The sequence below is a fragment of the Notechis scutatus genome, chromosome 2 (assembly GCF_049901735.1).
Source record: "Notechis scutatus isolate UNSWTSFEM ecotype Mainland chromosome 2, rNotScu1.2, whole genome shotgun sequence".
Lineage (NCBI taxonomy): Eukaryota > Metazoa > Chordata > Lepidosauria > Squamata > Elapidae > Notechis > Notechis scutatus.
In genome coordinates this window covers 45,770,179-46,058,536 of record NC_142010.1, presented here as the reverse complement: position 1 = coordinate 46,058,536, position 288,358 = coordinate 45,770,179, and the positions used below count along the sequence as shown (strand labels likewise).

Sequence of the window (288,358 nt, the reverse complement as noted above, 5' to 3'; positions counted from 1 at the left end):
TATGTCCTTTATACCCTGTGCCTATAGATAGGCATTCTGGGAAGCCGTAGAGAAGCAGGGTGTCAGGGATGTCTCCCATTAACCTTGCACAGACCATGCCATTCTTCTTCTTCCTCTGGCCCTCCCCCTGGCCCGGCAGAAGCATCTGATCAAACTGTTTTTCCTTGGGTTGTTTTCTCATCTTGATTTATTTATTTATTTTTTTTTGGCACTGACTCACTTCCTTCCTCATTGCTTTTCATTCTTTGGTGTGTGTTAAAATAGCTCCAGCACAGATCTCCCATCCAAGAGTTTGGCAGATTATCTACTGTCCAACATTGTTTGCTTCTTTTGCAAGAAGTGATCAGCAGAGGAACTACCCAGACAGGGCTTGAAAGATGGGACCAGGATATCGAGAATGTTTTCCCCACCTGGACCTCCTGCAAGTCAAAGCCAAGAGCCCCCCTGAAGGTTCCTGTTGGTTTCCGCTGATTGTTGGCATTGTTTGAGCTTGTTGTGGGTGATGCTCCCAGTTTAGTTTTTTTTTAAGGCCAAAACATGTGGAAATCCTGGAAAATTCAGACCCAACATCCTTTTTCTAAAGAAAATGTATGTGTGTGAGCATATTTTATACAATTCGGATTGAAAACATGAGAGCGCTATTACAAATATGTATTTATTGACTAAAAATAAAAATAGAACATTCTTTTTTTTAATCTATGTATGTGCTTGTTAGGAATTAAAATCAACATAATGGCACATAATCAATCAATCAAGCCATGCTTTCTAAAAAGCAATATTATATCAGCTAAAAAGTAGAGAGCTAGAAGCACATAATAGACCCAGAAAAAACTTCTGAAGCTAACTTAAATACTAACAGAAGCATCTGGTTCAACGTATACCAATCTTCCCCAGGCTGGCATTCTCCAAATGCTTTAGCATAAGGCCATTGAGGATTGTAGGAATAGCAACACAACATAACTGGACAATACCCAAGTTAGGGAAGGTTGATTTGGCCCTATGGCCTATCCCTGAATAAAAAGGCCAACATTGGGGGCCCTTTTCTTCTGCGGCCTAGGGTTATTTAAGAATTGTGTCTGTTTTAAAAAAAAAACTGAAAAAAAAACCCAAAATCCATTGTTCTAAATGTTTAACTCTCCCAGAGAGAAAAGGGGATTGAAAAAAGTGACCCTAACCATTCCATAGTATACAAACTCCATCTCCCTTTAGGCATATCACAAAGACAATCCAGAATTTAAGAAAGATTACCCAGCTCTCCTTTATATCAAAATATGATCTCGATATCTTTAAGTATTATTGCATAAAGATATTTTCTGTACTCATTTCAACTGAAGTTTTGACTGAAGATATGGCATCCCCAGGTTTTGTGTGAGATGGAGGGTCAGAATGAACATGATGCAAGTAATGAGGCAAGCATAGTAACACAACCTCTATCATCTTGATCGCTTAAACCCCCTTATGGATATCCCAAAGGTGCCTATTCAAGAGGCAACTGGACTTTCTGGTTTTTCTTTCAAGACATTTCTCTTCTCATCCAAGAAGCTTCTTCAGCTATTGGATCAGAAGCAAAATGTCTTCAAAGAAAAAACAGAAAGTCCAGTTGCCTCTTGAGAAGGCACCTTTGGGACAACCATGACCTCGATGACTCCATAGACCCCTTGTGGATATGTATGGCTACCTTGGTGGATTACCTTTCCATCCATCCATCCATCCAATTTATATTTAAGACAGCAAATGAACGAAATGAAGAATAACATTAAGCCAAAAGCCAACTAGAACTACAACATTGTTCAATAAAAACATAAATCTTTAGAGATATCTAAACTAGACCTCCCAACCAGTGGTGGGATCCAAAAATTTTTACTACTGGTTCTGTGGGCGTGGCTTGGTGGGCGTGGCAGGAGAAGGATACTGTAAACTCTCCAGTCAGACATTGTATTCACCGGTTCTCTGAATTACTCAAAATTTCCACTACCAGTTCTCCAGAACTGGTCAGAACCTGCTGAATACCACCTCTGCTCCCAACTGATGCCTGGGAAAGGAACCAGGTTTTAACAGCCTAACAAAAGGCGAGGGAGTAGATGCAAACCACTCTTCCAGATCTGGTGGGTGGGCAGAAATCACTATGGAGAGGTAATCTTGTAGAATGTGTGGTGTTGTAGAGATTTAAAGGTGACAGCCAGGACCTTGAACTATGCCTATAGGAACCCAGGCAGCTCAGATAAGAATTGTGTCACACAGACAAATTGCGATGCACCCAAAACTGCACGTTCTGCTGAATTCTACATTAGCTGAAGCTTCTAAATGTTCTTCCAAGGTAGCTTCATGTACTGCACATTGTAATAGTCCAGTTAAGAAATGACCAAGGCATGAATGCCCATGAACAGTGCTTCCCAATCCAGGGATGGATGCAACTGTTGCACAAAATGTACTTCTGCAAAAGCTGTTCTGGCCTTAATCACCACCATCTCCTCAAGTAGAACTTCAAGAGAATGCCCAGATTGTAAACCAATTCTGAGTGCAGGAGTGTAATCGCATTCAGGATTAACAATGCATAGTCACTGGTTCTGGGTGTTTGTGTGTGTAAAACTCATAGCCACTCTGTCTTGACATGAATAAACTGAGTTGGTTCGTCTCCATCCAGCCTCCAAGCACTGGGAAAGCACCTCAGCAACATTTGGCCAGACTGAGCAAGATACACAACTGAATACTGACAATACTTAAACATGTGTCAATGAATCACTTCAGTGGTTTCATGTACATGTTAAATGGCAGCAGGAAGAACTTCAAGCCCTGGAACACTCAATAAAGCAGGAACCCAGGACTTGAGCTCTTCCTCCTACTAAAACCAAATGGAACCAGCCCTGGAAGAAAGAGTAGAGCCACTGAAGATCAGAGCCTCTCAGTGCTACCCAGGCAAGACCATACCATACCATAACTGATGGTATCAAAAATCACCAAGAGATCAAGGAGGGGTAAGATGGATTCAATGCTCCCATCCAGATCTATGACAATTCACCACAGCCAACTTTCCATGGACAACTCAGTGCAGGACAACTCGTCATAGCCAACTTGCTGCAGGACAACTCACTGTGGGACAAGAGTTACATTAATATCAGAGACATAGTGGAATAGAATCATTAAAGAAAGGATGCAAAAAAGGGGGGCAGAATGAAATGTGAATGACAAAAATTAAAATATTTTAAAATTTATTTTAAATAATTAGAGTTGTTAAATTGTCCCATAATGAGTTGGATGTGTTAAGCTGTCTTGCAGCGAGGCGGCCATGGTGACTTGGCCGCAGCAAGTTGGCTGTGGCAAAAGTTGTCCCATTCCATCCCATCCTGATCACCAGAGGCCATCCACAAGCATGATAAAAGCGACCTCGGTGCTATACCCAGACCTGAGAAACAACAGCAATAGGACTACCAGTAGATAATCTGCTTCCTCTGGGAATGAAGTTTGGAACTGCAAGCCTGCCATCTTCTCAACAAGAGACTGAACAAAGTTGTCCAATAAAACCAAGTCCATCGATGGCCTCTTAAGGAAAGGGTAAAAACCTGCCTCTTTCAAGGCAAATGGAGCCAGCTTTTCTCTGAAAGACATTTACTACCACTTAAAGCTACCTAGATGTCATCAGGTAGCCAAGACCAGTCAGAAGTGATATGATTCTAATACAGATGGCATAAGTAAACATTCCTGGAAAGCTCCTTTGGGTATCTAACTATAGATGCATTAAAGCATTGTAGATTTACAATATTTGCACAAGGTTTCCAAAATGCAACAATTTGAGACTTGTCATGTATTCCTTGAATGAGAACCCTGAACAGTTCCTTGGCAGTCCATAATATTCTCAGGAATCTTTTCCAAAGCCAAACTTATAAAAGCCTCAATTTTCACTCCATGAATACCATGGTTTGCATGATCCTAATCTTTGTAAGTTACAAAGGCGTCTTCAGATGGTGTATCTTTTCCTGTCAGATATTTCTTGATTGCTTGTCCTTTACTAGTGATGGTTGATCACTAAAAGGCAGAAGTTATCCATCACTTCAATATCTTCATTGTCAGTTCTAAAGCCGTACCTACAGTTTTGTCATTACTTTGGCCTTCTTTCTACTTGATCATAGTCATATTTCTTTCGTTGTGCTTCTTGACTTTCATTACTAGCCGACAGTTCATTTGCATTTTCAACTATCAGCCTGGTGCAGGTTATTGATGTTTCTTCTTCCAGATTTAAAACCACACTTACCTTCTTACAATCCAGCTTACCTATATATTTAGCATGCAGGTAAAATAAATAAATGGAGCGTCTACAACCTTGTCTCATTCCTTTGGTGAGCCAGTCTATTTTGTCCTGTTTTGTGGTTTCCTGTCCTCTATAGGCAATTCTGTAATACATTTTTTTTTTAAAAAGCCTTGAATCAGTACAATTCAATGCAAGAGAGGAAAAGCACTCCAGATATTTAGCAGTTTAAACAACTGAAGTTAGACACAATATGTTTCACATTACTTCACCCAGATGGGATGGAGGATACAGCTCCAAATAAGATCTTTGACCTCTTAAGGTAATAATGGAATGCAGTCAAAACAAGTGACATGTTATGCTCTATTATAGGAAAAGGAGAGACAGGAAAATGAAATCATACGTGCTGAGCCAAAGAGCTTTTACGCACCAATAGTGTTCCTCTATTTTACTTGACAATAAATTACATTTAGTTCATAGGGCATTTCTGGGTTGGTGTTTTGAATGTCTACTCAGAAATGAGTTCTACAAAAATTAAACAAGTCTTGTTTCCAGGTTCCAATGAACATGGTTGGCCTCATTTGATGGTTGTAAGATTATGTTTCCAAAATAAAAGGTGAATGGTTTATCTTCTTTACCTTGATTTACAATCTGTTAGAACATACCCTTTTCTCCTGGCTCCATTAAGACTGCCTATTGGCAATAATGTTCTTTATCAGGCAATTGTATCAAACCAGCCTCTCTAGATAATGGTGCTTATCTCAAAAATGCTTCTTGCTCTCCTGAATGCAGCTTTATGTCCTTCCTCCTGTCCTTCTGCCTTTTCCAGCTGGAATTAGATATCAGAGAAAAACTTACTCCAGTTAGTTTCTATCTGATGTAAGCCAATCTTTCCCTTGGCTTTGAGTCATTGTCTATTATATCAATATTTTTCCTTCCTCTAGATTTATAAGTATCCTAAATCAAAATGCACCATGGGTTTGTTTTTGTTTATACTTTAAATGCCAGGAAAAGTATAGTACGTCATAAATACAGCTTTATTTCATCTTTGGTTTTTTTTAAGCAGAAATAATACTGAATACTAACTATGTCTGATTAAATTAGCACAAGGCAAGGAGGAAATTAATGCTGGAAATTCATAATTACATTATCTTCTGCTTTCCTTGCCAGTGTGAAACGTGAATACAATAATGGAGTAAGATTTACAAAGATTTAAAGATCAAAACAGATTTGAGTTTCAAGAAAAAGTTAATTCATTTCATTCATGCACCAGAAAAACATGACAGTTGCACAGTTCAGTCCTATATATAAACTCAGTCCTAAGTAATAAGTGTCAACAAAGTTGAACAATGCTTACTTTTAGGAAAGTTTATTGTATCGCAGGTGAACACTTGAATACTATGTAAACAGGTAGGTCAGTCCTACAGTGTTCATTATATTTCTTACCTTTCCTCCTTTCCAAATTTTTTCCTACTGGTTCTATGACCACTTCACGCACACATGCAGGGCTCAAAGACCGACCTTTGTCAAAACCCTGGTGAGTGAGCTGGGCTGCTTTTTAGCTCAGTTGAGGCACGGCAATCCACTCTGCCATGTGAATCAGCTGAGTTAAAAAACAAGGGAATATAGGAGAGGTAACAGCAGGGGCAGGTAGGTGGGGCCAGTCAGAGGTAGTATTTACTGGTTCTCCGAACTAGTCAAAATTTCTGCTACTGGTACACCAGAACTGGTCCAAACTGGCTGAATACCACCTCTGATCCCTACCCAGAGGATAAAAAATATTATTTATTTCTTTAATATCATCATTCAGTCTTTCTGCCTATGGGTATATGGAACAACCCTTTCAAGTACACCATGGAGAGTAGGCTGATTCTTCTTGGAGAAGATGGTTCCAAAGTTGGCAAAGCATGGCTCTGCGGTTAATAGCCAGCAACTTCAGTTGGGTCCAAAAGAAGCCAGTGCAGCTCTCCAACAGTGGCTGGTATTCTCCAAAATTGTCTGGTGTTGCTCAGCAAATGACAGTCTTATTCTGCAAGGGCAGCCCTTCATAGATCATATTGCAGTTGTATAAGTGGGCAATGTCAAAATCATGAATGAGGAAGATCACAAATGGCAACCAGCTGGTCAAAAGATCTCCTAGCTATGGCTTCTTCCTACTATTCTTGCAGGAATCATGAACCAAGAAGAACCATCAGCTTGTATGCCAAACCTTTCAAGGGAAATGTACTTTATGAAGAGCAATAGATGGAAAAATCAATGGATTCAGAAGAACCATCGGGATTCAATTTCATTCTTTTTCATTCTCTTCATTCAGTTCCTCATAGCTTCCAAGCACCAGTTCAGAATATGGACTGGCTTTGCCTGCCTAGAAAAGAACCTGGATAGAAAGATATCAAAATAAATTATATGCTGGGTTTGAGTGTATCTCCATGCTATCAATATTTCCACCCCATAGTTCCTCAAACTTGAGTCACAATTGAACATTATGAGTCAATCAGCACTCCTTGACCAATAGGAGATTAAAAAACCATAATTCAAACCATCATCCAAACATTCCACAGCTGCAATCACTTCTGCTATTACAACAATCCCTTCCCTACACTCTCAGCAAAACATAAAATTAATTGCTAGTACTGTCCAATTTTTTCTCTGAATTTACTGTACTTGTTTGTTTGGTGATATGCAAATATACCAATGCAAGTCTGAGGGATTGCTATGAGGAGGGGCAGTGAACACAAAGATTTATTATTCAAACAATTAAACAAAAGCATTTAATTCACACCAAGTCTTTCCAGCTGCCTTGTCACCCTTTGTCCACTGCACTTAAAGGCTGTTATGAATTATGAAGGTGAAATTATAGCCTGTCAGCAATTCTGAGGGACCTGAACTCTATGAAGTGAGACCGAGAAATGGCTCAACTAAGCTGTGAAGCAGGGTGAGACAAGAGTTTTCACCAAGTGGGAAAACAGCTCGCCCATAAGGTCTCCATGCCAAAGAAAGTTTCAGTTTTGCTTTGGTGTCAGTAAATTATAGCAGAATTATGCTTTCTAAATTGGAAATATCATGAGATTAATCAGGTTGAACATTAATTCCAAAGTAGTTGAAAACAGTGACTTAAATGTATGCATACTTAATTTAATAAAGCTGATATCTGTTGTACTGTATTTACTTAAATCTGTTAGATTTCAGTGAATCTAAGCTAAAATTAACCAAAATTAACTCCTGGAATGCTCCCACCTATTTTTTAAGCCAACTTTAGAAATTGCAGAGGTCCCAAAACTTGGCAACTTTAAGACTTGTGGACTTCAATTCCCAGGATTCTCCAGCCAGCTGTATTGTATTAACAGAGTTGTATTAACAGAGGGATACAATCAAGATCAAGGGAGGTACTAATACCATTCTATAAAGCCTTAGTAAGACCACACCTAGAGTACTGCATCCAGTTTTGGTCACCACATTATAAAAAAGATGTTGAGATTCTAGAAAAAGTGCAGAGAAGAGCAACCAGGATGATTAGGAGACTGGAGGCTAAAACATACAATGAACAGTTGCAGGAACTGGGCTTGGCTATAGTGAAGAGAAGGACCAGGGGAGACATGATAACAGTCTTCCAATATTTGAGGGGCTGCCACAGAGAAGAAGGGGTCAAGCTATTTTCTAAAGCGCCTGTAAGCCAGACAAGGAATAATGGATGGAAACTGAATAAGGAGAGATTTAACCTGGAAATAAGGAGAAACTTTCTGACAGTGAAAACAATCAACCAATGGAACAGCTTGCCCTCAGAAGTTGTGGGAGCGCCATCACTTGAGACTTTCAAGAAGAGATTGGACTGTCATTTGTCAGAAATGGTGTAGAGTCTCCCGCTTGGGTGGGGGGTTGGACTAGATGACTTACAAGGTCCCTTCCAACTCTGATTATCTGTTATCTGTTAAGTCTTAAAGTTGCCAAGTTTGGAGACCCCTGTTCTAGTCTGTATTTCAGAGAGCTGGCAATGGGGTGCTCAGTCCCAGAAATGCCAGCATAACACCAGATTAGTCATTCCCCTGAGTCTGACCCTTCCTAATTGCTGCTTTGTTAATCAGTCTATCAGCCTTTTCCTTTTAAGGATTGTTGTTTCAACTTTTTTATCTTTTTTCCTTTATGGTCAATGGTCTGCAATGATCAACACAATAAGAAATAAACTGCTGTTTCATTCCTACATTCCTTTGTTCCTCCACAGAAACCTTATAGCAAGTAAGATCTGATAGTTCAGCTTCACAGAAAGAAACAACATCCCTTCACCGTAACTTTAAAATATTTAAAACAGGGGTCTTCAAACTTGACAGCTTTAAGACTTGTGGTCATGTTAGCTCCGGAATTCTGGGAGTTGGAAGTCCACAAGTCTTAAACTTGCCAAATTTAAAATAATAAAAGTACAGGCAGTCAACTATGGTAACTGGAACCAGAATTTTCAATTACTAAGTGATGTAGCTGTAAATTGTGACAACATATGAAAATGCTACTTAGGAATGGCAGTTCCAGCAGGGCTGGTTGCCGTTGTTAGAGTCACTAAACAAAGACCTCATATGATCATGACTTTCAATTTCCTGCTGTCCACCCCATAGACTCTGCTTGTAGGAAGCCAGCAGAGAAAGTCACAATTCATGATCACATGACCATGGAATGCTGTAAGTTTGTAATTGCAATTCAAGCAGGGACACTGTGATGGCCAAACACATGAGGTGCAATTGTAACGACCACTCATTCAGTGCCATTGTAAGTTTGAACGTTTGCTAAATGAGTGGTCATTAAATGAAAATCATTATAATGGTTCAACTTTCCTTGAATTGCAAGATGGATGGCAAATAAATTTGATAGATTAGGATAGATTAGGATAGATAGATATCCATGTTTCCCTGAAAATAAGACCAGGTCTTAAATTAATTTTTGCTCCAAAAAAGTGCATTAGGGCTTATTTTCCAGTTAGGTCCTATTTAGGGGGAAATATAAGTAGATTGCAGTACTGCACTCTAACCACTGCACCACAGAGGCTCCTATAATAGCCGATCAAGGGCAAGATCAAAAAAAAACAACCACTAGTATGCCTTACAAATATTTACACATTTGTGCAAGAATGAAGACATATGAAGTAGTTTGTTATAGCAATGATAGTCTGTTGGGATATGCATAAATTGTGGGTCAGTGTTGGATACAGAAGGATCAGAGACTCAGAAAAACTGTACTGATGTACACTGTGCATGCAAGAAGGATGAAAGCCAAACTAACAGGGAGACAGGCCAAGTTAAGAAAAGTGGAGCATTTGAATTTTCTTCTCCTGAAAAGGAAGAGAAAAGGAGATAAACTGATGGGGTCTCTGAGCAGCCGCAATGCTTTTTGCCCAGAAAACCAAATTGGTGTCATAGAATGTCCCCAGCATTTACTAAAGCGTTGAGAGGCTTGCAGAAGTTATGAATAATTATCGGAAAACTTCAAGTTGACACTAAAGTCCAAAAGAAGAGGAGCTGCCTGTGTAAGAAGGAAGAGGCTACCCAGAGTGAGATGGCATACACAGTTTTAACATTGAGTCTGAAAGAATAGCCATAAACTCATTCCAGTGAGTCATCATGCAACCGCACTCCATTGTGCAACCTTTTCTGTGGCTGTTATTTGGCAAACATGGCAATCATAAAGTGAACGTGATCATTGTTAAGCAAAAACTATGATCATTAAGCAAACGTGTTGTCCTCAGTGGCCATTTTTGCCGGGAACTAGAAATAAACAGTGATTTCCAGCCAAAATTTGTAAATTGCAATCCCATGATTGTGGGATGCTACAAATAGCTATAAATGTGAAGCTGTTGCTGAGAATCCAAAATGTGACCATGTGACCGCAGAGGAATCTGGCCACCGGAACTGCAAATATGGTTGTAAGTTCCTGGAGGGGGGAGGGCATCATACCTTTGAATTTTCACTAAGTAACCAGTCATTAAACAAGGACTACCTGTATAATTTTCTTTCTTTTTTTCCATTAAATTTTATTTAGTTTTCAAAATTTAAAAAACTTAAAATAAAACTTTATACATCATTATACCAACATCAGGACATCTTTTACATTTCCTTATCATCTTTCTATATACACATTTCTTTCATTACATAATTTCAACTTAATATATAAATTATAGATAGATATGAATATAGATAGAAGTATTTATATAGTTTCTTATTCTTTACCTAATTGTAATCCTAATTCATTTGTCATTTGATAGAATATTTTGGGTAATGTTTTCCATTTTTTTAAATCCATACTCTTATAGACTTTTTTTTAATTCACTATCACATTAAAGTCACCTACCAAACATATATTCTCATATTCCAGTTCTATTAATTTTTATATAGAATTTGTTATAGAATTTTTTCCTGTTTCTCATTTGGTACATATATGACAGTTAACAAATTTTTTTAAAATTTACATATACTTCTAACATTAAAATTCTATCCTCCTCATCTGCATAAACTTGTTTTGATTGTGTTTTCTAATATATGTTGCTATTCCCCCCTTTTTTTTGTTGAGCTAAAGATACATATAAATCTCCCAATTTTGTTGATTCTAACAATTTGCTCTGATATTTATGTATATGTGTTTCTTGAAGGTATACAGTGTCTATATTTTGTTTCTGTAATTTAGTTAATATTTTTCCTCTTAATTGGTGAGTTTAAGCTATTAACATTTATAGAAAATAATTTGATTTTTTTCATCCATTTTAGTTTGTTTATTATTTATTAATTTATTTATGGTATTGTAAATTACCATTAGTCAAATGTCAACATAAAGAAACTCACGAATTGTACATATAAATGACGCTTCAAAGACTATACAGGTAAACCTCGACTTACAACAGTTCATTTAGTGACTGTTTGTCATGCCCCTGGTGAAGTCTGACTCTGAGGAAGAGGAGGAACAGCCAACAGGGAGTGGGAGTGTGGCTCCAGAGGTGGTGGAGGAGGCTGGGGAAGGGCAGAGGCCGGCTGAGCAGTCAGTGGAGGATCCAGGCCCATCCGCTATCCACCCTAGGTCACGCAGGGAGGAGAGGATCAGGGAAAAGTGAGGTCTACTCAAGAGGAGATTACCATGATCCTCCTCGTGGCTTGCAGGTGGGAGCTATGTATATAAGTTTGCAACTGCGCAGTTAGAATTGCTGAAGTCAATTAGTGTTCACCTTGAAAGAGGCTTATCTTTGCTGGCGTTCTTCCCATGGACTTTTCTTGGTTATTTTCCTGGAGTTTATAATTAGTTATCTCGGCTTGCTTCAGAACTCTATCAATGCGGTTTGTTTTGGTTTTCTGTTTGCCTCATTATTTACTTTTGTGACTTTAAACTGTGCCTAATAAAACAGTGAAGTTAAGTTGAAGGCTTTACCAGATTTTAATATATGTTTTGGGTTATTTTGAGAGACTACAGGTCATCACACCGTTCAAAGTTACAATGCCATTGAAAAAAGTGACTTATGACTGTTTTTCACAGTTACGACTTTTGCAGCATTCCCATGATCATGCAATCAAAATTCAGATGGTGGGCAACTGGTTCATATTTATGATCTTTGCTGTGTCCCAAGGTCATGTTATCACTTTTTGCAACCTTCTGACAAACAAAGTTAATGGGGAAGCCAGATTCACTTAACAACCAGGTTACTAACTTATCAATTGCAGTGATTTACCTAACAACTGTGGCAAGAAATGTTGTAAAAGGGGGCAAAACTCACTTAACAAATTCTCACTTAACAACAGAAATGTTGGGCTCAATTGTGGCCATAAATCAAGGACTACCTGTATGCTGTTCTTGTGGTTTTGAAGTTCCACATACATCTGGCAAGGAAAATTGACTGAAGTTCAGGCTGGAGCATCAAAGTTAGTACATGGATAATACTCAGTTCTATGTCACATTCCATCTATTCATTCCAAGCAAGTTCTGGAAATGGAAAGCTGAAGGCAAATTTGGGGTGAAAAAGCTTTAGAAATGAGATTTAATCCAGAATGAGGTATTGCGGGTAAATTAATCATGCATTCTAGATGAGGATTTACAACTGGTGTAACAACTGAAAGAGAAGTTCACACCTGGGAATCTTCCTAGAAAAAGTGACATCTGCAGTGACCAAACAGTTGGTCAATCTGTTTGTCTTGCTTCAGTTATTTATGCATTGAGATCTAGATAATCTATTGTAATTATGTGCCTTTGAAGATAATCTAGAAGCTTTCACCAGCTGGTGACCAATATGGTCATTCGAGAGTTGGAGGTTAAAACAGATGGCCTCTACCAGCACATTTTCTAACCCAAATCGAAGTATACAGATGTCCCTTCATTGGCTGAGTTTAGAATACTAAATAGGATCAGCCATGATTAGCAATTGGATTGAAGACTAGCAGAAAACTCTGGGACTGTAGGCTACACTCGAGTTATCTACAGCTGTAGCCACAGATGATACAGATACCTTAGGAAAAGGCATTAGCAAAAAAAAAAAAAAATGTATTTGTATTATTGCCAAAAAATCCTGTAATGATGTGCCTGTATAATCAGTAAGAACTGAACACAACTCAGAGGAGACTTAACCTTATTCTTATCTTTAAGCCCTAAGCCAGAAGATAAGGACTTTTTAAAAGATGGTCGACACCATTTTTGCAGTTTTAGAGAATGATCTGAGTACCTGCCAAATAATCTGTTCCATGAGATTTCATATGATGATGTTGAACTTTCACAAGAGCTTGTCATTGCATTGGAAACTTTGTAATTCTTGACTGCCATTTAATATTGCATAACGCCATAGTATCCATGAGCACCATATTGCTGAATCCAACTGTAAATAGATTACGGTAGTGCCCAAATCGCTTAAAAGACCCCCGATTCTAGCATATTTTGTAATCAGAAACAGAAAGCCTTTTCTCTTTCATTCTTTGAGAGTTATCAGGCTGGTCATATGAAGAGAGATTGCTTTTTTTGTACTGGCCTCACATATATGGAATTTCTTGCCATCTGGGGTTCATCAAACCCCTCTCACTGCCAGCCAGCTTTTAAGAAAGCCCTCAGTTCCATTCCTTTACCAAGCCATCCCTTGAACAAGTCTGATTGCTCTGCTCTGAAACCATTTTTTAAAATCTTTTGGAAAGGTTTTCAACTTTTGTGTTACTTTTAAACTTTTAATACTGCTATTAATATTGCATTTCTTTAATTATATGTAATTTAGGAAACTCTTCCTCTTTAAAGTCAGCCTAGAAATATTTAAATAACTAATAGATCAGTTCTGCTAGAAGCTTCTCTTTTCTGGTTAAACTGCTTCCTGCATGTCACATGAACATCAATTTCACATTTGGAAATCCCATTTTTCTCTGTGGTTTTTTTTACCATTCATCCTAGTCTATTCTTGTAGATAAATCATACATTACCTTTTTGCACCCAGGATGTGTGTTTGTCATTTGGGAATCAAGACTCACATGCCTATTTTATTCTCAGGATGATCATTTCCGCAAATACTTTCTTCCATATCTCCCCTATGCCCACACCTTGAAAAACACATTCTTATCAGATAAATCATCCACTTTCTTGAAAAAATAAACAAAAGGTAACTTGTAATAACAACCTCCATCTTTAGAATCCATCATTAACCTTTTTCTGTCTCATTCCTTGCTTGGAGAACCAAGGCCATGTCAAAAAATAAATCTATCTCCTTGCTTTCGTCTCCATTTAAAACTGACCCTTGTTATTTAACCAATTGAATTTTTACTTTATTAATCAAACCATTCAACCTTCTAAGGATTGCCACCTTGATATCTTGATGATGAACTACAGATCAACCTACCATAATAAACATGAATACAACCAACTCCTTAGTATTAGCATTATGTGGCACTTTGAATTGGGAAGTACAAAAGTGCTTCAGATCCAAAGCATACATAGCACCTGCTTGCAACCCTTTAAAAAAAGGTGCCCTTTATATAATTATTTATTTGCTTTTGCTGCTATTAATTGCTATTAAAAGCTAATTGCCACTGATATTGCCTTATTGGTATATACGTATATATGTATAGGGACGTGGTGGCTCAGTGGCTAAGAAGCTGAGCTTGTCGATCAGAAAAGTTGGCAATTCGGCAGTTCGAATCCCTAGCACCACATAATGGAGTGAGCTCCCTTTACTTGTCCCAGCTGCTGCCAACCTAGCAGTTCGAAAGCATATAAAAATGCAAGTAGAAAAATAGGGACCATTTTGGTGGGAAGACAACAGCGTTCTGTGCACCTTCGCCGTTTAGTTATGCCAGACATATGACCACAGAGATCAGTGGCGGGATTTTTTTTACTACCTGTTCTGTGGTGTGGCTTGGTGGGTGTGGCAGGGGAAGGATAATGTAAAATCTCCAGTCAGAAATGGCATTTGCTGGTTCTCCAAACTACTCAAAATTTCCGCTACCAGTTCTCCAGAACAGGTCAGAACCTACTGAATATCACCTCTGACAGGAGATGTCTTCGGATAGCGCTGGCTCTTCGGCTTTGTAATGGAGATGAACATTGCCCCCTAGAGCCAGAAATGACTAGCATGTATGTGTACTTTTTATATATACTAGATTTTAATCTTGCTTTTATTACTTTGTAAATAACTCAAGGTGGTACGCATATATTACTCCTTCTGCTTCCTATTTTCCATACAATAACCACCCTGTGAGGTGAATTAGGCTGAGAAAGAGTAATTGACCCAAAGTCACTCAGCTGGTTTTCATGCCTCAGGCAGGACTAGAACTCACAATCATCTGATTTCTAGCCTGATGCTTTAACCACTCGACCAGAGGTGTCAAACTGGTGGCCAGCTCCATGAGGGGAAAAACATCACAAAACATCACGTGATGGCAACATGACACTGCAAGTTTGACACCCATGCACTAGACCTAACTGGCTGTCGTATATCACAAGGCTGGCGTGATCTGGGCTGGGAAATGGAACCAGATTGGTCCTGAATAGTCCTTGGATGGGATTCTTCCAGGGAATTTCAGTGTGGTAGACTAAACTGAGAAATTAAAAACAGAGAAAGAAAATGGGCAACATTTTTCATATTGTTGCCAAGAAAACTCACTGATGTCCCTGTGACATCACTAGGAGGCAAGCTGCATTCAAAAAGACTTGATCTAATGCCTTAGAGTAGCTACTCTGACTTTACTGTTAACCAAACTGAATTCTGTTACTTTTAACATCAAAACCATCTGTAACAGTTTACCTAAGCAAATGAAATTCGGTTGTTCCATAGTTCTTATTCTCATAGGAAATCCCATGGCTCTGAGTCATATCCTAATTCTAGAAGAACTGGATGTTATCAGCCCCAGACCCTGACACATTGCCAAGTAATCTGACTGATGGTTGAACTCTAAGAAGAACAGGGTCCCTGTCTCTTTAAGGCTAAAATCCTGCTTAAAAATGGGTCACACTGAAAGCAGGGGAATTCAGAAAGAGGTGGGGGGGGGGGGAAATGCATCAGAAGAAGCTACCAATATGGTTAGGGTTAAAAAAAATAAGCACAGTTTGAGATAGGATTATACATTTTTGAGTCTTTAAATCAAGAAAGAAAATCAGCCACTCTTCTTGACTCTGATTAGCAGGCCTGATTGCCTGAGAAAATGAGATGTCTGGTGTGGTCAGTAGTACCCCTTCAACCTTTTTTGGGGAAAAAAAACCCTGATTATTCTTGATTCTGCAGGCACCCTGGAACTCCTGTAATGAGACCCCTGCTTAAAGGAAAGATTCAGCATTTTTGTCAAAGTTTTGAAACATCACTGTTGGATCAAAGACCAGCAAAAGTTTGCAGAACCAAATAGCTGATGCTACCATAGCAATAACCCAAATCCTTCTCCTCTTCACTTTCCTCTTTAGTTATAACATTATTAATATAAGCTCTATAATGTAGGATAACAATATTGGTAGAAAAGATATTTACCCAGGCAACTATGCAAAGACTGAAAACAAAGAAATAATGATCTGTTATTTGCACCATCATCATTGACAAGATAACACTATCAGCTTTGGCGAAGTCACCACCAGTCAATTGCAAAAGGCATTTTTATTTGGAACCGCTTATATCCTGCAGCAATATCTTTCACATCATCAAACATCAACATCTGCCTATTCTAGATCCTTTGGGAAGGACTCAATAGGTGGATAAAAATGTCAAACCCAGGCTAAATATCTGGCTGGCTGTTCAACCAAGCATCATCATCACTGTCATCATAATGTCATCTAATCTTTCTGTCTATAGGGCAATTCACATAACACAGAATAAGCAACTTTGTACAATTTTAAACAGTTAAAATCTGATCAGAGAAACTGCTAAAACCAGCCACCAGCTAACAAAAAATGAATGGTAGTTTCTTCTTTACTCCTTCCATAGAAACAGAACAAAATGGAGCTGAATGGAGCTTCCAGAGTAGACTATTCTGTGGCCTGGAACCCATCCAAGAAAAAAAAATTCTCAATTGTATGCCTTACAATCTCAGGAAAGTGACTGTTTCTTAACTGGGCCTTTCTTATAAATTTGATATCCTCGTATTGGTTAGAACCTAAGATGGTTATAGACCCTAAGAAAATGACATACCTGGCTGACCTTTGGAAACTAAGCAGGGCCTGTTCTGTTCAGTATTAAGGTGGTGGACTGCTTGAGGATTCTAGGACTGTCAGCTAAACTGGAAAGTTGGAAAAACTTCCTAGAATCAAACAATAGCAAACTATGTGATACATGACACCCCTGCTTTAAGAGCTACACTAATTGTCAATATCATTGTAAGCACTACGCAACCTAAAACCATCTCTATCTATTGGACCGGATGGAATATGTGCCTACTTCTTTAAAAAGCTATCCACTGCCATAGCTGAACCTCTAAGCATAATCTTTGAAAAATCTGTCAGGACCAGCTCCTTGCCCAACCTATGGTCAATAGCCATATTCATCCCCATCTTCAAAAGGGAGACCCCCAGCCTTGTTGAAAATTGTAGACCAATCTCTTTATGCTGTGTCACCTGTAAAGTCATGGAATCAATTATTAACCAATCCTCCACTTAGTATGTCTACTGTTGACCCCACCTCATTCCTAAGAAGTCTGTAAAGGGCATGTGTAAGTGCACCAACGTGCCTACTGTCCAGGGGTGGGATGCTTACCAATTCAGCCCAGTTCTATAGAACTGGTAATTCTGAAGAGCAGCAGACACTGAACCGGTTTGCTGTGATGACCTTTTGGTCATCTGTTTGCCTCCCTCCCCATCCAGGCTCTTGGCTGTCCTTTGTTTCCTGCTTTTTCAACCTCAGCTGCTTTGCATGGCAAAATGCACTCTCACTGAACTGGTAGTAACACCAGTGGAATCCCACCCCTGCTACCATCCCTGGTTACTTATCTCCCATGGTATCAACTTGGCCAGTTTGATCTGAAATGGCACAGATCAAGCAGTGCCATCTATCCAGAAGCATAATCTCTGTATTGTGGCACCTGCTCACTGGAATGAAGTTCTTTCTGAGATCCTGGTAGCTTCCACCCTGATGGTATTCTGGAGGACATTAAAGACCTGGCTCTTCTAGGCTTAGGGTTAAGCTGATTGGGGTCACTTCCAGCATGCATATAAATTACTGTTGACTGGATTCATCATCTTATTCTTTTGGGGGGATAGGGGGAATTGTACACTGTTTGTGTTTATTCTGCAAGCTGCCCAGAGCCAATTGGAGCTGGGCACTGTCCAAGTCAAATAGTTTAAAAAATTTAAAAGAAAAGGTTGGCTCAGTGAAAATCATCACCTTAGGAAGTAACATTCCTGCCAAAATATAAGTCTTTTCTATGCCCATTAAATTTAGAGGATTGCTGCAATAACTATTGTCTCTTCCTTCCAAGCTTAATCTGGTTCCAGAAAAGATTCATGCCATCCCAGGTTTCAGAGGCACTTTGGCAAAGATTTAGATTCACTAGAGAAAAATCTTTCTTAAAAACACTCAGGCAAAGCCCTATCTCACCACAAGCTTCAAAGGTGGAAGAATTGTTCCACTTGAGATTCACGCTTATGGCAGCTGGTTCATTTCCTGACCCACCAATAATTAGCACTTAAAGCTTACTTGGCCTTGTCCAGCCTCACTCTGGAATACAACCACGTAAAAATTATTTGACATTTTAAAACCTGTCCACAGAGATTTTAATGGCTTTCTAATGCATGGTTTTAACCACTACCCAAATACAAATTTCCACATGAAATGTTTATTTATTCCTATATTTTAAGACATTTACCCTCTGTCAAACATGGCTCCCTTGAACCCTCTAGGTAGCTGACAGCATAACAGGCAAGAATAACTAACACTAAAAGGCATCTCATTTAAACTGCAGCATGGGTTGGCATTGACAAGGCCAGAAAGCAAAACAAAATCAAAGGAACAAATTCCAGGTAACTCGCTCATTGATCAACAAAGATTCAACGAATCCCTCACTTGTTGAGATGGGCAGCTGTAGAAATCAAATAAATAAATAAATTCTACACCCAGCTGTCACCTCTTAAATGACTTGTAAAAACAGAACTACTGTATATGCCGGCGTATAAGACGACCCGGCGTATAAGACGACCCCCAATATTTCCACTCAAAATATAGTTTGTTATATACTCGCCCCCTCTTCCGCACGCCTTCCACTTTTGCACTTTTTTTTTTTTTTGAGGCACTTTTGTCTACCATGGAAGCGAATCCCGTGAAGCTGAAAGGAGCAGCCAGCCTTCTCCCAGCTCCCAAGGAAGCGAGGCTCGCACAGCCCGGGCTCCGCTGAGGTATCCGGCTGGGGCTGTCAGGAGTTGTTACCGCTGGCGCGGCTCCGCGCGGCTCCAGTCCGCGTTGCCTCGGGAAGGGAAAGGCAAAAAGGAAGAGCAGCGGCGGCGCTTTGCAATGGCAGCAGCAGCTCCTGGTTTTGCCTTTCCCTTCCCGAGGCAACGCGGGACTGGAGCGCGGAGCCATGCCAGCGGTAACAACTCCTGACAGCCCCAGCCGGATACCTCAGCGGAGCTCAGGCGGTGCGAGCCTCGTTTCCTTGGGAGCTGGGAGAAGGCTGGCTGCTCCTTCGGCTTCACGGGATTCGTTTCCACGGTGCACAAAAGTGCCTCAGCTGCGGGCAGCCGCAGTGCTTCCCAATTACTATTTGCCAGCGTATAAGGCGACCCGGCATATAAGACGACCCCCAATTGGAGGCATCTTTTTCAGGGCAAAAAGTCGTCTTATACGCCGGCAAATACGGTAATAGAATAAAATATATGTAGCTCAGGGTTGAACTGTGGAATCCTTGGTGCTCTCTGAGATTGGTTCTTTGCTTGCAGACATTTTGTTACCTAACTAAGTAACATCATCAAGCACTGATGAGTTATGAAACATCTTCAAGAAAGCAGCCAAGCTCAGAAAGCACCAAGGGCCCCATGGAAATGGAGCTTTTTAAAATAATTTGTCAAGGCTGACTTGTAATGCACCTCTACTCACAACCTGACAACAGAAATGAAGGGAACGGGGAGGAGAATGCTTGTTGGAATGTATTGGGAGCTGGGAGGAAGATAAGAAGCATTTGCAGCCTGAGAAGATCCTGATACTTCAAAGCCATGCAATGGGAACCTTCTGAAGGCACAGACTGTTTTTCCAAAATAAAAAGAGTGTGTTGGATTGGTGGACAATGGACAATTGGTGGCCCAAATGGGGAAAAGGGGAAATTTACTATGCTGTTTTTCCCATGAAAACCTCAGAGCTAGCTTCACTTATTCTGTGCCTGTACGGTTCTATCAGTAAAGTTATACTATTTGGTAAAATAATGTCCCAGGAGTTTCTTTTGCTGCAATGGGACAGTTGACAGCATTTGGGGCTCTGCCTGGCAGGTCAGATTTCTTGGGAGGAAAATTCAATGTAAAGGTGCCATTGTGGAAGATTCCTTTCCCTCTTTCCTCTATTCATACATTCTGATCAGGCTGGCCATTAGAACTTTTCACGCATCTACATACAGGCTGAAGACTGCATCCCAAACCCTTCAAGCAGGACCTAAAATTTTATTAAAAGATAGTTTCCTTAAGCAAGGTTTGCTAATAAATCATAATTGATTAGCTTGACAGGTTTTCACAGGAGGTTTTCAGAATGTCCAGTTACCTCTTGAAAAAGCACCTTCGGGACTACTGGACAAAGTCTTCAAACAGATTATCAAGAATCATGTTTGTGAAGACCTGGATTAGCATCCTATATTCAATATGAGCAAGCACAAGTTTGTCATAAACAAGATTGTGCTGGGCTAGTCTAACCTTCAATAGAGTTACTAGCTTACTAGAAAAGTGGAATGATGTGGGCCACAAGAAGACTTTCAGCAGAGTGCCTTGTGATAGATAGATAGATAGATAGATAGATAGATAGATAGATAGATAGATAGATAGATAGATAGATAGGTTCACAGTTAACTATAGGGCTGCATCCAAAGTGTATTCATTAATCACTCTACTTCAGCTTAAAGAGGAGCATTGAATGAATGGGGGTTCTTAGAGGAAAGTATTGAGTGAAGTGCCTTGAATCTTGTGGTGTTCAATGTTTTCATCAATGTTTTTGTATGAGGGTGTTTAAGATATACTTACAAAGTTTGCAAGTGAGGCAAAACTGGGAAAGGTGGCCAATACTTGGGAAGGAAGAGAAATTTAAAAATTACTAGGCAGGCTTGATCACAAGGATGAAATAAATTGGACCAAATTAAATTGCAGTTTTGCAATTGGAAAATTAAAACATAAGGCGTAAATATAAGGTAGGGAAGATTTGTCTTGGCAGCAGTATAAGCAAAAGGGATCTGGTCTCCAAGTTAATACTTCAGGCTAGAAAACAGGAGTACTGAGCTGGCAACCAGTGGAACAGATTGGCAGATGAAGTAGAGAGGTCTCCTTCATTGGAAATCTTCAAAGATCATCTCTCAAAGAAGTGATAAAGACTCTTGAAGTGAGAAGGAGGCTGGTTGATGTCTTTTAAAGTACGCTCATTGTTCATGTCATGATTGGAGGCTCAAATAGGCGTTCACTTTAGAATCAACTGATAGAGGTCAACCTAATACAAATATTTTTAATTGAACTGACTGCAACTTTAATGACCCAGTATTAATTCAACCAAAGATGGATTACTAGGAAAATTAAAAATGATGCACCAGCCTCACCAACTTTTTGCAAGCTTGATTTGCAAGGAAATGTCATTGTTAGTCAAACTAAAACTACAGCAGCTCTTATTGCCTTATAATAATGCCGTGTACAGTACAAGTGAGAAGAAAGGACAGAGGTCCAATTTTAATGATAAAAAGCCCCCTCCCCTCATTCCCCGATGTTCTTCTCCGAAACTGAGTTCCAGTATCATTGGTGGGATAGTTCAGCACTCTTCCTCTGTTTTGCTATTAAATTCAGGCTCTCCCCTCCACATTCTATGAGGCAAGGATAAGTATAAGTCTAAAATACCTTTGTCTGTATATTTGCCTCCAAGCACATAAAAATTAATTCATTTTATATCTGAGCTTAACTTACCCATCTGTAGTTTATGATTTAGTGAAGTAGATTACATCTTTTCTATTATGGTATATCTACAGCATTTACAGCTGGCGTCGGGATTCAAGAGCAGAGATTATATGTGCTATTGTACATCCTTCTTTTGCATCCCATCCCATCCCATCATTGAACTGACAGCAATTGATGATACACCCTGGCAGAAAAATTACTCATCTAAGCAGAGGTGGTATTCAGCAGGTTGTGACCAGTTCTGGAGAACCAGTAGCGGAAATTTTGAGTAGTTTGGAGAACTGGCAAATACCACCTCTGACTGGAGATTTTACAGTAACCTTTCCCTGCCACGCCCACCAAGCCACGCCCACAGAACCGGTAGTAAAAAAAATTGAATCCCACCATTGCATCTAAGGCTAGACTCCCAAGGCATTCTTCTCAGCAGAGAGAAAACTTCAGTCTTAGAAGCCCCCACCTTTTCATTTTATCCAAGGAATATCTTCTGGGGGCTAAGGAACTGTAAAGCAATTTGTTCATTGCTATCACTCCTTAGCTCTTGTTTTCCCAGCATCTTTGGGGCTCACTTCTTTCGATCCTTCCTTTGCTTCTTTCAGTATTGTACAGTATTGTTCATAACAGTCCTATGAATTATATCTATATATGTGTCCACAAAAAGAACAAAGGTTCTTTAGGGAAGTGGCTACAGTCAGACTATTTCCACCTTTGCAAAACGGACTTGCTCTCCCCAAAGAATAAAGCAGAAATGGGATAGGAAAAGCAATTCATTTTATGTTCTCATGTCTGGGCTATGACCAGCTGCTCCCTTATCTGAAACTGGCGAGGAGAGAAGAGAAACAGGATGTGAAATTACACTGGGCTTCCTGTTTCCTGAGCTTATCCATCTTGTCAGAAACTGATTTCAATCTGACCAAAATATTCTATGCTTTCTAAACCAAACACAGTACAAAATAAACTTATCCTTCAAAATTAATAGAGTTAAGTTCAGTGGAATGTACTATGGATATAGGAAAAGATAGACACAATCCACTTACACTTAGGTAATACAATCCCACATACTCCAGTCCTTCTGTAAAATGGTGCCTTTGAAGATATTGGACTACAGTTCCCATCAACTGCAGGTATGCTGTGAAGTAGATGTTTCAGTTCTTGCCTTGAGTTTTTTCTGAATGTCTGTCTTCCCTATTTTTCTTCTAACACATGGAGACAGGCCGCTCAAATGGCCAGTTTTCTACTGGTGTTTAATCCTTGATTACTACCATACACAAACATTACCATGCTATTGTTTTATAAATGTCATTTCAAAATGGATTAATACCTGATTCGCACTTTATGAGACATTAAAGTTTTATGTATGCATTGCATACCTCCTAAGGGTAGAATATATGTTGGTTTGCATGATAATTTCTGGATTGGAGAATTTAGCTTACAAGGAAAATGTCCAGGATCAGGGACATCTACAAGGATGTCCCCATTTAAATCAGTGATGTCCACAAATTGTAATAAAAATGTCAAGATGGTGGTTGCAATGAGTGAAGACAGTGCACAGTTACCATATCTCCTAGATTGTGCGTGTGTGGGGAGTTCAGATAATTGCTCGTGCCCTGGTCATTTGATGTTGGACTACTGCTATGTGATCTACATGTGACTGACCTTGAAGACTACCCAGAAGCTTTAGCAGGTCCAGAAGCAGAATGGGCAATGATGGTTGTCCCTCAATATGCTCACATAACACCTTTGCTTCATGAGCTGCACTGGTAGCCAATTTGCTTTTGGGTGAGATTCAGGATGCTCATTGCTACCTATAAAATCCTACATGGCATATGGCTTGGTTACACAAGGGACCACCAGTCTTCCACAATCTCTGCCAATCCAATCTGTTGGGGTTGGCATACTCTGAGTTCCATCCATTAAACAATGCCAACTGCCTGGTCCCTGGTCCCTGGTGTGCCTTCTCTGTAGCAGCATCTGCCTCAAGAATGAGGTTCCCCCTGAGATTTGAATGGGTCCCACCATACTTGCATTTCAAAGGACCCTAAAAATGTGGCTCTTTGCCCAGGCCTTGATAAGGACACTTGAGGTCTCTTTTCTCCTTTTCACATATGGGTGTGTTTTCTTTGCCATCTTTCTTGTATTATAACTTGTTTTTAAATATTTTAGCAATTTGTAAACCCACCAGAGTCACATACATTTAATAAATCCTACGTATATAACAATAATCTATAGGAAATTGATGATTTTGTGTAGCTTGGTAGAATATTAAAGATTGGAAAAATAAATTTTGAGATGTGCAAATGCTGATTTAAAAAAGTAATGAACAGTCTATGAGGAGGAATAAATGAATGTCAGTTGAAATAATAAAAATTGTTGTACCTACAATAAGAGTATGTTTCTGCCTATTGTGTTATATGATAAGTTGAATGTATCCGGAGAAACCAACAATGAATCCAGTGGAAATGGGGTAATTAAGGTGTGTGGTGACATAAAATGAAATAGTGTCAAGAATAAATAGGTAAAAAATAAATATGGATTCCACAAGGAAGTGGGTGACCAATTTGAAACAAGTATATTGTGGTGGTTTGGTCATAAAGAGAGAATGAATAAGGATCCAATCTAATAAACGAAGAAGAGTACATTAAGAAGCTGAAAGAGGAATTAAATTATTTTCTAAAAGAAAATAATAATGAAGCAACCACGAAACAAAATATTTGGGATACAATGAAGGCAATTATAAGAGGAACAACAATCTCCTATAATGCCATGAGAAATAAAAGAATACATGCCCAACAAAATAAATTCCAACAACAAATTAAAGAATTAGAAATACAACTTCAAAAATCCCCTAAAAACCAGAGAACACAAAATCAGTTAATAACAATTAAACATAAATTGAACTTACTTGAACAAGATAAAATAGAAATTAACTTGAAAAGGTCCAAACAAAATTATTTTGAGCATGCAAATAAACCAGGAAGATGGCTATCCCATAAACTTAAAAAAGTGAAAGAAAAGAGATTGATACACCAACTAATGGATGAGAAAGATGTCTTACAACATGAGATAGAGAAGAAAAAAGATATCATTTACAACTATTTTCAAAGATTATATAAAAAAGGAGGAAGTTAATGAAGATAAAATAAGAACTTATTTAGAGGAGACGAATGACAAGGTAATTGGAGAGGAATGGATAGAGTTATTGAATAAAGATATTACATGGTCTGAATTGAAGTCAGCAATGGAGAATCAAAGTAATAACAAATCTCCAGGACCAGATGGGATTCCGGCAGAACTATATAAAGCAATATTGGAACTAGTAGGACCACTGATGCTGGAAGTGTTTAATGAGGTACTTCTGGCAGCCAAGATGCCGGACTCGTGGAGGGGGGCGCTGATTTCGCTAATCCCGAAGGAGGATGCAGATCATAGATACATCAACAACTATAGACCGATTTCACTTTTAAATGCCGATTATAAATTGTTTACTTCTATCATAGCTAATAGAGTAAAACAAGCTTTAAATCCACATATACACGAAGATCAAAATGGATTTCTTCCGTCCCGACAAATAAAGAACAATTTAAGAACCGTTATCGATGTCCTAGAATATTATGAAGCCCACCCGGAGAAACAATCCGCACTCATGTTTTTAGATGCTGAGAAAGCATTTGATTACTTAAATTGGCACTTTTTAATTCAAAAAATTTACAATATGAGTCTTGGCACCAAATTTGAAAACATTATAACAACTATTTACAACACACAACAGGCTAATATACTAATCAATGGCGAACAAACAGATCCAATAAATATAGAAAAAGGTGTCAGACAGGGCTGCCCTCTCTCACCTCTTCTTTTCATTTTTGCCCTAGAATCACTCTTAACACGGGTTAGACAAAATTCTGAAATTAGAGGAGTGAGGGTCAAATCAGAAGAATATAAACTACAAGCGTTTGCTGACGATATGGTTTTCTTTTTGGAGGAACCCATGGAAAAAGGTTATAATCTAATAAAAGAATTAGAACAATTTGGCACAGTGGCAGGATTAAAAATTAATAGAAAAAAGACGAAATTAATGACCAAAATTTAACAGAAAACCAGAAGGAAGAATTAGAAACAATGATGGGGATACAGGTAACAAAAAGGGTCAAATATTTAGGAATATGGTTAACACCACAAGGTAAATCACTTAAAGAGAACAATTATGATAAACTATTTCAACAAACAAAGAAAGATTTAGAATCCTGGAATAAGTTGCAGCTTTCCTTATTGGGCAGGATTGCCTCGATTAAAATGAATATATTACCAAAATTTCTTTATTTATTCCAGACAATCCCAATTAAGTTGCCCAAAATTTTTTTGAAGAATTAAATAAGATCACACTTAAATTTATTTGGCAGGGGAAAAACCCAGGATCAATGTAAAGGCCTTACAAGATGCGAAAAGTAGAGGGGTCTAGCCCTTCCAAATTGGGAATTATATTATTCGGCAGCTATCTTATTATGGATAAAAGACTGGGTGAACTTACTTAACAAAAGAATTTTAGCATTAGAAGGGCATGACCTCCAGAGAGGGTGGCATGCCTTCTTATGGGAAGTGGGGAAACCCAAGCAGTCTTACTTTCATAGACACCTCATTAGGGACTCATTATTAATTAATTGGAAAAAATATGCAAAAAACACTATCTAAAAATTCGATCTGGTTATCAACAATGGAGGCAATGGTACATCCCAATAATTTGGACATAACAAAAATGATTAAATATAAAGATTTATTAGATCCCAAGGAAAATTAAAAACTTCGACAAGAACTACAGGAACAGGGATTTAAAATTGATCAGTGGTTATATATACAAATCCATAGCAGATACAAACAAGATATAAAAGACTTTGGAATTTATAACAAACTGCAGTATTTAGATAAAAATTTACTAGGATCAAACAAAAAGAACATATCCAAATTCTATAAATACTTACTGGAAGTAGAATTAGAACAAGAGATAGTCAAAGGGAACATGATAGCCTGGAGCAGGAATGTCGGAAGAAGTATTACATTATCAGAATGGGAAAAGATTTGGAACAGAAATATTAAGATTACAAAATCGGCAGCATATAAAGAAAATACATACAAAATGTTTTATAGATGGCACTTGCCCCCTTCGAGGTTGGCGAAAATGAACCCAAACACGAGTCCAAAATGCTGGAAATGTAAAAGCATAGAAGGAACCTACTTTCATATGTGGTGGTCTTGCAAAGAAACCCAGAAATATTGGCAAAAAATCAGAAAATGGTTGGAGGAGATAACCAAAGAACAAATCGAATACAAACCAGAGTTCTTCCTACTAGGGATCTCTGATAAACATTTACCCAAAAAGATGAAATATGTAACAATTCATATCCTAACTGCAGCCAGATTAGCGTTTGCCCAGTGTTGGAAATCACCCTATGCACCTACAGAACAAATGGTCATCCAGAAAATATGTGATTGTGCAGAAATGGATAAATTAACTATAGCACTTAAAAACAAAGAGGCTTCAACATTTTACGATAATTGGAACTCTTGGTATAATTGGTTAGTCCAGAGATAAACTGCTTAATGGACAATGGGTAATTTAAGCATAGATATCGATAAGATGTGTGTATTCAAATTAAGGTAGGAGAATTGGATCTTGCAGACTGTCAAAAAGGATATTGTCTGTTTTTAAATGCATCTTTTTTTTCTTTTTTCTCTTTCTCTTCCTTTGTTTCTTTCTTTCTTTTACATCTCCTCTTCTCTTTTCTTTCCAGTTTGTAAGACCGAATGTTCTTTTTTTTGTTTTTTTCCCTTTTGTGTATGTAATGTCGATATGTTTTTAATTGTAAATTTAATAAAATTTATTTAAAAAAAAAAAAAAAAGAAATAATAAAAATTGTTGTACCTACAATAAGAGTATGTTTCTGCCTATTGTGTTATATGATAAGTTGAATGTATCCGGAGAAACCAACAATGAATCCAGTGGAAATGGGGTAATTAAGGTGTGTGGTGACATAAAATGAAATAGTGTCAAGAATAAATAGGTAAAAAATAAATATGGATTCCACAAGGAAGTGGGTGACCAATTTGAAACAAGTATATTGTGGTGGTTTGGTCATAAAGAGAGAATGAATAAGGATCCAATTGTGAACCAAATATACAAAGAAAGAGGGAGCCAGTTTGGTCTAAAGTTAAGGCACCCGGCAAGACAGAGACTGTGAGTTCAAGTCCCACTTTAGTTATGAAAGTCAACTGGGTGACTTTGGGCCAGTCATTTTCTCTCAGTTGAACCCATCTCATGGAGTTGATGTGAGAGAAATAGGAGGAGGAAAATGTGTTAAGAATGCTTGTTCTTTGAGTTATTTGTAAAAATAATAAAGGCAGGATACAAATAAATAAATATAAAGGAAGGGGGAAACCAAGAAAGACATGCTTTGAATAGCATTGCTGAGGTCCTCAAAAGAGAATAAAAGGACAAGAGTTAAGTAGTGCAGATGGCAAAAATGATTTGTGAGTTTTAAAAAGTATAATGAATTGGTAAAAGTATAATGAATACTTATCTTTACTTCCCTTTTCTTATTTTATGCCTTTAATTTTCTTTCTTTCTCCATTTTCAGAATATTGCTTATTCCAAAAAAGAATGTGCACATATGAAAAATAGACATGGAAGTTAAAAGTTCACAATTCTTGTTTGCAGTAGAGACTTGAGGGAGGCTAAATGGACAGAAGAAGGTGATTGGTGTTCAAGACTCAATAGACGAAGGATGCAGATGGCGGCTAACCCTTCCATTCTTTTGGGCCCATCCACCCACTTCCCTTTCAGTTGGGAAGCCTTTGACTTTCACATATTTTCAAGGCTTCCTCTTCAGCTTAAAGTGGGAAGTGGCTTTGTATATTTAGTATAGCTTAATTTTTGATCTTTTTTTTGGAAAAAAAAATACTTTGTGTTCTGGAGAACTCAGCAGTTTTTATATCCAAGAGGCAAGGAGTGGAGACGAATAAGTCTGGATGTCCAGATAGGAGTGAGAAACAAAAGCAAAAAGAAATGGGAAAAATGACTTTAATAGTGTTGCTTAAGAATTGTTCTGTTGCAGAAAGTTTAAACATTGGGATAAAGAGTAAAAACAGGAAATAATGGCAAAGTCTTCCTGTTTCAGAATAGAATACAGAATTACAGTTGGAAGGGACCTTGGAGGTCAACTCCCAGCTCATTATTGCATTTTTTTTCTTCTAATGCATTTTTTATTCAGAGTGCAGGCTAATAAAAGAAGATAACTTTGGTAACATATATGCAGAAAGAGGTAAATATCTTTAGAAAAATGAAGTGACACAGAGAGAAGAATGGAATATAAGGATAACTTTTGAACAAAACAATCTAACCAATTTGGCTGTTTGATAGAGTACATAAGCATTGCAATTGTCCAAGACTCATAAAAGAAAATTAATTCCAAGGTTCCATTAGAGCCAGTAGGTTAGACAAAGTGGTAGCAGCAGATCCATTGACCCTAATTTCTTGCAACTACAGTAAGTATTGGAGGAACTATCTGCCCATTCACTTGCTGCAGCCACATAATACACCAAACCACTATATATCAAGACCTAGCAGATCATCTGAACTCAGGTCTTGGATGAGGTAGAATGTAAAGTATTGTTTTTCTACCCAAAGTTTGTTCCTGGGCAAATTTTATGAATAATGACTGGGAGCAAGCTTTCAGTTGTAACTAAGGTGGTGATGTACCCCACTTTATAGAGCAAGGGTCTTCAAACTTGGCAAATTTAAGGCTTGTGGACTTCAACTTCCAGAATTCCTGAACTAACATGACTGGAGGAGGAATTCTGGGAGTTGAAGTCCACAAGTCTTAAAGCTGTCAAGTTTGAAGATCCACTATAGAGGATGATCAATTGATCTATCTATCTATCTATCTATCTATCTATCTATCTATCTATCTATCTATCTATCTATCATCTATCTATCTATCTATCTATCTATCTATCTATCTATCTATCTATCTATCTATCTATCTATCTATCTATCTGTTAAACTTATATGCCACTTATCTTGCCTAGAGGCAACTCCAGGCAGCTTACAAACAATTATTATTTAGCATACGATGGGAATGTGATGGAAGAGAAGACCCTGGAGCAAACAGGCAATGAGTGCAGCTCACAAAACAACAGTGTAACATGGGGCATCTTTGGTGTTTCAAGAACAGTCCATGTGACTGCATTCTGCACCAGTGGTAATAGACTCCTAATCCAGAAAAGAGTGCAACTGGCACACAATATGAAGTTGCACAAAGACTCTCCTAGCCGTGACTGCTACCTGATCTTTGAGTGGGAATTGCGAATCTAGGAGAACTAACAAGTTGCACACCAGGTCTGTCTGGGGCAGTGCAACCACATCTAGAATTAAGGGTAATTAAATCCTGGACCTTGAAACTCTAAGAAATCAAAGCCACTCAGTCTTACTAGGGTTCAGATGAATTGTTTACAGTGTTGTCATTCAAAATCTGATTTAAGATTGAGTCCTTATGAAAGGGACACAGTGGCTCAGTGGCTAAGACAGCAGAAAAGTCAGCAGTTCGGTGATTCGAATCCCTAGTACCATGTAACTGAGTGTGCTCCCCTTACTTGTCCCAGCTTCTGCCAACATAGCAGTTCAAAAGGATGTAAAAATGCAAGGAGAAAAATAGGGACTACTTTGGTGGGAAGGTAACAGCGTTCCGTGTGCCTTTGGCATTTAGTAATGCTGGCCACATGACCATGGAGACATCTTCGGACAGCGCTAGCTCTTCGGCTTTGTAATGGAGATGAGCAGCGCCCCCTAGAAGTGGAAATGAGTAGCACGTATGTGTGAGGGGAATCTTTACCTTTACCTTATGACAGAGATCATCAAGAGAATTGTGAACCCAACCTCTCTCTATATATCCTTCTGTCTCAAAAAGGATTCTCCGGAGGAAGGGTACCCAACATTTAGCAGGAGATCCCTCAGCATCTCTCTTTCTGCAGAGAAAAAGGCTCTTCTCCTGGGTCCCCTCAGATAAAACTCCTTTACAAATGAGACCCATTTTTTTGTTATTGTTTTTATGGTTTAACCTTTATATACTGCAGAGTCATGGGAGATGAGCAACTTTGCAAATTATTTATATAAACAGCAAGTAGTATGGAGAACTATTTAAATAATCATTATTATTTCCAAGTTTGCAGTTTGATATATACATATACATATATACATATATACATATATACATATATACATATATACATATATACATATATACATATATACATATATACATACACATATACATATATAATATACATATACATATACATATACATATACATATACATATACATATACATATACATATATATATATATATATATATATATATATATATATATATATATATATATATATATATATATATATAAAATGCATATTTTGAGAAATACATATGACAAATCCAAATATTTTTGGTTGATGCATTTTTGGAAAAATACTTTATTAGTTTTACCTTTAAAAGAACAACACAACTACAAATTATGTACAACAAAAAGAAAAATAGGCCTTGGCATAGACCAAGAGGAGAGAGAGGAAAGCCTAAGAGAGGGGAAAGGGAAGAGTAAGGGAGGGGAAGAATAGAGTAGGGAAAACAGTTAAAATAAAACCATATTTTGTGACTGTCTGTAAGATCCTTTCTTCTTCAAAAGTATCATCGGCGGTGCTTTTCTTTATCTCTGCTTCGGAGGCCCTCGGCCATCATTTTCCTAGAGATGATCTATCTTTGGTTTAGCCAATTATACAAAGGATTCCAATTGTTGTAATATGATGAGGATTCTTTATTTTTTAGTGCTTGGGTTAGTTTGTCCATTTCCGCATTGTAAAATTTTCTGAATAACCATATGTTCAGAGGGAATGGAAGATAATTTCCAGCACTGGGCAAATGCCAGTCTGGCTGCGGTTAAGATATGAATTACAATATACTTCGATTTTTGGGTATTTGTTTATCGAAAATTCCTAAAAGGAAGGACTCTGGTTTGTACTCTATTTGTTCCTTGGTTATTTCCTCTAGCCAGCGCCTAATTTTTGCCAGTACTTCTGGGTTTCCTTGCACGACCACCACAAATGGAAGAAGGTACCTTCTATGCTTTGACATTTCCAACAATTGGGGCTCGTGTTGGGGTGCATCTTCGCCAATCTCGAAGGGGGCAGGTGCCATCTATAAAACATTTTATATGCGTTTTCTTTATAAGCTGCTGATTTCGTGATCTTAATGTTCCTGTTCCAGATCCTTTCCCATTCTGCTAGCGTAATGCTCCGTCCCACGTTTCTGCTCCACGCAATCATATTTCCTTTGACAATTTCTTGTTCTAATTCGGTTTCTAATAAATGTTTGTAAAATTTAGATATATTTTTTTGCTCGGTCCTAATAGAATTTTGTCTAAAGTCTGTAATTTATTGTAGATTCCAAATTCCTTAATATCTTGTTTATATCTACTATGAATTTGAAGGTACACCCACTGATCAATTTTAAATCCTCGCTCTTGTAATTCTTGTCGGGTTTTCAATTTTCCTTGTGGGTCTAATAAATTTTCGTACTTAATCATTTTAGTTATATCCAAATTATTAGGGTGTACTATCGCTTCCATTGGAGATAGCCAAATCGGTATTTTTAGATAAAGTTTTTTACGTACTTTTTTTCCAATTGGTTAATAGAGAGTCCCTGATAAGATGCCTATGGAAATATGATTGCCTGGGTTTCCCAGTTTCCCACAGAAAGGCATGCCATCCTTTCTGCATATCGTGGCCTTCTAATATTAGTGTTCTTTTGTTAGTTAAATTCACCCATTCCTTTATCCATAGTAGGGTGGCTGCCTTGTAATATACTTCCCAGTTTGGCAGGCCTAACCCTCCTCTGCTTTTCAAATCTTGTAGGGCTTTTACATTAATCCTAGCTTTTTCCCCTGCCAAATAAATTTCAGTGTTATCTTGTTTAATTCCGTAAAAAAAAAATTATTTAATTTGATTGGAATTGTCTGGAATAGATATAGAAATTTTGGCAGAATATTCATCTTAATCAGAGCAATCCTGCCCAATAAGGAAAGTTGTAATGCATTTTTGCATTTTGATGCATTTTTAAGCCACTCTAACTGTAGCACCCTATCTTTGGAATACTTTCATCTGGATTGTGAAAATGTCAGAATTTGCAAAAATGGTGAAACTGACTTGTTTGAACAGAGAACAAACAACAGAAACTACTTTGTAAGATTAAAAGCCCTTTTTGTTGAAAAAAAAAAGAAAAATGAATTGATGATTTTTGGATTTAAAGACTAAGAATAATGAAGACTAAATGAAGGGGTGAATTAAATTCTTAAGAGGAAAGAGACAATAATAATGTAATTATCAGCTGAAAAGAAAGCTGAAAATCATTTAGATATTTCTTAATTTTGATTTTGTTTTTACTTTCTTGCACCATTCTGGGTTTATCCCCTCCTCCCCTTTGGTATCTTTGGTTTGTTATTATATAAAATGTTTAATAAATTTTTTTTTTAAAAATACCTTCATCTGGGAAATTTGATGACTAGTATTTGTTGTTGCTAAGTTAATGGATTTTGTTGACTTGCTTATTTGTAGGAATTAACATAACCAATATAGGAGAATATATGTAGTTCAGGGTTGAAATGAGGGGTCCTTGTGCTCTCTTAGCTTGGTTGAATTGACATAAGATGTTTTGAATATTGAAAAATGGAACAGCCATGTGAAAATGCCCTAAATAAGTATCTAAATAAACATGTAAAATTAAACATTGGGAACTTCCTGGCCCTGGTGGTTTTAGTGGGGTCTCACACCAACTGCCTAGGAGTTCTGAGGGCTGACATTAAACCAGAAGGCTCTTTCTAAACATAATATACTTTTCCTTTACTGTAAGTGGCTACAAGGGGAAAATTAAACAGCAGTTTAACATTCTAGTGGTTAGAAGCCAACAAAGAACAAAGAGAGTTTCTGAATGAGCAATGTTAAATGAATGACATACTTAGCCAGGAAAAATGCAAAATCATGGTGTTGGCATCTTTTCGACAAGACTGCAGGGCTAGAGAAGGGGGAAAAAAGTTCCCAGGAAACTTGAAGGGGGACAAGAAAAAGAGCCAATTCCCACCATACTCTTTTCTGGCAGCAGCAAGGAATTGGGTAACCTACCTTGCTTTGACTGAAAAGCTTTGATTTATTTTAAATCAAGAAACTTATATTTCTAAATTAAGTGTATTAATATTATGCCAAGCTATGGCTCCTCTACCCATGGTTTATTGAATAAATCATGGCTAGAGTTGCAAAACTCTCTAAGCTATAGAGCGTAGTTTACAAGCCATTAGTAGCTGGGTTCACACACATGCCACAGTAAGCCCCAAACCAGTCAGCCACACTTGGCTCTAGTCATATTTTCAAAATTTTTGATGTTTTTTTATGCTTTTAAATGTGGACCCCTCTGAGAAGACCTTGGCCTTGAAAGGCTAGATAACAACATTGAAGTACATGAAAATAAAATCTTTCCCCTCCTTAAAACCGCTAGGTATGCAGGTGAGTTGAATGCATGTACTTTATCTGAAAAAGCTACGTCTCTTCAGCCTAAATTGAACATAAGTGACGAATTAGGTGCTTTTCTGCCACTGGCTCTCATTTCTGGCGCTCAGAATTCTTGTACAGCAGAAAACCTTTTGAAATAACAAAGCCTTGATGCTGAGTGAGTTACTATAAAGATGACATTGAAAAGAAGACAGGAAATTCGGATTGACAGGTCTGCCTACATGTTAGTTCTCTGTGTTTCTTGTAAAGCTGCGATGAGGCAAGGATGAATATTTGCATTCAATCCCTGACCCAAACTTCCAAATTGCTAGAGACAGAAAGAAGTCAGGTCAATTACACTCATTTGTCTATCTGGCTTTTACTGAAATCATTCAGACAAGGAAAATTGCATTAGGTTGATTCTCTAAGGTATAATTTAGGCATGAGATGTTTACAATTAGGCTTCATTTACATTACTTCAGAGGGAGGAAAGATGGGCTTCTGTGGGATATTTCAATTGGTGGGTAATTTGCCAGTCTAAACACTTACATTGCTGCACTTAAGCAAATAATGGGACAGATTTTGCATATATAAATAATGTGAACAGCCCCCCAAGAATACTTGGGATTGGGGAAGTGGGGGGAAAATATGTTGTAGAAACTATGAGTATTTGTAATGAAGTGTTTGTAGACTGTAGGCTGAGTAGGCATGAAATAGGAATGTGCACATAAAAAGCTACTGTGATCCACAACCATACTTTTGGGATGAGATCTTTTAACTAACTAGACAACGCGTGCCCTGTTTGGTCATCCTTTCATAAGTCACTATTTCCTTAATTAAGCTGAGAAGTAAAGCAACCATGGGCGGGCAAAAAAGCAGTGGGAGAGGGAGCAACTTCTGACTTCCTCCTGGTTTCCCCATTGACTTTACTTGTAGGAAGCTGACGACTCATTCTTCCTCCTCCTTGGCTGACCCATGGAATTGTCTGCCGCTTTGCTAAGGGGAGGGGGAACAAAGAGATCCATGGACTCTGAGGAAAATTGCACTCCTCACTCCCCATCCCGGCATAACCCCAATCCCCCGCTTTAGGGAGAAAGAGAGTTCATTGATTGACTGCTGGTGGCTCCCAACCAGCACTGTCTCACCAGCAGGCATGTGAGTCATTCCCTCATCCTTCCTTCACTGTTAAGATATTTCAAATTTCAGGCTCTGTTCCTGATTGCCTGTTAGGCTTTGCTGCCAGCCAATTGGGGCAAGAAAGAAGAATAGGGCTCTCCCATCTTTCCTTGTTCCATACAACCTAGGGTTTCGGGGCATTGAAGTCAGAAGTGCCTTGGTGTTGAAGTGGCTACAGCTTCCCCAAATTTCATTCTCACAGGAGTTCCAGCATCCTGGAAGGTAACCACATGAATTATCTTGGTTCAATAGTGCAATAGACAATGAATGGGGGGTAGAGGTGCCCAGTTAATTAAAGTCAATAGAAAAAGAACATAGTTCAAATTAGTCTTTTTTAATCTGATAGCCTCCAGCCCCTAGACTGCTGTGTTTCACATTTTTCACCCAAAACATGTTGGTTCAAATGTGCTTTACAGCCAACTTCATTCCAGTGAGATTCCACAAATGGCTGTTTTCAAGGTGCCAAAAAATTTCAAAAGTTGCAGCCCCATCATGTCTGAATTTGGAGGAATGCTACTTTAAATGCCATCTTGGTCTAGTAGTTAAAACACAAGGCTAGAGACTGAGAGACTGCAAATTCTAATCCCGCTTTAGCCATGAAAACCACTGGGGCCAATTACTTTCTTGTAGCCCAACTCACCTCACAAGGTTCTTGTTGTGAGGAGAGGAGGAGGAGGAGATATGTCCAGGCCTTGAGTTGTTAATAAAAATAATAAAAGTAGGATATCAATATAAAAAGTTTTAAGTAAGGCTATCCGGGGGCACCAAGGAGGTAACAAGTGATAAGATCTTGATGGAATGAAGTTAGCATCATCAAATAAGCTTGTTCTTGGTGACAGAATGTGAGGAACATCAGGAGAGATAAAATCTTGAGGTTACACTGGGTCAGATTTGAGTCTTTAAAAACATTGACATTACAGCCAGCTTGTTGTTCCTTCCATCTGAAACAATTCTAATTTATGCCAGCTGGAAAGATCTGTGTAATGTTGATATCCATCCAGGGGGACCTGACCTCAGACTGCTGGCTAATTTTTCATCATTAGCAATTCAGTTGCGCTTGGGATGTTGTGTTAGGAATGGCTGTTCTAGTGAGGAAAGGATTTTCAGTGTATGGGAAAGGAACTCAACTTCTTGTTGGGTAGCCACAGTGTCAGCAACTAAATGTTATTACAGGACAATTTCTGAAACACATTTTTCTCCTTGTAGAATATCCAGCATGACAAAATATCCAGAAACAGAAGATGTAACTCAACACCTTCCCAAGTCATTTTAGGGCCACACCGAAAAGGCAACTGGAGTTTTTCCATAAATGCAATGGAAACTACAATTTCCTGACTGTTTTATGTTAAGGTGTAGGACAATTTATATAAAACGAGAAAGAGGTTTGTAGCACCTTGTAGTGAAGGTGATGAATGGAACTCTTGTTTTGTTTTGCTTTCAAATGGCTCCCGAACCATCAGGAAAATCCATGTGCTATTTCCTTTTTTTTATTCTGAGCTTTTTGTGTATACAAGCCTAGGTGTGGAGAAGGTAGAACAAAGACACAACAAACAAAATTCTTTGCTGAATGATTTTCTGCCCTAAGTGACCTGTTGGAGATGAACCTAAAGCATTTGTGTAAACCATTCAATCTGGACCTTGAGTTCTATGCATATCCTGGAACATTTGCTGAAGGGAATTTGCCCAGTGTATTGTCTTTCATGCTTTAATTACAACTTTGCATTATTTTTTTTAGGTTTATTTCCCAACAGTTATGATTGGTCATTTCTGGGCTTTCTGATGTTTTAAATTTTTAATTATTTTGTTTCTATTCATGCTACTGTGCTCATTTGCCTATTTCTCAGATTTTTTAAATAGCTGTTTTGAGAGCAATTTATTGTTTTTTTAATGGACATTATTAGTCTGGCTCCATTGTGGAGAGAAATGTCTAGCTAAAATGTTTTGATAGTTGGCAAATAAATAAATAAATAAGGCATGCGGTCAACTTTATCCTTGCTTCCTCTCAAAAATGCAGAACTTAGCGGAGTTTGTTGCTTAGTTCATAAATAGACAACCCAAATCAGACTTTCTATTTATCTATAAAATATAGATCATGAAAATAAGATTCAGAAAAAGCATTAATTTTTTTTATTACATAGACAACATTGTATTACAAAACTGGACAAGAAATCAACTTATTTACAAAAGCCACTGTAGGCAGGACAAGAAACAATGGATGGAAACTAATCATGGACAGAAGCAGCCTGGAATTAAGGAGAAACTTCCTAACAGTGAGGACAGTTAACCAGTAGGACAGCTTGCCTTCAGAAATTGGGGGAGCTTCATTACTGGAGGTTTTTAAGAAGAGACTGGACAGCCGACTTCCAGTTTGAGCTTCTTCGGCGATAGACCGAAACCTCATCTCTCCGAGGCTTCGATCCGTGCTCGCCGCTGGAGCGCCCCGAGCCGGCTGGTTTCAGGGCTAAGCCACCCTGTAGAGGTGATGAAGAGGGGGGAGACTGCCTGCAGGGTTGAGGAGAGCCGCATCTCTCCTCCCCAGCTGGCCATTACTCCCTTTCCTGAAGGCGGTTGTAGCGGTGGTCAGAAATGGCCACCACAAAGAAGAACTCAACCGGAAAAGAATGTGCAGGAGGAAGATAAGAAGAGAAAGTTTTGGTTGACTGGGTCAAACAGCAAAAGCAACAAATAAGGTACCCTGGAATTTAAACTTAACAACATTGTTCCCAAAGAATATTTTGAAGCTGTGAAGGAGAGACAAAAGGGAAAGGATTAGGTTTTTTTCTTCCCTTCCTTATGCTGACAGCTAAGAGACTTAAGCAAGAAACTGGAAAAAAAATCCACTTTGACATTATTAGGCATCTAAGCTGAAAATAAAAGTCAAAGGGATAAATAAATATTTCTGGACATTTAAAAGTTTTTAAAAGCTGGAAAGGAGAAAAAAAAAGAATACAAGGGCAGGATCTGGAAAAATGGAGGAGAGTGCCTGGAATTTAGGAATGGTACTGTAATTAAAAGGAACTTACAGTGAAATTTTAACAAGATTCCTCAAAGATACATTTTAATGGAAACTTGGTAACAAAATAATAGAACCCCAGGAAGAGAAAGTGGAAAAAAGAAGCAAGTAGAAATAGCCTTGGATTATTTAGATTACTTGGTGATTTTTGGTTTTTGCATCTAGATGGCTAAAATTAACTGGGTGGTTGTTTAAAAGTTTTTAAAATGGTATCACTCTTAGAAGAACTGAAAATGGAACTTAAAAAATGGAAAGAAGACGCACAAGAAGGGAGAAGTTCTTTTGGCTTTGTGTTTCAATTCTTAGATATGGAGATCTGGAACTATGAGATGCAACAAGAAACGCTTGCAAAACAAGAAGATTGGGACAAAGAAGAAGCCATCTTTAATGATCAAATAATTTTAAGTGGGGGGGAGAAAAGGGGGGAAAGAGAGTGAAAGGTTTAAGATTAGAAAAAACAACCAAAAAGAAGAACAATTTGGAAGATAAGTATAATATTAGAAAGCAACAGAAGAGGGGATTACAGATGAGAGAGTTAGAAGTAGAGAGACGAGGGGGTAAAAAGGGGAGGGAGAAGAAGAGGGGGAAGAAGGCAAGGAAAAGAAGTTGTAAAAGACAGAAACAAGAAATGGAGAAACAGGGGAAAGATAGAAAGATTGTAACCATAAGTTTGCTTAGAGATAATGGGTGAAAATTTAATTGTAAAAGGGATTCTGCAAAGGTACATAAGATAGCTTTGTTATATTACAAATAGAAATAACTTTAGAAAATATGATGATGGATAAAATATTTATTGTAATGCAGTGGGATGTTTGTTAATAAATAAATGAATTAAAATGATTGAGAGAATTAAAAGGGAACATTTTTAATTATTAGTAATGATTTATAAAAATATAAGTGAGAAATATGGGGGGAAAAAGAATTAATTATGGAAAGTTTATAAGTGTTCCCAGGGTAGTATGATATTCAATTGAAAAGAAATGTTAAAGATGTTAAGATTTTAATGCATATTAATGATAGAAATGAATTGGAATGGAATGTGTTTTATTTATATATATATATAATTTTTTCTTTTTAAGAATATAGTGTCTATTTTAAGAATGTACCAAGCAGAATTCAATTGGAAGTTATGTATTATATTGAATGCTATAATCTTAAAGCTATACATTGAAGCTTAAATAAGAGCTTGAATGGATAAAATTAAAGGATATAAAGGTGTCATACTCTAATTGGAAACTACAGGGAAAAATTTGCTTAATAAGAAAAGATAATGTGAAATTGTAACAGGACAGACAAAAGTATAAATATAATGATTTGAACTGAGATAATCAAAACAAAGTTGAGAAAATTAGAAGAGGGGAAAAACTATTTAGAAAATATAAAATGGTAATAAGATATGGAATAGAATATAAAAATGAGCATGAAATTGAGTTTTGTGTCTGTATGAAGAAGTGATAACCTGGGACCATGCTATTTTCAAAAAAGATGTTTTATTTGTATTTTGTTTTTGTGAAAACCCAAATAAAATTTTCAAAAAAAAAAGAAGAAGAGACTGGACAGCCATCTGTCTGAAATGGTATAGGGTCTCCTACTTGAGCAGGGGGTTGGACTAGAAGACCTTCAAGGCCCCTTCCAGCTCTATTCTGATGAAATGTCACAGGATGTCCTGTTGTTTCTCCGATTTGTAAATTAGGATCAAAAAGGACATTAAAACAGAGGGCTGGTACAAGGAGGATAAGCATAAATCTGCTGGTTAGTTTCTCTGCTCCTCCGTACTATACTTGTTGAAGAACATGCATGTTAAATACAAAATACATTACATTTCGTTTCTTAGAGAAGATACACACAGCTCAGGCAGCAGCAACACTGTTACTCATTTTGGTTTCCAGAAAAATGGCTAATTACAAATACAGCCATAGTGTGCCAGGAAAACATGCTCCCTGGCATCTGAAGCCATGCGTAACTCAATTCTTGCCATTTAAGGGTGAATTGGTTTTTATCCTTCATGTCTGTTACGTTTCAACTTACCTCAGATGGCCTACTTCAGTCTGGAGTCCTCAACACGGACAATTGGGTTAGAAACACACAGGGCTGTTTTCTGGAATGTTCCAGTCCTCAACCTCCAGGAACATCTGTCAAATGTTTTATTGTCATTCATCTTGAGGTTCTGAAATTAAATCTTTGGGACACCTCACCTCTGAGGTACCAAGAAATGATTGGGTTATTTCCTATTCAGCATATTATTACTTTTTTTCCTTTAGATTTGCTTGTCCCGATAATTGAAAAAGCCATGACAGTGATCTATAGCCTATTGACATTGTTTATCATTACAAATGACCCTTCAGTGCTGTTAAGGATTTGGTAGGCTCAGTGACAAGAGTTCACCACACTGTTTTCATACTGTTTAAATTTCTGTCGAATCCAAATGTATGAGAAGACGGTCACATTCAGAAGCAATGTCATTTGTTTTCTTCCTGTCACTTGCAGCAGCAGTGAATAATGGAGTCAAAGCTGCACTTGATCTTGGCACCAAGCTATTTCAAAAACCCGTGGAAGTTTATTGCTCTGTCTGCTGAAAGATCTTTCAGCCATTTCATAAAACCATGAAAATGATAAACTTGTCTTGGCAGAGATCTCTTGGGCTTTACATTATAATATAATATTCTGTCTCTTATTCATTTCCTCAGAGCCAAATGAAGTCAAGATAGTAAATGTGTGGTTTCTCCTGAAAACTACAATTGTGTATCTTGGTTCCCCACTTTTTTGACAATGTCTGGTACAGCTTGTGAGATAACAATAAAACAAATCAATCAATCAATAAATGAATCTTGGCATCAGAATCCAAGTTCTATCAAATTATGTCTTGTAAATGTGTTGGGAAGATAATTTTTACATTTTCATGGAGCACAATCGTTGACTTTTAGAACAGTAGTCCTAACACATTATGTCCTGTAATAGCCCTGGAACAGGTAGTCAAGGAGCCCATAAAATAAGATGCAACACTAGATTTAACATCCATAATTCTGCCCAAGGGTGAAAAGTTATTGATTTGACAAGGAACACTACTATTGAGTGAGCTGCCACCTATTGGTAATCTTTCCCAAATGAGAACAAAAAGGAACAAGCAAACAGTAAATAAAAGAGGCTCAAAAACAGCTTGGCAAAGTAAAAAAAAAAAACATCTTGGAACTGACATGGGTGTGCATGTTGCACCTACATCCAGAGTGTGACATATAATGCTGGGTGAACATAGAATTATATTGGTAGGGACCTGGTAAGTATTCTAATTCAATTGTCTGTCTAGTACAGGAATCCAAAAACCATCCCAAACAAATGGCTGTCCAATCTTTGGTTGAAAACTCAATGAAGGAGCATCTGATTCCAGGAAGCAGGTGGTTCTATTGCTTAATTGCTCCCATGATCAGAAACTGGCACTGGCACTAGCACTAGCACTTGGACTTATATACCGCTTCATGGTACTTTATAGCACTGTCTAAATGGTTTATAGAATCAGTGTATTGCCACCAACAATCTGAGTCCTCATCTTACTTACTTCGGAAGGATGGAAAGCAGAATCAACCTTGAACCCGATCCAAGTGCAGTCTGATCAATGTAGAATACAGCAAACTATCATTTTCCATTATTTTGACACTATACATTTGTTGATAAAGCTCAACAAGCTCTTTCAGCACCTCCACACACTGCTGACTAATGCTTAATCTATACCTATCAGGACCAAAAATTCTTCCTTTAGGTAATGTAGACTATGAGCTAGGAATCAAAAGTTTTTTCAATGACACAATTCCACGAGCCAACAATTTGCCACCAGAATCCCCTTCCAGGGCCATGAATCTCATTTGAAGGTATGTGTCAACTCTGAAGTGAACCTGGCTGAAGCCATCTTGCGCTGCCTCACAGTTGCCATGAAGCCTGAGAAAGAAGGGGAAGTAGATAGCCTAGTTTACAGTCAAAACAAAAAGTTTTCCTGTGGGAACCAAGGTCATTGGAACAGGTGGCTGGTGAAGGAAGAGAGGAGCCTGCCAGCTATATTAATTGGACAATATGACTGATGACACTGGGGAGGGGGAAAGTTTTATTCTTTTAATTAGGTGAAAACTGCAGGAACTTTCAGAGTTGGTTTTCACTGGCTGTGCCAATATGATACATCCAATAAACAGGTCCTTTGAGGAACCTACCTGTCTTGGAGTTCTAATTTCAATGGGTGCATTACTCGGAACGCTGACAGTATGATCAGAACACTGTGTGATGACCCGTAGTTTCTCAAAATAACCCAAAACCCAAAACATATATTAAAATCCGGTAAAGCCTTCAACTTAACTTCACTGTTTTATTAGGCACAGCTTAAAGTCACAAAAGTAAATAATGAGGCAAACAGAAAACCAAAACAAACCACATTGATGAGAGTTCTGAAGCAAGCCGAGATAACTAATTATAAACTCCAGGAAAATAACCGACAAAAGTCCATGGGAAGAACACCAACAAAGATAAGCCGCTTTCAAGGTGAACACTAATTGACTTCAGCAATTCTAACTGCGCAGTTGCGAACTTATATACATAGCTCCCACCTGCAAGCCACGAGGAGGATCATGGTAATCTCCTCCTGAGTAGACCTCGCTTTTCCCTGATCCTCTCCTACCTGCATGACCTAGCATGGATAGGGGATGGGCCTGGATCCTCCTCTGACTGCTCAGCCGGCCTCTGCCCTTCCCCAGCCTCCTCCACCACCTCTGGAGCCACACTCCCACTCCCTGTTGGCTGTTCCTCCTCTTCCTCAGAGTCAGACTCCACCAGGGGCATGACACACTGTGTTCTAAACCCTTATGTCTTTCTGCCAAGCAACTCAAAATCTTTCTATCCTTACTAGGGAATTTGTGGCACGTCTCTCATCCCAACAGAAAACAGAACAAAGAGATAGTGGTCAGTGGGTTTCATTATTTGGGTCAGCTTCTCCATCACAAGTTGGCTTCTGAGAGATAATATACTTGTCTTGATATCTTGTTTTGTCTTCAAACTGCTAACTGTTCCTGTGAACAAATCTGCCTTCACAATCACATGTCACAATCACACAAAAAAATGTCTTCCGCATTTTTACAGAAGTCTAAAAATCTCCTCCTCCTATCCACAGAATAGGGGATTAAACTGTTCTCCAGAAGTCTGTAAGACACTCTCTCTATGGGGACAACTTGAAATTGGTTGTGCAGTTCCAGAGCAAGGCTTGCCTCCTGGTTCTGTTTATTCTGAGTTACATGGTGCCAGCTCTCCTCCTCAGAGATATTTGCTTTATGTGTAGTACTCCTTCACCTGTTGTTTCTGGAGACATTCTTCTACCATATCCAGAAACTTATCTTCTCTCAATGTGCTCAGACATATCTGTCTGGGAATGTCATGAGCTCACTCAACCTCTGGGCCCATTTTCTCTTCCAGCATTGCAACCAGGAGTGGGATTCTACCGATTCTATCTGGTTCTATAGAACCCCTTGTTAACTTTCTAAGAAGTTCAGAGAACAAGTAGTTAGAAGCAATCTCCTTTTGGTTTTTTTCCACCCTTATTACATTCTTGGCAGACAGCCTAGACTTCCTTTCTCCGGAGCTTCTGAAGTTTGGCTTTCTTAAAGGGGAAGGGTTGTTTTAAGATTTTTACACTGCTGTTGGGAGGGAATACTTCCCTGGACAATCAGCACTTGGAAGAAATAATTGAATAATGAAGCAAAGCTTTTAGTGACAGAGAAACAAGATGAGTGACAGCAACGCTTCTTGGCTAGCTAGAAAGATTGACATTCAAATGTGAGTTTACATACTCTTTCTGAGTTTTGGTCTAAAATTGGTTTTTGGTGAAGGTTAATTCTGTGCTTGGTGATGTTTAATCCTGTGTTTATTGATGGGATATTTTTTCCCTATTCAGCTTCAACAAGCAACAGCTACTGTTGTGATTTAATTATTTGTATTGTGTTTGAATTTTTTCCTGCCTCATGGTTTCTTTTTCTATCTGGGGAAGGGGGTCTTCCTTCACTGCTTTAGTGGTATTTGGCACTGTCCTTTTGGGGTATACTTCCAAGAGGCAGGATGCAAGCTTGGCACTGATTTTTTTTACTGCCTTTCGGGGGGGGCATGTGACCTTTCCTTAAATCTGGATGATTTCCTTAGGATATCTTGTGAGGTGAGTGAGACCAGCTGGTGTCTTTAAGTGGTGCAAATAGATCTAAGGACTGCTTCTCCTGGGTGTGCTTTTTCTGGAGAGCTTAAATGACCTCTTTGCTAAAGGGTTTCACTTTATGAGCAAGAGTTGGCTGCTTGATAGTTATCACTGCATTTTAACTATTTTCATTCCTCAAGGTGCTCTGGCACCCTGCCTGATTTGTAACTCTGGCTTGCAGATATTTTTAATCTAATGATTGGTATTTAGGGCAGCTTTTTGCAAGCAAAGAAGCTTTTTGTATTTTTGTACAGGTAATCCTTGACTTACAACGGTTCATTTAGTGACCATTCAAAGTTACAATGGCACTGAAAAAAAATGACTTAAGACTATTTTTCACACTTATGACCGTTGCAGCATCCCCACTGTCATGAGAGGCCAGGCGAGGAGAAGATCCCCTTGACATGAGTGATGTTGAGTAGCCATGCCCAACCAGTCACATGACCACCAAGCCACACCCACCAACTAAGCCACGCCCACAGAACCGGTTGTTAAAAAAACTGAATCCCACCCCTGATTGCAACAAGTTTGAACTTGCTGCAGATGTAGTTGGAATCAAATATTCTCCTTTATTGGCAGTTTGAATCTCTTCTGGTTAGAACACAACCTGGTCAGCAGGTTGATGGTCAGCATCATCTTGATGGCCTTCTTTTCTGGGTCTATGCTCTACTTTAGATTGTACAAGTCTAAATAATTCCTCCCTTCCCTTGTCTAAACTCTCCTGGGCAACCCCACCACCAATAGAACCCCCAACTCAAGTCCTGCTGCAACCTCCATGCCTGCCCCAGTTCTGTGCCACATTCTGGTCCAAATGCTAAGAGTGTCCTAGCCTCAGAAGCTGGCCTTCCTCTATAGTGACCCTAATCTGCCCTGCCTTCTTCCTTCAGCTGCCACCAACCTGCTTCTTCTGCTTGGTCCCTTTGTTTTCTCTTCCTATGAGCTCTATTGGTTACTCAGGTTCCCCAAGATGGAATCTATTTGGCCTGAAGACTTGAATTTGATAAGATTAGCCGAAGTCTCTTTCCTCATCCCAGGAACATAACAATGACCAGGTGGAGCTCCACTTCCCTTTTTTTTTTTTTTAGAGAAAACAAATGCAAAATAGAAGTTAAAATTCCCTTTCTCATACCTCATCAATTCACCATTTTCTCCTCACATTGGATTTATATACTCTTGGGCTTTTCTTTTATTCCTAACATATGAAAAGAACCCACCTATATCATTTTTGGTATCCCTCACTAGCCCCAGCTCATTCTGAGTTTTGATTTTTCTGGAAACCACCTGCCATTACTTTCTTTTTATACATTACTTTCTTTTTTATTCCTTTTTCTCTTCAGTATTTTAGAGAATTCTACATGAATTCATGGTGGCCTCTTTAGAATTTCACTGTTTTTCCTTCCTGTGGGAGCTATTTGCAATTGTGTCTTCAGTACTGTGTTTTGTAGGATTTCTTCCTGGGTATTTGGGGTATCTTAGGATTTGAAGCCATTGACTCTTAGTTACCTCCCCATAAATTAATTAATAGGTTTTCAAATAACTGTAGTATATGCTATCTAATCAGTTAGTGGCTTGCATGTTACAATATGGCCTCTGTTCACTTGGATTTTGCAAGATTAAATATTATTCCAAACTGCAGGCCAATATAGAAATGGAACAGCCTTCCCATACACTACCTAATCATGGCTTTTTGAACTGACTGTTGCAATTCTCATTTTCTTCTTCTCCTCCTCCTTCTTCCTCTTCCTCCTCCTCCTCCTCCTCCTCCAGTCATATCTGATCAAATATGAAATTTTAATTAAACTAAAATTATTCTACAATATATAAAAGAATAAGGGTAATATCATTACCTCTTAAAATATCCCACCACTCAGCTAACACATTATTTAGCACAGTTAGAGAAAAGCTCTTGACCACCAAATACTGCTATTCCACCACAGCTTGATGGGTAGCCCCATTGATAGAGTTATTCAGATGCTGCCTTTACAGGGTAAGCTGTGCTAATGGTTTTTCAGATCTGAAAGAGAGATAAGGCATAAAACATATGTTTCCTTATAGGTATCTTCATCTGTAGGATTAGCTTCACAAATTCCATATATGTCCCTATCTTCATTTGTAGGATTAGCTTCACAAATTCCATATATGTCCCAGAACCCACATAACTACTTGTATTAATTATTTTAATCATCATAATTAAACATTTTCATCATTAAAATTAAATTAACTATAGCTTAATTTCCCAGACATTTTAAGTCTGTTTAGTTTACTTCCAATGTGGATACTATAACGTAATTCTAAATCTACCATCATTATTTTTAACACAGTTAAACTTATATATAACTTATACATAATCTAAAGAATAAATCATCCTCTTTTTTTTTTTTTGGAAAATCTGCAGCTTACACACCGGTCTACCAAAAATGGGCCAAAATTATTGTGACTTCATTAATATATATCAATGATATTTTGTTTTTTGTTTTTAAGAGAGAGGGAAAGGGAGAGAGAGAGAGAGAGAGAGATCTGTATAGTTTTTTCCTGTCTGAACTAAACAGGGACAACCCAGTTGTTATAAAACACTTTTTGGGGATTCTTAAGATCAGGCAACAACTATGTACATTTCACAGTTCAGGTGACAGAAATAAAAGACCTGACAAAATGTCAACAAGCACAATTTCGCTCCCCCACTCAATTGAAAAGCCAGCTTTATAGCTGTGTCTTCTTTAAAGTAAAAGCCTAACATGTGCATTGGTGGATGTCTGCAGTTAGTGCCAGACTATTAAGCTATTAAGCAGTTGTCAGATGGGTAGAAAAAAGGAAGCCTCTGTATCAGAATAGGACAGCAATTGCATCCCCCTGTCTGACAGTCCTTCTGCTTTAGGCATCCTGCCCTTTGCCTCCAGAAATATGGATGCAGAAAGTCAATTTCTCTATTTCTTTTCCCCTGTCAGCACACTTTGGTAAAGCAAATGCGTTTGCACATTTATTGAATTCCTAGAGAATATTTCATGCCTATGGATCTGAAGTACTTAGGGTTTGCTTCTACATTTTTACACAAGGCAAATACTGCACAAAACAAAGTTCTGGAGATCTCCAAAACCCTCTTGATGAAATTATGCTAAAATATACTGTTCTTGCCCTTGAAATACCTCCCCCATTTGAAAAACAGAAAGCACATTTAGCTTACAATTCTAAAATATTAAACCCACCTTTAAATGCAGAATTTATTGGAAAATCTTGCAAATTCCATAGCTGGGAATCTAATGAGCGGCTACAATTAAATATGTGATGTAATTTATGTAATAGACCATTAACATGACGCAAGACTATTATCATTGTGAGAGGGAAAAGTATGCAAAAATATTTAGAACGAAAGACTTAAAAATGTTTATGGAAATTCATGACTTACCACGAATATTATCTTTGAGAATGCCTTGATACTTTAAGATTTCCCAAATGTGGTAAAAACCACATTTATCCCAGTAGTAAGCCTGCCCTTCCTCCAGAATAGTATTTGCTGCTCTTGTTTAATAATAGGGGATTTCTCCAGAGCTGGTAATGATTCTATACCATCCTCAATTTAATTTTAAAACATCAGATAATTAATAATTTCAAGTGGCTGAGAAAGTCTCTTCTTTCTCCACTCCATCTATGGAAGTAACAAGGGGAGGTAGCTTCATTTACAACCAACTATATAAACCACAGTGTCTTTTGGCCTAGTATGTTATTGCACAAACATTTGCAAGCTGTACCTTGCTTTATGTGGGAACAAAAGATAGTATCACAATTCTCCATAGTTAGCCAAGGCTCGCTATCTTCTGTCATGAAATGAGCAAGAGCTTGTTTCTGCACATCTTTTCATGTGAAGAACCCTGTTCATTGCCAACAATGCCCTTCTGCTATTTATGTAGGTCAAATTAATCCATTTCTATGCAAGTGGTAATAAAAGAGCTATAATCATAGGACATGCAATTGGAGATGGTTTGCTAACCTTAGACTAATATCACCACTTCCTTCCTGTCATTCCCTAAAAGCTCAATTCAAATGTAAATAACCTCACTCAAATAAATAAGCCCATCAGGGAAGATGGTATTTTATAAAACAAGAAGTCAAACAGGAGAAATAGAAGTTTTTATTTATTTTATGTCATTTATATAGCTACCCACCCCATCGCAATGACTCTGAATCCAGTATGAGGATTAAACCCAACAAAAATAGGATCAGCCATTCAAATAGCAAATGTCAGCGCAGAAATCATTCCATTGACCAAAAATAACAACAAAAACCAATTAACCAACAGAGCTCACTCAACCTCTTGAGAGAACAGCCAGGTCTTCAAAGCCTTACAGAAGGCTAACAGGGTCAAGACCACTAAGATCTCAAGAGAGATGCTATTCCACAGGGCAGGCTCTTTAAGACAGAAGGCATGATTCCTGGGTCCAGCAATCATTGGTGGAAGGAATCCAGAGCATAATCTCCTTGTTAGTTCTGGTGGGTGAGCAGAAATAACGAGAAACAGACAATCCTACAAATAGCCTGGCCCTGTGCCATGTAGGGCTTTATAAATGATAACTGGCACCTTGCATTGCATTCAGAGGCCCACATGAAGCTCACAAAGCAGCAACGTTACAGGAGCGTAACATGGAATGCCAAGAATTGCCTGCAGCACTGCATTCTGGTCCAGCTAAATGCTTTTCAAAGGGAGCCCCCTGTACCGTACATCAAATATGATTTGGATGGCAAAGGAAAAAAATCCTCATAAAATGGAAACCGAAACCGATTAATCACTTTCAAGAGAAAGGTTGGTATAAGGTTGGTAGTCCTTGAACGACAACAAGGTTCAAAGTTACAACAGCAATAAAAACGTGACTTACAACTGGTTCTCCCACTTTCAACTGTTGCTGCAAGGATTCCAGTGTTTGGTAATTGACATGTATTTACAACGGTTACGATGTCTTGGGATTGCATGATCACCATTTACAATCTTCCCAGCCAGCTTCCGATAAACATAATCAATGGAGGAAGCCAGATGTGCTTAATGACTACTTAACAACAGTGATTCACTTAACAACCACGTCAAAAAAGGTCATAAAATCAGACATGACTCACCTAACAACTGTCTTTCTCAGCAACAGAAATTCTGATCCCAGTTGTGGTCGTAAGTCAAAGTGGTTAACATCTGGGTAGAAAATCTATGGTATTCCAGGCATTGCTGATCAAAAGCTCCCAATATCACTACTGGCTATGCTGGCCAGAGCAGACTGGGTAATTATAGTGCAACAGCATGTTGACCATCTATGGAGCTTTTCAGTCATCCAGATCATGGTTGTCCCAAAGGTGCTTTTTCAAGAGGCAACTGGACCTTCTGGTTTTTCTTTGAAGATGCTTCGCTTCTCATCCGAGAAGTGAAACATCTTCAAAGAAAAGCAAGAAAGTCCAGTTGCCTCTTGAAAAAGCACCTTTGGAACAGCATGCTGAATTTCCTCAACTCAAATCTATTGTCAACCACACCTTAAAGAGTTCCAATTTCTGCTCCCCTTGAAGCTCAGCAGATATTCCTGGAATGGTTCTCCTCTCATTGGGTTCTCCCATTATGCTATGCCCTAATGTGGTGTGTTTGGTTTTGTGCAGACTCTAAGTTATTTTGTAGGATTGTTGCAACTGGGCTGACTCATACCCCCAAGATCCCTTCTTCCACTGAAATAAAAGAAGCATGGGGTACAATTGTGAGTGACTCTCAGTTTTTCAGCATCAAGAGCACACGGCAGCCATGAATCTGTTTTCTTTGCTCCCTGATTAGAGACGTTCAAGTTGATTTGTCATATTTTATGAGGATTAAGTGCCCTTCAGTGCAGACAAAAACTAATTGCAGGGCTGTTTTAAATTCAGATAAGAAGCTTCCCAGTTCACATCTCCCAGAACAAAAGAAAGAAGACATTAACTGCTTTTAGCCAGAGTTACATGAACCACTGACCACAGAACTGCTGGGCTGTGGGTTGGTTGCTTAGCACCACGGCAGCCGAAAAGCTGACTGTCTTTCTGGGATACAATATCCTCAGAGACTCAGAGTAACCCTGAAGGCTATCTAAAATGGATTGTTTTTCATTCTTGGTGTTTTTTGGATTATTTTTCATTCTTGGCGTTTTAAAGGCAATTTCAGAATTCAGACACCAAGGAGACAAAAGTGAACGTGGCTTTGGAATGGTCAGTTGCCTCAGCCAGGTGGCAGAGAAATAAATGGTCAGGGTAGGCCTATAATGACCCCTAAGTGAAGGAGATGGGTTCAGTTACAAAGCAGGTTCTCCTAGAGAAGATGTAGAAATTATGCTTCCCTGCCCCTTAACCTGTACGGGGCAGCTGCAGTTTCCAAATCCGTGCCTACTAGATCTCTGCTGACATCCAGGTTTTTCTGAGATTTTCCCACAGAAGATTCTAGTTCAATTACCTTTGTGAGGGTTCCCCACCACAAAGATTTGCAATTTGATGCCGGCAGCCCACTGCATCTCAGTAATGTCCAGCTGTGCGTGTAGAAACTCTTACATAGGTGCTGCTTGTTCTGACCTGCAGCTTTCGTTTAGAGAAGAAGGCTGGGAGGAGACTAGATAAACATCAAGTAGCCCCAGGAAAGGTCATCTATCATCAGCAGAAACATCCCAATGCAGACCATTGAATCTGATAAGTAATGGCATGAAGTTGAACTAAAATATATACATTTAAAGAACTGACAGATTTTTTTAAAAAAATGATTTAATGTGTCTCCTTATTTAGGGTCGGCTCATTGACCTTTTCTCTGTTGAGAATCTACAAATAGTAGAATGTAAAGACTGCAGTATTTGACCTTTTTATATGAAATTAGAGATAATAGGGAAGGTTTCTCTCTTTTTGACTAACTCATCTTTCTGTATTACCTCTAATTTTCAGCTCATTTCCTCCTGTCCAAGCGTACCCCTTGCAGATAAAAATAAAAAAAAGCTTCCAGAAGAATCAAGGGAAGCTTTTTCTCTGCTAACAAAATTAATTCTCAGTTTGGCCACAATTCCACAAGGTGGTTCTAGAAAAGGTGTTTCTTTTTTCTCCATGTTTAATTGCCATGGAGTACTGGCTAATAAACAACAAAAGTATGTATAGTCAAGGCTATGGTTTTCCCAATTGCAATGTATGGCTGTGAAAGTTGGACCATAAGAAATGCTGAACACCAAAAAATTGAGGCCTTTGAACTATGGTGCTGGAGAAGACTCCTGTGAGACCCTTGGACTGCAAGGTGATCAAACTGGTTAGTCCCAGAGGAGATCGACCATGACTGATCTTTAGAAGGCCAGATCCTGAAGATGAAATACTTTGGCCACCTAATGAGAAGGAAGGACTCACTGGAGAAGAGCCTAATGCTGGGAATGATTGAGGGAAAAAGATGCAGGGGACGGCAGAAAATGAGGTGGCTGGATGGAGTCACTGAAGCAGTCAGTGTAAGCTTAAATGGACACCGAGGGATGGTAGAGGACAGGAAGGCCTGGAGGAACGTTGTCCATGGGGTCATAATGGGTCGGACACAACTTCGTGACTAACAACAACAACTGGCTAATAAAGAGAGTTACAGCACAAGGGGAAAGAAAGTTAACTCTTACCCTCCAGAAATCCTCTTTGAGAATAACCTGCCTACAATTAAATTAAAAAGAAAAAAAATTCCATTGACATTCACGGGCACTTAAGTCTCTGGGAAAATGAATCTGGACTTGTGGAAAATTGATTTAGGGCTGGGGCATTCAAGCAAACAACCACAGTTCCTTGCTCGTGGGAAGTACATGAAGGATGTGATTAACCTAGCCTTTGGTCTCTTGCACACTAAGTTGCCATTTTCCAAATTGTGTATTGTGAAAACAATAAGCGAAAGCCTCCTATGAACCCTGAAGACTCATCTGGCAATCTTCAAACTGGCAGCTTAGAGGCAAGGCTGACTGGCTGCAAGTTTCCTGCTTGGTATGCCTTCAACCCAGTGTCTCAATAACCTAATGTTCATCCTAGTTTTATGCAAGCATCACTCTGTGGGTTCCTAGAAAATCCTGGCAATTGTAATTAGATGTTAATTATTTCACAGGGATTCCCCTTCTTAATTATATTTCATAGTTTTCTACTAACGTGGAATGACTTCTCAAATAATTTAAGCCCACACTTAAGCATCAGATTGCCGCTACCAGATCTGGCCTGTAAAAATCCAGACAGCCACAAGATGAGAGCAAAGAAGAGAAAACAGCAACTGGTGGTTGCCCAGATTTTTGCAGCCAAGTTATGCAGCCTAATTAAATCAACATATATGGCTTGTGGCCAAAGGCCAGGAGTTTTGCAGTCCATTGGCATCTACCACAGGGCCCTTAGCCGATTTCAACTCTGGGGTGAAATTGAGGAATGGGGTGGCAGTATTTGCTTTCATATACAGGAGCTAATTTTGTATGTATGTATGTATGTATGTATGTATGTATGTATGTATGTATGTATGTATGTATGTGCATATGTGTGGTCAAAGAACCCCTGCAGAGTCCCTGCTTATATCAATTTCAAGGCCATTGAGCCAGTGTTGTCCTAAGGTATTTCCGTGGCCATGTGGCCAAAGTGGTACCTATTTATCTACTTGCATTTGTGTACTTTCAAAGAGTGGTGCGGTGGCCTAGAGGCAGGTATTTCTCTCTCTGGTCACACTGAGAATATATCTGCTAAACAATACTCTGACAACAGGAAAGGCATCCAGCCGTTAAAACACTCTGCTAGCTCCATTCAGTTGCCCAGACTCCACCTTGCAAGGGATTATGGGGTTGTTAAAAGAAGATTTGTATGCTTTCAAACTGCTAGGTTGGCAAGAGCAACAGAGAGGATGAGAGCTCACCCTGCCATGAGCTTTTAGCCGACAAGCCCAGCATCCTAACCACTGAGCCACCATATCATATATCATATTTAATGACTTAAAACAAATGCTTATGTGCCACAGATATGACATAGGTGATTTTATATACATGTACACATGCACACACATACGTATACATCACTTATGTTATATCTGTGGAACTTAAGCATTTGTTCTTAGTCATTTAAAGGTCAGAAGTGTATGTAAAATGTTGAATTGTGCACTACATTAAATTCTAAGAAAAAACTCCTATATTTGAATTTGAATTCCACCTTGCAATACCGCTTTAATACACTTCACCCATTTATATTATCCAGCAAATTTGAATAAATGCTTAAAGCTAGTGTTCCCAGTATGGCTCTAATCATTGACTTAATTGCAGAGGAGTGTCAGGAGAAAGATCAAGCTATTCAGATCTGTCAGAAAGAAAAGCAACATCAGATGACATTGGATGACATTCTACAAATGACATTACACTATGGAAACCTCTATTAGTGTGAATGCAAAACATATGTTGTCCAGACTTGAAAAGGTCAAGGATTTATCTCAAAGTAGTGTCAGTGGCATCTGCTAAGTTTAGGAATGAAAACATTTAACTTTTGCAAAGTAAAAATAACCAGTGCCCATATTTCTGACCAAAGCAAAGAGGGTAGATTCGAAAGATACTCATCATGTGCCTTTTATTAGATTGCCAGTTTGTCTTTAGAAAGAGCTGCTATAAGAAGTGAACCAATAAAAGATGTTTTGTTGGATCACACAAAAAATCCACCTCAGCCAGCTTTGTGTATTCCTGTTTTCTACCATAAATCAGCCCGATAGTTCTTGCATGATGCCCCAAAATATGGCATTTATTAGTTTAATGAACTGCAAACTTGGATAGATTTGGGCTAATTGGGTATAAGTTAGAGCAGCCCTATTAATAGGCAAAGCAAATGAAATACTTTGAGAAGCAGAGTTTGGGCCTCTTGAACTGTGAGCAAATTTTTATGTTAACTTGTTCCACTGTTGCATTTTTTATTAGGAGAGGCAGAGAGGTGTAAAGCTGAGTCATTTTCTGCCTCATACATCAAAAGAGTAGAGCTGGCTTTTTGAAAAGGGTCATTCAGGGCATCAAAACTGCAATTTATATAATTTAAGTCTGTTACAAAGGACGTTGGGTGGGTATCCAATATTTCCATGCACGCTGGTTTGTATACTGGCTGTGTTACTCCGAATTGTAGATGAGATGATTTACTCACAGTTCCGCTGCAATCTATCAGCTACTACAGAGGTAGCTTGTGTTTCGAGACATAGGTAGTCCTCAACTTACAAGCATTCATTTAGTGATCATTTGAAGTTACAACAGCACTGAAAAAAGTGACTTAGGACCAATTTTCACACTTACAACGTTTGCAGCATCAGGTGATCAAAATTAGGACACTTGGCAACTGGCATGTATTTATGACTGTTGCTGTGTCCCATCCAGAGGTGGTATTCAGCAGGTTCTGACCAGTTCTAGAGAACCAGTAATGGAAATTTTGAGTAGTTCGGAAAGCTGACAAATACCACTTCTGACTGGAGATGTTACAGTATCCTTCCCCTGCCATGCCCACTAAGCCACGCCCACAGAACCGGTAGTAAAAAAAGTTTGAATCCCACCACTGGTCCCAGAGTCATGTGAGCCCCCTTTTCAACCTTCTGACAAGCAAAGTCAATGGGTAAGCCAGATTCACTTAATAACCATGTTACTAACTTAACGACTGCAGTGATTCACTTAATAACTATGTTGCAGGAAAGGTCATAAAATGGGGCAAAGCTCACCCAACTACTGTCTTGCTTAGCAACAAAAATCTGGGGCTCAACTGTCGTAAATCAAGGACCACCTGTACTTATGGTACTCTGGAGCTTATTTCTCCTGTTCTTCTTCATAAAAAACCCCGGGATTTTTTTTCCCAGGCAACTAAACTTAAGTGTATGTTATAGATATCTAAATGTGGATCAATGGAGGGAATAGGAATGGGAATTTAATGGAAATATGAATATAATAGTAATTTTTAATGATGCAGTTGTAACAAAGAATCACAAACCATCTTTAGGATTTGAAAATTAAATGTGGTATATAAATAAGTAGTCATATAATATAAGCTTATTAAGAAAATGAAATAAACCTCAGTCTTTCATGATTAAAATGTTTAATATCTTGTAGATATTAAGCATCCTTTTAGAAATTCAAACCAAAAATTAAAATGTATCCTAAGTGATATTGTAAATTAAATAATTATGCCTAGTTCTTTCATATTAATTCCCATCGAATTGCTATACCAAGTAGAATATAAGGATAGAAAAGGAATATAGAAAAGGAAATCTGAACATGTGTGTGTGTGTATGTGTGATTGTATATGAATAAAAAAGATGATATCAACTGAAGCTATAAAAGCTGCATCATTTAGAAACAGAATAAAAGTGTTTCTGATTTGGGCGTTCCTTAATATGGCTACTTTCAGTCACAAGCAATTAGAAAAGTAGTTTATAAGAAACAATGAGCTAGGACAGGATTTAGAAATTGTTATGGACATTTTTTAGAAATGCAATCTTTGATAGGTAATTAGCTTTGACTTTTACTACTTTGTCTAATCAGTTTCTCAAGAGCAAATAAGGAATCTGCTTATTAAAACTGTTGTCCCCTCTCTTCTTTATTAATTGTTCTAAAAAAAAAAAAAAGCCTGAAGCAGTTTCAATTAAAAGACAACAAGGCTTGATCTCTAGATTTCCAATGACCATCTGGAAAAGATGAGGATGCACATCAGTTAAGTGATAAATGGTTGAAAATATTTAGAATCAGATTCCAGCCATGAGAAGCTCCCACCTCTGACAATATGAGGAGACATTGTCAACTTGTGAAAACATACCTCTGGGATTAAAACACAGTATAAGAAGATAGATTACTCTGATCTGTTATTTAAAGCAATATTTTGATTAGTCTTCTAGACTTATGCAAAAATGTGGCATCAACATTTATAACCTTCTAGTGCCTCATTAAAAAAAAAACCCTTCAAATGTTCACTGACCTTAATATACTTAGTTGACATTGCTTATATAGGCTGCCATCCAATGCTCATTTATCTTGAGAAAAAGTTTTCCAAGTAGAAACATATATAGGGTCACATTGCGTACATTTTGTCTTTGCAGCAAACGCAGACAACGCAGTTCCTTCCGTAATGAGTTCACAGGTAATTAGATCAGAATTTCTCAACCTTGGCAATTTTAAAATGTGCGGACTTCAATTCCCAGAATTCCCTTGCTGGTATGCTGGCTGGAGAATTCTGGGAATCGAAGTCCACACATCTTTAAAGTTGTCAAGGTTGAGAAACACTGAGTTAGACAGAAAGAGCTGGTGACTGGCTCAGATTCACCCACCTGAACACAAATACTCCCCCCCTTGTCTCAGTAACGTAACTTAAGTTCTCCAAGTTCCTGTTTTTTTATTTTCATTTTCTAAGTTTTACTGCCATTTTATGTAGGGTTTTTTTTTGTTTCTACCACATATTATACCTATAAGTACAATATTTTTTTAGTTCATCTTTGATGCATTTATATTTTCTTGATAAGCTAATTGGAACGTTGCCTGGAAATGCAAGATTTCAAGTAAATAGATACTAGAACTACAAGTTTTTGGACAGAATCATATGAAGTTTTTCATTATATGCGGGATGTAAAATTATAGCAGATGTTATAAGAAAATAAAATTAAATTACTGGAAGTGGTTTGTGATTTATTAATGAAATGTACACATTTTCCTCCCTGAAAAAGCGCCCATCTTTTCATTCCAATGTTCTTTCTGCTGTTACTTCTTTCTCATTGAGTGATTTCCTCCTGCATCATCTTCTCTGCTCAATTTGCTTTGCAAGCCTCTGACCCACCCATTTATTTTATCCTCAATTTGTCATCAGTTTTTGCAGTAGCTGGTCTTTCTGAGATACCTTCCCATTCACCCTTTCTGCATCTTTCAAATATATATAAAACTTCAAACTCATCCTGTCACTTTTCATTTTTCTTACATAACATTCTATTTCTCCTATATCAAGCAACTATTTCTTCTATATCAAGCAAGACAGAGATGAACTTTGATAGCAACTCAGCCAATATGATTTGTAGGTGTTCATTATGACATGTAAATAAAATGTAGATCATATTGTTCTAGCTAAGGAATCTACTCTGCGATTTCTCATGCTTTTAATTATTACTGCTTCCTCATCATTACGGAAGTGCCATAGAGAAAAAGTGGAGGGGAAACTAGGTCCATTGTCATTTGGTTATCAGAAATTTGTTATCAGTTTCTTTTCCTAATTCTGGGAAACATCGCAAAAATTGAATCAGAATAACTTTTTTTTAAAAAAAAATCAGTTAAATCCACAATTGGCAACATTTATTTAGAAAGCAGCAAATGGTTTCTGGAATAAACACCTAACAATTGGGAAATGTCAAGGCAGGCAGTTATTGTATTATTCTTCAAAAAGCAAAAGTAATGTGCAAGAAATGATAATGAACTAAATAAAAGTACTAGACGCTAATGGGTCTTGCTTAAATTTGACTTTCTTTTTCTGACAATTTTGTTATTAAATGTACTATATTAAAATGTAAACATTTAAATCCTAGGCATAATTATATAAAAAGCTATTTTAATTATCAAAAATGTCACACAGATCCAAGCAAAACATTTTAAGAATGGAAACCCCTATGGTTTCATTGATCAGAAGCCCATAGCCTAATAGATTTTCTATCTTCATTTTTTTCAGGGTTGGATCATATAAGAAGCTCATGGCAGATTAGCAATTTTCAGTCACTTTGGTATTAAAAGCAGAACATTTAACAATTGAAATTAGTGCAATACTTAATGCAATCTTTCCAAGTCTAGCATAAGAATCTTTTTTTTTTATCACAAGTAAAATGATTCTATCAGTAATGTACTCAGTTTCCAACATTACAGGCCCTGGAACAATATTTTTCCAATATCACAGAAATGTTACTTATGGTTAAATGTTTCCCTTAAAATATATTTGTGTGCTGTGAGCGATTCTTGGCACAACAACACAAAACAGAAAAAAAACCCCTCGCCCAAAAACCAAAACTCCCACAAATAAAGCAAGCACAGCCGCTTGCAGGGAACCAACGCTCGACACACGAGCCAACAGACCAGGGCAGCCGCAGGCCCCGCGGACCACCTCTTCACCACCTTGGACCGCCTGACCCACCTAGCCACGGCCCCCACGCCGTCTCAGCGGCGCGACCGAGGCGCACCCCGAGCCCCCGCCCACCCTCTTTTCTCTGGCCACAGCACCGCCAGCCGCCCAGGCGCCCAGGGCCACTCCCACCCCACCAGCACCGGTGCCGACGGACCCACCGCACTACCAAACCCCCCGCCCAGACCCCGGCACCGCCACACCTTGCTCCCCACCCCCACCAGCCCTAACCACCAAGCCCCCTTCCTCTCTTTCTTTATTTAACAACAAAACCTTCTAGAATAAACAACCTGGTAGGCTCTGTGTAGCATTATAAAAGTTCTTCTTTTAGAATACAAGGACCTTTGAAAGCAAAAACGTGATTCCAATCAGAAATCTCCTCAGGGCCCCAATAAATCACCATCTTGTTTAGTGGAAGACTTGCAGGCTGCAGCTTTGCGCCCTCAGGACCAGACTTATTGGACATGATTCCTCTGCCTTTGCAGTGAACTTCGGTGGGATTTGTTGATAACAAAGCCCAGGACAGAGCCTGAAAAGGCTTTGGGGAAGAAAAGCCTCGATGCTTACCATTAAGGATTTGTATTTTGCTGGAACTTTAGGTATTATTAGTGTTGACAGCTCATAAAAACAGTCTGATTTTGCTTTAAGGTACCACCCCTGTGAAAATTAAGGTCAATAATACCCTTGAATCTCTGATTTGTCTTTAGCCGAAGTGTTGCATATCAATCAGACTATTACTTAGCATTTTTATTTCTGATTGTCAGGCCTTCTGGGGGATATATTTTTTTAAAGAAAGAAAAATAGACAGAATATTTTCCCCCCAACCATTTTCACAGAATTGTGCAGAATACCTTGTCTGCAAGATGATGTTCAAAGAGACTGTTGTATTTTAGCATGGCTCTTGTAAAAGATGAAAGCACACTTACAAGGAATGGAGCAGAAATAAGTATGAAAGCAGAAGTATAATAATAGCGTAGGTGAATTTCGGGGGTGGGGGAGGATAAGAGAGACCAGCGAGGCTGTATTTTCTTCTCTCAGATCCAACCATATCTATGTCACATTCTATGCCACATGTTTATGAAAAAAGGAATTATGTCATGTATACGAAAAGGACTAAGGATGGGATTTAAAATAAATGATTGTGGGCATGAAATGGAGGGGGAGGCAGGGTTGGTAGCTCGTATAGACAGACACACTTTATTTTGGTCATTGACCAATACAAATACAATCAGCAAAATGAACAACACAAAGCTATTCCCTAACAACAAGAACTATTAGTAACCATTTGTGGGCGAAGCCTGCAAACAAGGTGGCAAAATACATTTATCTTGATTATTTAACAGAAAGTGTCGATAAAAGCTATCAGATTGCCATGGAAATTTAAATAAAAAGGGGTAATCAACTGGTGGCAAATGTCCCTGTAGAACTGGCAAATCAGAAGAACATGAGCTGTGGTTTCTATGGCACCCATAACACAGGGGCAGTATTGGGTTTCATCAGGGGTGGGATTCAACCAATGTTACTACTGGTTCGGTGACTATGCTGCGCCCGTGTGTAAAAGAAAAATCAGCTGTGTCACCCGGACAGCTGAAAAGTGCTGCGCGCAGGTGCGCAGCATTTGGAAAGCCTCTTTTTCCCTGCTTTTTCGACCTCAACTGTGCTGCACAAAGCAGATGAGGTTGAAAAAGCAGGAAATAAAGGACAGGTGAGAGCCCAGGCGGGTGGGTGGGCCAAAACAGCAGCAAACACAGAACAGGTTCTGTGTCTGCTGCTCTTCAGAGCTACTGGTTCTATAGAGCTGGGCAGAACCAATAGCATCCCACCCCTGGGTTTCATTGGGTTTTTCTATATTTCCCTTCCAGGACAGCACTGGGGAGACAGTTTCTATAATGCACAATCTAGTACTAACCCATGGCATTTTCTTAATATTTTTTCCCTTCTAAAGGTTTATGCAAACCAAACCAAAGTACAAGCAATTTTTGACATACAGCCTCCATTTAATGAGCATTCAAAGTTACAATGGCACCGAAAAAAGTGACTCATGACCAGGCCTCATACTTATGATCATCACGGCACCCCCCACTGTCACATAATCAAAATTTGGGCAGTTGGCAATCGACATGTATTTAAGAGAGGGGCAATATCCCACAGTCACTTGATCAGATTGGTGACCTTCCTAGCCTGCTTCCTATGGGCAAAGTCAATGGAGGGAGCCAAATTTGGTTAATGACAGCATGATTCAGTAGTGATTCACTTAACAACCACTTTAATTCTTAATAATTCTAGTCCCAATTGTGGTTGTAAGCCGAGGGCTGCCTGTAAAACATACTCTATTCTAAATGCAATATCACATCAACACTTTTGGCATGCCAGCAATATAATGATTGGCTGTGCTTTTATGTGTTGGGGTATAGATATTATTTCCCTTATCAGTGATGGTCACCTTTCTCAGATATACTACTTTTGAACTTGGCAGTCCAATGCAAAATCCCAAACCAGAAAAACAACCTCCATGATAGAGTCCCAAAGATACTTTTTCAAACTGGACTTTGTTTTTTCCTGAAGACTTTTCACTTCTCTTTCAAGAAGCTTCCTTAATTTTGACTGTCAGAATTGAGTCAGAACTGAAGAAGCTTCTTGGATGAGAAGCAAAACGTCTTCAAGGAAAAACAAAGTCCAGTTTTGAAAAAGCACCTATGGGACAACCATGACCTGGATGACTGAGAATCTCCATAAATACTTCATGATAGATAATTCAAATGTGTATTTGAAAGAAAATCCTTCTATATATATATGAGAGCTAGTCCATAAAAAATGTCCTAAGCTTTCCATCCTTATTATTTAGCAATGAAACAAAAAGAGTTGCTTGGTCTGTATCATTTAACATCATAGGAACTGATTAATCCTATTCCTTCTCAGCAAAATGGGCTTTTGCCCCCAAAGTAATTTTTTTCTTAGAACATTTCTCTCCAAAAGCCTTCTCATTTACCTGCACTCAGAAGGAAATAATTATTTTGGTAACTAGGTTTCAAATATAGTTGATAATAATACTGTATGTCATTCTGATGTTAACAATCCTTTGAGCCTGTATGAATTCAACAAAACAGGAACCACTGGAGCAGCACAGCACAATTTGAAGCCCTGTGATCGCAGGTGGTGCCCCAAAGTTTCAGGCATGTGGCATTTTCTACTGGACACTATGAATGTGACTACAGATACAGTATATTTGAGGGAGGTTTTTTTTTTTTTTTGCAGAGAGCATTCTGTATGACCCTCATTATATCACTGCGTGGTGGCTGAGTCAGGTCTCACATAAAGGAAGCAGAAAACCTAAAAACAGGTGCATGCTGTCTTCCATCTTGATTACTAGGAATACCAGCAGTGTAAAACATTTTACGATCCATTTACAGGTGGGCAAGATGCATTTTATTTGGTGTGTGACAGAGAACTGTGGGGCAGAACAATGCATTTCTAGCAGGCAGGCGAGCACTGATTGGCTGAGGGACCCCAGGATTCACCTACTGGCCAGGAAAAGCAAATTATAGCTGGCAATTGGCTCTTTTCCAGTGCTGTAGAATAACAAGAGAATAATATTGAACTCTTTCCCATATCTTCCTGGGAAAATATTCAGGATGCCCTGTTTAGTTTTAGTAACAAAATTAGAAGTCTTTGGCAATAAAAAAGCTGGTCTTCTCATTTTGTTATTGTTGTTAGTCACGAAGTCATGTCCGACCCATTGCAACCCCATGGACAACATTCCTCCAGGCCTTCCTATCCTCTACCATCCCCCGGAGTCCATTTAAGCTCACACCAACTGCTTCAGTGATATTATCCAGCCACCTCATTCTCTGCCGTCCCCTTCTTCTTTTGCCCTCATTGTTCCCAGCATTAAGCTCATCTCCAGTGAGTCCTTCCTTCTCATTAGGTGGCCAAAGTATTTGAGTTTCATCTTCAGGATCTGGCCTTCTAAAGAGCAGTCAGGGTTGATCTCCTCTAGGACTGATCACCTTGCAGTCTAAGGGACTTGCAGGAGTCTTCTCCAGCACCATAGTTCAAAGGCCTCAATTCTTTGGCCTTCCTTATGGTCCAACTTTCACAGCCATACATTGCAACGAGGAAAGCCATAGCCTTGACTTTACACACTTTTATTGGCATGGTGATGTCTTCTCATAGTGTCTCAAAATCCAAAAAGTGAAATGCCTTCCCCTGGTATATTTCATAATGAATACCCATAGAGTGTATGACATTCGTCTACTTTTCCCAAATCAAATGGCCTTTTTCAACCATTACTTTAGACTAGTATTAGAATGGCGGCTCTTGAAGAAATTCACAATAACATTTCAGTGGAGAACTTGAAACTTGAGTATTCACAAGGCAGTGTATCTGAAGAAACATTTTTTTTTTAGTGTATTTCAAATTTCTTTTCTTCTGTTGGAGATTCACCTGAGTATTGTCTACATCTGGCTTTGTTGGTTGATGATAAGCAAGAGGTTTCTGTGGTATAATTATTTTATTTTTCTGTGCCATTTGTAGTTTATCTTTTAATACACTATAGACCACCTTGTGTTTATTAATAGGCCAGAAATGCATTTGACATTAATAAACATTCGGTTTTGCATGTGACATTTCAAGTGGCTTTTGAATACTCTCTTTTTGTATGGAAATCTCTTAGGTGAATAAGAGAAATGGAAAAAGTAAAAACAGCAACAACCTGTTGCTTTCCTTGTTCCAAACATGCCTTTCAGAGTTGCTTGCCTGGGTTGGAACTGTTTGGTTCTTCTTGATTTAATGTGTCTCGTGCTGGTTTTCTTTTCTTCAGCATCTAATAGGACAAAGTGGAACCAAATTAGGCACTGCTGGGGAGAGCTGAAGCCGTTAGTGGTCAGGAGAATAAATGGCCTTCCCCCACAGAGATTTCTTTCTTTTCCTCCTCCAAGAGCTCTAATGCACCAATTCAACACACCTTATTCCTCAAAGTCATACAGCACTTGCAGGCAATTGCACTGTCCTACTAATTAAGAGTAGCAGGTTAGCAAAATGGCAGGAATGTAAGATATTACAGAAGATGTCACCCACAAAAGAAAACAACTGACCCAACTTGATGTGACATGGTTACAGAGTCTTGCATGGCAAGCTCTTTCAGTCAGGCTAATTGATGAGAAAAATAGCCTTATATACAGTATAGCCTTATAATTTAACCATGTACCTTGTCTTTCCCCCCTTCCATTTCCCCCCACAGCCACTAAAAAATTCTGCATGTTTTTAAAAAAATTTATGCATCTATTTGTATCTCACTTTTATAATTTTTACAAATAGCTCAAGGTGGTGAACATATCAAACATATCTTCTTCCTCCTCTTTTCCCCACAGGTGAGTTGGGCTGAGAGAGAGTCACCTAGCCAACTTTCATTGCTAAGGTGGGACTAGAACTCATAGTCTCCCATTCTCTAGCCTGTTGCTTTAACTACTAAACCAAACACCTGTTGCAACTTCTATTCAAGTGTATACTGCTAAGGTTTTATTCAGGAAGAAGAACCTGCCATATTTCCAGGCCTCCATAATAAAACGAGCATGTTTGTGTTGTGTTATATGTTGCATGGCGAAATTCTGAAGAGGATCCAACTTTACTTTCCTACCAAATTGAATAGATGGAAAAACAACAGAAGACCGGTGAATTCTATATATTGGGCTATTTTCTGATAGCTATTCTTCTTCAGTGGCAGATAATAAGGCACCCACATATTGAGAATAAACTAAACTCACTCTACTCTTGTGTCCTGCAATTGAAACCATATCCTCTTCTTCTGCAATACAATCATGTGACAATATGCCATGACTAGAATATTGCTAAAACAGTGTGTCCAGATGTTGACCTGGAAAGGCCAATGGATTTTAAACCCAAATTTCTTGAAATAGAAAAGTTATCTTGGAGAGTCAGGAAAGCTAGAAGTTACCCCAAATGGATCAGCTGTGGTTACAGGGCTGCATATTGCATCTCAACAAAGATCAAGTCTGCTTCCTGTCTTAGCTATGAATAGGACATATATTAGGCACACCCAGCAAAGTCCTTAGGAATTTCCATGGAAATATTTCAGTAGGAATTTCACTGCAGTATTTACCAACCTACAGGCCATAAATCAGCTGGACCTTTGCTTTGCAGATCTCAATAGCTGCTTGGATACACTTATTCCATTGGACATCAAAGGGGTGGTAGAATGATGATCCAGACAAGGCCTTAACCAATCAATGAATTTATGTAGATGAGAATATGTACAGATATTTAATCTACCAAATGTCTACTCATCAGGTTCTTTAGAGAAGGTAACCAAATATTTTGAAAAATTGGAAAACTTCTTTGGATAATACGTTTCTGGTCCAACTAATTAATGCAAAGCACATAGCAAACTTCTATATACAGTAATAGCACCTGAAAGATAATACATGTAAAGAAAATGTGATAAAGCTGTTCCACAGTAAATTGATGTTCAATTTTAAACCAAATGTTCAATGTATCAATGAAATTCTCACTGCTGCCAAATTTTGTGACAGTATCTTCAAGGCTTTGGGGGCTCCAAAAATAAGTCTGGGGGTTACATAGTGTGGCTACCTCTTTGGTTTAGTAAAATGCATGAAACCAATTGAAGATTTCTGAAGAGCTGGAAGTTCCAAAAGAATCAAGCAAAATTGAGTAAACTGTTAATAAACTATTGGTAAATCGTAATTTAAAGTCATTTCATAGGTATCAGTACAAATATAGTATACTATGATGTAATGTATCTTAGTCACATGTTATTATACCATCTCCAGTTTTTATAATGCTTTAGTGATGGAATGCATATGGATTTAGTCATACTTAGAACTAACCCTTTAAAGTCATTGCTAACTTGATAAATGCTTTTATTGGAACTGCTCTAACACTGCATGCACTTTGACAAAAAGAATGAGTAAAATACATGCCGTTAAAACTATTTATTAAAGCACAAGATTACCTACCCATTAATTTATGTGACATTACCATTTTAAATAATGGGATGTTTCTCAAACTTGCTTTCTTAAAGTATTATACAATATATATAAAGCAACCATTAAAACTTTGCAATTGTGGAGGTTAAATCTTAAAACCAGATACCGGTACTGTTTCTTTGTTTTGCTTTTGCTTTTGGTTTTTATGGCTTGTCCTTTTGTTGTTTTAATGGCAAACATGGTTCTCAACTGGTTAAAAACTCAACTTTCTCTTTTGCAGAGGACAGGCTACTGTTCAAAATACAAGACTGGTTTGTTAATTCTTTTGCAAAACTTGTTGATTTCAGGGACAGCAGCTAACTTGAAATGGAAATGAGGGTAAAAATGAGGGATCTACTGAAATCTGAAATCCCCTGGTCACAATATTATTTAATCACCAGGAGGTTTGCATCATTGTCTGATTACCCCTGAAGAGTTACAATAAAACAAACTTGGCAACTTTAAGACTTGTGGACTTCCATGCTGGCTGGGGAATTCTGGGAGTTGAAGTCCACAAGTCTCATAGTTGCCAAGTTTGGGAACCTCTGCAATAAAAGCTAAAAGTAGAATTGCAGTTCTAAAAATAGTTCACATTAGTTTACATTACCTTCACCTTGCTCTTAAAAATGTTATCTAAGACAGGGGTCGCCAACCTTTTGGACCTCAAGGACCACCAAACTCATAATCTTAAATCCTGGGGACCACTAATATGAATTTTGACTGATGATGGCTTGCTGATGTTGGTGGGGGAGAGAGGGAGGGAGGGAGGGAGGGAGGGAGGGAGGGAGAGAGAGAGAGAGAGAGAGAGAGAGAGAGAGAGAGAGAGAGATCTGATCTAACCTCTCTCTCCCCCCTCTCTCTCTCATACACACACACAAACACAGAGGCAGGGGTGGAATTCAAATTTCTTTAAAAAAAGTTATTGGGTGTGGCCTAATTTGTGGGTGTGGCTTGTTGGTCATGTGACTGGCTGGGCATGGCTTGTCTGTAAATATTATAAATATTTATGTAAATATTAAATTTTTATAATAGAAAAGAACAACTTTTACCCAAAATCAGGCAAAGCAAGCAGGCAGATTGAGTTGCTCACAGAATCATAAAATTTACTAGGAAGCAAACTCACAAAATTAACTCACAACGCACCATGTATGTAAATATTGAATTTTTTATTTAAAAAAAGAGCAACTTTTATCCAAAATCAGGCAAAGCAGGCAGGCAGATTGAGTTGTTCACAGAATCACAGATTCACTTAGAGATCTGTGTTTCTGCCATCGGCTATCTGAGTCTGTCATAAAATTTCCTTACAAGCAAACTCATAAAATTTCCTAGCAAGCAAACTTACAAAATTAACTCACAACACACCATGTATATAAATATTGATTTTTTATTTTTAAAAAAGAGCAACTTTTACCCAAAATCAGGCAAAGCAGGCAGGCAGATTGAGTTGATCACAGAATCATAGATTCATTCAGAGATCTGTGTTTCTGCCATCGGCTACCTGCACTGAATAATAGAATCTTCAGTCCTAAGGCAGGCAACTTTGCCAGGTAAGGAGTGAGTGGGCGGGGAGGGTTCCTGCAGGCCATGTGAGTGCGGCAGACTTGTGTTCTTGCGCAGCCTGGATTAATTGCTTTGGGGGTGCTGTGGTGGTGACTTTTCTCTGCAGACCACCAAAATTTTCTCGCGGACCACCAGTGGGCTGTGGCCCATCAGTTGGCAACCACTGATCTAAGAATTTCAGTACAATGGTTCAAGTTTCATATTTTCTGGCACATTTTTTTTCACATTTACCAAATCTAACATAATTTTAAATTCAATATAAATAATATTTAATATATTTATAAATGTAAAATAATTTTATAGAGTTATAAACTCTATAAAAATTATAAACTATAACTTTATAACTATAAAGTTATAAACACCATAACTTAAATATGTTTCTGTTTTGTCTTTTCCCATAAAAGATGGAAACATTATACTTGCCATTTTATTATGAATCCTTTCTCCTCCTCCAATAATTATTTAATAACTTGCATCTACAAGTTTATACTGCCGCAGAAAACTGGGTTACATTTGCCATAAATATTCTCTATGAAATTTCTATGATGATATTTTTTCTTGAGCAGTTCTATGGACCCTGGACTGGAATCATAATATTCTCTATTATGTATTAATAATCAACAAGTGTATAATGACATGTACAAGATTGCACACTGATTTAAGAAGACTTGCTACAGTGGAATAATTTGGAGAAGAGAAAGACAGGAAGAAAATAAAAAAAACTAGGAGTTGTATATTAATATATTGCTTGTAATACAGTATATCACTCTCACCCCCCATTCTGCTGTAATCTTCATTCTTTTGGAACTGTTTTATTCTACGTTGGTTTATGATGTGGAATGCTACATCCCATTTTGATATGCCGCCTGATTCATCAGATTATAATTACCACAATTATGGAGGCTGCTCCTCCAACTCCTCAAATGTCAATATAGCAAGAAATAATATTTAAAGGCATTAACCTCACTCTAGTTTTGGACAGTCAGTCTTGGTGAAATGTCAATTAAATGCACCTGGGAAAAAATCTGCCTCTCTAGATTTATTTTAAGGTCCTTCCATAGGTTAATCCAGTTCAGCATCACATACACTCCCCCTCTTATGCTTGTAATGCTAGAGCAGTTTATCTGCTCTTTTGTGTCTGATCTCAGATGCATCAGAGGAGGAAACTCCGGAACCCCGAAGTGGAAAGATAGGCTGTTTCCCACTGGCAAAACTGCTTTTTGGTGCCTCAATTGTCCCCTGTGATGGGGGCGTGCCCTGGCAGCAGAGGTGGTATTCAGCAGATTCTGACTAGTTCTGGAGAACCGGTAATGGAAATTTTGAATAGTTTGGAGGACTGGCAAATACCACCTTTGACTGGGCCTGCCCCCATCTAGTCTCTGCCTCCCGAGTCCCAGCTGATTGGCTGGGTCTTCTTATGTTGCCCTGCACAGGAGAACAGAGCTGGAAAACAGGTTAGTGGGGTGGGGAGGGAATAGGGATTTTGTAGTATCCTTCCCCTGACATGCCCACTAAGCCATGCTCACCAAGCCATACCACACCCACCAAGCCACGCCCACAGAATCTGTAGTAAAAAAAAAATTGAATCCCACCACTGGCTGGCAAAATATCACTTTTTCATTCTCACATTGGTCAACTTGGAGGGAGATTTAATCAGTGTATAGAGAATAATATTTCCATGAAAACTCTGGTACACACATTGATGTTTCATTATTATAAAACATCAATTTCCTTAATCTTTCTCTTCACAGGCTAAAGATACTAGAATTGTTGGTATATTTTGTATGTATCCTTTTCACTCTTTAATTTTGACCTGAGATTTCAAACTAGCTTTTTTCATAATTGAATGTGGTAGCATTTTTTCTAGTATCTAGGACTTGGAGTGTTATGTAATATTTTATACTGGTATTTGCTTCATTTTGTTTCTGTTTTGGAGTTTCTAAATCCTATTGTGCCAGCTGCAAACTAAAATGTCTGCATTCAATTTTCCAGCTCTATAATATGTAAGATTAATTTAATACATCAGAATCCATGAGACTGTACTGTATTATCAGAAATCAATAAGTGAGGTCATTTTAAAGGAATAGGTGGGTAACAAAATTATAAATATGATAGAGAATATATGGGAGAGAAATTTATTGTTGTTGTTGTTGTTGTTGTTGTCATGCATCCTTTTCTTGTCATCTCCTCTGGTGAAGAATTCCTGATAGACCTCTCTAAATATTCATTAAAGTACCAGTAGTTACAATAACTTAAATTGCTAAATCATCATGTGGTTTGGTTTGGTTTGTCTTGTCCTGCCATTAAGGTTTGTAAATAATGATTTATGTGTCAATAGTTTATGAGAACCCAGACAACTGTGATTTTGGGTAAACAAACTACAGCTAAGCAAACCATGGCTTAACACATTCTGTGAATCTGATCAGTGATTTGGTAAAACTACCAGATCTGGGCAGCAAAACCTTGGGTGACTGAAATTTTATAGCCCAGATCTGATAGTCCTAGTCTGAGTCTCTTATTAAATGATATAGTACATGTATCAGATTAAGTCATGGATATACAACTTTTTCTGGATGTACAACTTTTACTTTTGTATAGTATGCTTGGCTAGGACTACAGTGCAAATAAATGGGCAGTAGTTTAAAAGAAAAAAATAATTTATATTTAAATGTAATTAAAATGAAAACAATTCAGTGATAGTATTTGGAATGTCAGGAGCCCATATTTTTTATCTTTTTTTTATGAAATTGGGCTAATGAGTCTTCTCTAACTCAGCTGGGTATCATAAAGTTTAATTAACTTAAGCTTACAAATTACTCTGACACATTCAGATAAAAGGTGTTAAACATAAGGTGCTATTATCTTCAAAACACTAATGTTTATTTCCTGTCACAGTTGGACTTAAAAATTGAAAATACAAATTCAAGCAATTAGGAGATTCACATTTTTTTTTAAAAAAAAGAGTTAATAACTATATCTATCAGAACTATGACCAGCATGAACAATGAGAAAGAGAGACAAAGAAAGAATATTTGTATTTAATTTAGCACGCATTTTCTATAAACACAAGCTAGTCACTGCTGTTAGATATTAATTAGTGATCTAAAGAATGAAAAAAAGCTAAGAGGGTAAGCAAATTGGCAGGTGTTAGAATGAGATTAGACAACATCAGAAGATTTTATTTCCCCTAATATGGAGAAAACGTCCTGAATTCTTTCCAGTCTCTAATTTTAGTTTTGCCCTTGTGAAATTAATCATCAGAATCAGACAAAGGAATGGTCAGAAAATAAGATTTGGAGCTTTTCAACACCAAGATGTTTCTTCTCTTAGCGGGAGACTTTTTGTATCAACAAAGCTGCAAGTCTAGTTTCCCAAAAAGAAACTGTTGATGCTGATACCACAATATTTCATAGACAAACATTTTAGATCTTACTTAATACTTCCAATGGACAAACATCAAGATAGAGGATGGAACAAACTACGGATGTCAAGTTTCTAAAGAATACTTTCATTGGTGGTTTATGTCTACCCTAACAACATGAACATGATAATGATTAATAATAAGAGAAAAATAAAATGATTTTTCTTTTCTTTTCTAGTTCCAGGCCTTTAGGGGACAGTACAATCCCATTATTAATTTTTTTCTACACAGGCATTTGCCAAACTAAAAAATTACATTAAGTATATCATTTTTTTTAGAATTCGTATTTGTATGATTTAGTACTTAGTTATGATATTAAGGATAAAGAACTCCACCATTATGTGACCTAATAAAATATTTACAATTCCACAAGCTTTGCAAGACAAAAAATGTAAAAAAAAAAAAAAAAGGTTCTTTCTTTTCCTTCTGAATCAATTAACCCAAAAAACTTAATATGCTATTATTCACCTCCCATTTCCTAAAGGGCAACATTCTGGCTCCATGCCAGAGATGCTTCTCTAGATACTTAATCTTACATGGAAAATTAACCCCAGAAAATCATGGATTGAGCTATAAAAGGGGCATTCAACTAAATTGAGTGGTTTCAGATCAGACAAGTAGAACAGTTGTAGTAGTTATATATTTTTTCAAAATGAAAAACAACTCCAGGAGTCTACATTTTCAGAAAAAGTATTGGTAGAATTGCTTCTTTGAAGGGTCCTTCCAGAGGCTATTCCACCTGTATTACACAACATATTGATAACTTGTTCCTTAGCTGAAAAACACAAGTTTTTTTTAAAAGAAAAATATAACTAACTCCAAACATTTCCTAAAATATGTAACCTCCTGTTTTTTTCATTTTTTTTGTAAGTCATACAATAGTAATTCCACAAATTAAAAATTTACTCCTGTGTAGAACATACTCTTCCTTGCATGCTGCACATAGGATGGGTCAAGTCACAAACACTATACACATTTTTTATTCATGTGCACGTTTGTTCTTTTGTTTGTTGGCTTATTTATTTTACCATTTTTGTACCAATTTAAAGATTTGGGCAGGGTACAACAAGTAAAAATATGAAGTCAAAGTGGAACAAAGAAGCCAACCCTGCTGCCAAAATGAATGTCACAATGCAAAAAACTAAGATTAAAAGCCCAGTAGAATAAAGGGGTTTATTTTTTTACAAAACACTAAGAGGGTAGGGAGGTATGTTTCATTGAATATGGAATTTCAGGGCATAGGAGCCATAACAGAAAAGATATGTTGCCTGGTCCATGTCTATCCCCCACCTCCCCAACGTATGCCACCTGGGATGCTGCATAGGCTTGCCTGAGATGTTCTTACAGGATGAACAGATTCAACCTTGGGAAAGATGCAATCTGATACTATTCTGTAAAGGCTTTTGTAGGTAATCACCAGCATTTTGAATTGGATCCACAAACTTATTGGGAACCGATACCGGCTACTATGTTCTGAACTTCTGTATCTTCTCCAAAACTGCTGCAGATCCAGTGTTTTACAGTGTCTCATGTGAGTGGTGGTTGCAGATTGAATTCATGGAATAAAGTGGGGGGTGGAATTAAGGAGATATTATATTCTGAACGTGTTTGTCGTCATCTTCAATAGCTGGTGAGAGGCATAGGAGAGGGGAAAAGATAGTGAGAAGACTGAGGATGGAGAGGTCAGTAGGCAAACTCAAATAAGTCTTTTAGTTGGGTTAACCAGATGCAGATGGCAGGGAAATAATGCAAAACATTTATCTTTTACAATAGGTTAATGTGTCGTGAACATATCCTAAACTATTACGTTACTGGTCTGGTTTCAGCTTAGCATAAGTTGTGAATGCAGTCACAGAGACTTGTAAACTTGGTTTATGGCAGGAGCAGGCAACATTTTGGTGGCTGCAGGCCAACACTATTTCGTCTAAACTCTAACATGGATATAGTAGCAAAACAAATGTATGGTGCCCATCAAGCCAGGCTGAGATTTTTCCTTTTATAAAGAAGTTTAGCAATTTTGTTTGTAAACTATGCTCAGGCTATTTCAGGACTTACACCAGTTGTTATGCATTTCCAAGCACAGAATGACAGGAAACCCTGTTGCTTACATTCAGCAATTATGCTTTCAAATTTCAACAGCCTAGTCATTGAAAGCTCAGAGCTCACAACAATGGGATTCAGGTATTGTATGTGGAGCTACAACTGCACAGTTTATAACCTCAGATTTAGCAGTTAAGTTTAATGGTTAAGTTTAGTGTATGCAAATTGAGTCTGTGGTTTGACACAGTCCTTGCCCTTGCCGTTATGGATATTATATCTGATAATCTTAAATAATCTCTTCAGATAAATATGTGACATGATGTCTATTTGCTTGCATGAACAAGCTTTGATCTTAGGGAGGAAGGGCTAGGAAGGAAGCTGGCAGTCAAGAAAACCAATGTACACAAGTCTTAAAAAGTTAACTTGAATCAATGAGGACAAAGTGATGGGGAATGAGAACACTAACAACTTGAAATGTTGAGGTGTAAAAATACGGGTGACATTTTTCTGTATCACTGCCATCTTGTGGTTATCCATATTTTTCCAGCCAAGACATGGCAGCTCAGTGACAACCTTAAAAACAAATAAGAAAGAACAGGTTAGACATAGTGAGCGAACAACGGGTTTAAATCATCTTAATGATATTCTACCAAAAATCTAGGGGCAAGAATTCTGGTTCTTCCAGAACAGTAGGCACATTTGAGATTTTGAGAACATGTCACAGGCATGGAGGGCTTCCCATTCTTGAAGAGCTGCCATACATGGTGTGGACAATTACAAAACTTTAATTTATCAAAAGCCAAATGGATAACATTGTTCCCTGACTTATTTTCTAGATTTGATTTATTTTGATTTGTCAATCACTTACAAGATAATAGGTATAAGTATAAACATAGTTATGAATACATGAAATGGATACATATAAGAAAAATAAAAGAAACAATAGGACAGGGACGGTAGGCACGTTGGTGCGCTTTTGCACACCTATTCCTATGCAACTTGGATTGAGCCCCAGTTTATTTTTACCTCCTGGGTAAGTTGTATATTTGAAAACAAAGCACTGACTTGCCACTTTTAATTTCCAAGAATGCCTGTAGCTCTTATGTGGAAACACTATATTTCTTCTTAGAAGTATGACATTGAAGTTCGGTGCTTGGATTTGTAGCATATCTATATTTTTGTATTTGATTAAAAATAAAAAAGAGGTGGTTTTTTTTAAGAACAAATCTGTATCCAAGTACAGATACAGGATCTGGAGGTAGCAAGGAAGTATCTGCAGGTACACTGATTCCCATAGATAATATTGGAGATATTTGATCTATGAAACATTTATTTTTTACTTTAATAATTCTTATTTGAGAAACTTGATGGAAAGGAGCTTTCCCTATTTTATTCTCAAACTTACGAATAGTCCTGCTGCATTAGGCTAAGCCCATCCCAGTTCATAAATGAATTCAATAATCCTTATTTAAAGGTCTCCCAATGTTGTAGGCAGCAACACTTACTTATTTGTGAACAAGCAGTATTACGTTTCTAGGTCCCACGGTCATAATGCTGAATTAAAACAGCATTGTCCACCTCTCTTTTAATTGACAGAAAACAATGGAAATTCCAGCATGAAATTTCTTGCTCATATTGTCAACCCTGCTGATTCTGTCTCTATTCAGAATCTCTTCTGAAATGCTATTCAGTTGTCCTGATTACAGCATGATAGGCTAAGCAACTATTTGACTCCTCCAGATCTACTGCTCCCCCTCTCCAGCAGGTTACCTATCAATTGGAACACCATTAGCCAATCATGATACTGGAGCAGGAATAGTGAAGGTTTGACATTAGGACTCCATTGGGCATTTCTAGACTCTCATTTCTCTTTTCTACCCCCCATTTTATCATAATGCTACTGAAAAAGGAGGAGAGGAGGCAAAAAAAAAAGGGGGAATACTGAATTAAGTTGCTGGTATGTGTTTTACAAGGGAGGGGACACTTTTATTTAGGATTTTTCTATGTGGTCATCTATCATCAACTTATGGGTTCATCTTTCTTATCCTGAAGGGCCCCAGGTTGGTCCCAGCTTTTCAGTGTTACACAACTTCAGTCTGTTATCTTATTTCAGATGCTAGCAACAATATGTTCTATGGAGTGACTAGTAGAATGGTGAAAGAAGTGAATTAGCATCAGTCTGAAACACCAATAGATGCTTCCACGATTGCTTACTTGACTTTATCTCCAATATCAAAATGACAAAATCTAACAGATTTTATACACCCTGAGGCTATCACTGGATAGAATTCAGAATAAGGGAGAAAATACTAATTTAACACCAGTGTAGCTAAGGAAGCTCTAAGCCGCATTCATAGACTGGGAATGGAAAGATGGCAATATCATGATGAACAGTGGAAAAGTGCTATTGTCAAGGACTGATTGTGTTGTGGTTCAGTGCAAGTGGGGGGCATAGCCATAATAATTTTGAAATTCTATACAAGTCTTACCTACCTCTTTCATTTATCAACATTCCCCATACTTGGAGAAACTACTTTTGGCAACAGTTCTTTCCAAGATGAATGTGATCCATTTGTAGACTGTTGATAAATGGTTTAACTAACGGTAGCAGCTTTTTATTGTAGAACAGTATCTGGTTCTTACTAAACATGCTGAGTTTAGTAAGCACCATAAACACCAGCCAGTTTTCAGCTAGTGATATAAACATGCAGTTTCAAATGGTTTCTTAAACAGGCTAAATACACTTTCCAAATAATCACCAGCACATTGCTAGTGAGATGCAGGGATTATTGACAGATGAATATGAAGCAAACCTAGGTTGTACAACCCCATACCTGGAGTTGTTTCTCGCAAAGCAGAAATAGAGCAGTACAGATCAGCATAGTCTGAAATATTTTTCAGGCACCTTCATTGCTCTATGGTGTTGATGACTGAAGCCCAGCAAGACTGAATTAATTCACCTCTCATCTTACATGCTTGTCATAGTTGTCTGCTTAATTTATTCCTGACACCCCCCCCCCAAACCCCAGACAGTCTGACCTTCTCTTCTTTGTTATCCTTTCTTGTAAAATCCCTTTTTATGAGGAGGGGAGTACTTCAAGAGGATTGAGAGTTCACTTATTTTCATTGGGTGGGAGAGGGGAGACCAAGCAGCTGAATCAGAAAGTGGGTTGAAGATTATTTGTCTGCGAAATTAACCTTGTTTGGCTAACTCCGTTCTTAACAACTGATTGCAACGTTGCTTTATGGCTGGATGAGAAAAGTTTTTGATTTTCTTGTCTTTCCCCCCTCCCTCCCTCCTGCCCGCCCATGAATCCTACATTCTTGCTTCCCAACATCAAAAAAGGAAAACACAAGAGTTATTTGTTAGCAAAGGAGCTGCTATCAAGAGCCGCTTCTTTGTTTTGGGGACTGATGCAGTGATTGCCTTCCAGTTTGGGGGTGGGGACAGCGGCTTAAACTTAATCATACTCACATGACAAACCATAAATAAAGGAAAAACGAATACTGCAAAAAAAGAGAGAGAGGGAGAGAAGAACCTCTCAGAAGTCGGAGCGAGCAGCTTGTCCACAGTTACAGGGAGGGGGAAGGAGAGAGAGAGAGAAGCTGTCAGACTTAGGGGAGGGCGCAGCTTTTCTCAGACGTTTGAGTTTTAACCCCATTGGAGACGCCGGTCCGGTAAGGAGGCAAAAGGCTGTGGATAGCTTGCAACAAAAGGCTCGGGACTTTCCTGTTGGCGTCTCTCAGGGTTCGAGGCGCATTAAATCCTCCGCAGGAAACAGGTTTTCCTCTTTTGCGGCTGCCATATCCCCTCCCCAATTGCACAGCCAAGGAACCTCATGCTCTGTGCAGAGCGACAGCCCAGGAGGCAGGATGGTTCTGCGGGATCGGCGAGGCGCTAACCAGGTACTGTCACCGGATCGCGGCCGTGTTTTCCACCTCTTGGTGGTTTCCCTGGTGCTCCCGGTGCTCGGGCGTGGGCTGAAGGTGCAGCACAAGTTCGTCTCGCCCACCGCTACTAACAACTTCGCCCTGGATGGGTCGGGCGGCAGGATCTACCTGGCGGCGGTCAACCGGCTTTATCAACTCTCGGCTCCCAACCTGACTCTGGAGGTGGAAGAGCAGGTGGGCCCCAAGGAGGACAACCCCTTGTGCCACGCACCCCAACTGCCCCAGGCGTCCTGCGAGCACGCCAAGAAGCCGACCGACAACTACAATAAGCTGTTGCAGCCGGACCCGGAGCAAGGCATCCTGGTGGTCTGCGGCTCGGTCTACCAAGGCTTCTGCCAGCTGCGGAGCATGGACAACATCTCGGTGGTGGCCGTCCCGTTCCCACCTCGGACAGGTGGAGGAGAAGGGGGCGACCAGGTCACGGTCTTCCCCAGCATGCTGAACGTGGCGGCCAACCACGCCAACGCCTCCACCGTCGGCTTGGTGCTCAAGCAATCCGGACAAGACACGAGGCTCTTGGTGGCCGCCACTTACACCGGCTTAGGCAGCCCGTTTTTCCCGCGCAACGCCAGCCTGGAAGATCACCGTTTCGAGAACACGCCCGAGATCGCCATTCGGGCTCTCAACGCCCGCGGGGACCTAGCCCGGCTCTTCACTTTCGACATCAACCCGTCCGACGACAACATCTTCAAGATCAAGCAGGGCGCCAAGGATCGGCACAAGCTCAGCTTCGTCCGCGCCTTCCTCCACCGGGGTAGCCAAGGCGCGACGCCCTCTCGCCCGGAAGGGGGCGCCTCTGGAGGCCGGAGTTCTCAGGCAGGACCGAGGGCCCCCTATTCGTCCCGGGGATCCCAGGTTGCCAAAGCCGGCCGCACACCGGCCGCTTTCCCGCCTTTGCCTCAGGGCACCCCGCTTGGCCGTCCTTCGGCCTCCTATGCTTACTTGGCCCTCAACAGCGAGGCGAATGCGCGCGAAAAGGAGAGCCACTCGCACAGCCTCTTGGCTCGCATCTGCTTGGGGGACCCGGCCGAGGCCACCCCGCTCAATAGCAGCAGCGGCGGCGGCGGCGGTAACGGCGAGACCAAAAAGTTGACCGAGTCTTACATTCAAATGGCGCTGCAATGTAGCCACCCCGGAGCCGGCGGGGTCACGCCGGGAGTCTCCACCGGGGATCTCTTCAACAGGCTGGTCTCCGTCTTTCCCGCTCGCGCCGCCCTGCAGGTGGGTCCCGGCAGTCCACCCTCGCCCCAGCCGGAGGAGCTGCTCTTCGGGGTGTTTGAGAAAGCTGCCTCCCCGGGTGCCGGGCTTGGCGGTCGACAGGCTCCGCAGCCCTCGGCGCTCTGCGTCTTCCGCTTCGCGGAAATCGAGGACGCTATCAGGGTGGCCAGAAACTCGTGTTTCGTGGCGCCGGACGCCGACCTGGTCACTGTGCTGGACAGCGTCGTGCAAGGGACCGGGCCTGCCTGCGAGAAGAGGAAAATCCAGGTAAGGACAGGAAATCCTGCCAGCGATCTGGGGTTGTTTCTCACTAAAGGTAGTGTGGGACAAATGGACCAGCGTGGCTGCTAACTGACATTTATGTTAAGTTGGCTGGGTGTGTGCATCAAGCTAAATAGTGTAAATTGATTGGTTTTGCTTAAGTGAACAAGTTGTTCTGGTTTATAAATTGTGGTCTGTGGGTTTGTATGTTCCAACCCAGTGGTTTAGTCCGTAAATAAATAGATTAGACAAACCATGGCTTAATGAGAATCAAGGCACTTTCTGGAAAGTAGTACTAAGGATAAACCATTTGTGATGAATCTGAAAGTAGGGCTAAGAAATGTTTCCCAAATTTTGGTAAATCCTCCAGTAGTGATGAACTCTTGGAGACTGGAAGATTCTGAACAAATATAGAAGACACTAAGTTGAGTAACGATAGACTAAACCTCCAAGGCAAGTTTCTGGCCTAGTACTGCTGTTTTAGAATCAGAGAATCAGCTCTACCAAGTTTTAGGAAGCTACCCTTTGGATGAGTTATGGGAAAAATTTCCAAAGGAAAAATTGTGTGGCCTTTGATAAAAAAAACAATAACCTAAGAATAAACTGTTAAGTTTATTATTGCATGAACTTTTTGAATCATAGTCTACAAAAGTTTATTTACTAATAAATTTCTTTGACCTTGAGGTGCCACAAGATGCTTTGTTATTTCAGAAAGCTTCTGTGGTTAGCTCCTAAAGCTATATTCAAGACTTACCTGATCATAAGACCAGAACTGAAAAACATACAGAAGAGGGTAGCCAAAGCAATCAAAGTATTGAAACACCTTCCATCTGGAGCAAGCAGTTTAGAGAAAAGATTGGGACCGCAATAGAATTGTGCTTAGTGTGGAAAAATGTTTTCCCTTCTTTTCATTTTTGGTCATGGAAAGCAATACTGGACTAAAAAAGGAGGGTTGTTAAGTAGTAGGTATTTTTTAAGTGGTTGGGTAAGTTCTTGGCACAATACTGTCTGTGATGTTTTAAAGACATTATTATGGACAGTTTTCAGAGAATGAATATGAGAGATAACTCCATGTTCAAAGTAAGCTAGCCATAGTCACATAGTGAGATGGGTGGCATATAAATTAAATAAATAAGTAAATAAATAAATAAATATCGAGTTTCAAAGCTTGAAGGATGACTGGTGCTTTCAGAACCTGTTTGTAAATTACCAGAATGTATCTGATTATATGCTAGTATTCTGTGATGTAAATATTGGAAAGTTTTTGCTCAACTGATATTGATGACTGATGACAGGTGCCCCCAGTCAGTGGTGAGGGGATGCTGCAGTTGTATTTAGCAACATTTGGAGAGCCACGGGTTTCTTATCTTTGTCTTAAGGCCATGTTAAGTATTTACAAAATGCATATTAGATTGTGAAAATATTTACTACAAATATTTTGGAAGTTTTATTTAGCTCATGAAAGCCAGGGTCATGTATTGGTAAAAGTATTAGACTATGATTGGGAAGCTTATAGCTAGACCTGTTAGTATTAGTTCTCATTGTTTCTTATCAACTGCTGATATTTAAGGCTTGCTGCTGCCTGTAATTCAGACAAATATTCAGCTATTGAGTCTTTAACTATAAAGATTACAAAACTGTCTTCCGTGCACTTTGTCTAGTTTTGTTTTAAAGCCAACTGAGTTGGTGACCCCTTACCTTATTTAATGCTAGCAAATACTGTAATACAATTTTGCATTGTTTAATGTTGTATTTCCATTTATCAGTCCTAAATAGCTCTGCATTTAGTTGTAATGGCATTTAATACTAACATTATGAAAGAGAGAGAGAAAGTCTAATTATGCATTGAATAATTTTATATTCATCTGGCATCTTCCCCCAAATCACCTTTGCTCTCAGTTAAAAATCTCCAAATATTTCTTCCTTACAGGGACATGTTTTAGCTCCACAATATATTTTTACAGCCATAGATTTATAGAATGGCACCACAGATATGCAGAATTATAATTCTCTCTGTGGAGTTCATTTTCTTTCTTTTGCAGAAGTTACTTTGGATTGAAATTTTCATTGATATTTTATTCATTATTATCCATTATTCCATGATTGTTGCTGCCAGTCACTGCACACCAGGCCCCATTAATGTTAAGTTTACTGCACCAACACAATCACTTTGCACATTGAATTATATTTGCAATTTTAAGACTCCTTCAGCCAGGAGAGACTATTGTGGAACTCATTCAATCCTTTTTCATTTTACATCCTGAATGTATAATTGTCCTTATTGTGGTGCTTTTTGGGACAACCATGACCTGGATGACTGAGAATCTCCATAGATAACTATCTTATTGTATTTACCTAAATTATCATTTATATTTTTAAAATTTCCAAAATCTACCTTGTATATCTCTTCAAGGTGAACTTGTCCATTTAATTGTATTGTTCTTAGCAAGTTACCAATTGATGACTACACCTGTTCTCTTAATGTAGAGTTTTGTCAGCAGCTTTTGATGGTGGGGTTTATTAAAGGCTTTTTGAAAGTTGTGATTGACTGATTTGATTGTGAGCCATCAAACTGTGGTCAACTCTTAGTGACCACATCAATTATTTTCCATGATAATGTATCCCTAACCTGATTTTTCAGGGCTTCAAACAGCCAAATGGTAATAGTACTGGTTTAAACAAAGGTCATAAATAAATTAAAATCTATGCTAAGCTGATGAATTTAAAAACTACACCTATATATAAATGATTTGAGAGAAATGCCAAAAGAATCATCATACTTCTCCAAAAGGTTTAGGCTGCTGTATTTGTTTAATGATACAGACCAAAAAGTTGGAATGTTTTTCAGTAGCTGTCTGAGCAAAAACTGTGGCAGTTTAGGGAACGTATTATGGGAGGCAATTAGGAACCTAAATTTTGGGGTATCAGAGCCCTGTTCCCTTTTAGGGTTTTACATAAAACACCAAAAAGATCAGAAAAGATAGCAGATAAACATTCTCTAGGACATTCCTCCTCATCACAAAGACACAGCCAAAGGTTGGTAAGCTATCAAGCACAGCAGCACAATTCTCTGCTGCAGTCTTAGTTATGTCAATGCCCTTTTGACAAGGGAGGGATCTGTTTTGCTTGCTTTTCATCACAGCATACAGCTGAGTAATAATATTATCCATACACAAATCAAATTAGATGTCTGCAGTATGTATCCTGAATTTATTTACATGTCTTGCTGTAAAATGATGCGGTATGAGGAAAGGGTTTAATAAACAGTTTGAAACTGACACCCTTAATTCTGAGGCCATGAACACTTTTCATGGGCCTATCCTTCATCTGCTATAAAAGATAGAATTTCTGGAGAAGATCACAATCTAAGCTGTAAATTATCCATACTTATAGCAGCACTTGGTTTGGCAGAAAAGTTCGAGCATATAGTATCTGTTAGAATAATGCTGCTGGTATACTTGTTGACAAATTTTAAAAAGTGTACAAGGTTAATGACATAGGATTTGCCCGTTAGCTCCTATTTAGCAGAATTGGTCTTAGTAGAAAGCTACTAGATCTGGGTTGAGAACCACTAGTTGGTATGAAAGAGAGATAGAAAAGTCTAGTTGACAATAGAATAGAATAGAGTAGAGTAGAGTAGAGTAGAGTAGAGTAGAATAGAATAGAATAGAATAGAATAGAATAGAATAAAATAACAAAGTTGGAAGGCACCTTGAGGTCTTCTAGTCCAACCCCCTGCTCAGGCAGGAAACCCTATAGCATTTCGGGTTATCCAATCTCTTCTTAAAAACTTCCAGTGTTGAAGAATTCACAACTTCTGGAGGCAAGTTGTTCCACTGGTTAATTGTTCTCACTGTCAGGAAATTTCTCCTTAGTTCTAAGTTGCTTCTCTCCTTGATCAGTTTCCACCCACTGCTTCTTGACCTGCCCTCAGGTGGGTCTAATGGTCACCAAGATTTTTGCGGTCTAGATTTGGTAATCCTGTCCTTGGTTTATGATTCTGTAATACCATAATGTTTTCTATCATTTTACCTGGAGGTTAATTGACCTGTACAGGTAGTCCTTGATGTACCACAGTTCATTTGGTGACCATTTGAACTTACAGTGGCATTGAAAAAGTGACTTATGACAATTTTTCACACTTATGACCATTGCAGCATTCCCATGGTCAAAATTCAGACGCTTTGGCAACTGACTCATGTTTATGGGGGTTGCAGTCTCCCAGGATCACGTGATCACCTTTTGTGACCTTCTGACAAGCAAAGTCAATGGGGAAGCCAAATTCACTTAACAACTTACTAACCTAACAATAGCAGTGATTCATTTAACAACTGTGGCACAAAAGGTTGTAAAATGGGGCTAAATTCACTTAACAGCTGTCCCGTTTAGCAACAGAAATTGTTGGCTCCATTGTGGTTGTAAGTCAAAGGTTACCTGTAATATACTGCAGTAGCCTGTGATCCCTTTCTATGTGTATCATATACTGTAAATATGATGTGGACAGCTACAGCATTCTCCGGTACTTTCCTTATTAGCAGAGACTAAAACGTACATCTGCTTCATATTTGGGCACATGGTAAATATTTAGTAACTTTGCCTAATGCAATAAACAGAGTATTTTTTTAGAAAAATGGGACAAACATAGTAGCATGCATAACTTTTCCTTACCAATTGATATTCATACAACATTCAGTGACCCTGGATATAGTGTGAAATTCAGATAAACTTATTTTCAATTTATTATGGAGCAAAATATACAGCATTGGGGGTTATTTTTTGCACATACTTGCAAAAAAAAATTGTTCCTTGCCTTTTATTAGGACTCTCTTTTTCTCCATGTTCTTTGTCCCAAGGGAACTAGTTGTGACTCAGAGTTATGTCTCCCCCTTCCTCATTTTTGGTTAGTCCTTATTTCACTAAAGACGCTGAAGAAAGACAGCTCTGGGAACATGTGTTCCCTTACAGATATTTCCTTTCCACATCCTCAGCCTGCACATTCCTGCAATGGACAGCAGTGGATGTGTAAAATTCAGAAAGAAGGGACATAGGCTGCCTTGTTTTATTGCTTTCGGGGTGAAAGTTTACTAGTACTATAATTTGTTACCAAACTTACATAAATGGTAATGACAATTGCATGTATCTATTCCCATTTTAAAAAGCTAAAAGTCAAGTCATAATAAGGTTATTTTGTTTTCTTCTCTTCTGGGAAAGATGCAGAGCATTTTTCTTCCTTCTGGGAAAGATGCAGAGCACATATTTATCAGGGATCTTAAAACATCTGCTTGATTTCACAGCCAAGATAGACCAAGAACGCTTGGTGCCTGTTAAGAGTATCAAAAAGGTTTTCTGTGTTACCAAAATACATTTGGCATGGTGGCTTTGATGTTATGGCCTTGTTGCAATAATTCATAGATCAACTTTAATAGGATCCATGATTTTAAGCAGCCAGAATCAAAACATTTTGATAACAGAATGTTGCATCAGTTAGTTCCTTAAGACCGAACAGATTAAATATTGCTCTTCTTTGCAATCATATAACCTACTGTAACAATTTTTAAGTGGATATTTGGTTTTTAAAGTGGTTGAACTGTTTACTGCTAGAACCAAACATCCAATTGTTTGTAGAGTTTAACTTTTGAAATGAGCTGAAAGTGAAGACAAAGATTTAATGAAAGTTTACATTTTTGTTGTCTGATTTCTAATTATGAATCTATAGTTGTCACTTCTGTAATAGATATATTAATATATAAGCAGTGCTTTCATTTTAAATATATTTCATTAGGACATGCTCATGTAGAATTGAAGGCAAAGGTCAGAGCAAAGAGTTTTTGGAATCAAGAAGATCATATGTCTATAATCTGCTTGTGTGGCTCCCCCCCCACCCCACAAATGTCCTATATCAATATATGCATATATCGATCAATATGAAGTGAGGTATCTGGAAAAATTCTAGAGCAAATCATAAACTTAACCTGTAAACACTGGGAACTGGTATAGCTAGAAGACAGTGTTTAACTAGTGATAACAATAGCAGTTAGACTTATATACCACTTCACAATGCTTTATAGCCCTCTCTAAGTGGTTTTACAAAGTCAGCATATTGCCCCCAACAATTTGTGCCCTCATTTTACCCACCTCGGAAGGATGAAAGGCTGAGTCAACCTTGAGCCTGGTGAGATTTGAACTGCCAAATTGCAGGCAGCCCGTAGTCAGCAGAAGTAGCCTGCAGTACTGCACTCTAACCACTGCGACTGTATCACCAGGGCTCCTTTTCACACTTTTGGGATTAATTTAAAGTATCTCCGACAGTTAGCTATCCAACTTCTACTCAAATACATCAAGTGAAGAGGATCCTACTGCCTTTCTGAGTAATATTTAACAGTTCTTACTTTTGGGGGGTTGAGAACCCTTCCTTTCAGTTTGAATCTCCCTTTCTGTAACTTTAAAAAAATTATTCTTGTACTCTGGGGTGACAAAATAGGTTTAAATCTTCTTCTGAGTGACCTCCTTTTAGCTACTTGAAGAATGCTATCATATCCCCTTTGGGCTTTTCTTCTGAAAGCTAAATATATTCTACTTCTTCAACCTCTCTTCACAGAGCTTAGTTCTAATCCCCTGATCATCCTCAAAGTCCTGTTTGAAATATTCTCATTTTTCTGAATTCTTCTTAAAATATGGTATTAGAGCTGGACATAATACTTGGTACAGACTGCCCAATACAGTATAGGATAGAATAGTTACATCTGTTAATATGGCCTTAAATTTTGTCTTTTTTTCAACCATATTATAATGCTTGTTCATATTCAATTTGTATTCACCTGTCATTTCCACAAATTGTGTTTTCATGGCCAATCTATGCAGTCCAAAACTGAATCTTATGGGACCCTACTTGGCAGATAACTCTAGTTTGATGAAGAACCATTGATAACCTGACTTTGAATATGAGGCCAAACCATCCACTTACTGTTATTCCATCTAGCTCATATTTAATTAGATTGCTCAGAATATCATTGAGTACTTTATCAAATTATTGCTAAAATCAGGATACATTATTCTGTATTACTGAATGTACATACAATATTCTTAAGAGAAAATTATCTGATCAAAAACCTGAAATTAGGATATCTAAAGTTATAGATTTTGTGAAAGATTGTTTCTTGGAGTTTTCATTTTCTGTAGTATTTGTACCTTGCTTCTCTTTGAAGTCATGCACAATAGTTTATATTTTGCCTCTCTTTTATCCTTATATCAGCCAGAAAGATTAGGCTACATTAAAAGCAGTAAGACTGTTAATCAGTATATTGGTCAGAACAGTGCAAAAGTCAGATAAGGTTATGTGTGGTTTGTTCAAACAGAAATTTTTCCAGAAGCCACAGGTTGGTGCGTATGATGTAAAGTAGAGTCTGCAATTCCATTGAATTGGAGATGGTGGTAAAGATCTATAGAGAACAGCTTGTTTAAGTTAACTTACTGAGTTAATGGCAAATACTTGATTCAGACTTCTTGATCTGAAATTCAGTGAGTCATCATACTACACTTGCTTTGCTTATGTGATATTAGAACATGTAATGTTCCCCTTGATGTTTTTTTGAAAGAATCAAAAGCAGTTTGTTGGGGGATGTAATTTTTACCGGCCGAAGAGACTCTTAGTTTTTGAAGTCACTTTTTACTAGTCTCTCTCAAACTACTTTTCTCCATTTGTAAGAAAAACAATGCAGGTCTCTCTATCCTTTCCCTGGAGTCTGGAAGCACAGCTTTGAAGGATCATTTTTTTAGCTGAAGGAGGAAAAGGATAAAGTCAGTCTTCTGTGTTATTTCATTAATGAAACTAGCAGTTTTCTACAACTGATATTTTTAACAGTGGAAACGTTTGTAGTTTATATATAGAAAAAGCCCTATGAAAATACAAGCCCCCAAATTGCTATATTTATGTAAGTGTTGTAGGCTTTCTGTGATGTTATTAAATATATAGACCACGTCTTCTAGTAAAATTTGTAGCCTTAAAACTACTTTCTGAAGTGACTAATTTAAAAATAGATTGCATGGATATTAATGGGTTATATTTCCATGTGTGTTGGTAGGCAATAGAAGTTACTTCGATGTCTTTGAAAACAACACTCATAAAATCAAATGTAAAAACAGAATGATGTATCTCGGCTAGTTGTCATATCAGTTAATATTGTTTTACCAATATAACATCTCATATTGTATTTTGCGCCTACCAGAATTATATTAATAGATATTCTATAAGGTTAGCATAATAGGCTTCTGCTACAACAGGTAAAAAACTAAATGGGATATGGTACCTTTTGATTAGCAATTATTTTTATCATGTCTTTTACAAGGTTTCTATATCTAGAGTTTAAAAATTCCAGATTTCTGTGATAGAGTTTAACAAAACGTTCAAATATTTAGCTGTTCACTGCCTTCCAAGAAAATGGTTCACCACTGCAATGATATTTAAGCAGTAAAAACAGCATAACATACTGTACATCTCAAAGTTCCTTCAAATCTATTACATCTCCAGTGCGGAATGATGAGAGCCATTTTTAAAAAATCATTTCAGGTCTGATAGATCCTAAAGAGGTTTGGTTTTAGCTTTACTAAACATTTTAGGTCATACAAGCATATTGAACATTCTTTAAAGTCTGATTCCACTGGTTGAGCAATATAGCATACTGCACTCCAGTTATGTATTAGAACCAGTTTGGTTCCATGTGGTTAAGACAACAGTTAAAACTGGAAGATTGTACGTGCTGATTCCTGCCTTAGGCATAAAGCCAGTTGCGTGACCTTGGGCCAGTCATTCTCTCTCAGTCCTAGGAAGGAGGGAATGACAAATCACTTCGGAAAAACCTTGCCAAGAAAACTGCAAAGACTTGCCCAGGCAGCCACTAGAAGCCAATACTGATTCAAAGACACATATACACAAACAATTCTCTGTTACAGTTTTTTTTAATACTGAATATGTGCTGTTTTCAACTCCTACCGTGTTTCTCTAACAATACGCCACCCCCAATAAGAAGACCCAGCATGTTTTCTAGGCATAAAATGAAATTAAGCCCCTCCCCCCAAATTTAGGCCTAGTTTAAAACATGTGAAATTGGGGGGGGGAAGGCGGGGGGAACTTGCCATTAGGAGTGCCCTGCGGGCAGCTACGCCTCACCATCAGCCGCTCCTAACAGCCAATCATGGTGGAGCATGGAGGGCTCCCTTATCCCTCCCTTACCCGGGTCAGCAGGCGGGCAGCGTCGGCGTGGATATCTGGCAGCGTTTCAGCTGCTTCTCAGGTCTCCGTAGCTTCCATGGTTCCCACCGGTGCTGGTGCCTCTCTCGCCAGCGCCATCTCCAACAACAGCGTCTGAGTCACTCCCGCTTTCCCCCTGTCCCTGTAACAACAGGAAAAAAAAGATTTTGAGGTATCTGGGAGCGCTGTGCGCTGCATTTTGGTTTAATCCCGAGTGGCTGGGTGGGCATGAGAAGAGACGAGCGAGCATCTCTGCTGCTGCTATCCTTGGTGCTCCAGCCTCGGGCTCTGCAAGTTTGCAAAAGTCCCAGTGCGCAGCCCGTTCCTGCATTCCAAGCGCCCAGGTCTAGCTGCAGCTGACACCAGCGCCGTCTCCAATAACAGTGGCAGCAGCGGCGGGAACCGTGGAAGCATTTCAGCCGCTTCTCAAGTGGGGGAGCTGCCTCCGTAACTTCCACGGTTCCCGCCGCTGCTGCCGCTGTTATTGGAGACAGCGCTGGTGAGAGAGGGACAGCTGCAGCTCGGCCTGGGTGCTTGGAATGCAGGAACGGGCTGCGCATCGGGACTATTACAAAGTTTTAAAATGGTTTTAAAATGGTTCCCTTAACAGTTGATTAATTATGAGCCATAATTAATATTACCAACCATTTTAAAATAACTCTTACTCCAAAGAGTTGTTTTGTGATGAGAAGAAAAATCACATGTAAATATTTTGTTTCCCAGTAAAATTAAACTAATATCTGCTAAAAATTGTCAAAAAATTGCTTAAAAAAGAATGACTCCAAAGATTGCTTCAATTATTGCACAATTGGTCTCATCCTGCACATCAACAAGGTTCTGCTTAAAATTATACAATGTCTAGTACCAACTATCAAAAAGGAATTACTAGACATCCAAGCTGGCTTCCGAAAATATCATAGCATTCGTGACCATCTTGCAAATCTGCACTGGAGCATGGAAAAATCTGGTGAAAATTAAAAGACCATTTACATGTGCTTCATTGGCTACAAGTAAGTATTCAATTAGGTTGAGCATGAAAAGCTATGGGGAGCCCTACAAGACCTGGGGGTACAGCACATCTGGTCAAGTTGGTATAAGCACTGTACACAAATCAGGAAGCCACTGTGTGAACACCATATGGAGACACTGGTTGGTTTAAGACAGAGAAAAGAATGCATCATGGTTGCATTCTCTCCCCTTTCTTATTCAACCTGTATGCCAAAATGATCATGAGAAATCTAGAACTTGAAGAATTAAAAAATGGAGTAAAGATTGGTGGAAGTAACATCAACAATTTTCAAAATGTTGATGATATAAACCTCCTCTCAGAAACCAAAGAAGGCCTGAACATATGATCAAGAAAATCAAAGAAGAAAGTTAGAATTTTGGTCTCTTTTTGAACATCAGAAAGATCAAGCTCATAGCCACTGCAAAGAAGGGAAACATCAAAATAGAAACTGATCAAGAGATAGAATGTGTGGAAAAATTCACTTTCCTAGGATCGCAGATAGCTCAAAGCGGTGAATTCAGCACAGAAATTGGATTGCACTGTGTCATACGGTAATGATGAACATGAGCCGAATATGAAAAAGTAAGTACATCAGCCTGGCTACCAAATACAGGTTAGTTTACTATATTGTGTTCCCTGCCTATGGTTGTGAAAGTTGGACCTTAAAAAAAGCAAGACAGGAAGATGGATTTGCTTGAACTGGAAAAGGCTCATGCATATTCCTTGGACAGCAAAGGTGACTTACAATCTAGTACTGGAGCACATAACACCAGACATGTCACTAGAAGACAAGATCACAAAACTGCATTTGACTTATTTTGGCCATGTCACATGTGGGAATTCAAAGCAATTATGTTTGGAAGAGTTAGCAGTAACTAGGCCATCAAAGAACACAGTGGCTGGACACCATCAAAGCTGACACCAGTGGCTGGATACCATCAAAACTGACGCTAGAAAAACTCAAAGAAATAGTGCAAGATTAGAAGATGTGGAGAGATCTGGCCCATAGAATCACCAAGAGTCGGATACAGCCAAATGGATAACATTATAATCATCAAACCAATATCAGCCAACATTGGACAACAAGTTAAAACCACCAACATGAGAAATGCATAATTTTAACAGAAAACAATTGAGTATTTTGCTCCTTCAAAAAAAATTAACTATTAACGTATCAGTCTGTTTAAATTATTTAAGTAGAAGCAACATATGCATTCCTCTCAAAATATGTCTTGATGCAAAATTCATTGAGATATTTAACACCCACCAACTTATTAATTTGTCAGAATATTTACCATGCAGCTGTACTGTTTATACAAACTGAAATGAAGCTTATTGATAATCATTAAAAATACTCTTGAAATATATAATGACATATATTCAAATTCCGATAAACAAATTCCTTTAATTTTATGATTTTTGTCTTGGTAGACATGCTAGGACTTCCAATATTACATTAAAAATTACATGAGATAAAGAACATCCTTGATGAATTCTGTTTCATTTTAATTACTAATGAAATAACGCCATTAATAATTTCCTTACATGAGGAAAAGGATTAAGATACTAAATTATAATACATGAAATAAATTATATAAGAAATCTTAATTTGTGCAACCTTTGAACCAAAGACATGATTTAAACCATATCAAAAGCTTTTTCTATATCCATTGAAGCTAACATTATAGATTCATGTGTATCAGCATAAAAGGCTATTATATTAACCAGAAACCTTGAAACCTTTTCTTTTTTTCTTTTAAAATTATAACATCAAAATTTAACAGGGATATTGGGCACTAACTTATTAACTGAAGAGGATCTTTGCATCTTCAAAGTTACAATGATAAAAGTTTCAAAGTATGAAACTGGCAGGTCTTTGTTTTACAAATGTCTTATGAATTATTTAAAGAAGTATAACAACTATTTTCTCCTTAGTCTTTTTTACCATTGCATAATTAATTTATCTGGTTTAGAGACCTTTTCAAATTTTATCATATCAGTAATACAGATTCCTTGAGATATTACAGATGCAACCATTACTCCTGACTATACATCAGAAAGTTCTGGAGAAATCCATTTATTTATTTGCAGTGAAAGATCAATATTTTTAAAAATGTATACATAGTAATAAAATGATTTAAAACACATGGAAACAAACAAGTTATAGCCAATGTATGCATCCAAATAATATAATTCAATTGTCATTTTAGCACTGTAAAAGTAACTAGCCAATCCAGGCTTTGGGCATGATTAAGCCCATTGACTTCTAATTGCAATTACCATGGAGCAGAACCTTGTCACATTTTTGTCAAAATTTCCTCTTTTAAGAACTGCACAATCTTGGCCTTGGTTCAGACCCTAACATCTATCAAGAATGGATGAAGTCATTTTGGTCATGTTCTTGACACAGTGGGAAATCCTGAAAGATTTACATATATACATTTAAAAAAAAAAAAAAATCTCTGACACATGTGTAAAATATAATTTTTATAAAATTCACCAAGCTGAACATAAATTATTTTATAATTAGTGTGATTTGTCCCTAAGGAATTTATGAAAGATATTGTTTTATTTTGTTTCAAATAATTCTTCGGATATGCTGACCAGAGTTACTTTGTATGGAAGATGGGGGCATAAAAAAATTAATAAATAATAATAAAATAATAATAATTGTGCAGGAGGCAAGCGACCCAATTGTTGTATAGTGATCTTCTTTGTTTTCCTTGTCTTTTCTTATTGGAAACAAAAAGGTCTACTCAGTATAAGAATTAATTTTAAAGCTGTAATGCTGGGTTTTGATAGCTGTGCTGACTTTGAGCAAAGTACAAAATCAGTAATCCATGCAAATAATATCAGATCATAGTATAGATTCTAGGGAGTGGGGTATTTTTTGAGAAGAGATTTGAAATTTATAATTGGGGCTTTAAAAATGCTGCTTTTTCATGTTCTGATTAAACAATTCAATTTGTGAAATTCTTTGAAAATTTTGTGTTGAAGAACTTACAGTGCCAGGATAGAAAATGCTACTCCTTTTGTTTGCTCTAATTTAATGCAGTGCTTCTCAAACTGGAAGTCTCCTGATCCCTGGAAGTCCCCAAGACTCTTTCAGGGAAGTCTGCAAAGCCAAATAAATATATTTTAAAATTTCTCAGTTTTAATTTCTAATTCAGTATATATTGATAAATATAACCCACATAAATCAAGTTCTTTGGAATCCTCAATCATTTTTAAGAATGTGAAAGGGGTCATGAGATCAGAATGTTTCGGAACTGCTGATTTAATTTATTCATGTTTAACTTAGGGCTTCTAGTAGAACCCAATAAATTGAAAAGTTGTTTTTGTTTCGGACTTCTTTTAAAAAAAATAAAAAAAATTTTTTTTTGCAGCATGTGCTTTTTTTGCATGAAATATGCTGGTTTTGACTTTGATTACTACAAAATTATGCCAAGAAAAGAAATGTAATAGCACTTGTGGTATTAAAATTAAAAGTCTGCTTTCCAATTGAAGTACCATTTTTCATTTGTTTGCAGCTTTCTTTATCTTTACAGAATGTAACTGCTTGAAACTTTGTTTAAAATTAGTTCAATGGACGAATTGTTTCTGCATGAAGCTATTACTGCGACATTTAACATACTGAATATACACATTCTGACTCTGGCCACCATCCGGTCTTGACACTCACTGAACCTTAAATCAATGTATTCTATATATAAGTGTTATTAGGTTCAGTTGAGTTGTCAGATAAGAGTTTTGACAAAATCAAATAATTAAGTAATTAATTCTAGTATTCTTTAGATACTGAATTATGCACAAGGGAGTTATTTTAGCAAAGTAGAAGGAATGCATAGATAATTTACACATTGGTACTTTGCATTTAACAATAAAGGAATGATTAGACCCAACTAATAGTCCAATTTTAGGCATGTCAGTTCAAAGATAAATATCAATGACTCATGAAAGGGACTAATTTCAAATTAATAAAAATCAGAAGCCTGATTGACCTGCTAAAGTAACTCATAATATGGTTTTGTATATAGCAGGCATCAGCAACTTGTGGCCCACAGCCCTGGACAGCTAGTAATGTTAGTTGGTAAACTTTTAACATTATTGTGTGATTATAAACATTAACTATATTATATATTTTATATGCTCTTCCTCTGCAATCAATGCAGCCCAGGCAAGCCAAAAGATTGGACAATCATGGTATATAGGCAGTCCTCAACATATGACTGTAATGGAGTTGCCCATTATGGTTGTATGCCAGGATGGTTGAGAATTGGATCAATCACATGATTGACTTGATTTTATGATCTTTTTTGTTGTGGTGATTAAGTGAACATGGCTATCATAATATAAACTCTGCAGTCATTAAACCATCAGCAAAACCATCACAAAAAAGTCACATGACCATGGAATGCTACAAATGACTGTAAATGTCGCTATGTTATGAATAAATTTGAGTTGGGTGTTAAACCGAGAAATTGTTAACAAAGTAAAAGTTGAATCCACATGGGAATATGACAAGGAATTTACTATGAAAATATAATCAGTCCTTTCATTTGGATCAAGTTTTAAACGAATATGTTATTTTGAATAATTTGTTTATATTAATCCAGAAAATCAAAATTTAACTTCACGTCTGTTTTTAATCTTAATTCAAATTAAAAATTACTATAATAAATCCCAACATATTTACTGGGAAGTAACACCCATCAAAATATGTGGTATTTCCTTTTGAGTAACCATGATTAATGTTTTCTGTTTAAGAAATACAGATTTATAAAATAATGATTTAGAATATGCTACCTTCATTATTCCTAGGGTGCATTTCCTTGCCTCTCATTCCTTTCTTTACCTCCTCACAAGCCATAATTCTTATGTATTTAGAGGTTATGCCAAGGAGTCTAGATCAAGGTTCAGATCATAGACTCGATGGTTATATCTATTCTGGGCCCTGATTTGACACTTCAATTGGCTTCTTAGCCATCTGCAATTCCTCCTTTATTTTTTAAGAAGGAACCTTCTGTATTACAAAGGAAGGTCTCTCAAAAATTCTAGAGTACCTAATGTACCACATTTATTGTATCATAATATCATAGCCCTCATTTACTAGAATCTATACCTTTTATTTACTAGAATCTGTCAGGTACATTAAGTGCTATTTTACGCTGACAAGTGTGAATGCAAAGATGCTCAATATTATTCTAACTTAGAAATTGTTTATCCTTGCTCAACTGCTGCTAAAAAAGAAAAAGAGTCACTTGATTTTTAAAATAAACAGCATAAATTGCCCCTGATGAAGCAATACTGAACATCATATGAACATATTTCTCTCTTATTTGCTTCTTTATGAGGAACAAAAGCCACAGAAATCAGGCCTGAAAAAAGTGATAATGAAAATCCTGATCAGGAATCCTTGAATTATTTATTTTTAAAAACTGTGTTGGCCCTGAGATTAAAAAAAGAAAAGCAATAGCATTTATATACTGCTTCACTGTGCTTTACAGCCGTCTGTTAGCGTTTTACAGAGTCAGCCTATTGACACCAACAATATAGGTCCTCATATATATTGAAACAGAGGACCTTAATTTGAAATACTTAATAGACATCTTAATAATAAGATATTTTAATTTAAATACAGCAGTATGGTAAAATATTTCTGTATTGCTTTTGACTGATTTGAATGTTCTAAATTTTTGGAAAAGAATTATAAATGTAACATTTGTCCCTTATGAATTTTTTTTCAGGCTATAAAATTATGGTTCAAAACATACAATGAGTATAATGTTTTTGATTTTGTGAAGAGTTTTGAGGAATGCCAATTGATTTATTTAATAATGGCTAAATATAATTCCTCATTTTTGATCCCCTATTCAATTTTTGTTAGCCCTGCCAGCTTAAGACAGAAAACATGCACTCACTGTACTCATTACAAACTCCACAAAAGGAAAAAATAAGACATGTCTAGTTCATTTATATGTAGGATATGGTCCTATTCTCTAAACATTATCAATCTGGCAACTGTGCTCCACATCTCCCTCCCCAAATTAAAAATGACTCCTTACCTTGCCATTCATCTTGTCTACTTTTATGTTAAAGCTTAGGAAGTGAGATTTATTAGAAAATAATTCTACAAATATAAATTTATATAAATTGCCACTCTGTTACCACTGTAGGTTACACATTTATTTATTTACGGTATTTAAATTTATTATAGTCATCCAAGAGCTGTCTGACCATGGATAGCATACAAAACATCAGCTCTTAGTAGTATTTTGTCATGACAATTTTGACTTTTGCAATGACACTCTTGGCATCTTTCCACTCATTTCATTTCCCTCCACTCCTCACGAAACTGGAAAGCTGCTTGAGATTGACAACTGAAAAAGGTGCCTCACAAAAACATCATCATCTCATGTCCAAATATATTTGATCTTTATCATTTATCTTTCCACCATGAGTAGTCCATTTGTTCAAAATATTAAATTTGTTAGCAATACTAGTTGAATTACAAAAGAAAATAGCTATCATGTGGTAAAGGTAGCAGAAGGAACAATTCAACCAGTTATTGTCAGCCAACACCCATGTGTCTCATCAGGTTTTACTGCATTTTGGAATTATCCCTCCTTATCCAGAACCTTGTGAGACACATGGGTATTGGCTGACAATAACTGCTTGAATTGTTTCTTCTGCTGCCTTTACCACATGATAGCTATGATTGTCCAATGTCTTCTTGAAAACTTCCAGTGTTGGAACATCCACAACTTCTGGAGGCAAATTGTTCTGCTGATTAATTGTTCTAACTATCACAAAATTTCTCCTTAATTCTAGATCACTTCTCTCCTTGATTAGTTTCCATCCATTGCTTCTTGTCCTACCTTCAATTAGGGAACTTCATGTGATGGGTTTGAGGAGACCTCCCTTCTCTACTGTGAGGCCTACCCTATCTTCACCACAAAATTAGATCATTTTGCTATTCCGAAAAGCCCTTAAGACATGAATATGTTGTTAGGCCTGTGGCTCTCATGAAACCAGAGACTTACTCAGATGGCTCCATTGTTGAGGTGGATATTTTTATTCTCCCTTTCCTAGGGTCTATATGTTGGTTTTTATTAGCTTTTTAAAATCTGATTGTTGTATGCCAGACAGAGTTGCAGCTATGTAAGTTTGATTAATAAATAATACAAAAATAAGAGAAAATGACATTTTACTAAATAATGTAACATATGATTAAATATAAGTAAACCTGATCAAATGACTACAAAGATTTCATTTGTACATGGCTATTTTTTTGGAAGGGAACTATGCATACTGCTTCCAAAGTAGTTTATTAGAAGCAGTATTAAGACTATAAGAAACAAAGTTTGTTGTTAATCCAAAATTTTGTCCTCTGGGAAAGTTAGGCTCGAAGTCTATTACTAAAGCTAGAGCTGAGGATAAATGAGAAACACAGCTTGAATGGTTAAAAAAGGGGTTCTCTTGAGAAAAGAGCAGCTAAGAAAATATGACCAGAATAATAGGGTAGAGTCTGAATAAATCAGATTACTTATTCCAAACAATTTCAGTAGTGACATTTTAGCTGAGCTTTCTCAATTGGTGGAATGCCCTTGCAAAGAGGAGATTTGACTTAAGACTTCTGTCCCTGAAGAGCATAAAGCAGAAAAATCACATTTTCTGAGTAGAGTGATTTTAGAGAAACACAAAGGATTTTGTTTCTTAAACATATAATACTTTGACTGTAATAGCTTTTCAGGGGCTATTGTTCTTTAATCCATCACTCTCTTAGCTCAAGGTTTTCATTGTATAAGCTTGAAGAATTATATTAGTACAAGATGAGGAAAAATCAACTTGACCAGTTTCATGGCAATATAAAAGATGTACATTTTTCAGAAAGGGTAGATGTTTCCCAAATAGCTCTAATTGCTTGGATAATTTGTGTTGCAGTTACACAAAGATAATACTATGTGTGTGTGTTCCTAATGCTCTTTGAGAATAGCAAGGCCTGCCCTGATAACATTCATTGATTTAGCTGTGATGAAAATGCAGACAATTCTCAAATGGTGGAAAATATGTCTGAATTTTAAAATAGATGCTATATTAACAATAGCAGGACATATCAATCCTGTTCAGCAGTTTCCATAGAGTTATCAATCTGATATGCCTTTTAAATTCAATTCATAGAAATGGTTTAGTTTCTGAATGTCAATAGAGATTCTCAGTCATCCAGATCGTGGTTGTCCCAAAGGTGCTTTTTCAAAGGCAACTGGACATTCTGTTTTTTTCTTTGAAGATGTTTCACTTCTCACCCAAGAAGCTTCTTCAGCTCTGGCTGGATGGTGGGGAATGGAAGGATTTATACTCCTTGCAGACAGCTGGTCATTCACATTATTTTAGCAAGTCCTTGAGGCCTCCTGGAGGTTTATCTGTGTCATCAGAGTAGTAGTAGTGCAAATGGGTGTAGAGCCTTCTTGAAACTGTTGAAAGGACTGTGTTGTAGACTGAAGATTAGTTTCTGAATGTATGTTTGTAGAAAAGAAATAGAGAAGATTCCTGAAAAAACCCTAACAAGAGATTACTATCGTACTAACTAAAATGTTAATGGTGCAAATATTGTGGTATATTCTTTGAACCTGAAACTTATATAATACAATTATGTATATAATTACATATCATTATATACAGTCATTCTGTTGCTTTGGGGGAAAGTAAAAATTTAAAACCATGGGCATTCCATTTCGATGGAAACCATTTTTTAAAATATCTCTCACCATTATATTTTCATAAGGATAGAATTAAAAGTTTTGCAGGACTTTAGAGCTTGAACAAATTTTACAGGTATATACTTTGTAGTGGAGTTCATTAATTATGGAAATATTGAATTGAGAAAACTATCTAAACCTTTCCTATAAAACCCATATTAAATTATTTAGAATTAACTAATATGGTGTAACTTTCTCAAACTTACTTGAAATAAAGTGTAGTTGTATTTAACGATAGCTCTTTGATTGTAATTCTTTAATAATTTATGAGATTATTTAACTGATAAAATAATTCTGGACAACAAGTTATACAGTCATACTATACATCACAAAGTGTTTCAAATTCTTATTTGCTAGAGTAACATTGCTGTTAGAATAAACTAGATTACGTTTTCTATATTAATTTTTGCAGTGATAATGTTTGCAAGAAAAGTTATTCTTATAAAATTAATATATTCATTCAATGAATATATTCATCAGTTTCAATCTATTCAAATTTATAATTATTTTTACAGACATGTATAGTTTTACACCTACAAACAGAGACACACATACACACACACACACACACACACACACAGAGAGAGAGAGAGAGAGAGAGATGTAGAGTCTCATAATGCTTTAAGCTTCCAAAGCATTTAGATTTTTAAAATGTTCATTAAAATGTTAAATATATTATTATATTATTTTCTTCCAAATTTCAGACATTTTGAAAAATCGTTTACTTCCAAACATAATTCTACATTGTGAATAGAATAATAGAACTTTCCCCCCAATACATATATGTCAACATCATAATTTGTTGAGCAAAACTTCAAGAAGTAGAACAGAAACCTTTATTTTTTCAGTACAACTGTAGATTAATTTTAACTGATTAATTTTAATTGTAGTTAACAAAATAAAGCAGATCGATAAGTTATATTGTATATTTGAGGCTTTCTCTCTTTTTCTTCATCTTGTTGGAAAACATTTAGTTACTTTTTTATGTTTTGCTTATAAACATTTATGAAAAGTTTCAAAATTAAAAGAAAAAAAGTTTTCAGAAGGTTTTTTGTACAGGAACTTCTTGTCTTTTCCAAAGATATCTTGACTGATATATAATTGAATTAAAATAGGCCTTATAAATTTGAATCCAACATTATCATTACTAGTTAAGTAAGATTCATTTCCTGGGATTTTAATGGATAGGTAATTGCTTTCTTTTCTGCAGCTGAGATATTAAAGCTTAATAATGCTGATTTTGAAATATTTATTTTGATTTTTGAAATTGTCAGGTATACTTTAATTGTTAATATATTATTTCTAATGCACTTAGAAGTGTTAAAGACTTTATATTTTATCAGTCTTAAATTACTGTTTCCCAATTAAACTTCAGTTCTTTTTTTTATTTAGTAAGAATAACAGGGTGCTAAATTCCATTAGAGTTTTACTAGTTCTTTTAAAACATTTTGTTTAATCCAGCAATGTATATAGCATGAAATAATGCTTGGTAGCCTAATTGATATTAAGTAATGTATTCTGCTGTAAAAAAATGACAAAAACACATCTTCCTAAGATGTTGTTCACATTCCAATATTTTTTCATTTACACATGTTCAAAATAATTATTTTTGATATGAATTTGTAAAGGACATGCCATTGTTAATTCTGCATTTCTCCTGCTTTTATTCAATAAGTACGGTATCTGTTTTTACTCTAAAAATATACAATCTTTCAGCCTTTGCTAAAGCATTTGCTTGATAGCCATTGGAAACCAGGAATGATATTAATGTGAATGATGGAAATTGCATGAATAGTAGAATAATTGGCTAAGAAGAATAGAGCTGTCTGTAAATTCTGTAAATACATCATATATTTTTATTAAGGCTATTCATGTGTCCATGTAATAACAAAGAGTTGTGCCAATATTGAGGGTTAACTTCCTTTTATTTTATATTATAGAAGCCAAGAAAATGACCACAAAGGAAAGTGTTGTCTTTTGTGACCTAGATAAAAATGCAGTCTAGTCCTATGACAAAAGCAGGAGTCTCCTTTCTTGATCTAACCTCCTGAAATATATTTATGTATTTTATTTTACTCCTACCTTTATTATTTTTATAATTAACTCAAGGAGGCGATCATACATAATACTCTTTCCTCCTCCTAGTTTCCTCATGACAGCTATCTGGTGGGGTGGGGTGTAACTTTGTTTATGTATGAATCTGGATTATTTGATATGCTAATATCTAACAATACTAATTTTAATCCTTTTGGAATCCTCTCGGATTTTTAAGTCATAATTGCTCAAGGCTAGCATAAGAGACAGCATTGTTCATTCTTGTGAATTATCTGTGGTGGAATTTGGACAGGGTGTGTGAGATGTTTTATCTGCCATTTTCAGTAGCAGAAACCATAGTATCCTTCTGAATTGTCTACAAAGATTGAAGATTGGAGGTACTACTCTTCAATGATTCTGTTTCCTTACGTTTTGTAGTTATTGTGTAGTTCCACCCACTCATGGTCACTGGAGAGTTTCCTGGGACCTGGCACCCTCCCCACTTAGTTTAATATGTGTATAAGACTGCTGGGAGAGGCTATCTGTTGGTATAAATAATAATATATCATCAATAGCTGTTGATATCTAGCTACATATCATCTCCCCAGCAGGCCACACTCAGAACACATCTTGATTCAATGTCTTTAGGCTGTAGAAGACTGAGTCGGAAGAAATAGGCTTAGGCTTAAGATAGGATAGCTGTTCATTGAGAATCAAATTCCAGGAAAAGTCTAAAAGTTTTGGTTGCACTCCCCTTAAGGGACATTTAAAAAAAAATTTGGAGCAAATGGAAGCTGTGGACAGGAGGGCTTTTAACTAGCTCCAACTGGTATATGTACAACAATTCTGAAATGATATGTTCTGGATGCTGTCCCTTATATCCTTATTACTTCAAACTTGAACTATTGCAAGTTATTATACGTGGAGCTGCCCCAAATATTACTCAAAAAATTCAACTAGTGCAAAATATAGAAGCCTTCCTACTTACATTTAGCCAGGACAATCATATAATATCTCTGTTGCAGGAGCTGTACCAATTACCGATTTACTTCTCAGTGCAATTTAAGGTGCTGGTGATTACTTTTACTGACTACTCTGATTAGAATTTATCCACCTGATATGGACAAGTAGAGAAGCAAGCATGCTGTAGGTTCTAAGAAACATAGATGGTGTATAGCCCCAGAAACAGCCTTTCTCTGCTATCACTCTTGTCACTCTGGAATAGTTTGACTCTCAGGATGGTTCCCTCCCAATTAATATCCAGAAAGAGGGTTAAAATTCAGATCTTCTCAAAGCCTCCAAAAATAACGTTCTACTACACTGTGTTTGAATTAGCCAGCAATTATGGAAATTATTGATGTCAGACTTTCATAATTGTTTTGTTTTTATAACAATGTAAGCTGCCTCAAATCTATAGGTTGAAATAGCATACAGGGTTAAATATTTATTTATGAAAATGTCCTTTATTATTTTTACAATTAACTCAAGGTGGTGAACATAGCCAACATACCCTCCTCCTATTTTCCCCACAACAACAACTTTGTGAGATAGGTTGGGCTGAAAGAGAGTGACTGGCCTAGTCACCCAGCTGGCTTTCATGGCTAAGGTGGGACTAAAATTTACAAACTCACTTTCTAGCTTGGTGCCTAAATCACTAGGCCAAACTGGCTCTCCTATTTGGCTCATTATATGAAAATAAGCAAATGACCAACACATTTGAAATGTATGATTTCAAATCTAACAGCTAAATATGTAAATGAAATCTTATTACAGGTAAAAAAATTAAATAACATAAATATATAATAATATAAATAAATAATATTTATAATTGTATTCTGAAAAAAGAAAGCTCTGAATGTTGATTATAACTCAGTGTCATCAATATCGATTTTATATTTCCCTATATAATTAAAAAGAGTTTGAAAGAAATAAACTTTTTCTATTGTTATTGGATGAAAATCTAATACAATCATCAATAATTAAAAGCTTGCTTCCATTTTGTATGTATTGTTTTTATAATCAAGGTCTAAGGAAAAGAATTACTCTATCATGAAACTAGTAAATCTGATTCAAAATGCTAGATGTAAGATAGTATATTCTTTCAAGTGATATTATGGAAAGCTATATAAAAATAATCTCAATATTATTCATCGGAACAAATTTAATTTTGTATTTATTCTAAAGTGTATTATTTTTTGTTGAATCTGTAATGTTGCAATTTAACTTTATATCTTGCTTTCTCCTTTTGTCATAGATCACAAATAGTTTCTCTTTAGATAGCTACTGTTTCATTCTAAAGAAATTCTGCTGAGCTTGTTTAGAGAAATCTCTGCACTTTGACTTCAATTTATTGCAAATCGAGTGGAAATAGAGAGAAAAATAAACTGCATATAGAATGAAAGAAAACTCTTTGAAGTCTGCTCAGTTGAACAAATTATTTTAACTATTGCAATATATCTGAAGATTATGAGCTGAAACAGCTATTTATTTTTCGCAAGGAATGGAGGTTGATTTCACTAGCTTTTGTGTAGTGAATCCTCATTTATAACCACAGTAATGACCCATTATAGGTTGATAGAGGCAATCAGTTACAGGCTGTCCTCAACTTATGTCCAGTCACTTAAAGACAGTTCAAAGTTATATTAGAAATAGCCCCCTCAAAACTACTTACCACCCAATTTCAAAGTTTTAAGTGGTTGCATACCTATACCCCATGCTCACATAACCACATTTTGGGCACTTGGCACCTGGCTAGCAGCCATTTCCAGCATCCCACGGATACATGAATGTAATTTCCAACATTTTTTGTCAGTTTCCAATGCTTATTTCTGGTTTATAGCAAAAAAATACTCATTGGGTAAAATGGATTTACTTATCGATTGTGGCATTTGCTTAACAACCACCAAAAACTGTTTGGGTCTGGTCACAAGATGACCCAGTTAACAACTGCAACAACTTACAACCATAATTCCACATTCAATTATGGGTATAGATCAAGGACTACCTGTAATAAGTTTATACTTGCACATCTTGTTGTTAGATTTGAATTTTTGTATCTTAAATATGTTGGTCATTTGCTTATTTTCATTTAATGATACTGGGGGAATTCTGTGTTTTATTTAGGTAATGCTTATTTTCTGCTTTTGATACATAAACATTCATACATACATCCATCCATACATACATACATATATATGTTGTGGCCCCGATTCCCGAGCCTATGCTGTCAGAGGAAGAGGACCTGGAAGATGAGGAGGAGGAACTGGGAATGCCTTCCTCCCCAGGACCTTCCTCTCTGGTAATGCCTTCCTCCCCAGGACCTTCCTCCCTGATAATGCCTCAGGTTCCATCAGACAACCGAGAGGAACAGCCTGAGATTAATCGGAAGGAAGGCATATCGGAGCAGCCCCTGACAGGGAGTAAAGAGGAAGAGTGTTGGCTCGATCCTAAGCAGCGTCGTAGGGAGAAACGTGAGCAGCAACGTAGGAGGCGTGGGAGGGTCAGAGAGTGAGCTGAGTCATTGAGCCACACCCCACAGGGGATAAAAGTGGGTGTGTTTTCTCCTGAAACTTTGTACGGGACAAAGTTTAACCTTATTTCAGATTTTCTTCGTGAATGACTATTTTTGTGGACTGCCTTGTGATTTTCTATGAGTAAAACTTTATCAGTTCAGACTTGGAAGGCAGGACATGTGGGAATGCCAAGAATATTATCAGTTCCAAAGAATTAACTGTGAAGTTCGAGCCAGCTTGCCTGCCTGTGTTGGTGTGAGTTTGTACTCTTTCATATTTTGGGAAAGAGGAAAGGCAAGACAGAACATATATATATGCAGGTCTTGGCGTGTTCAGGTCTTTTCCCATGTAAGATTTAGAGCATCTTGACAACGTTTCGATGAGGTCTCACTCGCCATCTTCAGGCTGGTGCTTTTGGCTTCGTGCTTGTGCTTTCGGCTTCGTGCTTGTCTCCCTATATATACTGGTGGGGAGGTTGGCTGTGTTGTCATTTCTTGATTGGTTGATGGAGTTGATGTTTGCAGATTGGCTGGCTTTTTTGTAAGAACATGTGTGGCTGAGGTATTGGCTGTGTGTCCATCAGCCTCCTGTGTTTTAATGACCTGATCATATATATTTGATCATATATGTAAAGATACTTGACCTCAATATTTTATGAAAATATTAAATTGTTTAGGATCCTGAAAACTGAAGTTAACTCCAAGAGGATTAGTCCAAGAGTCCTTTTTCACCCTTAAAAAGATAGAAAAGATAACTTATGTATGTTCCTATCCAGAATGATAACTGTAGCAATATATAGTATGCCTATCATTAAGGAAAATACACTGCTCAAAAAAATAAAGGGAACACAAAAATAAGACATCCTAGATCTGAATGAATGAAATATTCTTATTAAATACTTTGTTCATTACATAGTTGAATGTGCTGACAACAAAATCACACAAAAATTATCAATGGAAATCAAATTTAGCAACCCATGGAGGTCTGGATTTGGAGTTACACTCAATATTAAAGTGTAAAAAAAGGCTGATCCAGCTGTGATGCAATGTCCTTAAAACAAGTCAAAATGAGGCTCAGTAGTGTGTGTGGCTTCCACGTGCCTGTATGACTTCCCTTCAATGCCTGGGCATGCTCCTGATGAGGTGGCGGATAGTCTCCTGAGGGATCTCCTTCCACACCTGGACCAAAGCATCCCCCAACTTCTGGACACTCTGTGGTGCAACGTGGCGTTGGTGGATGGAATGAGACATGATGTCCCAGATGTGCTCAATTGGATTCATGTCTGGGGAAAGGGCGGGCCAGTCCATAGCATCAATGCCTTTGTCTTGCAGGAACTGCTGACACACTCCAGCCACATGAGGTCTAGCATTGTCTTGCATTAAGAGGAACCCAGGGCCAACCGCACCAGCATATGGTCTCACAAGGGGTCTGAGGATCTCATCTCGGTACCTAATGGCAGTCAGGCTACCTCTGGCAAGCACATGGAGGGCTGTGCAGCCCCCTAAAGAAATGCCACCCCACACCATTATTGACCTACTGCCAAACCGGTCATGCTGGAGGATGTTGCAGGCAGAACGTTCTCCACAGCATCTCCAGATCCTGTCACATCTGTCACATGTGCTCAGTGTGAACCTGCTTTCATCTGTGAAGAGCATAGGGTGCCAGTGGTGACTTTGCCAATCTTGGTGTTCTTTGGCAAATGCCAAATTTCCTGCACGGTGTTGGGCTGTAAGCACAACCCCCACCTGTGGACGTCGGGCCCTCATACCACCCTCATGGAGTCTGTTTCTGACTGTTTGAGCAACCACATGCACATTTGTGGCCTGCTGGAGGTCATTTTGCAGGGCTCTGGCAGTGCTTTTCCTGTCCCTTCTCGCACAAAGGCGGAGGTAGCAGTCCTGATGCTGGGTTGTTGCCCTCCAACGGCCTCCTCCACATCTCCTGGCCTGTCTCCTGGTAGCACCTCCATGCTCTGGACACTATGCTGACAGACACAGCAAGCCTTCTTGCCACAGCTTGCATTGATGTGCCATCCTGGATGAGCTGCACTACCTGAGCCACTTGTGTGGGTTGTAGACTCCATCTCATGCTACCACTAGAGTAACAGCAATGCCAGCATTCAATAGTGACCAAACCACAAGCCAGAAAGCATAGGAACTGAGAAGTGGTCTGTGGTCACCACCTGCAGAACAGCTCCTTTATTGGGGATGTCTTGCTAACTGCCTATGCTTTCCACCTGTTTTCTATTCCATTTGCACAACAGCATGTGAAATTGATTGTCAATCAGTGTTGCTACCTAAGGGGACAGTTTGATTTCACAGAAGTGTGATTGACTTGGAGTTACATTGTGTTGTTTAAGTGTTCCCTTTATTTTTTTGAGCAGTGTAATACCTCACAGGAAATTTGTATTTTATTTGGATATCTTTAGTTGGATAGATTAAATTGCTATTGGGAAACTATCAGCCAGGCAAGGAGGAGGAGTCAAGTGGGGAGCTAGCCTTGAGTCCTTGTGCAGTTGAAAAAAGCCTAAGCCTGGCCCTCCTCCAAGTTCCATGAGACCTTATCTATTTATTCCTGAGAAAGGGCAATCAGTCTGGGGAGATTCTGATATTAAGGCAGAATACCATAAAGTAGTAGCTTGAACCCTTAATGTGTGGATCTGGTCGCCTGTGCCTGACAATTACTCCCGTTCTATTGTTGCTTAACAGACTAAAAACATTTTTACACTGATTGTGAGGAGACATCTGTATTTGCATATTCTATTTATTAGAATAAAGCAGTGTAATAATCATTATTGTTCTGCAATTCATCACTATTGCCAGACTCTATATGTTGATGGAAATTTTCCTGTTTATATGGCTTTAAGTCATAAACAGACATTGATCTGAAATGTTATTTTTGAGGTCAGACACTTCCACCTCTCTTGAATGTTTTTATAGTGTATCATAATCATGTAAAACATTAAAATATTATTTTTAGCCAATGTTAGAACATTTATGTAAAATACATGGCAGATGTTAAATATGTGAAGCCTGTTTTGTTTCGTAAGTTTAAATGTTCAGAAAAAGATAACCTGACACCAGCTGTGCTCTTTCTAAGGATGAAGTGTTATAGTAGGCCATAATTTAGTTCTCTGGTAGATATGTGAAAGAGGCTAGAAACTCTCTTTGCATTGTGGAACTAATGGAATTCTGAAGCAAACAAAGAAAAAATTAATTTAAATTTATCAATTGATTTTAAAAAAAATAAAAATAAAAATTAAATCTGTTTATCATTGCTGCGACTGATTGGCCCATGGCTGATAAGGGATTCCTAGGTTCTAGTCTAGCCTTTACACTCACTACAATGAGTTTCTATTAGCTCCCTATGTTCCATCCCAAACAAAATATTAATTCAGAGTTGGACGTTCTTTCCTGGCCCATCCCTATCCTAACAGTTGGGGTGGGGGAATCTGTTTCAAACTCACAACCCACAAAACAAAACAAAACTCCCTTTTCCCCAAGTATCATTTTAACTCTTCTTCCTTTCTGTATTTCTTCAGAAACAGATTTCCTGAAAGCTAATCTCTCTAGTTGAATTATTCTTCCCTACAGTAAAAGCTATAGTTAATTATCTGAAGTCTCTAGTTCAAGATTTAAGGGAGAGGGGGATGAATATAAAATAATTTAAATGGGATATATTTTTCTTTATCTCTAAGACCATTATTCTCTTGTTTTCTGTTATAACTTATTTTCTTAATACTATAATAACTGTGTAATCCTCAACCTATTATCTGTCTGCAAGTTATACATGTTGAATATATTTAAGGTAAAGAAAACTGTTTTGAATCAAGCTCGGCTGGTGACTGCATACCTAAATGTGTCTGTGTTGTTACCCTGGCAACAAAAGAAAACTATTTTCTGTTGGCTTGTTCTGGGCCTTTTTATTTTTCAAATTTTGATCTAGATTACAGTACTGGGATTTTATAGCAACCCCATCCAAGTTCTGATAAGGCGAAATCTGCTTAGCTTTTTTGAGATCAACCAAGATCAAATTGGTGGTATCACTTGATGTGATGTGCTTAGCTACAGTTGTATAAAATATGTGAAGGCAGCTTGTCTGTTTATGTTCCAGTCTTTATCAGGTCAAATCAGAGTATTTTTTTTTCCCCAAAATTTTTTTTTTAAGTATCACATTCTGAAAAATTCAGGTACTTGAGATATTTTGGCCCTGCTATCAGGGATATAACAGCAGCCTTGTATAGGGGGCATTATCTTCCAATTCTTTTCCTAATCATATCCCATTCAGGAACTTAAACTATAAGGCAGGTCGGTGAAGTAACTTCATTTAGGACAGGCATGTCAAACTCATGTCGTGACATCACGTGATGTATTGCGACTTTTCCCCTTTGCTAAAATGGGAATGAGCGTGGCCAGTGTGTAATGCGTCTGGCCCGCGGGCCGCGAGTTTGACACTCCTGACTTAAGACAACTTTAATTCAGTTGTGCTATTTCTCACTAGGAAACTCTTCCGTTGTCTTACCATCATCACAATTTAAGCTACAAACTTTTCACTTTGGTTTTTTTTTTCTATTTAGAAAAGCAGTGGATGGTAAAAATGGAGGAGGGGAAGGATTGGTAAAAGGGAGTCATTTTAATGTATTACCTTTTATACCTAACATTTAAGGTACCAAAAGCCTCTTTGCTTTACTTCTAGTCCCAGTATTCATAAAAATAAGGATTCAAGAGTTTTATATCATTCAGCAGGAATAGAATTCTGTGTATGCTGTCAGCAGGTGAAGGAGAATTGGACTTAAATTAACATATATTATAGCCTTCCCAGATCTGAGCTTCAACTCTTAGATGATCATGCTGGGTAAGAATCTCTTGTTAGGAAAGGCTGATAACATACCTTGGGAACAAGCTAATAAGCCTTGGTTTCAAGAAGATAATATCTAGGGAAGCTGAATTGCTATAATGATATACTGCACAAGGATTTATGAAATGAAAATTCACTGTATGTAACAGAAGTTACATATATTTTAATGTTGGAAGAAATATCCATCTGGTTCAGTTTCAAGCCAGGAGAAAGACACTGGAAACATGGAGGCTGATTGGAAATATGGTTTAACGATGAAGGAGAACCACATGGGTTCTGGGTAACTGAGCACATGGAGTTGACCTTCTCTTGGGCTTGAACTTCCTGTTCCTGTGCAAGAACATGTATTCTATTGGCTGTTGTCATACTCCCATGGGGCCATGTACAAATCCTAGGAGTTTGTCTGAACTAAGCTTGGTTGAGTTTGGCTGATGCAATGAAAGGACTTGTTGGGCAATTCCTATTGTGGCTGTGGGCTGATCCTACCTTTGCTCAGACTTTGCTGCAGGGAATTTTTGCCTATGAATAGAACTACCTAGATCTCAATAAGTTCTTTATCTCTTAAGTGCTGACATCTGCTGAGGACTATTAAGAAAGGAGGGGGCTGCTTTCCAACAGCATGTTTCTCTATTTCTCATCCAGGGAAATATAATCTGCCTTTGTTAATATTTCTCAATTTTTTTCATTCTTCTAGAAGAGGAATGGGTGCTAACTTTCTACATTAGAAAAAAAGAAGTCATGATTAAAAATCTTTAAAGTTTTTAAAAAGCCAAAAAACTTCAGTTTGAACTATTTACTAACTTATTAACTAAATATATTATCCATGCAACTGTCTTTCATTTCTCTACTTTCTAATTTGCCATTCTGCTCCTCCAATTTGAGTTTGGTCTTCTGTATTCTAAAGTATTCATAATTTTTATTTAAAAAAAATACATTTAGTATTTGAACATATTCTAATACAATTTCTATTCTAATACTATTCAACACCACAGACAATACTGCTACCCTTCAAAAAGACCTCAATTACATATCAGAATGGTCAAACAAATGGCAACTTCAAATCTCAACAAATAAATGCTCTGTCTTACATATTGGCAAAAAAATAATAATCAGAAAATAAAATACAAGCTGAATAGTCAAGACCTTGCTGATGATCCAAACTCTGTCAAGGACCTTGGAATTCTCATCTCTAATGATCTAAGTGCTAGAGCCCACTGTAACTACATAGCCAAAAAGGCATTAAGAGTTGTTAACCTAATCCTATGTAGCTTTTTCTCTGGTAATATCACACTACTAACTAGAGCATACAAAACATTTGCTAGACCAATACTCGAATACAGCTCATCAATCTGGAACTCACATTACGTCTCTGATATTAACACAGTTGAGAAAGTCCAGAAATATTTCACAAGAAGAGTTCTCCACTCCTCTACTCGTTGCAGAATACATTATGCCATCAGACTTGAAATTCTAGACCTAGAAAACCTAGAACTACTCCGCCTTCGGTCCAATCTAAGGATAGTATACAAAATCATACATTGCAATGTCCTACCTGTCAATGAATACTTCAGCTTCAACCATAACAACACTAGAGCAAACAATAGATACAAACTCAATGTTAATTGCACCAAACTTGATTGCAGGAAATATGACTTCAGCAACAGAGTGGTCAATGTCTGGAATACCCTACCTGACTCTGTGGTTTCTTCCCCAAACCCCCAAAACTTTAACCTTAGACTGTCTACTATTGACCTCACCCCTTTCCTAAGAGGTCTGTAGGGGCGTGCATAAGCACACCAATGTGCCTACCATCCCTGTCCTATTGTTTCTTTTATTTTTCTTATATGTATCCATTTCATGTATTCATAACTATGTTTATTCTTATACCTATTATCTTGTAAGTGATTGACAAATCAAATTTTATATATATATATATATATATATATATATATATATATATATATATATATGTGTGTGTGTGTGTGTGTGTGTGTGTGTGTGTGTGTGTGTGTATGTATGTATGTATGTATGTATGTATGTATGTATGGTATTCGGCTTGGTTCGGGTATTTTCCCACGTCATTGTAGTTGTTCTTTTAAAGTTGTAGCAACGTTTCAGCAGAATCTCATCTGCCATCATCAGGCTTCTGTATTGTGTCCGTCTGTGGGTCAGACTTTTACGGTGGTTTCAGATTTAAATTTGGGGCAGCCTATTGCTGTGCCAGAATGGTTTTTTCTTCATCCTGATTGGTTGGGAGTCTTGGTCTGTGTTTATTGGTCTCGGAGTTTGCTGTGTTCTGCTTGATTGGTGTCTCTAATATCTTCTGTCTGTTTTTTGGCTCTTTTTGTATCTTGATTGGCTGGCAGCATTGTGTTACTTTATTGGAGGCCTTTAGTGCAGCTTGACTTCGGGTAAATGGACGGCTATCATTAGTTAGGAAGCTGGGTTTCATCTGGGTGCCTGGTTGGGGTGTGTTTGAGCTGGAGGTATCAGGGGGGATCTGTTTGTGCCCAGGTGTTTGCCTGGCTTGTGGTGTGGAGATTTTTTTGTTTGTGAGTGCAGGCTTCCAAATGATTGACAGCCTGGTGGAATCATCTCTTCTATTCATGCTTTCTGGTCTTTTTTCAATCTCTATGGCTTCTCTGATGACTCTGTGGCTAGGGTTTTCCATAGTGCCCAGGGTTTTGGTGCCATTGAAGTTGATGCTATGACCTGTGGCTTCCATGTGTTGGACTAGTGAGGAAGTGTGTTCCAGCTTTTTGACTGCATTTTTGTGTTCATTCAGGCGGGTACTTATTCTTCTATTGGTCTGTCCAATGTATGTGGCTGGGCATGATGCACAGGGGACTTCGTATATATATATATTGGTGCAGTCTATTTCCAAAGGAGTAATGGATTTTTTTCTTATTTAAAGTTTGTCCTTTAGTGCAATTTGTAAGCTGTACTCTAGATTTGTTGCTCTGTTTGAGATGATTGGGTGATCTAGAGTAGTTCTGTTTAACTTAGCTGCCATGTTCTTGATTCTCTGGTTAGGATGTTTGCTGGTATGTTTGCTGGTATGAATCCTTTGCAAAGATAGTGGAGTGACCTAAGACTAAGATAACTAGATAAAATTAGGTAAGAAAAACTTCCTGAAAGCCATTCAGGATTTTTCTACCTTGTTTGAAATTCACTTTGAAGTGAATCTGTGGAATGTGAATTGGCCCAAGCAATAGATATTATTACTTCTAAGCACAGTTTTCCTTTCCCGATCATTGAATGAAACCAGTCCCATTTTTAATGGGGGAACTGAGAGCAATGACATAGAAAGAATGGTAGCTTGGACATACACCAGGGAAATCTTACATTGAACTGAATAAATCCTAAACTAAAACCTGTTAGCCCTGGAAGCCATCTTTTTCTTTGAATCTTCAGGGCTGACATTTAGTGCTTAGGTATTATTTTCCTTAATGATAGGCATAGTGCTGTGGGAAAATGGGAGGGGGGTTGCATTGAGTTGGTGAAGATATATAGCCATAACAACTTTCTTTCCTCTGGGAGTCAAGGTTGTTCAGCCTGCACCTGGAGAGGCGTGATTGGGGAACATCTCTAGTTGGGACAGTGGATTGATTGAACCATGTGATGGACATGTGGGTGCAGGGGAAGGGACTTTGACTTTCCTTTGGGTGGGGAAAATCCGAGGGCTTTCAGATTCAGGTTTCCCCAGATATGCCAATATGACATCTCTAATAAAATGGAACTTTGAGGAAATGCTGGCCTTGGAGTCTTACTTGGTTGGGGGTGTTACTTGGAACCCTGACAAAGCCCATTTGGAGCACTGTAATGAAGGCAACAAAGAAGGTTTCTGATTCCTTTGCACCTACATAAAATAGGCTGATATTGCTTTTGTGCACGTGTTGCATCCTCCAAGGAGTGTATTTGCACAATTAGGTTTCATGTACCAGCTACAACCATTCCTGAGTCAGTCAACCTGGCAACAGTTAAATCTCAAGGGTCTCTAATTCTTTAATAGTGGTCTGGAAATTTTACTTGATGCAAAATGCAGTAACCAATCTGCTAACAAAGGCATATTAATGCCTAAGTTGAAAAAGTTGCATTGGTTGCTGATTGTTTTTCAGGCCCAATTTAAGATGAAGGATTTCACTTCTAAAGCTCTAAACGGTTTAGAGCTTGACAATTTGAGGTATCTGCTTAGACACTAAATTAGAAGGCAAGACCTGCTTAAAGAAACTCTTTATTTTCTGAGGTCTGCTTCCCAAACTCATATATAAGAGGGACTTCTCTTTTATTTTTTGCTCCTGAGTTGTGGAATGTACTCTTTAAAAGCAGTCCTTAGCCCCCCCCCCTTTCATTTTAAGAAAGTGATTAAGCTCTTCCTCTTTTGTTGGGTTTTTCCAGTTTGATTAATTAGTATTTGAATTTCTTTTCTCACATTTAAAAGAATATTTAGTAACCTTGATTTTCCTCAGGGCAGAAAGATTACTGGTAAATATATATAATTCATTAATTACATTGTTTTATAGCTTTTCTGTTTGGAAAAATACTTAAAACCATTAAACTTACAGAAATAATGTAAAGATAATAAGTAGAATGGCTATATCAAATGAAAGAAAAGACAGTAGCAAAAGAAATAGTCATCTTGGATGCAATTCCAAAACATCAGCATTGACAAAATCACCATCAGTTTATTACAAAAGGCAGCTTTCTTTGGAACAGCTTACATTCTGCAACAATACCTTTACAAATAATCAAATAATAATATCTATCTATCCCTGGTCTTTGGAAAGGACTTGATAGGTGGATAAAAATTTCCAGCCAGTCCAAACATCTGTCTGACTTATGCTATGAGCCATAATGTTAATAATTACAGGTACTCCTTGAGTTAATGAAATGGAGTCTGCCAATTACATTTGTAACCCGAGGATTCATTAATTGGAGCTCATTAAATGAATGAGCACCATTCCTTTTTAACTATTGTGGTTGTAGGCACCTTCCTGCTCACCAGATCTTCCCCCCCAGATTTCAGCAATTGAGCCACTGTGAAGCTGGAGAGCTTGGTGCACTCGCCACCCTGTACCCCTTGCTTTGCTTTGCATCTGACAAGCAAGGGGCACAGGGTGGGCAGCACCCCAAGCTCTCCAGCTCTGCAGCAGCGCAATTGCTGAAATCCACATGGGAGATCTGGCAGGCAGGAAAGTGTCTTCAGGCCACAACGGTTGCCCTGAGGCAGATACTCCTTGTCTACTGGAAGCAATGGGAAAGTGTTCTTGGCATTGTATTTTCCACTTTCTGGCCTCAAAGTAACGGATGAGACCTTGGAAAGATACAAAGAGCTTTGTTGATTAGGATTTCATCTCCTTTTTGATTCAGCAAGGACAATTCTACTTTTGCAGAATAAAATTGCCTGATTGCCTTACTTAAATACGTTTTTGTATTTCAAAATTCACATATTAAATGTATTCTTAGTCTGAAAGTTTAATAATATAATGCTTGTTAGCATAGTGTTGTCTCCTTGGTTTGGCTTGTATTCCCTGCAAATCAATATGTAAACAAGAACCAGCATAGTAGTCACAATAGGAGACTTTATGCATTATCCTTTGGTATATTTTTAGTATTTTCCTTGTTTTTTTCCTATGAGAAAGTAATCATATGTACAGTTCATGACAATAAATAACTTTCCAAAAATCAACAACCCTGGAAGAGAGTACTTCATCTATAAATATATAGTACTTATAGTATGATCAGTCAAGTCAGGGTTCAGAAGGCCTAGAAATGATTTTTTTTATCATTCTGACTTGCTTGTGTTCAATAAACAGAAACCTCAATTTAGATGAAGGTAGAAGCTTTATCTTTGCTTATTTGTTTCTCTTGTATGAAAGATAAGGTGATTTTGGGGCTAAGGTGTTATATTCATGAGTACAATTGATTGCCTTCACTGCATACGAACCGGATTCCATTACAACGTACTATCAGTGGACCGGTTTGTTAAAATTTTATAGTTTAAAAAGTCACTGCAGATATCATTATGAAAGAGGCATGAAACTGTGATGCTGTGCCAAGTATCAACCAGTGGCCAGGTACCAGACAATGGGTTTTTTGAAGATCCAAGGACAATGAACACCCAAGTAGGAAAGGAAATTCTAAACTTTATTAATGTAGCCAGATGTAAACAAAAACATAAAAGCATAACGTAACATACCAAGCAAGATGTTCTTGCTTCAGCTGTTGGGAGCCCCAGTGACAACAACAGAGAGACCCCAATGGCCAAGTTGTGTTGTTTTTTTTTTTTCACAGCACTAAGTGTTCAAGCCTGTGACAAAGCTCAAAGCACAATTTCAGGGTTTTTATTAAAACTTGGCACCACGATTTCATGGCACTGCTTCCATGGTCAGGAGACTGCAAGACTAGACCTTGACTGAATAAGTACATAACTGGGATGGGAATGAAAGACTGAGAATTATCTAGATAAGCTGGTGCTTTGCAGCTGTGTGAAGATTTCCTCCACCTTGCCAGCAAAAGTAAAAAAACAAAAACAAACACCAAGCGGATTAAACTTAGCTCAGAATGAACCCTAAATTTATACTGTTTTCTAAATATGAAGGAGAAATCAAAATACATCACTAAACTCTCAAAATACAATAGCCTTTCACAGCGCCACTAAATATGATTACTTTATTGAAAGTATTTGCTATATCACGGAACATCTGCTAAATAAAACAGTGAAAGGAATAGTGCTATACAATAATAAAAGGAAATTTGTCTACTTAAATGAAGACATGTAAATATGGATTTAAAGATGAAAGCAGTTTTTAAAAAGTAATATAATTAATGCAGAAATGAGAAATATTTTTTTTTTTGCAGAGATCCTCATGACAACACATTATCTCTTCTTTGCTGCATTAAATTCTGTGCCGTATCTTGGATGTCCTGTTTAGTTCTTATGGCATTTACAATGAATAAAAGGGTGTGTGTGTGTGTGTGTGTGTGTATTCCCCTTTTACTTTAAGTAAACTGAAGAGCTATGGGAAGATTAGAGTGATCTCTAATTCAATATTGCTACTATTATTACAGTATTCCAAGTCCTGCTATGTTTCCTCATCATGGAGGAGGTATTCCTGAGGGGTCTAGTACAACTCCTGTCACCAACTTGCCATCGGCAACTCACTGCCACCAACTCACCCCTCCCCCTTGCCATGGGACACCTCACCCTGACCAATTCAAGGTGGGAACAACTCGCTGTACGCCTGGCCCTTCTAGTCTGGTTTCCAAAACCAGCCCAGCTTAAGGGAAGCAAAAGTTCCTGCCAGCCCTCACTCCTTCTCAAAGGCTTCCTCGCCTTTTCAAGGCCCTTCTCACAAAAGTCAGGCTAATTGGGAGTCATTGTTCAACACACACACACACACATACACACTATTCCTAGCTTGGGGGCTTTTAGTCTGCTAAGCTGCCAGTTGCTTCCAGCCTTGGGGAGAGAAGAACTTGTCCTTCAGCATACTGCATTAGATCCTGATGGCTCCCAGGCAGAAAGAGGGGCAAACACAGATGAGGTTTCCCCACAGTGAGTTGGTCAGGGCATGATGTTCCACGGTAAGGTGGTGGGACGAGTTGTCCCATTCAGATTCCTGGCAGGGAAGAATGAAAAATACTGGGAATGGTCACAAGAGCATATATAGGTAATCCTTGACTTACAACTGTAATTGAGCCTGGAATTACAGTTGTCAGTCATGCTGGATGTTAAGTGGGTCATAACCATGCCTGATTTTATTGTCTTCTTTTGTGGTGGTTTTTAAGCAAGTCACCAGGGTCATTAGCAAACAATACAGACATTACCCAAATCCATTGTCTGAAATAGACATTTTCTGCATATTTTAATATGATTATTGTCCTACTTTATGCTCTAATCATTGATGCAGAAAAAGAGAAATTTGATGAGTTCCGTGGTCAACCTCAAATGAACAAAACATGCAGGCAAAATGTACTGCTTGTGTCTAGAGACTAGAATAGCAAATAGTAAGGAGAAAAGTGTAGTTGGATCAATATGGTCTTGGACACAGAAATTAAGCAGGAAAACAACAATTGCTGTTAGTCCAATGATTCCTTTATTGCTAACACAATCTTCAACTAACCAAAATGATGCATATGGACATTACCAAATGCAGCACACAGAAATAAAATTGACTGTCTTATTAGTTCAAGACAATATAAGACAGCAAAGATGTAACAGCAAATTATAACAGCAAAGATGTAACTGACAATGGCTCAGCTCACAAATGGTTCACATGCAATTTCCAAGTCAAGCTAATATTGAAGAAAAGCCAACTGGTTTCCATCAGGATCACTTTGAAGTCTTGAACCTCATTTAGGAATGATGAAATGAAATCAAAGAAGTTGTTAAGGATGAATGAGGAAAGAGAATGTCAAATATAAAATAATAGAAGAAAGCAAATCAGATTTTAAAACAAAAAAATATAAATTGCCCAGAAGAGAAGCCAAAACCAAGAAAGGCAATGATCTCATAGAATTTTGAAGAACAGTTAGAAGAGACAAAAAAATGTTATTATGACATCAGTACATATTGAAAATTAAACCAGATACAGAAAAACAAGGGTAGACCTCTGAATTCAGAAGCAAGTTCCTATCTCAAATTGGTATATTGAATGATACCAATGGATAGATAGTAACTTTCATGGCAAATCAAATAAAGATGGGAGGAGCACATTGAAATATTGCATTGTAGAAATGTCAACATTCAAGATACCGCCAAATATATTCCCTATCTGCAGGAATTTATAGTCCTAGAATCTGAAACTAGATCAGCATTCTCCATCATTCCCAAAATTGGAAGGTTATAGAAATATCTACCACAAAATAAGGAGGTAACCCTAAGTAAGATCCTTCTTCATTGAGGAAAGTGCTGGTCAGTTGAAAGTGGAATCTTTGCAGTTCTCCCAAATGAGAACTTAATAGTGTTGTGGGCAGTGGTGGGCTGCTGCTGGTTTGGACTGGCTTGTCCATACCAGTAGTTACGACCACTGGTTGGGCCCACCCACCCAGGCGCTATTCTTATATCTTACCTTTTTGCTTGCGTGCCCCGCCTTCGCAGCCCAGCTGCTTTCCGCGCCTTGCCCGATCTACTCACCCTGGCTGCTGTGTGTACAAAATTCCCTTGTTTTTGCAGCTGTGCCCAAGCGCAGATGCACGTGCACATAGTGGACATGCACGTGCAAAGATACCACGCGCACATGCACTCACATTTTTGACAAACTGGTTGTTAAACCAGTGGCAGCCCACTTTATGATTCCCCCTCCTCTGTCGAAATGCAAACAGGCAACCTTATGGCTGCTTTCAAGGACACCTCTGATGCAGCTGCTCCTTCTTCCAGGCACCCCTTCTATTAGATATAATTCACATATCTGATACTTAATTGCTTGCCTTATATGCTTGCCCTGCATTGCATCACTTGTGATTTATTACCTAATTGATTCTGTACAAGATTTGTATGCTAATTTTCCCCAATGCAATCAATTGAACACGAGAGTTAAATAAAATAAAGTCTTTTGGGGGAAATTGGAACTGTGTGTCAGTGGATACTTTTATGAAGTAAAATTATACAGCAGGATAGAATAATACTGCTGCAGCATTAAAGAACATGGGCAGAGTTTAAATGTATCTAGTTAGCTTGTAAATGTTACCGGAGACTTTCATAATATATAGTTACTTAATGTTGCAGAGTAATTCAACATTAATATACCCAATTTAAAATGTGATTTACCTTTCAGAAAATGCACATATTAAAATGTATATTTTAGTTGTTTGTCTGCCTCCATAGGAACTAAAGCAGCTTTAAGTTTTATTTTCTACCCATTTCCTACTTATGTCTAGCATGGAATTTGTCCTTTCCACAATTGCTATCCACTGAGTCAACATCTTCATTGAGCTATCTAATAAGATCCCTTTTCCCTTAATCACTGACATTTCAGACCCCATCAGAATATGTGTGAAATTAGCATTATTTGCCACAGATGTTCATAGCTTTATTCTTATTTCAGCTGAGCTGAATTTGTCATTTGATCATTTTACTCAGTGCAAAGATATGTTTTTGAGATGCATGTCTTTATTATAGTTTTTTTGTTGATTTGAATAGGTTGGTATCATCTGTAAACTTTGTTACTGTGTAGTCTCTCAGGTCCTGGCATATATCTGGTTAGTCAATTTGTTTTAGTAATTTCACTACCCTCCCAGAGATAGTCGGTGCATGCATGTGTCCTACATCTTTTGCAGGAATTACATAATTATGCAAATAATTTAGTTTCTTTGCCGTATCCATATCTTCCTTGCACGTCCTTAAAATGTGTACATTAAATAAAACAAGTGAACATAAAAAAATATATGTAACTCTGTTTTAGATAATTATGTATCATAAAACAAAAGCCTACCTTACTCCTAATTGTCTTTTCAGTTAGACAATTCACTTTGCTATTTATATGTAGAATAACAGTAGTGCTCATGGAATTTATGTTCCACTTATGTTAGTTCACTTTGCTATTTACATGTAGAATAACAGTAGTGCTCATGGAATTTATGTTAAAGTTGTATTTTATTTTACACTAGCATTTCTATGCCATTAAATTCCAAACCAGAACTAGTTTGATCCTGAGATTAAGGCACTGGGCTAGAAACCAGGAGACTGTGAGTCCTGCATTAGGCTGGGTGACTTTGGGCAAAGCACTCCTCAGCCCAACTCACCTCACAGGGTTGTTGTTGTGTGGAAAATAGGAGAGGAAGAAGTATTAGGTATGATTGCTGCCTTGAGTTGTTTATAAAAATAATAAAGGTGGGATAAAAATAAATAGCATAGATGAGAATGGCATACATAAAAATGACACAAAACCAGAACATTAAAAATAACAGTACTCGAAAATATGCATCTTAGTGGCATTGATTAATATGGCTAGATACAACACCTAAAAATCTTGGATGCTCACTTCCAGAGCCCTGTTTTTACTTCTTTATAGAAATGCATTAGGGGGAAAAGTAGTCATTGTATATGAGGCCAAGCTGTTCCATAAAAATAGCAGCATCAGCGGGAAGGCCCTGTCATGGGATACTTGCAGAAGAATTCTTTTGGAGATGAGGCCTTCAGGGCTTCTCCCTCATATCTAACAAGATGAAAATAGCATTCCAAGCTCACAACGAAGATCCTCCTAGACTCGCAGCATCTGCTGGAACAATAGGTAGTGCTTATGGCTAGGAGAATCTTTGCTTAATTACATCTTATGTGCCAGTTTTGCAACCATTTTTGGATCAGGATATGTTATATATGGTCACTCGCACACCCTTGTCATCTGAAGTCTGGACTATGACAACTTGTTCTACTTAGGACTAAGCCATGAAGACTTAACTTTTCAGGAGGGTATTTGGGACTGCGATCATTATGTGGTATATTTAGTGGAGGTCTATTTCATTAGTCCTGATAGTCTTGATGCATTAATTGATGTAAACTATTTAGAATCTTCATGAATTGAGCAGAACACAAGGCACAATGAATAATATAAATAAATAAAATTATATCCACTAATATATCCTTTTCTTTTCAGTTGCAACCAGAACAACTGGACTGTGGTGCAGCACATCTCCAACATCCATTATCAATTTTGCATCCCATCAAGGCTAAACCAGTGTTTACTTCACCAGGCCTTACATCGGTGGCCGTCTCCAGTATCAATAATTACACAGTTGTATTTTTAGGAACAGCAAATGGAAGACTGCTTAAGGTAAAATGAACTGGACACCAAAAGGCTATGGGTGTTTTTGCAATTAACAATGGGGTATCTTTTTGATTGTGAACCTCCCGTTCCTAAATGCCATGTTGATGGGTTTAGCTCATGCTAAGCAATTGTAGTTTGTAAACCATACCATAGTATGAATGAGCCAAGCCAACTGTGATTTATTCAACAAATTATTATTTGATTTATGGTCAAAATGACTAATTTTCTTCATTAATCAGGTTTCTAATGAGGCATTTATTTTCCATACGAATCATTCTTTCTTATCTCCCATCTCTTTAAGGATTTTATGAACTCTGTTCAGTCATATTTGAATGTTTTTAATATTTATGTGGAAAAAACTGCAAGCCTTATATAGTATTGATACATTTTCTGAACAGCCTGTATATACTTACGAAACCACAATTTTGAGAAATCCGCTAAACAGCATATTTTACTCTAAATAAATTTACAAAGTAGAATTTCTTTTAACAACAAAATGAAATGAACCTTGTAGAAATTTTAGTTCCCATAATAGGTGTTGCTATGTCTGTCCAAACAAGAAAGTAGACTGCCTAAGACATCTTTTTGTACTTAGCAAATGAAATTCTATCTACAGGTAAAACTTGAAATATTAGAATATCGTGCAAAAGTTCATTTATTTCAGTAATGCAACTTAAAAGGTGAACCATATGAGATAGACTCATTACATGCAAAGCAAGATAGTTCAAGGCGTGATTTGTCATAATTGAGATGATTATGGCTTACAGCTCATGAATAGCCCAAATCCACAATCTCAGAAAATTAGAATATTGAGAAAAGGTTCAATTTTCTAGGCACAAAGTGTCCTACTCTAATCAGCTAATTAAGCCATAACACCTGCAAAGGGTTCCTGAGCCTTTAAATGGTCTCTCAGTCTGATTCAGAGGAATCACAATCATGGGAAAGACTGCTGACCTGACAGTTGTGCAGAAAACCATCATTGACACCCTCCATAAGGAGGGAAAGCCTCAAAAGGTAATTGCAAATGAAGTTGGATGTTATCAAAGTGCTGTATCAAAGCACATTAATAGAAAGTTATGTGGAAGGGAAAAGTTTGGAAGAAAAAGGTGCACAAGCAGCAGGGATGACCACAGCCTGGAGAGGATTGGCAGGAAAAGGCCATTCAAAATTGTTGGGGACTTTCACAAGGAGTGGACTGAGGCTGGAGTCAGTGCATCAAGAGCCACCACACACAGACGGATCCTGGACATGGGCTTCAAATGTCATATTCCTCTTGTCAAGCCGCTCCTGAACATCAAACAAGCATCTAACCTGGGCTAAAGAAAAAAAGAACTGGTCTGTTGCTCAGTGGCCCCAAGTTCTCTTTTCTGATGAGAGCAACTTTTGCATCTCATTTGGAAACCAAGGACCCAGAGTGTGGAGGAAGAATGGAGAGGCACACACTGCAAGATGCTTGAAGTCCAGTGTGAAGTTTCCACAGCCTGTGTTGATTTGGGGAGCCATGTCATCTGCTGGTGTTGGTCCACTGTGCTTCATTACATCCAGGGTCAACGCTGCCGTCTACCAGGAGATTTTGGAGCACTTCATGCTTCCTTCTGCAGACAAACTTTATGGGGATGCTGACTTCATTTTCCAGCAGAACTTGGCACCTGCCCACACTGCCAAAAGCACCAAAACCTGGTTCAATGACCATGGGATCACTGTGCTTGACTGGCCAGCAAACTTTCCTGACCGGAACCCCATAGAGAATCTATGGGGCATTGCAAGAGAAAGATGAGAGACATGAAACCGAACAATGCAGAAGAGCTGAAGGCCGCTATTGAAGCATCCTGGTCTTCCATAACACCTCAGCAGTGCCACAGGCTGATAGCTTCCATGCCACGCTGCATTGAGGCAGTAATTGCTGCAAAAGGGGCCCAAACCAAGTACTGAGTACATCTGCATGCTTATACTTTTCAGATGTCCGATATTGTTCTATGTACAATCCTTGTTTTATTGATTGCATGTAATATTCTAATTTTCTGAGATTGTGGATTTGGAGTTTTCATGAGCTGTAAGCCATAATCATCTCAATTATGACAAATCACAGCTTGAACTATCTTGCTTTCCATGTAATGAGTCTATCTCATATAATAGTTTCCCCTTTTAAGTTACATTACTGAAATAAATGAACTTTTGCACGATATTCTAATTTTTTGAGTTTCACCTGTACATTGCAAGGAGCCTCGATTCTATTTTTAACTCTAACAAAATCTTATTATCTATTTCTTAGCTTGACATTGTGTTCCAGGCAGTCAAGACTAGTGTTGAGCCTGCAGCTTGCATTTCATAATCATACCCACATGATAGTTAATGGAAGAGAACATATTTCCCACTGTAGTTTCGTTATACTACATTTCCTATCCTCTATCAGGGGTGTAAAACTGGTGGCCCGTGGGCCAGATGCATCATTCACAGGCCATACCCACCCCAGCTCCATGAATAGGAAAAACGTCACGAAACGTCATGTGACAGCAACGTGACCCCACCGTGCTCTAGATAATTAAGTTGATTGTATGCATCTATCTTTCCTTAATAGGAAATCTGATCCATCATACATCCCTAGAATATAATAAGTGTTACTGTAGATAGTAGTTCTCCAGTGTTCAAACAGAATAACAAAGTTGAAAGGGGCCTTGCAGGTCTTCTAATCTAACTCCCTGCTCAAGCAGGAAACCATTCTGCACAAATGACTGTCCAATCTCTTGTTAAAAACCTCCAGTGATGGAGCACCCACAACTTCTGAAGGCAAGCCATTCCACTAATTGTTCTCACTTCAGGCAATTTATCCTTAGTTTCCAGGGCAAAGTTACGCTGATACAGCTTATTTGATTACAATCCTGTTGATAAAATTAAAGAATTCATATCTGGAAAATGGAAGACTGGCCTGGCATATTAATCCAAGATTCTCTTAACTCAAAACAGAAAAATTAATCACTCATCAAAGTGATCATCACACAGGCCTTCATTCTTCAATAAAGAAGGAATTAGTTGTTCCGTTAAGTTGCATATGGATATACAATATCTTCTAATTCTTAACTTTTAATCAGCAATTGAGGCTAGAGTGTAATCAAGATGTTATTTAATATATTGTAGGAATAAATGCTTGTACTTAAGATGTTATTGCACAGCTTTTAGTTATTAACAATGCCTATTTATAAATTTTTCCTCTCTTGATTGGTACTTGTGAAAAAGACAGGCTCCCCCACACTTGCAGTGGTCAATGCCTCATTGGTTATAGTAATTGCTGAATTGAAGAGTGCGTAATATATCTGTTTTATCCATGTTGAAACAATACATTGGAGACCAAAATTTAAAGCACCATTATGGTCTCTACCCCAGCAACAGCCAGCAGCTGCAGCTGCCATAACTTCACTGTATGCTATTTGCTGAGGAAAGAGCTCTATGTTAGCCAATTGCTGCTTACACCTATGCCTGCTAAATAGATGCCACCCTCTAATGGAAAAACATAACTAGAAACTGGTTTATATCAATGTGAAGATAATAACACATAATGTAGAATATTAGATCAGAGTAGGAAGAGAAAAGAAGGGAATCTGATTTCTTTCTTGCTTTGAAAATGTTCCAAGCAGGTGGAAAAGATAGCTGAGGTTCTCTCTCTGATTTGATATTTGCCCAGAGGCCCAGTTTACACAACTGAAGTGCTAGGTAACTGGCCTCAAAGTCAGCTGCACAAGCAATGAATATGAACTACATTCCTCACCCAGCTTATATTCACACAGCAATAACAGCTCTGTTTCCATTATCATATCAAAAATGGCAGTCTTATCTGCTGAACCTCCATTAGAAAAAGATTCCCAGCTCTTTTATTCCTAGGATAATTTGTTGAGATAGCTATAATCTAATTGTACTCCACAGCTGCACAACCAGAAGCCTTTTTACCTTGCGGGCTCCTTCTTATTTGGCACGGAATACAGAATATTTGAGTGATAATTCAGGTTTCCCATCCAAGACAAGACAGTAAAAGGAGGCTAGGCGATGTTCAGCCAGTTCCTAAGCAGCAATTATAATTTCCTATCACATAGGCAATTAATATGGTCCAGTAAATGATGAAGTACACCAGACGAAGGCATATCACAAGGGCCATTATCAGCGGCACATTCAAGAGAGTCATTAACAGAACAAAAGTAAATGTAAAGGAGCAACACTTCCAGTGTTACATAAAATATATTGCAAATTAAAACCATAAGACAGACCATTTTTCCAAGCCATATTTCTGAAATATAGTTTTGTTAAATCTTGATTAGCTTAAATAATGCATGACTGACTAACTCCAGTCTAAAAACAACATTGGAAATTTTTTCGCCATTTTTAAAAAATGCTTTAATATACTGTATAGAAGATAAAAGAAAATTTAAAAAGGATTAAGAAAGGAAATAATAAAGAATATATTTGTGCATGTGTATTTAATTAAAATATTGAGGCTTGATCATATCAATATTGATCAGTCTTTCCATGATATCCAGAAAGACAAGCAGAGAAGGAACATATGTCATCAGGTCACGATTACGTTAGTGTCTTTCTCTATGCTTCATGCTTAATAAATCTATTAATATAGTTCTACATATATACATAAGTTTCAGATAGTTGTTATATAATTCCCAATTAGATTTACAGTTTAAAATTGTATTCTCTTCTTAAAACCAAATTAACAAACTGACATTAAATCAAAAAGAATAATAAATATTGAGTCAAAGCTGTATCATGTGGATAGTTGTTCGCTTGATCATTTTACAGCAGCATAATATGTAATTGTTATTAAACATTCTGAGGTGTCCAGTAAGCATGCACAGAATTAAGATGATCTTAAACTCATGAGAAAACAATATACTTCAAGATGCTTAACCATTGATTTGCTAACATGGGATATTTCAACTCTTTAATCCAGGGTTCTTGCAAGTAATTGCTCTACGATTTAGCAATGCTCTTTAATTTGCATATTAAAAATATTTTCAGTTTAGAATAACCCAGCACATATTTCAGTCCTGATAGCAATTCAAGAATTTTATATGCTTCTAATGGATGGTTTAGTTTACAATGGCCACCATTTTCTTACTTCATGTTCTTTTAAAGATGAAAGGAATTTTTCATGTAATACATTTCAAGATTTCATAGTTCTTGCAAAATGCTACTGTTTTCTTAACGTGTTTTGTAGGTTCATTTTCTTTCTTGTCTTTTTCCTCAAAATTTATGATATTGGAGGTTATATAAAATGCTCTCTTTTTTACAGATTAATCTGAACAGTTCCATGGACGTTATAAGCAGGGAGTCAGTTATGGTGGCTTACAGTGAACCTGTCCATCCTATTATGCAGTTTGATCCATCTGATTCCAGTTACCTGTATTTAATGACTTCTCATCAGGTAAGATTTTTTTTCCCAAATCCACCTTTCTATGAAGTTTGAATTTAATCAGTTACGGAGTTTCTCCAAACTCCTTCTGCATCAAACTTTTCACTGCTACACAGATGATATAGTGGGGCAGTATTTCTTATAACACATTATAAATACTTTCAAAATTGTTGGTTTTATTGGCTTGTCTTGAAATTTATATTTTTGCATATTTTTCTAATGTATTGTCATTGTTACCAAATTATTGCTCCATCATTCCTCATCACCGATTATATTTTGTAGAGATGGTAAGGGCTGTAGGATGCCACATTTTTCTTGCTTGGGTAGATCATGGAAATGCAGAGATAATTACTGGGCATATTTTGTAAGTTTGTCAGCATAGCTTTTGAAATCTTACTGGCATGGTGAGACAGGATTTTTCTCAAACAAACCATAATTAGAGGATTCATGTTTCATAGCAAATCTAAAAAGAAAGAAATAATTATTTAGGAGTCTGTGTGAATCAAACTATTGAATGTTTCTTATAAGTAGATTTAATCTGCTCTTGATGGTTTATTAGATGGAACAAGGTGGAAAATAAAACATTATTATCAATACAGTTAAGATTGATTATTCACTATGAGATAAAAACAATGTATTCAAAACACTGCAGAGACCAGATTTTAGAATATTTGTACTATGGTTGTTGCAAGTGGGAAAAGGCTGAAAGTTGGCTGATATGTTTCTCTTGTATAATTATACTTTCCTACTGTTTGTGTTCAATTACGGCGGTAATAGGTGCACTGTTGGGAGATTCATAGGGCAAGTTGGGGACAGATTCACCCAGAGAAAGTCTATGTCGTCATTAACAGTCAGTACAAATTGGATGGTACATTATATTGGACAACAAAAATTTTTGAAAAGTTTTTCTTTCCTGAAGGAAGCTTTTGGTAGACCCCTTCAAACTAAATACAAATATTAGAATGATTTATCCTGTAGGATCCTTGAGAAATAGGAATTAACTCTTAGTTATTATAATATATTTAATCACATGTTTCCAACATTGTGCATTAGTTCAACAGGACTAAAAGTGTTTTGCTGTTGATTTTCATTAGTATTCATCTTATTGCAATAGTCAGGCAGCATTGATGGATAGTTGCCCTGATACTGTTTTTCTGTTGTGGCAATATCCTGGTGAAAACTTGTGCCATGTTTGTCACTTATTGCACTATTTTGTGAATACTGAAAACAAATCTTCAATGACATGTTGCACTTTATGGTATTGTATGGTCTCAAAAGTTGATCAATCAGCTGAATGCAGTTTGATGCTCTGTCTTCTTCGTCTTTATTTTGTCTTTTACCACTTTGGGTGTCAAGGGAGATACAAAGTTCTGGTTCTTGCTCTTTTGACGGCCTCAAACATTATTAATTGATGCTGTTGTTGTAGTGTGTCTTTGATGTTGTCTCTCCATCTTGTTCTGGATCTTCCTCATGTTCTTTGACCTTCTGCTCTTTTTGTATATGCTTTGTATGGTATGAAATCCCAAGATATCCTCTCAAAGTGAGCAAACCACTTTATTTGCTGTTTTTGTATGTAGCTTTAAGGTTGGTTCTATGCCAATTCTTTCTCTTAAGATGTCATGTCTGATTTTATCTCTTCTGGTCACTCCAGCAGCTTTCCTCAAATATCTCATTTTCGTGATAATTAACTTTCATTTATGTTTTATTTTAAGTGTCGGTGTTTGGCACTGGTAACATAAAGTGGGCGAGAATATGCTTTGTATGAGATGCTTCTTTGTGCTGATCAGTACTGCTTTATATTGTAGGAGTGGAGCTAGCTGTCCCAATACTTGGTTTGCCTTACTGCATCATATATTAATCTCTTCATCCATTTTACCATCTTTGGTGAATGTTGTTCCTAGATATTTGAACTTTGATACTTGTTTAATGCTTGTTCCCCCTATTACTATGTTTAAGTTGGTTTCAGTTATGTTTACGTTTAAGTTGATGCTCTGTAGTTGCCAAGAAAATTCTCAATAATATCCTAGAATGCTTTCCAGGCAGTTTTCTTGCGTGCCACTAACAGATCTTCGGACCGCTTGTTATTGATGATATATCTGTTCTATGGACCAACAAAAATGCCTTCCTTAATCTTGGCATCTGCTATTCTTGGAAGCATCAGTCTCAAAGAACAAAAAACTCAATCTTCCTTGCTCAGCACTTTCACAAAATGTTTTCATCAGAGTTTTATATCAAGCAGAGGCAAAAATATATTTGTCAGGTCAACGGGTGGTTCACGTGGCAATTATTGTGCCATGTTTTTCTGTCCTAGAACCAACTTCTTTTGGAATGGTATTTCTTTTTAATGTAATGCGACTCTCTTGCACAGCTGTCCTATTTGCATATGTAACAACAATACTTGGTATATCCGAGCAACAGAGCCGCTACTTTTAGATCTGCACAAATATTCCAGTTGTACTTGGTGTACTGGATGTGCTTCTGCAACAATTCCATGTTTTTGTATGTTTCTTTCATATATGCAGCATAGGCAATAGGTACTGATGATGGCCATTAAACATTGCCATTGTTTAAAAACAGAAGATTTCTATTAAATGGTATGTGATAGGTTAAATTATAGGTTATTGTCATGATTAGCTACCTAAAATCTATAGCAGGGGTGTCAAACTCAAGGCCCGTGAGCTGCTTAGATCTGGCCCGGGGGCTGCCCTGAAAACAGCAGATGAGCAGCCCACGTTGCCTCTGCCAGCAAAAACCAAGCTCAGGAGGGCTGCAAGCTCCATTTTCACTGGCAAAGGGTTGCAGGATGCTGTCACAGTCAAAAACAGAGCTCAGAAGCCCATTTTCGCTGGCAGAGTGCTCAGGCCACCACAGGTGCCCCTGACATGAATGATGTCGAGCTGACCACACCCCCTGGCCATACACCCCCAAGGTCAAACACATCCCTGATGTCGCCCTCAATGAAATTGAGTTTGACATCTCTGATCATTAGAATACACCCAAAAGTGTCCAGGAAGCAAAATCTTTACTTTCCAGTGTTATCTACCAATTAATCAATTGTTATCTTTAATGTCTAGTTGAAAAGAAAATGTATTTGGTATTCCTTGTAAGCTTTAGTGTTCTAACTGACCTCTGTGCTATAATTCCCTAATTAATGAATATCTCCAGTATAAAACTCATATCTTGTTCATAAATCATTTATCCCATAATCATTTTTGATCAAAACAGTTTACTGGTAGTCCTTGCTTAACAACTGTAATTGGGACCAGAAAATCCATTGTTAAGTGATGCAGATGTTACATGAGACATCACATGACCCCAATGGATTTACAATGTCACTTCAAAGTTCAAAGCCTTCATTGTCATTGTACATCATGTATACAAGGAAATTGGTTCCGCCTCTACTGGTGCAGTCCATACAAGAATACAAGACAACATGAATAATATAAAGAATAATCCTTATTCAAGTAGTTGGGGGGGAAACTAGTCATACGTTTCCATACGTATGTCATATTCTGTGCAACATGTATATTACTCTGGTGTATGATCTTCCATCATGATAATTAATTACTAGCTTTTCAATTGACTTTGCTTATCAGAAGCTGGCTATAAAGTATGCAATTACATGATCAGTCTTGATCATGTGGCCATTGGGATCCCACAACAGTTCTAAGTGTTACACTATTTATAAAATTACCATGTTTCTCACAAGATAAGGCCGGGCCTTATTTTTTTTTGACCCCCCAAAAAACGGCTAGGCCATCTTTTGGGGGGTGACTTAATTTCCTCCCTCACCTAGAGGGGCCCATACGCACGTACCTCTCCACGAGGCTGTTTCTATCAGCCGATAGAAGCTCCCTGAAGGGAGAGTCTCCAGCCACTTCGCGGCGAGGCATGGCTGCCCGTGTCCCCTCACCATTAGGCAGTGTCTTTCGGGCGATGGAAGCTCCCCAAGGGCAGTCACCAGCCACTTCGATCGGCCAGTAGAAGCGGCCTTGGGGCGAGCACACACACATACTCCTCTCAGTGAGGCCACTTCTGTCGGCCGACGAAAGCTCCCTTGAAGGCAGAGACCCCAGCTGCTTCAGGGCGACGCGTGCCTATGCATCAGGTTCCCAACTGCAAACTCAATGCAACTGCAAAGTCAATTCAACTGCAAACCCAATGCAACTGCAAACTCAATGCAATGTACATATGCTGTTGTCAGAATAAATATCAGATGACCCCAAGATTCCTGCTGCATTTCTGTTTCCTGAGCCAGCTGCTCTTCTTCATCCCCTCAGATAGCCCTATTCCCCCCTACCTCGATTTCCCACTGCAACCATTTGGATCGCAGGAGGGTCGCTAAAGAAGCTTTTGTCTTCTCCTGTCCCACTCTTTTAAACTTCTCTGTGCAGCCTTGGAAATCCTCTCCTGGGGACTCCATCCTAGCTCCAACCCTGCTTAGTTTCCATCCTAGACAAGCCCCCTCCCAGGTGCGCTCTGGGAATCCAAGGACTGGTTCTGCCCCTCCATCTCTGACTTGAGCAGAGCAGGCACTGGGGGGGCAGGGAGGGGGCAGAGTGAAGGAGCTCCTGGGTTTTTTGCCTGAGCTGGGTGAAGATCATCCTGGTGGACCAAAAGGGTGGTCTTTCAGATTGCTTTAATGATTAACAGGACACTTCCCTGAACCCCCAACTCCCTCCAGTGGGGAGGACGGCATCTTGCTGGGCCCGGGAGAGATGATGGCTGCGTTGCAGGGAAGAAACACCCCCCCCAAAAAAAAGCCCCTTGGGGAAATGTAAATGAATGAATAAACTCAAAGGGTCTTGGGACAAACCCCCCCCCCAGGTAAATTGCACCAACAAAAGAGAGGTGGCGGAAGAGCAGGGACCTTCAGGTTCAGAAACTCAGTTAAGTACAAGCTGCTACCTCTTCCCTCCCTGCCCTCATTTCACGTTGCCTTTGATCACAAAGCAGATCTTAATGATAAACAACCCTTTTGTAACTTACCAACTGCATGCCAAATCCCAGCCACACACCCCCCCAGGGGAACCACAAAGCAACACCCCAATTTATTAAAAATCCACCATTTTAATAAAAATAAATAAACCAAGCCATTTATTCAAATACAGGAACAATTTATTCAAACACAGGAACAATTTATGCAAACATACGTAGGAACAATTTATTCAAAAACAGTTATGTCATCTTCTTCTGGGACATCGTCCTAACACTCCAAAGCCTGAATTCCAACTGGAATCTCTTGTGATTCCATTGCCTGTAAAAGAATTGGTCCCAATCGCTGATGTTTAGCAATAGAGGTCTCTTTAAAGGAGTATCTCTTGTCCATGTATCCTGCTTGTAGTGCATTGGCAACACAGGTGTCCCATGCCTTCTTCACCCAACTCACAACCTCTGCCAGGCTAGGCTTCACAAAGTTTCCTCGTTGGTTTCTCTCCATGCGATTCTCAATATAGTCATTGATTTGTACCTGCAGATTGTCCTTGAATGGTTTGTTTACTGCAATGTCTACGGTTTGGAGATGTGCTGTCATTCCTGCTAGGATCATTATTTGATCCACTCTTCTTTGTGCTAGGAAACGCTTCATGTCTTTGGCATGGTGAGTGCTGGCTGCATCCCATATCAGCATGCCTCTTTGGCCACCTCGCACAACAAGTGGCAGTATTAACTCAATCCACTTCCTTATAACACCCTGTGTGCACCAAGCCTTTTTGATTTCAAGCACGTAAGTCCCTGAAACACGTTCATTTTTTTCTTTTTTGCCCTTGGCAATGACAAGAGGTGCTACTTTTGTCCCATCCAGGTGAATGGCCAAGATGCACGTAATACGTGCACTTTCATATCCAGTTGATAGAATGTAAATTGATGAGGCACCCCTCTTATCAATTGTTGTTTGAGCCTCTTGGCCCATAAAAACTGCAGTCTCATCCATCGCAATCATATGAGAGACATTATATTTGGAGAAATCAATGGCGTCAACAAATGATTTAAAAGCAAGTGACCGTTTGACAATTTCAACATCTTCTAGCTCAGGGGTCCCCAACCGTGGAACTGGTCCTACCGGGCCTCTGGTTTGCTGGGCGCCGCCATCTTTTTGATGGAACAAGTGCTACCGGGCCGGTGAGCTTTTCGGGTGAAAGCTCCGCCATTTTCATGAAGTAGCTTCCGTGAGCTTTCCGGGTAGAAAGCCTCACCGGAAGCACTCATCAAAAAGATGTGGCGCCAGCGCTTCCGGTGAGCTTTTCCGGGTAGAAAGCCGGAAGCACTTTTTCATCAAAAAAAGATGGCGGCACCCAGCTAATGCCGGTACCAGGCCGCGCCATAAAAAAGGTTGGGGATACCGGGCCGCGGCATAAGAAAGGTTGGGGATCACTGTTCTAGCTTGAAGAGCGAGGCGGATCTCCTCAGAGACAATTCATATCGCTGAAGGAAGCCATCCAGTCAGCGATGAGAGGCTTTGACTTCTCCTTGGGTAATTTCAAACTGTGGTGCAATTGCAAGGGCAAATGCTTGAATATCAGCCCTGCGTACAACCAAAGCCTTTGCTCTCCTGTCAGCAATCCATTGAGAGATGGTGTCTTCAAGTTCAGGATATAATGGATGCCGACCTGATCCACACCTGCACTTCTTGGCATTTCCCTTCTGCATCTGTTGACTGTGGTTATCTCCATTTTCGGACCATACGGAGATGTAACATATTCTCTTTGCAGAAAGCGGTCAGATTCTTACCACGAGAATCCTCCACGATTGCTTTCTTGGATTCCACAGAGTAGCTCTTTCTTTTTAAACTCATCTTCTCTCTAGACCAAAATAAAAATCACTTTAGATCATTAACTCAATTAATCAATTAACCCAATTTAAGGCACCTGGGGGTGGTGGCTGGGATTTGGCATGCAGTTGATAAGTTACAAAAGGATTGTTTATTATTAAGATCTGCTTTGTGATCAAAGGCAACGTGAAATGAGGGCAGGGAGGGAAGAAGTAGCAGCTTGTGCTTAACCAAGTTTCTGAACCTGAAGGTCCCTGCTCTTCCGCCACCTCTCTTCTGTTGGTGCAATTTACCTTGGGGGTTTGTCCCAAGACCCTTTGAGTTTATTCATTCATTTATGTTTCCCCAAGGGGCTTTGGCGGGGGGTGTTTCTTCCCTGCAACGCAGCCATCATCTCTCCCGGGCCCAGCAAGACGCCGTTCTCCCCACTGGAGGGAGTTGGGGGTTCAGGGAAGTGTCCTGTTAATCATTAAAGCAATCCGAAAGACCACCCTTTGGGCCCATCAGGATGATCTTTACCCAGCTCAGGCAAAAAAAAACAGGAGCTCCTCCACTCTGCCCCCTCCCTGTCCCCCCAGTGCCTGCTCTGCTCAAGTCAGAGATGGAGGGGCAGAACCAGTCCTTGGATTCCCAGAGCGCACCTGGGAGGGGGCTTGTCTAGGATGGAAACTAAGCAGGGTTGGAGCTGGGATGGAGTCCCCAAGAGAGGATTTCCAAGGCTACAGAGAAAAGTTTAAAAGAGTGGGACAGGAGAAGACAAAAGCTTCTTTAGCGACCCTCCTGCGATCCAAATGGTTTCAGTGGGAAATCGAGGCGGGGGGAATAGGGCTATCTAAGGGGACGAAGAAGAGTGGCTGGCTCAGGAAGCAGAAATGCAGTGGGAATCTTGGGGTCATCTGATATTTATTTTGACAACAGCATATGTACATTGCATTGAGTTTGCAGTTGCATTGAGTTTGGGAACCTGATGCATAGGCACACCATGCCCCGGCTGGGGACTCCGCCTTCGGAGAGCTTTTGTCGGCCAATAGAAACGGCCTCGCGGTGAGGGGAGTGTGCGTGTGCGCTCGCCCTGTGGCCGCTTCTACCAGCCGATCGAAGTGGCTGGTGACTGCCCTTGGGGAGCTTCCATCGTCCAAAAGACACTGCCTAATGGCGAGGGGACACAGGTAGCCATGCCTTGCCCTGAAGCAGCTGATGACTCTGCCTTCAGGGAGCTTCTATCGGCTGATGTTCTATCGGTAGATCAGGATATTCTAGCCTAGGCTACCTGCAGGGCACTCCTAAAGGCAAGTTTTCTCCCCCCACCCCCGCCCTTCCCCCATTTCTCTTCACCTCGTGTAGTTCTAACGAATGATGTGAGAAATGCCGGGGAAACACGTGGATTAAATAGGCCTAAATTTTGGGGGTGGAGCTTAATTTCACCTCATGCCTAGAAATCATGCTGGGCCTTCCTATTGGTGGAGGCCGTATTGTTGGAGAAACATGGTATTTTTTCAGCATATAACTTTAAGCAGTTGCTAACAGGCAGTCATTAAGTGAGGACTACCTGTACTTAAAAACAAAATAAAGATTATCTTGAATTGAGTTCCTAGTAATTATATAGACATACTGTTTAGTTTTCTTGGGAGGAATATGAAATTGGTTTGCAGTTACCTTTTTCTGTTTTTTTTTTCCAACTAACCAATAGCCCTGAATTTGGTTTCTGATCCAAGTACTAATCAAATCCAATCTTGCTTAGTTTCCAAGCCTATAAAAACTTGAGCAGATGTTGCCATCTGCTGAGTTATAGTACAAGCCATACTAATCTATTATTAGCAATAATACTTAACATGGGAACTGTCAAGGGAAGAGGAATGAGTATTCTGCTTGCAATATAATCACAATATGTTCTATGTAAACTACATAAGGCAAGATTAAAATTTAAAATTACAAGATGTAATAATTTGATGGAAGCCATGCAACATTTGTGTCTGCACCCACACAGAATGCCTTTTGTTGTTAGGAATGAACATCTTTAAAATGAATGAATGAATGAATGAATGAATATATATATATATATATATATATATATATATATATATATATATATTATATATATATATATATATATATATATAGTAGTGGTGCTTTTAAAGTTGTAGCAACGTCAGCAGTTGAATCTTTAAAGCCAACATCATACGTGGCAAAATACCCGAACAAAGCTGAATGCCATACATACATACAAACTTAGAAAACATATATATATATATATATTCTTGAGGTTCTTGCGGGTATTTGTGTATGGATCAGCTTTGTTCGGGTATTTTCCACGTCATAGTAGTGGTGCTTTTAAGTTGTAGCAACGTTTCAGCAGAAGTCTCATCTGCCATCATCAGGCTTTTGTATAGTCATCGATGAAGTCTCATTCATTAGAAGCCTGAAGATGATGAATGAGACTTGATCTAAACGCTGCTAGATACTTCCAATCTTACGCTGGGAGAAACAACAATAACCAAACATACATACATACATACATACATACATAATACATACATACAAGATGAAGAAAAACCATATAAGGATGAAGAAAAACCATTCTGGCACAGCAATAGGCTGCCCCAAATTTAAATCTGAAACCACTGCAAAAGTCTAACTCACAGGCGAACACTATACAAAAGCCTGATGATGGCAGATGAGATTCTGCTGAAACGTTGCTACAACTTTAAAAGAACAAATTTAATAAATAAAGTATAAGGAAAACCAGCTGTTAAAACACATCAAGTCCTTTGTAAATATCAAACAAACATTTATTTGTGAGAGGAATTGTATTCCCTGGTGAAGAATTTCAACTGCCCAGAGATATTGCCAACCTGTGTCAGAATGATTTGTCAATCTGATTTTGTTTATTGGCAGAAATACCTTCTGAGTGCATTCATATAAATGTATGTGGAACTAAGGCCATCAGGGAGCAGTATACTTCTGAATGGGGTCAATGTAACTGCAAATACAAAAGGCTTAGCTTACATTTGAATATGGTTTAGACAAATAACAGAAGTGATTGATCCAAATGGCAGACTATGGAAGAGTTGTATTAAATTCTTCTGATATCTAACATTTATAAAATAAAGGCAACTTTAGAGGGTAAACAGTGTTTGAGGTCTGTAAAAATTCAGATTTACGCTTAGCAAGAAACATCCATGGATGTTTTCAAGCCAGTTTCCATCTTCCACTTTCACTTATATCTGCAATGGATTGTTGTAAAACTAAAAATGCTGTTCTCAGGTATTGATAGAAATATGCGCCAAATATATTACCCATAAGAGAATGCATTAGCTTTTCACAAACACCTAGAAGCAAATTGCAGGTACTGGTATTAATTGTTTTCTCTTCCTAAACATTTTATAGTATTTTGCATTTTTAGGCAAATTATTGTTGTTTATATACCTTTTGTTAATCAAATCATCTTTTTTTAACCACTTACTGTGATTCATGCAGGAGAACATAGTTCCACCAGAATAATGAAGCTATATCATTAAAATGTGTATGCATGCATGTCAGTGTTTCTAACCCCTCCCTCTGTGTGTGTGTGTGTTTGTGTGTTATGAAAAACAATTTCTAGGACAGTTTTTTTTTTTAAAAAAAAAACTATATTTAAAAAAACCAAACTGTCATGGAAAGAAAAAAAAGCAAAAGGCAGCAATTTTAAAGAACATATTAAAAGAAGTACAGAATTTCTTTATCAAGTCCTTTTGTTTGTTTATTTATTTTTTAAATAGGATGTTAGCATTCTTTAATAATATACATTTTTTTTCCTTTCTTCCTATCTGGGATATTCAGAAAATATGGGTCATAAAATAATTTATTTTTGTTAGCGTAATATAATTAAAATAACAAAAATAAAAATCATGTTAAATTGTCATGGCTCATGCCATGCTTCAGTCAATGAATTTGTATTACAATTCTTTACTAACCCATTCCTTCCTCCATATTTTTAGGCAGCATGAACTATATAGTGGCAAATCTCAGTTTCCTCTATAAATAAGCTAGATATGAATTTAAAAAGAGCATGTGTACATGATTTCAAAACTAGGCAAAAAAAAAAAAAAAACGGGGAGGGGAGGGGATGGACCGGTCCTAAACCTTTTAAGATTCCAGGAGCAAAAAACACACTTTCTATTACTATTTATCAAATAAAAATAAATAAATAAAACATTCAACCCATTATCCATGGATGGATGACTAGTTCAATTATCTCTGCTGAGGCTCATTTATATATATATGTCTACTGTATATTCAAAGAATATAATTTAAAACAAAAAATGACAGAGTTCTATTATAAGCTCTATAAAGCTATAAAGCTGCTCTTTTTGGAGGGGAACAACTCTATTTATAACAATTTAATGATCACTAAATCTGGCAGATGAGTCTCCTACTAGCCAACATTTTGATTTTCTAAATCTAAGGTTTGAGATAAACTAGAATCTCATCTGTATTGGATCAAAAAGGACAGGTAATGCTGGGTGCATCCATATTCTGATGATAGTTGTTTCTAATCTTTTGGTCAGCTTGGATAAGTATAAGGTGCTCTATTGCTGAAGTTAATTAAACAAAAGTCTGCTAATAATAGTTTGATTATTTAAAATAGTTACCTTGATTTTCTCTGTTACACAGATTGCTCGTGTGAAAGTAGCTGCTTGTGACCAATACACTAAATGTGCAGACTGCTTGGCTGCAGCTGATGCTTACTGTGGATGGTGTACCTTGGAGACCAGGTAGAATATATTTGTATTTTGCAACCCTCTGACAATAAGCCATTCTGAACAGATAATGATTACTTAATATTATTATAAACTTTCACCAGATTCATTGGCTTGTACAATAATAAATAGTCGATGCAGACTTCACCACTGTATGTGAATATAAATACAATCAAGACATTGTTAGATAAATAGCATTTGAACAATTTTCACCTTTTTATGAACATTCACACAAAAGCTCAATTATTTTGTGGGGGAAAATCAATAAGTATTGTGTATTATCCTGTGCATGAGAATAATTTTAAAAACTCATGCAATCCCTAATTATATCTTAATATAATTTTTCTGTCATATGTATTATGTCATTTCTTTTTTTATGTCAAATATGATATGATAAGTCAAAATATTTTTTTAAAAATTCTATATGACACTAAGGTGTTCTTAGCATAAGAAAAGTTATAGACAGCGTACATATTTTGGACTAGCCAAAAGTCCTCATAAAAAAACAAAACAGAACCACAACAGTCAATTTATGTGTTTGAAGAATATTTTAAAAGAGTTTAGGATAAACAGAAATAAGACATATGAAATTGAAGGAAAATATTGAATAATTACCTGACGTTTTATTAAGTCAGCAAAGTTCAAAAGCAGACCACCTTATTTCCATGGATTTAACAGCCATTTTTTCCTGTATCTTTGTTGGGAAACACCCAGCCAAATAGGGAGGAAGGCTCAAGGTCAGAGTTAGCCTGGAGTCACTGCACAACCACAAAAGTATGACCCCTCTAAGTTCCTTGGAGCTTTATTTCAGGGGTGTCAAACTCAATTTCATTGAGGGCCAAATCAGGGTTGTGTTTGACCTTGGTGGGGCTGGGGTTGGTATGGCCAGCTTGACATCACTAGTGTCAGGAGCGCCTGTGGTGGCCCAGGTGGGGCTGGGGGGATCCATTGTCTCCAGCGGTGGAAGGTGAGACCAAGGACAGCGCCAAATCCTTGCCTTCCAGAGGAGCCTTCCCGTCTGCTGGTGGCCAAGTGCTAAGGCAGGACCTTCCTTCCTTCCTTCCTTCCTTCCTTCCTTCCTTCCTTCCTTCCTTCCTTCCTTCCTTCCTTCCTTCCTTCCTTCCTTCCTTCCCTTCCCTTCCTTCCCTTCCCCTTCCCTTCCTTCCCTTCCCTTCCTTCCCTTCCCTTCCCTTCCCTTCCCTTCTTTTTCCTTCCCTCTTCATTCTCCTTTCTTCTTCCTTCCCCTCTTTCTTTCTTTTTCTTTGTTTTTCCTCTTTCCCTTTCTTTCCTGTCCCTTCTTGGATGCTCAAATGCAAAAGGGCAAACATTTCTCCCTTTGTTTTGTTTTGTTTTTAGTTTGTTTTGCTAGCCCTCTGCCAGTGAAAATGGAGCTGCCATGGGCTGGTCCTTCGCTGTTTCCAGAGCAGCCCTGCGGGCCAGATCTAAGCACTCCATGGGCCAGATATGGCCTGTGGGCCTTGAGTTTGACACTCCTGATCTATTTGTTCCAAAAGGAACGCTGCCAGTCTGGAGTGATTCTTGTATTATAGGCAGAAAAGAATATAGTAGTGAGCTTGAACTCTGCATGTGTGGGCCTGACAACCTTAGATGTAAAAAAAAATAAATCAAGATAAACAGAAGGCAAACAATGGGAAAATATATGAATCATTCCTAATCATATCTCCTGTGTTTTTGTTATGAGGTTAACATTTTAAGATAATGGTTATCATACTTAGTGAAATGACAAACATGAAAATAGTTTTTCAGAAAAATTAATAATTGGTTTTCTTCTAAAGGTCTGGTGTCATAAATGTTCTACTTGTTTTAGGTGTTCACTACAGCATGAATGCGCCCATTCAGAAGAATCCTATTTCTGGATCAGTGCCAATGAGGGAGTACAGCAATGCCCTTCAATGACTACAATGCCTTCAGAAATAAATATTGAGACCGAAAATGAGGTAGGAATTGCAATGTATGTGAATAGATTATCTTAAGCAAGGGGAACTGATTGTAAAGCATTAGGAACAATATTTAAATAATGTATCTACCCCTCCTCCATCTCATACTGTAACAGTAACTCTTGGCAGTGTGCAAAGTTTACAACAAGAGCTATAAACAATGAACCACGTCACCCAAGGTAAACAATAAATCCCAATCATAAAAAGTCACATCAGCAGCATAGTGAAACAGCCTTGTGAAAGGTTGTCAGGGTCAGAGCCATCTAGATCTCTGTAGAGGATATTGTTCTACCAGGCAAGTGTTGACACATAGATGGCATCTTGTAATTTTACCGACACAATCTCTGAATATTCGGCTGCACTTATTATTTTTACTCAACAGAGCAGCAGCTTTGTTCCAAAGAAAGTTTAATCTAAAAAATACAGTATTTTCAAAACCTGTTTGTCAATGTAATTTAATTTTTCATTAATCTATTAGAAATGATGGCATTTTGTTGTTCACTTTTAGGGTATGATAATCCAAATAAATGGGAACATTCCAAATATGAACGGAATGGAAATAGCTTGCAATTATGGAAATAATATCCGAACAACTGCTAGAATTCATCCTCAATCTCACAACCAAGTAATTTACTGCAGTTTTCTTCCCAGAGAGAGCTATCCAGCCTTTCCATTAAATCAAGGTATGTATGAAAAATGGTGCTTTAAATAATGATGATGTGATAATGACATTAAAGATGACTTTCTTAAGTAAATTAAATCTTCTTAATTTTAATTTGTATTTAGTATTCACATTTATTCAGGTAATGTTCCCATAGTTGAGACATGTTTCATTAGATCAGTGATGGATTTCTGAAAGCTTGCTTTGTTGAAATGTATTTGCTGGTTTCTATACATATTCTGCATTATGAAGTAGCCTGTTGGATTTTTAGGCCAATTCTGCCCTAAAAAATTCTGTGGGGAAAAATACTCTAGATATCTATACTAATTAAATGGCATAGGCAGACAAAATTCCATATAAATGCACAAGAAGTACTGTGAACTAGAACCAAAGACAAATTTAGAAAAAACTTTAATTCTTTCCTTTTAATAATTGAAACACACATATGCACAATTTTTTTATGCCTTTGCCTTTACATTTGTCTCATCCAAAATGATATAAATTGACCGTAAGAGAAAGTCAAATTAAAAATTGCTCCACTCTCCTCTCAGGCAGATACCCCAATAATTCACATAACCATGGAGGGAAAGGATCTATCACAACTGAACTTGTAAAATTATGTTTTTGTAGGCACAATCAACAAAAGTAGTTTTAGCCATTCTGTGGAGTTGATTACTGGTCTGGTCTACTTGGTGGGGCTGAGAAGTTGTCAGAAAATGAATGAGAGAATGGATATAGATAGTAATGCATTTATTCTTATTTTATTTATTTGTATCCCACCTTTAATATTATTACAAAGAATCCAAGGCAGCAAACATATCCAACATATCTTCCTCCTCCTATTTTCAGCACAACAGTAATCCTGTGAGGAAGGCTGAGAGGGAATGGCTGACCCAAAGTCACCCAGTTGGCTTTCATGGCTAAGGAGGGATTTGAACTCACACTCTCCTGCTTTAAGTGAATTCATTAAAAAAAAGTGCAGGCTTCTTTGAGTGAGGGGATGATGTCATCAGTCTTAAAAGAGCTAGCAGTGTCTTCTGAACAAGCTATTATTATGGCAAGTCCAAGTTTCTTTTCACAACATCTCTGATCAGAAATTACACAAGTCTTCCACAGCCCAGATGCTTTTCAGATGTGATAGCATCAACTGCAAAATGCCTCAAACATGGCGAATAACATAAGTGTCAGTTTATATAAGCCATGACATATATCTGCAGGATATTTGGGGGTAGTATCATCTCTTCAAACTAGACCAGATCAGGAAACAGACTCCATAAAATTTACTGGAACTCTTTTTAATTGATGCAGGATATAGTAACAGAATCTTGAAACTCTGACAGTATTTTGTTCCCTCCCTCTTATCCGTGTAGTCCTCAGCTAATTACTACAATTGAGCCCAAAATTTATGTTGCTAAGCAAGCCAGTTGTTAAGTGAGTTTTTCCCCATTTTAGGATCTTTTTTGTTACAGTTCTTGAGTGAATCATTACAGTTGTTAAGTTAGTAAAATGATTGTTAAGTGAATCTGGCTTTCCCATTGGCTTTGCTTGTCAGAGCATTGCAAAAAGTGATCACATGTCCCCAAGATACTGCAACTGTCATAAATATATGCAAGTTGCCAAGCATCTACATTTTGATCATGTGACCATGGGGATGCTGCAACAGTCATAAGTATGAAAAACAGTCATAAGTCTCTTTTTTCAATGTCTTTGTAACTTCGAGCAGTCACTAAGCCAATGATTGTAAGGTGAGGACTACCTGTACCAAAGAGAGTTAAGACATAGCTAGCTGAAATTTCTTTCTAATGGTCTCTTCTTTAAATCATGTTTCACTAACTGTCCCCATAGACCTTTTCCAATGCCACTTTCCTGATTCAATATAGAGTGTCTCAATTTGATGTGAAACAGATATTTTCTAGATGGAACATGTTGAGTCATGTTTTTTTTAAAAAAGAGTATTGAACACTTGTCATATGGCTATCTCATTCATTAATGTTACTGGCATATACAGGTTTTCAGCCTGAAAGTTAAATTACCAGTTTCAAATCACGGTTTCATTATTTGTTTCACTTTGTTTAGTGAAAGCTAATTTGTCATGGTCATGCAATACTGAATAAATCTATTTATAAAGTTTGGATCCGTTTATCTTGGTTACAGTTCAGGAGTCTTGCCAAAACAAATACTTTATATGCAAATTCTGACTCTTCAAACTACTGAATTTATGTTAAATAATGGTGCATGAAAAATTGCTTCAAAGTAAAGGATGAACGATTATGTCAACTCCATTTGGTTCATTTTCAAAATTCTTCAAATCTCAATTTTATCCCATCCAATTTTATACAAAAAAGAGGTGTTTATAATGCATTTTAGGTACAAGCTCCATTCCAAAATTTAAAAATGTAAATATATGTTTCTGTATATTCTGATTCACATATCGGTTTGTCAATATTTAAAACAAACATATAAAAAATTACTAACAAAAATCAATCCTCACAGAGATTATTTACATACATAATACATAATCATTCACAAAATACACATTGCCAGCTTTTCCTGTTTCATATATTAATTTGTATTTATAATGTAACAAAATAATCTTGGGAGTATTTGGAGTAGTTGAACTCTTGAGAAACTTCATCCCTTGAGTAAACAACAGTTTTGAATTTTTTTTTCTTTTTTCAGACATTCATGTTGTTTTGAAAGTAAACTATGAAAAGAGTTCCCTTGTGACTTGCTTTTTTTGGATTTGTTTGTTTCAGATCATGTAATTATTCAAACTGCAGTACAGGTCAATGGAAAAAACATTGTGTGGGCCAATTTCACCATCTATGATTGCAAGAGAACTGGAAATATTTATTCAAAGACAGCGTAAGTGATCTCATGGCCTGAAAATTATACAGAAAGGCAGGTTGCTTAGCTTTGGTTTGCATCAGAATTCACTGGTCAGGAATTCTTTTATCTTTGTTGGTGGTTTCAATTTAAGCAGGAGGAAATATTGTAAAATAGATAATGCAAAATACTACATATTCAGCATTTTAACTTTTTTAGATAGAGGCTTTTGAACCATGAGTTGCTCCTTGGGAATTGCAATATTGTTAGTTATAGCAGTTACTATATTTACTATATTTTATACTATATTACAATATTGTTTGTTATAGCAAAATACTCATAAATCTGCTACATCCAAAATTTCAGGAAACATTTTAGCTTGTCTTGATCAAGTGTCATGGATTGGAGTTTTTTATGCAGTTAGTATTGTGGATCATCCCCTCATTTCTGTGGCCTATTACAACTGAAACCTATGGTTCATGGCAAATTGTTATTGGATATTGGCAGTTCATTGACACAGAACACAAATAATTGCATTTGTCTTCTGTCATAAATATTCATATGTCTGCAGCATCTGTGCCAGCAAGGCATGTAACACTGTATTTGTAGTCTCTGAAGTGTCTGAAGGAGTGTATATGCTTGTGTAGCTCAAGTTTTTTCCTGTAATTTTAACAAATGTTAAAGCAATTACAAGTATGCTTGCTACTAAAGAGGAGAAGCAATTCTTCTGACACATCTCTGTTGATGCCTCTTTGAATATAACATTTCCTGATAAAAATCTCTCCCCAAATTTTGGAACCGGGTACAAAATTAATACAGAGATTTAAGAGATTCAGTTTGGTCTAACGTTAAGGCACCAGTCCAGAAAATAGGAGACTGTGAGTTCTAAACCTGCCTCAGCCATGAAAGCCAGCTGGGTGAATTTGGGCCAGTCACTTTCTGTCAGCCCAACCCACCTCACAAGGTTGTTATTGTGGAGAAAATAGGAGGAAAGTATATTGGATATGTTTTCTGCCTTGAGTTATATGAAAAAAATTATAAAGGCAGGATACAAATAAACAATCAAAAAATATGAGACGTCTAAAAATATCTTGAAGTCTTTATGAGACAGGATATAAATATTGATGAAAAATAAATGTGAAATGAAAAATATGAGTAGCTGTCTCAGAAATAAAAACTAGGAATCATGCAAAAATAATCAAGTTCATCTTTCTAATTTTAAAAAACATGATTTTGAATGCGACAATTTCTGTTTGTTGGAACAGGTTTTTTTAAAGTTATAAAGTTTGTGATGTTTTCAAAATGTTGTATTTGATAAATAGATAAAATTATTACTAAAATCTTTTCTTTTTCTTTTTCTTTTCTTTTTTTTTTTTTTTGAGGGAAAAGGTGGCAGAGGCAGAAGCACATTTATTTTTTAAGTGGTCAAAGTACCAAACAGTTGGGAAACCTTGTTGTAGATTTACTAAGCTAGAATCACTTAGTTATCTACAAGGTATTTTGGTTGCTGGGCAGGATTGGCAGGAAAGATGGTATAACCTGCCAAGAATTGCAGAGACTGGATTTTAGAGCATTTCAGGCCATCTGGATGTGTTGATGGTTTGGGGCAATTTTTTCTTTCCCATTTTCCCATGATAATATTCTTGGCTGAAAGCTTTAGAGTTAACCCCCAGAAAGCTGATATAAGGAACAAACAACTACATTTTTGAAATAGTTCAATTTATATGTGGATATAGTTGAGTATCATGTTGGCTTAATTTTAATTCCATTAGTTACTAATAGTGTGGCAGAAGCTATCTTTCACATGATTTTTATTGCTACCTTTTAAAGCAATTCATTTTGGGTTGTTAGGAGTTATAGATAGTGGCAAATACAATCTAAGGTGGATTGAAAGAATCTCTTCAGTATAATTTTAAAAATTCTGAGTCAAGAACAAGCAGATTTTTTCACAAAATGGTTTGCCAATCCCAAAGAATTATGCCAATTATATTAACACATTGTGCTAAACCAAGTTTAACTATAATTTATTGAATTAACAAAAAAAAATTCTCATCCCTAAGCCAAACTGGCTGTTTATAGTAGAAAGGAGAAAGGGGATGTATTTATTCTACAAGAATAGTAGCAAAAATACTAAGCAAAAATGTGGAAAAAATGGAAAGCAAACAACAGAGCATAAACAGCGTTGCATAATTAATAGATTAGATCTATTCTAAAAGTATAATTTACTTGCATGTACTAATATTGAAACTACTGAAATAATATTCTTCAGAATTAAAAAGTAGATGAGAATGACTGGAAACATGCTATTTTTACATGTGATTTTGTTTACTGCATTTAAGTTACTCATAAATATCTGAAAACTGCAATTCACAGTTCAGGAATCCTTCTCTACAATAATTTGGTATTGAAAATATACTATTTTGGATTACATAATTTATGATTTCTCCTCCTGCTTAAAATAAAACCTCCACCACAACCAACAACAACAATACAGATGTGATTACAATAGAAAGGCATATTGTTAGCTCAGGGTTGAACAGTAGGGTCCTTGATGGCATCATGAACACCAATGAGCAGTCCAAAGACATGATGAAAACTCTTTAATTGCCTAACACAAAGATAGATTTCACCATAATTTCGGCTGGGAGATATGAGTGTCCAAAAATACTAGAGAATTCCTGGAAGCTTAGAACTCAGACAAATCAGCCATCAACAGGCACATTGAGATAGACAACATCTACATACCATTCAAAAGAGATAATCAAAAAGCTAAAAAAACTACAACATCTCCTTGATGAGCAATCAAGATAAGTAAAGCTTAGTATCAAGCAGTAAACAACACCCTAATCAAGCAACCACTAAGAACACTCCCACCAACACTGATAGGGCAAGCCACCTGAACATAAGCAGAGAGCAAGCCCCACTATGTTCTAGCACTGTGGTGGCACAGTGATTAGATGCAGTATTGCAGGCTAACTCTGCCCATAGCCAGGAGTTCGATCCTGACCGGTTTAAGGTTGACTCAGCTTTTCATCATTCCAAAGTCTGTAAAATGAGAACCCAGATTGTTGGGGGCAATATGCTGACATTTGTAAGTCAGATAGTGCTGTAGCTGTAAAGCACTATGGAGCTATATATAAGGCAAAATGCTATTGCTATTTCTGTACCTAGTAATAAAATGTTTTCAAGAAAATAACCAAGCTCAGAGAGCACCAAGGATCTCATAGATATAATAAAATTTGTTTGCTTATCAGACATGATCGTGAAGGATACGGTGGCTGCTCCACCATACATACACATAGACAATTTAAAATATTTTAGATTTTCAATAGTTTTACTATAAGCCATAACAGAATTTGCAGATTCATAAAGAAAACAAAGCTTCAAAGAAGAGACCGCTATACTTAGTAAATGTAGTTTCTTTTATATGTTTCAGATGTATCAGTTGCCTCTCAGCTAAATGGAAATGTTATTGGTGTCCTAGAAGAAGCTCCTGTGTATCCAATGTGACTGAATGTGAGAATTCAGTACAGATTACTGTAAGGCACATTACAGTATAGTTTATTTTTTTAAATTCTTGTTTTGTTTTTCTTGTGTTGAGGGGAAATAATTGCTGCCAACAAAGGCTTTTTAAGAAATATTATAGAAACACTTATGTTCAGAAAATGTTGCGTATCATGGAGGGGGTGAGGGGAAGTGTTGGAGGAGTGGATCTGGATGTCTTTCATAGCATGCTTTCAAATCACTGAGATTTCCAGTGCTCTACATATTATTCTATTTATAGATTGCCCAGTTCCATTACAACTGTGTGCAGAATAAAATATACAAACTTTGAAATAAAGCAATCTACACAAAAAGAATAGCTGGAGAAAAACAACTAATGTTTCACAAATCAAATAACTCACAAAAGGGCCATCTGCTACTATAGCCAGGTTTTAGTTTAATTTAGTTACTTCATTGTCATTGCACCTCATACAATGAAATTAAATGCCATCTTCAGTGTATATCATACATAAGAAAACTATAAAAATAAAACAAAAAAACACATCCTTCACATTCTATACAATTGAATTGAAAACCCCTGATTCTGCATTAGTATTACACTATACAGTAGAATACAATATAGTTATTGCTCTGGGATAGATGTTTTCAGCCTGTCCTTGTTTTTATTATTCTGTGCCATCTGCCAGATGGTAATAGTTCAAAAAAGGGTGCCCAGGATGAGATGGATCTTTAAGAATGTTTTGAAGTTTCTTAAGGCAGCAGGAGCTATAAAGCTCTTTCAAGGAGGGGAGAGGGCAACCAATGATCCTCTGGGCAATGATGTTAACCTTCTGGAGTGCTTTCCTATTTGCCACTGTGCAATTAGCAAACCATACACAGGTGCAGTAAGTTAAAATACTCTCTACAGTGCAACGGTAGAAGGTCACCAGCAATTTTTCATTCAGTTGTTGTTTCCTAAAAAGTCTCAGGTAGTATAATCTCTGCTAGGCCCTTTTGACCAGTGCTGCAATGTGAGCACCCCAGGTCAGATCCTCTTTTATGATAACACCCAAAAACTTAAAACTGGCCACTTGCTCCACTTGGTCTACATTGATAGCCAAGGGTTGGGTGTCTGATCTATTCCTCCTGTAGTCCACTATAAGTCCACTTGGTCTTGTTGGTGTTAAGGACCAAATTATTGTCTCCACACCATGAAAGCAACCGGTCCACCTCATCTTGATAGACTCATCCCTCCCGGAGATGAGTCCCACCACTGTTGTATCATCTGCAAATTTAACAATAGTATTATTGATGTAAGTGGGAATGCAATCATGTACATAAAGAGGATAGAGTAAGGGATCCAACATGCAGTCCTGTAGTGTACCAGTGTTAAGAATAAGGGCTGAGGAGGTATGATTACCTAATCTGACCCTCTAAGAGCGGCCAGACAGAAAATCCATAATCCAAAGGCAGATTGAATAAGAAAGCCTAAAGTCCGTAAGTTTAGACACTAGTCTATGTTGAAGAATTGTGTTAAAGACATGTCAGGGTGTGGCCTATACAATCTCTTGGGGAGGGGGAGAGGTGAGACTGTGAACAACTTGTGAATCCCACACATCTCTGCCTAGATCTCTGCTGGACCCAAATACAGAAAAAAAGAGAAGAATCAATCACTTAGAATATTTCTTATAGCAGCAAGCTAAAGGGCCAACTCTCCAGAGCGGGGAAAGAGTACAGCTATCTATGGACTGATAAGAGCAGAGAAATAATTATATTTTGATAACTTTATCACTACAATGTGATTCCTAGTGTGGGCTTTTATTCATACTCGATTGGGTTCACTCTATCTTTTTTTAAAAAAAATTATTGAACTTCTTCACATTTAAAAACAACTCATATACAATCTTAGCAGTGTTGTGACATCAACTTTTCCATTTGAATCAATATACATATTTACATTATTTTTTATTCCTATGGTCTAATCAATTGTACCATTTTTCCCAGACTGATTCCGTATCTTCTTTATCTTGCAATTCTAATGTGAATTTGATCATTTCTGAACAATCCATTATTTTCTTTATTATCATACTATCCGTGGGGATGCTATCTAGTTTCCAACTCTGTGCATAAGTTATTCTTGCTGCTGTTAGTACATGTATTATGATGTATTTAATTTCTTTCTTAAATACTCCTCTAATTATTTCTAAAAGAAACATTTCAGGCTTAAGTTCTATTTGGAGACAGGTAATTTCTTGCAACCACTTCCTTATTTTATTCCAATATTTTTTTGCTTTAGGGCAGGACCATCACATGTGAAAGAAGATACCTTGTTTGTTTTTGCATTTCCAATATTCTGGGTTCATGTTTGAGTATATTTTAACCTATCTTGCTGGTGCTAGATGCCAACAATAAAATATTTTATAAAGGTTTTATTGTAGGCAGCAGCCATTGTTAATTTATAGTTTTTGGTCCACAATTTTCCCCATTCCTCTAATTGTATGGTATAACCGAAATTTCTTGCCCAGGCTATCATTGTTCCTTTGACTACTTCCTCTTCCCTATCAAATTTAAATAAGTAATTATACATTTTAGTTATACATTTTTCTTCTGGTCCTAATAAAATTAAATATCGTCTTTCTCCTGCATTCATTTCTGTTCCCGGGGCCAAACATTTCCACTACATTTTCTTCCTTATTGTTTACAACTTTGGCATTCAGTCTTCAACCACAAACACCATATCTTGCTTACATGTTCTTATTTTCTTTTGGCATCCTCAGTAATAAATAATGTGATCTTCTGATTGAAAGTGTCTAATTTCAGTTCATTTCAATTCACTAATGCCTAAATGGTCATTTCATTTCATTCTGTTCATTTCATCTTTAACTGTTGAGCTTTCTCCTGTTCATATTTTTTTACATTCTTTGTTCTCATTGTAATTCTGTCGTCACAACTTGGGGTCAAAATATCCTACCAACCTCTATCTATGGCTGTTAACACCAACTTGATAGCACATAATAAATCAATGGCAACATCAGCAATTAGACTTCCCAAAGGCTTTAATCTAACTATGTCATAAACACCACTACTACTCTGATTAAGAAAAAATACTGTAGGCTTTTTATTGTAAAAAAGAAGCATTAAAAGCTACTTTTAGGGTGCTTTTAGGAAATGCACATCTCATCAAAGTAGAAATTATACCAAATTATATCAAAGATATATGTACTAAGTAATTTATCTATTTTAAATTTTTATGTCAGTTAAAAGAAAAGGTGAAATCCCAGATTCACCTGAAAACTAAATATAATTTATACAATTGTAGTAGATTCAATTAGGTAGGCATTCATCCCTTGTTTCTGGGTATTCTGCAGTATTGGAGAATCATACAATAAATACAAAGCTTGTTTTGATCAGTTGCTTTTCTATGACACAAGCCTCTCCCTGCTTATTGCATTGTAACCATCATGTTGTTTCTCCTCATTTCATTGTCCCGAGTGCATTTTTAAAAACTGGTCCAGTTGCAATAATTAGAGCCTTTTTGGAAAGCAGCTTCACAGTCTCAGATCATAAGCACTGTTTAAATACAGTAACTTAGAAATAGATTTCTAAAGGATTGAACACCAAATGTACAAGGGCTTTTTCCAATTCAGGTACACTCAGGCAGTTGTACCCGCTGTGGAGCTGAATATACCAGGTTCATCCATCTAGAACGTAGTTACTAGAGTGATTAAACATAAGTATGCATGGTTTGCAGCATTCTGTTGATTTTCTTGGACTGGAAACAAAAGACTGAAGCGTAGAAAGGGAGCAGCTGAGTTAGGATTTAGTAGGTTAACCCTTAATATACATTGGAAGTGAACACTGGGCCTGTTAGTTATGATCTTCAATAACCATTTCTGCTTAACAGACATTTTTAACAATAAAATGTTCTTCATTTGCTATGCACCATTTAAATGTAAATTAGAGCATGGTAATTCTTTTTCACTTTAGCAAGTGTTTCACAAAATGAGTACCATTTTAAAATTAAAAGGCAGAGTCTATTTTTCATTGCTTGGTGTGGTAAAAGGACTGAAGATGTTATCTAGTTGGGTAATGAAACTTCTATAAGAAAACAACCAAGCACCCCAAAGAGTTTTTAATTTACTTTTGGCCAGACCTCAGTATTACAATTTTTGAAACTGAAATAGGACCTAATGAAAATTCAGTACGGCACTATTTTATAGTAACCTGCCCTTTTAATAGATTTAAAATGTCAAACCTTGGCCCGTAAGCATATATTTAAGTAGCAATAAGATTGATTCAAATAGTTACAGGTTTTTTGACATGTGGGGGAGGATTAGTTTACCAGAGAGAACAATTAGCACTATTCTTTAGCTTGTATGGTAGAAAAAAATAATTCTGGTCTTCAGTTCCATTATTCTTTCTCGTCCCCTTGTCATGAGCATAGTAAAACTGCTTTCATCCTACTGAAGAGAAAGCCCTTACTTGCAACTAAAGCGTTATGTGCATATTGGACATGTTGAATTTAGATTGCAGCAAATGGCTTTGCTAGTCTAAGTGAATATTTTTAAAGCATTATAATAACTGGAAGTACAAGTGTTTTTAGGTTAAGTAGCTAGTGTCCTATATTATTTGTTCTGACAGCTGTAGAATCCTATCATTTTCAATAATATTTAATTTTGCTACTTCTTGATGTAGGAGAACAACCATTAATTTGAGGAAAGACTAATAGCATTTTAAATGAATTGGGAACTAAGCAATTCAGAAAAGTTTTAAAAAGCAGGGCTTCATTTTTTTTATTTTTTCAATGATATTTTGGGTAATGGTTTTTTGTGGTTTGATGTCTTATCTATTTTTCAGCTAAAGCACTTGACATTTCCTCTTGTAAGCAAAGATCTATAGTGTCACTGGGAAATGGAAGAATGATGATAATGGAATTAGCCAGACTGAACATTTACAAAAAAGGGAATTTTTTGAACATTCAATTTTTTTTCCTGTGTCACCCCCAAATGAAAGACACACTAAATTTTCACAAGGCAGGAGATGGAATTGTAGATAGCTAAATGGTTCTGTAGTGTTTCTTTTTCTAGCAACTGAAGTGGTTGCTTTTACATCAAGTATGCAGACCTTCTCTTTCCTTCTGGATTTGCTTTTGTTCAAATGGAGGAGGCTTATGGGTCAGAATGCTACCATGTCTCTCAGTTAATTTACTTCTTTACTTGCAGTTCTCTGAAAGTACTAAAATAAGGGTTTTTTTTCTCATGAAGGAAGTATTTTAAGATTATTGAGAAGACAAGAAGAATCAAACAAGAGGCATTTTCTTCTTGCAAATGTTTGTTTGTAGCATTTAAGATGGAGAACATTGCTTGCCCCTTTAAGTTTTCTCAATTAATGTAATCCATACATATTGGATTGTAGTTGTTTTAATAGGATACTTTAGAGAAAAATATAGCAAAGTCAGGTTGTTTCTCCCTCCCTCTTTTTTTTTTTAGATAGCTCAACCCACTTTATCATAAATCCTATGTCTGATCGATTTACTTACACTTATTTAAATTATACTGCATGGTGGCACAGTGGTTAGAGTGCATTACTGCAGGCTACTTCTGCTGACTGCTGGCTGACTGCAAATTGGCAGTTCAAATATCACCAGGCTCAAGGTTGACTCAGCCTTCCATTCTTCAAGATTGCTAAAATGAGGACCCAAATTGTTGGGGGCAATATGCTGACTCTGTAAACGGCTTAGAGAGGGCTATAAAACACTGTAAAGCAATATATAAGTCTAAGTGCTATTGCTATTGCTATTTGGGGAAGAATGGTGAGAAGGATTTTTATATTGTGGAATTACCTTTCATTTTCTGCCTGAAAGTTTGAATATTTGAATGATATTACACAGAAATAAGAGAAATAAGTGAGTGTCCCCTTATTGGAGAGATGGGCTGCATATATATTTAATAAATTTTAAAAAATTGAAAATGCTATTTATAACACTCCACTGACTTAGGAATGATATACTTCTTAGGGAGCAGAGGAAGAAATGAGATTTGGAATAAAGATTATTCAAATCTGTATCATGTCTGCCCCCCCAAAAAAAAAAAAAAGTGGAAAATTTATTAGAACATAGAGACTCATATCTGAGCAAGGAGTGGCTTTTTTTCAGGTTTAGCTGGTTCGTTAGCCATGCTGTTCCTAGATAGGCTTAATTTGGCTATGTGAACTTTATACTTGGAATATCTGCATTAGATTATTGCAGTGTACTTCATGGTGGGTTACGACAGAATGTTGTGTTGTGTTATGTCATTTAAAAGGGCTATTAGAGCATATAATACCTGTTCTGAAAGTACCTATAAAGGCATACAAAGCCCATATTAAGTTTTAGTAGTGGGATATCTGTCAGAGAATGTGCTTTTACTCTCTGTCACCTAGAGCAGGGGTCGCCAACCTTTTGGACCTCAGGGACCACCAAACTCATAATTTTAGATCCCAGGGACCACTAACTGGTTCTGTGGGCATGGCCTAATATGTGGGTGTGGCTTGGTGGTTATGTGACTGGCTGGGCATGGCTTGTATGTAAATATTATAAATATTTATATAAATATTGATTTTTTTATAAAAAAGAGCAACTTTTACCCAAAATCAGGCAAAGCAGGCAGGCAGATTGAGTTGCTCACAGAATCACAGATTCATTCAGAGATCTATCTATCTGCCATTGGCTAGCTGAGTCTGTCACATAAAATTTGCTTGCAAGCAAACTCATAAAATTTGCTAGCAAGCAAACTCACAAAATTAACTCACAACACACCATGTATGTAAATATTGATTTTTTTTATAAAAAAGCAACTTTTATCCAAAATGAGGCAAAGCAGGCAGATTGAGTTGCTCAAGAATCACAGATTCATTCAGAGATCTATCTATCTGCCATTGGCTAGCTCAGTCTCTCAAATTTGCTTGCTGTGAGTCTGCACTGAATTTGCTTGCAAGAAAACCTTCAGTCCTAAGGGAGGTTTGGCTGTGCTTAGCTAGAAAGCAAGAAATTCAACCATTTCCTGCTTCCTAGCTAATCTAAATCTCCTGGCATAACAGAACAGACGATGGTCGAAAAAAGGAAAATAGCAACTTAGCAGACAAATTTGCCGGGTAAGGAGTGAGTGGGCGGGGAAGGTTCCCGCGGGCCATGTGGGCTGAGCAGCCTTGTGTTTCTGTGCAGTCTGGATTAATTGCTTTGTGGGGGTGCTCTGGGGGTGAGATTTCTCTGCGGCCCACCAAAATTTTCTCATGGCCCACCAGTGGGCTGCGGCACACCGGTTGGCGACTGCTGACCTACAGGGTGTCACAATAATTTGCTATTCAACCACATAAGAGAAGATATTCTTGATAAAAGCACCACCTCTCCTTTGAGGTTTTGTCATTGGTTTAAGATAAATTGATTTGCTCCAGATTTTAAAGAAATTGATGGTCTTGTGCCTTTTCTCCCATTTTTTTACAATCTCCTACAATCTCCTGTATTATCTGCTTACTCATTTTCACATCAAATTTTTTAGAGGGGTTTTACTGAATTATTTATTGTTAAATCTGAAATGTGTTGGCCCATTATAACATGTTTTTGGAATGCTTCTAAGTTTATCATTGTTTTCTGACTGAAATTATATAGAAAATAAGTAATTATCTAATGGTTTTGAATTTAGTAGTGAATTGAGGGGGTGCTGCCAGTGCTCTGTATTCACGTATGTCTGGGTACATACACACATACCTCCAAAACTCAGTATGTCCCAATATGTCCGCAATTTCAGTATTTTTAATTTGTATTTAATTTTTTGATCCCTGAAATATCATTTGGTATCCCATATTGTATTTATTTATTGAATGATTTTATTTGCCACCCATCTTGTATGGTGCTCACGTGTGCCAAGTAGTCCACCACCGGGTGGATTCACCAAGATTTTTGATGGCAATGTAATTGTCTGCATAAGAGAAATGATGTAATGCAAGGGTGTCAAACTCAATTTAATTGAGGGCCACATCAGGGTTGTGTGACCTTGGGGAGCCAGAGTTAGCATGGCCAGGGTGGACATGGCCAGCTCGATGTCACTTATGTCAGGGGCACCTGTGGTGACCCCGGCACTTTGCAAGAGAAAACAGGCTCCTACAACCCTTTGCCAGTGAAAATGGAACTCGAAAGGACCCACCCTCTCGAGTCCATTTTTGTTGGCAGAGGCACTGCAGGCCAGTCTTTCACTGTTTTTATAGTGGTCCCGCAGGACAGATCTAAGCATCCCATGGATGGATTTGGCCCCTGGGCCTTGAGTTTGACACTCCTGATGTAATGACTAGAATAAGAATTTAGCTACCAAATAAAACAAAACCACAGTAACAAGTTAAGAGTACAATAATCTTTTAGTTATCTTTTTGTAATATGAAAATTATAAAGAACATCAGTGCAGAATATGTAACTCTTTTTATCATTGAAGACCAACCAAAAGGGGGAAAAATACTTCCCAAAACAGGAAATTCCATAATTTTGGGGTCTTCTCTAAAGGTTTCTATATAAAATAGCACCTAAGCCTACATTCTTCCTAATGGATATTTGAATATAGATGATATAGATTGATTCTGTTTTAGGGCTTTGCTATATGCATAATAACATATACCTCAAAATAGTAGGAAACCTTGCAATACGTTTGAAAAATTGTGGTCAGAGGCCATCCTAAACCAGATTTTAGAAAACAAAACCAGTCATTTGAATCGAACATAGCAGCAAACGAGTAGCTAGTGCATTGGATGCAGACACTGGTATCTTGTCGCCTTAGCATATCACACCTTCCAATATCTAATCTGAGTTGTTCTTCTCCAAATGTCTGAAGCATTCCTGAAGAAGACGACTAGTATAGAGTTTCCTGCAGCAACCTACTCTAGGTATAAGCAATCATACTGTATTCTGATAATGTTATAGTTGGCATATCAGTCTTGTTCTGTGGAGTGTGATGATGGACCTCCAAAAACACCTCCACCTGAGCTGCATTCCAATTCAAGGAGGATTTCAGTATGAACCTGGAAAAACCTGTGAAGACTCTTGCAGGAACTTTCTGATTCTATACAAAATATACTGTATCTTTGTTAGCATCATTCAATTATTTTCTTCTGATGAAACAGTAGGTATAGTAGCTACTTCATATTGACAGCTGAGGAGAGCATATGGTTTTCCATTTAATTTGTGAACAAATTAATTTCACTGTGAAAAATCCCAGATTGATAACAGAGTTGCCTGAAATCAGAAAGCTTGAGTGTTCATCTATGGATATATAATGAAGAAAAAAAATAACACAAGCTTCACACTTAGGGAGAATGTTGGTGAAGTTTCTTTTGCTTTCACACTAATATGTGCTGAGACTGTACAAGCAAAGGTGTCATTTTTTACCAAACATTCATTTGGCATCTGTCCATTAAATTCACAATTTACACTATTTCCCGGTGTACTTTTAAAGTTGAAAATTTGGGTAACTTTAATATAATGCAGGCAATGATTTAGTATACTTTCTAGGAATAACATCATAGAACGGAACTTATTTTAATAATGGAACTTATTTTATACTAAAATTAAACTTTCTATTATGTAAAGAATTATCAATGTGGGAGTGCTCTAAGCTAATAAGAATAACTTTATGGTATTGTGACAACACCCATTTTTGTAGCTTGGTTCTGCTATCTCAATGTTAATAAGGTTGAATTTTTTCCACTCTGACCTTCAATTCTTTCACTTGTTTCCTGAAATACAGAACAGTACTGATTGTCCTCAGATTGTGCCTGTTTCTCTTGCACCAGTATCCACAGGGACTTTTCAGGACATTACAATCACTTTGAAAAATGCTGCTTTTATAAAGGTAATAAAATAGACTTTGTAAAAAGAAAGAGAAGGTAGAACCTATGTTTTCACCTGAAGTCAGATATTGAGTTTATTAAGTTAATATATGACATGTGTTTTCCCTTAGCCATATTGACATAGTCATTCTAAGGACCTTAATGGAAGAAGGACAAGTGACTGAGGGTCTAAGTAGGAAAGAAAGAATATGCTCCATAAAAAGCATTTACTTGTAATTCCTTATATGTAATTCAGTGATAGTCATACATGCATTCATAATATTGCAAAAGGTTCATTTGTGGGGAAAGTGTACTTCTAAGCTTGAAGAATCTTTTTTTTCTGATATACTACTCAGTGAATTTTGCAGGCATACAATTCTCACAAGAAAAGTTTGCCATATTGATTTTTGGATAGCCTCATGACAGAAAAAAAAGAGAAATGCAGTTGTTAAAAGCAGAAAGTAGTAAAATCAATCCTAGAAATTGAACCAAGGATCCAAAAATTTAAGGTTATCATCCTATCTTTCAATTAATGAACGAGAAGATTTCCCCTTTTTGCCTATCTAAATATTGTCTCATGCTACATTGGGGCAATTTTTTGGTTGAGATCACATCAAAGTGAAGTTTCTAATAATCTGACCGTATATTCTCCTTTTCCTCATTATTTCTTCAAATACTCATGTATTGCTCCTGTTCTTTGCAATGATTGCTAAGTAGAAATAAAACATACAGTGTTATTAATGCACTTTTGAAAAGATCATTTGGTTATCAGTATGTAAGAAAAGAGGTGTGATATACTGTATATGTTGGATTCAGTACAAACAGAAGGAATTTACAAATATCTAACTACTGGATTTAAAGCTGAACATTTAAGACATGGTAGTGAAACTTTCAATAATTGAAATATATGTTATGTCTTGCCTTCCTAGGAAATTATTTACAGATATACAGTAAATTGGATTGCTGCTTTGTGTGTCTATTTTTGTCTAATTTTACTGGCATCACCTTTTAACTCCATAGGCAGGAATATTTTGTAATTATGAGAATATTTTCTTATTTATTCAAAGATGTATTTCATTTATTTGGGTGGCCCATCTCTGAGCTATGGGAAATTTAATATATTTTAATTTAAAATATGTAAAATATTTAGTTATTTCAACAAGTTTGTTGGAATTAAGGTGCATAATCATTACTAGTGTTACTGATATAATATATTCAATAATTGAGTTCAGAACTTGGCTCATTGATTTACCAATGTATAAGAAAATAAATACCTAAAAACCATCCCTGTTAAAAAGTATGTAAAATATTACTCTACAGTTTTCTCCTTACTTTTTTACTGTTTAGGAAATGCCTTTGGAGTGTCACTTTGAAACTGAAAGTGATAGGATAATTGAGGCTCAGTGGCTAAATGCATCTGCTGTTCAGTGTACTAATGTGTTGGTGAGTTCATGACTGATTATTTTAATATTTTTAGAGTTTTCTGCTTATAAATACTGCAGTAGCATGTCACAGACCATGTACATACCATTTTATCAAGTCACACTTTCCACCTAAAATTTCAGTCTAGCCTAGCTCCATGAACTGTATATGTTCAGTTCCAAAGTTGTTCTTTCTATTAGGAACTTCAATTTATCTTGATATATGTAAAGACCTTATTTACATGTTACTTCAGTTTATACACCATACATTTCCAAAGAGGTTTACAACATGCTGATTCAAATTAACAGAAAGAACAACTTGTAATAAAAATTAGAGCAAATCTGACACACCATCATTTGACTGGTGGCATTGTATTTCTTCACCCCTAAATGTTTTTATCACGGTCCAGAACCACAATAGAAAGAGTTCATGGGTAGTTTTTTCCAACTCAACTGTGGGATCTCTTCATTCCTTTGGTGGTAGAACCTACATCTAGCTTTCTGTCTATGGTATCACCAGACACAGCTTCATCTCAGAGAAAGTGAGCTCAGAGGTGTCCAGGCCCAGTGCAATATAGGCTTTCCAAAGCGATGTCCACATCCTAGGTTGCACTCAGAAATTAATTGGCAATTAGAGCAATTCCCACAATAGTGGTGTTATATAAGTGAATTTTAGTATGCTAACTGGGCTGCTGCTGAAGGTTTTGAATGATCTTCATAGGCACTCTGCATGTAGAGTATGTCGTAGTAGTCTACGAAACAAGAGAAAATGGTGAGGTAGCACCCTCTAGACACAGGGTCCTCTAGATACATCTCAATTGCATCTCCTGTCCAGTTCATAACTGGATATCACTTATAAATGTATTATATTCTCCCAGTGACTCTACATAGATATTAAACAGTAAAAGAAAAAGGACAAAGCTGAATGACAGCAAGAAGTAGAGTGCCTGAGAGTTTGATCTCTTCTCCACCCATCAAGTAGAACTGACCATTCAAAGAGAACAGTAGGGAGTAACTTGCTACACAAATTTTTTGTTTCTCTAGCCCCTCCATAAGTGTCCCCTGCAGAAGAAGGGAAATTCTTTTGCCACAGCAGCATTTTATAACTTTCCATGTGGCTTCCACATTAACTTTCTGGGGAAGCTGGCAGAGAAGGTTGCAAATGATGATCATGTGATTATGGGACAGTTGACAACCAGTTGTAAGTGCAAATAGGTTACCAGGTACCTGAAATGCAATAATGTGGCCATGGGGATAGTGCAGAGGTCATAACTTCAAAGACAGCTTATAATTTTTCCTGAGTCTCTCATGACTTCAAATAGTTGTTAAGCAAATGGATGTAAGTCGAGGATTATCTGTATGGTATTTGTTTAGCCCATTCTCCTGGTTTCTTATGTTGAATATGTATATCTTGTAATACAGAAATTCTTTCACAGTAAAAACTTAATTTACATGTTTTGATCTGCTGGTTCAGTAAATGAGACAACTCTCTCTTCCTTTTTTATGCAGCTTCATACCTTTGAGAAAAGACACTTATTTCTGATAAACCTTCAGTTGAAAGGAAAACCTGAAAAATTTATTGACAGTCCACAGATGATGACAGGTTTGACATAAAATTTGTTTGCCTTTCATCACCTTCTAATTTGAGTATTTCATCTATAAAGGCTTACATGTTTTTCACTAATTGGTCTTTTCATTTTATAGCCACCTGAAGTAGGTTAGAGTTTGAAAAGCCAAATATGCAGTATTTCAATATACAGAATTCATATCTGTATGCAGATTATCTTGGTTCTTGTTGACAAGTCTTACGTGGGTTTCATACAGTTGCTGGCAAACTATGCATATTGATAAAAATAACACTTGCCATTGTATTTAGAATGTATTTTCTCAGTCAGCTTCAGGATATCTTCATATTGTTAAGTTTATGTCAATAAGACATATGGGACAAATGTATTTTGGAATGGAATTGAATTTATTATAGTACAAGATATGTGGTATCCAATAGTTTAATGCTGATTTACATTTTACTTTGGGGCTGTTTTTATTTTTTATTTCAAATTGATTGAAACTGATACCACCTTGGTAATGTATGATGGTACCGTTTATCTAGCTGAGCTTTGTAATATCCACAACAAATGTTCTCTCAGAATATTTGCAGAACTTGGATAACAATTGTAATTTTGGATTATAGATCTTTAAATAGCTATTAACCATAATATGCAAATAAAAATGTATATTCAGGTTTTAATAACAAAATTCTGAAGATATTGGAAATGTCTATAAACAGTCTACAATTCACCTATTTGTTATTGAGTGGTGTTGATGAAACTTTGCTTTGTTTCAAAATTATTTTTCTAGTCTATAGATTCATTGAAGTCCAATACTGTACCATGTTTCACTGTTGATTAATGAGAGTCTCTTATTTTAAGGACAAATTACTTTTGAATGATACATACAGATTTTTTAAAAATGTATCCTTTAATGTGTTTACACCAATGTTGAAAGTTAATGGTTTTTATTGGATTAAGATGGTTTGTAAATCACCTAAATATATTCAGAGCTATTTTTTTAATACAATTTATTTATTTAGAAAATGTATATGACTGCCCACTTAAATATAACTCTGGGTAACTAACAACCAATTTAAAAAGTAAATAGAATCCATAGCCAAACAAAGTTACCCAATATGGAGAAAAAACAAGACATTTCTTTAATATAAAGAATTGTGAAGATCACACAACAATTTGAGGGCAGAACAAACAAAAAGAACCAAACTTGACAGTCTTGGAACATAAGAAATAACCTTGACCACCTTCAATGAACTGTTTACTATTATATCTTAAGAACTTTTTCCCTCAAGAGTCACTGCTAGCTGTGGTACCATTACTTTGTATGAGTAGTTAGGATTTTTGCCACCAATGTGAATCTCTTTACATTTGCTAACATTGAATTGTATCTACCATTTGGATCTACTGTACTTTCCTAATGTACAGAAATACATTTGGAGAATGAGGAAACAGCCAGGTGTTCAATGCCTGTAAAAAGCTAGCAGCCTTGGGCCTATTCAAAACACCAAGGAATGCTCTTCCACAGAGTAGATGCTGCTACTGAGATGATTCCAGCAAAATTACATTTTTTGAAGGAAGAGATCTGGAGCTTACCCTATTTATTAGATCAAACACAACAAAAAATAAATAATAGGAGAAAGGCTGTTCAGCAGGTAGCCTGACCCTATGCCATAGATGTCCTTATAGGTGATGAACAGGACCTTGAATTTTCACCCAGAAGACTTACTGAAAAATCTTTGATGAGGAACTTTATTAAAGGCGTTTTCAAAATCTATGTAATTGATGTTACTGACTATCCCTTATCCACATGTTTATTAAAAGCTTTAATAAACTCTAGTAAATTAGTTAGACAGGACAATGCTTATTGAAACCATGTTGGGTATCCTTGAGCATGGGTTGTGTCTCCAGATGTTTGGTAGTATAATTTTTAATAACTGTTTCCACTGTCCTCCCCAGGACAGATGTTAAACTGACAGGCCTAGAATTTCCTGGATTTCCCCAGGAGCCATTCTTAAAAATTAGAGTTACATTGGCCAACTTCCCATTCTCAACTACAGAGGCCAAGAGTGGAAACAGGTTATATATTTCAGTTAGGAGGTCCACAATCCCAGCTTTAAGGTCCTTAATAACCCTTGGGTAGGTACCATCTGGGCCTGGTGACTTGTTGATATTCAGTTTTGTAATAAGGACTAACACCTGTTCTCGTGTCACCATTATACGGCTCAGTTTTCCCGATTCCCTTTCCCTTCCTTTTGAGGGTAAGTTAGTGAAATGTTCACACCACACTGAGCATTTTAAATAATGTTTGCTATTGAAAAAAATACATTTTTTCCTAACTTGAAACTGTAGTGCAGAGTTGATTCTCATGCAGTGGTCTAGAATTTTAAAAACAGCACAGTGTGACAAAGGGGATGCTTAAGTACTAAATTATGTTGTAGAAGGGAGAAGTGCCAAGAATTACTGGGAAAGCTTTAGGATTATAGCAGAAAACTCTTGTGCAAACTCTTATTATTCTGTTGGATTTTAAATGTTATGTTGTTGGAAAGGGGGAAGGATCATGCATGTCTCAATTTTAGCATATGTTATCTGTTTTTTTTTCCAGTGGAGATTTATAATTGTGCAATTGGAAGTGCTGATTGTTCTCAGTGTCTTGGGAGAGAAGATCTTGGTCATCAGTGCATTTGGAGCGAGATCACTTCTAACTGCAAACTAAATACTGAAGCCTCCCAGATCCCAGACATGTGTCCTCCTCCTGAAATTAGGAAGGTAAAATTTGGATTCACTGCAGTATTCACTGTATTTCAACACTGAGACTTTGAAATAAAAGGCAGTGAATGGAGAGTCTGTCTATGGGCAGAACTGAGAAGTCTAGTGTCCTAAATTGAGGATGAAGCAGGAATCTGAATTTTGATCTTTGTAACAGATATATTAAGCTAGCTGTAAATTTATTTATTTATTTATTTATTTATTTGATTTGCCAATTGTTTGGTGCGCTTATGCACGCCCCCTACAGACCTCTTAGGAAAGGGGTGAGGTCAATAGTAGACAGTCTAAGGTTAAAGTTTTTTTATAAGAAAATAAAATCATGGAATACAGTTTTCAAATGATATATCTCCTGAAGCCTAGAAGATGGGAATGTAAGCATTTTTATAACCCGACTAAAAAGCATGTTCCTGTGGAAGTTTATGGGAATTGTACTTATTAATTTTAAGGGAGTCTATATGTCATTCCCTTCACTTTAAATGATCCAGATTCATTAAAGTTGTATAGCATTATACCAGTTCAAATCTTCCAAACACTAGTTTTCATCCAGCAAAAGATCAAGCAAACATAAATTTCCTTTTTTTTTTTTTAAATGAGTGGAAGAATTAAAACTTTAAAAAAAATAAAGAGCCAGGTTACTTGAGGAGGGGGGGGGAAGTGTTCACACAAGATTGATTGTCAACATGTAAATATCTTTTGTCCAGGAGATAATGGACCATAATGTTGAAAGAGGCCACTGAGTCTAACCTTCTGCTTAATGCCAGAATTCAAATTAAAGAATTTTATTCAGGTGTGTGCCTGTACTCCACTTCCAAGAAAGAAGAGTCTTTTGCTTTCTGGGCACTGTTCTTACTTTTAGGACTTTTTTTTTTAAATACCCAGTCAGAATCTACCTTCCTTGATCTTAGGTCTATTATTGTAGTCCTACACTCTGGAATGGGAAAGGACAGAACCTTGATACCTTTTCAAGTACTTGAAGAATTCCGTCATATCCAACCCAGTCATCTTAAGTCTAAAAACAGTTGGCTCTTTCAGTTTCTCTGATTTCCTGATCATTCTTGTTGCACTTCTCTGCAATATGCTGTTCCAATGACCATTGAATCATTTTAAAATTATGGTACTTTATGCCGGGGATCCTCAATCCATGGCCCACTTGGAACTGGGCCATTGAGAGGTGAGTGTCTACGCATCCACCTCCACTTGTACAAGCAGTGGGTGCTTGCACTCACGTGCAAAGCTCCATTTTTGAAAGCGGCAGGCATGCTTGTGCACAGTAGGTGCAAATATGCCTACCGCTGTCATGGAACCATCCCTTCTCCCCACTCCCCCGATGGGCAGCCAAGCCGGAATGGTTGGGGACCGCTGCTCTATCAAAACTAGTTGCTCTATTCAAGATGGAGAATGGCCAAATGGAACAATGATCCCAAAGATGATTTGGAAATAATGCTGAGATTAGCTGAAAACTAACTAACTTCATTTATTTATTTGTTTATATTACATATAGATACTACCCATCTAACTCTCATTTGGTTTCTTCACAGCCATATCATGCTGTTGCCTCTTGTTTTGTTTCCAGTTTATTACTAAGATATTTTCCCCCGAACTATTTTTATCAGCCAGGTAATCATCATTCAACATTCTTTCAACATCTTTAGTACCTTGTTTATCAGCACTTTTGAGTTAATTTAGTCTTGCTTTGTGAGAGACAGTAGCTATTTCTTTTAACTCCATCGTGCTCTTATCAGGAGATTCGGGCAACTAATGTATTGCTTCCATTGAAGTTTTTAATTGGTTTTAATCATGAAAAAGAGCATTTAAAATAAGCAATTCCAAATTAGTGACTTTCTCTGTCTCTGGTATCTTTAATGATTCAGGAGTAAAAATAGCTTTGTAATTTTTTTCTGTAGTATCTTCTTCAGTTTTTCTATCAGCCTATTCTTCTCCATCTATTGAAAACAGTAGAGGTGATTATCTTCTCTTGAGTCTCATCTGGAACCCATAATTCACCAATAACTGCTTTCACTTAAAAATGAAGCTCTCTGCTACCCAATTTGGTTATATAGACCAAAATAAGAAGCTAGCCTCCAAGACTACTTTGGAACCTGAAGTCATGATTCAGAAAATAAATCAAACTTACTTTATGATGCATTACCTTCAATGGCACATTTTTTTCGTGGGTAAAGCTACATGCCCATGCTCATCTGAGCAATTCCTTATTTTACACTTGAAGTCCAAGAGAAGGCAAAAAAGAGATAAAAACAACAACACACGCTTGTGCGGCAAGATGCACCATGAAGTATGCACAGGAACATGAACAGCATGCATAACCATCTTACCCAATCTCTTCTGTTAATATTATTTGCATAGTTATTGACTTGTAGTGTTCTACTTTCCTTTCATTGTATTTATCATGAACTGGAAGGATGGGTTAAAAATGCTACTTGAGTGTCCAGATTATTGTGCTTTCTCTGAAAGTTTTCAAAAATCTCAGGTAATACAGGTATTCCTCGACTTACGACCACAATTGAGCCCAAAATTTCTATTGCTAATGTGACACATTTGTTAAGTGAGTTTTGCCCCATTTTAAGACCTCTCTTGCCATAGTTGTTAAGTGAATAATTGCAGTTAGTAACATGGATAATAATTGCAGTTAAGTTAGTAACATGGTTGTAAAGTGAACCTGGCTTCCCCATTGATTTTGCTTGTTAGAAGGACCTTGGAACACTGCGACCGTCATAAGGATAAACCAGTGGCTAAACAACTGAACATTGATCATGAGACCATGGGGATGCTGCAATAGTTGTAAGCATGAAAAATGGCCATGTCACTTTTTTGATGCTGTTGTAAACTTCAAACAGTCACTAAATGAACTGTTGTAAGTCGAGGACTACCTGTATGGTAATAGATGCTTCTCTGTAGTGTCATTTATATGTACTGGAAGGAAGGGATTCCTTCCTAAACTTGCATTCGCTGCAAATACATGCCTGGTTGTCTTCAAGAAAAACAGGCTGCAGCCTTTGCAGATCATGTTGCAGCATTCTAATCCTTCATCTACACTGTTGCTTCTTAGCGCAGCAAAACTTGAAAAGATTTCATTTAATTTCCATGTTTTCACATTGCCAAGTAAATTTTTTAACTTTAAAGGAAAATCTGATTATACTTTTCCATGCTGGAGTTCTAATCACTTGTCCCTGTCAGTTCGTTCTTTGGGCTAATTCCCTGGAATCTGGCTGCCTTATATTCCTCTTAATACTGTTTCTGATTATTCCTCCAGAAGCACTCACTCATCGTTCTATTTTTTTTTTTTTAACATTGGAAAGAGAAACGTGTGGCTCCAACTATTTGGTGCTTTGCAGAATTTGTCAGTATAGATTAGCCATGATGACTGCAACAAATTATAGCTTCCATTCATCAAAATGGTTACTGTACAACTTTATGAGTGTTTGTATGCGAATATATGTTCTAGAGGTTGTTTCTGTTCTTGGCTTTTCTTCTTTTACATTTTTTATAGTTTTTCTTCGTTTTTTGTATTTAGTTATTTAAAAAAAAATCAGCCACTCTGTCACCTACAATGAGTCATTAGGAAGTCACAGAACACACACCTTGCAGTCAGCAATTATTCAGGACATGAGCTTTCCAACCCTCATAGTTCAACATGCAATCCTTCAGATCAAATCGATAACAGATAACAGATAATCAGAGTTGGAAGGGACCTTATAGGTCATCTAGTCCAACCCCCCACCCAAGCAGGGGACCCTATACCATTTCTGAGAAATGGCAGTCCAATCTCTTCTTGAAGGCCTCAAGTGATGGCACTCCCACAACTTCCGAGGGCAAGCTGTTCCATTGGTTGATTGTTCTGTCAGAAAGTTTCTCCTTATTTCCAGGTTGAATCTCTCCTTGTTCAGTTTCCATCCATTATTCCTTGTCTGGTCTACAGGCGCTTTAGAAAATAGCTTGACCCCCTGCTCCCTGTGGCAGCCCCTCAAATAGCCTCTTTCTTTTCCTCTTGTTGAATTCACGTGTCACATTCCTTGTTACCTATGGTGTGATGAATGTATGGCATCATCAATATCCTCATCTGTATCAGTAGCTCAGCTTTTTGACGAATGTAGAACTGGTAACATATCTGAATGCTCTTGTCTCTAATCAAAATCTGCAAATGCAATACAGGTAGTCCCCGACTTATGGTCACAATTGAGCTCAAAAGGTCAGTTGCTAAGTGAGACATTTGTTAAGTGAGTTTTGCCCCATTTTATGACTTTTCCTGCCACATTTGCTAAGTGACTCGCTGCAACTGTTAAATCAGTCACACGGTTGTTAAGTGAGCCTGGCTTCCCCATTGACTTTGCTTATCAGAAAGCCACAAAAGGTGATTATGTGAGCCCAGGACATTGCAACTGTCATAAGTACAAGTCTGTTGCCAAGCATCTGAATTTTGATCATGTGACCATGAGAATGCTGCAGCAGTCGTAAATGTGAAATACGGTCAGAAATCCCTTTTTCCAGTGCTATTGTAATTTCGAATGGTCACTAAGTAAACTGTTGTAAGTAGAGGACTATCTGTATATAGTTTATTTAGCAATCTCCATATAGGAAACTAGCTGTACATTAGATTAAAGAATTCTAACAGACAAAGTAGTTAACTCAGCAAAGGTTAATCAACCCAGGGAGCTGAGAGTTGGTAAGTACCTCATCTGTTCAAAATCAAGTAGCTAATTTATTACTAATATGTAAAATATGTTTCCATTTCTTTGGTCTAACAATGCAGAGGAAATGCTAATGAGGCCCACTCAATTCCACTGTACAATGTAGGAAATTGAGCCCCTTGCTCTCTGCCAAAAGCAACTAGTGAAAACAAATCATCAGCATTAGCGTTATTAGACTAGGATGCTATTTCCTTAGCAGATGCTGTATATTCCATTTCAAAAATAAACAAGGGTTGTTTTTTTTAGTGTCTCTAGAGTTGTCCTGAGAGGAAGAAGACAAGGAAACTGTAACCCTATTGGAGGAGTGAAGTCAGGGACATTATCAAGTTTAAGCAGCTTGGCGGAAGAAACCCCCTCCGCTGATGACCTTCTGCCCTGGCTGACGTCATATTATGTTGGCAGCAGCTACAGGGAAAGGCAAGCTGCAGGCTTTGTAACTGAACTTCCAGGAAGGAAGGCTGCTGTTCCTTTATAGTTGATTTTATAGATTTGTCACAAAAGGTTATTTGTCACAAAAGGACAAATAACCTACAATTTTCTAATTGTAGGTTATTAAGGTAACTCAGACATCCTGTCAAATCAGTGACTTAGGCTCATGAAAAAAAAAAAAAAAAAAAAGTGGTGACAAATGAAATCTCCTCTGAGATTTGGTATTGTTGTAAAATAACAGTTGCAGCTTCTAACCATCACACTTACAAAATGGACAATTCCATTGCAGATAACATAGATGTTAGGGAATGACGGTACTAAATCAATTGTGAATAATCTTCTCACAAATTATTTTATTGATCATGGTAGAATTTTAGAAGCTCAGTTCCACAGGTTTTGTTTCCATCCAGAAATGTTACAGTTTATCATTGGTTAATCTTGTTGGTTTTTACATTCCTTTCACACTATTATGAAATGATGTTTTAGCGGGATGAAGTAAAGTAAAGGAGTCTCTGGGGATTTTACTCTGCTAGTTATATGCCAATTTTAGGGAGCAGCGCTCGTCTGTTTCATTAAGCCATTGAGCCAGCACTGTTCAAAGATGTTTCTGCAGTCATGTGGCCAGCATAACATCAGTTCAAAACATACAGAAAAATATGGAACATTGTAACCTTCCCACCAAAGTAGTACCTATTTATCTACTCTCATTTACATGCTTTTAAACTGCTAGCTTGGCAGTAGCCGAGGCAGCTGACAGGAGCTTACTCCGTCATATGATGGTGGGACCTGAACTGACAGAGTATAGATCTTCTCTGACATCTATTAAGCCACTGAGCCACTGTCCAAACATGTTTCTGTTGTCACGTAGCCAGCATAACATTGTACTGCAGTGCAAAGCGTGTAGCAAAACACAGAACACTGTTACCTTCCCACCAAAGTGGTATCTATTTATCTACTCGCATTTATATGCTTTCAAACTGCTAGCTTGGCAGTAGCTGAGGCAGCTGATAGGAGCTTACTCCATCATGTGATGGTAGGACTTGAACCAGCATAGTATAGAGCTTCTCTGACATTTAAGCCACTGAGCCACCCACCTCTAGAAGGATGAGAGGTAGTATAAAAGTAAGCCATAAAAGTTTAAATCATATATGAATGTTAACGACATGGCTTATTTGTTAGAGCGAATTAAAAATCCCCCCCTTTGTTTTCAGCTGTTTTCATTCAGTTTTCTTTGAACTTGCAGATTGAGCCTCTGGATGGACCCTTGGAAGGAGGAACTCAGGTCACAATTCGAGGGAGAAATCTTGGTCGTAGATTCAGTGATGTTGTTAATGCTGTCAAGATAGGAAATGTGAAATGCTCACCACTTCAGGACAGATATATAGTCTCCGAGGAGTGAGTAATTCAAGCTAAATTATTTTGAAAACCAGCACATGGGAATGGTTTATTTTGTCCTTTTTAGTTGATTGATCCTTTCTTGCTTCATGGTTCAGATATGTGATGGCTTTGGTATATGATTGCCTAGAGCCATGATGGCAAACCTATGGCATGCATGCCACAGATGTCATGCAGAGCCATTTGTGCTGGCATGCGAGCCGCAGGCAAACTTATCTCACTGCGCATGTGCATGCCTCATAGTGATTTTCGGCCTGTTTGAGGCCTTTTTCGGCCTCAAACAGGCCAAAAATAGCGTCGTTTTTTCACTTCCTGTATTTCCGAAAATACCAGAAGTGATGAAAAGGGCCCATTTTTCAGCCTGCAAAGGCTGCAGAAGTTTTCCTCAAGTCTCTGGGAAGCTGAAAAAGGCCTCAAACGGGCAAAAATCAGCTGGGAGGCACAGTGCAAATAAGAGGGCAGCGGAGAGATTGCATGCGCAGGGGGCAGGGGAGTGCACACAATGCCTTATGAGTGCTGGCATGCAAGTGTGCAAGCACAAGTACACGCATAATTTTTGGCACAGGAGCCCAAAAAGGTTAGCTACCACTAGCCTAGAGGATTGCATGAATCTGTTAATATGTAAATTGATAACAGGATATTCAGCCCTTAACTTCTGTTACTGTTACTACTAACAGCTACTATTTGCTTACTGACTCAGTGAATGAAACCACCTGGTGCAAACAAACAGACCCACACTCAAAGAATTCAGCTGTTTTATTGCCGAAATGTTCTCATACTGATGGTTTGTACCTGAGTGAGACTAGATAAGGTTCAACTTCATGCAAGAGGGGTTGGATTTCACTTCTTACACCCACATAGAAATTCTAGACTAAGTCCCCATTTGACTCCTCTGGCTATCTCCCCTGACTAACAGACTCCTCCCCTAGTCTGTCTCCTACAGAAACTATCTGGGCCACACCATTTCCAGAAGAAATTTCTGTCTCTCTTTTTCCCTTTCCTTCCCCCCCCCCCACTCTCTCTCTCTCTCTCTCTCACACACACACACATATAAATCTTTTCATTTGTAATGAAGTTCTTTCAAAATGATAGGTAACAAAACTAAAAAAAAACTTGAAGCATTCACATCCTAGAATACAAGCTCTTTCTTTATTCTATATATTGTTGTTCTGATTGAAAAAAATAGATACATTTCATGTTTTTTTTAAAATGCACAGATAATGTAAGTAAGGAAATTACTTTTTATATAAAGTAATACCTCACTGACAACCATAAGTTGTTCTTTAATTAGCTGTCTTTATGTAACAAAGGACTGTAATCCACAAAGTCCAGAGCTTCTTCATCTCTTATAAGACAGGGAAGAACTTAGGGTGACAAGTGTAATAAAACTTCCACAGCTGATCCCCATGCTATTATAGTTTAGAAACAATTTCTGCAGTTCTATCAATTTTTCCCCTACCTTCACATCCGCATACTTTTTGCAGTTGTCTTCTTTATTGAAACTAGACAGACTTCACAGACCAGCTAAGGTGACTTGTCTACATCCTGCTTTGAAATGAAATCATCCATATAGGAAAAATTCTCTTTTATTCTGTAAATGGAATACCCACTCAAGAACCAAGGTTAAAGAGTTTAGCAAATAAGCAATCTAGAATTACGGACTCTTTATTGTTCTGTTACTAAAAGCACTATAACTACATTTAACTTTGAAAGATACACAGATTATACATTATGGAGAGTTGATGGATATAAGTAGGGATAAGTATGCTTGAATTAATAAAATAGCCATGCCAAAATGCATCATAATTAAAATAAATTTATGTGATTTAAGGCCTAAACATGCTTATTACAGCTTAGTATTGTCCCTGATATATTTTCTACTTCTGGGTATTTATGAATTAAAGCATCATTACACTTATAACTTCCTATAATGGCCCTTCAATTTTCTGGCCAAGTACAGTATTATATTTTAAAAGTTTCTCCATCATAGCCACTGTTGCAGCTTTTACTTCAGTATAAAATCTTTTAATAGCAATAATATTTACCAGAAGTGACATTCTTTGTGCAGGAAAAGGGGACATTTCAAACATTTATATGCAGGACACTGTTTATCTTCCAGAAATTATTCCTATCTCTCTGTTTTGTAACTTGTATGACAGAATAAAATTGAATAAGGGCATCAGTGGTGGATGGGGATGGGGTGAATGTCCCAATGGCTACAGTTCAGTTTTAAATCACCTCTCCCCGCCCATAACGCCCCTGGCTAAGTATGCATGCATTCACCACAACAATATTATTATTTTACAATAGCAACCACTTAGTAGAAAACAAAAATCCTTGTTGTATTGGTAATAGTAATATTGAGGTTATTGACGTTATCCAAGAAACACAGTGTAGTTCCTGGAAAAATTATTCATGTATATGAAAAATGCATAAATAGCACATTGGTCAAAGGATAATGAAAAAGTTATGGTTCAATTAATTAAAGCAGTGCAGTGGTTTTTGATGCAGACATTCTTTACATTTCAAATCCTATTCCAAGCAGAAGCTAGCATCACGTTTAAATCATGAAATTGCTTTTTAAAAGTATTTTTTTAAATTTATAAAACAGAGAAAAACTGAGAAAAACCTAAAAGATCAAAAAAGCAAAAACAAAACAAAACACAAAAACAAGCAACTAAAATAAACAACAAGATTATATTATATATCAACTGAAAACCTTTCAGGACATGTTTGAAAGATATCACCAAACTTTGACCAAACAGAATAATATTGATCAATCATTCCATTACATCAATAGTTCATGAATTGAAAGCAAGTACATATCAGCCAAATCAAGATATTAAATATGGAGTCACTTGGTCTTTCCAGACAATCTGGAAAAATCAGATGAATTCAGATTTGTTTGTATATAATTCAAAGAAGATTCCTGTGATCATGTTCACATCTATGTGATCTATGCATATTAAGAAATATAGAGTTAGTAAACCATCACAGGGCAATAATGGGACCACCAGGACACACATTACTATTTAAAAAAATATTGTGTTTTTGGTCAACTGCACATTTCCAGAATGAACTATAATGGTCAGATTTTCACGAGTCTGTAATCGTAAGAATTGGTAACAGAATTTCAGAAATATCAGTACGTATGAGTGACAAACAGCTGAAATGGGCACATAGATTCTGACTTTAATCTGATTTGGACAGAATTGTTCATTCCTAAATATCTCATTTTACATAGATTGCTATGTATAATTTCAGGTTGTTGCATTGCTTCTGAATTGTCAAGGATAATAAAGAATTTGTAGCGGAATAATATTATGTGACTTATTGTTTTTTCAGTAAAAATTGCTCATGAGGCCCACATGGGAGAAAGAGGCATTCTTGGAAATAAAAATAATACAGTATGCCAGCTTTTTAAAAATGTAAATGCTCTTTAAAAAATAAAACAAAAGCAATACTCAAAGAGCCATAAGTTAATATTTTGTCTGTCCTTGACATATTTTGTAGCCTGGTCACATTTCTTATTTTTCAGTCAAAATCTCTTTTTTACACAGAATTGTTTGCTGGACTGGAGAAGCAACAGAAGAATTTTCTGATGTGGTGACAGTTAATGTGAGCAAAGAAGGGAAATCCAAGGAGCGATTTTCTTATATAGTACGTAATTTCTGCTGAGTTTTTAATCATGAATTATCATAAGGAAAAATGTGATTTCCAGTGATATGCACAAACAAATGTGAAATATATCATTAATTAATAAAGACATATTAACATTCAAATATGCCTTATCCACTGAGTCCTTGAGAATTAAAGAGGCTATCTGTGTCACCAAGATGCCAGATCTACCTACTTTTACAGTGATATCTTAAGCATGCACATTATATTAAAATGATTCTTAAAATAAACAGCCTATGTAAAGTATGTCTTTTAGATAGATCTGTAAGTTTTGTTGTTGTTTTTTCCATCAGGCCAGAAAGTAGCTTTTGGAAAAGCAATTTAAATCGGGTGGAAGTAGTTGACAAGTTAGGATAATTTGAACAGAACAGAACAGAACAGAACAGAACAGAATAGAATAGAATAGAATAGTATAGAATAGAATAGAATAGAATTCTTTATTGGCCAAGTGTGGTTGGACACATAAGGAATTTATCTTGGTGCGTATGCTCTCTGTGTACATAAAAAGAAAAGATACATTCATCAAGAGTCAAGGTACAACATTTAATAATAGCCATAGGGTACAATAAGCAATCAAATCTTACTAGGAAACAGTCAATAAAGATTCAGTGCCACTGAAATGATATTAGCATAGATATCATATGAAGGAAAAACTCACAATTAGATCCCATCTTTTTGTAAACATACTGTCACTAATGGTTACCTTAACGAAGGTAACTCCCATCCAGTTCACTGCGTCTGATTCAGGTGGGACAAAAATGAAGAGACAGGCTATTAAGGACAACTCTTTCCAAATGTTTTACATTAATCTTGTAAGTAATGTAACAATGATATCATTTAATAGTTTTTATACCATGCAGTACTAAATCAGTGTGATTGATTTCCAAGTAATTAACTTAGAATTATTTTTCCCTATGATATTTTTAACATCTTTGGTTTGTTGTTGGAGAATGATAATAGGACTTGTCACAAGCAATTTTTTTAAATATTTGCAGTATTTACATTTCTGAACTGAGATGTCACTACAAACTAGGAAACCAGTATATCTTCTTGACATTCCTCTTTTTTGTCTTTTTAGCTTCCAGTAGTGAAATCTATGTCTCCATCTGTTGGACCAAAAGCTGGAGGTACCAAAGTAACTATCACAGGAAATAATCTCAGTATAGGATCCAAGCTTCGAGTTTTGCTTAATACTACAAAAGAATGCAGGGACATCAGGTAAATACTGCTCAGAATGAAACATGATGCAGCTGTAAAGATTAGAAATTATACTTTTCATAACAGAAAATTAATTGAATAAGAAAGTTTTTTTAGAAATACGTTTTCCAAAGTATAAATTGGCGGTTGAGCTGATAAGTATGGGGCTTCTATATAAATTTATCATTACTTATATTATTTTTCCAATGTTTAAAGGATATACTTTTGATGGATAGCGTAGACTTGGTATTAGTGTTATATAATTTTGTTATATAACTGTTTTGTAATGATAAACAAGTTCTGCTTAGATCAAATAATTTATAGAGAATGTCTATCTGACAGTAATTTCAATTTATTTCTGAATATTGTATAATTACAATAATTTCCAAATCTGCAAATGCTAAAACTTTCAAAAACAGGATTATTTGGGATACCGCATTTTGATACAGAATCAAAAACAGAAATGGGAAAGCAATGTTTCTTGGGGTTTTCTTAACTTGGATTTCTTTTTTTATATGAATTTATTTATTTATTTATTAAATTTATATGTCACCCATCTCACAGTCAAGCAACTCCATGAAGCAGCCTTCAATGAATGCCAAGTATCCGACAACCCAATCCTGAGTTGGATATATTATTCAGTATTCTTCCTTTTTTTGTCACAGTTTCATAAGCCTTTGTTATTTATAATCTTTCAAGTGAATGCCATGCATCGTAGGTTCTCACTATAGAATTGGGCATGTCCATGACTTAAATTCAGAAATGTTTATTTTTTCTTTATAGTCGCACTGATACCACCATCATTTGTACCATGCCAAGTGTGGAAACTATTACCCATGTGGTTGTCTGTGTCCAATTTGAAGACAAGTCTTGCATTGGTTCTAATAAATTTCAGTATGAGAAAAATCCAAGTATAACAGATATCAACCCCAAAAAGAGTCTAGTCAGGTAAGATATCTTTCTCTGTGAGATGTTGCAGAAGTAGTCTTGGTTAAGTCTAGTGCATTCATAGAAGTTGTGTATCTTATTCTGAAGATTATAGTTTATAGGGAAGAGGCAACTTCCATGCCTATTTTGTCCAAGGGCAAATAATTTTATTTGGTATAGAGACAAGGACGTGGCATGCTAGTCAGAAAGCAACCACTGTTAGTGCACTCTTGGGATGATAGCACAAGAAGTCTTCAGGCTTTCTGACGATTCGTTCTAAGTACATCAAAGCAGAGACTGACCCCATTTCATCTTCTCTTTTGCTTCCTGGTAAAAGGATTGTCCCCACATACCCATTCTTCACTGAAATTTAGGTAATGCAATAAAACTTTGTATAATAACGATTGTTGGAATCCAGTCATTGATGCAGCTGAATGGGGCACAAGGCCAGATTCATGATGTGGTGAGGCAAATGAAGATGAGCTACAATCCTGGTATAGTGGCTCATTGAGGAGCCAAGTAAGGCCTGGTACAGTTCAATGAGAACAGGGCCTGGTTTCTCAGAAATATCTTGCTCATATGACGGTCTTCAGTAATTTTTTTCTCTACCCAGCTGGCTGGGAAATAGTTCAAAACACTCTCCGTGCATGAAATTCAGATCTAGAACCTAACCTATACCTAAAATATCATAGACAATATTGGTTCAACTTCTGAAAAAAGTTACGTTATGTTTTATTAACCCATTTTTATGGAAGGAATTCTTTTTACCCCCATGCCCCTTTGCTCAATATGCTGTATTCATGCAACATAGCTGGAAAGATTTGCTGTGAAAAGTATAGTTGATGAGCCAAGCACTTGTTCACTCTTAACCCAGTTTCAACTAGGAGCACGAACTCCAAGTAATAAGAAAAATGTTAATTTTATATGCTTCAAATCATATAAAAACTTTGGGCAAATCCATATAAAATAGTATTATTTTATTGGTCTTCATGTCTTATATAGGTTGCATATTTTTATTAAGAAACTGGTATATTTGCTTTTAAAATACATTGCCTTTGATGTCATTTCTTCAAGGCCTCAAGGCTCCTGTTCCTTTCTGAATGTCTATACTTAATACTTATTTAAGTATAATAACGTAATGTGAATAAAGAAACGAGCAAGTGTACCTCAAGACCATGTCACTCAGAGTGTGTGTATAAGGCCAAGGCTCCTGATCTTTAGTAGTTCTTTAAAGGGAATTTTGACTTTTAATTACAGAGACCAAATTTTAACATGCGTGAAAAATCTTTGAAAGTGAGCAGTGATGACACTTCCAGTTCTCACTGCTTGATGTAAAATTATCTTAATTGTTTTATTCTGAGGATCAAGAGAAGTAGCACAAAAATGTATGTCGGCAGCTACAAAATGTAGCAGCTTATGCTTGGCAAAAATGTACATTTAAGATTGAAATAAATATAATGCTAAATGATATTGTACCAACAGCACTGGTACTGAAGTCAAATCAAAAACTCAATCAAAGACAGAAATGAAATGCTTAGGAATGATCACCATATTACACTTTCCATTTGTTTCACTGTTTTTCCCTGCTAGGGTGCTATAGTTTTGTTTCCCAATTATTGAACAAAGTAGAATTTTTCTTCAAATAAGCCATATTCCCCAAATGTTTATGCAGATATGGTATGAGCTACAAAAGGTTTCTGAAAATAGATAAAAGTACACCATATTAGGGCCTAGAGAAGCTTAAATGATTTGTGAAGTCCTATATGGGATATTCTGGTTTGAGTATTTTTGAGGCTAGATAGATGTATTGTTATATTTATAACTCGATTGCAGAAAGTATGACTTCAACAACAGATTGGTCAATGCTGGAATGCACTATTTGACTCTGTTACATCCTCTAACCCTCACTCCTTTAACCTTAAACTATCCACTATTAACCTCACCCCATTCTTAAGAGGTCAATAAGGGGTATGCATAAGTGCACAATCGTGGCTACCGTCCTGTCCTATTGTCCCCATTTATTTGTACCTATTTCCTGTATTCTTACTCATGTTTATACTTATTCCTATTATTTTGTAAGCGGTTGACAAATTAGATAAATAAATAAATAAAATATTTTGATTTCCTAATGAACCAATATACTGGTAGTTAAAGCAAACAGGACATGAAGTGTGTGAAATAATAAAAAGTTGGATGCAAAAGAAAGCCTGGATAAAAGTTTTTGGTAACCAGTGCAGATAGGCCATCTGCAATTTGGCAGATCGAATATCACCAGGCTCAAGGTTGACTCAGCCTTCCATCCTTCTGAGGTGGGTAAAATGAGGACCCAGATTGTTGGGGGCAATATACTGACTTTGTAAACCGCTTAGAGAGGGCTGTAAAGCACTATGAAGCAATATATAAGTCTAAGTGTTCTTGCAATTTTCCTTTTCTGCTCTCAAAGCTAGTGGCATGTTCTAGGTTCATTTCATTATTTCCTTTAATAGATTCTGCAGAGGAGGTTCCACATTTAGCTGTCTAAAGGCAGCTTTTAAGGGGAAAAGTATTCAAACTTATTTACTCGTAAGCAGCTGCTGCTGGAGGTTTTGGTTTGGCAGCAAGACAAAAAAAAAATTTATTCAAACTGTGTTTCCATTAAAGTTCAGTGGTGAAATGTTTCTTGGTTAATTGATAATCTTTCTGCTCCAGTGGCCTATTGAATATTCCTGGATGTTATACAGCAGGGGTGTCAAATTCAATTTCATTGAGGGCTGCATCAGGGTTGTGTTTGACCTAGGAAGGCTGGGGTGGGCATGGCCAGGATGGGCATGGCCAACTTGAGGGCTGGGGGTGGCTGTAGCGGCCCAAGTGCTCCGCCAGTGAAAACAGGCTCCCGAGCTCCGTTTTCAGCTGTGACAGCCTCCTGCAACCTTCTGCCAGAGAAAACGGAGCTCAGAAGAGCCACACGCGGCCCTCCCGAGCTCCATTTTTGCTGGCAGAGATACCACAGGCTGGTCCCTCGCTGTTTCCAGGGTGGCCACGTGGGCCAGATCTAAGCACCCCGTGGGCCAGATCCAGCCCCCGGGCCTTGAGTTTGACCTCCCTGATATACAGTATCACTGATTGTCTTGGCCTCTGTCTGCTGTTAGCAAATGTCTAGAAGCAAATCATGTTCCTCTTATGATTCGGCTGGGGAGGAGCAGAGAAAACTAATATGTGTTTGAGAACTGGTTGGGTAAAGACAAGAGTAGTCATTGTAAAGATTTACCCAGGAGTTTTTCAGGACCTTCAGAGAATGAGGAACATGACAATAAGACTATAAGGAAATCATAAGTATCTGATACAAACATGAAGAAATGATGAAGTATGTGCTACAACATTATGACCCAACCCCTGGCCTTTTGTGTTTGCATCCAAATACAAATATGTAAGCCATGTGGTTTGAATCCTGACACACATTCTTTTCATTTTATTTTTATGTACATGTGGAAAGCATGTCTTGGTTACATGTAAATCTTACATACAGTCTATATATACTTGCAAAGTATATGGACAAAACAATCCATGGGTCCTATATAAAGTTTCTGCACCAAGTCAATAAAATGTTACATAGTAATATCAATCAAAAACCTTATTCTGCTTAAACTGCAGAAGGTTGTCAAGACTTCCTTAAAGGGGTGGGGAAAACTATTTTTGTCAAGTAAATGATGTGACAAAGATTAAGGACAAATGTAGATTTCTGTGTCCTTGAATCTAAGTCTTGTTTTTCATATTATAGGTACTGGGGAAGGTACATATTTCATATTTCATAAAAATAATATTTATTCTATAAAGAATTGTTATTAGGACTGTGCAAATTTATTTCATATAATTTACTTATTAGGCTTATATCTCCCCCTTCAATTTTTCATCTAATCGCTTATCTTTCTGTTTCCCTTTATTCTGAATTAATAGCGGCGGCAGAACCATCACTGTGGAAGGAAATGGATTTTTGATGGCTCAGACTGTGTCAATGGTTGTTCGTGTTGTTGGAAAAGAACAAATGGTAAGTCTTCACCAGTGAAAAAGTAAGGAGCAAAATGAGTAGAAATGAAATGCAGGACAAAACATCAACTTTGTCTAAGCACCTGAAAACATTTACTCAGTAAGTACAGAATCCTCAGTTTTACTTTTTGTTTTTATAGACAATTGTATTGTCATGTTATTAAGCTGTTTATGATTCCACATGTATCTTTTATCATGACATTTCAGTAAGTCTTCAGAAAGCAATCAAATGTGCCAGGGTACATTTGAGCTGGTACCTTCCTTTGCCATCAGTGTCACAGTTTCGTTGTTATGAGATTCAAAATATGTATGTGACTTGATCTTAAAGGCTAATGAGGTACATTTTTGGAGACACTGATTTCACACCCATTACCATTATTTTTCTATTTATAATTTGTTTGGATTGTAACGTTTTAAGTTCCTGAGAACTTAATTCCATTGGGAATTGGGGAGGGGAGATCTTGCTTAAAATTACTAATGCATACTCCTTTTTTTCTGGGGATAATTTAGTGCTCATGTTCAGAGATCTGATTTTTTGCTGTCAGCTGTATGAAATAAATATGAAATCAAATGCCATAAATATTTCCTCTACTCTAGTTATCCTCATGTATAGTAAGTTAGGCTAAAAGAGAATGAGCTACTTGGTAGGCAGTGAATGCTGATTCTTCATTAGAGAAAACTCTAAAGAAAACCAGTTTTAGCATTGGATGCTTTCTTTTCAGTTAGATCCTATGGACTAGAATTTGTGGTTTGAGTTGTTTGGCTTATGCCACTATAATATTTATGATTCTGATCAGTGTTTCTTCCCTTTTTTTATTTCTATATATTATGAACAAAGAAATGCAAGTAAAGTTTTGCAGAATTGAATTCTCTCTCAGATTTTCCATTCAATATTTTTTCAGTGTTCAGGAAGTTAGCCTTTGCTTCTGTTTACCTAGCATCTCTTACCTTCTGTCACCCGTAAACCCCACAGGTGCTTTTTCAAAAGGCAACTGGACTTTGTTTTTCCTTGAAGATGCTTCGCTTCTCATCCAAGAAGCTTCTTCAGTTTTGACTGAACAGTGAATCCATTCAGACAGAATCCCCACAGACACTGCCATCAGTAAAGTTGAATGGCACTGTAGTTTTGCGGTCTATATCGACCGTTGATGGAAGTATCTATTTTTGTTTTGGCAAATGTAAATATTTAAAATTGTTGCCAACTTTGTAGAATCTCTTTTGTCTATGTTTAATTTGCTTGCTTTCTTCTGTTTTTAGAACTGTAAAGTTCACTCGGACACCGTGATTACCTGCCCTTCTCCAGCTGCCTCCAATCTAACTGGAAGCAAGCCAGCATTAGTGGACTTTTTCATCAATGGATTCCTGTATACCGATGAGAGCCTTTTCCCCTTTGAATACACCGAGGAAGCTGTACATGTTAGCAAATTCCACATGGAATACTATACAGATCCCCAGTTCTTCACAGCCAATAAAGAGAAATTGATTAAACATCATCCCGGAGAGCCTTTCACCCTTGTTATACATGTAAGAATTTGGAATATATGGATACTGAGAGAGAGGAGGATGCTTAATGTGGAAATATTTAAGCCTCCAAGGGGAAAGAATCTTGAGAAGGCAACGTAGTGTGACATAGGCAGATTGCCACCTTTAATCATTATGTGTTGGAGAAGGAAAACTTGGCTCAACTAAACAGTAAAAATGTAGCCATGAGCATTCAAATAAAAGTTTGTTCTTTTTCTAACAACTTAAGAATATGAGTAAATAAAAACAATAACAAGGAACAAATATATGACCAAATAGTAATTGAAAAAGCATTCTTATTAAAAAAAAACCCACCAACCTGCTTATTCTAATAGCTTCTCTTAAATAAAGAAGAAAATTTTGATAAAGTAATAGGTTTGATCAAGAAACAATGCTACTTGAAGGCCATTATGGTTACTGAAAATCTAAGCTTCAAAAGCACTAGACAGTGTATTCATCAGCAGGCAATGTAAGCACTACCTTCCCTCATTCTGTTTTTCCCCAGATTATTCTTCATCTGTTTCCCATTAGGTTTCAATATTAACTATCAGGTAAAGATCAAAAGCACAATTTGCATTCAAGGCTTTTTAGCTCAAGTTTTCTATTCTAGGAATTTGAAAGGGATTGGTAAACAACTCCTGTTTTTATATGCATTAATATCTTAGCTAAAATAGAAAAATAAAGAGGATGGGAAGAGAGTTTTGTATTTGTGCCTTGAAAAAAATGAAAGGTGCTATCTGAGAGCTTTGAAGTCAATAAAGTTCAGAAATGTTGAGGGCTGAATTTAGTTCCTGGTAGAATCATGTTGCTCTTCTTTATTTCTCTTATTAGAAAGAGCCTGACAACCTTGGTCTGGAAAGCAATGAATATGAAGTTAAAATTGGCCTAATTTCCTGTGAGATCCAAATTGTTTCTGACAAAATCATTCACTGTTCAGTCAATGAATCTTTGAGCACTTCAGAAAGAAAACTCCCTGTTACGGTAAGTGATATGAGCCTGAAAGCATGTGCCAACATGTATATAATTTCCTTTGTAGCCCATCTAGTCTCTTATGCCCCTTGGAATTATGCTTCTATTACAAAGTCCAAGTATTTTAAAAATAATATTTTGCCTTTGGCATCTATGTTGAAAGAAAATAATATCAAAATATTAATGAAAATATTCAGAGGTTATAAATTGTTATATATTGTTGAATATTGTCTTCTGAGCTTCAAAAGTCTATAAAGATTTGCCGTTCTTGCTTCAGACACAGATGGCACTTAATCAGGGAAGAGAAGGGATTCTCTGTGAATGTGGAGATTCATTGTACTTCATGCTTTAAAGCTGGCCCTCTAATGAACAATATTCATCACAGTCTCTTTTTTCAGTCATCCCACCTGAGGCTGGAAATAATGTTTTGGATTTATTTCCCGTAGAAGTCAGAGGATAGGTGAAAATCCAATTGCTCATACTGTGCAAAACCCTGTGCTTTTATTTCCTAGGCTTTCTAGGATAACATTTGTCCATTTAACAGGCTGCAATTTGCTTATTGTATTGGTCTTAACTTTTCTGATGCTTTTATTCTTTATTATTTTAATGTATTTTTATTATTATGTTGCTGTGCCTATTGATAAATGGAAATGGCTGTTAGAGAGATTATGTACTCTGCTTCAGTGGATTATTCAGACAGAGTTTCAACAGCCATCTATCAGGGTTGCTTTCATTTGGGTTCCTGAAGAGAACATGGAGCAAACAATACTCATAACCTTTAGCCCATATTTGTACATCTTATTAGAAAGGGACATATACATTAATTTAATTTAAATTGATTTAAATATATCTTAAAATGTTGGTGTACTTTTGAAAAGTTGTTGTAAGTACCCATAAATAAGCCCATTTGTGAATAAGCCAAACCCAATTTTGGGGATGTATTTTGGCACCTAAAATTCTTGATTTGTTCCAGAGTTTCTATGGTAATAAGTAAATAATGAGAAGAAACACAGGTGGGCTGCAGTTGGGAATATTTATGTAGATTTGATTTCTATACAATATCCTCCTTGTCCATAAATGACAATAGTTCCCACATATGGAAGAAACCAAAGGAGACATACTCAGGGATGTCACTGGGGTGAAGATTAAATCTGCTCCCTATCCATTCTGTTCTTATTACCCAGAATGGAGAGCCATGCAATATAGACTTAAACTCCCTAAGTTTCCCTTTGTCTCTTTAAAATATAATGCTTAAGTGTTACCAAACGTTTACAAGGGGTGAGAAGAGAGAGAGAAGGAAGTAATTCAACCAGAAAAAGAAGACAGGAAAAAAAGATGTATCTTTGCATGCCATTTGTAACAAAAAGCTTCCAATGAAAGACCAGAAAGATTTTATCAAAATGACTGGTTCTATCCAAAATAAATAATGGGATGGAATAATTAAAAATCATAGAATGTGGTTTGTTCCAATGGCAATAATTTAATGATGAATTGTTAATCCTGTCTACCATTAATAATTGCATAATCTATGTGGTAACCCTCAGTAGTATCACATTTTGTTCCTTCTCTGAACATACATGCACACACCTACGAATAACAGAGTAACAGAGTTGGAAGGGAACTTGGAAGTCTTCTAATCCATACGCACTGAGTACACTAGAAAAAAACAGTTGCTCTTAATAAGAAATACTTTCAAGAATTGTCAGGACTGGCTATGCGATTAATTTTGGCATTAGGAACTTGGTCAGACTTTTAACTTAATAACAGATGCTCCACCCCAATTTTTATGGCAACACTTCCTTATCAGGAGGAGAGGTTTACCCCTTCTATTTCCATTGGTAGAGTCGCTTCTACCAATATGGTTACAAGGCTTTGAAAAAGGAATGAATGGGCGACGGAAAGTTTGAATTGTATCCTAGTAAAAATGATGGAGCCTGTATTGCCCCCTGTATTCCTCACAGAAAGTCAGGATTCTAGGCACTGCTCTCTCGTGCTGTAAAATTCTTCTTCTTGTGCACAAGCTTTCTTCAATATATGATTGACTTTGTGATTTTACAAGTATTTCTGGGCTATGTCACTTAATTGTTTTGTATAGCTTACTTTTCATACTGTTCATACATTGGCTTCTTAGGGGTGACAGATGGAGATTTACCTCCAAGGCCTAATAGTATACGCATAGCTTTTTCTGTTTGCTCACCCCAAATTCCAGTTGTCCCCTTTTTCAGTAAATGTATTCATATTAAATTGGCAGAAAAAATGTTTTCATTGAAAGAGAGAAAAAGAGAGGGAGGAGTAAGGACAAAATTATCCCATGAAGTGCAACATTTTATAAACATAAGATGAAAACTAAGCCAATGCATTTGAGAAAAGTTTTTCATTTTTGGGGTCTATATATTGAATTCCATTGTCAAAGCAAAACCAGCAAATATTAGCACTATGAATTTCCTGATATTTTGCTAATAAATTAAGAAAATCAGATATTAATCATAACAAGGGAGATAAGATTTGTGACTGCATGAGAAGCATATGTGTAATTCCATGTTCAACTGAAAAGTAGTCTATGCCTTTTGTTAGTAGCTTATCCAACTCCAGACTAGTCATATCACATCAGTTGTGTATGGGTGAAATATGAGTGATTTTTCAAACATTTGGCATCTGTATTATAAGGCTTATTTAACAAGAAGGATGACAAGTTTTAGAAAATGTGTTCTTCACCTTAAACTGGTTAGTTGGTAGGTAGCTAGCTAGCTAGGTAGGAAGAGAAAGAGATGCAGTTACAGTACAGTACAGGTGGTCCTTGACTTACAATGAAAATTTGAACCCAAAATTTCTGTTGGTAAGTGAAGTATTTGTTAAGTGAGTTTTGCCCCATTTACGACTTTGCTTGCCATAGTTGTTAAATGAATCATGCAGTTGATAGGTTAGTAACCTGGTTTTTAAGTGAATCTTATTGAGAGTTTTGCAGCGATAATTCAGCGCCAGAAAAATAAACACAGATGGCTGATGCTTCATTTAACATCTTTATAAACATAAGTAGATTTTACAAACCAGTTGTAGATTCCTCCAACATGGAGCAAACTCAAATAGAAACATGTTGCAAGTTCAGAGCAGAGTTCCAGTCTTTAGCAAGCAAGTAAGTTAGTTTCATCTTCAATAGACAGACTCAGAGCTCAACATAGCTTCAGAGTTGCAGAATTTAACATAGTTGCAGTGTTGCAGAGTTTAATATAGAACCAGCCTAGGCTACTTTTAGTTTCAGTTTCCAGCCTAGGCTACTTCTAGTTTCAGTTTCCAAAACAGTTCTCATTAGCCATTAGACTTAGTTGCTATGCCTGTTCAATGGCTGACCTTGTTACCATGTTCTATTCCAGTTCATGAATATACTCTGACAAATCTGCTTCCCCAATGATTTTGCTTGTCAGTAGGTTGCAAAAAGTGACCCTGGGACACAGCAAAGGTCATAAACATGAACCAGTTGCCAAGCACCTGAATTTTGATTACATGATTCTCCATTTATGTTGGATATTAAGCCTACTTTTAAGTTACACCTAGTACTTGCAACTATTGATGAGAATAAGCAGTCATTTAAGTTTCAGTCCAAATCAGACCTATCCATTGCTTGGAAGTGTTAACCCATTCCTCTGCAATATATTATCTACTCAAAATCTTCCCCTTCTCCCAGCTATTATTTACCTCTGATTTGTTTTTTGTTGTTGTCAGTAATATCCTTGGAAACAAATCACAGTTGTAAAGGATTTATGATAGAATAGTGGGCCAGAAGGAAAGGGTTATTTATCCCTTCTGTGTATATTGCCATTGTGAACCCGATTGGATATCTGTGCAATCACTTTAAAAAGCAAACATGATATAGAGAGAGAACCACGGTGGCACAGTGGTTAGAATGCAGTATTGCAGTCTACTTCTGCTGACTGCCGGCTGACTGCAATTTGACAGTTCTAATCTCACCCGCACAAGGTTGACTCAGCCTTCCATTCTCCCAAGGTTAGTAAAATGAGGACCCAAATTGTTAGGGGCAATATGCTGACTCTGTAAAACCACTTAGCGAGGGCTGCAAAGCATTGTGAAGTGGTATAGAACTTTAAGAGCTATTGCTATCAGGTTTTTTAAAATTTTGAACGGATATAAAATCGGTATATTCTAGTGCTGTATCACTGTGCCAATGGTTTAGATCTTTTATCTGTACAACACCTCTCTGCTGTTCACTTAAACAACCCTCTTATTTATTTTTTTACCCTTCTACGTGAGTCTGAAAAAGTGTGCAACTGCTCTAAAGAGTCATCTTTTTGAAATTAACAAAATTCAAGTAGAGTCCTGGAAAGAGGGACTGCTTTGAAGAATAGCAATAAGACACTGTGCTTAGGGGCATGCAATGCAAGGTCCAAATAATTTTAGAGTTCACAGCTATAATATTGCTTATAAATGCTCTCCGTTTACTATTTCAGTTTTTTCCCCCTCTTGCTTCTACTTCTTTTTTATTCTCCCCATTCATCTTACAATCAAAACTCTACCAGTGGAAGGTTGTTGTTTTTTCAAATAAAACATGTGAAAACTGCCAAGACTCTGATTTTGTTGGCTGCCGTATTCCCTATATTGTAATAGGCTGGAATGTTCTGCCAGTTTTTAAAAGCTATGAATAAAGCTACATGTTTTCCTTATCTAATTAAAGGAGGATATGGAAAGTTCATTTTATTTAATCACTATAATACATATTGATTTTTGTCTTCAAAATCTGAAGCCTAAAACCATGTTTGCCGAGCATTTAAGATATGTGAATAAATCAGTTTCTTCACCTGAATCTTCCTCTGGACATGAGTTAGACTTCTTGATACACTGAAGTGGCCAACAACGAATTACTGTACTTCTCACTCTATGAGTGGGAAACCAGATAAGAGTATAGCTGGCCATTATAAGCGCAAAGGACAGATGGAAACAAAGAGAGTATCAAGTAGTCCGTTAAGTAGTATGGGCTGAAAAAAATTAAACATTGGCATTTTTAGAATTTTGGCTTTATAACCAGGGGTGGGCTTCAAAAATTTTAGCAACGGGTTCTCTGCCCGGTTGCTGGGTGGGCGTGGGCATGGCCTAGTCGGCCTCCTGCACCAGGGTTTTTGCCCTCTCTGGGCTCCGGAGGCTTTCCTCAAGCCTCCGGGAGGGCGAAAATGGCCAAAGAAGCATCTATTCTCTGTCTCTGCCCCTGCTTTCTGGAACAGCATCTCCCCAAAGATATGAAGGGCACCAATTCTCATGGGGTTCTAAAAAGCCCTTAAACATTTATTTGATCCAAAGCCAGAGGTTAATAGGGATATGTGTGTTTTATAATACTTGTTGTAGTACAGGATGTCTTGTTTTGCTTACATTTTTTTATTGTTGTAACTTTGTATTAGATTTTGTAAGCCACCCAAGGTCTATTACAGGGGGGTGTTAACAACAGACAAAATAAATAATAAATTAAAAACCATTCGTAGTAATAATCGTCATTATTTTAACTTGGAAATGCAATGGATAAACTTCAAAGCAAAATAAAATTTGCTGAAAGTAAATAAATTATTTTATAGATATACTCATATTTGGGGTGCAGACAGTTCCTGAAAAGGTATCTATACTTTAAAAAAAAACATAACAGAAAAAAAATAAAACCTAAAAGAAGTTGACATACTTTTTATAAGGATTATTTGCTGAGCAGAAATATTAACTTTAATCTTTTACTTGATACCCTAGTAGTATTATCATGTAACCTCTGTGCAGCTGTTTTCATTTTTTTGCCAATCTGTGTGAGTGTCGTTATCCCCAAGCTCATTATTCTTTGTACACATACACAGGCCTGAGATAACAGTTGTCAGATCTGGAAATGCTAATCAAAATAAGTCTTGCTATTAAATTACATTATTGCGATTATTGCAAAATTTTAGAAACCATATACTTTGCTAAGTTCAGGCATTCGTGTCAAGCATCTTTCCCTTGTAATGTGATTTCTTTATTTTCATTAAATAAGTGGGCGATCGTTTCTCTCTGTTCTTTCTTAGATCCAAGTTGGGAAATTCAATCAAACAATTGCTATGTTGCATCTTGGAGGAAGTGAAACAGCTATCACAGTTTCAATAGTCATCTGTAGCATCTTACTCCTGTTCTCTATTGTAGGTAAGAAACCATACTGACTCCAAGTGTGTTAAGCATGCATTTTCAACACCCTGAAATTGTTAATATCTATAAAATAATGTACTTGCCTTAATAGGAGATTGGGTGGGCAACATTTATGTGATAACCATTTTTTCAGTAATTATTTTGGGATTTAAGGATTTTTTAAAAGATGTTGACCTTAGTCAGAAGGCAAAGCAGCAAGGCAAGAATATGATGACATTGACATTGTACATGTGAGCAGAACTCAACTTTGTAGATTTATATGGAAGTCTCTTGTTTTTCCCCTTTTTCTAGACTAATAAGTCCAGACTCTTAACTGTCCATAACTGTCATTTCATCATTTAAACTAGCAAGAAATTAAACTATTAAGGTTTGACAATTATTTGGCTCTAGAACATGCAGAAAATAATCATGTAGAATATGTAAGCATGTAGAATATCAGCTGTCTACTCCTGTACAAATGTAAACTAAATATTGATATTTCAATATAACCTATTTCTATATTTATTGCCGAAGTGGAACATAAAAAGTGAGTTATATAACTCCATACATTTCGGTCCTAGCAAACCATCCTTAGTTCTACCATGTCCATGTATCATTTCATACAGGCCTTTGGGGTTTTTTAAAGCTTCTTGGTATTTTGAGTGTATTGTCTAATCCATCTAACCACTTTCTCAGTCTCCCACTTTATTTTTGTTATCCATTCACTCTTCTTTCATATACTTTATTTCCCAATACAGTCTTCATTCTCTTTCTATCACCAGAATATCTTAACATTGATTGCTCACTGTTTATTCTTTCCATATTCATTCAATACCCATTCATTCTTCACTCTTCTCATTTCACCACACCTGTTGCATAAGTATCTTATTCTGGTTAAAATTCAACTTTTTATGTTCCTTGTGACATATCCAATTCTAATTTCCATATAACAAAGTGAATAGAGCCACAATCTGATACACAACCATTTTTACTTCTTCCAGTAAATATTCATTTCTCAAAGATACTGCATATTACCTATCACTTTTCTGCTGTAATTTGTATATCTTAATATTTCTCCAACCATTTTCCTATCTTTAGGAAACATTATGCCTAGGTACACAAATTCATTTATTTTGATATATGCATTATTTATATCATCTATCACATGCATTATTTATATCATCTAACATCTATGCATCCAACAACCAAGCTTTAACTCTATAATTGCAGAAAAAGCCATTATCAATCAAGTTGCTTTGCTTTGTCATATGCTTTCTCTAGGTCAACAAACATACAATAAACTGTCATTCATACATTTCTGCTAAAGAGCAAAAATCTAGTTTGCACACTTCCCAAATTTTGGTTATCTGCATGTCTTAATCAGGATTCTATTATATGCCTCCTTAGGCACACTTAATAATCAATTGTCCTGTAACTTTTGAATTTATACCCGCAGCATTATTTTTTAAAAACATTTTCACAGCATATGAGTTCATTTTCATCCATTTTTCTTGGACTTTAATATTTAATTAATTCCACTCATTAATGTATTATTATCATTCAGATAAAATGTCTAAAATGTTCCTTGGCTCACTAACGTTTAATCCTCACTTTTAATTCCTAATACCATCCATTCTGCCGGAGGCTTCCTGTTTAGCCTTTTCACTCATTTACAAAACAATTTTTATCCACGTCAGAATCATTGCATTTTCTTTTTCTCTATAACCTTATGGTTTCCTTATGCTTTTTAACATTCTTTGGCATTATACTTTTCTCAGCCTGGCCATTATATAAAGTTTTTCTACCATGCTCATTTTTGCAGCATTGTTCCTGTATATATATATATATGTATATATATATATATGTGGGCCTTCAGCTTTGTTGGGTATTTTCCCACGTCATTATAGTTGACGTGGGAAAATACCCGAACAAAGCTGAAGGCCATACATGTAAGTACCCGAAACTTAAGAAAACATATATATATATATATATATATATATATATATATATATATATATATATATATATATATATATATATATATTTATTCTTCTCTACAACTATTTTATGTTATAGTTTGACCAGGCATCATTTTCCAAACTTTCTATTAGTGCAGCTCCAGACTTTTCTGTAGCATTCTGTAACAGAGAACTTTTTACATTGTCTTTCCTTGGGTCCACTTTTTATTCATTCTTTTAGGAGATTAATCTATTTTATAATCCTTTTTTCAAACAGGATATGTATTTTCCTTCCATTATTTCCTTCTTGTATTTAACTTTCTTTTTCCTCAATATTTCTCTTCCTATGATCCACCTTAGCACTTCCAAAATTCCCTTTTCTTCAATCAGAACATCTCATTATCTTCTTAGCACTCTCTAAGTTTCTCAGAGTTTTATCATAAACAAACAAAATCAATCATGCTTTCAGATATATACCCATTAATTTTTTTGCCATTTATAAATTATGGAAAAACAGATCTTTTATGCTCTGAATCATTTAAGCACATTCAAAGCATAACTAATTTAATGTTAATATTTATTACTTTAGTATTTTTTATTGTTTTTAATGATTGTAAACTGTCTAGAGTCACCTTCAGAATGAGATTGATAGCATATAAATTAAATGGATGGGGTAGAGATAGATAGATAGATAGATAGATAGATAGATAGATAGATAGATAGATAGATGATCTCTGTTTTCCCTAAATTATATTTGGTTCTTCCAACACTGACATTCAGTGGAGCATAGCATACACCTATCATCAACTGAGAGATTCCTACTTTCATGTGCAAGCACAACCTAAATCACATCATTTTATACTTTCTAACATAAATTTTACCCCTTTTATTCATATTTGAAATTACCTTTGTGTAATATACTTCATGCAGTCTATTCATTTAAGTCCACTTCATGAGATCATATCTCCTTTATTCAGATCTGCTATATTTTCCCCCCTTCTTTTACTTTAAAAGTGGCATCTGCTTTTCTTCCATATCATTTGTAAATTTATACTTTTTATCATTTTTAAAAATTTATTTATTTTGTGACTCTCAGTCAGTTTTGATTACTGCTGACTGTACAGACAAGTCCCTGCAGCTTTCTTGGCAATGGAAGTGGTTTGCCCTTGCCTCTTTCTGAGGCTGAGAGAATATGACTAGCACTCAAAGTTACCCAGATTTTTTAGGGAAACCAGCAGAGAACATTGCAAATGGCAGTCATGGGATCCTGGGGCAGTTGGCAATCGGTCATCATAAGTACAGACAGGTTGCCAAGCATCCAGATCACAATCACTTAACCACAAGTGGGCTGGGACAGTCAGAACTCCCAGGACCGATTGTAACCACTCTTTGTTTAGCACTGTTATAACTTTGAACGACCAAATGGTCATAGGTTGAAAATTGCCCGTATACTGTTTCCGACATCCAGCTGATTTGGAAGTATATGCTATATAGGTTGCAAGAGAAAGTTTTTATTTCTCAGTACAAAGCTACTATCAGATATACTACATTACACAAATTTAAATCTATTAAACAGATCAGATTGGTTTTCAATAATTCTTTACATATATAAAACCCACACATACACTTAATGCGATAGCTATTGTACAATTATGATTTCTAGTTGTTTTAATTTAATTATATATAATTAATATTATCTTCATTTATTCAATGTATAGCTTGCTTTTCTGCCCCACAAGCCAAAGCTATTCATAAAACTTATAGAAATTTGTTAAGCAAATATAAATACAAATTATTTTTATTGTATTTTTACTAAATAATAATCCGCTAATTAAAATTATGTTTAACTTTCTCATTTCATTGTTTTTAGTCATTCATTCTGGGCATAAATTTGTCTTGCATATTGCTATGTGCTGTTAAATTCTGCCAAATTTTGCTGCAGGCTACATATTAATGAGCCTGATTATAATGTTAATATCTTTCTGTGCCAAAATAGTTAATATTGTGCCAGAATTAATTACAAAGACAGGTTCTGATTAGATGTTCACAGTCATTAGATCAATTTATATGTAGCATAAAGAGTATAAGCAGTAGATTCATGTAATCTGCTTGTTTTCCCTCTGTTCTGATTTCAAGGAAGTGACAGAAAACATTAGCTTCCACTGTCATACACTGATTTTTTTAAATGTTTGAATGAGAAATGGTCTTTACTAGGAAATTTCAAGTGCACCAGCAAGATTGAAACATATCTCAGAAGAAAGCAGTGTTTCTATAATGATGCATGTAAAGAACATGTGTGTAAACATGTAATAACCAGGAGTCAAACTTGACTCAAGGAAGCATATATTTATCTTATACTTTCTTTAATATACTTTATATTTTCTTATCCTTAATTGTTGTTTGCAGCTAGTGATTGTTTCAGTATACCAGACCTAACTATATGCCTTGGTTCTGAAAGACCAGTCATAATTAGTTGAAAATGGTAGCAGCAGCTTCCACTCTCATTCTAAGGAAAAAGTAGCATTTAAATTTATGCTGGTAGTGCTAAGCTACAGAGCATGTATGGTTTCAAATGGCATTGAAATACAACTGTTGGGATCCTTCACAAAGGTCCTTCGTAGACCAGTTGCAGAAAGTAGATAGGTTGCCTATTTTTGTGCTAAGGTATAGTTTGGCATTATGTTTTTATCACAGTACACCATTTTGCCTTGGACTATGGAGATATTTAATAAAATAAATGCTAACACTATTTAAAAATACAGCAATTTAGATTGCACTCAATAAGATACCTCCTAACTGATGCAAGATTTTCTATTGTTTCTAGATCGATTTCAAATGCATAGTACAATTTTTTTAAAAGTCCTTCAAGCTTGGGGGAAAGTTATTGGGAAAAACACCTATTTTCATCTATAGCTCTTTAGATTTTGAACTGCTTCCCAGAACTTCTCTTAGTTCCTTATTATCTGATTTATTAGTGAATAACAGAGAGAGAACTTTTCAGTCCTAGTGACTAGTCTGGAGTGTTCTTGCAAGAGATACTCACTTGGGATTCAATGAGAGGTCATCTGGTGTTCAGCAAACATATTCTCTTCTTCCAAGTCTTTTTAGGGTTTTAATTGTTGGGATTTTTGTTCCAAAAACTTTCTTTCATTTATTTTATTAAAGTTGTAGCTTTTGATTTTATTCTAATATTTTCTTTTATGGCATTTGGAGATCTAAATAATAACAAAATAATAATTAATAAATCACACAATTAATATTTGTAGATACATGGATTCTCCATATACTTCATAGTTCAGTTGTTTATTATATAAATTAAATGGATTAAATTAAATGGGTGATATACCTAACATTGTTGCCATTCAGTCCTTTCTGAAACTTTTTGATCCATTAGACATAGTTTCTCCAGGATGGCATATCAGCAATTGCTTATTAAAAGCTATTGCTTGTGTCATCAGTGATAGTATCTAGCCACCTGCTCTTCTGACACCCCTGTTTTCAATTGTCTTTAATTTCTCCAATTAAAGAGGATAATTTATTATTTATTATTCCTCCTATCATACTAAAGTATATGTCCAGAATGTTTAAAGTCTAGTTTCATTACTGGTACTTCCAGGGAACAGTTTAGCTTTATTTCAGCTAATATTTAATACATTTCATACATGTTGACATCTAAATACAGGTATATTCCTCTGGTGTTCGATATTTTCTAAAATATCACAACTGGTGTCTTCTGTAGGAAGAACAATTGAACTTCCTAATCCTCTGGAAACATCTTTTGATACACAACTAAATCTCAAACCCAGCCCTGATAGTTGTTTATCTTTTCAATTGATTGGAAAGCTATTATAGCAGCAGCTATTATAACTTATGGAATAGTAGATTATATTATGTGTACTTTTTAAAACAAATAATCATAAAGCTAGTGCTAGTTTAATATAAAACATTTGGTTGTTATTTTGGCTTTGGGATAATTTTTTTCCCATTTTGAATTCCAGCACTATTTGTGTTTTGCACCAAAAGCCGAAGGGCAGAACGTTACTGGCAAAAAACTCTGCTGCAGATGGAAGAGATGGAGTCCCAGATTCGGGAAGAAATCCGTAAAGGTAAGTGTCTGTACTTGGGCAGAACGGAGGGATCCATTGGCAGCAAAGAACTTTGTCTTCTGGAAAGTTTGAAAGACAATTTACGTATATGATAATTTAGGCATGTATTATGACCTTTAAAGCCCTTAATGGTATAGCTCAACCTGCTAGGACAAGCCCATTCTACTCGGGCCAGCAGGGAAGGCCTACTTTGGATCCCGTCAGTCAAAGAACTCCAACTATCATTAACCAGAAGAACTGCCTTCTCTGCTGCAGCACCCGCCCTTTGAAACATCTTACCTCTAACTAAGATCTACCCTCACCTTCTTATCCTGCTGAAAGAGCCTGAAGACCTATGTCTGCTGATTGACTGGAGATTAAATGGGGGAGTTCCACACTGGAGGTGGCTGGTGGATTGATGACAAACTACACCTCTCCTCCCCCCTTGCTCTCTGCCCTCCACCCATCTTTTTGGTTATCATTTTGATGTATTCTCATTGTGTTCTGAAAAGCTGACAATCCAGGCTTTGAGACCCAAGTGCTGTGCAATGGGGTGAGCTCCCATTACTTGCCCCACCTCCTGCCCAATTAACAATTCAGAAGCATGCAAATGTAAGTAGATAAAGAGGTACCACTTAAGTGGGAAGGTAACAGTGTTGCGTGTACCTTGGCATATAGTCATGATGGTCACATAACCATGGAAATGTCTTCAGACAATGCTGGTTCCCTCGGCTAACGCTGCCCCCTAAAGTTGGACACAACTGGAAAAGTGAAACCTTTACTTTTAGAGTATCCCCATAGCGTAGCTTGGCTAGTCTAGTAAAGAGAAGGACCAGGGGACACATAATAGTGGTCTTCCAATATTTGAGGGGCTGCCACGGAGAGGAAGGGGTCAAGCTATTTTCTAAAGCGCCTGTAGGCCAGACAAGGAATAATGGATGGAAACTGAACAAGGAGAGATTTAACCTGGAAACAAGGAGAAACTTTCTGACAGTGAGAACAATCAACCAATGGAACAGCTTGCCCTCAGAAGTTGTCGGAGCGCCATCAGTTGAGACTTTCAAGAAGAGATTGGACTGCCATTTGTCAGAAATGGTGTAGGGTCTCCTGCTTGGGCATCAGGGGGTTGGACTAGATGACCTACAAGGTCCCTTCCAACTCTGATTATCTGTTATCTGTTAACAAATTTAACAAATAAATAAATCATTTGAACTGCAGAAAGTTAGCTGACATAAAAAAAAAACCAGACACCTATGACATTGAGTCTTGTGACTGAAATCAGATCTTTAGAGAACTGCAAAATGCAATTTTCCTTGGAAAGTGTGAAACTATTATTCTGAGAGAAGAGAAACTGAAATTGTGCATCCTCAAATTTTCTGTTCAGCTGGCTATATGAACTTGAATGTGGCTATTTTGAATGGATAAGGCACAGCCTAAATTGAAAACAAAATTTATCTTTATCTTTAGTGGGTGTTTTTCAGAACAATGATACTAAAGCCAATGCTGGCTATCTTGTGTATGACTTAAACTTTAGTTACTGATTGTGCGAAATTTATGTTCTGTAGAATCCACTGTTAAAAAGAGTTAAACTAGCATTGCATATTGTTGGCTGCAAAAAACTATAAAAAAAAGTCAGCCCATTAATCTGCCTAGTATAAAGGGATTTTGTTTGGGAAATAGTTAACATGAAAAATTTGCTACAGATTACGTAGAATAATATACTGTGGTATATTCAGAACAAGTTTTACATTGAACGAAAGTGGCTTATTCTCCTCATTATGATTTCCTTCAATCAGGTTTTGCTGAACTTCAGACAGATATGACAGATCTTACCAAGGAGTTAAATCGCAGCCAAGGAATCCCATTTCTTGAATATAAATACTTTGTGACTCGCACTTTCTTTCCCAAAGTAAGACAAAGTAGCATACTACTATTATTTATGCATAGGTCTTATATGCCACTTTATTTAGCTCACTCTGAGTAGTGTGCAACTTGCAAATCCTTATTTTCAGATTATAAACAGGTTTTAAAATTCTAACCATACATTATAAATTGTCATTTTTGGTGATTTTAAGCTCTATGTATTTATGCATATATGTTTCAGTTTTTGTCAAGCTGTCTGTTATCAGAGGTGTGAATGCTATAAATATGTATCATTCTGATACATAGCACATAAAATAGTATATTAATTTTTCACAGAGCAGACTTTTTACCACTTTTAGCTTTAGAAAATTACTAAAATGCATGGCAAGTATCTGATGAACACTTCTTTAAAAATGGAAATCTGTGAAAAACTGTAGGCTTATATCTTTTGATGGGCCTTCTCTATTCCCCCTTTAAAGTTGTTTCCCCCACATTTTTGCCAACATTAATTTTAGAAGCAGAATAAATGAAAGCAAATAAAATATAAGGAACCACATTATATCAAAAAATATTCTGAATGAAAAACTCAAAAGTTTTTTTTTACTCAAACTTTAGGCAATTCTACAAATGTAGAAGAATAAATCAGTTCTATTCTTTTACTCTTTTTTTAAGGTACAATAGTGCAGCTATCCCATAGCCACTGCTTGTGGATTAATCCTGAATAATTCTCTTTTTGCTGGGGAAGCCTGAATGTTGGATGGTTGAGTTCATGATCTCAATATTGTGAGAGCTTTGTTTTTCCAAAACATGGCTTGTCAAAAGTTGTTCTATTTGTTCATTCAGAAATCTGCAGTCAGGAGTTTAAAGGTTCTATAAGACATATAAATTTATTTATTTATTTATAAAAAATTTATAAATTTATATATAAAGAGTTGTGCAATATTGCAGGCTAACTCTGCATACAGCAAGGAGTTCAATTCTGACTGGCTCAAGGTTGATTCAGCCATCCTTCAGAGGTCGTTAAATGAGGACCCAGATTGTTGGGGGCATTAGGCTGACTCTGTAAATTCCTCAGAGTGTGCTATAAAGCAGTATGAAGCAGCATATAAGTCTAAGTGCTATTCCTATTTGCTATTTTTTTTTCCTGATGAGTGGTCTCATGTCATGACATCTCTTTATAGCTGTCAAACATTATTGCTCTGTTAACGTGCAATTTAGCAAAGACATGAAGAATTAAACTATGCCTCTTTTTTGCTAAATTCAAAATTCTTGCTTCCTCTGTTTATTTTTTCCAGTGTTCTTCTCTCTATGAGGAGCGATACATACTGCCTTCCCAGCATCTCAATTCCCAGATGGGGTCTCAAATCCAAGAAACTCACCCATTATTGTTGGGGGAATGGAAAGTATGTGATTTTTTGGTAAATCCAGCTTAATTATTATACCCACCATAGTACTGATCAGCTCATCATTTTATTATGGGTGCTTAAGAATACGATATATTTGGGATTGTGGAAAAGAAAAAACAGAGTAGTTAGTAAAAAAATTTCTCAAGTAAATAGAAGAAACTGGTGAGATCTCTTTATGACTTACACAGAATTGAAACATATTAAATGTTTGTGAAAATACATGGTATAGTGTAACTATAACTACTGTATATTCAGTCTGACTTATTCTTGAAGAGATTAGTTAATATCACTGATTTATTTGCATTCTTTACATCTGTAGTACTTGTCCATAATGTCTAAAGTAATTCATTTCAGCCAAAGAATTCAGTCTGATATAAGCCCATATGGTTACTATTTTCATTACTCTAAAAATAGTGCTTAGTGATTCAAGTTTAATTTTAAAAAGTATGTGAGTGCAATGCAAGGAATTCCATTGCTGCTTTCTTTTCTTTAAGGTAAAGTCAGAGAATAGTCTACTTTTTGTATAAATCATAATGAAATCTCTATTAGATTTATCATTAAAAGGGTTCTGACTAAATTGGAGGAGCTTTGGCATAATAGAGCTCAAACATCTAGTTTAAAAATCAGATAATATATGTATCTGATTAATTAGGCTCATAATAGGAAATTCAATATTAATTTCCTTTGTTTGCATACTAGGGTGGTATGTCTTACTATTGGTTTCAGTGTGGTTATTGGCAGGTTTATTTTGTACATTACGTGATGAAAGAAAAATATGAAGCACTCAGTTCTCATCCAGACTGCTGATTTTTCCTTAGATTCCTGAAAACTGTAGACCAAATATGGAAGAAGGAATTGCATTGTTCTCCACCTTACTTAACAACAAGCACTTTCTCATTGTGTTTGTCCATGCTCTTGAGCAGCAAAAGGATTTTGCTGTACGAGACAGGTATGACTCTTTGAAATCTTAAGCTAACATGTGATAGCACAAACTTAATTCAAGCTGGCTGCAGCTGTTATTCTGAAAAATTAGATGAGTCAACCCTGATTATTTTTCTCATTGAAAATGCTTTCTGAAAAATAGAATGTTTTTTCTATATTTTTCTGTACTGTTGCTCTGTTTTTTAAACCTATTACTTGTGCTTGCAGAAAACTATTTATTTAATTATTTAATAAACTAGAACATAGTGCTAATTATGAACATTACATAACAAAAATCTTTATAACTATACAGGTAATCCTCAATGTATAACCAGTTGTTTAGTGATTGCCCTGAGTTACAACAGCCTCAGAAAGGGTCCTTTACAGCCTGTAAAACCTTCTAGCCAACATAAAATGACACACACACACATTGCATGACTGCATTTCAGGTGCTTGGCAAAAGATTTATATTTCAATTAGTTGCAGTGTCCCACAATCACGTGGCCACAATTTTCAGCCTTTTTTTTGGCTGATTTATGGCAAAAAAGGCCTGTTTGGCAGAATGGAATCAGACTTACAACTGTGTGATTCACTTAATGACCACAGTAAAAACATTTGTAAAATTGGGTTGTAATTTTTGAAGTCTATCTTAAAGTATTAAAAAGCTCAAGCACTTCACAGATCAAATGTTTCATTTAAAGCAGCCATCTTGTTCTATAGTAATTGACCTTCAAAATCTTGTTTTGAGTTTGAAATATAAACAAGACAGATTTTTTTTTTTCCTACAGAGGAGCATCTTTCTAATTAACTTCAAATCTTTCCTTAAATCTAATCACAAAGCCTTAGCATTTAAAAACTTTCCAAAGGCAATTCTAAAATCACCTTTTTGCTGTAGATTGCAAAAAAAACACCAAAGAAAAAAAGAAAGGATTTACAAAGCTGGAAACATGTAGTTTTCTTTCTTTTTAAATGGATTGAAGAGAACCTCAACCAGTAACTGGCAGATTTGTGGTTCCAAAGGATTTCAATCTTAAGGAAACAAAAAGTAATTAAAAAGATTAAGTTTGGTTAAACCCTGAGGCCATAAAAGGCTGACTTAGAGCTTGATGGAACCCATAACTCCCAGGTGATCACAAGAGGCTGCAAAAATATCTATTTCTGCCAGTTACTTACAAAAATCAGCAGTCCAGAGTATTTGTGGGCAATATTTAGTTCTCCTGTTATTCCAGAGAGAACTTTGGCAGTCTATATGTCACATCAACCTTTTGATCTTTTTACCCTAAAAGCCCTGCAATCTGTGAAATGGGGGGAAATGTGTTAGTTTGCCTTACCTCACTAACTTTTAAACACACACTTGGGGAGCAGCCTTAATGGCAACAAGTTGAGCATATATGGCTTGCCAATTTTTACTAGAAGAATCATTCAATACCCATCGCATCACAGGTGCTCAGATTTTGAACCACATGGAAAATTGATAATACAGAAAATTTCTTGTAGATGCTCAAATTTAGAAATGGCTGAATGACGGATGGTGAGGTGATACTACCTTATACTAAAAAAATAGAAAAAAAAATGAAAGGAGCAAAGTAGAAGGACCAATCCCTTGAACCATTTCCATTTTTATTATTAATGTAGATCTGAACAAGTAGCCTGGACTCTCAAGGGCTGAATCTGCAAAGAAATATATATTTCGTTAGAAATCAAATGCTCCTGCTGTTCTTGTCTTGCTTTAAAAACATTGCCATGCTGTAGCTCAACTTGCAGGTGTTAACCTTCTCTATTATTATCCCCTTTTTTCATGTAACGATTGGCATCCATTTCTGTCAAAGGGTGGCATAATACAATGTGATTATGCACAGCTGTGATACATATGGCTTGAAACATCAACACTTTTGAGGAGCTTTGTGAAAGCAATTTGGAAGGTTACCATGGTTTTAATTTCCGTTCATGTTGATTGATGAATCACATGTGGTATTATCAGTCTCAGTTATTATTCATTAACTCTTTCTTCAGGTGCAATCTGGCCTCCTTGCTCACTGTTGCATTGCATGGGAAACTGGAGTACTACACCAGCATCATGAAGGACCTCTTGGTGGATCTCATTGATGCTTCCGCTTCTAAAAATCCCAAGCTTATGCTGAGAAGGACAGAATCTGTGGTTGAGAAGATGCTGACCAACTGGATGTCCATCTGCATGTACAGCTTCCTCAGAGTAAGAAACTGGGAAGTGAAAACTTCCCTAATTGTGGCAGGCATCCTTATGGCTGTGTATAAAAAAGACTGGACATTTAGGACCTGCAATATATAGTTTTCCATTTTATGCACTTTAATACTGGTTGTCTGATAGATCATTATCGAATATTCAATGTTGTCAAGACAGAAATATGACTTTCTTTTAAAAAAAAAAACCATAGAAATTTTAACCCTGAAGTGGTTAATTTAAATTTAGGACAGGTAGCATTCCATCATCTTATTATGATACATCAATCCACAAGAAGAGATACCATAGTGTACTAAATTAGTCTGATATGTCAACTTGTACCTTGACTTTATTGGAGGATTTACCAATAACATTTGGAAGTTTTGCCTAATTTTAGTTATTCTCCATTCAGTTGTTTTTGTAATCATGCAGTTTTACACTACTCCACAAGAAAAAAATAAGTTAGATATGTCATTATTATTCAATCTTCCCAGCAATATCTTTGGACATATAAGACTTAGGGGTTGTGAGTTGCCTGGACCACCCAGAAAACTGAGGAACTATTAAATTGTTAAAAATCCAAAGAAAAACAAACACATAAGCAGCTGTGGCAATTTAAAAATACTGTACAATGTATTTGAGCATTTCAGTAAAGATTTCAGCAAGCAGTAACTCTTTCAATACTGCAGTGGAATTCTTACGTTGCAATACAGGGAACATCACTTTTATCATTATAATGTAGTTAAAACAATAATTTGCATACCAAGAAAAGGTCTTGTGTATGGCAACTTAATTCTAATATTTAGCAGATCTTTAAGCTGCAAAGATTAGTTTTTCTATACAAAAATTGTGTAGAAAAATTTAATTAGTGATGCTGTGGAATTTCCATATTCAGTTTATATTGTTCAGATTTTGTTTCAGAATCACTCCAATTTTTGTAATAATAATTTAATTGAGATTATTCACTTTGGCCACATTTCTTTTCAAGACGCTTTGTCTGTTTTTGGAAAACTACTCACTGGTATTTCCATAGCCAGGCTAACCTAATAAATCTAAGTGTAAGCTGCAGCCATTTATGCAAAACTTAGTAATGAGCTCAACTTACAAATATTGTCTATATAATCTCAGCAGATACCAGCTTTCAAGAAATTCTCAAGTTTTAGTGTTCTTTGAAGGATTAAGCTTAGATTTTTTTTCAGAGGTAACTTAAGTTTTAAAACATGCTTACCCTAAATGTTCCCTGTCTTCATACACTGAGGATTCCTCAACTATTTCTCAAATTTCTATAAAATTATTTTGAGAATCCTTCATTTGGTGAATACTCTACATGTGCATTTACAAGTTTTCCCCACTAAATTACGCCAGACATATTTTGATTTCCTGGAGGGAAATTCATTAATAAGAGCCAGCCTTTTTTAAAAAAAAGAAATATAATATGTATACTTGAACACAATTATCCTTTCATGTTTACATTTCTCTGAATTTTATTATGCAGTCATAACCAAGTCAAAAATACATAACAGTGTGAGAATATTAAGAACTATTTACACTGGTTTAAGGATGAGTGAAAGTTGTTGCCAGAAATGGGAAAGAATTTTTATTTGCATAAATGTATACATTTTTCAGCTTTTTCTATCACTTTTTATCACTTTCTGCTTATTTCCAAAGAGAATAGTATGTGTGTTTGTGCCTGCGTGTCTGTGTGTGCAGAAACAAAATAGAACGTATTGTACCTAAAAAAAAGATCGTTAAAAGTAAAGCATTCATCTATGCCAGTGCTTAATTCCCTTGAATAAGTGTTCCTGGGACTGTAGTCTTAATGTACACAATGTACGCAATGTTGACGCGTTCTTTTTTTGTTTGTTTGTTTAAACATTTACATTATCTTTAACAAAGATCATTATCTTTAAATGCTCTAATTACAAAACAGTAACATTGTAAAATACATTCTAGAATGTATTTTCTAGAATTCTAGACTTCTATCTAGAATTCCCTCATTAAAGAAAACATTTATAGTATTTGATTATAGACATTGAGGGCCTAAAATTTAAATAAAGTTATTCCTGTATTAATTTATTTGGTAAATGTATAGACCCTCCCCCACCTTAATTCACAATGAAAGCAACAAAAAAACAAAAAAACAAAAACAACCAGAGTAAAAATAAATAAAAATAATACAAAGTAGCAGCCAGAGAGGACTTACAATCACTAAAGTCCTGACATGGGCTTCCCACCTTATCAGGGCCCCGGGCTCAATGTTTTTAGTGCTTTGCAAAAGTATGCCTGATACTAGCCATTCGATAAACTAGGAATGGGGAAAAGTTAAGAAACAAGTTGGATTTTTAAAAAAAAACTGGTGCTAAAATCTACTGATCTTGCATAAAGTCACTGTAAGAAAGCAGAAACCTCTCTTGAGAAAAAAGAACTCAGTTGGAATCTGATACCACCAAAGCTGACTGTCTAATATCTCCTGAAGGGGGATATAAAGCAATAATATATAATTTTCTGGAAGAAATCAAGTTTTATCCTATGGGATTTGAGTAGGATATCTTATAAAAGAAATTAATATCTGCAGCTTTCAGGGCTCTCTTTCTTTCAATTCCTTAATTCCAGTACAAGTGAAGAAAGAATTGTACATTGACCAGCATTTTTAATACCATAGATCCTATTTTATGATCATATGAGGGCAGGAGACTTGTTTGAAGGAACTATTTGAAGCACATAGGAACAATAAAAGATAAAAAGGTTGTAGTAGGAAACAGAAATACAGTTTAAAATATTAACCATTAATCTAAAACATGAACTATTTTGTGCATCCCCCTACTTCTTTTAAATCTGTGATTATCCTAGCTATAAGAACGGAAAAAAGACAGCTGTTATATACAGACATTGATTCTTCATGTAAGGTGTGATAATAGAGTAATTTTGGTATTTTGCAGAGCAATATGATTGGCTGAATCTAAAATAGCCTGCCAGTAAACTAGGACAGTTTGAAAGAGTGTTGATTTTGATAAGGACGAAGACAGTGCTATCTTTCTGCCTGGTGTTTTTTTCTGCTAAAACTCAGTGTACATATCTACCTCAATTAGCAACCATTTGCAGTTACCACAGTTGTGAAAAAATAATTTGATGGCACACCCCTTAGTATATAGGTTGAATAATTGAAGGGAGAGTATATGTCACACTTGACCAGAGTTCTGATCTAACTTCATCTTGTAGTACTAGAGGTTTTTGTAAGTATGGAATATTTCCTAAAATATCTTGGATGTTGACATCTGTACTGTATAGAATTTCATATACTCTTCCATCTTTTGTGAATCAGATACTATCTGTCCACTGACATCACGTAGCACACTAAATTGAGATTGGAAAATCCATCAGAGTTCAGAAATCTTTTGGAAGACTTTCTTGATAGTTCTGTATCTGTTTTCATTCTCACTATCTTTATAGATGTCATAATGCTGCTTCTTGTTTCTTCTAACAGCCTCTGGAATTCTTTATTTCATTCCTTCATGAGATTGTTGTCTTTCTTGGCTTTGGTTTATCTTCCTGGCAATTTCCACCATGTGCTCAGTTATCCAGTTACTTTTTTCTGGTTTTTTTTTTTTAAATAAAAATGACAGTCTCTTTTCACATTTATCCTTAACAACTTATTTGTTTTCATTTCACATTCCTTTGGTTCACTATCAGTGAGGCACCAAACTGATTACTGATGTTTTCCTTGAAAATGGTGGGTATATGTTCAAAATCATATCATAGAAACATGGTTGGCTTTGTTCTTCCACTTTTGTTTAACTTGGAAACTGCACATGTGCAATTTGTGCTCTATTTGATAGTAAGACTCAGGCAACATTTTTATTTATTTTATTTATTTATTTGATTTGCCAATTGTTTACAAGATAATAAGTATAAATGTATACATAGTTGTGAATACATGAAATGGGTACATATAAGAAAAATAAAAGAAGAATAAGAGAAACAATAGGACAGGGACGGTAGGCACGTTGGTGCGCTTATGCACGCCCCCTACAATCTTTGCTATCATCTTTGCTATCATCACTGAGCTCTGTCTCTGCATTAATAGTATACTCTATTTGATTTCTCTGTGCTTCATCTGATGTTGTTAATGTATATAAACATTGTTTTAGTTGTTTAAGTTTGGGTTAGCAATGAAGAAATCACTGGATTGGCAAAAATCATTCTCCTTCATTTTGGTTTCCTTGGCCTTACAGCCCAACAACTGTATATTTTCCTCCTTAATGTTTCTAATGTTGGCATGCCAATCATGAACCTCTAGCAAGTAATCTTGCTAGCACGTTCTGCCTATTTCAAATTAAATGTGACTATAAAACCCATCACTTCCTCCTCTTCTTCATCAGTGGTTAAAACATAAACTTGTCATCTTAAAGAGATGTCCATGAAGAATGATTTATATTATTTGGTCACTGACTATATTGAGGCCAAGTACTGTTCTTGCTAAATGAAAGCATTGCCATTCCCTTTTTTCCCCATGTCCTGAGTATGATCTTCTGACAGAATGTGTACAATTCCAGTCTACTTCAATCTGCAGTTATGTAAAATATCAGTGCGTAACTAATTCATTTCTTCTTTCACTGTGTTGTGTTTTTCCATGTTCATACTTCTTAAGTTCCATGTTTTCACTGTAGTCTTACAAGTTTGAATTTTCTTTTCCTGCATGGCAACGTCAGTTTTAATCTGGTCATGTCAGAAATATTAGTACTCCAAAGGATCCTCAGGTCTTCTTTAAAAAGTCACTTCCTTAGTGAATGTGGTCTAACCTGAGAGGCCTATCGTGCAGCACATTATCAATGATGTTATGTTGTATGTTCATGTGCCTTTCTTAGTACAATACAGGTGTGGTTTACCATTGCCTTCTCCTATGAACAATGAAAAAGAATTCTTTATTGGCCAAGTGTGATTGGACACACAAGAAATTTGTCTTGGTGCATGTGCTCTCAGTGTACATAAAAGAAAAGATACATTTGTCAAGAATCATCAGGTACAACACTTAATAATAATCATGGGGTACAATAAGCAATCAAATCATACTAGGAAACAGTCAAAAATTTGTTAGGATACAAACAACAAAGTTACGGTCATACAGTCATAAGTGGCAAGAGATGGGTGAAAGGAAGGGAGGATTAATATAATAGTAATGCATAAAATAAAATCATATTTATAGAAAAAATATTGCCTTTATCGATATCATAAAAGCAACAATCCATTTCCAGCATATTTCTATATCCCTGCTACCAAAATATAAATGCTTGCTTCCTTTAACCAGGCAACTGACACAACCTTCACTCCTTGGGTGACCCTACTGGGAGTGTTTGCTTTTTCTGATCTAGCAAGTAAAAGTAGGAATGCTAGTGGGAAAGGAAATTCAGCAATGAATTGCTGTCCTTCACTTGTCTCTATTAAACCTGTAGGGATGGCACTGCTAAAGAGATTTATTTCTGAGGCAGAATCGAGATTGGCTATTTGAATGGAACAAATTATGCCACCATATTTTGGCTACCTTACAAACTTGAGGACAACATAGTAAGGTGTCGGTCTTGATAAGCCTCTGTTTTAATTGAAGGCAATCTGTAGATTTGGAACCTACTTATGAGAACTGAAATAAGTGTCTTTTTAATCCTCCTAGATGAGATACCAGGGATTATCCTATGCACAGAAAGAATAATTTTAAGATGGTGTTTGAAGCATCACAAATCTGTTTCCTTTTCAGACTTGGGAATAAGTTGTAAATCATCGGCTATTTGCTATGTAGGAAACATTATAAAGTAGTCACATTTCTTATTGCTTTGGAACTAGTAAGTGAAGTCAAGCGCAACTGAAAACAAAATTGTAAACCTCGAACAAAAAATACTGCCTTGCATTTAGTTTAGGAGAGGCTATATCCAAAATTTGTTTCTCCTAAACTGGAGATAAAATGTTGGAGGTGGTGACCACAAACTATTAGGACCATCAGAATATTTTAGATAAATACATTTATAAATATTTTTCCAATTTTCTTATTAAAGTTGACTTTTACCAAAGGTACTTTTTCGAGTGGCAACTGGACTTTCTGGTTTTTCTTTGAAGACATTTCGCTTCTCATCCAAGAGCTCTTCTTAAGCTCTGACTTTGACCACTTTCTCACAATATCTTTAACTACCCAATTCCAACATTCTATGATTCTCAACAGCCAGCATTTATAGATATGGCTCTCATTTATCTCTGTAATTCCTTCCTTTTTCGTGTTCACTCTAATCTAATTGCAGCAGCAGATTTTTCTTCAAAAATCATTATCTTTTTTGTAGTAGTAGTAGTAGTAATAGAAGAAGAAGAAGAAGAAGAAGAAGAAGAAGAAGAAGAAGAAGAAGAAGAAGAAGAAGAAGAAGAAGAAGAGGAGGAGGAGGAGGAGGAGGAGGAGGAGGAGGAGGAGGAGAAGGAGGGGGAGGAGAAGAAGGAGAAGGAGGAGAAGGAGGAGGAGGAGGAGGAGGAGGAGGAGGAGGAATCATGCAGGGATTCATTTTGGTACCAATGTTGAGTAGTATCTTCTTAAAAATAGTCTGCTGTTAGGAAAAAATGACTTTTCAAACTTTATAGTGAGTCTAAAGTTGGTTTGCTTTTTTAAACACTGCTTTTATTTTAGCAGGACCTTTTATCCAATATCTGAAAGAAGGGTTTTACATTATAGTAAAGGCAAAGGTTCCCCTCCCACATATGTGCTAGTTGTTCCTGGCTCTAGGGGGCGGTGCTCATCTCTGTTACAAAGCCAAAGAGCTAGTGCTGTCCAAAGACGTCTCTGTGGTCATGTGGCTGGCATGACTAAATGCCAAAGGCGCACAAAACACTGTTACCTTCCCCATCAAGTGGTCCCTATTTTTCTACTTGCATTTTTACATGCTTTCGAACTGCTAGATTGGCAGGAGATGGGACAAGTAATGGGAGCTCACTCCGTTATGTGGTGCTAGGGATTTGAACTACTGCACTACCGACCTTTCTGATTGACAAGGTCAGCGTCTTAGCCACTGAGCCACCACGTCCCTTTCAACCAGTATCTTGCTGTAAAACTCTAAAACCTGGTCTGTCTTCAAGTACTTCACCCATTTTCAGTGTTTACTTCTTAATGTATGACATAGCAAACTAGAAAAGTTCCTTTCTTGATTAAGTTAGACAATTCAGCGTATTGATTGATGGTATGTGCCTAAGAGATTCATCAGTTATTTGCTTTCCATCATCTGTTTCCAAAACTCTTTCATGAAGAGGGCAGTGTTAATGAATAAAAAATCAAAATAGACTTTCCAAAAATCAATTTTGTTTTATGGAACTATAACTCCACAGTGTTTTCATTAGTACAATGTTTAGTGACTCATTTATATGTGGTGACCATAATGAGATTTTTATTCAATCTGTTGATGATACCATAACTTCTAATTATACCCACACTTTTAATTTCCAAAAACTCATTCAGCAGATTTCTAGAATCACAGAAAATAAATCATAACTTTCTGTAATTGTTGAAGGCTTGTTCCTCTTTCCAGTAGAGAAATGGAATTCTTTAAAAAATATAAGCATCATCTTAATTTGTTCACACACACACACACTCACACACACACATAAATATACATATATATTATACATTATATATATAAAATATGCTAGTCAGATATTGTCAAAATGTACCTAATTTGTTTCTGTGAAATGTATCTACTAATACAAGTTGTTTTTGTACATATATTAATTCTCTTGTAGCATTAGGCCATGAGACATATATTATGTTAGATCTGTTTTTAGTTTTTCAATTATCTCCATTAATCTCAACATGTATTTGAAACAGCTGCTGCAAAAGGTCCTTAACAATTGTGTGGTGAAAAAAAATCCTGCTGCTTACATTTTTCCTCATAAGTTAGCATTATATGATGTACACATTTGTTTTACATTAATGCCCTCCCAAACAATCCATCCATTTGTGTTCCAGAACAGAATATTGAAGCACGAGCTTTCTAATAATGCAAACTTCCAAAATAGTCAATCATAGTTATCCATTGTGTAAGCAAAAGGCAACCGCAATGATAAACCTATATTTCAAAAAAGTATCTTTATGTAAGATTCTGCCTGCCTTCTTTGTTGCCCCAATCAAGCTGTCCAACATTTAATAAGAAAATCTGTTTTGTTCTTAGTGCAGAGTAAATTAGATTAGGCTAGCCTCAGTCCTTCGTTGTCTACTGATTTGGTATATCTGCAAGATTTGATTCATCAGATTCAATCAAAGCTATGGGTAGCATGAATGTGTATATGTGTGAACAGCGTGAATACATAGCTAGATCGATCTCTTCCATAGAATTCCCATCTTGATGTTTCTCATATTCTAGGAAGCTCATGATCAGTGGGAATGTGGATTCTTGTGCCAAATAAAGAAGTTGAGACAGTAATTTGCTGTAACAAGTAATTTACTGTAACTTAGACTTATATTCCACTTCACGGTGCTTTAAAGCCCCATCTAAGTGGTTTACAGAGTCAGGATATTGCCTCCGATAATCTGGCTCCTCATTTTACCAACCTTGGAAGGATAGAAGATTGACTCAACCTTGAGCCAGTCAGGATTGAACTCCAGACTGTGGGCAGAGTTAGCCTGCAATACTGCATTCTAACCACTGCACCACCATGGCTCTTACCTACTAATACCTAGTAATATAAATACTGTCACATCGAATTTGGACATTTAAGGATAAATTTATAATACCACTTCAGAATCTTTTTCTTCCTTTTCTTGTTATTGTTTGAGTCAGGTTTTGGCTGAAGACCATAAGGAATGAAAATAGTTAGGTAGGTAGATAGGTAGGTAGGTAGGTAGGTAGGTAGGTACGTAGATAGATAGATAGATAGATAGATAGATAGATAGATAGATAGATAGATAGATAGATAGATAGATAGATAGATAGATAGATATTATTTTAAAACAAATTATTTGACAAATTATTTGAAAGCATGCAATAGTAATTCAATGCTTCAGTTTTGACATATTAAATTGGGGTAAATTCAGGAAGGTTATAATTGTTAAATAACAGTTTGCAATAGATTAGATAACTTGAATTTGAATGTATGTATAAGCACAATCTATACTAATTGTGGTTAAGTATAATTCAATGTCTTACAGCTGTATTTCAACACCTCGAAATTCCTTTAGCATTGAAAACACGAAACATAACAGAAACAAAAAAGCAAATATACTAACAAGAATCTTTAAATTATGATATGCGGTTATTTTTAACAAAGCTGGTTCTGAACAGAACCTACTTTTCATTTGCCATAATGTTTATAAAATGATGAAGTTGTAAGGAAGTTATTCTATATTTAAGTAAGAAAGAAATTGTGATATTTCTCCAAGAGGCCTTGATTTACCATAGTCAGCGTACAAGTAATCCTTGCATAAAGGCTGCCTTGCTTTGTAACTGCTTGAAGTTTTTAGAAGAAACCATAATAGATTTTGTTTGTTTGCATCCTAGGCATTTTATAGCTCATTTTAACATGGTTCCATAATCTTGAGTTTAGATGGTATACAAACTTTTCTAACATTATGATGATGATATACATATACAAAACCATGAAAACCTTGCTTTCTAGAATTAACACAATACATTGTGTTTGTACAACATGCTGTGCTTGAACCAGCTTCTTTATAGTATAGCATAAAGTTGTCTTGGTATAAGAATAGCATATTAATTTGCCTTATATTCCATTTTATGTTTTTCAAGTGGCCATTTAGGTTGAGGCATATAGACAAGCAGCTTGAAAACATCATATAAGGAACATTTGAAAGAAAAAATGCCAATTTGCTATTTTTATTCATGCAAGTTATTTTTATGTTCAGGATTGCTTTGAAGGAACCATATTACAATCACCAGTCAAAATGTCTAATTAAAAAAACAACAACAAATACAATGGATTTTTTTCCTTTTAAGAAACCTATTAATCATTTTCTCACACAATAAAAAGCCAAGTAATTTCCAAACCTATTTCCCACAATAATTTTGTAAAACATTCCAAGCAATGCTATTTCATCAGCAATTGTTTCCTATGTATTTCCTTTTCCATTTTTAAATGTGTTTCTTATCCCAAATAACAAAAAAAGAAAGAAAAAAAATCACGTAATGGCTACATTTTGTAATTCTTTCTTCAGCAGTAATCCTTGCCTTCAAACTTGTTGGAAAAAAACTGCAGCAGTGGCTGAAAAGCCCTAGCTTTCTTTGCAGCAATATCTTTCAAAACAAAGTAGAAAAAACGAATGCACTCTGTTTAATCAGATGCAGTATATTTGATGCCATGGCAATAAATACCAGTTCTGTCAGTGTGGCCTTCTCATAAAGCACATTCACTAGCTTTGGAAGCAGCTGTATGATTGACACGTATTTTGTCTCTCAGACTTTAATAGATTTTGTGTGGAGGTTTAGCCTTGTTTGTTGGAGGACAGGGTGTTGATATATTGGAGAAGAAACTTAAATCTGAATCTACTGTTGATCCAGAATGCATAACTGACCTTGATTTTTCAGAGGCTGGGTCTAAATTTAGTGTATAACTACTCACTAGGCCACTGTAGCTTCATAGCAAAATCAGCTTTCTCAGGAAGCATTCTTGAAGCTTTATTCTCTCCAACTTTGTAAGTGAAGCTAAAGAAATAGTACTAAATACACTAACCTAGGAGGGTGTTCCTGGATTGCTTGGAGAGTTCCTACTGCTACCCCTCAGAATAGATTATCCAACTATTCCGTCTTTTCCTTCTGAAAGAAATAGATTTGTAGATAAATGGAGGTTGTTAGGGATATACACCCTAGCAGAATGTGCACGGCAGTCAGGCAGGCAGGCAAATATGTGAGATAAACGTTGTTGTAGTTTACACTCAGTAAAACATATACAATGCTAGTTAAATAGTTTATTACAGTAAGATTTATAGCATAGTCAAACAGTCCATATATCATACACTAGTTCAGTCCGTCCGGGGATTAATCAGTTGCAAAGTTCAGTGTCAAAAAAGTGGTCAGTAAACTTACAAATATCAGTCCTGTAATATATATATATATATCAGTCCTGTAAAATAATTTGCAGTTAGAGATATGAAGAAGTCAAACCTACTTTCTTCCTTCAGCAACAGCAGGGAAAACACGCAGTTATCACACCATCGATCCATCATGGTCAGCAAGCTATCCAGTAAGCCAAGCAATCAATCAAGTTCTCTTGCTCCCTCTTATGGCGATTTTACAACCACCGCACCCAAAATTACATGCTTTGCAGTTAAAGTGACACACACTTAAAATCACTATCATAGTCTATATATATTATTTTACCCAAACTACGTTAGGTAACCATGTTATTCCTAACAGAGGTAAGTGTTGGGTGGGGGAACCCTCCCCATGAAATGGGAATGATTTAATGTCATAATCTGACATATAATACCACTTTATTAACATTTTATTAGAAGAAATTATGCTGATGAAAAATTAGATTTTGGCACTACAAAACAGATGGAATACATGCATGAGCAACCATATTTATATTGTCCAAGACCAACTGAGTGAAAGCTAGTAATTACCTTGTTCCAGTAGTGATGTGTAATATTAGTACCCATCAAGCAAAGGAATTTGAACGAACAGATGTTGATCATGTAGAGTTCTAAAACATTTTTATAATAGTTGTACTAGAGGAGTTAGATATTCATTAGGGAGAGATGAAGTTGTATCACAAAATTAAATACACCATTTAATGAATGAAACAAATATTAAGGACATAAAGAGGGCTTTCTGATGTTGATATGAATTTAATCAGAAAAATTCCCATTGGATGATTTTAAAAATCTAATACAGACAATGTTAATAAAGTTACTGCTATCCAATTTGAATGTTGCCATATAAAGTAAGTACTGAATTAAAAGTTTGTGGAAATTTCATTTTAAAAGTTGGTTGGTTGGTTAGTTAGTTAGTTAGTCAATATAGCCATCCCTCTCAAAACAGTAACTCTGAGCAGCAAACAATCAAAAACAGTTAAAACAATTAAAACATGATACATAAAAGAAATGAAATACCAATAGCAGCCAAGAGATATTATACTCCGTTGGTGTCAACATAACTGGGAAATAGGACCCTTCACATACTCAGGGCCCTGGATCCTGGTACATTGCCATGTCTTCAAGGGCTTTCAAAAGGCCAACAGGGTAAGGTTCATTCTAATCTCTAGAGGGAGAATGTTTGATAGAGCAGGGGTTATAAGACACATCACCTGGTCCCCATCAGCCAACAAGTCTTGCTAGTGGAATCCAGAGCCTATCAATCCTGGTGGGCCAGATTGGATGGGTAAAACAACTGGGTCCCTCACATAACCCGGTCCCAAGCCATGAAGGACTTTAAAGTTGACAATCAGTTAACATGCATCTGAAAGCACACTGGCAAACAATGATGACTCCAAACCAGTGATGTTAATGTGTCATGTAGCCAACACCATTTAGAACCTGTGCAGTTACATCCTGTCCCTGCTGAACTTCTGTATGCTTCTCAAGGGCAGCCCTATGTAAATTATGTTGCACTAGTCCAAATGGGAGGTTACAAGGGCATGAGAGACAATGAACAAAGCTTCCTGGTCCAGATATGAGTGCAATTGGTGCACCCAAGAGGTGCAAAATGCCCTCATGACTAATACCTGCTCCAGTAGGAGCTGTGAATCCAAAAAGACCCCCACATTGCACACCAAGTTCATCTGAGGCAGTGCCACCTTATCCAGGAAGCATCCAAAGCCACAGACTTGCTTGGGCTGAGTCTAAACCTAACGTGCCCATCCAGGCTCCTCAGCCTCCAGGCATTGAGATAAGATGTTCATGGCATCATTCAGGCAGGAGATACAAAGCTGGGGATCATCAGCATATTGATGAAAGCTCACCCTAAAGCATTGGATCACCATAGATATCTATCTTCTCAGTAGAGGCCCATATAAATATTGTAGTTGCACAGGATATTGAACAAAGCTAAATTGTATAGTTGTTCCTGAACTATAATTTTTCAGCCTGAAGGCATTCATGTTGGTTCTTAAACCTTTCCATAAGTGAATAATTTTATTTGCTTTTGTAGGGTGATAAGTAGCTCTTTGGGTCTACTTTGTAATACACTAGTATTACAGTTAGAGGTGTGAATTACCCTTTGTATACATGGACAATGTTATTTTAAAAAGTCCATTGTTAGTTTATGCTCAGAAAATTATAGCTTGTTATTTCATCTAATAGGAAACAGTTGGGGAGCCTTTTTTCCTGCTGTTGTGTGCTATTAAACAACAGATCAATAAAGGATCTATTGATGCCATCACTGGAAAAGCAAGATACACACTTAATGAAGAATGGTTATTGAGAGAAAACATTGAAGCAAAGCCAAGGGTAAGAATCTCCTTTTTTCTTTTGTTTTTAATAAAAATGTATTAGTTACTTTTACAGTTTCCTATGAGGCTTTTGTAACCAGGACACTTTAAGGTTTGAAAGCAAGTTTGCTGCAACAGGGATACCTCTTTTTGAGCATGCATCTCTGTTCTGAAATTCAAAAATGCATCCTGTTCCTAAGCAACCACCACTAAGGTTACTTATTCCCTTGATAGACAAAGTGGTTGAAACTGTGACCAGAGACAAAAGGGACAGCAGGGATCAAATCATGATTTTTCTAAGTGTTCGTTCAGTTAGCAAGCTCCCCTGAGATTAGAAAACTTCTTCCCAAACTAAATTAGTTTTTTCACTTACAAGTCTGGGTTTGTTTTTGTTTTGTTTCTCAAAAAGGTATGTCATTGGCCTTTTTAGTAACAGCAGCCCCAATGACATATCAATTTCCTTGAATTGGAGGACAATATTATATACAGAAGGATTTGGGAGAGGAGTGTTTTCCAATTTAAGTTTATGTGTGTCAATTGTTCCACTCAGTCATCTAGCAAAGAAAGACTCCTAACCCATTGTTTTACCACAAGTATACTTTACTAAAGCATAAGTGGTTACCATAGCAAAACTGGAACTGGCATTTTCGCATACAAAATGGTAAAACAATGGGATTTCCCTTTTCCCCGGCCATCTCCCTGTTATCAATTAATGTCCAATTGGATGCTTGTATATTGTTTGGTTATGGACCCTCAGTTCACGGGTTTTCCAGCTCTGCATTCCGATGTGTGACTTTGGGCTGGTTGGTGTTTCTCAGCCCCTTCCACCCCATTTCTTCCTACATTCCAATCCTCTTCCCCCCTCCACCCCGTTGCTAATGTCAGCTGTCAGCTTGTGATGCTTGGCTAGCAGAATGGCAGCCATGACAGTGTATTAGAAAAGATAGATCTTGAAAATTGATCATGTCTAGTGAGATAACTAGCCAAACTCCAAAATCCTTGAGGTTGACAAGTTGGAATGTACCCAAACTACAGTTTTCTTAGGAATTGTGTAAATTAGATACCTCTTGTCCAAATATTGCTACTTATTCTGTATTACAGATGATAGCAATTGTGCAAACATATATGAAATATGCAATTCTTTAAAATATCAGTGTTGCTAAGACCTGAAAGACAGAGTATATATCGAATCATCAATTCATAGCTGATGAAAACAGTTGTTTGTTATTCAAGGTTTTTAATACAAACATAACAGAAATTGTACAGAAAAATTATGCTATTTTGTAATTCTACTAAAAATTTATGCTGATTATAAGCCATGCTAGGTGGAGGAATGTGTTAAATTCAGCGTGTTAGCAGTCAAATCTCTGAAAAATGAAAATTAAACTCTGCATTCAACTGCAATTGTGGAAATCTGGAAGGGTTGTTCCAGAATCAGTGGGCTCACTCAGAAGCTACGATGGTTTAAATGAGAACAGTTTTGGGGGAACTGAACCCTTTGCCTTATTGCCATATCCCTGTTCCTAACCAAACAATAATTTACAGTGCAGAATTGAAGGGCAGATTTGTCTTTCATGAATAACCCCATAGGAATAAATTGGGGGAATGTAATTGAGTCTTTGTTTACTGGTGACTGAAATAAAAAAATGAATGCACAATTAATTCTATTCAGAGATATTGTTAATAGCACATAAACAGTTCACAATTGATTCGTTTTTGAAAATGCATAAATAAAAATATGTTTCCATGATATAAGCAGAACTGTCTACAACTTGCAATACTTATGACAGTATCTTGAGTAGTTGAGGTCAGGGAACAGTGGTACAAACCTAACCTGCTGTCATAACAATAATTATAATTCATTAAACTTTTATACTTCTCATCTCTTAATAGCTCTGGTTTATAAGACTTCAGATATGTAGGACTGAATGTATGCAATACAAAAGACATCATACAAGTAGTTTCTGACTTCCAAGAGTTCATTTAGTGACCATTCGAAATTACAATAGTGACTTATGACTGTTTTTCACACTTATGGCTGAGTGTTGCAGCATGCACATGGTCATGTGATCAAAATTCAGTTGCTTGGCAACTGATTAATATTTATGAAGGTTGCAGTATCCCAGGGTCATGTAATCCCCTTTTGTTACCTTCTGACAAGCAAACTCAATTGGGAAGCCAGATTCACTTAACAACTGTGTTACTAACATAACAACTACATTAATTCACGTAATAACTATTGCAAGAAAAGTTGTAAAATAGGGCAACATTCACTTAACAGCAGAAATTTGGGGCTCTGTTGTGGTCAAGGACTAGTTGTATTTTGCTGTCTAAAAGAGGAAGGCAGTTTGATTTGATGGCTGAGGTGTTGGATTAGAAACCAGGAAACCATGCTTCCTGTTATCCCTCGGTCATGAAAACCAGCTTGGGGGGGTGGTGTCTTGTAGAGAATCATTCTCTTTCAGCTGAACCCTTGTCACAGGTTGTTGTAGTATGCAAAATAGGAAGTTGGAGCATTAGAAATGTACCCCACTCAGAGGTGGTATTCAGCAGGTTCTGACTAGTTCTGGAGAACTGGTAGTGGAAATTTTGAGTAGTTTGGAGAACCGGCAAATACCACCTCTGATTGGCTCTGCCCCCATCTATTTTCTGCCTCCCGAGTCCCAGCTGATTGGTTGGGTCTTATTTTGTTGCCCTGCACAGGAGAACGGAGCTGGAAAGCAGGTTAGTAGGGTGGGGAGGGAATGGGATTTTGCAGTATCCTTCCCCTGCCACTCCCACCCAGTGACGCCCACAGAACTGGTAGTAAAAACCACTGACCCCAGCTTGATTTCATCCAAAGGCAGAATAACAATAAAATAAAATGCTCTGGGGAATCATATTCGTAAGATATCATCAACTATACATTCTATTTCACATTTTTTATGAACATACTGTACATGATCATATGTAGTCACACTACTTCTAGCTGAATATTGTTTTAATGGAATAAAACCCTGAATAAAATATTCAGGAATAGAATCTTGACATGTTCAGTTATCAAGAGTAATCTTCAACTAATGTCTATTCCCAAATGGAAAAAAAAAATAGTTTTCTCTCTTGATGTCTTTTGCTCCAACTAACGAAGACATTATAACTACTTAATTCAAAAGGAGCACAAAAATGTAAGAGAGAACACTATGGTTTACAAATGCAAATTCTCATAAATACCTTCTTATTACTACAAATGCTGCATGGGTCTGATTATTCCAAAGAGCAAAATAAACTAAAGCTTTCTTAAACTGTGTCATGTCCAATTTCATTTAAAGATGCTCTTCTGTATTTTTTTAAATCCAACTATATTTAATAAGCTAAGATACAAGGCAGGGGGATTTTAGCAAAGCTTTCTCCCTAATGTCTTTTTTTTTTAATGTGTGGGGGTGTTTTTTGTCTTGTAGAGAAGTATTTCATCATATCAACCCTCATTTGCAGTCTGAGGTAGTTAAGTTAAGACACATGACTAGGTTTTATCTGCTCACATTTATGAGAACTATGTCAATGCAGCAGTGGTAGCAACAAAGAGACACTGGAGCTCAGGTTGCTAAATGTAATTTCTACTTAGCCCAGAGAAGAACCAAGGTCATTTATTATGTAGTATTTCTATGTTACATCTCTCCCCCTCTCTGCCTCCCTCCCTTCCTCACAGAGAGAGAGAATTCATCATCATTCTTAGACAAAGTTATCAGTTGCCATTCATTATACCCATATTCACTGGTACTAAAAATGAATTTATGGAAGAAAATGGCAAGTGCATGGTATGGTTCCTGTATTTCAGACCTTAAGTTCATAGACAGACAGTTCAAAGGGAACTTACAATGTTCTCATACTACCTCGAATAAAACAGTCAATATGAATTTACTGAACTATAAATCAGTGCTTTAGTTTTAAAATTCATCTCCCCTCACTCTTTCTTTTAATATATGGTAGCTAGATTTGCCAAGAATTCTTGGAGTCTATGGTCCATAGGCTTTTTATGTCTTATAACTTGTGCATATCACCTACAACCTTAGCAATTGTCTTCCTCCACAGAATCTTAATGTGTCTTTCCAAGGCTGTGGAATGGACTCTCTGAGCGTTCGAGTAATGGATACAGATACTCTCAGTCAAGTTAAAGAAAAGATACTTGAAGCCTTTTGCAAAAATATTCCATACTCCCAATGGCCAAGAGTGGAAGATGTTGACCTAGGTAAGTAAGTTTTTTTTTTGTTCAGAAACACCAGTTTTTTTATCTGTTGGGTATGAATGCTCATCATATACAAGATAATGCTCAGACATGGAATATCTTCCATTAGTGTATTTCTTTGATCCGCTGCTTGGGAATTAAGCACTGCTTTAAGAGATTTGGTATTTGTTTTGTTTGTTTTCAAAAATTCACTTTGCCATTAAAAGTGCTTATGTTACATACAAGCAAAATAATCCACAAACCTAGAATGCCCCCAGGAATGAAAAATGACAGAGATGGGTTGAATTAAGTTGAAGTGTGTGTGTGTGTGTGTGCTCTTGAATATGTAAAAGATTTAATAGAGATGTCACTAAGGAGATACACTTGGCAGGACCCAGAAGAAGGGCCTTCTCTGTGGTGGCTCCCTCTCTCTGGAACGTCAATTCCCCCCAGAGATTAGAATGGCCCCCACTCTAACACTATTTTGGAAGGCCCTGAAGTTGTGGTTCTGCCTGGGGAACCCAGAGCGGGATGGAGTCCATTAAATGGCTAGTATGAACGTATGTTTTCGCTGTGTGTGTGTGTGTGTGTGTGTGTGTGTTGTGATTTTTTTTTATTTTTCCTTTTATTATTTTTATTTCTTTTATATGGTATTTTTATATCGTTGTAAGCTGCCTTGAGTCACCATGTGCGAGTAGGCAGCAATATAAATTTGCTAAATAAATAAATAAATATTGAATGACCAAGCCATCAAATAAAACAATGAGGGCTAACTTTCAGCAATGACCCCAGTTGTGCCTCTTGGTCATGTTCAGCAAAACAGCAACTGGAACATAAAGTACTGTTGCTAGTAATTGCCAAAAACTAAAAAAGAGATCTTGTCAGAAGCAAAGGTAGCAAGCTTTATTTCCAAATGTAAATGCTGGGGGGTGTAGAGAAAATGGTGATATTCACAGGGAGCTCAGCAGTTTCCCTCCTCTGAAATTAAAAAAAACAGTTCTGAGGAAAAATGCTAGCTTTACAATTAATTAATAGATTTTTTATCTTTATTTATGTTCTCTTTAGTAAGTTGTTCATCTGAAATTAACTGAATTTCTATATAAAAGCATTCAGGGTTAGACAGCAAAAGCAATTTGCTGTACATTTTTTAAAATCCAGGTAGTTGGAAATCAGAGTGCTAGAAAATCTTCCTGCAGACATCTTTTCTTTGCATATTCTCTAAGTATGATAGTATTTTTATTGGTATAGATGGGACAAAGAGGGTCATAACATCCAAGTAGAATACAGGGATTACAAATTATCTTACTTGCAATGCTCTTAAAAGATTTCCTACCATGGTTACTCACATGTGAGTTTAATGGAATAAAAATGCTCTTTAAATCCCCAGAGCTCGCTACAGGAGTACTCGTTTCCCAAATCACAAAATGTGGCATCAAAATAAGAAAAGTGATTTATATTCTTGCTAACTAACACTTTCTGTATTCCAGGCAACTTTCTTACTTATTCCATTTTCTTTTTTTAGAATGGTTTGCTACAAGCACTGACAGTTACATCCTCCGGGACCTTGATGACACTTCCGTGATGGAAGATGGCAGGAAAAAACTGAACACCTTAGGACATTATAAGGTAAGAAGTGTCATTGCTCCAAGAAGTTCTGTCAGCTGGTGCTCCATTCAAAATCCAAGAAAGAAATACTTAGACTCCTTTAATCAGAGAAAAGATATCTTTTACTGGAAATCAAGTGGTAGCAACAAAAGAATTCTGAATCTGAGAAAATGGGCGCGTAAATCACATATACAAAGTAATGGCAATGTTCCCACCCCCAATAGTTCAATTGGCTCATCCAGTTAAAAGTTGTGTATATCATCATGTGGGCATCTCCAAGTGGTGATGAGGCTTCTGTCCGTTGACCTTGACATAGTTTGATAAAGGGTTGCAGCTCGCACAGCATAGGATAGAAACCTAAGCAAGAATGTACACCCCAGCTTATACAATGCTGGTTTGTAACACCTCCAGCTCACTTCCCATAACCATTCCCACTCCCCCCTGTTACTTATGACAGCCGAAAGATGCAAAGCAAAGGGAGAAAAATTCGGCCCTCCTAGAAAAGAGACGTTAGTCTTAAAAAAGATAAAAATAGAAGGTAATAGAAAATATACATGTAACAGCAACATACTAATATTTAGGGTTTATCAGGATATTTAATACGAAATGCCTTGATAAGTGTAGGAGCTCTAACATCCTTCTCATTCACCCACTCAGCCTGGTAAGGAGGAAAATGTTTCCAAGCAACCAAATACTGGAGTCGACCCCTTTGTTTTCGAGAATCCAAAATTTCTTTAACTTCAAAATGTTGTTCACCTTCAATTAGCAATGGTACAGGGGGATCAACCCGAGTTGGTCTCAAGTCGGAGGTATGTTCAGGTTTTAACAAACTAACATGGAAAACAGGGTGGATCCGTCGAAGAGTTTTTGGTAATTTCAGTTGGACTGCCACAGGGTTCATAATTCGTTCAATTGAGAAAGGTCCAACATACTTAGGTCCAAGCTTTTTGACTATTGTGTAGTCTGCAAATATCTGGTGGATAAAAAGACCTTGTCACCCACTTGATATGGTTTTTGTGGAGTTCTCTTTTTATCTGCAAATTTTTTATGAGCTTGATGAGCATCATCTAATGCTTTACGGGTAACCGGCCAGGTAAGCTGAAGCTGTGTTATCCATTCATCTAATGACTGAATGTTAGGTTTCTCCCGTGGAAGCTCGGGTATGGGTACAAAGTCTTGTCCCGAAGCTACTTTAAACGGAGTAAACCCAGTACAACTATATACCGAATTATTATATTCCACCTCAGTGAATGGCAATAGGTCAGCCCAATTATCTTGCTGATAATTTATACAACATCGAAGATATTGTTCCAATACCGAGTTAGTCCTCTCACAAGCCCCATTGGTTTGTGGGTGGTGGGCGGAGCTTAAGCCCTGGGTGGAGCCCAATAACTTCAGGAATTCCTTCCAAAAGTTTGGGGTAAACTGGACACCCCTGTCTGAGATTATGCGTTCAGGAACTCCATGTAACCTGTAGATATGTAAAATAAACAGTTTAGCCAACGTTTTTCGCAGATGGGATTTTCGGACAAGGTATGAAATGTACCTGTTTGGAAAACAAATCGGTTGCTACCCAAATAACTGTATTCCCCCACTTTCAGGTAATTTCACTATAAAATCCATAGAGATTTCCTTCCATGGAGCCGTTGGTCTAGCCACATTTTGTAGTAAGCCTGCTGGTTTACCAGGAGGCCGTTTGGCTGAGGCACAAATAGGACAACTAGCTACATAAGTCTCAATGTCCTTTTTCAAGGTAGGCCACCAAAATTGCCTTTTAACCAAGTGTAAGGTTTTCACAAATCCAAAATGACCAGCGGCTTTAGAGTCATGAGCTGGCTGTAATATTTGGTTTCTCAGCTTCGCTGGCACATATAATTTGGCCCTCACCCATGCCAATCCATCTCTAACCGTATAGTTATTTGAGTGAGCAAGGAACCAATCATCAAGTTTTAGAGCATCTCTTAACTGTGCAGTCAAATCATTTGATAAATCAACCTCCTTCTTTTTCTGGGCTCTGGTAACCACTGGAGCTGCCAACTGTTTGGTTGGGACAATCGGCCGTACCACTTCTTGGCGAGCACTATTATATTGAGGTAATCTAGATAAAGCATCCGCCATGAAGTTCTTCCCCCCTGGAATGTACTTCAATGAAAAATTAAAGCGCTTAAAGTACTGCACCCAGCGAACTTGCTTGGGAGACAGCTTCCAAGGCGTTTTCAAAGCCTCCAAATTTTTATGATCCATCCACACCTCAAATGGGTGTTTCACCCCTTCTAAGAAATGCCTCCAGGTTAACAGAGCCCAACGAACTGCAGAAGCTTCTTTTTCCCAGATGGCCCATCTTCTTTTAGTTTTCGTTAGTTTACGGGAAGTATATGCACATGGTTGCAGAGTCCCCATCCCGTTTGCTTGTAGTAACACCGCCCCGACTGCTATGTCACTCGCATTGGCTTGGATTACAAAAGGAGCGTCCATGTCCAGGTGCTTGAGTACTGGTTCAGCAGCAAACAGTCGTTTCAGCTTCTCAAAAGCGGCTTGACATTCCATGGACCACTCCAGGGGTTTACTAGGCTTCGGTTTCACCTCGCATTTGGTTTTTAGGAGATTTGTGATCGGCATTGCAATCTTCGCAAAAGCAGGGATAAATTGACAGTAAAAATTAGCGAATCCCAAGAAACTTTGAAGTTGTTTCCTGGTCCGGGGAGGGGCCCATTCCAAAATGGCATGAACCTTCCCCGGATCCATTTCTATGCCATCATGTGAGATGCGATAACCTAAATAGTCAATTTTTTCCTGGTGGAATTCACACTTGGACAACTTTGCATACAGCTCAGCAGCTCGAAGTTTTTCCAGAACTGACCACACTAGTTTCACATGTTCATCACGAGTCTCCATGTAGATAAGAATATCAACAAGATAAACCAACATCCCTTTGTATAGATGTTCATGCAACACCTGATAGATCATTTGCATGAATACTGCAGGGGGGCCCTGTAGGCCAAATGGAAGAACGTTGAATTGGAAACAACCCATTGGGCAGTTAAAAGCAGTTTTCCATTCATCTCCTTCCTTAATTCAAACCTGGTAGTATGCTTCTCTCAAGTCAAGTTTTGTAAAAAAATTCCCTTTGGCCAAGTGGGCCAACATATCCTTCATCAAGGGGAGGGAGTACACGTTCTCCACTGAAATAGCATTCAGGTTTCTGTAGTCAACACATAAACGAAGGAAGCCATCTTTCTTTTCACGGAACAATACTGGGGCTGCTACCTGGGGTCTAGCGGGTTGGATGAAACTACGTTCCAAATTCTTATCAATAAATGACCGCAGATCTTCTAGCTCCTGCGGTGTCATCGAGTACAGTTTCGGTTTTGGGAGTTTCACCCCGGGTAGAATTTCAATGCTGCAATCTGTTGAAGGATGGAGGGGAAGCTCATCCAAGGCCTTTTCACTGAATACCTTCTTTAAGTCACAATATTCCTCCGGAATTTTCTCCTCCCCCTTCAGGTTCTCAGTGCCAATGGAGGCCAGTTCAGTGGGATTCTTGAGTTTCGATTTAGATTGCCCCTCCCCTTCTGGGCGCTGGTCAGTACGTATGCGCAATGACCCTCTCCTCCAATCAACGTGGGGGTTCCATTTCTGGAGCCAGGGCAACCCCAGTATTAGGGGCCGCTCCATCCCAGGAGCCACAATAAAACACAAAGTCTCTCTATGCTTCCCCATCGTCACTTCTATTGGTTCCATTATGAAATGTGCAGGGCCGCCCCCAGCTACCGATCCATCCAATTGGCAAAAGGCTATGGGCGTTTTTAAAGTCTTCAGCCTTAAGCCCATTTACTCCACTACCTCCAAGCTGATTGCACACCTTGTGCACCCAGAGTCTAACAAGGCCAGCATTTCCCCTTTGGCTCCCGACGTGGGTACCCTTAATCTCACTGGAATGGTCATAGGGCCCTTGTTTGGACTTACCAGTGAGTCATCTTCCAATTCGGATTCACTCTCTTCAGAAGAGGTTGGAGTTCCCAGCTCCTCTCCTTTCGGAGGGGTGATCTCTACAACCTCCTCTGCTTTAAGCACCGTTTCGCAAGGCTTTGCTGGGGTTTTTTCAGGTTTTCTTCCTCCTCCTCACGCCCCCTTTGGTTCTAGCTTGGCATGGCAATCTGCAGCCCGGTGACCTTCCTTCCCACATCGGAAGCAAGCAGTGGTCTTGGGTTTTGCCGCCATTCCTCCCTTTTGAGGTTTTAAGGCTTCTCGTGGGCTGGTGGGGGAGGATTTGCTCCAACCCCCCCAGTGTCTGTTTCAAGTCAGATCAATTTCCACCTCTGCCGCCAGCACGTACCACAGCTGCAGTTCACTGGGGTCTCTTCTGGCAATACAGCTTTGATATACATCTTCATTCAACCCATCTTTAAAAGCTTCTATCAGGACTCCCTGGGACCAGCCTCGAATATGACACACCAGCTCTCTAAATTCCTGGGTGTAGTTGGCCACTGATCTCTGCCCCTGATTTATGGTCTTCATCCTAATTCTGGCCTTACGTTCAGCAAGTGGGTCTTCAAACCTGGCCCGCAGCGCAGTCATGAACAGGTCATAATTCATCAGCTGAGGGGCATTGTCATTATGCAAAGTCACCATCCACTTTGCAGCTGTTCCCTCCCGAGCCCTGGTAACACATCTAACTTTGGCTGCTTCTGAGGAAAAATCCCCTCCATATTCCTCCATATGGCTCCAGACTTGTGCCAGGAAGAATCCTAACTCCTTGGGATCCCCCCCATATTTTACTTCCAATGGGGGCACCTTTGGAGTTCTACGTCTTCTGGCAATTATTCCTCCCACTGGGGGCCCCTGGGCTGCTGCTGCCTGTTACGCTAGCCCAGGTTGATTTATGGGGGTGGCTGCTCTGATTCTTCTGCCTGGGGCTGCCTCCCCCTCCTCTCCCTCATACCTTTGATCAGTTTGAGGTTCTCCGATAGCTTCATTTAGAAGATGCATGGCTTGAGTTAGTAAAAAATTCTTTCTTTCCTTCTCTTGCCATGGCTCCTCTCTTCCATGCCGACGGGTAGTGGTCACTCCTGGAGGAGGCTTTTCCTCAGGATCCTTCCAACCGACTCCCAGGGACCATTTGGGTTTTACAGCTGGTTTTTCCCCAAGATTTAGTTCTGCTAACAAGTCGGCTTCCCCTGCTTCCTCTAGCAGCAGAGAATCTTGTCCTCCAGTTGCTCCCAGGTCTTCTTGGTCACTGGCTGGATTTGACATTGTGTTCAGATCCCCTCGGAAGAAAATTTATTATTTCTCCGGGTGGGCTGATAATGTGGAGATTCAGAATAATGTCAGCTGGTGCTCCATTCAAAATCCAAGAAAGAAATACTTAGACTCTTTTAATCAGAGAAAAGATATCTTTTACTGGAAATCAAGTGGTAGCAACAAAAGAATTCTGAATCTGAGAAAATAGGCGCATAAATCACATATACAAAGTAATGGCAACGTTCCCACCCCCAATAGTTCAATTGGCTCATCCAATTAAAAGTTGTGTATATCATCATGTGGGCATCTCCAGGTGGTGCTGAGGCTTCTGTCCGTTGACCTTGACATAGTTTGATAAAGGGTTGCAGCTGCGCATAGCATAGGATAGAAACCGAAGCAAGAATGTACACCCCCCCCCAGCTTATACAATGCTGGTTTGTAACACCTCCAGCTCACTTCCCATAACCATTCCCCCCTCCTCCCCCCGTTACTTATGACAGCCGAAAGATGCAAAGCAAAGGAAGAAAAATCTTGAAGGCTGACAAGTTCTCTCCCTTTAAGCCTGACTTTCCTCAGAGGCCCCACGATCTGCTTCCTAAGCAGGATTAACAGAAGCAAAGCAGGAAGGTTGCCATAACTCCACAAGACCTTCTGGGGAATAGACATCTGCCCTGGCGAGAAATTCGTTAATATTGCAACACATCAAGACTAATTAAACACTTTTCATGCAAAACAAGATATTGCCGTGGAAGAAAAAGCTTCTTTTTCCCAGTGGCTGCCATCCATCCGTCCTAATTAAAATCATACCATTCCTCTTCTTAACAGAAGTGTCAGAGTTCGCATTGATCTCTTAGGGGAGCATGGGTTGCCCACAAAAAAGCTTCCTTTTTTTTTTAATTCCTTTGTGAAAAATAATTTCAATTTCATTTGAAGTGACAGTCATATAATTTAGGCCTTTCTTCAAAGCATTTTCACACGTGTATACTAATTTCATACAAATAGCCATGTGACTGAGCGTGTACTACTTCTGTGTTTTTTTTCCCCACTTCCGTTCTGTTGTACCCAATTCTCAGAGACTACCTGGACAATTCCCTGCAGTTTTGGGGGAAAGTTTTTCAGAAGTGCTTTGCTATTGCCTGCTTCCCAGAACTGAGAGAATGTGACTGGCTCAAGGTCATCCAGTTGGCTTTATTTTCTAGCCTTATGCCTTAATCACTATACCAAATTGGCTCTCACTACTTTTATGGTACCACAGCCAATTTCTTGATACAATAGAAAAATGTGGGATAGACAGTACCACCACCAGATGGATTTGCAGTTGGCTGACCAACTGCAGTCAGTAAGAAGTCCTCAGTGGAGCTACATCTATGTGGAAGGAAGCATGCATGCAGTGAGGTAACTCAGGGTTCTGTCTTGGGCCTGGTGTTCTTTATCATCTTCATAAATGATTTACATCAGGGGATAGAAGAGGAACTCATCAAATCTGAAGATGACACCAACCTGGAAGGAATTGGCAACACTGTGGAAGAAAGACTCAAAATTCAGAAAGATCTTGATTAGATTTGAGCATTGGACCCTATTCAACAAGATGCAGTTGAGTGGTGGCAAAAGTAAGGCCTTGTACATAGGCAGGAAAAACCAAAGGACTGGTGAATCATCCCTTAAGTATGAGTCAGCAGTCTGCTGCAGCTGCCCAAAAAGCCAATACAGTCCTTACACTGCATCAACAGAGGAATATCATCAACATTGCAGGAAATGACAGTACTGTTCTATATTCCACTAATCGGGCCACATTTAGAATACTGCATCTAGTTCTGATCACCTCAGTATAAAAGAGAGACTGAGCCCAAGGAGTGCAGAGAAGAGCGACAAAATGATAAGGGATCTGGAGGCTAAATCATACAATTACAGATTAAAGATTAACAGAGATGGAAGGGACCTTGTAGGTCATCTAGTTCAACCTCCCACCTAATGAACTAGGTATGTTTACCCTAATGAAGAGAAAACTCAGGGGACACATGAAAGCAGTCTTCCAAAACTTAAAAGGGCTGTCACAGGGAAGAGGGTGTTTATTTATTGTCTGTAGTTCCTGACAAGAAGCAATAGGTGGAAGCACTGTCAGAGGGAGATTTCAACCTGGAAATAAGGACGATTTCCTGACAATGAGAATGATTAATCAGTGGAACAGCTTACCTCCCGGAGTTGTGGGCACTCCATCGCTGGAGGTTTTCAAGAAAAGTTTGGGCAACCAGTTATCTGGGATTGTATAAGATCTCTGGCCTTGAGCAGGGGTTGGACTAGAAGACCTCCAAGGTCCCTTCTAGCCCTTTGATTATATGATTCTTCGTCTGTACATGATCTAAATTAAACCCTTCCTACTTTTAAACTTTATGTTTATCCAATCTTACAGGTGGCTATGTATGTAAACTAGTCTGTAGTCTAATATGTATTTCAAAAAAATCCTCCCTTTATGGAATGCTCAAGGAAAATGACATAACAAAGAATTCATACATAATTTGCAGAGAGCACCTGCTATCAGAATATTACATTTCTGTCATCTCCCGTTCACAGATCTTTTCTGTAAAATCCACAGTGTTTCTATTATTTTGATGTAATGTTTTTCACAGGCATTTTGCCACGTAAGAAAAACAGAGAAACAATTTTACAATATAAGCCTCTGTCTGCCTGTTTATTTATGACGGCGTGTTCAGGTTTGCATCGTTAAGGGTTACATTTAATTCACATTGTTGTCTCTGCAGATATGTAAAATGGGAATTCTTTAATACTTATATGCATATTAAAGATGTGATGCGGTGTAATGTAGTTAAAAATTAGCCAAGCCTTTAATAACTGCAGAATCAATAAAATGAATTTGCAGCCATCTTATCTTAAATATCTGATTTTAAAGATCTGATAACGGCCAGAGGAGACAAAGGAGAGAGTCTGTAAGCATCTGTCAGCAGCAAGTTGCAGAAAAATGCATGCACCCTAAGATGGAGTTTCTAACTCTTTGCTAAATTTATTGGGTAAATGTCTCTCAGTCATTTTGCAGAAATATCCCAATTTGCTCATTCCTAATAAGACTCCGCTTCTCCCTCTGCCCCCCCAGATCCCTGATGGTGCCTCCCTCGCCATGAGTTTAACAGATAAAAAAGACAACACTTTAAGTAGAGGTAAGTTGACACTCATTTTCTTTCATAAATATCCTTGGATTTTTCAGGGAAGATTTTAAAATATTATCATTATTAAACATTCTATTTCATTAACTAAAAATTAATTACTGTGACAGACATATGTGGGTTAGCCCAATTTGGTTTTTTGAAAAAAAAAAAAAAAGATGGCATGGGAGAAAAAGAGTATGAACCTTTTCTCTTTCCCCAGTTTCTCAGTCTTCTACTTAATTTGCACTCTCAAACAAAAGACGTACAGTTGAGTATCACGGATAGTCTAACTCAATAAAGTAGTGTTGCCTTCATTTTTAAAAAAAATAGTATTGCGACTTTTGAAAATACCAAGGCTTTTGCTCAAATTTGCTGAACAAAGCATTCTGGAGGCAGAAATAAATGTGAGCTAACTTTATAATTGGAAGCAGAATTAGATGGGTGGGAGGTTAAGTAATAGTGGATCCAGAGGGTATAAGGAGTCGCAGCCCAAAAGAAAGAGAGATTCAACCTCTCTTCTCCAGCCATAATATCCCAATTAAAGAATTTTCCCATGTTCTGTTAGGAGGTGGAAAGTTTAACCTCAGATTCCATTACACTTTGGATCCAGTAAAAAATTGGGCTCCAAAATCACTGATGATTCTTCTATGCTCATCATAATACACATTTTTCCTCCCTTTTTTAAAAAAAAACTTTCTATTTATGACTAGGATTACATGTAATTTATTACTGACTAATCCATGAAAAGGAAAACAAACTGGAAATTAAAAAAATCTCCATAAATCATCTTAGCTTTACTTTATTTTATTGATTATAGCTATATAATCAATATGACTATATTTAAGAGGCAAAGTGGGAGGGCAGTTTTCATCTGGTGGTTTCAGACATAGCTTGGACATGAGACTTGGCCCATAGGGATCAGTTGAGCCTGCTCTTACTTATCTTCCTCCCTGTAGTTTAGCAGTGTTCTTGTCCAAGCTCCTTGACATTGTTGCTGAGTTGGCAATGGCATTCCCCAGGCTTATGGTTCTGTGGGACTTCAGCCAGCCTTCTCTGGGACTGGAGTCAGAAGTGGCTCAGATGTTCATAGCAACCATGTATACGGTCCCAACTTATTCAGGGTCTAACTCAGTGGTGGGATTCAAAGATTGTTACCACTGGTTCGGTGGGCTTGGCTTGATGGGTGCGCTTTGCACTTGTGCACACACTTTGCATGCACGTGCGTGCCAAAGGCGCACTTTGCTCAGGCGCAGAGGCATTTCAGTTCACCTCCTGCAAGCCTGCACTCTCCCTGTTACTTCAGCAGCTGCCGCGCAGTACTCTGCTGTGCCGTTCAAAGCAGCTGCACTTCAAAAGCAGGGAATAAAGGCAGGGGTGGGATTCAAATTTTTTAACAACTGGTTCTGTGGGCGTGGCTTAGGTGATGGGCGTGGCTTGGTGGTCATGTGACTAGGTGGATGTGGTTTGGTGGTCATGTTATTGGCTGGGCGTGGCCAACTCAACATCACTCACATTGAGGCACGCATCTCCTCGCCTGGCCTCTCGTGACTGTGGGGATGCTGCAACAGTCGTAAGTGTGAAAAACGGTCATAAGTCACTTTTTTCAGTGCCATTGTAACTTTGAATGGTCACTCCACACAAGCAAAGTACCAGCAAAGGAGGGGGAAAAAACTCCAGAGAAGTTCCAGAGACAGAAAGTCTAGTCCTGCCAAGAATGTAATAAGGGTTAACGGAGAGGAAGTTTCTGTAAGCAACACCAGAATGTTTCCTTCCTGCCTTCCTTACAGGATTAGTCCAGTAATTTCTTTTAACAACTGGTTCTCCGAACTGCTTAGAATAGGTGCGAACTGGTAGAATCCCACCCCTGAATAAAGGTGAGTATGGGAGCCCGGGTGGGCCCAACAGCAGAGCGGCAGAGATAACCGGTTCAGTCTCCGCTGCTGATCAGCGCTACTGGCTTGGCAGAACCGGGCCGAACTGGTAGAATACCACCACTGGTCTAACTCACAAAGAAGGTCTCACATTAAGTTTTTATCTTCTGACAGGTCATACAGGGTTCATACCATGTGGGATATTAATAGCAACCCCTTATGATGTCCTTCTGGTCATAGAATTTTCTGAGGCTACACCACTGCAGGGAAGTAGCACTTATTCAGTTGGTCCACTCCAGGCAACCGATAGACCCAGAGCCATTTCAGAGGGAACTTGAAGTTTTTCCTGAAGCTCTGATGCGTGGTTTGGCTGAGGCCTGGGTTGCAACTTGGAATAGGCTCATAGAAGGGGCCTTGGACTGGAGCTGATACATACTTTGAGGAATCTCCTGAGCTCAGAGAAGAACTGATAACTACTTTAGCTTAAGGATACCTTTGCACATTTGCAGTTTGTGTGCCAACTGTGCCCATTCCTAGATTGGGTGGCCTTGTTCATAATCACTCATACATTTGTCACTTCCCAGTTAGATTATTGCAATGTGCTATACATGGGGCTGAGTTTGAAGACCATCCAGAATTTACAACTGATCCAGAATGTGGCAGCGCAAACATAGTTTCATGTGCCCTTTGATTTATTAGCATTGCACCTCTGCTATGTGAGCTACATTAGCTTCTAGTTTCTTTCCAGGTGCAATTAAAATTGCTGGTTGTTACCTCTTTTTTTGTAAAAGTTTTTTATTTTTTAAAGACAAATACTAACAAACACATCAATAAAACATCAACATGAAACCATCTTCCAAAATACAGCGTGTCTTTTGTGCAGTGTCACAATATCAACAGTCTTCCCCCAAGCGAATCTAAGTTTTAACAAATCTGGGAACATTCAATTTATTTCATTATGTTCAATTATATAATATCATTACATCATATTATCTTACATATTATACTATTCCTTTTATTAGGGTTATTCCTGGTTATTACCTTTAAAGCCCTGCATAGAATGGGTCTATTTGTGGAGTCACTTTTTCCTAAAGGTATCACTATCTTCCACTGAGCTCTCTGGTTGTTTATGTACTGGGAAGTGTTTTATGGCTATTGCAGTGGTTTGCTCTGCAAGCTTGGTTCAATTTAGATTCTGAACTTTTCATTACCAGACTAGATAACATCATCAGCATTTCTTTTCCTATTCTCCTTAGCTTATAAATGTGTTTTATGGTGCTAGGACTTCCTTCCTTCCTTCCTTCCTTCCTTCCTCCCTCCCTCCCTCCCTCCCTCCCTCCCTCCCTCCCTTCCTTCCTTCCTTCGTACTAGTCCTATTGCACATTAGTTATCCATACTTTCTCCTATTCAACCACATTAAATTTGGTGTATTACAAGCCAAGACTTTATCTGTTTGTATTTGGAAATCTCACAATATTTTAATCTGGTCATTTTTTATTAGTTTTTCAGCTATACTTTCCCACCAATTTTTCATTACTGGAACATGATCATTTTTACAGATGTTCCAGTGAACCATTTTGGTCATTGTATTATTTCATTGTTTATCAGATTATGTGACCTTCTTTCACAAGCTGAGCATATGATCTATTGCTTCCTCTGCTTTGTACAATCTGCATTTTGCATCATTTGATGATTTTTTCAGTTCTGGCCTTGATTGTGTTAGTTTGAATAGCTTGCTCTTGAGCAGCCGAAATCAAGCCTTCAGATTCCTTTTTTCAATGTAAGCCATTGTTAGCTTTTATCTTATGCATTTCCCCTCGATGTTCTGTAGAAATTTATCATGCAATTAGTATTATGGTTGTTGAGATTTGAAATTTTTATCCACCTATTCAGTCCTTCGAGGATCGAGGACGAGGAGGAGGAGGAGGAGGAGGAAAGAGGAAGAGGAGGTAGTTTAATCATGAAGTGTTTTAAAGTCCTTCATAGCTTGAGATCATATTACCTGAGAAACTATCTTCTTTCAGCTGTTTCTATCCATCCAATCTGATCTGGCAGGATGGACATGCTCCAAGTCTTCTCAGCCAAAGAATGTCAACGGGTGGGAAGCAGGAGAGGTGCCTTCTCTGCCATAACTTCTGCCTCTGGAACATTCTCCCTCCAGAGATTAGGATGGCTCCAGCCCTGATGATCTTTTAGCAGACCTTGAAAATCTGGCTATGTGCCCAGGCTTGTGGTCTCAAGGGTTTGAAGGCCTCTATTTCCTGGTTATATTGACACCAATGAATTATAATATCTTTGGCTGCTATATGTATTTATTTTTTATTGTATTCTAACTGTTTTAATTGTTTTTATGATTGTTTGCTATCCAATCACTGGTTTGTGATGGGCAGCTATATAAATTGAATAGATAAATAAATAAACTGATAAAGAATAATTGACTCTAGATCACTTAGTAAGCTAATAGTATACACTAATTTTGGGCCTGAGTCTCCTTTATCCTATTGGACATTGCCAAATTAAATCTCTTATTCAGTTTTAGGATGAATTTATTAATGTCACTGCATACTGGTATTTTTATTCTCTGTTTGTTGTACAAAATATGTGCATGGTGTACCAGTAATCAACATTTTTCTTACCTTTATTTCTCTCTGAATCTCCCAAGGGAGCATTCTTTTTTTTTTTTTTTTTGTTTTTGTAAATTTTATTTGAGTTTTCACAAAAAGAAAAGAAACACAATTAAAACATCTTTTTTGAAAGCAGCATAATCCCGGGTTACATTTCTTCCTGCAGACAGGTTCATGCTCATTTTTATATTCTATTCCATATCTTATTACAATTTTACATTTTCTACATAGCTTCTCCCCTCTTCTAATTTCCTCAATTTTATTGTATTTATTTCATCTCGATTCAAATCATTATATTTATATTTTTTGTCTGTCCTGTTTCAATTGTCTATTATCTTTTCTCATTAAACAAAATTTCTCCTGTAGTTACTGATTGGAGTATGACGCCTTTATATCTTTTCCCTAAAGTTATAACACTCAATATAATACATAGCTTCCATTTGGATTCTGTTTGGTACATTCTTAAACTACACACAGTATTCTTTAAAAAAAAAGAAAAAATTATAAATGTATATAATTAAAACAACATTCCATTCCAATTCAATTCTATCATTAATATTAATATTCATTAAAGTCTTAAGATTTTTCACGTTACTTTTCAATTAAATATCATACTTCTATGGGAACAATTATAAACTTTCCATAATCAATTCCCCCCCTCTTCACTTATATTTTATAAAACATTGACTAATTAAAGTATTCCCATTCCTTCCTAATTCAATTTTCTCATTTATTTTATTTCATTTACTTTATTCACAAACATTTCACTAAGTTACACTAACCATTCTATCCCTCATTCTAATCATCCAATTTTCTAAAGTTGTTTCTATTTCAAATATAACAACACAATCTCATGTACCTTTACAGAATCCCCTTTTCAGTTAAATTTTTACCCATTATCTCTAAATAGGTCCTGTTTCTTTATATCTTGCTCCGGACCTTTGTAACTTTTTTTCCTTTCCTTCTTCCTTCTCTTCTTCTCCCTCCCCTTTTTACCCCTTTGTCTCTTTACCTCAACTTCCCTCTTCTGTATTCCCCTTTTCTGTTGCTTTCCAGTATTATACTTATTTTTCGAATTATTTTTCTTTTCTTTGGTTGTTTTTTTAAGTCTTAAATTCTTCATCCTCTTTCCCCCCTTTCCTTTTTCTTCCCCACATAGGGTTACTTGTTCATTAAAGATGGCTTCTTCTTTGTCCCAGTCTTCTTGTTTTGCAGTCTTGTTGTTTCTCATATTTCCAAATCTCCATTTCTAAGAATTGAAAAACGAAGCCAAAGGAACCCTTCCCTTCTTGTGCATCTTCTTGTACTTTTTAAGTTCCATTTTTAATTCATCCAAAAGTAATGCCATTGTAGAAATTTTTAAACAACCACCCGATTGATTTTAGTCATTCAAATATAATAGCCAAAAATCCAAAAGTAATCCAAATACACAAACTGTTTCTTTTTGCTCTTTTTTTCCCCACTTTCTCTTCCTGGGGTTACTATTTAGTTGCAAAGTTTCAGTTAAAATGTATCTTTTAGAAGTCTTATTGAAATTTTACTTTAGATTCTTTTAAAGTCCAGGAAGTCTCCTCCCTCTTCCAGATCCTGCCCTTATTCTTTTTCTCTCCCTTCCTGCTTATAGAAGAAAAAGTTTTTAATGTCCAGAAATCTTTATTGTCCCTTTGGCATTTAGTTATGTTTTCAGCTTAATTGCCTATTGATGCCAAAGCAGATTTTTCCAATTTCTTATTCTTAATTGTCAATATAAGGAAGGAGAGAGAAGAAAAAAAAGCCAAACCTTTCCCTTTTCACTTTCTTTCACTGCTTCCGACTCTTCTTTGGGAGCGATGTTATTTCTTGTAGAATTTAAATTCCAGGATACCTTAGTTATTGCTTTTTCAACTTAGCCTGGTCAGCCAAAACTTTCACTTCTTATCTTCCTCCTGCACGTTCTTTTCCGGTTGAGTACTTCTTTGAGGTGGCCATTTCTGACCACCGCTCCTACCGCCTTCGGGAAAGGGAGTTTGACCAGCTAAGGAGGAGAGATGCGGCTCTCCTCGACCCTGCTGGCAGTCTCCCCCTTCTTCACCACCTCTACGGGGTGGCTTAGCCGCGAAACCAGCCGGCTCAGGGCATTCTAGCAGCGAGCCCAGGCAGAAACCGTGTACGATCATGGATTCCTGTCTGTCGCCAAAGCCCTTCAAACCGGAAGTCCACCCAAGGGGGAGCATTCTTAAGCAATAACATGTGTTTTGCTCTGTGAATAGAGCTTAGAAAAACTTTTATCTGAAAGGGGAACATAAATCCCAGTCCTGTTTCCAACTGCAATCTATTCCAACATGAAAAGCTTTATTTATTTATCTGTTATCAATGTTTATATCTTTCTCCAGCCCTAACATCTTTGGGCAAATAATAAGAGAAAACATGCAAAACGGGGGGAGAGAGAGAGAGAGGGAGAGGAAGAGGGAGAGAGAGAGAGAGAGAGAGAGAGAGAGAGAGAGAGAGAGAAACATGTAACAAAATGCTAAAAATGAAAAACCCAAAGCATATTTGAATAAAAGATTCTTCTAGTACTTCAACATGTCTATAATTTACTATTTATTTCTGAAATATAATTACTAGTATAGCCTGTATAGAATTTATGGACCCATGTAGCACCAGAATTTCCTTTAGTATTCACACAGCCTTTTTGTCCCTTCTAGTGGAAAATGTCTATGGTTATCTAGTCATGATTGTCTAGTGAAGAATGGCTTCTAGTGGAGACCTTCAAAAGAAAACTGCAAGCCTCCAGCTTTATTGTCATGCTCCTCTTCTCTTCCTTGTGCATCTAAGAGCAGGATTGGTGTCATCCCTACAAGGCCAAGAAACATATGCTCTATGTGCCTAAAACTACTTTTATTAAGATTAGCTTACAGTAATAGACTCTTGCTGGCTTGAATATGCTCTTCCTCTTATTCTCTTTTTTATCTTCATGTGAATTTTGTGTGTGTGTGTGTGTCTTTTTTACTCCTCTCCCCTCATCTAAGCTTGCTCATTGCCTTGATAATGGATCTTTCCTTTCCTTACTCTCCACAGTTGGGCAACCTGAGGTCCCATGGTCAGATACAGGATGCTGAAGCTCTTTTACTATGGCTTCACTGGAAGTTTTAAAGAAGAGATTGGACAATCTTTTGTCTGAAATGAGATAGGGTTTCCTGCCTGAGCAGGACTAGAAGACCTCCAAGGTCCCTTCCAACTCTGTTATTCTAGGCTAGGCTAGGCTATTCTGTGCTATTCTATTCTGAGTTCTTTCTCTGCTGCCAAAAGTCAATGGCTTACTTTCTCATCATTTTGATAAAAACACACAAAAATAGAAGGGTAACCTCTAAGATAGGTTTAAGATAATCAAGTAAAGAAAATAGTCATTCCTCCTTCCTACAAACAACAGGAAAAAAGAAAATCCTGGGCCTACTCATGCCACAACACAGGGACACTTTGCACTACTACTGCTCCTCTAGTGGCCTTCGAAATAAAAAAAAATAGCAATGGAACACCCAAAAAATATACAGCTGTTACAGAAAAGATATCTGAGTCCTGAGAAAGTACCATAAGGAAAAAACTCCAAACAACCCCACTTTGATTGGGTTAGATATACTGTGAAGCGGAGAGAGGCTTTGACTGGATTTTCAAAATTCTGCTACAAGACTTTAGTTCCATTAAAGTATATCCCAAGACACCTTGTGGTTCCTGGTTTCTGACTTTGTCTACCTCAAAGGGAAAACCTTTGCCCTCAGCATTCTTAGAAAGGAAAAGAAAAGGATGGGAAAATTGAAATATGTTTTAACCCTTCAAGCAATGCAGGAAAGAAGGGAAGGGAATGGAATGGGAGGGAGGGAAGGGAAAAAGAAAGGAGAAAGGAAAGGAAAGGAAAGGAAAATTTGGAAGTTTGGACTGGATATAGCAGATGGTCTGAGAATATTATCAGTGATTATAATCAAGCAAACCAAGTGTTTACAGCTCTTTGTGTTTGCACCTGTATTGCCAGAGAGGCTGTTTTTGGGAGGGGGGCATTTTGTCTGCCTTTTAAAGGTTGTTGTTTTAAGATTGAGGATAATAGCTCTGTTCCTCTTGGCTTTAATATTATATTTTAATTTTGTTGTTTTTCAGTTTGGATTCTGGTATTTTGTTTTGTGTACTGCCTAGGGGAGCTCTGTTAGAAAAGAAAGCTGGTAGAGAAATGGATTATAAATAAATACTGTCAGGTATTTTTTCTCAGAGGAAATGGCAACAATGGTAAAGGGCGAATTTTTCTGTTTGAACTCCAAGGAAGAGACATAGATACCTATTATTCATGGAAATGAAACCATATGGGCTTTACCCTATGAAAGGTTTGGCAGTTCCAAATTTTATAGTGGGGGTGCCTTTTATTTTCTTGGAGGTTTCCAGTATCCATTTGGCTAGTACAGATCCTTCCTAAGAAATCTCATGGCATAATAAATCCCCCAGACTCTGAGAAATAATAACCCTCTTAAGGCATTATCACTGCAGGCTTGCAAGTTATTGTTACTTCAGGTGGGTTTATAATCCAATTTAAATTTTACATTACAAGATAAAGCTCAAAGGCAATCTTCATTCCTAAAGATGTTCTTTTTCTGTTCAAAATGAAACTAAGAGAAATTTCTGTAGCTTGGAAGTAATTGACCTATCATGACATTGCTTTGTGGTGAGTGACTGCATTTTGCAAAGCTGGCGTGTCTGTGGCAGTTGGGAAAAAAATAAGCTACAGTAATTTATGTTGGTGAATCCTACCATTCATCTAAACGCCTTCAGTGACATCCACAAAACTGAGTAGGATTGATGGCTAGACAAAAGAAAGACAGAACAGAGACACTTAGCGCCCTGTTCACTGCAGTGCATGACTTTCTTTGAATAGCAGCTAGCAATCTAAGGGACATAAAAAATACGTATATGGATGTCCAAAGAGCAGCAAACAGTATTTTGGCAGAGCTATAAGGAGGCCCAGGCCTGGAGCCATCCATAAGTACAATATAACTTTGGTCATCAGACTGGATGTTATGAGGTCATTTTCTTTCCTTTTTTATAAACAGCATGCTTCTTGACCCTTGTTCTTCAATGGCTGTCTTTTCTATTGTGACACATCAGCTATCAATCTCAGTCAAGTTCAGATCCTGGGCAGAATGGCTTTTAGCTGGATAAGTGGTTTACCAGTAAGCAGGTCAAGTTTTCAGCAGTCTCCATAGTACCATGGAACTGGAGCTGACCAAACTGGTATTGGAACACCCCAAAACTATTGATGGCAAATTTCAAAAGTCATCAGTGAAGAGACACATAGCAACTATGCAATCCTATTTTATTTTTCCCTAGAAAATAAAACATGTGAACAAAAAGAATGTGTGTGTGTGTGAGCACATATGCTTGTCTGTCTGTCTATCTCTCTGTCTGTCAGCTGGACATGAAAGTATTCTTCTTCTTTTTTTGAAAATTTTATTTGGGTTTTCACAAAAACAAAATACAAATAAAACATCTTTTTTGAAAATAGCATGGTCCCAGGTTATCACTTCTTCATACAGACACAAAACTCAATTTCATGCTCATTTTTATATTCTATTCCATATCTTATTACCATTTTATATTTTCTAAATAGTTTTTCCCTCTTCTAATTTTCTCAACTTTGTTTTGATTATCTCAGTTCAAATCATTATATTTATACTTTTGTCTGTCCTGTTACAATTTCACATTATCTTTTCTTATTAAGCAAATTTTTCCCTGTAGTATCCATTCAAGCTCTTATTTAAGCTTCAATGTATAGCTTTAAGATTATAGCATTCAATATAATACATAACTTCCAATCGAATTCTGCTTGGTACATTCTTAAAATAGACACTATATTCTTAAAAAGAAAAAATTATATATATATATATATATATATATATATATATATATATATATATATATGTGTGTGTGTGTGTGTGTGTGTGTGTGTGTGTGTGTAAATAAAACACATTCCATTCCAATTCAATTCTATCATTAATATGCATTAAAACCTTAACATCTTTAACATTTCTTTTCAATTAAATATCATACTACCTGGGAACACTTATAAACTTTCCATAGTTAATTATTATTATTTTCCATATTTCTCACTTATATTTTTATAAATCATTAGTAATAATTAAAAATGTTCCCTTTTAATTCTCTCAATCATTTTAATTCATTTATTAACAAACATCCCACTGCATTACAATAAATATTTTATCCATCATCATATTTTCTAGAGTTATTTCTATTTGTAATATAAGAAAGCTATCTTATGTACCTTTGCAGAATCCCTTTTACAATTAAATTTTCACCCATCATCTCTAAACAAACTTATGGTTACAATCCTTATATCTTTTCCCTGTTTCTCCATTTCTTGTTTCTGTCTTTTACAACTTCTTTTCCTTGCCTTCTTCCCCCTCTTCTTCTCCCTCCCCTTTTTACCCCCTCGTCTCTCTACTTCTAACTCTCTCATCTGTAATCCCCTCTTCTGTTGCTTTCTAATATTATACTTATCTTTCAAATTGTTCTTCTTTTTGGTTGTTTTTTCTAATCTTAAACCTTTCACTCTCTTTCCCCCCTTTTCTCCCCCCACCATTTAAAATTATTTGATCATTAAAGATGGCTTCTTCTTTGTCCCAATCTTCTTGTTTTGCAAGTGTTTCTTGTTGCTTCTCATAATTCCAGATCTCCATTTCTAAGAATTGAAACACGAAGCCAAAATAACTTCTCCCTTCTTGTGCGTCTCCTTTCCATTTTTAAAGTTCCGTTTTCAGTTCTTCTAAGAGTGATACCATTTTAAAAACTTTTAAACCACCACCCAGTTAATTTTAGTCATCTAGATGCAAAAACCAAAAATCACCAAGTAATCCAAATAATCCAAGGCTGTTTCTACTTGCTTCTTTTTTCCACTTTCTCTTCCTGGGGTTCTATTATTTTGTTACCAAGTTTCCATTAAAATGTATCTTTGAGGAATCTTGTTAAAATTTCACTGTAAGTTCCTTTTAATTACAGTTCCATTCCTAATTCCAGGCAGTCTCCTCCATTTTTCCAGATCCTGCCCCTCTATTCTTTTTTTTTCTCCTTTCCAGCTTTTAAAAACTTTTAAATGTCCAGAAAACTTTATTATCCCTTTGACTTTTATTTTCAGCATAGATGCCTATTAATGTCAAAGTGGATCTTTTTTTCAGTTTCTTGCTTAAGTCTCTTAGCTGTCAGTATAAGGAAGGGAAGAAAAAAAACCTAATCCTTTCCCTTCTCTCTCTCCTTCGCAGCTTCAAAATCTTCTTTGGGAACAATGTTGTTAAGTTTAAATTCCAGGGTACCTTATTTGTTGCTTTTGCTGTTTGACCCGGTCAACCAAAACTTTCTCTTCTTATCTTCCTCCTGCACATTCTTTTCCGGTCGAGTTCTTCTTTGTGGTGGCCATTTCTGACCACCGCTACAACCGCCTTCAGGAAAGGGAGTAATGGCCAGCTGGGGAGGAGAGATGCGGCTCTCCTCAACCCTTCAGGCAGTCTCCCCCCTCTTCACCACTTCTACGGGGTGGCTTAGCCCCGAAACCAGCCGGCTTGGGGCACTCCATCAGCGAGCACGGATCGAAGCCTCGGAGAGACGAGATTTTGGTCTGTCGCCGAAAAAGCTCAAACCGGAAGTCCTCAGGACATGAAAGTATTCTTATGGTGTAGGCCATAATTTTTACCCAACATTTTTTCCTTCAAATGGGCAAAACAATTTCCCTCTTCAATCTTTACTATATCACTTTAAAGCTTGTCTGATCCTAGAGATTTACAGTGTTGGAAAGAATCAACTGAAGAGAATAGTAGAGAGGCTCAGGGTAAAACCTCATTTTTGGATTTCCTCCTCCAACAGAGATTTCCTCTCTACCTCATGAAAAAGGCCTCTTTGGCTCCAGAACTCATTGTGTCTTTCATTGTTTGTATCTGGCATAAGGTAATGAAATGAGCAGCAAATTTCTGTTTATTTTACTTGCTAATATAAGCAATTCACTCACAGCTTGCAGTGACCACACACAGTATAAATGTGTTTCAAGTATTCTGGATAACTTTTGCTGTAAATGAGTAGATATAAATATCCTGTTGCTGAAGTATGTGTGGAAGTATACTCTTACATTATTATTATTTTTTCTGTACTGGGTGCATTTCTTACTGTGTTTCTATGGCCGAAGCCTAATATAAATAATATTAGATTCAATAAACATTTAATATTTATATATTACATTTAATAGTTATATTAAATGTGTGTACTCATAAACTTGATAACAAAAACTTGACTTGATTTAGTTCTCCTCTGATCAGACTTCTACTCCAGATATGTACCTAAATGCAGGTGGAAAGAATTGATTAGACTTCCTTTAGTTATCAGATGTAATCTGATTCTTTCTAAAAAAAAAATCTATTTAAGTGATTTTCAAGGAACTGATAAATATTCAGTGATAACAGGCAGCCATAGCCAAACATGACCAGACATAGCTTAGAAATTGAAACGCAAAACCGGAATCCAATATACATTCTCATCTCAGACCCATGCATCTAGTTCTCAAACTATTAAAAAAAAAAAACTTTTAAAAGCCAGGTAAAAATTCTTTGAAGCTTTAAATAGAGATTCCAAAGCTGACAACTTAGTTAATCTTTCATGGAATAATGGCACTCAGGTTCATTTTTGAACACAATAAGCTGACATGCTGATCAGTGGTGGGATTCCAAATTTTTTACTACCAGTTCTATGGGCATGGCTTGGTGGGTGTGCCAGGGGAAGGATACTGCAAAATCCCCATTCCCTCCCCACTCCTGGGGGAAGGTTACTGCAAAATCCCATTCCCTCCCTACCCCACTAACCTGCTTTCCAGCTCCATTCTCCTGTGCAGAGGAACAAAATATGACCCAGCCAATCAGCTGGGACTTGGGAGGCAGAGAATAAATGGGGGCGGGGCCAGTCAGAGATGGTATTTGCCGGTTCTCCAAACTATTCAAAATTTCCGCTACTGGTTCTCCAGAATTGGTCAAAGCCTCCTGAATACCTCCTCTGATCATCTTCAGTAGTAGATATCCTTTACTCTTGAAGGGAAAAAAAAAAACCCATGCAAAATAGTACACTAAGCAAATTCTTCCTTTGCTTTTCTCCTTTTTTTTTTTCCAGTAAAAGATTTGGATACTGAAAAATACTTTCATTTGGTGAGTACTCTGTTCCAAGAACAGTCCAGGAGATTACTCTGCTATTCTAGGTGGGCCAGACAGATTTTCCTTAGAATCTTAGCTATTCAGAAAAAGGACCCCACACATCAGGAAAATGCATGAGTGACATGGTATAGGTAAATGAAGTCATATCCAAATCACAACAACTTTATGCAAAGCTGAGGAAAGAATTGCAAAAAATAATTCTATGGTTGGGAGGCAGGCCTACTCCCCAGTGTAGCTATAACCAAGTCTGTTCCTAGTGAAACAAGCCCCCACACACACACATTTCCCCTGGTTTACAGTTTAGTAATATATAATGTAAGGACAGTAATGCTGCACATGGTTTATTGTAAAGGCAAATATAAGAATGCTTTCCATATGCACAATGTATGCAGAATGATAAATTTGTCATCCAGTCAGTTTATTGGCTTAGGATCAGACTCTTTGGGGAGGGGACAGTTTAGACCTTTGGGGTTCTTGCGTTGTTTGTGTAACAGGATAATAATTGAACACACAAATTTGGCAGAAAAAAGAAACACATTCGGGTTTTTTTTTAACTTAGTCTCAGTCATAATTTTGCATGTATTTCTAACCTATTTTATCTTCCTGATGATTGCCAGTTATCAGACGGGAAAGAATTGTTGTATCTAGTGATGTTTTAAACAGCCAAATTCATTGTAAACTGAATCTATTGCAAAATTCTTCATTCACTGAAAGAGAGGGGAAAGGAAAGGAGGAGGAAACAACTAATACAGCTGGCAATAGCATAAATTATATTTAATATTGTTCCATTGTTCATAATCTCATTGCTCTGGTTTATAGCTTAAAGAAATAGTCTTTCTTCTTTTTTTAAAAAAATTAATGCTTTGTAGTCAGCTGTTATATTTAAAAAAACCTTTGTAAGTGTACATCATCTGTTGGTGAATTGATTTGTTCTTTATTGTTATTGTTATTTGGCCATTGTTCAGGTCCTTCCCACAGATGAACTAAATGAAAATAAAAAATCGTATCGACAAAGTCATAGAAAAAAAGTTCTTCCTGAAATCTACCTAACCAGATTGCTTTCCACAAAGGTAGGACATTAGGGGTGCATTGAGTGAAAAGATATATATCCTTGGTATGAAATTATTGATCCCAGATGTCTGCTTTGGCATATTACAAATGTTCCAACCGACTAACAAAATCATGTTCAACTAAAATTAACTCTGAATTACCCAATGTTTTACATTACTTGAGAAAATAGCTATCCTTATGATTAAAAATGAAATTTTGTAGTGAAATTTTGTATATTTTTTCTGTAAATAAAGTTTTATTACATTTAATGGAACTTGTTTTTAGACAAGTATGCATGAAATTAAATTGCATTTAATAAAGAGTAAATACTCATAGTAAATTGCATTTAGTAAGGAACATGGTAGTTCACATGGTTAGGACTTTGGATTATCGAGCAGCAAGCCCATGTTCAAGACCCAAGTGCTGTCGTGGGACAGAGTAAGTTCCTGTCCTTTGCTCCAGCTCCTGCTAGAGACATGAAATGAGCCCCCAATTGGGCACTGCCCAGGCGACAATGATGTCACCAGCCAATCCTTTCAACCCGGAAGCACTTCAGTGCTTCTGACATGAGTGCAATGGGAGTAAAGAGTATATTTCATTGAACTCAGTGGAAGTTCATTAATATATTTTATTACTATAATGTTGGATTAAATCAACTCAGATTACTATGTTTATAAAAATCCAGGTTTTATAAAGTAAATAAAAAAGACTGTTTAGGATATTTCATTATTTTCTAATTTTGTGATACTAGGTTATATTCTATTATTGTTTACATATTGCATTAGATTTTAACCCTGCTGTTTTCATCTTGAGAATTTTTTATGATGTGTTACTAAATTTTGGGCATAGTGAATCTGTATATCATGACTGCTTTGAGGGTTATACAGAGTTTCACATTTATTACTGTGAACTGTAATAAAATTGAAAATCATAATAGGCAGAACTGAATTCAAAATAAACAAATTTATTTTTCCCTACCTATTGTGTTTTTGTTAATGTTTATGATTTCTTTAACTTACAGCTTTTTGTATTAAGCAGGTAAAGTGATTGAGTGAAGGATTAAGCTTTTGATCCTAGACTACATATCATATGTAGATTAACAAATATGTGCTGACTAAAACCTTTATTCTACACCATATTTATTCAGCTAAGTTAGACCTCTGGTCTATTTATGTGTCATATTTCTATAATAATCAATACCCAAAGCAGTTAACAGTAAACATTAATTTTTCCAACACATAGCATAAGGTAAAGATCAATTTGTGAGAAAAACAGAAATAAATCTTTAAAATTCAATATAAATAGCATAGCCTAAATAATTGCAGAACTGCAGCTCAATGCTTTTCAAATTCACACCAGACAAATTCCAAGTTATTGAAATACTGCATCCAGTTTTGGTCACCACGATGTAAAAAAAGTGCAGAGTAAAACAACCCTACAAAGAAAATCAAAACTAACAGTTCGTTTATATTTTTAAAAAGCAAAAGTTTTTACAAATGCATATATGATTTGATTGCCTATTTGTACCCTATGACTATATTAAGTGTTGTACCTTATGATTCTTGATGAATGTACAGTATCTTTTCTTTTTATGTATACTGAGAGCATATGCACCAGTTAGACACCTTGTGTATCTAAACACACTTGGCCAATAAACAATTCATTTCATTCATTCCATTCCATAAGTTCAGTTTCTTATTTTGTCATTAAAATAACTGGAATGGGAAGTATGTTAGCATTTCTTCCTCTTCTGTGTTTTATACTATAGAAAAACTTAGTTATCTTCTGCAATAATGGTGAAGAGTTCAATCTACTTTGAGTTTCAGTGCTAATGCTTTTAATGGACTTGGACACAGATGTTGGCTAGAAGCCAGTCTGTAATTCCAGTGCTTTGTGATTCATAATTGGAGGCGAGATCACAGAATTGCCAGGGGTTTATAGTTTTTCCCACTGTTTACCACACAGAACAATCACAGATGTGCTCTTAGATTCCAGAACCAGAGAAGGAGAATCTCAGTGCCAAAAAGGATTAAATTCTAACTAAAACTAATTACTTCAGTACACACAAAATTAACCCAACTCTCACGAAAGATTCCTCCCTCTTCACTCAGTCATGTTATTTCAGATTTCTTCAACTTAGTCTGAAAAATAGTTAAAGCTTATTATTATTTTATTCATCATTGTTAGTCCTTTCTTAGTCCAAGGTTTTTTTTTCTATTCTTCAGGGCACACTGCAAAAATTCCTGGATGATTTATTCAGAGCCATTCTGAGTATCCGAGATGACAAGCCACCTTTGGCAATTAAATATTTCTTTGATTTCTTGGAAGAGCAAGCAGAGAAACGGGGAATCTCTGACCCAGACACATTGCACATTTGGAAAACCAACAGGTTTGGAAAAGAAGTTCCATCATTTCTGTCTTATACAGGTCTACTTCTATACAGGCCTTTAGTTCCCATGTAGTTTCTCAGGGAGAAGCATATGAATGAGAGGAAATGGAAATGAAGCTGAATGAGAGGAAATTGTAAAGGAAGCAGGAAATAATTGCAGAACTGCAGCTCAATGCTTTTCAAATTCACACCAGACAAATTCCAAGTTATTGAAATAGTGCATCCAGTTTTGGTCGCCACGATGTAAAAAAAGTGCAGAGAAAGACAGGAAAGATGATTAGGAGACTGGAAGCTCAAATATATAAAAAACGTTTGCTGGAATTGGGTATCTCTAGTTTAATTAAAAGAAGGACTAGGGGTGACATTATAGCACTCTTCCAATATCTCAGGGGCTGCCAGAAAGAAGAGAGAGTCAAGCTATTCTCCAGAGCACCTGAGGGCAGGACAAGAAGCAATGGGTGGAAATTAATCAAGGAGAAAAACAACCTAGAACTAAGGAGAAATTTCCTGACAGAACAATTAATCAGTGGAACAACTTGCCTCCAGAAGCTGTGGATGCTCCAACACTGGAAGTTTTTAAAAAGATGTTGGATAACTATTTGTCTGAAGTGGTGTAAGGTTTCCTGCCTGAGCGGGGGTTGGACTAGAAGACCTCCAAGGTCCCTTCCAATTCTGTTATTCTGTTCTGTTCTGTTAAAAGTTCAGAAATGGATAAATATTATGAAATGTCCATATAAATTTATGTATTTTTAGTACTTAAAAAATAACAATAGACTTTTTATTAAATGTGAGAAAAGATCCCTTTGGCATATAGATTACCTGATTGAATTGGCAGGAATCTATAACATTTTTAGTTTTCTACTACATACAGTATCTTCTCAAAGCAAGAAGATCTTAACCTTAAAGCTCAGCAGGGGCAAATCCATTCATGTTATTCTACCAATGGACAGCACACTTCTGCAATTTAAAGGGACAGGTCTGTACAGGTAGTCCTTGACTTACAACCACAATTGAGCCCAAAGTTTCTGTTGCTAAATTAGCATTTGTTAAGTGAGTTTTGCCCCATTTTACGACATTTCTTGGCACAGTTGTTAAGTGAATCACTGCAGTTGTTAAGTTAGTAACGTTGTTGAGTGAATCTAGCTTCCCTACTGACTTTGCTCGTCAGAAGTTCAGAAAAGGTGATCATACTTGACCCTGGGACACTGCAACTATCATAAACTTGAGTCATTTACCAAGTGTCTGAATTTGATTACATGACCATCCCATAACAGTCGTAAGTGTAAAAAATGGACATAGGTCACTTTGTTCGGTGCCATTGTAACTGAACATTCACTAAATGAACTGTTGTAAGTCAAGAACTTCCTGTACGGAATCTTTCTTATGGTGTGGAAGCCATATGGCTTATTGAGCTCTAAGGAGATATTTTTGCACGATAGAATCAACTGTAGAAGTTATAGATTAATCCCTGTATTTAGCAAAAATAGAAAAGTTAGAATCCAAAATGGAAGAAGGATGTTTAGACAATAAATATGGTCGAAAATCATTCCCATTCAGCCAATTTCATCAACTCAAAGTCTTACAAAATCAAAATCTAAATACTAACACTTAACGTATTATTTAATTTGTTTCACCCTGTAATGGAAAGATGTAAGACTGAACATGATAACTATCACTGTGAATTTTGTTCTATAGTCTACCTCTGAGATTTTGGGTCAACATTCTGAAGAACCCCCAATTTGTCTTTGATATCGACAAAACTGACCACATAGATGCCTGTCTTTCTGTAATAGCTCAGGCCTTCATTGATGCCTGTTCCATCTCTGACCTGCAGTTGGGCAAGGTACGTAATGGCCAGTAAGGATGATGCTTTCATCTGCTCTTCCACTCAACAATATTTTAGGTTGTCTTGTGAGTAGCATCTGTATGGTAAAGCATGTTAGGGGGGAAGGGAGAAAAGTTAATGTCCACGTCAGGAAAATGAGAACCAAAATTGAAAATTTAACTGATATATATACATTTGATTCTGTTTCATCACTATTTAATGTGATTGTTCCGGATGTGCCATTTATGTCATAAACAATAATGATCAAATATTAGAAAAGTCAGGCAAATTATTGACCATTTGAAGGTTTGATTCTACTGTTTACAATACTTTACCCCCTGGGCTAAGAGAAAGCCGTCCCCATCTAATGTTACTTTCTATTCAGTACCACCAACTTTTTTGTAAGGAAATAATAATAATAATAATAATAATAATAATAATAATAATAATAATAATAATAATAGTAATAATAGTAATAATAGTAATTAATAATAGTAATAATGATGATGATGTCAAGATCTTGTGACAAAGTTTTGGAATGCAATACCCTGGATATCACGATTGTGGAGAAGAAAAAAGTGTGGGTCATCGACATTACCATACCTGGTGACAGCAAAATTGACGAGAAACAACTTGAAAAAATCACTAGATATCAGGACTTGGAGAGACTCTGGCATAAACCAGTGCAGGTGGTTCCAGTGGTACTCGGCACACTGGACGCTGTGCCTAAAGACCTAGGCAAGCACTTAAAAACAATTGGCTCTGACAAAATCACCATTGGTCAGCTGCAGAAGGCCACCTTACTGAGATCTGCTTGCATAATCCGCCGATACATCACGCGGTCCTAAACGCTTGGGAAGTGTTCAACTAGTGATTTGTGATACGAAACCCAACATAATTATCTCATTTGCTGTGTGCACTGTTGTTATAACAACAATTATGTATAACAACAACAAAAACAACAACAACGATGATGATGATGATGGGAGATGGGACTTGCAATTTGGGGCTGCCTGTACAAAGTAGATTACTTTCTTTCTGCCTCGTGTCAATCTACAATGAGTTTCTGTATATAAGTTTTCTGACCCTTGAGAGAGTTGCTAATGCTTTGTAAGACATCTAATTTAGATGTTTGATCAGATGCTTTTGAATGCAGAATTGTCAGGCTCAAGTGCATGAGCTGGTATTACTAAAATCATAGCAGCAAGGAGTATACAACCTACTCCCTGGGAGCTGGACAATTTGGTACTTAGAATTATCTCTCCTTGCTACAACTATAACCTTCTTTTTGCTGGGTGAGCATTCGTTTTGTTGTTGTTGTTTTTATCAATGAACTTAATGTGAGATTGGTTTGCTGAAAGACCAATCCTATTTCCTTATTAAGTATCTAACCCATTTGAATTTTTGTACTTGGCTATCACAACCTTCTTACATATTGGCTTTCAAGGTAATCTGACACCAGGAAACCTAAACTAATTTATGGATCCCAAGGAAACCTAATGCTGATTTATAGCCCTTTGAGTGCTACAGAGATTTAATTGTAACAAAAACCAGTTTTGTATTGTTATTGAAGTGAATCTGGAGAATTTAATATACTTCCTTGAGGCATTTTGTTGAGTGCTATAATTTAGTCCTTTAATTAGTCATCAATATAAATATAAATAAAGTTGAGCGTATATTATGTGTGATGTTATAGCATGAGATACCCAGTCAAACATGTTTTAAAAAATAGTATTCTGCTAAGAAATTCAGCACTGTCCTGAAATAATGCTAGATTATCTTTAAGTATTCCTTTGGGAATATTGGTCTGTAGATTATTTTAATTAATTATATTTATTACATGCTATAACATGCATTGAAACATATATTGGGAAGCTCATGCAAAGGTAACTGCTCATTTCAATTACAGCAATGTTTTGAATTTACCAGTGCATACATTTATATTTTATCAGAAAAGATTTTTCTTCCTTTTTTTCAAAGAAAAAAATAATAATTAATCATTGAAAAAATAATGGGCTCCCTCTGGATTTTTGCCTCTAGGATTCACCTACTAATAAATTATTATATGCTAAGGAGATTCCTGAATATAGAAAAATTGTACAGAGGTATTACAAACAGATCCATGATATGCCACCTCTTAGCGAACAGGAAATGAATGCCCATCTAGCAGAGGAATCCAGGGTAAGAAATCTCTTTTATAATGTATCAGTTTCAGATTTGTTTCCTATGATAATTTCTCCAAATCTTTTCACGAGTACTTTTAATCCCGTACAAATTATGAGAATACAAGGAGTCATCGATTTACAACAGTTCATTTAGTGACTGTTTTTCACACTTACAACCGTTGTAGTATCCCCATGGCCACGTGATCAAAATCCAGATACTTTGTAACCAACTCATATTTATGACGGCTGCAGTGTCCCAGGGTCACGTGATCACTTTTTGGGACCTTCTGACAAGCAAACTCAGATTTCCTTTACAAACCTGTTACTAACATAACAACTGAAGTGATTCATTTAACAACTGCGGCAAGAAAAGTTGTAAAATGGGGCAAAACTTCACTTAACAAATGTTAAGGGCTCCCTGTATTGATTTCATGTCTAATTAAAAGCAGTTTTTATATTCTAGTCAAACAGTGTTCAAGAGTGCTGTATTAAGTATTATCAGGAATCCAACTAAAATTGGCTTGACTATAAATCACTAATGAGATATTCCTTGGCCACAATGCATTTTCATTTTTTTTCCTGCATTACTCATAAGTTATGTATGTCACATATTAATTAGCTGACTTTAAAAACAATCAGAGTTCAAATACGCTGATGCAGCATAGACCATCGTCCAATGCGAGTACAATTTGAACTCAATTGATTCCTATCAAAAAGAGTGGATATGATTTAGTGAAAATTGAAGTAACGTTCTTTGTTTGTTTTATTCTTCATGAAGAAATATCGGAATGAGTTTAACACCAATGTTGCCATGACAGAGATTTATAAATATGCCAAGAGATATCGCACTCAGGTGAGTCACTTCCTTGGTCTGATAGAAAGAAGTTGTTTTATTTGTCAGCTTTGTAGCTTGTAGCAACAATAGTTGAATGTGTAACTCTGTTTGCATAGTGAAATATTTCGACGTGTGTCTTTGCAGTGATACTCGCCTACAGTACCAAAATCTGAACTTGCACTGAATTAATATTATCAATGTATAATATCATGAGGAATATTAATCCAGATCACAAGGGAGCAACATGCAGTTCCTCATCTGTTTGCTCTTTTCAAACTTTTTTCAGCTTTCAGAATCAATTTGCCATTGCAATTCAATAACAAGCCACTCTATCCGTAACAAACCATTTGAAAACATCTTGATGTAATCAAGACTCTCAGCCATTCCACTCATAAACCAACTGTAAAAATGGCAGTTTCCACAAGGATTGACTATCCAGAGTCACATGGATTATTTCAGTGATCCCTCCTTTTTCTGAAGAGATTATGCATCCGGTTTTGGTCACCACACTATACAAAAGATGTTGAGACTTTAGAAAGAGTGCAGAGAAGAGCAACCAGGATGATTAGGGGACTGCAGGCTAAAACATACTATGAACGTTTGAAGGAACCAGGTATGGCTAGCCTAATGAACAGAAGGTATAGGGGAGACATTGTAGCAGTGTTCCAATATTTGAGGGGCTGCCACAGAGAGGAAGGGCTCAGCTATTTTCCAAAGCACCTGAAGGCCAGAGAAGGAATAATGGATGGAAACTGGTCAAGGAGAGATTGAGCCTGGAAATAAGGAGAAATTTTCTAACAGTGAGATCAATCAACCAATGGAACAGCTTGCCTTCTGAATTTGTGGTAGCTTCATCATTGGAAGCTTTCAAGAAGAGACTGGACTGCCACCTGTCAGAAATAGTGTATGGTCCGGGGGTTGGACTAGATGACCTACAAGGTCCCTTTTAACTCTGTTATTCTGTAATGCCAGGTCTCATCCAGAATCCAGCAGCCATTCCTCTTGGAAAAGCTGTGTTGCTAGCCAGCAGAAGCTGGCAAGATGTCATCTCACCATGGTGCTTATAGGAAATGTCCAATTCCATTTTATTTCTTCATGCATTTAATTTCTCAGATATTTACTTACTGACTTTTCCCCTTTGGCCTAGTTTATTTTTTTAATTGCCCCTATTAGTTCCAAATATGTACTTTTTATTTTAATTTGGCCTTTGGCAAACCAATGACACTGTTACCCGAGCCTAAATTGTTCTCTTCCATGATCCATTTGCATAATCAGTAGATTTGAAAATTGCTAATAACTCAAATTATTTAATGCTTCTAATAATTAGATCTATTGAGATAATAAATATTAGCTCTAGAGAAAAAGAAGCCACAAAATGCAGATCTTGCATGGGTTTTTGGTTCTAAGAATGATTGTGTCATTTTAGTAAAAATTTTAAAAAATCACATCTTAGTTTCTTTTCATATAAACACACCCAATGTTCCCTTCCTCTCCCTCCACACAACTGCTACATCTCAGACTTTTTACAGAAAATCTTTTTAAAATGCCATGAAAATAATATGCACAAACTGAAAAACACAGAATGGATTTGGTGTTATTTTTATTACCTGAAAACACCTGTTAATGGATAAATCTGAAAAATATTAGACGTAATTTTAGAGCACTGTTATCTAAGCCCAGGTGTTCTTAGCATTCTGTGTAAAAACACATTTTTGTACCAGGATCAATTGGGCAGCTTGTAGTTTCTGAGTTGTTTCAGTCTATCACTTTGCCATAAGAATGAAAAATTCTCATTCTGCTACACTAATAGTACTTTCCTTTACAGCCCTCCTCAGGTGTTAAGTTCAATAGGACTTACTCCCATGCAAGAACAGTACAAACTATAGCTTAAGAAGTCAAACATACCTCATTAGGCAGCTCTTCTTTCTTTGGCTCAATGCAATGTATCCAAGCTTTATTAAGTTACAGTTTCTATTAGAAATAAATTGGGAAATCACACATTGCAGTTTAACAACAACATTAGGTTTCCAATCAGTATCAATCAGGAATGGGATTCAAAAATCCCAGCAACTAGTTCACTGCCCAGTTGCTGGGTGGGCGTATCCATGGTACTTCCGGTTTGGCCATTTTTTGCCTTCCCAAAGGTCCAGAGGCTTCCCTCAGGCCTCTGGGAGGATGAAAACAGCCTCCCCTGGGCTCTGGAGGCCCTCCGGAAGCCGGAAACAGGCCCATTTCCAGACTTCTGGAAGGCCTGTTTTTCCCCCTCCCAGAGTCTCCACGCGAACTTTGCACTTACTTGCATCGAAAATGGGCCACGTGAAGACTACTGGGGTGGGTGGGGCCCTGCTGGTTGGTTCAAATACCAGTTCGGCAAACCAGATGCAAATTTAACATCCGGTTCACCCGAACCAGTCCGAACCATAGAATCCCACCCCTGGTATCAACCCATATTTCATAATCTGATGTCACAGTAAACCCAAAGAGTATCATCAGACAAGCACAATGAAAATCTTTGTTTTCTACCATAAATAAAATCAAACATGTAATTGACCACCCAGCTTCAGAAAGTCCAGTGTGCTTCTCCCTTTTTTCTATTCACAAAGAGGACACAACATAGCCATGTCAACAGACTTGTCCCTTTCCTTTTCCCACACTATCTATATTTTTACATACAAAGTAGGCCTTGATGCTCTCTGAACTTGGTTATTTTCTTGAAGATGGTTCATTATGCAAACTAGGTAACATCATCAGAGAATTGATGACATTACCTAGTTTGTAATGTCTACAAGAAAACAACCAAGCTTGGAGAGCACCAAGGACCCCTCATTTCAACCCTGAACAACAAATATTCTCCTTTAAACACCTATGGTTCCTCTACACCAGGGGTCGCCAACCTTTTGGACCTCAGGGACCACCAAACTCATAATTTTAAATACCGGGGACCACTAATATGAATTTTGACTGACAGTGGCTTGCTGACGATGGGAGAGAGAGAGAGAGAAAGAGAGGGGGGGGTCTAATCTAATCTCTCTCTTTCCCCCTCTCTCTCTCTCTCTCTCTCACACACACACACACACACACACACACAGACACACAAACACACAGGCAGGAGTAGGATTCAAATTTCTTAACAACCAGTTCTGTGGGCATGGCCTAATTTGTGGGTGTGGCTTGGTGGTCATGTGACTGGCTGGGCATGGCTTGTATGTAAATATAAATATTTATGTAAATATTGAGATTTTTATAAAAAAGAGCACCTTTTACCCAAAATTAGTCAAAGCAGGCAGGCAGATTGAGTTGCTCACAGAATCACAGATTCATTCAGAGATCTGTGAGATCGGCTACCTGAGCCTGTCTTATAAAATTTGCTTGCAAGCAAACCCATAAAATTTGCTAGCAAGAAAACTCACAAAATTAACTCACAACACACCATGTATGTAAATATTGATTTTTTTATTTAAAAAAGAGCAACTTTTACCCAAAATCAGGCAAAGCAAGCAGGCAGATTGAGTTGCTCGGAGAATCACAGATTCATTTTATTTATTTATTTATTTATTTATTTGATTTGCCAATTGTTTACAAGATAATAAGTATAAATGTATACATAGTTGTGAATACATGAAATGGTTACATATAAGAAAAATAAAAGAATAAGAGAAACAATAGGACAGGGACGGTAGGCACGTTGGTGCGCTTATGCACTTAGAGAGATCTGTATTTCTGCCATTGGCAACTGAATAATAGAACCTTCAGTCCTAAGGGAGGTTCGGCTCTGCTTAAAAGGCTCTTAAAAGCAGAGCCGAAGATCTAAAGATTAGCTAGAAAGCAAGAAATCCAATGATTTCCTGCTTTCTAGCTAATCTAAATCTCCCGGCACAACAGAACACTGATGGTCGGAAAAAGGAAAAATAGCAACTTAGCAGGCAAGTTTGCCAGGTAAGGAGTGAGGGGGTGGGGTGGGTTCCCACGGGCCATGTGGGCGGCGCAGCTTTGTGTTCCTGTGCAGCATGGATTAATTGCTTTTGTGGGATGCTCTGGGGATGACATTTCTCTGTGGACCACCAAAATTTTCTCGTGAACCACCTTTGGGCTGCGACCCACCAGTTGGCAACCACTGCTCTACACCTCCACCTCTCTTACTCCCCAGCTACAGGAACAGTTTAACTACAATCTGCAGTTAGGCTTTCTGCATCCTACCTCAAACCACAATGCTTCCCATTGCTGATCAGTTAAAAAAAGCAGTACCAAAATAGCCTCTGGCTCCATCATTGCTGTTGTTCATTTGGTAACCTCCATATTGATTGATCAAGTAGTAACATATCCCATCTCCCCCCACTTCACCCCTGCCTTCCCCACATGTCCTTATTACATTTTAATGTTTGGTTTAAAATTTATTTATATTTTAATGTATATGTTTAGATACCTTTTTATGACTGTAAGCCGCCCAGAGTTACCGTATGGTAAGCTGGGTGGCTAATAAATTTTACAAATAAATAAATATATATTGTAGATAGAGGAAGGTGAACAGATTTCCACAGCACTTTCACGCTTTCAGCATAAGATATTTCTCCTCAAAAGAAAACCAAAGATCTATTTACTATATGGATTTATTTAGCAAATGTATAAAGTCCCGCATCTCAGAGGACATAACTCTGGGTCGAATATAACCTTAGTGACAATCAAAAATAGTATAACCATCAAATCCAACCTATCGAATCCAGTACCTGTCAATAGTGGTGTTCCCCAAGGCAGTGTTCTAGGACCAACTCTCTTCATACTCTACATAAACGACCTCTGTGATCATATTAAGAGCAATTGCGTTCTCTTCGCTGATGATGTAAAGCTGTTCAATACCACAGACAATACTGCTACCCTACAAAAAGATCTTGACTATGTATCCGAATGGTCAAACAAATGGCAACTTCAAATCTCAACAAATAAATGCTCTGTCTTACATATTGGCAAAAAAAATCAGAAAATAAAATACAAGCTGAATAGTCAAGATCTTGTTGATGACCCAAGCTCTGTAAAGGACCTTGGAATACTCACCTCTAATGATCTAAGTGCTAGAGCACACTGCAACTACATAGCCAAAAAGGCATTAAGAGTTGTTAACCTAATCCTACGTAGCTTTTTCTCTGGCAATATCACACTACTAACCAGAGCATACAAAACATTTGCTAGACCAATACTCGAATACAGTTCATCAGTCTGGAACCCACACTACGTATCTGATATTAGCACAATTGAGAAAGTCCAGAAATATTTCACAAGAAGAGTTCTCCACTCCTCTACTCGCTGTAGAATACCTTATGCCACCAGACTTGAAATTCTAGAACTAGAAAACCTTGAATTACGCGTCTTCGGTCTGACTTAAGCATGGTATACAAAATCATACATTGCAATGTCCTACCTGTCAATGAATACTTCAGCTTCAACCATAACAACACAAGAGCACACAATAGATACAAACTCAAAGTAAACCGCACCAAACTTGATTGCAGGAAATACGACTTCAGCAATAGAGTGGTCAATGTCTGGAATACTCTACCCTACTCTGTAGTTTCTTCCCCAAACCCCAAAAACTTTAACCTTAGACTGTCTACTATTGACCTCACCCCTTTCCTAAGAGGTCTGTAGGGGCGTGCATAAGCGCACCAACGTGCCTACCGTCCCTGTCCTATTGTTTCTCTTATTCTTTTATTTTTCTTATATGTAACCATTTCATGTATTCACAACTATGTATACATTTATACTTATTATCTTGTAAACAATTGGCAAATCAAATAAAATAAAATAAAAATAAATCATTAAAACTCTGAAGTGCAAATAAATAAAAGTAAAAACATAGAAAGGCCTAGATTACAGAAGAATACCAAGCTCACATAATATAGCCACCTCCCAAGGAAGCCACTGGAAAAAACAGCCTGCACCCCGCCATGCACTGTGGATTTTTCACCACCTCAGATAGGAAACTAGAACATTTCTTACTTCAGCTGCATTGCCACAAAAGTGACACTAAAAGGCTTAGCTGCCCAAGGAAGAAGAGGGTGTAGGGGTTGATCCAGTGGTAATGTCAGAGCCTTTTGCGGTAGTGCCCTTGCTTCCAAGTAAGGATGTATAAAAATAACCTCTATTCTATGCTAATGCTAAAAGATAGCCATGCCTTTTTCAAGGAATGAAAATGTGAAGCCAAGCCACATGGCTTTCCCACTGAAGGCTTGTTCCCTGATGGCTATGCTCTCTGTCATTCCTCAACCAAGTTTTCTGAGTGCTTTTTCTGCCCTAGAATATAAATTTAAAAAAGTTTATAATTCTTCACCAGCTAAAGCAGTTATTCTTTATAATTAAAGGGACAAGCAGCTACGCTATCAATAATGATTTTCTATCATAATTCTTCTTCTCCTGACGTTGCTGTTTTATTGTAATGGGCTGTGAGAATAACCTTGAGAAACAAAAGAGCCACAGATAAGACAAGACAAGAGATTTGGTTTCTATCTGGAATATCTCAAAGGGCTGGCACTTATCTTGCCATACAGTGTTGCACTTGTTTCTGAGTAAAAATAGTTAACATTTGAGCTATAAGACCCATGTAAGTCTGTGAGAGTACCTGATTTCTAGTCAAGACTATCCAAACTAGTAAATTTCACAATCTTGATTTTTCTGCCCTGGACTCTATAAGTGACATAAAGCCTCAGTGCCCTCCAACAGGTTTTGTTCCTTTGCTCCCTCCTTGCCATATTTTTATTTTGCTGGTTTACAATGTTAAAGAAAGGGGGGAATATAGTGGCATCCCCTAATTAGATAGATAGCTATCTTGTCAAGAACAGAAGGATGAAATTATTCACACCAGAAGAGAAAGAAATTTCATGAAGTGGTTCATTCTGGGTTAGTTGAAAATACGGTGGACAAATTAAAATGGCTGTATGTAGAAATTGAAAATGCAAAGTACAGATTAAAATAAAATGTAAGAAAAAGTAAATCACAATAAAGAAAGCAAAAGCAATTGAGAGAAGGGTTGTAATATGTAAACCTGAAATGCAAGTCAAATTGCAAAATAAGGACCATCTTTACCAAGGACAATTCCTCTTTTTTTTTTTTTTTTAACCTCTTATCTGCAATGGTGAAGACATTGCAAGATTCAAAACCTTAAATAGTTTTTCTTCAATAAAAAAGGAGGAATAAGCAATGGAATAACATAGGAGGGTTTCAAGGAAATGATTATCTAGAATCTTCTAAAAGCATTAAGTTTATTTCTCAAAAGCTGAGTGTTAATAAGATGCAACATCAATTCCTATAGACCACTGCTTCCCAAATTTCTAATGGCTATTTTTGCTGGAGAATCCTGACAATTAAAAACCATATATGTGGAAGTTGCCACAGTTGAAAAATGCAAGTAAAAATCATTATAGTAATAAGGAAATGTAGTAATCAGCAATGTAGAAGAATGCTACTAAAAGGTGGGTGGAAATCAGCTTAAACAGGTAGATGAATTAAGAACTTGAATGACATACTGTACATTGAGTAGACCTAAAGCAAGCTGTAGTCTTACGCACTTTCCTGGAGAAAAAAGTCATGAATAGAGACATGCATAAGACTGCACTGTCTGAATAAATATATAAAACATCTCACGCTTGTTTAATTCCTTGTTTCCTCAGATAGTGAATGCGTTGGACTCCAACTCTACCACAAGACGCACTCAGCTGCAGCACAAATTTGAGCAAGTGATTGCACTTATGGAAGACAATATTTACGAGTGCTGCAGTGAAGCATAGGTATCAGCCTGAACTTTCTTCCTGTGTTTAGAAGTGACCTTCTCTGCGGTGCACTGTCTTTTAAGAAACACCCTTTCTAAGTCATTGTTTGTCAATAAGTACCCCACTGTATGTATATGATGATTAAGAAACCAACCTGATAGCAGATCTGCCCCATCTTACACTATCTTGGAGACATGTCCACTAAACAGTTTGAAATTTACTATAGGATCTGCACTGCATGGCTCCCATAACTTATTTGCCCTCCTGCTCATCTTCAAAATGGCCATCTTTTACTTCATTCATTTTCCCGGAGAAAATCTTTGCGCACCAAAGGATATGGAGATAATTCTAAGATTGTTGAGGGAAAAACAACAACAACTCAGGGAATAATGAATGAAGGTTTCAAAAGGCTGTCAGATCCACAAAGGAATTCTCTCTAAACAGTGCCCCTCTTTCTTCTGTGTACTTTAAATATCAGGGAATCCATTTACTGTACACAGTTTGCTGCATTATATGTATTTTGTGCCTTTTATTTTTGTACTATATGTGTAACATAGCCACGCCATCCTCAAACATTGGAAAGAGGTGGAGATTTCATAGGCTCCACAATGCAGTTCCTTCCCAAATAGACACGGCATGTGAAAGCACTTTATCTCATCGCAAAAATGGCTGTTACCTTGCTGAAGGGATCATTGTTGTGTAGCAAACAAGAGTCAGAAAACAACCAATCAGTGCAGCTCTTCCCACTTCTCCAAGCTTCCCAGATACTCCTGTAGGTTGATTTGCACTTGGCAAATTCTCTGACTGCCCTCGGACTGCTTGAGGAATAATTTTCCATAGAAGGAAAAGTATACATATGCTGCAGGATGGAAGGAATGTGCTTTCTTCCCTTATTCTGCCCCTGTTAGTTCAAAGGGTATTTATAGGGCTGAACTCTCAGCTCAGCTTAAACCCAAAGTTCATAACAGTTGGTTTAATTGTAAGGCCGCTGTTTATTTTTCACTAGAACAAAATGGTGTTTATTTCTGTTCCAATTTCTATCTGAAGGGAACTTTTTTGTGCAGTGTCCTGCATTTGCCAGCATCATTGCAAAATGTCACGTGTTGCTAACTTTGATGCCTGAAATGTTCCCTTTATCTTTACATTGTCCTCTCTGTTGTGAAGGAGAGAATATCAGTAGCTCTCAAAATTCCCCTTTGGTACCTTAGGTAGCTGCCTTCAGGCAATAGATGTTTTGTATAAGAAGATGAAAACTCACAAACACTGACACCGACACACGCCCTTGACAATGCCAAGCTCATGAACTGCCAAATAATGCTCAAAGCATACCACACTACCTCACCAAAAACAAGGGAGGAGTTGCCACAGTTTTGAGGCTGAGTGGATTGTGGGGTGAATTTCAGTTTTTTAATAAAAAAAACTTCAGATATAACTTTCCAAAATGCCTACTGTTAGTATATTATTTGAGGAGCTGATGTGTCATGATGGATTTTATATATTGCTATATTGAGATACAGATTTTATCCAGGGCAAAAATAAAGAGGAATATAGAAGACCTGAAAACAGAGCTTCAAAAAGTTACACTCACTGAAGAAATGTACATGTATTTGCCAAGAGACTGGTTGTGGAGGAGAAATTTAAGAATGTAGCTGGGCTACATTTAACTTGACAGAAGTTGTTTGTTTCCTTCAAAATTATTATTATGTTTAATCATGAGGAGCTGCCCAGTTATATACATACTTAAGGAAAACTCAGGAATGGGAGTGGGGATTAACTATTCTGGATTAACATGTCTGCAGAGGAGGGAAATGGATTGAAATTGAAGCAGGTTTAACAAATGTGCTAGTTTGTCTCTGCAGGAAGCTGTAATTTTGGCATCAACAGCCTAATTCCTACATAGAATTGAATGAGCAGAAAGCTTTTCGCTAATATGACTGATCTTCCTTTCCCCCTGGAAGGTCCTATCCTGGGTATGACTAGAGGTAGTTGTGAGTGTTCCAAGCTGTGTGTTTGGTGCACAAGTGTGATGGCCTATGCTTTGTTATTTAATTCTTTGTTCAACTAATTGCTTCAGTCATTGAAAAGAAATAAGTTGTCTGCAAGGTGAAAACTGAGGGGAGCCCAACTTTATTGTAATATATATATATATATTATAACTTTGTCAAGTTATGTGTGAGTGTTTTTCCCCTTTACCTGGTGTTTAATGGAAGTGGCAAAATCCTTCAGGTGCTGGGGGATATCTTTGTAATAAAACAAGTTGATCAAATTTGTGTGGTAGTGTGTCTATTCAGGTGAATTCTCATCCTTTTTAAAGGTAAAGGTTCCCCTCGCACATACTTTTAGACAATTAAAATAAGTAGTTCAAAGTCTGTCAAGTTGTAAAAGCCAGTGAAATAGTCCATCTGGGCAAAGTTTAGGCTTGTGGGATCTATTACTCTGAGATCCATAAAGATGAATTAGGCCAAAAAACATAAAACTAAAAAAGGACATTGTTTATGGGAATTCATATTTGTAGGAATCCTGACTTTATTCATTCTTTAGTATTGTTCCCCGTATTCTATATTCTTCTATTAGGATGATCTACTGAAAAATAGAGGAGCTTCATCTGTCCAACAAATGGAATATCTAGCATACATTAGGACAGCTTTTAAAAAAAATAGTTTGCCTTTCAGATCATATATATAACAAGAGAAAACCTAGAAGCTGCACTTAAAATTTGGAGAAACGGTAACACCCAATGGCCACAACTACATCATGCAGTTTGGTTAATAGCATGATTTTCATAGTTCTTTCTGGTTTCTTTGGCAGGTGGTGTAGAACTTTGTTGTTTTCTTAACTGTGATGGCCTTATTTTATCATGATTTGGTGGTATTTTTTTTCACTACAAAATATATGAAACTGTGTCACTGCTTTTTGGCACTATACTGTGAAAGAGGGCTCTAGAGACCAAATAGGCTGTATATCCCTGCCTTGAATAGTCTAATTAACAAAAAGGCTCACTTGGCATTTCAGAGAGGTTGGGAACAAACACCTGGAAAACTTGAATTCATGATTTTTAAAAATCCTGGGGCTCTTGCAAGATACACTGATGCATTCATTTATGACAAAATTGAAAAATAATTCCGTCCCTAGGGTGAGTTAAACTTCAGATAAATAGCATCCAGCAAGCTGCCTGTCATATGCACAGTATCTGCAGGGGAGGTTTTTCTCTGATATCCCATAAACCTGTGAGCAGATGCCCACACAATGACCTTTCAGCTCTACAGAAATAAATATCCCAGACAATTTTAGAGGGTCAATGGCTTCTTCATGAAAGGAATGAAATACAATTCATGTTTTCTCAATATGGAGTATACTGACAGTAGAGAGGTCAATAACCAAGATACCTTAGAAGATATTCCCTACTTAACAAAAACCTCTACTACTAGAAGATGAAATTAGATCCACACTCTGGTCATTGGTAAGTTGAAAGGCTACAGGAACTGATGGAATACTCACTGAAATATGGCAAGCAAGACAAGAATCAGTCAAGATTCTAACTTGAGGTAGGACAGCAAATCTGGAGAATGATATTGTGGCCTACCAGTTGGAAGAAATGAATGTACAATGCAATTCCAAGAAAGAAACTGAACAGAGTGTGCGAAGGATTGTACAATATCTTTAGTTTAACATGCAGTTACACAATGACAATATATCCTGTGACTTTTTCACACTGTATCCTCAACATGATAGGTTCTCCATGCAATAAATATTAACAGCTAGATGAAAAAATGAGCTGATTAATTACTTGACAATGGAGTTCCCATTTCCAGTCTTGTATAAATGCCTGTTTCAATCAATCCTTCAGAACATCAACATTCCCTATCAGAAAATTGATTCTGATTGATCCTGGCTGTACTGCTGAGATTATTGTCATACACTGAGGTGCTTAAAATTATCCCACATTTGTCAATTTAAATTTGCCTTGGTTGAAATGTTCATTTTACCAGAATGGAGTAGATATGAATGATTTTTGAAGGCTAATACCTAGAAGTTCTAAAAAACGCCCTCATTTGGATAACAGTAAGTGTCTATAACATGCTTTACCTATCTACTACTAAAATTCTCATATCTGTTGGTTTGTAACTTTAAATTGTATGAAATGGTGCATATTAAAGAAACAATTTTTGAATAAAAGTACTTTAAATGAACTAATTTACAGAATGCCAGGACCCATTAGTCCCATGGGAATGAAATTTGTGAGGGCTGCTTCATGGCTGCCACAGTCAGCTGCAATCACGTGATCATTTTGCCCCCAGTAATGGGGAGGATTTTTAAGGGATAATTATTTTCGATTATGTCTAATTGTTTACACCATGTGCACAATTATTAGGCAACTGAGCATTTTGACCATATCATCCTTTGTATGCATATTTTCCACTTCCAAGCTGTATAAACTTAGATGCTTAATGAATATAAGCAGATCAGGTGATGTGTATTTATGTAATGAGGGAGGATGTGGCCTAAGGAGGTGTGCATAATTATCAAGGTGTGCATAATTATTAGACAGCTTCTTTTCCTCAGGCAAAATGGGCTAAAAAAGAGATTTAACTGACTCTGAAAAGTCAAAAATTGTAAAAAGTCAGAGGGATGCAGCACTCTTGAAATTGCTAAGGTATTGGGGTGTGACCACAGAACCATCAAATGTTTTGTTGCAAATAGTCAACAGGATTGCAAGAAATGTGTTGAGAAAGAAAGATGCACCTTAACTGCCAAAGATTTGAGAAGAATCAAACATGAAGTTACCAAGAACCCATTATCCTCCAGTGCTGTCATGTTTTAGAACTGCAACCTACCTGGAGTGTCCAGAAGTACTAGATGTTCAGTGCTCAGAGACATGGCCAAGGTAAAGAAGGCTGAAATCCGATCACCAATGAGCAAGACACATAACTTGAAATGGCAAGACTGAGCCAAGAAATATCTGAAGACAGATTTTTTTTCAAAGGTTTTATGGACTGATGAGAGTGACTTTTTTTTATTCTAGAAAAAACATTTATTTGACATACATTTAAAACAGACAAATCTATCTATCTATCTATCTATCTATCTATCTATCTATCTATCTATCTATCTATCTATCTATCTATATGGTATTCAGCTTTGTTCGGGTATTTTCCCAGGTCATTATAGTTGTGCTTTTAAAGTTGTAACAACGTTTCGGCAGTATCTCATCTGCCATCATCAGGCTTCTGTATTGTGTTCGTCTGTGAGTCAGACTTTCACAGCCATTTCAGTTTTAAATTTGGGGCTAGCCTACTGCTGTGCCAGAATGGTTTTTTCTTCATCCTGATTGGTTGGGAGTCTTGGTCTGTATTTATTGGTCTTGGAGTTTGCTGTGTTCTGCTTGATTGGTGTTTCTAATATCTTCTGTCTGTTTTGTGGCTTTTTTTGTCTTGATTGGCTGGCAACATTGTGTTCCTGTATTGGAGGCTTTTAGTGTGGCTTGGCTTCGAGTAAATGGACGGCTATCATTTATTAGGAAGCTAGGTTTCATCTGGGTGCCTGGTTGGGGTGTGTTTGAGCTGGAGGTATCAGGGAGGATCTGTTTGTGCCCAGGTGTTTGCCTGGCTAGTGGTGTGGAGATTTTTTTGTTTGTGAGTGCAGGCTTCCAAATAATTGACAGTCTGGTGGAATCATCTCTTCTATTCATGCTTTCAGGTCTTTTTTCAATCTCTATGGCTTCTCTGATAATTCTGTAGCTAGGGTTTTCTATAGTGGCTAGGGTTTTGGTGCCATTGAAGTCGATGCTATGACCTGTTGCTTTCATGTGTTGGACTAGTGAGGAAGTGTGTTCCAGCTTTTTGATTGCATTTTTGTGTTCATCCAGGCGGGTACTTATTCTTCTATTGGTCTGTCCAATGTATGTGCACAGGGGACTTCATATATGCCTGGGTTTTCCAGGTCAATTTTATCTTTGGGGTTTCTTAGGATGTCTGCTATTTTTCTGTCTGTTTTGAAGGCAGTCTTGATGTGATCCCTGTGTAGTATCTTACTGATTTTGTCTGTAGTGCATCTTATGTAGGGCAGGACAGCTGTTCCATAGGTCTGTTCATCTTCTAGGTCTCCATTATGTCTCAGTGTGTTTTTGTGGATCAAGCCGGTGATTTTGCTTTTGTGGAAGCCGTTAGCTGTCAGTACTTTAGTCAGGGTGCATAGTTCAGTCTTTATGTGTGTCTTGTCTGCCAGGCGTTTGGTTCTGGCGATTAGTGTTTTGGCCACGGAGTTTATCTGTGCTGATAAAAAGATCTTCTTGTTCAACGTGTAGATCTTTGATCATTTCCAAGAGGTGGTATGAGTTTTTTACATGTGAAACACACACCAACCGCTACCTCAATGCCCAATCCCACCACCACCCAGCACAGCTAAATATATATATATATATATATATATATATATATATATATATATATATATATATATATATATATATATATATATATATATATATATATATATGTATGGTGTTCAGCTTGGTTCGGGTATTTTCCCACGTCATTGTAGTTGTTCTTTTAAAGTTGTAGCAACGTTTCAGCAGAATCTCATCTGCCATCATCAGGCTTCTGTATTGTGTCCGTCTGTGAGTCAGACTTTTACAGTGGTTTCAGATTTGAATTTGGGGCAGCCTATTGCTGTGCCAGAATGGTTTTTCTTCATCCTGATTGGTTGGGAGTCTTGGTCTGTGTTTATTGGTCTCGGAGTTTGCTGTGTTCTGCTTGATTGGTGTCTCTAATATCTTCTGTCTGTTTTTTGGCTCTTTTTGTATCTTGATTGGCTGGCAGCATTGTGTTGCTTTAATGGAGGCCTTTAGTGCAGCTTGGCTTCGGGTAAATGGACGGCTATCATTAGTTAGGAAGCTGGGTTTCATCTGGGTGCCTGGTTGGGATGTGTTTGAGCTGGAGGTATCAGGGGGGATCTGTTTGTGCCCAGGTGTTTGCCTGGCTTGTCAAAAAGCTGGAACACACTTCCTCACTAGTCCAACACATGGAAGCCACAGGTCATAGCATCAACTTCAATGGCACCAAAACCCTGGCCACTATAGAAAACCCTAATCACAGAATCATCAGAGAAGCCATAGAGATTGAAAAAGACCAGAAAGCATGAATAGAAGAGATGATTCCACCAGGCTGTCAATCATTTGGAAGCCTGCACTCACAAACAAAAAATCTCCACACCACAAGCCAGGCAAACACCTGGGCACAAACAGATCCCCTGATACCTCCAGCTCAAACACATCCCAACCAGGCACCCAGATGAAACCCAGCTTCCTAACTAATGATAGCCGTCCATTTACCCGAAGCCAAGCTGCACTAAAGGCCTCCATTAAAGCAACACAATGCTGCCAGCCAATCAAGATACAAAAAGAGCCAAAAACAGACAGAAGATATTAGAGACACCAATCAAGCAGAACACAGCAAACTCCGAGACCAATAAACACAGACCAAGACTCCCAACCAATCAGGATGAAGAAAAACCATTCTGGCACAGCAATAGGCTGCCCCAAATTCAAATCTGAAACCACTGTAAAAGTCTGACTCACAGACGGACACAACAAGAAGCCTGATGATGGCAGATGAGATTCTGCTGAAACGTTGCTACAACTTTAAAAGAACAACTACAATCGAGGGAAAATACCGAACCAAGCCGAACACCATACATGTAAGTACCCAAAACTTAAGAAAACATATATATATATATATATATATATATATATATATATATATATATATATATATATATATATATATATATATATTATATCTATGTTATTGGTTTTCTAGATTGGATATCTAGGCAACGTTGATGAAGTCTCATTCATCATCTTCAGGCTGTTTCAGTCTGTGCTTCTCAGAGTGAATACTTCTCAGTATTCACTCTGAGAAGCACAGAGCTGAAGACAGAAGCCTGAAGATGATGAATGAGACTTCATCAAACGTTGCCTAGATACTTCCAATCTTACGCGGAGAAAACCCGAAGAACCAAAGATCCACATACAAATACCCGAGAACCTCAGAAAACATATATATATATATATATATTCTTAAATTTTCACGGGTACTTACATGTATGGTATTCAGCTTTGTTCGGGTATTTTCCCACATAATTATAGTTGTGCTTTTAAAGTTGTAGCAACGTTCGGCAGAATCTCATCTGCCATCATCAAGCTTCTGTATTGAGTTCATCTGTGACTCAGACTTTTACATATATATATATATACACACACACACACACACACACACACACACACACACACACATATACACACATATATACACACATATATACACACATATATACACACATATATACACATATATATATACACACACACACATATATACATTTTACAGCATATATTGAGCAATGGTTAATTTTTTTTTCTTTATCTTTATCATTGACGTGATCTGCCTTGTTACAATAACTCCTTCGTTCTTTTAATGCTTTAATTTCTCTATATAGTTTATGATTAAATGCACGTCTTCTGTCATTTCCATAACTTATCCAAATATCAAATGTTACCTTTTCTTTAACCACTCATACCAAATGTTCCATATTTCATAAGAGTCACTATCTTGTTTATTTTTTAACAATTTGGTTAGGCTATCCATCTCAGCGCATTCATGTATTTTTTTAATTACCACATCCTCTGAAGGAATGGAAGACAGTTTCCAGTTTTGTGCGTAGGTTATTCTGGCCGCAGTTATGATGTGCAAAATTAAATATTAATATTTTTTCTCCATGTTTAAATCTATCATACTTAGCAGAAAGGTTTCAGGTTTAACTTTTAAATTTTGTTTTGTTATATTTAAAATCCAATTTCTAATATTTCTCCAAAATGTCTGAGCACATGGGCAAGTCCACCATATGTGAACCACTTGTGCATAGTTACATTTCCAACAGTTGGGTGGTAGGTTGGGGAACATCTTAGCCAGTCTCACAGGAGGTAGGTGCCAGCGATGAACCATTTTATATAGGTTTTCTTTATACGAGACTGACATGGTTAATTTGTAATTTGTTTGCCAGATGTGTTCCCACTTATCTAATTCAATACTATGACCCACATTTTTAGCCCAAATTATCATAGATTCTGTGACTGTTTCTTCTTTTAATTTGTAGTACAAAAGATATTTATATGTTTTACTAATTGTTTTCTTTTCCTCTCCTAGCCATATTTTATCTAATTCTTGTGGGGTCATATTAAAGCCAAATTGTTCTCTATCTTTTTTATAATGGGTTTGTATTTGTGCAAAGGGCCACCATGCTATCTCCTTTCCTTGAATTTGTATTTGGTTCCTATTTTTAAGCTCTCCAGTATCATATAGTAAATCTTTATACCTAACAATATTTTCATAATCCAATAGATTTGGATATGTGACTGCTTCCAATGTAGATAGCCACAATGGAACCTTTGGATAGTGGTTTTTTTTTAATCTTTCCCCATATGTTGAGCAACACATTTCTTACATGGTGCCTTTGGAAATATGAATGTTGTTTAGATTTTCCATCCCACGTGAAGGCGTGCCAGCCAAGTTGGAGATCAAAACCTTCTAATACTAATAACTGTCTATTTTCTAATTTAACCCAATCCTTAAGCCAGTTTACTATAGCAGCATCATAATATAATTCAAAATCTGGAAGGCCAAATCCTCCTTTTTTCTTGGCATCCTGTAATAATTTATATTTCACTCTGGGTTTTTTCCTCTGCCATATAAATTTAGATATACATTTGTTTAATTCTACAAAAAAATTCTTTTCCAACTTGACTGGCACTGTCTAAAACAAGAACAATTTTGGCAAAATATTCATTTTTACTATCGAAATACGTCCCAATAGCAATAACTGCAATTTGGCCCAATTATCTAAATCTAACTATTTGCGTTATTAACTTATCATAATTATCTTTTTTAATCAATGAACATCTAGCAGTCAACCAGATCCCTAGGTATTTTACTTTATTTACCACCTGCATACCTAATTTATTTGCTAGTTCTTCCTTCTGCTCCTTTGTACAGTTTTTTGTTAACAGTTTTGTTTTTTCTTTGTTAATTTTTAACCCTGCCACCTTTCCGTATTCTTCTATTTCTCTTAGTAGTATAGGGCTTGCTTCTAAGGGTTCTTCTAATATAAATGCAATATCATCAGCGAATGCTGGAGTTTATATTCCTCCTTTTTTAATTTTTAGTCCTCTAATCTCTTGGTTTTGCCTAATTTGTACTAAGAGAGTCTCTTCTGCCAATATATATAATAGAGGAGCTAGGGGGCAGCCTTGTCTTACTCCCTTATTTATCTTTATGGTATCTGTATTTTCCCCATTAATTAATATTTTTGCAGTTTGCATGTTATAAATTGTCTTAATAAATCCTATAAAATTTTCACCAAATTTCATGCCTATCAGTTGTTTAATAGGGAAGTTCCAATTTAGGTTGTCAAATGCCTTCTGGGCCTCTAAAAATATCAATGCCATTGTCTTGGTTGAGTATAATTCATAATATTCTAATATATCCATAATGGTTCTTGTACCGTATTTGCCGGCGTATAAGACGACTTTTTTGCCCTGAAAAACATGCCTCCAAGTGGGGGGGTCGTCTTATATGCCGGGAGGACTCCGACTCCCACTTCGAGCTTGAGTTGCAGCCGGGAGGGAGGCTGGGGGGGGAGCGGGGTGTGTGTGTGTGTGTGTGTGTATGTGTGTGTGTGGCGGGTGTCACTCGCCACGCGCTGTGCAACCTTTCCCCCTCTTCCTTCCTTAGGGGTGGGGAGGAGAGGATTCAAGATCCTCACGTGCGGCGTACTTTTCTTTTTCTTTTTTTCTTTTTGCACGCAGGTTTTGCATGCGGGCGGCTGTAGGTTAAGGATGGGGAGCCCCGGGTGGGTTATCAGGTTTTACGGTGCTTCCAACATGTGCGAACGGTGGGAGAGCGGAGAAGAAAGCGAGCGAGCGCCCGCTGTGTGAAATCCTGCCGTCAAAGCAACACTGGGGAGGCAGGGTATAAATTTACCAGGTTAATGTAGCAATGGTGCTTAATGCCCAGAACATTGTTTGCGGGTATTGGGGTGTGTGTGTGTGTGTGGTGGTGGTGAGGAGAGGTTGTCCTTTGAATGCGGAAAAGTAGGTGTGACCTTGTGTAGGAAAATAAAGAGATCCTTTTTAGCGTGTTTGGCTTCTTTGCCTCCCCTCGTTCGTTTTGACGTGGAGATAATGGCCTTCGGGCGGGAGGGGAAGAAAAGCTGGATCATTTCAAATTTCACTTACTCTCCTGCCTCACTTCAATATGTCTGAGCGACTCCAGATACTGGAAGACTTTTTGAATGAAAGTGTTACCTCCATATTTTTTTTAAAGAGGGCCACTTGGGGAAAAAAAAGATTCTAAGGAATTCCTTGTTTCTTGATTAAAGAGAAGGCATTGAATATACTGTTCCTTGGCAGCCTTTTCAGTGTCCGGGTTTTGGTGTGTGTGTGTGTGAGAGAGAGAGAGAGAGAGAGAGAGAGAGATCAGCTGTATTGAGAAGAGAATGTTTCCTGTGTTCTCATTTTATTTACAACATATTTTACGCTTAATGGTAAGCAATGAAAATATTTTTAAAACTCATTTCTAAACTCCATAGCTATTTGCATATTCTTGGTTCAAAATTGGATTAGCTCATTTCAAAATTGTCCAAAGCAGAAAAGTGCGTCAAAAAAAAAAAAAAAAAGTGCAAAAGTGGAAGGTGTGTGGAAGAGGGGGTAGTCTTATACGGTAGTATATAACAAACTCTATATTTTGAGTGGAAATGTTGGGGGTCATCTTATACGCCCAGTCGTCTTATACGCCGGCAAATACGGTATTTGTTTTTATTTGCCTATGTGGGAGGAAGCCATTCTGATCAGTGTGGATAATTCTACTTAATACTCTCTTTAATCTTTCCCCCAATATTGTAGCCATTATTTTGTAATCTACATTTAAAAGTAATATTGGTCTATAGTTTTGAATTTTTTGTGGGTCTGATTGTTCTTTATAAATAAGGGTAATATATGCTTCCAACCATGATTTAGGCATGTTAGCATTCTCCAGGGCTTCATTGTCCAACTGCACCAATATCTCCTCTATTGTTTCTTGGAATTCCTTATAGAATTCCGAAGGAATTCCATCTAGGCCGGGGGTCTTATTTGCTTTTTGTGTTCCAATTGCCTTCCTAATTTCTTCTATAGATATTTTATTATTTATTATTCAAATATTTCTCTTCATCAGTAATTTCGGGCAAGTTCTTTTCATTCAAATATTGAACAATAGATTCTTCTGGTATTTCTTCCTGTTTATACAATTTCATAAAAAAACTCCTTAGCAATTTCTTTCTTTTCTTGGGTCTGCATGCATAATTTCACTTCCTGATCTTGGAGAGCTACGATCATTCTCTTTTCTTGTTCTTTTTTAATTTTATGGGCTAACCACTTCTCCAGCTTATTTGCATTTTTAAAATAATTTTGTTTTGCTAATTTAATTCAGGCCAAATCTTCCTGTACATTTAGATTTATCTTATGTTTTACCAGATCTATTTCTTTCTTAATGTTTGAATTGTTTGGGCCCTTTTGTCTACTTGTTTCCAAATCTTTCAGTTTCTCCCTCCATATGTTTTGTTGCTGTCTTTTTTCTTTATTCTTTTTAATATTGTTAGCAATAGTTAGACCTCTCACATAGGCTTTGGCCGTATCCCAAAGATTCTGTAGATTCTTTCTTTATCATTTCAATATATTCTTTATCTCTTAATATGATATTGTTAAATGTCCATCTTCCAATTTTTCTCTTTCCTTTCCATTTAATTTGAATGGGATTATGGTCAGCCCATAGATTTGGCAAAATCTCGATCCCTTCAATATTCTCCATTAACCCATGGTCCATCCATATCTGATCTATTCTGGACCAAGAGTGGTGGGGGTTCGAAAAAAAGGTATATTGTTTTTTATTTGGATTTAATTCTCTCCACACGTCTTTCAAGTTAAGTTCTCTTACCATATTATTAAAAGACTAAGGGTATTTCTCCTTTCCTTTTTTTTTTTTGTGTGTGTGGAAGTTCTATGATCTTTATGTTTGTCTGGGACTGCATTATAGTCCCCTACAATGCATACATTAGCATTCTCAAATTCTATTATCTTATGGTGAAGCCTATTATAAAAGTCTTTTTGGTTTGTATTCGGGGCATATATTGCGACTAATAACATCTTTTTCTGATTTACATTTATTTCTATAAAGAGCATTCTCCCTTCTTGATCTTTGTATATTTGTTTATGTTGCAACCAATCCTTTACATATACTACAATGTTGTTGTTTTTTTGCAAGTGCCGAGTACATTTTACCCAAATTTATATTCTTTAAGAGGTCTGCTTGATTATCTGGAATATGTACTTCTTGGATACAAGTTATGTCAGCATTTTGTTTTTTGAGTTTCTCAAATATCTGTTTTATTTTTGATGATAAATTTAAACCATTGATATTGACTGAAAATAAAGTGATTTCTCTATCAGTGTCACTGACTGTGTGAGGCATTTCTCATTTCATTCCTTGTTCTAGGCTCTCTTCTTCTTAGTCTGTTGCCTTCCCCTTCTTCTCTAAGATTTTGGGGTTCAGAGTGTGAATCAGATTCTTTTTCTCCGGAGAGTTGTTCCTCCTGGCTTCTCGTATTTAGGTCGTCTCTACTTTCTTGTTCTTCCTCGGGTCCTAGGTGTCGTTCACAAAATTCCTGTGCTTTTTCAATTGTATCAATTTTGTATTTTTTGTCCTACCATGAAACTAAAAGCCCCTCTGGGGTGAGCCACCTAAATGGAATACCATTTCTAATAAGTTGAGTTGATATAAACTGGTAGCCCCTTCTCTGCTCTCTGACTCTCCTGGGTATTTGTTACAGTGTAACCACTTCATGATTTTTGTGTACAAGTGGTTCATCTCTGGTCCTACTATAGAGCAGGTCTCATGTTGTCTTCCTCGCAAATCGAATGTAAACCTCTTGGGGTAGTCTATGCCTCCTCGCATAGTGTGTATATACTCTGTAGACCTCGTCTACATCATTTTCAATTTCCAGTTTGGGTTTCTGTAAAGCCGCTGCTATCAGATTCGTCATAATTGCATGTAAATCTTCCTTTTTGTCTTCCACCACATTCTGGAACCTAAGATGAAATGATGCCTTCTCTAATTCCATGTATACCATTGAATCCCGGAGTTTGCAGTAAAGCACTTTCCAATTTTGTTCTGAATCCTCTAATTTCTTCTCCACCATCTCCGTTCTTGCCTCTACTAAATTTAATTTCTGTTCATTTTTTATCACTTCTTCCTGCATCTTTCCAATCTTACTATTCAAATTTAGCATTTCATTTTTCACTTGTCCTATTTCAGTTCACATCTCTGTTTTCATGTCTTCATGGTTCCTCGCTATCAATTCGTGGGTTTTTGCCATCATTTCCTGCATCATAGTGAGCTGTCTGCAGGCTTTGAGCTGAACTAGTTTTTTTCTGCCAATAGCATTGCATCTATAGACCTCTGCCCCATAGGTGAAGACATTGTTGTAGTTTTCTTTCCTGATTTTACATTTGTAATTGATGTTGTTGCCATTTTAACTATCTGTAGCAGCTCTTTCCAATCTACCATCAACTATCCCTAGTAGAGCACTATTTTCCTCTCCTTTTCAGTTCAATAGTAATATTAATACATATATTATTATATTATTAATTCCCAAAATTCTATTATGGAAAATCACAATCAGCTCTTATTTATATTTTTTTCTTATTGAACTTATTCAACTATTACAATACTTAAGAGAATTTAATATTAATCAAATACAGATATATTTACTCACAAAATCAACAGTCTTATATGCTTAATTAATTAATTTAAAGCAGCCAATTCATTAATTAAATTCTTATCTATATATAAATATCAATCTATTTCTTTAGAGTTCTTAATTATATGCTTACCTCAGAATAAAAATACCTCAATTTCTTACGATATGATTATTACTTAAAGGTCTGAGTTCTATATTTATGCAACACAATTTCAATTGTGAAGTTATTCAAAAATTATTAACCAGCATTCTTAACTCAATATTCTAACACATATATATCTATTAAGATTATGTTTTACCAATATTATTTAGTTACATCTATGTTTGACCAGTTGAATGATGTCCATAGATGATGATCATCTTCTTCTTCTTCTTCTTCTTCTTCTTCTTCTTCTTCTTCTTCTTCTTCTTCTTCTTCTTCTTCTTCTTCTTCTTCTTCTTCTTCTTCTTCTTCTTCTTCTTCTTCTTCTTCTTCTTCTTCTTCTTCTTCTTTTTTATAAATACCTTATTACAGTTCTTAGTTTGAGTTCAAAATGTCCTCTTTAAATTTGCACAGTCACTTCCACCGTTTCGTTTCTCCTTTCTGTTTTGGCTTCTTCTTCTTGCTCCTTTATTCTTTTTCTCCACACAGTCCTAGTTCCACTTATAAATCTTAGTTATCTTATTTCTTCCTTTTTTCGTTATCACAGTTATCAGACAAATATTGCAATTATAAAGTTTCCTTCCTCAATCCTTTCCTTAAATCTTTCAAAGTGTCAATTGTTCTCCTTTCAAGTTTTTACTCTCAGCTGTTCTTCCGATCTCTCTGTCTCACTTGGACACGTCACTGTCACTTTCTTTTTCTTCCCACAGTTCTCAAACGTCAAACACCAAAAAATATAGTTATACAACCCACTTTTCAACTCCCAAAGTAAAAGTAAACGCTGTTGTCTCACCCTTCAGCTCCTCTGTTTTCAGCACTCCATTAATCAGCACAAATTACTGCCATTTCTTTAGTTAGTTTCTTTCCGATATTTCTGCCGCTTCGCTACACTGTTCGGTTTGGAGTTTCAATTTTCAATTTCCCTTTGTAGCATAAATCAGTATTCTGGAAATCTTCTTTAAGTTCACCTTTCCACTACTCAATTTGCTGTTCTCTACTCTTTGCTTCCTTCCTTCTTCTTTAAGCTGCTGGGCTGCCACATCTTTGGTTCCAATCTGTACGATCTTCCTCTTTTGCTGCTGGTTTTTGGGGGATTCTCTTGTAATCTCTGGGATCGCAGCACCTCCCCGAGATCTCCAGGTCTTCCCCTTTCGCCTGTCTACCCCTCCAAGTCCGACACGCTCCTGGAAGCCACCAAACAGTGAAAAATCCTTTCAGAGTGGCAATCCACTCCTCAGCTCCGCATCAACGCAGTGCCCAGCTGGAAGTCTGAGAGTGACTCTTGACAGACCAGAAGGATGGGCACATGGCTGGATCAGTAATGGGAACAGAGCTCCACTTTGACCCAGACACCAGCAAGGTGGAGATGGAGTACTGGTATGGGTTGGTATTATGAAAGATGAGCTAGTTGGACCTTTTTGGGTTAAAGGTGGACTCAAAGTCAACTCCCAAACCTACTGCCAGTTTTTAGAAGACACTTTATTCAAGCACTGGTACAGGAAAAAGCCTGCATCTTTCAAGAAACCCATGATTTTTATGTAGGAAAATGCTCCATCGCATGCATCGCAGAACTCCATTGTGTGGCTAGCCAGTAAAGGCCTTAAAGATGAAAGAATAATGACATGGTCCCCTTCCTCACCTGACCTAAACCCTATTGAGAACTTGTGGGCCCTTCTTCAATGGGTGATTTATGGTGAAGGAAAACAGGACATCTCTCTGAACAGTGTCGGGGAGGGTGTGGTTGCTGCTGCACAAAAAGTTGATGGTCAACAAATCAAGAAACTGACAAACTCCATGAAAGGAAGGCTTATGACTGTTATTGAAAAGAAGGGTGGCTATATTGGTCACTGATTTTTTTTTTTTTGAACTGTCAGAAATATTTATTTGTAAATGTTGAGTTGTTTGTTTACTATTCTCACTTTAACAGATGAAAATAAATGAGTGAGTTGGGAAAATTTTCATTTTTCATTTAGTTGCATAATAATTCTGCACATTAATAGTTGCCCAATTGCATGGATGTTCTCCTAATAAAGCCATAACTTCACTTTTACTTTCTTAAATATTCAGGTTTGAGGTTTATTAACATTTTGGATTGGCCGAGAGCACTGTAGTTATTCAATAATAAAATTAATCCTCCAAAATACAGCTTGCCTAATAATTGTGCACACAGTGTGGTTTCTTTTTTGTAATGTTTAATTGTTAAGAGGGGGATGAGAAAATAGACTAAGTGGTTCTTGGCTTATTAAGAAGAAGATCGGAAGATTTAGAGATGAGTTTATAGAAATTAGGTGAAATATGGAATGAAGATTATGATTATAATATTAGAGACAATGACAAGTTGCTAACGAAACCCCCTTTGGACTTTTTGTGAGAAAGTAAAGTAGAACACCAGAGATTCGATCCAAAAACATTTTGTATTGTTTTTCTTCACAAGAAGCCAATATTTTTACAATTAGAGAATACTAACAGGCAGCTAAAATTCTGTTATGTTTTTAATTGTTTTCTATCATTTTCTTTCTATTCTTTTTTTTTATTCTCTTTTTCTCTCTTACATTTATGTTTGTGTTGTTAGTCTATTTCAATTGTAAAATCAATAAAGTGTATTTTTTTTAAAAAAAAGAGAGAATACTAACAGGCAGCTAAAATTCTGAACAGGTCACATAGATTATTTCCAGTTGCTATTATTACAATGGGATTGTTGAAGAAGAAGACACTCCTCAACCCAATTAGATCTGCATCAGTCAGGATACTGAGCCAGCTTGCAGTCAAGGAAAACAATTTCCTTCACCTCTCACTAGGGCCTATAAGGATGACAGTTATACAGGAGGCGGTTATAGTGACAGGTGTTGATGTTCATGATTTTCAGCAGATAAAGTATCTCCATTATCTGATTCCAGTTTGTACTTCTTCCAAAAGGGTGTCTATTTTGTAAAAGGAAAATCTTTCATAATGCTATATAGATGATCTGATGCTACACATATCATTTTAGGTCTTAGATCTACAATGCCTGGGGTCATCAGTGATGGCATGTATATATTTTCTATCAGCTAGAAATACAACTTAGAGAGTTAGAAGTAAAAGTAAAACTTCGTGAATTATATAGATCAAACGCTTTAAATTATTCAACTATACATATGGATTTTTAATTAGCTGCTTAGAAATTAAAATGCAGCTTAGCCTACTGGGATAAGTTAATACTGCTCACCCATTGCTGCTTAAAAGTTACAAACATGGTTGCCCTTGTACAATAACTCTTGATTGAATTTTGTTAATTAATTCTATGTTATTCTTTCCTTTGTACTGGAAGTATGCCATATACTTTCAGCTAAGTTATATTTTACCCAATTGGCACTTATCATTGTTCCAATTAACAAGGGCAAGGGGAAATTGAATGCATCGCAGCTGGGGCCATGTTCAAATTTCAAATAAGCTTTTTGCAAGAATAAAAACAATCTAGGACAAAAAGAAAATAATTCATTTGGTATGGCACTGGTCCACAGAATGCCCCAGGTCTGATATCACTTCCCACATGAATCTTTCATTTTAGATTACCTAACACAGTTGATGAAGTTTTATTCAAATTTCTAGACAATTGGCTGATTAACTAGGTGATAGAAATTCTTGGGAGATCAAAAAATTGAGTTATATGCTAGCATAAATCCATTCTGAATTTAAAACATACTTTCATAACTCTTCCCGTTTGGTTGGTTTTGATTATGGCTTTCATATATGTATTGTATATGAAAGTATACAATACTTTCAATTGTACAATACAATACTACAATATAATACTGAGTATTATATTCAGCTCCAGGCACCACACTTTCTGAGAATTTGAAATAAGTTCAGAGAAGGACAAGAGCCTAATCAAAAACTAGAAATTAAGATGGAAGTTGAAAGAATTGAGCAAGCTGTCATGCGTGAAAGACCAGATCCTCAAGTGTAGGTTAGATAAACATCAACGGCATTCAAGTGGGTTAAGTTTAGTTCTCTTATGGCTATGTAGAGATTCCAGGCTAATCCACCTTTTCACTCTGCTCCATGTTCTGTCATCCCTTCTCCTGCACATGAGAACAGCAGTCTTCAAAACCTTGAAAGGTCATTATATAGAACAGGGGTGTCAAACTGGATTTCTTCGAGGGCCAGATCAGCATTGTACTTCTCCATGGGCCAGCTGGGGGGGGGCAGATGGGATGGATGCCTCCTGCAGCACCCTGCTAGCCAAAATGGGGTGCAGGGGGGTACACCCCAGCAGGGCACTGCAGGAAACTGTCCAGGCCAAAAACAGAATGCAGGGGAGCCGCATGTGGGCCCCCACAACCCATTTTGACTGCCAGAGGCACTGCGGGCCAGTCCTTTCTTACTTCCAGGCCGACCCCGTGGGCCAGATTTAAGCACCACAGGCCTTGAGTTTGACACCCCTGATATAGAAAGTCAAGCCTTTTCTCCATCATTCTATAGAGCCTAGAATAATAGGTTTCAATTTCAGCTAGGCTGATTCCAATTTAATCTTTTCTGTGAGCATTCACTAGAGGGGTTCAAGCAGAGACTAGGTAACTCACTGTCCCAGATGTTTTAATTTGGATTCCTGCACTCAACAAAGTATTGACCATTGATGTGAATCTCCTCTTCTAGCTCTGAATCTATTCTATTCCACAGGAATAATAAAACTTAGAATTCATTCTCTCTCTGTTCTGTTCCAATGTTATTTATATGGCTAGATACAAAGAAGGCAATCTGGTTCTACTCTTGATAATTAAAATGTTGCTTTATTGGGAAAATAATGTTTACATTCTAATAGCCCAGTATAACTCCATCGGATCAGAGATTAAAATAGCTGTTCTGAAAATAGAGATGTGTTTAGAAGCACTCCTAGCTCAAAAACAGCACATGTTTTTGCACGCAGAAAGTTGTAGATTTAATCCCTGGCATATTCAACTATAAGAGAAAAGGCTGGAGGTAGTGTGATATATTAGAGAGTTGCTCTTGTTCCACTTTTTCCCATTTCTTGAATAGATGGATGAATAGCCTGGCCTAGAATAAAGTGGCAAAACTTCCACATCAATTAGATATAAATTAAATTATAAATTATATAAATTAGATAGGGTTTTGGGACTTCTGCTTGAACATAGCATTGACTTTCATTTAAGAATATTCCAACATATCTTCCTATACAGTGGGACTATTTTTATTGCAGATCCTTGGTCTCCTAATCCACCCTTGCATAACATTAGATTCCCCTGATATATGTGAAGCAGTAGTGGATTCCTTGGTCGCTACTGGTTCAGTGGGTGACTTGCACATGTGCACATGCGTATGTTATGGCTCCCCCTTCAAAGTTCAAACAACACAAAACCAAAAGCAGCCGTTCCAAAACTTAAGTCCAAAAGAAAGGAGTTTAACAAGATAACGACTGTCATCAATTATATACACGCCCTGTTCAGCAAAAACAGTTCTGGCACAAATTCTCAAAGCTCCGAGCCTCTGCTGTAAACCTCGTCACGCAAACAGACACTTTGTTCCTGACAATCTTTCCCCACACAGCTGTGTCCTTTTATAGTCCTTGAGGCAACGTACTAATTACTGACTCGCCCTTCTCCTACTGAGTTTGCCTCCGTAAAACACCTAGATGGGTGTGTCAATCTCCCTAAATCAACGTCTGGCTTGATGCCTCCCCACAGCTTGACGTTTTAGCCTCCTTCTAGTTCTGGCATCAAGCCACGATCTGTCCGTTTCTTCGCTCAATTCTTCTGACTCATGTTGTGCTTCAATTGCAGGCATGAATGAGGTCGAGGGTTCAGGCGAAGAATGTCTGTGTGATAACCTCTCATCCCCCTGGCTCACATCTGTGTCTTCTAACAATTCAGACTCCAAATTCTCAGCAGACTCCAGCCTTTCATCCTCAGAGTCATCAGAATCAAAACTCACAGCAGGATCGATCCTTTCAGTCACAACATGCGTGTATGCCCTAACATGTGTGCGCGCGCCCCTAATGCACCAATCAGCTGAGAGGATGAAGAAATGAAAAGCTAGGTGCGAACCAGTAGTGTTTTTTACTACCGGTTTGGCCAAACTGGTAGTTATTTTTACTTCAGCCGAACCGGTAGCATACCACCACTGGTGTGAAGGACATTTCACTGTCATGAACAAGCTTTTCCAGGAAGATGTCTGTAAATGTGAAACCAGAATTCCTGTCTGCATTTGCTTCTGCATATCCATGTGAATGTAACTTTCTGAAAATCTGGCACCCGTCTAGATTACAAGAGAGAATTTATCTTCACTTCCTCTCTGTGGACTCAACTAGGTTTTAATATGTCTTCCCCCTTAATGGCCTTTTGCCCGTAGCAGTTAGTTATATTGGATAGGTGAGGCTGACCTCTGTCTTTCGTCCTTTATTTCTTCTCTGTCTTCCAAGGAAACAGGTCAGGAACATTTTTGTGATCATGCTGGCTAACTTCCACTAAAAGTCTTCCACTGAGCATCAGTTTGTCTAGGCAAGGGGTTGGATAACAATGCCCCAACAGCCTGTCCTTGTGTGCTACCTTATGCCTGCAAAGAGGGTGCTAAGACTTTCGTTTCCATCCAAGGAATTTTAGCTGATAGGCTGTCATAATATAGTCGCTATAGAAATAACATTTCTAGTATTTCCTGCTTCAATTTGCAGCTTTTTACAAAGAAATCGAATATTTCAGACCTCTGTATCAGGAAGCTCGGTTCTTTCCAACATTCCCCACACTGTCAAGTTTAGACACTGTTGAAAAGCAGCTCCTAATCACAGTCAACTGGCTTAACAGCATTTGAGCAAGGCAAACAGATGGGAACCCATCATTTGGCATCCAAGACTTAACATCCCTGGATTTTGCTGAAGGTTTTTGCTCACAGCTTTTGGTTCCTCCTCCTTAGCATCTGTTGAAAGGAATCAGGGATGGGGAGGAAAAAGAGAGAGAAATATAGATGAGTCATTTACTTGTGTTTACAAGTGAAGCAGATCCATATGGGGCTATTTAATCTCTCCCTCCTCCTTTAGCCAGAGGGACTAATCCAGATGGATCCTGACAGACTAGAACACTGGGCCATATCTAACAAAATGAAACTCAATATAGAGAAAAGTAAAGTCCTACACTTAGGCAAGAAAAACCAAAAGTACACATATAGACTGGGTGAAACCAGGCTCAATAGCAGTAACTGTGAGAGGGATCTTGGAGTCTTAGTGGACAACCAGCTAAATATGAGCCAGCAGTGTGCAGCAGCAGCCAAAAAAGCCAATGCAATCCTAAATTGCATTAACAGAGGGATACAGTCAAGATCAAGGGAAGTCCTAATACCACACTATAAAGCCTTAGTAAGACCACACCTAGAGTACTGCATCCAGTTTTGGTCACCACATTATAAAAAAGATGTTGAGACTCTAGAAAAAGTACAGAGAAGAGCAACCAGGATGATTAGGGGACTGGAGACTAAAACATACAACGAACGGTTGCAGGAACTCGGCTTGGCTAGTCTAGTAAAGAGAAGGACCAAGGGAGACATGATAGCAGTATTCCAATATTTGAGAAGTTGCCACAGAGAGGAAGGGGTCAAGCTATTTTCTAAAGCACCTGTAGGCCAGGCAAGGAATAATGGATGGAAACTGAACAAGGAGAGATTTAACCTGGAAACAAGGAGAAACTTTCTGACAGTGAGAACAATCAACCAATGGAACAGCTTGCCCTCGGAAGTTGTGGGAGCGCCATCAGTTGAGACTTTCAAGAAGAGATTGGACTGCCATTTGTCAGAAATAGTGTAGGGTCTCCCGCTTGGGCGGGGGGTTGGACTAGATGACCTACAACTCTTCCAACTCTGATTATCTGTAATCTGTATTTGTCACGCGCGCACACACCATAATCTACTGACAGAGAGCAAGACCTGCCTCTGGCAGCTGGATATATTTTTCTTGCAGAACCCAGAGGTGAACAGGCCATCGGAATTAATAAACTTGAACACAAATAAGTATCCATTTCTAAAAAATTCTATACTGGAACTTGATGAAAGCCAATACACCTCCTTTTCCTCCCCAATAAAAACATAAATCAGGTTCTTTGCTTCAGGAATGGCTGAACTAGGATTAAAGAAAGCTGTAGTCCTGAGTTTTTGATGAGATGATCTTCTGGTGATCAAACACTCATGGCAAGGACTTAAAAGACCCTTGAGGTTGAAGCTCAGCTCCTGGTGATGTTAGAAGCACATCTGTATAGTTTTCTCAGCAATGATTCAGGGATTATTTGCTACTGGTTTCTTCAAGGATATTTGATCAAGTCCCCAATCTAGTCTAAAGTATAGTACAGCCCTGGGAGTTTTCAGATAGCCTGGGAGATGGAAAAGTTTATTGTTTAAAGGTGCCCTATAATAATGTGAGTCAGTAAGAAGAATCTGCTTCATGAGCTGCACTTGATTTATCACTAATGTTCCTTCCTGAAATGTAAGACTCTTTAACATCCTTGTTAGTCTGCTGAAATACTGCACATTCCATGAGGGTTTTCCTGGATTTTGTTTTCCAAAGGTCTAATTGATCCACAATCCTGTTTAAAACAACGGAAAGGGAGATACTCCAACTTTCTATTAAGGGGCTAGCATAAAAAATATTATTTCAAGATAGTTTCAGCACTTAAGGTATATTTGCACCAACTTTTTACAACTGATGTCGTGGGTTTGGTTTTTTTTTTTAGTTTTTGTTATTTGCTTTGGTCTCCTGGTTATATCCTCTTCACCATGTTACTGATATTTTAAATGATGTCAATGTGCTTTTATAAGATACATGACACCCATCCTATCTTCTATTTCTCCACTATACTTTTATGCAATAAGGTATTCTTTTTGAATTGGATTTTTCTCCCACATTGGGAATTACATTGATATGCTGTGTATTATTATAGAGACAGACTACACAGAGCCAGCACATATTGAATAGCCCTCCAATGAATAAGCTACTTTTTAGTGTAGTGATTATCATAGATTGTAACTAACTTTTAATGAATGATGGTATTATGGTTATGCTAAAGGGGATTGGAGAGTTCAGATTTAGTAGACATTGATGAGGGGCATTGAGTAGAAATGGAGGGAAACAGGAAGGAGGGAAGGAAGGAAGGAAGGAAGGAAGGAAGGAAGGAAGGAAGGAAGGAAGGAAGGAAGGAAGGAAAGAAGGAAGGAAGGAAGGAAGGAAGGAAGGAAGGAAGGAAGGAAGGAAGGAAGGAAGGAAGTCCTCCAAGGTAGAGTTAAATTGAATGCTTAAAACAAAGTTGCTGAGTGCTACACCAACAGACTAACTGAAAATCCTGCCTATTCTTCTTCTAATATTAAGGCACAGCCTCCCACATTATGATGCCTACACATTCTTCAACATCTGCTCTCTATGCTATGAGAATTTGGTGGAGGGCTGCCTACATCTTTCTAGAGGGAGACAAAAAAAAACCCATCTGATGGCTTCCTTTTCCCTTTGCATCCTACAACCAGCTGGAATGGCATTTGCAAGTATCTTTGGCAGTGGCTGTGGGATGGAACCCTCCACCATATCCAAGGCTACATGAGAGACTAGGTGCCTCCATTACTTTTTTGCGCTACCCTCCAGCAAAGAGAAGAAGAATATCTGGAAGTTCAAAAGTGGCTCACACCAGTGCACCCAATTCTTTGTGTCACTGCCATGCTCCTGCATCTTGCCTAGTTACAATCCTTCGAAGCTAACCATGAATGTTCTCTCCCTACAGTCCTCATAACTGCGCTCTATGTGTCCCTACTTGGCACTGGGCACTTCCTGACCCCAAAGCTACCCAGTCGTCCCACCAAGCTCATGGGCAGCTGCTGAGGGGCCAACATAGTCAGTGATTATAGGAGCTTGACCACCTCATCACACAGTGCATGATTGAATGGGCTTGTATCAAAGAACTGCTGAGGGGACGGAGGCAGATGTTAAAAAAATACATTTTTCAAATTTGTTTTCAGTTTCTCTCATTCTTTTCTGAACCAGTATCTGAGAAAGAGAAATACTATCAGCTTCTTTTGGAGCAAGGACAAGATTAAAAAAAAAAAGTAAGTCAAGATGACAGCCATCGTGGCAATATCAAAGGTTTTACGTGTGATGCTAATTACATCCAAAAAGGGGCCTCACATTTATTTATTAAGAAAATTTATATGGTAGCCCAAGTCACTAAGGTGATTGTGGGCAGCTTACAGAAGTAAAACTCCAAATACAAAACCCAATAAACCCGCAATTCCTCCCCACCACCACCACCCAGACAATCATCAAACCAACCACTTGATGTTCAGGTATTAACTTATGTCTTTATCATCCTGGAGTCTCCACAGTAGCGGATTAAGGCTCACTGGTGCCCTAAGCACTGACAAATCTTGGTGCCCCCCTCCTTCGTACATACTGTACAAACGAAGCCATATTCTCAACTTTGTGGTGCCCCCTTTGGGCCTGGTGCCCTAAGCACGTGCTTAGTCTGCTTAATGGTTAATATACCACTGAGTCTCCAGGTCCACTGGCAAAACCAGGCCTTCAGGGCCTTTCAAAAGAATATGAAGGTGGGGCCCATCTTATTTCCATGGAGATGATATTCCACAGGGAGGGTCCTACCACAGAGAAGGCCCTTCTTCTTAGTCCCACCAGATGGATCTCCTTAAGAGAGGGGACCCATAACATACCCTGCCTCCCCATTCTGAAGGGTCAGGTAAATGAATTTGAAACATTTGGGAAATCATCACCCTAGTATTCTTCCTAGTTTTGCCACACAGATAACAATGTGGCAGCCCCCCAAGGTAGTTTGCTGTTGTCTGTTACCCAACAGTAGAGATGGAAGACAAGTGTTTGGGACAGGGCTGTTAAACTCCCGGCCCACGGGCCAGATGTGTCACGCACTGGCCATGCCCAGACCTGGTTTAGCGAAGGGGAAAAGAGTCCCAATAGTTACATGATGCCACCATGACAATGTGAGTTTGACACCCCTGGTTTAGGAGATATCAATTGTCAAGAAAAAGACCTTCGCATATTCTATAATTGTACTGAATAAACATGACATAAGTTAATACCTGAACATCTTGGCTTTCTTGGGGAAAAAGTTCTTGTTAAGGCAACAAGCCTAGATCAGCAACCCCTTCTGTTCTTCCAGCAAAGCCCCTGTTGTTCTCTTTGCCTCCATCACTAGCAGAATTATTTAAAACTGGAGAAATAATCAAGATGTAAATTTTTGTAAGATTAAATGGATCGTCATATGGCTTCCAGCATTGCCACCAATGGATGGCCCATTGGAAATCTGCAAACTCAAAATGGTCACAGCTGGATGGCCTTTGAGTCCTTCAGAATGCCAAGAAATTGCTTCAGTCTAGGTCTCAATGAGATCTAGAAACCTAATCCAATCATTTACAAGTCATTGCCAGAACATTTATTTGTAAGATCAGCACACTAGTAAACAAAAATAAGGGAAGAGTCAACACCTTTCTTCCTCATCGATGCCACTAACCCAGGGGTGGGCAAACTACGGCCCGCGGGCCACATCCGGCCCGTTGGTCTGTCCAATCCGGCCCGCCCCTGAAAAAAAATCGCTGGGTGTGGCGTATTGCCCTGCGCCGCATGGCCCCAAAGCTGCAAAACAGTGCGGAGCGCTCTCGGGGTAGGAAAGAAAAGAAGAACTTTGCAAAGGCCTCGGCTGGGAGTTCGAATCACCTTCGAGTGCGACCTCTCCGAAGGTGAGTCCCCGCCGATCCCCCTTTTTTTTCCGGGGCTTCCAGGCTTAAACTTTGCAAAGGCAAAGTTTGCAGGTGGGAGCGTCTTCCGGCTGAGGAGCGGGAAGGGTTCCGCCCGGCGGGCGGGCGGGCTGCTTGGAGTGGGCTGCTTAGAGCCACCTAAAGCTAGGCCGCTGCTGGTGGAGCCTTGCCCTGCCTTGGTGCCCCATTTCCCGGCTCGGCGGTCCTGCTCGGGCGGCACTTTAAAAGCCTGCTCCCAGCACCCGAGCAACTTCCCAGCAACTTGCGGCTTCCTTTTTCCTCGCGGGCGCTCGCGCCTGGCCCCGAGCCGTGCGGCGGAGGGCAAGCCCGGAGCACCGCCGGGTCGCCTCCTCCAAGCAGCCCGCCCGCCCGCCCGCCGGGCAGAACCCTTCCCGCTCCTTGGCGGGAAGACGCTCCCGCCTGCAAACTTTTCCTGTGCAAAGTTTAAGCCTGGAAGCCCCGGAAACCCGAGCAACTTCCCAGCAACTTTTGGCTTCCTTTTAACTCGTGGGCGCTCACGCCTGGACCCGAGCCGTGCGGCGGAGGGGAAGCCCGGCGGGCAGGCGGGCTGCTTGGAGGAGGTGACCCGGCGGTGCTCCGGCAGCAGCAACAGGCAGTTCCGCCCGGGCTCTGCTCAGGTGTCCGGCTGGGGCTGTCAGGAGTTGCTACCGCCGGCGCAGCTCGCAGCGGCTCCAGTCCGCGTTGCCTTGGGAAGGAAAAGGCAAAACCAGGAGCCGCTGAGCCTAAGCCTCCGGTGCCGCTGCTGCCGTTGCAAAGCACCGCCGCGGCTCTTCATTTTTGCCTTTCCTTCCCGAGGCAACGCGGGACTGGAGCGCGCGGAGCCGCCCGGCGGTAGCAACTCCTGACTCAGGGGGCCTCTGAGGGGAGGGGAAGGAGGAGAAAGAGGGGAGGGAAAGGGTGGGGGCGATTCCCAAAAATCTTGTGCTGACCCGGCCCGTCTGTCAAATTTTAAAAGTCAATGTGGCCCCGAGCCAAAAAGTTTGCCCACCCTGCACTAACCCCATGGAGACAGTCAAATATTTTAAACCTAACTTTTCCCATTGATGCACCCCCACACTAAAAGTGCCATGCCTCCTTCTTTCTTTTTCCTGCCTGTCACACCAGGCCTCCACATCTCGGTGAGACAAACAGCAGCAGGCAGCTAACATTTCTTTCCGATTTCTACTTTCTTGCTGATCTGTCCTCCCATGGTGGCAATGCCTGTGGTCATGTTTGCAAAATGCACAGATAGACCTTTGCCTCCGGATCAAGGGCTCTTTGTAGGTCTCCTTCACTTGCTTTGCTTCGAAGGCTTCTGATTAGCATCTTAATTGAGAGGGCTGAGGTGGCAGCTGCTAATTATTCTCCTGCAAGTCATCCTGCCAGCATGACTAGGAACAGGTGGCAGCAGGGCTGAATTTAGCTTGCAAGCTCTTGTGCACAGGCAGGCGGGGGAGGGCCAGCTAATGAGAGATTTCTGCCATAAAATAATCTTATGGCCCCCTTTCTAGTGCCCCCTCCCACCATTGCCGCCCCTCAGAGCCAGAATAAATGGCAGCTGCTGTTATCGAGTAAAGTTTACCTTCCTAGCTGCTGCCTCGTGCCCAGCAATATAGTTTCTCCCTCAGCTTACCTCAGGGCTGGGCCTAAGCAGGGGTCTCCAAACCTGGCAACTTTAAGACTTGTGGACTTCAACTCCCAGAATTCTTTAGTCAGCCATTCTGATTGGGGAATTCTGGGAATTGGAGTCCACAAGTCTTAAAGTTGTCAAGTATGGAGACCCCCTGCCCTAAGGTTAGACAAGAAGAGTCTTAGCTCCTGCAACATTCCAGGGCGGACCAGAATGGCCTACCTGTTTCAGGTAGGTGACAGCAATGATAGCTGTCTGAACATCTTAAGTACCTCCCTATTTAGGAGAAGCGTGAATCTTCTGGTTTCCCTCCTCTCCCCGCCCCGTCCCAAGCTGCCTCCATAGCTTTTGATTTCATCAATCATGTATTCTACAGATTATCTCTGAGTGTTAGGAAGGTGGCTCTGTGGGACTGTGGTTCTGGTCAGGGGTGAAGGGAAGGCTGAGGTACCACAAAGTTATTAGATATTACCAGATTCGACACTCTTCCCCCATCATCACCCCTGCTACTTCATATAGCTACATCTATATGAAGCTGCTGTGGGAGGTCATCAGTCATCATGGAGTCAGGCATTACCAGTATGATGATGAGTCCCACATATACAACTTGGCCTTGAGCAAACAGGAGATGTGGTAGATCTCCCAGAGGCTTTTGGGATCCAGATGGGGAATGTCAGGTCCAGACACAATTCCAGAAAAAAGGAATGTCTGTAGATATGGGGACATTCCCCAGCCTTCCCCAGCCAGAGCTGGTTTGTAATCTGGGAGCTTCTTCTTTAGAATAGCCAACCACCCGAGAAGAAACTATACTCCACCCTATTATGGTTTATGAGAATTGTGAAAAATTGCCTTTTTAAGAAGGCCCATGGGAATCTCCCATCCTAGCCTGTGTTGGATGTGTGGTTCTCATCAGCTTTAGTTGCTTCTTTCTTTTTCATTTTTTGTTTTTAATTTTTCAATTACTGTTTTGTTTCATTTTACTTTCATTATGTTTTAATCCTTTTACTGTAGAAAGGATTCTGCTTAGAGTTCCATTTGATTGGAGTGGTATATGGGAGGGAGGGAGTTTTGGATTTTGCATTTCAACATTGAGAAAGCACACTACAACAGTTTGACAGTATCTACCAGGCTACCCTGTAATCCTGAAGTATTGGACTTAAATGACCATAATTTCAACCATCATATCTATTCTGGCGGGAAGTTATGGGAAATGCAATTCCTGTAAAATTCATTTGGAAGAACACAAGCTGGGGACAGCTGGACTAAATCCTGGAAACTCCCCTGCCTGTTGGTGCAGGCATTACTAGCAATGATCTAACTTTGCATAAGGCTGCATTTAGGAGTTGTTTTTTTTCCTATGATAACAACCAAGAGACACAAGGGAAGGGCTACTTATGAATATTAAAGAATCTGCACATTAAAGTGACTGCTACCCTTAAACCAGTGAAAACTTTTTTCAAGCTCCTGCAGAAGTCTAAAAAAAGCGGGGGGGACTACTTTAATGAATACCAGAGTGGTATGTGCTCATGTAACAGCCAAACCACTTCTTCTTAATCATTTTCGAAATATGCATGACCCTAATATTCATCATGTCATGACCGCCGCATTGAGTAACCCACATATGTGTGGGAGCCGTAATAAAGAAAGTAGACATAACAGAAAACCTGTAACCCACCTGGCATGATCCTTTAAGGTCCTGGATTTTGGAGCCTCAAAGTCCAGCCCCCATTCAATACTATTCATTGAGTAATTTCTAACCAGTCAGAATTTCCCAATCCAACATCTCACAGAGTTTTCTGAAGCTAAACTGGCTTGAGCCATTGGTGCAACTATGAAATCAGATCATAATAATGACGTCACCTAAAATGCAGTGCATTTCAGTAGAGACCATTTGTGACTCCTCGGGAGATATCAATTCAGCTGCCCACTTTCATCAGAAGAAGTGCTATGTTCCGAATTCTGAACTTGCACAATATTCCTGTTCCACATAGCAGCCCAAATACCAAGCTGGAGGACAATGGAACTTCGCATAGAGCATAGCCATTGCTTGGAATGGGGAGGTTTTACAGAAGCAAACAACTGCAGAACAGCTGGAAGATATACAAATGTCTAGTATTTTTACTTGTTATTATGAGTTAATGCCGTTTAATTTAACATACTTTTAAAGAAAGTTGCCAATTACAGGCCAGATATCCTGGTGCCTTTTTACTAGGATAATTAACATGCGGGAGCCCAAAAAGGTACTCGTATGCTTAGTCCTTGCCATTTTCTAAAAAGTTCCTATATTCCTCAGTACCAGCTATTGTTAACAATCAGCAGTAAACTGGCACATGGGAAGTTTAATTTATGGCATTTTCTCTCTTAATTGGCACCTGTTTTGCAACATAATTAGTTTGAATGGTGCTGTTTCCCACTGAAATGTTTGGAACAAGGTGACAGGAATTCAACTACTACTGAATGTGTACATCTGTATGTGCATGTGTGTGCATGCATTGCATGTACATATATAATACAATGTCGAGATCTGGGCTGCAATAATCCAGATGATGCCAAATGATAGCTGAGAGATATCGTTTCTGTATCTCCTTGCAGCCTCGCAAATTTCTACAGGCCAGATCTTTGGTCTTAGTCCAGTGTTTAGGGCTGCAGCCCTTTGTAGGTTTTCCTGGTAGTGAGCCCCATCAAAATTGCACTTCCGTATTCCTAAATAAAATATGCTAAGATCAGCCTATGCACTCTTCATTAGGTTGAGAGGGAACAAGATGCAGTTATGCCGGCTGGTGGTCGGGCAATTTTGGGACATAAGGGATATGAAGGGGGTGGAACATGTTAGGTCAGATGCTCAGAGAGATGCAAGCCAGCAACACTCCCATTTTGCTGAAATGTCTGTTCACAGCGGGCTTTGTGTATGTGAACGATTCTCAAGATTGTTAGGGTCATGGGAGCTTTGTGGGTGGATTGTCAGGCTGCCAGATATGTGCAGGAGATTTCAGAACAGAGCAGGAAAGGAAGAAACTTCTGGGTAACCAGGAATTTCTCAAATAAAGCAGACCAAATGCCTCCACTTGTGAGTTCCCATTGGATGCCAGCCATTGGTTGAAACAAGGTTGCCAGATGTTCCTTGCTTTGAATGATCCTTCTTTCTGGGTCATAAAGAGTATAGGAGCTTCATGTTTCTGTAGATATCCAGCCTTGATTTTACTGTACACACAAACATGCACATACGGTGCACACGTGCCCTTTCGGGATCAGCTGTCCTTCATTTTGTTGGCAGCCTAGCATATTAGGCTAGCCCTGGGTAGATATTCATGCTTGCATCATGCTGTTCCCTTTCAAAGTAAGCAAAGCTGTGCAATGTGCAGAAAAGGAGTAAGAAAATGTAAGCAAAAGAAATGAAAGCCATCATATGAAGTAGGAGGGGGGAGAGAAAAGGAAGTATAGCTAAATCTAGTTTACAGCATTCAATATAATTCACCGTATCTTTCTGTTTGTGCAAACTACGCTTGCTTTCATCAAGTCATATATTATGCTTAGTTCTGTTCACTTTGTCACTTTTTGAAAAAATCTTTTCATTCATCTCAACCATTCATTCCTCTTCCACATATTTCTTATTCAGTCCTCATTTCTCTCATCTATATGATCTAACCACCACAGTGTTACTGTGTTCCTCTTGGTCGCTCATTCTTGTATTCAGTCCACATTTGCACAGCAGCTACTATATTAATTCTTGACCATCTCATGTTGTTTTACCATGCACAATTCTTAAGAATCCCAACCCCACTGCATTTGACTTAACTTGTAGGTTTCTCCTGACAGGACTCTCATTTGCATCTAACAAAGGGAGCCGAAGAATGTTTTTACACATAACCATTCTCTCGTCTTTCAACGAATATTTATTCCTTGAAACCAACCACACAGTACCTGTCAAATACAACACTCTTGGTCTTTGATGCATTATTTCATTATACATTCTGTTTAAATCAATTGTTCTAGTTCTATAAAGAGTACTTTGCATTTTCACTACCTCTTATTCTTAACTATTCCTTGGTCTTTTTTACATGTGTATGTGTATGGTGTGCATATGTACGTATGTATATATGTTTATATACATGTATATTTATAGGCATATGTATATGCATATGTGTGTGTGGCCTGATAGAATTATTGAAAGATCCAAGATAATGATATATATATTTCTCAGTCCCATTTTTTGCAGTAATATTCTCTTATATGTATTTTCCCTCACCCACTGCCTCTTCTACTTCATAGTTCTAGTTCTAACAAGCATTGCTTTT

At 37.5% G+C, this 288,358-nt stretch overlaps 1 protein-coding gene across 2 annotated transcripts; it reads left to right on the top strand.

The window, feature by feature from the left end:
- The first annotated feature begins 76,621 nt into the window (after positions 1-76,621).
- On the top strand, positions 76,622-257,147 carry PLXND1 (plexin D1). 2 transcript variants are annotated; one of them, XM_026678521.2, is made up of 36 exons: positions 76,622-78,313; positions 119,323-119,499; positions 124,784-124,915; positions 136,326-136,426; positions 138,240-138,369; positions 138,878-139,052; positions 141,787-141,895; positions 145,293-145,395; positions 155,107-155,211; positions 156,536-156,631; positions 158,119-158,212; positions 160,780-160,943; positions 167,322-167,473; positions 171,034-171,133; positions 172,230-172,369; positions 173,132-173,296; positions 177,209-177,299; positions 178,556-178,822; positions 179,651-179,800; positions 185,833-185,947; positions 191,886-191,993; positions 193,769-193,881; positions 195,131-195,238; positions 196,060-196,190; positions 198,176-198,374; positions 211,636-211,782; positions 215,832-215,988; positions 217,487-217,590; positions 225,920-225,983; positions 239,644-239,678; positions 240,650-240,754; positions 242,960-243,123; positions 244,819-244,966; positions 246,989-247,129; positions 247,892-247,966; positions 255,607-257,147. In XM_026678521.2, exons 1-36 carry the CDS (start codon positions 76,751-76,753, stop codon positions 255,721-255,723), a joined length of 6,045 nt encoding a protein of 2,014 aa, XP_026534306.2. In that variant the 5' UTR covers positions 76,622-76,750; the 3' UTR covers positions 255,724-257,147. The 2 variants fall into 2 exon arrangements, with proteins under 2 accessions (XP_026534306.2, XP_026534304.2); XM_026678519.2 differs by having other exon boundaries at positions 76,625-78,313; positions 195,131-195,253.
- The last annotated feature ends 31,211 nt before the right edge of the window (positions 257,148-288,358 follow it).

Coding starts and splice junctions, on each gene's coding strand:
- PLXND1 (XM_026678519.2), top strand. CDS start 76,751: ATGGTTCTGCGGGATCGGCGAGGCGCTAACCAGGTACTGTCACCGGAT. Junction 167,474..171,033: donor AGATATATAGTCTCCGAGGA/GTGAGTAATTCA, acceptor TTTTTTACACAG/AATTGTTTGCTGGACTGGAG. Junction 243,124..244,818: donor CACATTTGGAAAACCAACAG/GTTTGGAAAAGA, acceptor TTTGTTCTATAG/TCTACCTCTGAGATTTTGGG.